Genomic DNA, 288358 nt, shown 5'->3' with positions numbered 1-288358 from the left:
TGGGACGATCAAGTGCTTAACACAGACTTTTAGACAAAAGAGAGAAAAGGGACTGTAGCACTGATTGACCTCTCTGTGTGTACCAGTTGCTTTAAAAATATTGGTCATCAAATCAGGCATGGTGCCAAGCACCTGTAATCCCAGCTACTCAGGCAGCTGAGACAGGAGGACTGCAAGTTGAAGGACAGCCTAGGAAACTTCCCAAAACCCTGTCTCAAAATAAGAAATAAAAAGGGCCAGGGATGTAGCTCAGTGGTAGGGCTTTTGCCTAGGATGCTGGACCCCCTGGGTTCAATCTCCAGTCCTAACATGAAAACAAAAATTGATCATAAAACTAGGATCCTGATCTTGCATATCTGTCTCTCAAAAGCGAGGCCAACCAAGGGCCAGATTTCCTAGGAGGCAAAAAACAAATGTAAGTGCTGAAAATAAATGCCCCAAAGGGATATCTGAGTGAAGCAGGGTTTTGTGGGTAGCTGAGATGCACAGGTTTATCTATGTAGACATTTTTCTTCAAACAGCAGAAGACTGAATAGAGAACAGAGGAACTGGCTGTCCTGGTAGAAGGGTGCGGAAGGAGATGGACGACCTGGCTTCCTATTTCTTATCTTCTGCTTACCGGTAGCCCTTGAGCAACCTGCTTTTAGTGATGGTGATGATAAAGGAAATTCCAGTGTCTCTTGCCCTGCTTGTGTCTCCCGGACAACCCTACTCTCCCCCTGCTTCATCATTTGCTCCCACAGTTGGGGATGTAGGTCAATAAGAGTGGGTGGGTGAGAAAGAACAGAGAAGAGACTCATCCAGACATGACACCCCGCAGGGCAGCAGTGACAACACTTGAACCTGAAAACTGCCTGAAAATAGACTGTGTGTCTATGACATTATGCAAATCATATGCAAAGTCAAGAAGCCCTCTGTCTCTATTTCTAGCAAACTGAATGTGGCCCTGGTGGAAGCAGCTCATTCCAAGAGTCGCCCACCCAGAGTGATGATTGCATAGCTAGCATCAGTTCCAGCCCTGGGACGCTGGACTTGGGATGTCCACCCCCAGCCCATTCCCAGGGCATGCCTTCTAGGCAGGGGGATTTTCCTATCGCTTGGGTTGTTAATTTTAATGCCAGGAAGGATATGGGGCAAGCAGAGCACCATATCCTTGAAGGCTAATGGGAGGCAGGACTGAGAGTGGATAGTACCTGGGAAGGCAGAGAGAACTGTCCTTAAGAACCTGGGTACCAGGCATGGTGGCTTACACCTGTAATCCTAGCAGCTCAGGAGGCTGAGGCAGGATCGTAAGTTCAGAGCCAGCCTCAGTAAAAGTGAGGTGCTAAGCAACTCAGTGAGAACCTGTCTCTAAATAAAATACAAAAAAGGTCTGGGGATGTGACTCAGTGGTTAGGTGCCCCTGAGTTCAATCCCTGGTACCCCCAAAATAAAAATAAAAAGGGGATGGGGATGTTGCTCAGTGGTTAAACACCCCTGGGTTCAATCCCCGCTAACGTTAAATAAAATAAAATAACCTGGGTTCCACGAGCCCTTAGCAATGGAAGGGTGGGCCTCAGCAGCAAGGATCACACTTCAGGGCCACATTCACCCCACTTCAGCATGCCGTAGCACCCATCACCCCTCATCCTCTTTGTGGATAGGTAGGGAGTTGGAGGAAAAGGGCCCCCAGGAAATTAGGGCAAAGCTCAAGATCAGAGGGCAGCAAATTTTCTTCCTTCCAAGGCAGTTCCCTAGGGCTCCACAGGAATTGGCTCGGGAACGGTGACATTACAAGGAGTCTATTAACCCTGCAAAGCAATGGCCAGTTCTTTCCCATCCCGCCCAACGTCCGCGGAACTCTTTGCTGGGCAGTTTTCCTACTGCCTTTCTCCCTGCTCTGCAACCACAGTGTGGCTATCAGGGTGCCCACTGGGACCTGGCAGGCGCAGGGGGAGGGAGAAGTCTGCGGGTGCAGGATGCTAAGATGCGAATATCCCCAGCACGGGTCAAAGAGGGCGCCCGAGTTCTCTGAGAAGGCACTGTGTTGGGGGATCCGCGAACCCAGGGCTGAAGGCATGGGCCCTCTGGGGGACTACAATCGTGATAGAAGGAATAGTGACGCCTCCCGTGTTTTTCCTTTCGTCCAATATAAAGACACAGGTTTTCAAAACCCGGCAGCCCCCCACCTCAACCCCCAGCGCCACTCGGTCCTGTCTAGGCCCCTCCCAGCTTCTTTAAATATCTGCCTCCCCCGTGGCCTGTCGCACTCACAATTTCCGGGGAGCGTGGAAAGGGGAGTGACATGCTTTCTGAGCTTAAGATGCCAGGGTGGGGAGCTTAAGATCCCCAGGGATGGGGAGTTTCTCATTCTGGAGTGTGGACCGATTCTATACAAGGTGGGGATCCATTTGCCATTTGCGGAGAGAACTGAAAACAGGGAATTGAGAGCGAATCAAGCTGCTTCTGAGGACTCGGAGATCTCCCTGCTAGTTATGGTTTTCGGGGACAGTCCCTGCAAACCAGAAGGACAGCTGAGCACACGCAAGGAGGCTGGCGCACCCGGAGGGGAAGGAGATCTCCAACCTGCCGGGAAAGGCCAGCCGCCCGGCTCTGCTCGGGGGAGGGAGACCCGCGGCCAGCAGAGGGCGACGTGGCCCGCGCACCATCGCACCGCTCCCGATCGCTACAGATTGGAGTCCCCGTGGGGGTCTAGTAGGGGTTTTCAGAAGCTGCTACTTTTCCAGGGGCAGTGCGGAACGTGGAGCCTGGGGTCCTCTCCTTCCTGGTCCCCACTGGTTCCCTCTGTATTTGTGTGAGGGTACCGCTACAGATGCATTGACCTGGAACACTCAACGTTCAATCATAGTTTATTGAGGGCCTACTATGCGCTAGGCACAAGCTAAATGCTCCCACAAACAGTATCTCCAGGTTAAAAAAAAAAAAAAAGTATGATTCCCACCAGGACCATCTCCTCACTCAGAAGCATTTGTAGACTATTTTCCAGTGTGACCCCTCCCTCCACTCTCCCCTGTCACTCAGTACCTCCTCCCTCAGGCCTTTGCCATTTAGGGTTTTTCCAAGTTTTGGGGAGCTACTGTCTTTGGTTTCTGATTGTGGAGTTTCAGGAAGAGTTTAACAAATTTAGTGGACATAAAATCTTCCAGGTGGGAGCCTGTCCCGTACTAGTGGGTTCCAGTGACCAGAGAAGCTGCGAACTCTGCCCTCGTATTCCAGGATGCGGCTGCTTTCGTTTTCAGCCAGTTTCACTTCCTGGTTCTTCTCCCTGCCTTGCACAATGCTAGGAGAGCTGCCTGGGGAAACCTCTGCCACAGAGTGGAGGAAGACACACCCCAGTGGTTCATCTAGGCTAGGGAGAGCGAGAGCTTCCTTCCCCAAGGGCTGAGGACTGCTAGGCCAGGTCTTCTCAAGCTGAGGGCTGCCCTTGTCCCCAGCCTGAGACCCCACATACAATATCCCCTGAAGTTCAGTCTCCAACTATCTCCCTCCACACCATCTACCCACCCAGGCTCCAGGGTCATCTGCTCAGCACCCAGACATACACCTTGACATTTCCAAATGCTGAACTTTCTGTATGTTTTTCTAGTGTCACCAAGATCCTCTGGGTCAAGGATATGGGACTGGGCTAGTATGGAGCAGAACCTGAGTGCTGGAGTCTTCTTGGCTAGAGCCATATTTCTTTTGCATCTTGCAGGTCACACAGGAAGCTGTCCCTCAGCCCTGAGGCAGAGAAGACCAAGTCTCAGAGTGGATGGGAGGCTGGCTTAGGAGCCAGAAGGCCCAGGGCTGTCTGAACCCAAGGATGGTCACTAGCATGGCCTAAGGCAAGAATTGGAGCTTGCAGAATTAGACCAGGAGGCCCTTCAGACCCTCCTAGACTCTGAAGCAGTCATTTTCACATTCCCATCTTGAGGCAAATTGCCAGCATAGGGGCAGGAAAGACTGATGAGCTTAGTTTTCGCATAGGCTGACATTAAAAGAAAATCAGAGTAAAGAAACCTCAAAGGACATCAGGACCAAATCTTTCAGTATATTGATGAAGAAACAAACGTCCTAAGGCAGTAAAGGTCCAATCTGGTGACATGGAGCAACTACCTAGGACCCAACTTGGGTCTCTGGACTCCCACTTGAACCTTCCTTCCCACCCCCTGCCACACACAGCTCAACATCCTCTCAATTATCCTTAAGTCCTGGGCCTTACCCATCTGACCTGACACCTCTCCACTGCCATATGCAGGACCCCTTGAATTTTAATGCCCTAACAAGTCAGCTAGGATAGCCAGGGGACACAGAGTGGCAGGATCAGCCCAGCTCCTCCAGCCAGCTGGCATTCAGCTAGCTGGGGCCTTGTGGGTGAGACAGAAAGTCCAAGGTGTCATGCTATTGCGATGTAAACCCATAGAGGGCAACTGAGGAACCTGGGTATTTGGAATTTGTGTCACAGGCTGAGGCCTGGCGGGGTAGAGCATCTGCTGAAGGCTGGACAGGGCCCTGTGCCACCCTGGCAGCTCTGGTGGGGCAGTGAGGTTGATCAAGGGCAGGGGAAATATAGGCCCAGGCTCTGGGCCCGGGACTGGGATTCCCTAGCGAGGCTGTCCTCTTTTGCATCCCTGCCCTGGGAGTGGTAGGGGGTACACCCTCCTGGCATGGGGGGTGGGATGGGGAGAGAGCCAGGCGTCAGGGAGCCGGCCACTTTGAGCAGGCCAGACGGCGTGGGATCAGATTTCAGCCCAGCTGTATTTTTGACTGGATGGGCTGGGGGCCAAGCTGGGAAGGCACAGCTGCCCTCGAGGGGGGCACCCCTCCCCAGCGCATGCACACACGCACGCAAACACACACACACACAACCTCTGCCCAGATGGGCCACAATCCCCTGCCGCCCCACACTGCAGGCAGAGCGAGTCCAGCGACCCTGGGCTAGTGAATCACTTTGGGCTTCTCTGGACCATGGCTGAGTTTCTGTAGTGTCTTCTTGATGCGCAGCGCGGTGAGGCGGGCGGAGGGCGTGGGGTACCAGCACTCCCGCATCATCTGAGCCAGGCCCGAGAGGACCTGGAGGTCAACAGAGAGGCGGAGGAGAGAGAGCAGGGACAGACAGGGAAGGTGGAAAGGAGGCCATGAGGCAGATGGCTCAGAAGAGGGAGACATAGCAGGAGAGAAGGGGCAGGAAGAGAGAGACAATGGAAGAGACAGGAGCATGAGAAAGGGGAAGGAGGTAGCAGGACAGAAAGAGAGAGAGCACTCCGGTCATTAGGAGCCCACAGTGTCTGTGGAGCACCTCACCCCAGCCCCACCTCTACCAGGACCTACAGGGAAGGCAGCTCTGAAAGCCTCGGGGCTCCCACGTCATCCCACTGCAGCCCAATGCCCAGGGCGTGGCAGTGACTCCCAGCCCCTCCACCAACCACGGCTGGACAGTGGAAGTCTGGGCGGGGTACTGCCCCCAAAACGCCTAAGTCCAGGGAGGAACAAATCCCGGGAAGCTCAGGGTCAGCCCCACTCCTCTGGTTCCTGACAGTGAGTATATTTGCAGGAATGCATCCACGTGGTTTTTTATGGCTATGCATGTTGTATAGGAATTTGTGTGCCTATGTGTGCAAATACATGTGTACATTTATTAATTCTTTCAGCAAATATTTGTTAGGCCTTTATTGCATGCCAGGCACTGGTATAGGTAATAGGGTATAAAGAGAGCAAAAGAGGCATGCTCTTTGTCCTCATGGCAGAGATGTGCATGTGTATGTGTTTAAGAGTGTGTGTTTGGAAGCATATACATGCCGATATGTGTTTATATACAAAGTGTACATGACTTTGTATGAGTATGTAAAATGTTTTGAGAAAAAGAACAAAGACAAATGACAAAAATGTCATAGCAGAGATCCCCTGACTTTTCACAGGCAAAGTGAAGGCTCTCAGAATCTTAGGTTAACCAAAGGGCTCTAGGAGGATGGGGGCCCACAGGCCCAGGATGTGGAGGGGGTACCCAAGACAGCTAGAAACTACCCAAAGAGCAGAGGCCTCAAACACAAGTTCCTGAGCCCAGAAATCCCAGCTGTGAGCCCCACCTCATGCCATCCCAGCCCCAGCAAAGTCCTTACCGGGTCTGCAGCCAGCCGGTTGGGGATGGTGGGGGTTTGCTGGTCAACACACACCACCTTCTTCATGTCCTCAAAGCTTGGGTCATTGGGCACCACATCATAGAAGGGTGGCCTGTAGTCCTCCACAATGCCTGGAGATTGAAGAGGGATTGGGCCATCACTTGAGACCTCAAGGAGGCCAAATAGCACCCAGAGGACAGCTTTTCTCAGCTTTTGTCCTAGGGGCTTGGAAACTAATTGCCTGGTCATGTCACCCTGAGGGGGATACTATAATATAAATATATTTATAATTAATAATAATTACTGCCTTTGTTTTGAACTTCTCATTTGTCAAACATTGTACTCTAAACATTTCATATGAATTATCCTGTCAATTCTTAGGACAGTCCTGTGAGGTTGGTACTATTAATGCCCCCATGTTACAAATGAAGAAACCAATGTTCAGAAAAGTTGAGCCCCAGGTTACACAGCTAGTAATGGCAGTCAAGACTGAAGCTCATCTTGCTGGATTCCTAGGCTACATCTTGTTTCAGTTATTCCTCTCTTTCCTTCCCTGGCCCTGACTAACTCTGATGCCCCATAATAATAACACCTAGGGTTTACTGAGCACTTATTATGTGCCAGCTACTGTCCCAGGTGCTCTGTCTCAAATCCTCACAGTAGCCCTAAGGGGTACTATTAGCTCCACCTTATAAGCCAAGAAATGAAGTCCAGAGAGTTTAAGAACTTGTCTAAGATCAACGGGTTGTAAGTGACAGAGCTAGGACTTAAGTCCAAATATCTAACCTTAAACCCCAGGCTCCTGAGCCCCATGCTCCACTTAAAGGAGATAGCAGGTTGATCACTGGATGAGGATGGCAACAAGGACAAGAAAGGGCAGAAAACACCTCTCCTAAGGGAAAATTATTTTTATCTTGGTCCAAATAACATCTATCCTCCATCAGGAAAGGCACAGGCCTCCACTGATCCCCATAGCTAGCAATGCCCCCACTCTGCCCCATATTATCCCAAGCGCACCCTGGGAGCTTTCTAAAAACAGTGTCTGTGAAATTGCAGGCAGCCCCATCCTGCTCCCAGGTCTCCAGGCTGGGGCCACAGCCACACAGGCCACCACCTCAGTGAAGCCTTCACCAGCTGCTTTCCCTGTGGCAGGTTTCCAGGCCGCCCCTGTGCCGCTTGCCCTTAATCAGTGTCGCGCAGAGGCCTAAGCGTGTCTAATGAGCCTTTAATCAGTGCCGGGGCTGACACCAGATTACAGTGTTTATAATGCGCTGGGAATCTGTGTGGGGTGACAGAGCTTCCCCTCCGCTTCAGCAGCCCACAGGCTGCCTCCTCCTGGCCCTTCCTTTCCTGCCGGCAGCCTGGTCCAGGAGGCCTTGGCTGTGTCCCAGTGCCCCCCTTCTTTCAACTCCAGCCTCTTACAGCCCACTCTGGCAGCTCGAGCCCAGGAATCTCAGCCTCTTGAGAGTCTCCCAAAGGGATACTCCCTGCTGTCAATATGATCTTTGAGGGCAGATGAAGTCTGGCAAGGGTCTGGCTCCTGGCAGATGCTCAGGAAATAAGAACATTCCTGTCCTAGGGAGCAGAACTCCAGTCATGTCCTGAAGATTGTCCCCAACCTGTCAGGGCTCCTGGCATCCCTGGCCATTGGCAACCTCTGCAAAAGCTGACTATTCATCCAATCCAGATGACCATTCATCGTCCATCTACCCCAGGGCTGAGAGGGCAGCCACCACAGAGCCGCAGAAGGCAGGTGCCTCTACCTGCTCCCAGCTTGACTAATCTGAGTCCCCTTTGGCAAGCCACAGTACTAATGATGCCATTGTAAATGCAGACACTATGATGGCCTGCATTCTTGTGGCTAAGGAAATCAAGAACCAGAGAGGTTTAAGTGTCCCAATAATAAAGAACACTGGCTCAAGAATCAGATTGCCTGGTTTTAGATCCTGATGCTGTCTGGTTGGCTACACTTCTGTGCCTCAGTCTTCTCGTATATGAAGTGGGGGTAATACTATATTAGGCACTTATCCTATCATAACAATGATAGCCACTAATGTTTAGCTTCAAAGATTGTTCTCAATACTTCCCTTGGATTATCTCAATGGTTAAGAAGCTATTTTTATTCTTATTTCATAATGAGGAAACTGAGGCACAGAGAAGCTAAGTAACCAGTTCAGAATCATGGCAAAATCTGGAACTAAACTCAGCCAATTTGATTTTAAGCTTATGCCTTAATCACTAAGCAATACAACCTCCCTGCCAATGCAGGACATTTAAATAAGCTGATACATGTAGAGGATATAGCACATTTTTAAGCTCAATAAATGTTAGCTGCTATTAATATTTCTGTTATTATCCCTAGCCCAGGCTTTCATAGCCAGGTTCACAGACTCAGATGAAACTTAAAAGGTCCCTCAGATGAATCATTGATGAGTATCAGTGAAGGGATGCCAGGTCTACCACAAGCCCCTCAGGTCATGGGCACCAGCCATGGCAGAAAAAGCCCCCATCTCCACCAGCCTTTCCCACCCTTGTGTGTAGTGAGCCCTCACCCACCATTGACAATGGTTCGTCGAGCAATTTCCCACAGCACTAGACCAAAGGCCCAGATGTCAGTCCACTTGTAGGACTCGAAGCAGTCAGTACGGATCTGCTCATCCAGCACCTCGGGTGCCATGTACCGCTTAGTGCCCACTCTTGGGTTATTGCCGATGTCCAGGTAGTCGCTGCCCTGGGAATGCATCACAGCCAGGCCTGTGGGTGCAAAGCCTGTTACTCCTGCCATTCATGCTGCCCTACACATAGGGCTGCCAGCAGAGGCTGGGGTCCAGGTCGGGTGGGGATGGGAAGAAACAGTGAGGGTTAAGCAAAGGGAGACCTGCACAGAGATGGGCCAGAAGACAGAGACAGTGACTAAAAGGAAAAGTTTCCAGCTACCCCTCCCACACACACACTTTTTTTTTTTGTACTGAGGATTGAACCCCAGGAGTACTTAAACACTGAATTACATCCTCAGCCCCCCCCCCCTTTTTTTTGTATTTCTTTTAGAGACAGGGTCTCACTGAGTTGCTTAGCAACTTGCTGTTGCTGAGGCTGGCTTTGAAGTCACGATCCTCCTGCCTCAGCCTCCTTAGCCGCTGGGATTACAGGCGTGAGCCACCATGCCGGGCTACCCTTTTCTTCCATAGCGCTCTCAAGGTTCCCAAAAACCTATCAAGTGTGAATAGGCAAAGCAGGCTTTATTATGCCCATTTCACCTTAAGTTCGGTGCTGGGGAGCCATGTAGTCAGGGAAACTAGGAAGAGAATCCTGGTTCCTGGTGTCCTGTCCCTTTTTTCCATAACTCCTGGGGCCAGAGTGGGTGGTGGAAGGAATATGGGCTTGAAAAGAATGTTAGGATAACCCGTGGGGGCCTCTTGCGGAGGTGAAATGAGACTACACCTCTTCAAGTTTTAAAGGGCCAATGGCAGTCCACACCCACCAAAACAAGCAAAGCAGAGGCAGAGCGCGCAAACCCCCCCCCACCGGCGAAGGGCCCGCGCCCTGTTCGGGCGGCTCACCCAGGTCGGCAATGCAGCATTGCAAGTTGCTCTTGACCAGCACGTTGCGACTCTTGAGGTCACGGTGAGCGATGGCCGGTTTACCCTGTGTGCCAAAGATTTCCACATGCAGGTGCGCCAGGCCGCAGGCCGCCGACACAGCTAACTTCAGGGCCAGCTGGGGCTCAAGTGTTTGCCTCTGCAGAAAGTCGTAGAGGGAGCCGTGCTCATGGTAGTGCGTGATGAGCCACAGCTGCGTGCTTGAATTGCGGGAAGTCATGTCGGAGGCGATGAAGCCTGTGCACAGAAGAGTCAGGATGGCTCAGACAAGAGGCTGGGGAAGAGGGAGACTGGTCAGGGTCAGGGTAGGGCTGGGAGGCAGGGAATGGGCTAGGTCAGGGCAAAGCTGGGGCTGGGGTGTAGGTTGATCAGACTTAGATCATAGGCCTGAACTGGAATCAGAGATTGGGGCTGAAAGTATTTCAGGGTTAGATTAACCTCTGAAGGTCTCTGGGCTCCAGCCACAAGTGTAGGGGGATGAGAGCCCCAAGCCTGGAACAGTGCCCATCCCCCTTGCCTAGGATGTTGTCGTGTCTGAGCAACACAGTGTTGTAGATTTCTGTCTCCCGAAACCAGGACTGTTCATCCCTTGAGGAGAAAATCTTGACGGCGACGCTCTCACCATGCCACAAGCCTCGCCACACCTCACCATAGCGTCCCTTTCCTGATCCAATGCCAGAGAGGAGGGGAAGGGTCACACACGGGGCACACAAAATCTGGGCAGAGCCCCCTCCCCATCTTATGCTATGCAAACCCCACCTGCAAAACCTCTGAGATCTAAACTCAAATGCAGGCTACCCTCAACCACCTCTTGTTCCAACCCCACTCCTGCAGAAGAACCTAGCCTTGGCCCATCTCCAGCCCAATCCGTCCAGCAGAATTTCTTTTCTGACCCAGGCCTGGCCTCAACTGTGACTCTGGAAGTCAAGAGTTCTCTCACTCCTCCAGGCTTATGGAAGCACTCAGTCCCCTTTCCCTGGGCTCACCCACTGCTCACCCACACACTCCACCAGGGCAACCTGCCGTGCCACGGTCCTCTGCACCAGAAAGGGGAGCCCAGAGCCACTGCCGGTAGTACAGTCACTGTCCAGGAAGTCCTGGGGATACCAAGAAGCCACTGAGAGGCTGCTCACACCAGCCATGGCCCCCTTCTCTATCCTCAGCCTGCATCCTGCTGTTGTCATTGCATGTTCCTTACTCGCCCAGCTCCCTGCCTGCTCTAACCTCCAGGTGTCCCCTTCTAATTCCGTGGCTCCTGGCAATCCACCCTCCACCCGGGATCCCAGTTCCCCCAGGCCCATACCCCCAACATGCTATCTCCCTGCTCAGATGCCTTCAGGATGAGACTGGACTCGCCCAGGTCGCTGTGCAGTCCCCGCTGTTTCTCTTGCCTCTGCCGGATATGCCACAGGCCCACAGCACCCAAGGCCACCAGGACCAGCAAGGCCAGCACGGGGCCCAGGATCAGAGGAAGCTGACCATCTATTCCAGGCTGCTCCGGAGGAGGTTTAGTGGCTGGTGGAAGGGTACATTGAGTTCCAACTTCCACCAGTCCAGTTCCCCACCTTGGGTCAGGTCACTCTGCCAGTCAAATCCCAGCATCCTGCTCCCTGACCCTTTATGGGCCACAGCATGAGAGGAAGCGGGGGTCTGAGAAGGTGAAGAGGGGTTGCTGAGGCCACTGGACATACCATTCAGCACCAGGGACACATTGCGGTTACAGAAGGGGCTGAAGCAGCAGTAATGATTGACAAAGTCAGTGGGGCGTCCCCTGCAGAGCTCCTGGTGCAGGTTCCCACAGCCTCGATGTTCCTGGGGGTGCCTGCCCTCCTCACGGACCAGCACTACTGTGCACCAGGCCCCCTCGCAGGTAGGCCCACTGCAGTGTGGGTTCTTGCACGTGCAGGTTACCAGCGGGCCCCGAGAGGGCTTCACGGGGTCACCTGGGAGACACAGGAAGTTCAGCCACTCTGGGCAGAGCTCTCCCAAGGTGAACTCAAAACCCATTTCTGTTCCATTCCTCTCCCTTCTAATCCCCCAAACAAATCCCTTGAGGCCTTAGCTCCTTACTCCCATCCTCTGATCATCCCTCACTCACAGCCTCACCCTAATCAAGGACAGATGAGACTGTGAGAAGCAGACTTCTGTCTGCTGTGTGATTGTCAAGCCTCCTGGTCCAGCTCCAGCCTCTCCCTACCGATACCCCACCTTCCACCCTAGATGGAGGTTCCCACCCTGGAGTCTGACAGAGCCCCAACCTGCAGGTTTGTGGCAAGAGGACAGCAAAGGAAGGTTGGGGCAGCAAGGAGCTTAATCTAATGGAGCCTCTTTGACCCCACCCCCCCCTCCAGTCAAGCTCCCACCTTCCTTCCCTCCAGTTCTTCAGATTCGGCCACTGCAAGATTTGGGCTGAGCAGAGACCAGATAGCCCTTTCTCCATCCAGGCTCCTGTTCCCAATTGCCCCCTCATACTCACCCTGGGTTAGGCCTAAAGCCATCAGCAGCATCAGAAAGCCCCTTCTGGGGGGGCCCAAGGTCATGGTCCCTGGAGAGAGTAAGAGAGGAGGTAAGATCTACAGAAATCGTGACAGCCGCTGACTGTAGCTCCTTCCTAGCAGGAGGAAATCACTGGGAAGTTTTTTGGGGGGAGGCAGGGAGGCCACCTCCCCACAACGTCTGGCTTTGAGGCGGGGCCTGCAAGGGAAGTCCTGGTTCACTTCCCCATGGAAACCATCCTGTGAGAGGTGAAGGGTGGAAAGCCATATTGAAGTGATCTGTGAGCTTGAGGGAACCCAGCTCTGCTTCCCTGCCCCTGAGCTCAGACTGGAGGCAGGCTGGGAGGCTGCACAGGGCTTTGAGATGGGGAGAATAGAGCATCTCCTCAGTGGCCCCCCTTCTTTCCACTGCCTCTTGCCCACCCCTCCCAGCCTCCACCCCTGCCCATCCCTTTCCCAGTGCCACCCCCTGCCCCACCCCCACTGTGGCTGCCTCAAACATAAACAGGCTCCTGTCTTCACTTCCTGCCATTCAGGGTCCTGCTGAGCCAGGAACAGGAATCAAGATTGTTTAGATTGAGGTCTGGATAGAACAAGCAGAGTCACGCATAGCAGGGAATTAAGGGCATATTGTCATAGCAGGCTGGAGTAGCTGCAGGGTCTAGGGGCTGAGATACAAACATGACAGAATCCTGGGAGGACACCTTGGAAATCATAAAATCCAACTCCTGGTTTTAGAGAAGAAGGGACTGAGGCTCAGAAAGGGAAAGAGGCAGGTTGGGGCTGGGGCTCAGTGGCAGAGTGCTTGCCTCGAATGGGTGAGGCACTGTGTTCTATCCTCAGCACCACATAAAAATAAATAAACAAAATAAAGATATTATGTCCATGTATAACTTAAAAAAAAATCTTTAAAAAGAAAGGGAAGGAGGCTTGTCCAGGTCCAGTCAAGACTCAGTGGCAGTAGCAGTTCATCCCAGGTGTCCAGACTCCCAGTCTAGTGCTCATTCCACTGTTTTCTGATATAATCGTGGTAGCACATGTCTGAGCCCTTGAACCACCAGCCATAGCTTGGACAGTGTGGAGTCATGCCAGGCATAAAGGAGCTTCTCTGCCCCCTCAGCAGAGTAAAAGAGAGCCATTCCCTAGCCCAATTCTTGTCCCTTGTCCTGGGAAAGGGTGGGGGAGGGCCAGAGATGTGGGAGGGGAAGTGAAACACATTTAGACATTAAATATTTGACCTTCCATGACTGGCTGGGGTTGGACTTTTCCAGAAGTTTGATGGAGAATGTTAAGGGTAGTAATTCTGATCTATAAAAGTCCCCAACTCAGAGCCCAAGCAAACTAGTGCTTTAGAAGCCTCCCTACTCTTCACTTCTCAAAGTTTCAGACCAGGAGGTATGGGCTGACACTGGTCAGACAGCAACAAGGACTTTCTGAATGGCAAAGAATGTTCAGGAATGTGTCTAGGGACTGGCTCTGAAGTTAGCACAGCTAACATGAGGGAGGAAGAATGCCCTTTAGCCTGACATGATGAGGCTGTATGGCTGGGCATATGGCCACCTAGGCTGCAGAAGGTCCATGGTCTAAAAATAGTGCCAAATGAAGACTTAAGACACTGAGGCTCTGAAAGTGGGATGTCTGGGGTAGGGGGCTTCATGGTTCTGGCTGGTGGCAGCTCTGGCCTTCCTGCCTGGGCTTCCTCTGTCCTAGAGGCCTGGGCTGGGGGAGGAAACAGAGCCCTGGGCTGCTGCAGCTATGTCCCCAGACTCTGCCTGACCTGCTCCCTTTTGTCCCTCCAGGCGGTCAGGACTCTGGCAAGCCCTCTGCAGTGGGACTGGTGGCTGGATGGAGAGAGAGCCCCAGATGAGATGAATCTGCCCACTGGGGTAGGTAAGGATGCCAGGAAGCCATCCTTAGCAGCCTTTGCCCAGAAAGCTGCTGAGAAGAGAGTATGAGGCAGGAAGAAAAAAGTGGCCAACAATAAAAATGGCATCTGTCCTCATTCTAGGATCCTCTACCTAAGCTTCCACTTATGGACCATCCTCCGGTCCACCCACTCACTTCCTCTACTAAACATCCCCTGCAGTGAGTTAGGGATGCATGTTTTCTGGTCTCACCCCAACTCTAGATTCTATTTGTTTTCTTTTTCTCCTCAGTGCTGGGGATTGATCTCAGGGCCTCCCACATGCTAGGCAAATACTAGGCAAATACTCTACCACTGAGAGACACCCCCAGCACCTGCCCTGCCCCCTCCAGATTCTGATTCAGTCTTTCCGGGACCAGCAAGAAACACACATTTTTCAGAAGTTTCCCAGGGAATTCTGATCAGTTTTGTGGGTGCCATGCTTTGAGAAATGTATCCAACAGGAAGTTAAGATTGGCTCCTAGGCTTCCATTTGCCCTGCAGAGTCCTGCTGGATGAGTGGACATGGGTGGCAAAGGGAAAGGATTTCAATCCTGCTCAGGGACCTCCTCAACTCCAGGAACAGAAGTAACAGACAAGTCTCAACACAAAGCCAGGGACTTGGTGACACTGTGGAGCAAGGATGGGGATGAAGGGTTTGCTCTGGTTGTTGGCCATGCAGGAAAGGGCTGGCAGCATTTGCAGAACTCACCTCTGGTCTAATCCTGGGAATGCAACAGGGTAAAACTGGGACTGTACAATTCCTAACTAAGCACCACCTAAGGTTAAGTAAAGAAGGGTCTTGAATTCTCACCAGGCCAAACTCAGAACTGACCCCACACCCATACCATGATTTGCCTTTAACTAGACTGTAGCACAGACATCTGGGACCTAGCAGTATCCTTTAACTTCTAAGCAAAACTGTATGAAACATCTCCTACAGACAGAAGCATCACTGTTATTGGCCCAAAATCACAAACCTTAAACTAAGTTGAAACAGAAGCTTAACACTATGAAATAATAATAGTTAACTTTCCCTGAGTACTAATTATGTGCCAACTACTGAACTTTAATGGTTTATCTCATTTAATTCTTCACAATAATCCAACAAGGAAACTGTGGCTCAGGATGGTAAGCCAAACATGGTTGGTTTGGTTTTTGTACTGGAGATTGAATCCAGGAATGCTCTACAACTGAACTACATCTCCAGTCCTTTTTTAAATTTTTTTATTTTGAGTCAGGGTCTCACTAAATTGCCCAGGCTGGCCTCCAACTTTTTAACCTCTCGCCTCAAAAAGTAGGGATTACAGGTGTGCACCATCATGCCCAGCTCTAAATGTCTCTCATACATATATATATATATATATATATATATATATATATATATATATATAAATGATATATGTATCTTATGTACATATATATGTACATAAGATACATATATTTTATATATATGAGTTGTAGATGGACATAATACCTTTATTTTATTTATTTTTATGTAGCGCTGAGGATCAAACACAGTGCCTCACAGATGCTAGGCAAGTGCTCCACCACTGAACTACAATTCCAGCCCCTCCAAATGTGTTTTGATAAACTTAAAAATTGCTGAGAGGGGCTAGAATTGTGGCTCAGCGGTAGAGCGCTCGCTTAGCACGGGTGGGACCCGAATTTGATTCTCAGCACCACATAAAAATAAAGGCATTGTGTTGTGTCCATCTATAAAAAAGATTCTCTCTCTCTCAAAAAAAAAAAATTGCTGAGAATTATGCTGGGGTTGTAGCTCAGTGGTAGAGTGCTTGCCAAGCACATGTGAGGTACTGTGTTCAATTCTCAGCACAACATGAAAATAAATAAATAAAGGTATTATGCCCACCTACAACTAAAAAAACAATTTTTTAAAAAAAAATTGCTGAGAATAAATCCTGTTTTGGTCATTGTTATTCTTCCAACTGTTTGGAATTAGGTGAGTCCCTCAAAGGAGGAAAAGGATGGTCTGGGACCCAGCTAACAAATATTCTGCTATTGTCATCAACTGGTACCCTACCAGTTTAATTGCAAATACAGCGTTGCTGCCCATCTGTGTGTAGTTAGTGTTTGAGTCTCAGGTGGGGTAAGCCAGAATGTGGCTGGAAGGTAGCTGTTAATTTTTTTTCTCCTCAGCACATCTGAGGGACTGATAAAACCCTCTGCCATCAGCAGAAAGGCTCAGCACAGCAGTGCTGCCTGACATCAAACTCCACCATCTTGCCTCAGTCTCACTTCGTTATGTCTGACCTAGACAGCACAGGACCAAACTGGGCTGTGCATATCAGGCTGCCCTTACGATTCATTCACAGCATTTTATTAGCCCCTGTTAGAAGTGCAATAGAGCAAAAACTAGCCTGGATTTTAGGGTCTCAGGCAGAATGCAGAGGCAGCACAGTAGGGTACCTCCTCTTATCTAAGGGGGATATTTTCCAAGACCCTCAGTGGATATCTGAAAACATGGATAGTACCAAACCCTACATATACCATGTTTTTTCTTATACATACATACTTATGCTAAAATCTAATTGAAAAATTAGGCAAAGAAAGAGATTAACATCAACAATAAAATAGAACAATTGTAATAATATACTGTAATAAAAATTTTACTTTCACCTTTTCACTTGAAGGAAGCACTTAACACCTTCTTTTGGCATATCCACACTGTCAGCATCATTACCCTTGCACTTTGAGGTGGTTATTAAGTAAAATAAGGGTTACTTGAACACAAGCACTGCAAAACCTCCTCAGCCAACCTGACAACCAAGATGGCTACTAAGTGATTAATAGACGGGCAGTCTATATAGCATGATGTCCCAGGAAGGAAGGACTAGGATGATGCTAGATTTCACCATTCTTCTCAGAACAGTGTACAATTTAAAATTTATGAATTGTTTATTTCTGGATGTTTCCATTTAATATTTTAACACCACAGTTGACTGCAGGTAACTGAAACCTCAGGAAAGCAAAACTATAGATAAAGGAATCTGACTACTATATAGCCTAGAAGTTAGGGCTTGGGATCATGTGGACCTGAGATCAAATCCCACCTCTGACACTTAGTGCTGTAAGATTAGAGCAAGTTATTAGCCTTTCTGGTTTAGGCTTCTCCTCATGTAAAATGGGACTAGTAATAGTGTTTATTTCATAGGTGTAAGTAGTAAAGTTATTTAGCAGATTACTAAGTAGTACACAGTAATCACTTAATCAATGCTACCAAAACCCCAGTCCTACTATTTAAACCACTCAAGATGCACTGGACAAGTTGTTCAAATCTGAACCTGATTAGGTTGGGCATAAATTAATCCTTTTTCTGTTGGATTGTGAAGGGGATTAAATAAGACAAACTATATCTACAGGTGTGCATAGTAAATACTCAATAAATGATAGCTACTTTTAACAGCCCAATGACAGGGGAGGACAGGTGAGAAGACAGGTACTGGGCCAATGAAACAGTGAGGGATCTGAGAGGAGAGACCTTAACTCAGCCAGAGGCTGCCTATAAATAGAGGATGAGCGCTACTGCCCATTATGGACCCTCCTTGGAAAGGAAAAGAAGGAGCCGGCAGCCAATCCAGGGACCTCAGAGATTTCAGTGTCCAGGCAGACTGAAAACCTGGACCCTGAAGGAAGAAAGCCATGGTATGGGACTTATGCCACCATCCAGGGTTGGAAGTGAGGCTTGTGGGAAGGAGTGAAAAGTGTCGGGTACCTTAAGCAAGAGCTTCAAAGGCTAGTCCGAGGAAGGTGGCTCCTAGAGGAGGCTCAACAGCAATGAAAATGGACACCCTCCCTGGTCAACCCAGCGCCCTGGAGGGACATGTGAAAGGCAAGGCAAGAACGCTTCTGCCCACTTCATGGATGAGGATAGGAAAAGAGAGAAGTTAAGTGACAGCCCCATGTCACCTCCAGTCTCAGATGTACGCAGACAGCGCATCCTGAGCTGGGACTGGCCCTACTGCGACCTCTCCGAGAGGTCTTAGAGATCACTCGATCAAGGGCTCACTGGGGCGGGGGTCAAGCCGCCGTCTGGCATCCTGGCCGCCGCCCTGGACTCACCTTCGGGCCAGCCGGCACCACGCGAGCGTGAGCGGGCGGGGGCCGCCTCCTCTCCCCGGTGGCGGCCGCCGATACACGGCAAGCACTGGAGTGGGGACCCGGGTCCCGAGGTCCGGGCGCAGCCCCGGACGTGCTGGGGCCGGGCAGGGGTTCGCTCGGCGCGGCTGGCGCGGCCGCCTCCCGGGACTGGAAAGGGGGCTGGAGCAAAAATGTTTCTTATTCCAGCGTCTTCCTGCCTGGCCCGGCTCCACCACTCCCTCCTAATAAACCGTTTCCTATTGCCCAGCTCGCCGACCGGCCGCCCGCTCGACCCCAGCCAAGCCCCGGGACCAGCCGCTCCCCCGCGCGGCTCCCAGACCCCAGCGCGGCCGCGGTCCCGGCCACCCCAGCTCCGGGTCACCGGCTAGCGCCCCCGCCCAGCCTCCCACATCCGCCTCCCCGAGGGGGCGGGCCTTGGACTTGCGCCGTGGGGGTCCCGTGGGGGTCCCGGCCCAGCGCCGTGGGGGCCAGAGTTGAGACAGGAGGCAAAGAGTGACGGCTGGGATGAGTGGGGGCGCTCGCAGCCGCTGAGGGAGCAACCTGGAATCTGGCGTCCATAAGGGGGGCATCTAGGGAAGGACAGGAGCAAGGATGGCAGGCGGAGGGATGTTACCTGTCCTTACCCAGCCTTTAACCCGCGGTTCTCGGTCTAGGAGTGTCAGAGGAGCGAGGGCAGAGTTTGGGGCCCGCAGGGTCCGAATACATTTTGGCTCCGCCCTCTGAGACTTCTCCCTCGGCCCAAATCTTTTCGCCTCCTCCCTCCAGCCCCTTCACACACACCCTGTCCCCTCCCCTTTTCCGCGGCCGCCCCTGTCTGCCTTCAACACTGGGGCAAAGCGGCCCAAAAGGGCGGCTCTGGGTCTCTGACGAGGGTGGTCTGAGCTCCTCCAGTCCGCATCATTGCGGTTACAAGGACGCGCTCCCTACCAGGGGTGGCCAGAATGGAGACACCGGGAGCTGCCTTGGATTTTCCCGGTCCAGGAAAAGCCCCAGTCCGCCAAAATGGAACTCTAGAGGTAGGGAACTGAGCCTCACACTGCTGAGACCAGGCAGCCGGGGAGGGGAACCAAATGGAGATCAAGAGAACAAGGGACTTTCTCCTGCCCTGACATGTTCTGCGAGTGCAGACCCTATCACGCTTTGCTTCAGTCACTAAGAGTGATCTGTGGCAAGATTTCATTCCTAGCCTCCTGGTTATCCAAACAGACTCTGAAGTCAGACTACCTACTGGGAATCCAGGTGAGTTGTATGACCTTAGGCAAGGGACACTTCTCCATGCTTCAGCCCCTCATCTGTTAAATGGTCATAATAAACAGTGCCAGACTCCTCTGGTTGCAGGCAGAATCAAAGGACATGATGTTTATCTCAGTCTACAGCCAAGATGCTGGCTGGCTGAGCCCACACAAAGTAGGCCCTCAATGAAGGAGTTTGTTAAATAAGTTAATATATATGAAAAGGCTGGAGAGGAAGTGGCCTCAGTGTCCAGTGGAAAAACGAAGGAGTAGACAGACCTCTAAGGTGTCTTTCTCTAACATGGGGATTCTGCAAGATGGGCCAGTGACACCCCACCCCACACACTGACAGGAATAGAGGCTGGGGGAGACAATGGCCAAAGGCTCAGACAGGCATCAATAGTTGACTGACCTCACTTCCTCTGCTGAAAGCCTCCCCATCCCCCACCCTACAGCTGCTTCACAATTTGTGAGCCTCATGAATTCCCAGAACCTTGACACACCCAAATTTCAGTGTCAGGACAGAACCATGTCCTTCAGCCAATAGGAAGTACTATGCTATCTGCTCTTTCAGATTATAGTGGCCACTTTGGCACTCTACTACTACTACACATTTGGGAGCGTGGTGTGTGACCATCTTTTACACCCACACTCCTCTCTGCCCTGCTTTAAATTCTGGTAAACCTCTCCCTCCCCCAACCCATGGATATCTGCTCTGGGCCAAGATTCCATGGGATACCCATAGCCCAAGTCCAAGGCCTGACGCTTGGGGAGATGAATGTGGGAGATCATCAAGGCAGTCAAGAGCTGAGAGTCACTGATGGGAGTCAGTGAGAATGGAAGACTTTATGTGGGCAGGGTTTATGAAACAGGTAAAAGTAGTAGGGTAGGTTTTGGGAGGAAGAAGAGAGGACCCTGTGTGGAAGGGTGCTGCTCATGGGTGCTGAAGTCTCCCCCATCTTCTCAGGGCACTGAGCCCTCTGGACCATGACTGGTGCTGCTGGGGGGCTCTTGCAAACCCCATGCCTCCCACAGCACACAGAGAACCTGGGGGAGGTGTCAGAGAAGGGACACAAGAGTTGGAGAAAGCACTGGAGTCTCAGGCCAATGAGGACATGGAAAAGGAATTACAGGCTGTGTCCAAGTCTTCAAGAATTAATTGCTCAAAGGAACCAGCTGTTCCTCATATTCAGTGAGGACAGAACAAGAGGAAACAGCCCAGGACTTCGATTGAGATTTAGATACACAGAATTTCCCAGCAGTGCCTGACACAGGCCTAGAGGCCCTGAGAAGAGAGTGTGGGTGAACCTGGAACAAGAGTCTTCTTTACAGATGGCTGGTGACACAGAGCCCAGTGTGAAAGTAAGAAAGCAAGACAATGGACCATACTTTCTGGTCCAGCTTTAAGTATGGAGTCCAAGCATTTCTCTCTCTTTTATTTTATTTTTTTTTTTTTTGTACTGGGGATTGAACCCAGGGGTGCTTAACCACTGGGCCACATCCCCAGCCCTTAAAAAATATATATATAGAGAGAGGGGGGGGGGTCTTCTTGAGTTGCTTAGGACCTCGCTAAGTTGAGGAGGCTGGCTTTGAACTTGGTGATCCTCCTGCCTCAGATTCCCAAGCAACTGGGATTACAGGCAGGTGCCACCATGCCTGGCCACGCATTATTCTTCAGACCAGGGCAGGGCTGGCCTCATAGGTGTGTGAACAGTGCAGATATTCGGGGAACCATGCTTTGTTTAATGCTCTGTTATTTCTATCTCAAGATTCTTCATAATATTCTTTGTTGGGTGTGCATGGTACTGGGGGTTGAACTCAGAGGAGCTCTACCACTGAGCTACATCCCCAACACTTTTTATTTTTTTAAATTTTTGTGGTGCTGGGGATTAAACCCAGGCCTTGTGCACGCGGGGAAGCACTCTACCAACTGAGCTATATCCCCAGCCCACTTTATTTTTTATTTTGAGACAGAGTATCACTAAGTTACCAAGGCTGGTCTCAAACTTGCCATCCTCCTGCAAGCAAGTCTCCAGAGTTACTGAGGTTACAGGTGTATGCCACTGTACCTGGCCGTAATATTCTTAATAATGTCCAAAGGGCCCAGACTTTTCATTTTGCACTGGATCCCACAAATTGTGTAGTTGGTTCTGCACCAGCTAAGTAGGAAGAAAAGGGTGAGCTGGGCTTTGCTCCACTTATACTGTAGATTGGAAGGCTGAGTGTGTAGCTCGGTGGTAGAGGGCTTGTCTAATATGTGTGAGGCCCTGGACTTGACATCCAACACTACAAAAAGGAAAGAAGAAAAATTGCAGAGTGGGAGAATGTGATTAGACAATTTAGGGATTTTTCAAACGTGAGTCAGAAAACCAGTAGAACAGGGTGCCTGAGGAGGAAGAACAGTGGATCTAACTCTAGGGGAAAAGAGCAGATACCTGTAAATTTAATTGATCCATCTATTCAACACTCAGGAGAGATTCTTAGTGAGGTAGGCTGAATGGAGTCCGAGTTTTGCCTGGAAGAAGAGGAAGAGGAAGTGACCTTCCAAGTGTCCTTCAGCTCAGGACAGAAAGTACCATAGTCTCCTGAAAAGAGTAACTCTGGGTCATGGCACCTGGGTTCTGGGCCTGCATCACATCTTGGAGCCTGTTTCCTCCTCTGTACCCTAAGGGGTTTAGACTAGAGAATCCTGAAGGTCCCTCCTGGTGTATGTAATATTCTTTGACATTAAGATTCAGGAAACTGGGCTGGGGTTTTGGCTCAGTGGTAGAGCGCTTGCCTAGTATGTGTGAGGCACTGGGTTCGATTCTCAGCACCACATAAAATAAATAAATGAAGATATTGTGTCCATCTATAGTTAAAAATATATTTAAAAAAAGATTCAGGAAACTACCTGGACTGTAAGGCTCTGTCTTCATAACTCAGGTCAACAGGCATTTGGGTTAGTACTAATGTTTGCGGGGGAGAGAAGCCAGGGCTCTGCCCAGCTCCTCAGGAAGAGGCTAGCAGACATGGGCCAGACTTCTAGACTCTGAGCCTCCAAGTCCCCTTCCTCTTCCTCCCAGTTCTTCCAGATCTCCTGTAGATGGATTTGTCTCCTCCCTGCCCAACCCTCGGCTCTTGGGATAATGCATCTCAGGATGGAGCCTCTTGAGGAAGGGATGGAACATGAGAGCAGGGGAGGCTGGAGGTTGCAAGGTGCCTGTGTGATGCCAGTTTCCTTCGGAACATGGTTCCAAGTGCCACCTTCTCTCCAGCAGTGCTCCTGGTTCTGGATCACCCCTCCCCACATGCTTCCCAGAACCCTGAATTCTCAAACTCCAGCCCACTAACTGGTTTGGCTGCTGAGGAAGAGGAGTGTCAGTGGAGAGTCCAGACTGGGAACTGGAACACCACATGCAAGCCCTGGTTGCCATACCTGTGGGAAGGGGTTGGTACATGAGAAAGTCCCCCACCAGCTGTGAAACTCACACTTGCCATTTTGGTTGGTTTGAAGAGAGAGCAAAGCTGTTGGGTAGGAGAAATAGCACAGAAATGGGGAGTCAGGAGCCAGAGGCAAGGCTGGGGATGGTAGAGTAGCCCCTGTGTCCTCAGCTGCTCAAAAGTAAGTAATAAGTATCGCCTCCTCTAGTAGCTACCTGAGAGGTTATCCTACAGATGAATATCAACCACTGGGGAGGCTGTAAAGTATAAGGCAGCCATTTTGAAATAGATAAATGTAAAGTATAAGGCAGCCATTTTGAAATAGAACCCAAATAAGCACAGGGTGAAATAACAATATTCTGCAAAAGAGTATAAAATGAGAAGTAATTGTACTCATCCCCAGACCGTTCTCTCAAAGTTTCAGCTATTCATTTCTCTGACACTTCATAACTCTCAATGTGTGTTCATGGGCTGTCTCTAGATCTTAAAACATCAGACATTATTCAAAAACTTTGGGATTTAGGTCATTTAGATTGCTTTCCCTCTAATTACTGATTGTTTTAATATTATTTTGAAAATTTAAGTAATATAGCCAAATTCTTACTTCCTATTCTATTAATACTAGGCAGGATCTCCTGACACTTCACTGATTAAGAACAGTGGCATCCACCCCTTCCTTGAAGCTACAATTTTGGTGCAAGAAGGGAAGCCCAGAGGGCATGATGACACATGCCTCTAATCCCAGTGAGAGACCCACCTCAGTAATATAGCAAGGCCCTCAGCAACTTAGCAAGACCCTGTCTCAAAATAAAAAAATTAAAAAGGGCTGGGGATGTGGTTCAATGGTAAGCACCCCTGGATTCAATCCCCAGTACCCCCCACCCACAAAAAAAATCTGTCAATTTGCTGGGATGCCACTCTTGTTATTGGGGGAGGTTCAGGTGAAACTCATGACAGCAGATGCCTCCAGGACCTTGCTGAGCATTTTGGTGGCACAGAACTTCTAAGAGGCATCTCAACTTTCCCCCTCTAAAGAAGAGCTGGGCCTGTACTTGGGTGAGAGAGGCCAGAGTTGACTGGCAAGGGAGTGGGAGACATGGTGCTGAGGGGACCTTTATTGCCTGGAGAGAGAGTTTGAGGAGTTAGGGTGGCCATCCCCAGTGGAAAGGGCTTGGCATTTGGACAAGGACAGGGTTCCCAGGATCTGAGAGGAGGTAACAGCTCTGGCTGGAAAGAGATTGTTTTAAAGAGCCAGCTGAGTGGCTGGGTGAGGCCAGAGGCCAACGGGATTTCCTTCGACTCCAGTCACTCGGGTGGGTGGGACCGGATTGCTCACACTGGACACAGGAATCTGCCTTTGTTTCCAGCTGGAGGGGAAATGCCATAGATCCTGCCCCTTTCCCGCCCTCCAGCATCCGTGCCCAGGCTCTGCCCTTCCCAGGACCAGAGGCCCTGGGACTGAGGGCCTTCAGGCCAGTTCTTGTCTCCAGGACTCCCCAAATCACAGGCCTTTGTCCCCAAGTGCAGGGCATTGGTACAGATGCAGGGAATGGGGAGCAGAGCACTCTCCAAGAATGGTGTCAGTGGGCACAAAGGAGTTGGGTTTAGACCTGCTCCCCTCTCTGCTTCTCTGAGAAGCACCATGGCTCTTCCCAGAAAAACACCAGGTCTAAAGGGAGACTTAAGGCTTGGGCCTTTCCAGTACCCTCCCAATCTCTTTCTCCAGATGGTCAGTGGGAGTTTGGGCAGGGATGGATACAGGCCCAGTAAGGAATACTTTGGCTTGTCCTCAGTGCCACAGTGATGGGGAGCAGACTGTGATTGTGCCTGGGGTAGGGGTGCTGAGAAGGCTATCTGGGATGTGTCTTTCTTTCTTTTTTTTTTTTGATACCAGGGTTTGAACTCAGAGCCACTCAATCACTGAGCCACATCAGGGTCTCACTGAGTTGCTTAGCACCTTGCTTTTGCTGAGGCTGGCTTTGAACTTGTGATCCTCCTGCCTCAGCCTCCTTAGGGCCTTACAGTTGCTTAGGGATTACAGGTGTGCACCACTGTACCTCTAACTGTAATCACCCAGGCAATGCATGGAGCCCGACACACAGTGTTGGGGGCAGAGAAGGTTGGGAAGAGGTGATGGGCCTGGAACCATAGGGAGTAGGGAACCCTGTCTTTCTTGGTCAGTGCCTCTACATGTTTGTGCACCTGTGTAACTGTGTTCGTGTGTGCTTGGGTATGTGGCCCCTTTATGTGCTACTGGGAATCTGGGGACCAGTGGGCCTGTGTGTGCTTCTGTGCCTGTGAGCCTGTGTGTTGGTATCTGTAGATAGCATTTTGGGTGTGACTGTGATAGAGGTTTCAGTCCGTCTAACTTGAGCAGGAATTGGCAGGGGCAGGGGCTGTCGAGGGAAGGCCAGGTCTTGTTCTCAATCCTCAGCTTCAGGCCTGGGTATCTTCCTTAACAGTGAAAAGCCTCAGTCCCTCTGAGGGCAAGGAGAGAGGTAAGCAGATCTAAACCTCTGCATAAGCCCTGGCCAGGTGGCTTCCTCAGTGGAGACAGCTAAGACCCGACAGGCCAAAGGTCCTGAGAGGCCAGGGCAAGGAAGAGATTGAGGAGGAGACAGTATGGGCAGGGGCATGGCTGGCCTGTTGGGTGTGTGGAAGATGCACGGGTGCATCGGATCATTTGGAAAATATGACTGCTGGAGAGGAGGGAATCCTGTTGGAGTTCCCCAGTGTGGAGAAAAGGGAACACAGACCAATGAGTTACCAACATGTGTAAGGACAGCTGACCCTGTTGTCCCACCAATAGAGCCCCATCTTCCTGGGCAGGGATGGATACAGGCCCAGTAAGGAATACTTTGGCTTGTCCTCAGTGCCACAGTGATGGGGAGCAGACTGTGATTGTGCCTGGGGTAGGGGTGCTGAGAAGGCTATCTGGGATGTGTCTTTCTTTCTTTTTCTTTCTTTTTTTTTTTTTTTTTTTTGATACCAGGGTTTGAACTCAGAGCCACTCAATCACTGAGCCACATCAGGGTCTCACTGAGTTGCTCAGCACCTCGTTTTTGCTGAGGCTGGCTTTGAACTTGTGATCCTCCTGCCTCAGCCTCCTTAGGGCCTTACAGTTGCTTAGGGATTACAGGTGTGCACCACTGTACCTGGCTGTGTCTTTGCATTATGAGGGTCACCAAAATAACATCCTAGAATCACAGGGGAGGCCATGGGATCCCAAGGGCACATCCACCAGCCTCCTTCATGGTGCCATTCCCTCGACCGCTTCATCCCTGGCTGCTGCTTAGATTGCCGCTTACCTACCAGGCCTAACCAGATGCCAGCTGGTGCTTACAGCCCTCACTCTTTAGGCCTCACAACAACCAGAAAGCAGTAGTGATTATAGTGATTATATATGATCGTCATTTGATGTTATAAACCAGGAAACAGAGGCTGGGAGAGGCAGGGCCTGGATGGAAATCCAGGCCTCCTGCATTTCAAAGACTGTAGCCAGGAGATTTCCCTGTGGCTTGCATTCTGCACAGCTACAGGCCTTATCATGGGTTTCTCAGCTTCTGCTGACGGGGACAGGAGCTGGAATGGAGATGGGGGCACTGGGACAACAGAGGAAAGGCTTTGGGAGGTCCAGGCAGAGCAAGTCCAGGCCTGGAGTCTTCTCTCCTTCTGATCAGCCTGGGAAGGACTGGAGGTAGCTGTCAGGAGCTGTTAGGGGATCAGAGAGATAGGGTAGGCCTGAGGGGTTGTTGGAGGGGAAGCCTGGGACTCCTGTTGTCCTGGAGATGGCCAGGGATCGGAAGGACAGGTCTTCACCAAGGTAGGAAGGTTTCTCCCTCTGCTGCCTCCTACCCCAGATACAACCCAGTTGGAACAGAGGGAGCACTGTAGATGCTGGGGTCACCCCTGAGCAGGAGAGAGGAGGGAGAGGTTCGAAGAATCAGAGGAAGCTCAGCTGTGGGTAGAGGTCATGTGCGGCACTGGAATGAACATAGGCTTTGGAGTCTCAGAGACTTGAGCTGTGAGCACAATATTGCCACTTACCAACAGGAGACATTGCGCCCATCACTTAGCCCTCATAAACTCAGTTTCCTCAACTGTACAATAGAAAGAGGATAAAGATTAATTAAAAAAGTGATATTGGCCAGGCATGGTGGTACATACCTATAATCCCAGTGGCTCAGGAGGCTAGGCAGGAGGATTGCAAGTTCAAAGCCAGCCTCAGCAACTTAGCGAGGCCCTAAGCAACTCAGTGAGACCCTGTCTCTAAATAAAATATATTTTTTAATTTTTTTTGTAGTTGTAGATGGACAGAATGACTTTATTTTATTTATTTGTATTTGGTGCTGAGGATCGAACCCAGTGCCTCACGCATGCCAGGCAAGCATTCTGCCACTGAGCTACAGCCCCAGCCTTAAGTAAAATATTTTTAAAAGGGCTGGGGCTGGGGCTCAGTGGTTAAGCGCCCCATTCAACTTCTGTGCAAAAAAAAAAAAAAAAAAGTGATATTAACAAGGCCAGGCATGATAGTAAGTGCTGTTATCTCTTTCATTTCTCACAACAGCCCTATGTGAGCATGTCACTCTTACCTTCATTCTATACTTGAGAGTTGTGAGGCTTAGACAGGTTTAATAACTTGCAAGGGTCACAGGCAGGAATGTTTCACCACTGTGCTATTCTTCCCCTGCCTGGGGTACCTAGTGCCTTCAGGTGCTATGAATTTAGCACTGGGTGGGAAGGAACAAATTCCATCTCAGAGGCCCCAAAGCAACTCACTCAATTCTCAGGGCCCTTCCTACATACAACTCCCTCACTTTTTTTTTTTTTTTTTTTGGTACTGAGGATTGAACTTGGGCACTCAACCACTGAGCCTGAGCCACATTCCCAGCCCTTTTATTTATTTATTTATTTATTTTGTATTTTATTTAGAGATAGAGTCTCACTGAGTTGTTTAGGGCCTCGATAAGTTGCTGAGGCTGGTTTTGAACTTGTGATCTTCCTGCCTCAGCCTCCTGAGCCAATGGGATTACAGGCATAAACCACCATGCCCAGCTAATAAGGCCTGTTTTGACAAACTTTACAGTTTGCAGAACCCTTTCCCCCATATTATCTAATATATTCTTCTAACATCTCTGTTTTTTTCCATTTAATGGATGGGAGAGCTGAAGCAAGAGAAACATAAGTGCCTAATTTAATGTCAGGTGGGAAATAGTAAAGTTAGCTCGGAGCTCATTCTGGCCCACCACGGTTGCTATCAAAGCCCAGGGAAGAAATATTGCTATATTAGTCACTTTCATATGTGAGTGTGTTTGTGTGTGTGTGTATTTCTATTAAAGATCAGATTTAAATATTTTTTTCTAAATATAGTAATACATGGTTAAAAGGTCAAAATGCCAATATGGGAGGCTGAAGCAGGAAGATTACAAGTTCAAGGCCAGACTCAGCAACTTAGCAAGGCCCTAAGTAACTTAAGAAGACACTATCTCAAAATAAAAAAATTTAAAGGCTGAAGATATGGCTCAGTGGTTAAGCAATCTTGGTTGGTTCAATCCCCAGTACCAAAAAAAAATTATAATAAAAAGTCAAAATACTCTATGCAGAAGAGTTCCAAATAATTCACATTGATACTCTATCCTCAAAGAGATGCAGTGCAACTCCCATTCTCTGAGTGTAGGTTTCCTATAGTGACTTCCCTCCAAAGAGTACAGAATAGAAACAGGAGAAAAGAATACGTTTTTCAGAAGAAACCTGCTAATAGTACCTCGGCCAGGTGATCAACACCAACAGTCACAGGTCATGTTCACAGGAAGGGCTCTTGACATGACATGACAAAAACTCTGTCTTTGGTCTTCCTCCTAAAAACCCATAACCCCAGTTCAATCACAAGAAAACAACAGAAAAGTTCCAGTTGAGGAACCGTCACAAAATACCTGACCAGTACTACTCAAAGCTGCCAAGATTCTCAGCCACAGCGCAAATCTGAGAAACTGCCGCAATCAAGGAGTCAAAGGAGACGTGATGCATAAATGTCATCTGGCATCCTGGATAGGATCTTGGAACAGAACAGGGACATTAGGTAGGAACTAAGAATGTGTGAATAAAATATGGACTGCAGTTAATGATAATGTATTCATATTGGCTCGTTCATTGCAACAAATGTACTATGCTCACATCAATAAGAGAAAACCGAGGGGACTCTGTGTACTATCTTTACAACTTCTTTGTAAATCTAAAACTGGTCTAAAAAATACAGTTCTGTTTTTTTTTCAAATCAAAAAATTCAAAGATAGTCAATGATGTTGGGAGCAGTAATGCACACCTGCAATCCCAGCAGCTCAGGAGGCTGAGGCAGGAGGATCACAAGTTCAAAGCCAGCCTAAAAGCAAGGTGCTAAGCAACTCAGTGAGACCCTGTCTCTAAATGAAATATAAAATAAGGCTGGGGATGTGGCTCAGTGGTTGAGTGTCCCTGAGTTCAATTCCCAGTACCTCCCGTTCCCCCAAAAAACCCAAAACAAAACAAAGTAAACAAAGAAAAAAAAAAGATAGTCAATAAATATTTTCCCTCCCACATTTGGGCAGCTGTTCAGTTCTTTCCCAGAGAAAGCAATGTGTTTCTTCCCAGAGTTTTTCCAGTGAGGGCATATGGGGTAGCTTTGTGGAGGCCACAACTGGGCCAGTGGGTCTCAGTCTCAATCTTGATCTCTGCTGGCTTCCAGCTATGGGATTCGATCGATTATTTAACTTCTCTGTACCTCCTATCCTCCAAGCTGGAATCCTTAAGATTGTTGGGAGAGGTAAATATGTTAAGGCATATAGTAAGCCCCTTATAAATGATTGCTAGGATTATGATAAATATACAAGCAAATATATTTCTGCAACAAATGTGTTAAGAATGAAATAATCAAAGTTTGCAAATCAAATCCCCCCTGAGTTACTAAGTGCCCCATAAAGGTATTTCATTTCAGATCATTGGCTAATAAACTTCATTTGAAGGGCTTTTTTTTTTTTGTACTGGGGATTGAACCAAGGGTCACTCTACTACTGAGCTACATTCCCAGCCCTTTTTATTTTGAGACTGGGTCTTACGAAATTGCCTGAGCTGACCTGGAACTCACAATCCTCCTGCTTTAGCCTCCCATGCAGTTGGGATTACAGGGGTGTGCCGCTGCGCCTGGCCTAATTTTACAATCTTATTCCAGCATATTTTCTTCCACTGATTGTCAGTAATGGTCTTTCATTTCTTTCTTTGATCCATCCTTCTGGTTGGCTTATTAAGTTGTTAACTACATCTTGGTACTCTATATTTGTTTGTTTATCTGGTACTGGGGATTCAATCCAGAGGTACTTTACCACTGAGCCACATCCCCAGCCCTATTTTGTATTTTATGTAGAGACAGGGTCTCCCTGAGTTGCTTAGCACCTCGCTTGTGCTGAGTCTGACTCTGAACCCACAATCCTCCTATCTCAGCCTCCCAAGCCACTGGGATTACAGGTATGTGTGTAAGTCATATTTATAAAATTGGTGAAAATTTTACTTTGACAAATAGTGGGATGACATCCATGCCTTTCCACCTCTCAGTTATTATCACTTTAATTCATCTTGAAGACAGCTTTATGTTGTGACCGGATGGCATCAGTCCTGCCCAGGGAGGAAGAAACTAGCTCCAGATATATTTGGAATCAAATTGATAGGAAGATAGATTTTATTCAAAGCTAGTTTTAAAGGAAGATAGAAGAAACGTATTGTGGCATAAGTTACATCTTTGAAATCCCTGAACGTGAACAGAGCTTTAAAGGAGAAGCAGTAGCAGTAGGGAAGTGAGACAAAAGGCAGGAAATGTACATATATAGATTTTGTTAGCCTGTGCTACATAGGACCGGGAGAGAGCTGTCTTGCCTCTCAGCTTCTTAGCATCTGTCAGGCCAAGGAAGGGGCAGGGAGGCAGCCCTTCAGTCTCCATTCTCAGAAGGAGAAAGTTGTTCCCAATTCAGATTGGGGCCAAATTCAGTTTGTTTCAATATCAGGACATAAAGAACTTCCTTACTCTAGCTTTGTAATGCATTGCACAGAATATAGTAATCCGCCCCCAAATGTTAGCCAATCCCCTATTGAAGGACACTTAGGTTAGTTCTACTCTGCTATTACATACAGTGCTATAACAACTTTGTACATAGGTTGGAAACCATTTTACTTAGGACTTAGGTAGAGGTGGATGGGGGGGCAGAAGTATCTCTAGGCAAGAATGCAGCATAGAAAAAGGCCTAATTACCTGCTCCTATCCTGGCCTAGCCCATCTTCCCCTGATCCTGTGCCAACCTTGCCTCCTCCTGCCTCTTCCTCTCCAACCTGAGCTCCTGGTATCGCCAGAGAGGAAGGACCAGGTTATTATGCCCTGAAGACTTGGACATAAACTTGTATTGTCTAGGGGCTGAGGGTGCCTTGGAGAGGAGGATCTTGGGAACTTGGGACCTAGTGCTAGTACTACTCCTGGGCTGCAGCCACTGAGAGAACATGCCCTGAGGGCTCTGGTAGGGAACAAAGACCCTGGGGCCAGGTACTTCCTGGGGGGGCTGGGGTACTGGAGGAGGAGGTGGGGCAGTACCTAGCAGTTCTGGCACAGACTTGCTTCGGGTGCCGAGTGCAGGTGGGTAGTCAGGACACAGTGTGTGGCAGGCAGTGGCGAGGAAGGGACTGGCCAGGCCCGTAGTGATGGTCACAAGGTGGTCCAGAACACCCCCCTCCTGAGGAGACTGGGCAAAGGAGAAGCTCAGGGTGGACTGCAATCTTTCTAGGAAGGAGGGAGCAACCTGGGCCTGGGCTTGCGCCTGGGCCACGAGCCCTGGCAAGGCCGGCCACTCGAGCTGGTAATGCTGGCTCAGTTGCTCTACTCGGGGCCTCTGCAGCAGCTGCCGGATCCTCTGCACCGTGTCGAAGCTGTCAGTCAACAAGGCCCACTCCAGGGCAGTCTTGCCCCGAACAGGATCCACAGAGGTCAGGTCAGCACCTAGGAAGATGCACAGAGTGACAAGTGGGTGGGAGAAGGAATGGTGGGACTTGCAGAAGAGCAGAGGCTTGAGCCCCAGGACTGATTTGTGTTAGATTCAAAACCAGAGAGTCCCAGCCTGCGATTGCTACTTCTTGTTCGAAAGAGATGAAGAGACTGAAGTCCAGACAGGGAAAGGACTTCTGAGAACTATTGGTGTCTTCAACCCAGAGCCGAATAACAGCCTCTGGAATCCAAGAGGCTGAGCTGAGGAGTGGAAGACGGTTGCTCAGCCCAGGCAGAGGCCCGCACCCTCTGGGGGAGGCATGTGGGGTCAGGTTCTGCTGGTCCCCTCTCCTGGTTTGTTTCTTCACCAGCACACCCCTCCATCCTGGGGGTGGGAGAGAAGCAGTCACTCTGAGACAAAGGAGGCTGTGGATCTCCCTCCTGTCTCATCCCAAAGCCAGGGTGAGGGAAGGGAAAAGCTGGAGGCGGGTATCCCCCGGAGTGACCAGCAGAGGGCAGCCCCACCTCCAGGAATAACAAGGGCCCACAATCACAAGGGCCTCGCCACCCCCTAATTCCACTTGGCCACCAGCCTCAAAGGCCACATCATGCGTCTCCTAGGGGCCAGGCTTGCCAGAGTTGAAGGTCATTTTAGACAAGGCCAGCACCCTCATGATGGTGAGGTCCAGAAAGGAAGGCCACCTGCCTTGGGTCACTCAGTCAGCAGCAGGGCAAAGACCAGAACCCAAGAGTGTGGTTCTAGATACCAGCCCTTTTGGGTTTGGGGTTTTACAGCTGGTCTAGGTTATTCTCCCAAACTTTTCTTCCTGAGATCTCCATAAACACAGCTGTCAATAGCTTGGTTTTGTTCATTGTGAGAAGCCCACAGCAAGCTCCCCTCCTCCAGGAAGTTGGCCTAGATTGACCCTCCATCTCCACCCCTCTCCTCTTTGCAACTAAATGATGGCGGAATTAACGTCTGGTGGGGAGGCTTCCGGAGGGACTGGAGGTCACACATCCAGTCCAGGCCCCCTGCACCTGCCATGAGGAGGGCAGCCACACACTCCGATCGGTTCCTCATGGCAGCCTTCATCAGTGCTGTGAGTCCCCGCTGGTCCCGGCGCTCTAGGTCCAGGCCCGCGTAGTAGTTGAGCAGGAGACTCACCAGAGAAGCGTGGCCTGCAGGGCACAGAGGTGGAGCTTGGCTTCAAAGCAAGGGGTGACAAGATTCCCAAACCACCCTGCACCAGACGCCACAAAGCCTGGCGTGGACCTTGTGCACAAAAAAATGTGGGGCTGTGGCCCTGATGGCTGGTGAAGGGTGGGGGTCAGCAGCCTCGCACCTGCTTGGGCAGCCAGCATGAGGGCCGTGTTCCCTTCTTTGTCCTGATGGTTCACATCGAGGAAAGGACAGCGACTGAGCAGGGCAACGACACTCGAGAAGCCGTGGTAGCAGGCGACCATGAGGCCTGTCTGGGGGCAGGACAGCTCAGCCCTGCTTTCCTTCAGGGTCTCCCTTGTCCTCCACATCTGTCCAGAGCCTGTCCCAAACCCTGTGAAGTCCACCCTCACCCACCCTCTTCCTCCAGGCAGTGGGGATTGCCCCAAAACTCTCTCAGAGGCTGACCAGGGTGATGTGGGGGGATACCAAGCCCCCTGCCCCCAGCTGCCCTGGAAAGCACCTGGAGCTCCTCACCCTCCCATTGCTGTCCACTTGGGTGGCCTCCTCTGGGGAGACCCCAACATCCAGCTTGGCCTGGAGCTGGGTGGGGTCGTTGTGGACACAGGCCCGGTACAGGGCCCCCAGCTTGCAGCCTGGGGTTGCGGTGCCCTTGCTGGGGCAGGATGGTGCCTCAGACATGGCCACCTTCCCCCGGCAATGGCAGACCCTCCTCCTCCAGTCTGGGGCCAGAAGACAAGTCCTTCCTCATGCGGTTGGCAGCAGCTATGGCAGAAGGGAGAAGAGCAGAGTCTCCCTGAATCCGAGGGATGGTCCCCCAGCTGCAACCCTCTCCCCAGGGAAGGCCTTTCTCCTGCAGGGGTCTCGCCCATGCACCAGGTGGAGGACAAAGGACAAGCACCGGGTGGCTGGGGATCCAGCAGAGGACAGGGTGTCAGTGAGGTTCAGGGCAGGGGTCTGTCTTTTTTTCTCTTACCTGGGGCTCTGAGGGTCCTCAGGAGGTGGTCACTGCTGTGGCACAGCCTGGGGCCCAGGAGCACTTCCCAGATGCGTAGGAGCACACTCACTAGGTCTCTGGAGTGGCTGGAGGGACTGTCCCTCCCCAGGAAGCAATGCAGATAACAGATGGCTGGCTGGACTTTCTCAGAAAGAGCTGCTGCAAACACCTCAGGGCTGAGCTGGGTCAAGCCGGTTAGGAAGGGATTGGGGACCTGGAGGGGCAGGTGCTCTGTCTTAGCCATCCAAGATCCGCCCCAAGAACCTGCCAGGCCGAGTCGCTCCAGGGCAGCTCCTCCTACCTGGGGCGAGGTGGGGGCGGCTGCCCAGAGTAGGACTGGCACGGACCAGATGCGCTCACCTTCAGCCTTCTGCACCAACTGAATGCCTCCAAGACAGAGCTTTTGAAGATGGAAAGGTTGTGGGGTCTAGGCCTGAAGTCCCTCCCCTTTGATGGAGTAGATTAGGGAGGGGGTGGTGGCAGGAGAGTGTATGAGTGCAGGTATCCCATTAAATAGGGTTGGGACTCTGAGGAGCACTTGGAGTGGGGGTCTTCAGAAGTCACCTGGACTGACTTTCTCTTTCTTTCTTTCCCTTTCTTTCTTTCTTTCTTTCTTATAGGTTTTGGGGAAATCAAGGAATAAAGAATTGTCCAGTTAAGTATAGATTATAGCCAGGTACCATGGAGCACTCCTGTAATCCCAGCCACTCTGGAGGCTGAGGCAGAATTGTGAATTAGAGGCCAGCCTCAGTGATCAGTGAGACCCTGATTCAAAAATAAAAAGGGCTGGGGATGTAACAGTATTACAGTGCCCTATGTTCAATCCCCAGTATCTGCCCCCCGACCCTCATACGCAAAATATAGAACTTGCCAGGGGCAGTAGTGCAAGCCTGTAATCCCAGTGGCTCAGGAGGCTGAGGCAGGAGGATCAAGAGTTCAAAGCCAGCCTCAGCAATTTAGTAAGGCTCTAATTTAGTGAGACCCTGTCTCTAAATAAAATATAAAAAAGGGCTGAGGATGTGGCTCAGTGGTTAAGGATCCCTGGGTTCAATCCTCGGTACCACAAAAAGAAATAAAGAAGTATAGAATTTATGATGTGTTCAATTTAATGGATTAGTTTTGATGTGGTAAATTAAATGTGAAATTTTAAGTTAAATTATTAATGCAATAATAGGTTGTTGTTAAATTATTTAAATTAATATTAAATTTAACGAATTAGACATCTGATATAGAAAATTGAGCCAATTATATCCCCCTGTTTGTATCACTTTCACTGCTTTCTTTTTTTGTTTTTCTTTGTTTCCCTTTCATCCTTGGTCCTGGTTCCAATTTTTCCTCCTCCCCTTACCAATTGGCACTTATATATCCTTAAAAATGTACATTTCAGCAGGGTGTGTGGCAAAAGCATGTAATCCCAGTGACTTGGGAGGCTGAAGAAGGAGGATCACAAGTTCAAGCTAGACTCCACAATTTAGCAGGATCCTGTCTCAAAATTTAAAAAAACACAAAGTTGAGTATAGTGGTGTCATATCTGTAATTCCCACCAGCCAGGAGGCTGAAGCAGGAGGATCGAAAGTTCAAAGTCAACCTAAGCAATTTAGTGAGACCCTGTCTCAAAAATTAAAAAGAGCCGGGGATATGGCTGGATGGTAAAGTGCTCCTCGGTTCAATTTGCATTACCAAAAAACAAGAAAATATACATTTGTTTTGAAAAAGTTAGTTTGGATTTGTGTATCTGTTTTTAACTAACATTAAGAATGGTACTACAGAGCTCTTTTTGTTTGTCTCACTCAGTACCTTGTTTTAAGATCTGTTCTTACCCATGCCTATAATCCCAGCTAATTGGGAGGCAGAAGCAGGAGGATTGCAAGTTCAAGGTTAGCCTCAGCAACCTGGTGAGACCCTATCTCAAAATGTAAAAGGCCTGAGGATGCAGCTCAGTGGTAGAGTAGGTGCCTAGGCTCAATCCCAGTAATGCAAAAAACAAATAAACAAACTAAAAACCTATCCTTGTTGCTTGCTGTGTAGCGTAGCAGTTAGGAGTGTGTTTGGTTGTGAGGAACCAAAAGCTGTCTGTAGTGGGCTGATTGCTTAACATCAATCCAAAGCTGCTTTTAGGGTTTCTTCGAAACTACAGGAGCTAGAAAGCTAAAACAGCACTTCCCAGGTTCTCTTAAACAAGGAATCTGTGGTTTAGGTTCTGCTCTTGTGCAAGACATAAATTTGGAACAGAGCAACATAGCTTGGGACATCCGCTTTGCTGTCACAAATCATGACAGCAGCAGGCGGGCTCTGGTGAGTAGCTTCCTGATTCATCAGCTTCCTGTAGTAGGGACTGTTGTTTTCTCATCACAGGCTCATGTGACTCTCAAAGCCAGAAGTTGCTCCCTACACAGAGCTTGCTTTCCCAATCCTTTCTGCTTAAACTTAGCCAGATTCATTTCTTTTGTCTGCAAGTGAACTCTGACATGCATGGCTTAAGCAACAGGGTTTTAGCTGAGTGTGGTGGTTCATGCCTGTGATCCCAGCTACTCACTGCTCCAGAGGTTGAAGCAGGAGGATCACAGGTTCCAGGTCAGCCTCAGCAACTTAATGAGGCCCTAAGCAAGGGAGACTGTCTCGAAATAAAAGGGCTGGGGGTGTAGCTCAGTGGTAAAACCTTGTATGTTCAACCCCCAGTTTCCTAACACCATTAATTAATTAATTAAGTAAGTAAGTAAGTAAGTAATTGAATCCTCAGGCCCAGGGGAAAAAAGAAAGAAAGAAGAAAAAATAGGGGCTTATTTTTCACGCAAGATAAAAACGTTCAGGGATATTAAGCTGTTAGTGTTAAGCAACTAGATGTCATGGCTTGCTCTTACTTTTCCTTTTAATCACAAGATAGCTGATACACCTCAAGATGTGACGGGGTGCCATGAAAATAGAAGAGAGCTCAGTGGACCAGAGGAAGGGGATAATGGGGGGAGATGGCAAAAGGCAGGAATGGTGGAACACATCTGATCAAACTTTCCTATGGCCAGGCAGTGGCACACGCCTGTAATCCCAGTGGCTCGGGAGGCTGAGAGAGGAGGATCTTGAGTTCAAAGCCAGCCTCAGCAAAAGTGAGGTGCTAAGCAACTCAGTGAGATCCTGTCTCTAGATAAATTACAAAAATGGGATTGGGATGTGGCTCAGTAGTTAAGGACCCCTGAGTTCAATCTCTGGTACCAAAACAAACAAACAAAAAAAAACCTTTCCTATGTACATACGTGAGTATACCACAGTGAATTTTACCTTTACGTATATCCATGATGCACTAATGGGGAAAAAAAAAACCCTCTAAATAAATAGAAGAAAGATCAGTAGAGTAGAGGCAAGGGAACAGGGGGTGGAGGAGGGAATGGAAAGGGGAAGTCATCGGGACACAATTGCAGCAAATTATATTCCATGCTTTTGTAATTATGTCAAAATGAATCCTAATGTTATGTATAACTCTAATGAACTAATAAAAAGCATTAAGTAGAAAAAAAGTAAAATAAAAAATAATCCCAGAGGAAGAGGCTTGAGGGAGGGGGGGAAAAAAAGCTTCTACCCCTCAAGCCATCTCAGTAAAATGTGGTGAATGCACACTATGGGCCTCTACGCAGAAGTCAGATGGTATCTAGTAGATGAGGTCAGACATCTCCCAATTCCCCTTCTTTCTAGTCACCTTTTAGTTAGGTGTGAACATGTAATACAATTTTGACCAGTGAAATGCTAGCAGCTTTCTACTACCATGACAAAATATCTGAGGAAATCAACTTATAGGAAATAAATGATTTATTTTGGCTCATGGCTTCAGAGATTTCAGTCCATTGTCAGTTGGCTCCATTGTTTCTGGGCCTGTGGTGAGGCCCGGGCGTAACAGTGGGGGGCCATGGTGGGGCAAAACCGATCACCTCAGCTGCTGGGAAGCAGGGGGCAGGGGCAGAGCAAGAGAGACTACTAATGTGTACAGGACAAAATATGGTTTTGAAAAGTACGCCCACAAGGCCCGCTATCTTCAGCTAGGTCTTACCTCCTACAGTTTTCACCAATTCCCAATAACATCCCCATCTAAGGACCAAGCCTTCAATATGTGAGCCTACAGTTGGATTCCAGATCCAAACTGTAATAGTGGGGTTCCTGAGAAAATCTTTGCACCTTAGGCCAGGCATGATGCACACGCCTATAATCCCAATGCCTTGGGAGGCTGAGGCAGGAGAATTGCAAGTTCAAAGCCAGCTTCAGTGACTTAGCAGGGCCCTGAGCAACTCAGTGAGATCCTATTTCTAAATAATATACAGAAAAGAGCTGGGGGTGTTGCCCAGTGGTTAAGCACCCCTGAGTTCAATCCCTGTTACCCCCCCCAAAAAAGAAAATCTTTTTTCTCTTGATAAAAGATGTGGGGCCCTCTTACTTCATCCTTTCTTTTCTCTTCTTCTGCTGCATAGAATTCCATGGTTTGCATCCACCACATTTTATTTATCCCTTCTTCCAGTGACGGACACCTAGGTTGCCTCCAACTTCCTACCACTACAAATAATGCTTCAGTACTTATCCTTGTACGTAGGTAGTTGTGGAACCAGGCAAGAACATCTCTGAGACTGCTGGGTCTTAGGGCCCGTACATGCTTATTGACCACATACTGTCAGGATGCTCTGTTTTGCAGTGTGCCCCTAGCAGTGCATAAGTTCATCTACATCTTTGCTAACACTTGTCATTTATTCAGCCCTAGAAAACTTCAATTTTGACATGGTTAAATTTATTAAAATTTTTCCTAGCCAAGCACAGTGGCTCATGCCTGTAATCCCAGTGGCTCATGAGGCTGAGACAGGAGGATCACAAGTTTGACCACAAGTTTAGAACAGTAGTTCTAAACATTGGCTTCACAATGTAATCGCTTAAGGACTTTTTAGAAATAGTGCTGCCTGGAATTAATATTGTTAAAATGGTCATCCTACCAAAGGCAATATACAGATTCAATGGGATTCCCCTTAAAATATGACATTCTTCATGGAACTAGAAAAAACAGTCTTAAGATTGATTTGGAAGACCAAGAATACCCAAAGCAATATAAGTCAAAAGAGCAATGCTGGAGGCATCTCAGTACCTGACTTCAAATCATTCTACAGCGCTACAGAAACAAAAACTGCATGGTACTGGCCTAAAAACCATAGACCAATGGTACAGAATAGAAGACACAGAGACAAAGCCACACATCTACATTCATCTGATCTTTGAAAAAGGAGCCAAAAACATACAATGGAGAAGAGACAGCCTTTTTAACAAATGGTGCTGGGACAACTGGTTATCAATATGTAGAAGAATGAAACTAAACCTTTATCTCTCACCCTGCACAACAATCAATTCAAAATGGATCAAAGACCTAGGAATTAGATCAGAAACTACGCAACTCCTAGAAGAAAACGTAAGGTCAACACTCCAGCTTTTAGGAACGAGCAGGACTTTCTCACTGACACCTAAAGCTCAGGAAATAATGCCAAGAGTTAATAAATGGGACAGCCTCAAATTAAAAAATTTCTCAGCCAAGAAAACAATTAGGAATGTGAAGAGAGAACCCACAGAATGGGAGAAAATCTTTTCTAGCCACTCTTTTGACATAGGATTAATATCTAGAATATACAAAGAGCTCAAAAAACACCAAAAAAATCAAATAACCCAATTAATAAAGTGGACAAATGAGGGCTGGGGATGTGGCTCAAGTGGTAGCGCGCTCGCCTCGCATGCGTGCGGCCCGGGTTCGATCCTCAGCACCACATACAAAGATGTTATGTCTGCCGAACTACTAAAACTAAAAAGTAAATATTAAAATTCCCTCTCTCTCTCTCTCTCTCTTTAAAAAAAAAAGGTGGACAAATGAATTAAACAGACACTTCTCAGACACTTCTCAAAAGAAGAAATATAAATGGCCAACAAATACATGAAAAATGTTCAACATCATTAGCAATTAGGGAAATGAATATCAAAACTATACTGAGATTTCATCTCACACCAGTCAGAATGGCAGTCATCAAGAATATAAACAAGGGGCTGGGAATACCACTCAGTTGGTAAAGTGCTTGCTTTGCATGGGTTTTCCCAGCACCATTTAAAAAAAAAAAAAGACTACAAACAATAATAAATGCTGGAGAGGATGTGGAGAAAAAGGAGCACTTCCACACTGTTGGTGGAACTGTAAATTAGTACAACCTCTATGGAAATCAGTATGAAGGTTCCTCAAAACTCTAGTCATGCAACCACTGTATTACCCAGCTATACCACTTCTCAGTATTTACCCTGAAGAATTAAAGGCATCTTACTACAGTGATACCTGCATACCCGTGTTTACAGCAGCACAATTCACAATAGCCAAACTATAGAACCAGCCTAGGTATCCATCAGTAGATGAATGGATAAAAAAAATATATGGCATGTATACACAATGGAGTTTTATCCAGCCATAAAGAAAAATGAAATTATGGCATTTGCAGGAAAACGAATGGAACTAGAGACCATCATGTTAAGTGAAATAAGTCAAACTCAGGTGGTCCAGCGTCCTTTATTTTCTCTCATATGTGGAAGCTAGAGAGGAAAAAGGAAAAACAAAGGTGGGGGTGGATCTCATGAAAATTAAAGGGAGATCAGTAGAGGAAAGGGACCAAGGGTTAGGAGGGAAGGAGGAGAAAAGTGCTGGGTAATGATTGGCCAAATTATATTATTATATTATGTGCATGTATGAAAATGTAACAACAAATTCCATCATTATGTAAAAATATAAAAATGTGAAAAAAATAGTGTGGAAAGAGAGAAAGAAAAGAAATGGAGCTGACTGGAACCCATTCCAGAGATTTGGGGACACAGCCTAGACAACAGAATTTTTAAAATCTCCCTGTGTGACTCCAACGTACAAGGTTGAGAAACCTTCCCAAGATGATGCTCATTAAAATACAGTTAATTTTTAAAAGTGGAGTAAGCCAATAAGCTGACACTCATCTGTAACCCTAACTGCTTTGGGAGATGAGGGAGAAGGGTCACAAGTTCCAGGCCAGTCTGGGCAACTTAGCAAGACCCTGTCTCAACATAAGAATTCTAAAAGAGGGGTGCTGGAGATGTAGCTTAGTGCTCCTGGGTTCAACCCTCAACATTAAAAAAAAGGAGAAGAGGAGGAAGAGGAAGAGAAAGAAGAACAAAATGAGATGACTTGGTAACTAATGATAAAAAAGAAAAATCAGAAAGATCCCCCCGGCCTGCTTCTTCCTGTTCTCTTCAACCTCTCCTGTGCACACAGTTCACCATTCCTTCCTGCTATCTTTAATCCATTCATTTGCTAACTTTTTTATTTTTTATTTTTTTGGTGTTGGGAATGGAACCCAGGGCCTGCTAAGCATGTGCTCTCCCACTGAGTTATATACACCTCCAGCCCATTCAATAACTATTAATTGAAAATTTGAACTCTGACAGGCATATATTTCAGCTCTTGTGAGTTTTCCACTGATTATCATTAATCTCATTCTTGGCTGTTATTCTCACCTTGGCATCTCTGTCTCCTGCATCCAGAACAGTGTTATCTATTTGGTAAATGTGAGTTCCCTGACAGTCTCTCCTTGGCCTGAGAAGTCCCACAGCACCATGCAGGAATAATGGGATGAGAGATAGGGACATTTTAACCTATGCTGACAGGCCTCAAAGACACCTAACTAGGTGAAAGGGGAGTTCACATTTTGCTTTTCCAATTCTTTCCCCCAAGCCTAGAGAAACTACTTCTGGTTCAGTGGAGATCAATCCCCTGCCCTCACAAGCCAAGCGTCGAGTTTCCGCAAGGCCACTTTCAGCCAGCAGGTGGCAGCCGTGGGTAGGAATTGGGAGGCGTCCCACGCACAGCCAGGCTACAGCAGAGGGTTCCAGGGTCAGAGACAGGGGCAAGGGCTTGTCAGGGCTTGGCTGAAAATGCAAAGAATAGGAGAGTCACTTCTCTAGATCATCTTTAGCCAAACTGGCTGGATATCCAGGAAGTCTGTGATGTTTCTTTAAATTTCTGCCTCCCTCATGGATACCCTGTGCCAAGGTGCCTGTCCAGGCTTCCTTCCCCAGGAAAACTCCAGGGATGCCGCCCCAGCCCCTGCCTAGTCCCCAGTCTGAGTCCAGCCCTCCCTAAGTATGTATCTGCTGATGGAGGTAAAAGTGGTGCTGGGGAGTGGAGGTTGCCATTTAATGTGTAAAATGATGAATAAGATCCTGGGTGATACAGGTAAATATCAGTCAGGGCCTTCTGGGGTGTCTCTATGGTAACTTTTTTTTTCTTTTGGTGGTGGTACTAGGGATTGAACCCAGAGGTGCTTTGCCACTGAGCTACATCCCCAGCCCTTTATATATTTTTTTTATTTTTATTTTTGAGACAGGGTCTCATTAAGTTGCAGAGGCTGATTCTCAAACTTGCAATCCTCCTGCCTCAGCCTCCTAAGTAGTTGGGATTATAGACAAGTGTATGCTGATGTTCCTAGCTGTATGGTACCCTTAAGGATCAAAAATAAAGGAATATGGGGCTGGGATTGTAGCTCAGTGGTAGAGCGCTCGCCTAACATGTGGGGCTCTGGGTTCGATCCTCAGCACCACGTAAAAATAAATGAATGGAATAAAGGCATTGTGTCCAACGGGAAAAAAATTTTTTTTTAAATAAAGGAATATTATGGGTAATCCTCCTTTTGTTCTCTTAGCTGATGGGATCTGAGGGGAATTATCTTTGCTTGCTACTCCGATTTCTCTTCAGCGACACTCTCTCCATTGTCTTCTTTTGATACTCTTTTGACTTTGAAAGTCTTTGATTTTCCTCTAACTTCTAACCTTGCTCACTGACTGGCTCTTCCCATCTCTATTCCTCGAATTCTCCCTCTTAAGCCCTGATAACATATATTGTCTGGAGTGAGGCTTGACTCTCTTCTTGACTTGTGGAATTCAGTCAGGAGGGAATCAGAAAGGAAAGGGTTGTTTGAGGAGAGCAGAGTGACAAATCCACAGAGAAGGAACTCAGGAAACATGATAGTCTGATTTGAACATGAACCAGTTATCTTTGGGGAGCCAAATATCTCATCCTCTTCCTTTCTTCTGGGCTCTTTCTTCATGAGAAGCCCTACTTCCAGCTTACAGGCTTGGGGGCAGGTACTGCCAGAGAAAGGCCAGACCCAGCATAAAGGCAAAGACTAGGCGCAGGATGGGACCTAGCCGGGTGGGGCAGGGAATGGAGGAGGTGGCCTCTGATCCCAGCTCAGCCCCTTCTGGGGGTCCTGTGTGACCTGCCACAGGTCATGCCCTCTACTCCCCAACCCTGATCTACATCACAAAGCCTGCAGCTCATAACTCAGGGCCAGCCAGGAAAGTCTGGGATTGATTTAGGGCCTGCTCTGACCAGCTCACTGGACGATGGCCCCTTGGATGTGGGCAGGGACAAGGGTCATGGGTGAAGTTCAGGAAGGAGGGTTCTGACCACCACTACATCTACATCATACCTGTAGCAGATCCTTCTGCAATCCTAGTGAATTGTGATGTGTGGGGGTGGGGCAGGTGGGGTGGGGGTGGGGTAGGGGGTTGCAGTTTCCAGGCAAAGGAGTTCAAAGCTCCCTCTGACCAGCCCATTCTCTCTGGCTCAGCTGGGGCCATGTTAAGAAAGTTGTATTCATGGCCCAGAGGGCATTCAGGGACCACATCTTCAGGATGCAGGCTCAAGGAATCCTACAAAGGAAAGTGAGTTTCACTGCCCACCAAGGACGGTTGGCTAATTCCTCAGTAAGGCCCTTCTATCCATCACCACCAACCTCAGTTACAAAGAGCTGCTCACAACCTGGTCTCCCTGGCCTGGGCGGCCACAGTCCAGTGCTCTTTTCATTTAGCCTGCTGCATTTCAAGGTGATACTTTCCATTTATCCACCATTCTATCCTGGAGCTGTCACTGAAGAATTTCCTCTAATCTGTTTCAAACTTTTTTGATCATCATCCAGAGAAACATTTATATCAATCAGGACCCAGAAAACGTGGAAATATGTTTAACTAAAAGCAAAGTTTTATAAAATTTTGTGATATACTGTGGTGTTCTTTATTTTGTTGTAAAAAGAAGAAGTTTTAAAAATAATCTTATGAGCAGGGGTGGTGGTGCACACCTGTAATCCCAGTGGCTCTGAAGGCTGAGGCAGGAGAATTGCAAGTTCAAAGCCAGCTTCAGCAACTTAGCGAGGCCCTAAGCAATTCAGCAAGACCCTGTCTCAAAATAAAAAATAAAAAGGGCTGGGGATGTGGCTGAGTGGTAAAGTGGCCCTGGGTTCAATTCCTGGTACCAAAATAATAGTAGTAGTAGTAGTAGTAGTAGTAATAAAGAACAATCCTGTGCTGGCCTGTGCAGTTTATAATAAGTAACCTCTTACATTTTTACACCTTCACAAGTTTTAAAGACCAATTTACAAATACAAATATCCACATTATCTTCATGAAAGCCAGTGAGAACGGGAAGATAGGTTTTTTCATAGCTCCATTTTATAGATGAGGAAACAAAGGCTCAGTGGTTGATAGATTGCTTGAGATCACCTGGCCAGGAAGTGGCAGGGATGGAATCCAAGTCAGGCCCACTTGTGCTTGTTCAGGGTCCCCTATCCCCTGTAGCTTCTATTTCTGTCTCCTCTGCAGTCCTCTTACTGGAGTTCATTGTCATTTCCCAGTATGAAGGGCACCTCCTCCCATGGGGAAGATGGAGGGACAAGCAGCACGGTAATTCTGTTTTCTGTTAACACTGCACCATCTGTCAGTCCTAGCCTCAGCCTCCACCCTCTACTCAAGAGGCCAGAGTTGGGAAAGGAGGCCATTTTCCAGGGAGTCTGGGCCTGGAGGACCCCCTCCCCCACCCAGGGACTCAGCACACCCACAGAAAGCCGTGAACTAGAATTATTGGGGATCTCAGGGGAGCAAGATGGGAGGAAGGACCTGCTGAGGCAGAGGGGTAACAGGAGGGGGGCCATCCCTCCCCCCATCCCCCACCTCCGGGAGACACCAGAGCCAGCGGCGGGCAGGGCGAGCTGGTCGCAGCACCGGGAGCCCCCCAGCCACTACGGGTGAGGACAAGTCAGTCCATCTCGCAGGGGCCGGGGCAGATTTATGGGGCCGCGGGTGTGGCTGGCTGTTACTCAGCCTCTGACTTTTTAATTCCTTAGTCTCCTCACCCACCCCGCCCCCTCCCCAAGAAGGCCTTTGTGCAGGACAATGAGGAATCTATAAATTCCGGGGGACAGGGATGTGGGGGAGGGGAACACCGGCTCCTTCAGCGCCCCCTACCTGCCCTGGAGGCCCTGCGTAAATAACTAGAGGTGGCTTCCACGACCTGTCCCACCTCCGCTGATCCACCCTGGAGCCAGAAAGGTGGCTAAATCTCACCACCATCTTTTACAGATGAAGAAGCTGAGGCTCGGAGGCTGACCTCCCTGTCTCTAATACCTGCTGCACTCGCTCGGCTTTCACTCCTTTTTTCTCCTCCTCTTGCTGGTTCCCTGGTCGTTTGCTCAGTCAGGCATTCACTCAACAAACACCTAGGGAGTTCCAGCTCTTCCTGCAAGGCCAAAAACTTGCTAAGAAGTCGGATATGGGTGAGACCCAGGCCCTTGCACTGAGCGCCACACAGCACTGACCTGTGGATCCATAGGCACCAAAGAGTAGCTGTAAGCCAGCTTTCCCGTTAGTGGCCTGTACCAGTGCCCTTATTCTTTCATGGGCAAGGCCTCTGTGGCCGATGAAGCACCTTCCTGAGCATTTTTATTTTTTATTTTTTTAAATTTTTTAGTTGTAGTTGGACACAATATCTTTATTTTATTTATTTTTATGTGATGCTGAGGATCAGACTCAGTGCCTTGCATGTGCTAGGCGGGCGCTCTACCAGTGAGCCACAACCCCAACTGTATGGGGATTGTACTCAGGGGCGCTTGATCACTGAGCCACATCCCCAGCCCTATTCTGTATTTTACTCAGAGAAGGGGTCTCACTGAGTTGCTTAGCACCTCACTGTTGCTGAAGCTGGCTTTGAACTCTCAATTCTCCTGTGCAGGACCCTCTGGAGGGTGGCAGAACGGAACTAGGAACTAGACCCTTTCTTCCACACCACTGTGGATGTTATGGGTACCCAGAGTAAGGGCAAAGCTGTGACTAAACTGCCCCCTGCCTCCTTGACCAAACTAGCCCTGTGCCAGCCCCTACCGTGCTGACCCTTCCCACATGTTCTGTTGGACTTCTGTTTGTTTCCACCTCCCTGTAATAATAATGACTCCCCCTGCTCACCTTTATATTTATCATATATATATATAGTAACAATTAAGCATCATCAATGCTTATGATGCACATTCATGTTTGTTGAATGACTACACACTTTTTCTTTTTTTTGGCAGTACTAGGACTGAACCTAGGGGTACTTTAACACTGAATTACACCTCCCTGCCCTATTTTTCCATTTTTATTTTGAAACAGGGTCTTGCTAAGTTGCCCATGCTGGCCTTCAACATATTTTTTAAGTTTTTTATTTAATTTTTTTTTTTTTTAGTTATTGATGAATACCTTTATTTTATTTGTTTATTTATTTACTTTTATGTGGTGCTGAGGATGAAACCTAGTGCCTCACATGTGCTAGACAAGTGCTCTAACACTGAGCTACAACCCCAGTCCCTGGCCCCAAGTGTTTGATCCTCCTGCCTCAGCCTTCCAATCACTGGAATCCTAGGCATGTGACACTGATCCTGGCATGACCAAACACTCTTCTGTGAATTCTGTTGTAGAGCTGTGAGCATGGTGTATCTGCTTGTTAACTGAGCGGGTGAATGTCTACTTCACAGAGGAGTTGTTGTAAAATTAAACTAGGTGAGCCATGTGAAGTGCTTAGAATAATGCCCAGCACATAGTAAGCACTCTGTGGACCACCAAGATTATTGTCCTCATAAACTACAACCCTGCCTGTGTGTGCAAGGCATCTGAGTGAACATAGGTGCATACAGGTGTTTGCAGTTGGCTTCTCCTAGGTGACTGAATGGACCAGTGTTCAGTTTCAGCAGCTCCTTCATTCTGTAAATGTGTGCAGTACATATTGCATACCTCCAAGGCTTGTTTCAGGCATTGCACTAACAGAGAGCCTGAAAGTCAAGGTCCCAAGCTCATGAAGCTGACATTCTGGCAAATAAAGCCAACCATAAACCAGTTGAATAAGGAAGAGAAATACAGCATGTGGTGAGTCCTGCAAAGAAAAATATAAGGTAAAGTTTCAGATTGGGTAGGGCAGAAGAGGTTGCTTTAGTGTTGTGGTCGTGATGGTAGGAAGAAACCTGTGAAGGAGCCGGGCAGAGCCATCTAAGCAAAGGGACCAGCAAGGCCAAGCCAGAGGTTGGGAAAGCCTGCCAAGCTCAAGGATCAGAAAGGCAATGGGTGTGAACAGAGTTAGGCAGAGGAGAGAGTGGGAAGAGGAAAGATCAGCACAGGCCAGGGAGGAAAGTTGGGAAACCTTGGCTGTTTGTGAAGCTGGGAGTGACATGCTGTATGGTTTTGTTTTTCTGATTGGTATTTTTAAAGGTATCTCAGGCTGCCTGTGAATTGACTGTTGGAAAGCAAACAGGAGCCTCTGTTTGTGCAAGGAAATGATAGGGGCTTAGTGGGGGTGGGGGTTTTGCTGACTTAAGATCCTAGAGACACACAGACAAAATTCAGGGTTGGTACAGGAGAGAAATTTGGGGAGGAAGAAAGAACTAGGGAGCCAAACTGCCCAGTTGTTTCTATTCCAGGTCAGGAGAATCCTCTTGCCCCTGACCCACAGAAGCCAACCCTAACCATGTGCTTCTCCTTCTCTCTACAGTCAGCACCCCTAAATCAGGGCATTCCAGGCTGGCTCTTGATGGTCCTTTGTGCCCTCTGCTTTCCTCTATAATGAGTCAGCACCTGCCAAGGCCCACTGCTTAGATTTCGAACCCTCACCCTATCCGTCCTGAGGTCACTTAGGTGCACTACATACATCTCCACTCTCCCCACCCTGGGCCACTCAACCTGGAAATAAATCTTCAGGCCTGGAGCTGGATGGGGCACTGGCCTCGAACAACTCAAGGGGTAGGGGAGATGGTGGCCTTTCCCAAGGGACTCTGGCCCAGTCCCTGAAAAAGGAAGTGTCCCCACCTGGCACTCAAGCCCTTTTCCCTGGAAGCCTGGACGTCCATGCGATGGCCACCGGAGTGTCCCTCACCGCCCCGCCGGGTTTGAGGACTGGGGACACCGCCCCTCGGCCAGCGCAAGCCAGAGGCTGACCTTCCGGCCTCGGACTGCGGGCGGGGGAGGGTCGGAGCGTAATTGCTGCCATCTGCTCCCTCCGCCCTCCCCTTCCCCCACGGCCAGGACGCGGGCCGAGGCACAAGCCAGCCGGGCCCGCGGCCGGGAACCGGGACGATCAGAGAATCCCTGCAGGCTCCCGTGGTGGCGGCGGGCTGGGGCTGGAGTCGCGCGGCGACATTCAGGCTCTACCCCTCGGGAGGCGGCCCTGGGGAGGACCCGGGGCTTACCCTGGGCAGCTCTCAGCGCTGGCGCGCCCGGCTGGGCAGTTAGCACTTGCCTTGGGATGTGGACGCATCGATCTGGGAACCCTACGGATGTAGGGGGCTGTGGGGGAGGGCAAGGGCGAGGGGCGGCGGAAGCCGAGGCCAGAGCCCCCAGTGCGTAGAGAGGAGGCAGAAGTTGTCTCTGGAGGCGGAGCAAACTGGCTTGCCGGCCTGGGCACCGCTCAGAGCCCGTGCCCGGTCTGCAGAAAGGGCACGCAGCACCTACTTTTTGGGTACGCCCTGGGATTTGATCCCAGAGTCTGAGAAGCCACAACCTGCTGTGGGCAAGTTGCAAGTCCGGCTGGTCTCAGGCATCTCCACAGCCTTGCTGTAGTCTTGGGAAGCCCCGCCCACCCCGCCCCTCCTACCCCGCCCCTGGGCAGAGGGGAATTGGTGACAGGGTTAAGTTACTGTGATAGAGATGGGAACCCTGAGGAAATAGGGACTCGCTGAGGAAGAGGGAGTGTGGGCTGCAAGGTAGTATCAAGGCCATCTCATGAGTACTCTGCACCCTCAGCTTCAGGGTAAAAGGTGGGGTCTTACTACAACTCAGGGGCATGTCAGTGAATGTTTGGGAGTCCCTTTTAGTATCTTCATGGCTTTAAATAATCTGCTTTATTTTTCTCCTAAGAAAGAACACTTCTGCCCAGCACTCTGAATCTTGATTGATCTTGGCTTTCCCTCACCCTCCTTTTTTCTTTGAGTTGCTGGTAATAGAACCTGGGACCTTGCACAGGCTGGTAAGCCCTCTACCACTGAGCTACTCCCTCAGTCCATACAACATTTTTTTTTTTAATAAATTCTATTCACTGGAATACTCACAGGGCAGAGGAAGTCCAGGAAGCCACTCACTCAGGTCACCTGGACACACAGTTGTCCTTCCTGCCTAGGACCCAGTACCTCATTTCACAGCACAGAATGCCTGCAGACTTCCCCTTCTGCTATGACAAAGCTGTCTGATTCCTTAGCACAGTGAGTCTTGGAGATGCCAAGCAGGCCTCTGGTCAGCCCTGATGGCCCTTTCCCTACAAGGAAAGGAAGCACTATGAGATGTTCTGGAATCACAGGAACCAGTGGATGACCTGAGGGTTCTTGTCTTCTGAGGCATCTGGAGCTGGGGTTGGAAGGAGGAGTGGATGTTCTAGTGGCAAAAGATAAAAGGTATCCCAGGCAGAAGAAACAGCGTGTGCAAAAGATCCAGGAGTTTGAAAGCAGATCTGTGCTGGGAAAGAGTGAGAGCTTGATGAGCCTGGAGCAAATGCGGGAGAGGAGGCGTGGACTGTGGTAAGGAGGAAACAGGTGTGTAACAGGCGACCAAAGTGGACATATACACCAGGACAAGGGGGTTAGACTTAAGTTTGCTGTAGCAAATTGAATATCCTCACTGGAGTGAAGCTCACAGGAAGTGAGATAAAAAGGTCAGTGCTAGCCCTGTGAGAAAAGGCTATTCAAGGAAAGGGCTGTAGCTCAGTGGTAGGGCACTTGCCTAGCACCTCTGAGGCCCAGCACCACACACACACACACACACACACACACACACACATACACACACACACAGTCTATTCACTCACCTGGGCTACAGACCTGGGAGATGGCAGTTACTGGTGGGGGACTTTGGAGCATGAGGAAGCCCCAAAGATTCCTTCTGAGGGCCGCAGTTGTCAGGAGGCTTAGCCATTTATTGCCATATGGGAATGCAAGCCTAAGTGTTGCCAGATGTTTTCAAGAAAAATTAGAAATGTAGACTTTCATGTGTTGCCTACTGGTTTTTAAGTGCTGACACCTATTTTTTAAGACTAGTGCTCAAAATACCACAACACAAAAATATCTGGGGACCAAGTTGGACCCATTGGGCAACCAAGTTGGACCCATTGGGCATCACTCTTCTGCAGTTGCAGAGTTGTTGGAAAGTTGTGGGAAGTCTTGTGAGGAGGGAAAAGACCTGAGTGGCAGGCTGAGGTCTTAGGGTGCCCACTTGGGCAGTGTGGCGAATGGCCTAGTAGCTGGTCACTAGGGGCAGTTTTAGTTACCCATGCTTGACTGTGGCCTGAATAAAAGCAGCTGACCAAGAGAGGAGGGAGGACTACCCAGGCACAGTGTAGGGGTCCTCAGGGATTAACTTTCCTGGACTGTTAAAGATTTAAAGACTGCTATCCCTTTATCTCCTTTAAAGGACTGTAAAAGAAAAAAAAAAGTCATCTAGTGGGTAGGGAGGCCTATTTTGAGATAGATGCCTCTGAAAATTTCCAAGGTTGGGTGCTGGTGGCCACCCATGGAGCTGGATAAAATATTCCAGAAAGCTTGACCAAGTGGTGCCATGCTGGGGGAAGGGCTCAGGAATCTGGCCTGGCCTTCAGGAAGACCCCAGCTAGCCCTAATGGGAACCACACGTGGGGTGAGCTTGGAATTCTGGATTGCCTGTGACATTTGGCTTTGGAATCAGACCCTTGGCTGGGGTCACTCCTGACCCACTGAAGTCTGAGGCCTCCTAGGCCTGCTCCCTTTGTAATGGCTGCCAGACATATTCTGCCCCGCACCAGCCCTGAGGCCTGCCTGGTTCCTAAAGAGGGGACCCGTTTCCTGCTAGGAGAGCACCTGATCCTTGGGGGAGTAGGGATTCTCAGATCAGAATTCTAGACTTTCTGCTGGGCCAAGGGTAGATGCCATCAGAGATAGAAGTTCCTTCCAGTGTCTGCTAAAGCAGAGTTTCCTGAACTTTAGCAGCCTTTCTGGATCCCTGAGCTGTGTATGGCCTTGTAGAGGCTGGTATCCTCAACTTCCCTCCTCCATCTTGGGTTCTGTGGCTCTGGCAGTCAGGCCCCTGCCACGGCCCATAGGGTTAATTTCTTCAGGCCCCACGAGCAGGGAGTAGTCAAGGTATAGCCCTGGGAGCAGGTGTTTTGCTCCCAAAACTTGACTGTAAAAACTGGGAGGTCCAGGTGTGGTGGCACATACCTGTAAACCCAGTGGTTCAGGAGGCTGAGGCAGGAGGATCTTGAGTTCAAGGTCAGCCCCAGCAACTTAGGCCCTGAGCAATTCAGTGAGATCCCTGTCTCTAGACAAAATATAAAAAAGGGCTGGGGATTTGGCTCAGTGGTCTCTCCTTGCATACTTTCTTCTCCCCTAACTCCCAAACCTCCTGGCCAAGGGACTGCAGCTGTGTGAAAAGGAGTCTAGCAGAGAGGGCTAGAAAAACTTCTGGTCTTTGCGTGGCTCACCCAGGGTTTGGGCGCTGTCATCACATCCCCTAAACCCTCTTCATCACCCTCTGCCTGTAGGGTGTCTGTGTGGGTGGGATGCACTTTCTGCTTCAATGCCTGACACTTCCAGTGCCCACCTCTGGCCCAGCCTCCTCCCCCTTGGTACCCCTCATGAGAACTTCCAGGCAGCCTGCTCAGCATCAGGCCAGGGGCCCAGGAGCTGGGACAGGCTGCATTCCTGGGGGAAGGGGAGAGGAGAGAAAGACTGCAGTGCTCTCTCCTCCCTTCCAGCACAGATATATGCTGCCAGACTGATGCTCTCTAGCTATGGTGAAGATGGCCAGCCGCTGGCAAAGGCATCAGGGCCAGGGACCTATGGGCCTCTCCTGCCCTCTGCTCAGGAGGAAGTCTTCTGTGCCTGCAGCTGTTCCACTCCTGGTGGGACCCAAGGCCTCAGCATGGGCAGGGTCCCACAGAAGTCACTAGGTAGAGGTCCAGAGTTTAAGTGATCAGGCATGCACCCAAGACAGGGCAGGCAATTAGGGCCTCTCCTTGACAGGACTTATCACACATTCCTGTTGCAGGGTAGCCTAATCTCCCAGTGGTCTCCAAAGAGGAAGTTCAGAGGCTTCCAGAGAGAAATAGGGCCCAGCAGAATGGAAATCCAGCCGCAGTTGTAAGCCATGAGAGAGCGCTGGGCCTAGGAGCTGGGGACACGGGTAGTGCCTCCAACCCCATCCCCCAGCGCGGTTTCGGGAAACGTTCCCAATGAATATTTAATAGCTCAGCGCTGGGCCTGATTGAATTTTAATGTGGGTGACTCGAGCCCTGGAGCCCGAGTCCAGGCAATTAGTCAGGAGCCATTAACGCTGACCGAGTTGATTTATGGGCGGGACCCGGCTCTGGCTGGGGGGAGCCCAGGCTGTCCGCCGCACGTGATTGGGCAGCAAAGTCTCTGGTGCCAGCCAATCCCTCCGGCTGTCTCCGCCTGCTTTGCGTCTCATTTGCATAGCACTGCCTGTGGGCAAACTTGGGCGGTGTGTGGGGAGACCCCGATAGGTGGAGGAGGGCGGAGGACTGGGAGCTGGACCGGCTTGGTTCTGCTGTGGGGTCTGGCTAGCGTTTAAAGCGATGCCCGGAAAACCTCTCCGTTTTCCTCGGGGGATTCCATCCACAATCCCGCCACCTCAGGAGCCTCCCGGTTCTAGGGCAAAATTCCAAAGGAGAAGAAGTAGTGTCCAGGGCCCATCTGGAAATTGGACTGAGTTGTTGGCCTCGGGACCAAACAAAATGCTCAGCTATTACTGACAGGAAAATTATTGAGCTATTACTGTATGCCTTTGCCCTGCGCTGCGCTAGCTAGCCCACCTAGCTGCTCGGCCTCCTTGCTGTCTTGCCCCCCACCTCCAGCTTCTGCACAGATCAGGATGGGATTGTGGGTTTGGGGGTTCTGAGTTATGTTCCAGAGGACCAGGGTTGAGAGCAAGGGGCTGTTGGAGGGGACGGCCCTCCTCCACTCCAGTCCTTCATCCCCCTGACCTGTGTGAATGAGCTGGGACTCAAGCCTGGAGTGCTCTATTGAACTATGCCCGACCCCTTAAATCATAGGTCAAGGATTTAGCTGGCCTGTCTGCTGCCACTCTGGCAGGTGGCCTTCTTCTCACCCCCGCCCCCCTTTTCCCAGCCTTCATCCAGCAGACTGTGGGGAAGTGGCCAGGGCAGGCATCCTCCCTTTACCAGGCAGGCATCCCTGTTTCTGAACTTTATCTACGCTGGAATGGAGAAAGCCTGTGGTCTGTATTGGAGGCATGGGTAATGGAGGCAGGTTGAATAGAGGCCCAAGCTGGAAGGTTAGTCCCTACTGGGAGGCCATAGAGAACTTGGCAGAACGGGGAGACATTAGTCAAGGAAGACTTCCTGGAAGGTGGGGCAGAATAGAGAGGGGAAGGAAGGGAGGGACAGAGTCAAAGAAAAGGATAAGGAGTGGAAATCCTCTGTAGGGGAACATCCTGTTTGAGGCACTAGAGAGTAAGTGAACACTCAAAGGGTCCCAAATGTCAGCTGTGGTTAGTACTCTGGTGGCAGTAGCTGGGCATGCATATCACTTCATGATGAGTAATCTAAAGAGCTATGGATTCTTTGATTTCCCATTTTATAGCTTGGCATGGTGGTAGCTTTCCTGAAGAGCATGGAAGCCTGGTTTCCCCAGCAAGATCAAGATTTTGTTAGCAAGTTAGGAGGGCAATGGTCGCTGGTAAATTACCTTTAGTGATTGTTTTATGCCTGCTTCTTTCTCATTTCTAGAATTTAGATTTTGTGCAAGGATCCCACCTCGATCCCACATCAATGATTGAAACCTATATGCAACCCAGGAATAGATCATGATACATTGGTACAGTCTTAGTACTCCTGCCCTCTAACCAGGGATTGGTTTAAGCATGAAAACAACTACCTGTGGCCACCTAACATGTATTTTCCTCTCTTCTTCCTTAAAGAATCGAATTTTATTTAAGGTGACCAAGTGCCTAACTAAAAAATATTTCTGTCATCTCTTACAGCTAGTGATCAAGTTCTGATCAATGAGATATAAACAGATATGTTCTGTGGGACATATGAGGTGGTCATTTAAGGAAGCCGATTTTGCTGAGGACCAACATTTGTCCTTCCTCTTTTTTTTTTTAAAGAGAGAGAGAGAGAGAATTTTAATATTTATTTTTTAGTTTTCGGTGGACACAACATCTTTGTTTGTATGTGGTGCTGAGGATCGAACCCGGGCCGCACACATGCTAAGCGAGCGCGCCACTGCTTGAGCCACATCCCCAGCCCCTGTCCTTCCTCTTTTGCTCATTTTGGTCTCCAGCATAGATCTGGTGGCTGGAACTCCAGCAGCCATTTTGGAGTGAGAGATGAATTTGAGAATGAAATGATGTGAAATGGGTAGCATCTGGGTCCCTGATGGTACTGACATTATAGAGCCCCGACACTAGCACTGCCTGCCTTTTAAAAGTCACATGTGACTTTTATGTGAGAAAAAACATTCTTCAGTCTTATGTAAATCACACTGAGTTTAGCTAACATGTAACTAAACTTAATTCTAATTAGAAGAGGCAGAGTATGGTTTCTGGTTAACTATACAGGAGGGAAAATCTGGATGTATCTGGGCAAGATTTTGTTGCCCTTCAAAGAAGGCACCTGGGAGGAATTGTTGGATGCACACAGACTGCTTTGAACTGCATCAAGCATTTTGTAAACATGAGGGAAACCATCCAGGGACACAGAAAATGTGCTGAGGGTGTTAGGATATAGAGACAGAAGGAACCTGGGTCCTTAGAGATGGAATTGAGTCTCTGAATTAGCTCAGGAACCACCACTTCTTAAGATTTCTTATGTGACATCCTGTTTAGTCCATTCTAAGAAGCATATTTAACATTTTTGAAATCAGTAAACATCATAGAATCAACAGCATCTTAGTCTCTGTCAGCTAGATAGCTTCTGTGACTTGGCTGTCCTTGAATGTGAGAATCTGATGGTGTTCCCAGTATCATAATAGGATGATGTCTATGTGGCTTCAAAGGAAATCCTGGAGGTAGTAGTGGTAGTGGTGGGCAGCTTGCAAAATGGCCCCAGATGATCCTCACCTCTGCTCTTTATTATAGCTTTGTGCAGCCTTCTCCCACATTATTCTGGAGTTGGACTGTCTGAAACCATATGGCAGAAATCATGATGCGTCACTTCTGATATTAGGTTATCAAAAGACTGTGGTTTCTGTCTTGAATGCTCATTCATACTCTTGGATTATTTTGCTGTGTAGGAGGTCAGCTGTCATGTTGTGAAGATAGTCAGGAGGTATACAGAGAGGCCCTCATAGTGTGGACCTGAAGTATCCAGCCAATGACCAACTAGGAACTGAGGTCTGCCAACAGCTATGTCAGTGAACTTAGGAGTGGATTCTCCATGCCCATGGTACACAGCTTGAGTACAACCTCCTAAGAGACCATGATAAGCTAGAACCATCCTGCTAAGCCATTCCCAGATTCCTGACTCTTACAGAGTATAAGAGAAATAATGCTTTGTGGCTTAAAACTGCCAATATTTGGGATAGTTTTTTTTTTTTTATGCAGCAATAGATAATAAATTCAGCAGAGCATTCTTAAGCAATGTTCTTTCAGGCTGGGGTTGTGGCTCAGTGGTAGAGCACTTGCCTGGCATGTGTGAGGCACTGGTTCGATTCTCAGCACTGTGTGTAAATAAAGAAAAGTCTATCAACAACTAAAAGATAAAAATAAATAAATAAAATAAAATTATTGTGTCCATCTAAAAAATTAAAAAAAAAGTTCTATCACCAATACTGATGATATTCTAAGATGATGATTGTGTGGAAAAACAGACATTGATGGTTGAGAATTGAAAGGTGATTCCAAGAATTAGACTCTGACAAAGTTTTAAGAACACCTTAAGTGATTTATTTCACCTATATTTTCTTTGTTACATATGTACAAGAATAATTTATGTTAAAAATTTCCATGTAAGTCTAAGAGCTTTTTCAGCAAATATAAAATAAAAAAATTTAAGTGATAAAAACTATTATCAGTTTAACCAGCAGTGTTTTTTCTTTCTCATGGTACATAAAGCAGCAGTGCTTATTGACATTGGTGGCACCTAATGGGAAGAAATATGGTATTCTTATTGTACAAGCTATTGTGAGGTGAATTTAATAGTACTTGCAGCAGAGGATTTTAAACTCAGGGGAACATGGAAATCAGGTTGAGGAGGAGGAAGTAAGGGGAAGAGAACAGGTATATGAGGGAGACTGGCGGATGGCTGGGCAAGGGTTTGTGGCAAATAGCTCAAAAATATTTATAGGAGATCCATATTGCTCACTGTTGAAGTATGTTTGTACTAATCCTCCAGTGGTTTACTAAGAGCCTGGAAGTGTTTTCCCCACCTCTTGGTATCAGGGATTGAACCCAGAGGTGCTTAACCATTGAGCCACATCCCCAGCTCTTTTTATGTTTTTTTTTTTTTTTTAGTTGTCAAAGGCTCTTTTGTTTTATTTATTTATATGTGGTGCTAAAGATCGAACCCAAGGCCTCACACATGCCAGGCAAGCAATCTCACAAAGTTTGAGCCACAACCCCAGCCCATCATTTTTTTTTTTTTTAATTTGTTCTAATTAGTTATACATGACAGTAGAATGCATTCTGACAACTTCTCCTTCCTCTGGCTGAACATAGTGCAGAGTCACATGGGTAGCGTAATCCTGCATGTATATAGGGTAATAATGTCCATCTCATTCCACTGTCCTTCTCATCCCCACACGCCTCCCCTCCCCACTCCCCTCTGCACAATCCAAAATTCCTTCATTCTTCCCTAACTGCACCCGCCCTCCCCCCTTATGGATTAGCATCATCTCATCAGAGAAAACATCTGGCCATGGCTTTTTGGGTTTGGCTTACTTTGTTTAACATGATATTCTCCAGCTCCATCCATTTACCTGCAAATGCCATAATTTCTTTCTTCTTTAGAGATCTCCAGCCCTTTTTATTTTTTATTTTGAGGCAGGGTCTTGCCAAATTGCTTAGGGTCTCACTAAGTTGCTAAGACTGAGCCTGGAGTCTTGTCACTCTTGGTGTCTAGCAAATGCTGGCTGCCTTAGAAATGCTTGTGTTTCCCAAATAAAAAACAGGAACATGTGACCTGACATGGGTTTCCTACCTTTCAACTTTTATTTGACACCCAAATTCTTTATGGGTTTACCCATTCACAACTTCATGGCTAATAGGAGGGGTTATGGAAACCTGCAGAGGGATGCTCTTCTTAGCTTCCATTGGTGTGGCCAATGGTTGGGCAAATATCCAGGGGCCAAAATCTGCACTGGGCATGAGAAAGGACTGGGGATGGTGTCTAGTTGGGTTTTGGACCGAGTTAATCATTGGTCCCCATTCATAGATTTTGACAGATTAGCCTCTGGTTGGCCAATGAGAAGGTGCTGGTATATATCAACCCACTTTTAGGGGAAAGCTGGGGCCCAGGGCACTGAATTCACAGGGTAAACTAGGGCAGATGCGGATTTCAACCTGAGCACTCTGGCCCCAAAACCTGTTCAGGTTTTTTACGTGTTTGTGATCCGTGGGGAATTCAGCAGCCACTGACCCCAAGTCCCCCATTTTACAGTCGGAGAGTAGCCGCCTGAGAGGCAGCAGGGCCTGCCAAGGACCTGGCGCTGGGGATGGGCGTGGGGAGCAGGGCGCGGGGCTGCGGGCCTGGAGCGGGTACGCATAGATGCGGGGTGGAGGGGAGTGGGTTTGGGAGGCCACGGGCCTCCTCATTCCGCGGATTCCCGAGGCAGCCATTGTCGGGAGGAATGTCGGCGGGAGGGCGGGGCGGCTTCCGGTGGCTTGGTGGCTTGGTGGCTTTGTGCTCTTCCCAGGCCCCTGGCGGTGTGGTGAGGCCTTCAGGGCAGTTTCCTGGGCTTCCAGGGCAGGTCTGAGAGATGAAAGTACTGGGTCCTGGAAGAGCCACCTGGAGGCTCCTGGCAGCTAAGGACAGGCACCCATAACGTCCCCAGGAATGATTGTAAGCAGCAATCTCACAGGTGCGCACACAGGTGGCCTCACAAGCTTACTCATCAAACTTTATCTTGGGGGAAAATGAAAAATGAAGGAAACCTGTTAATCATGCCCGAAAAGTGGAATATTAAACTGTCATTAACAATTAAGTGGAATAGCCCATGTGGAGGCCCACACCTGTAATCCAAGCGGCTGGAGGCAGGAGCATTTGAGGCCAGCCTCAGTGATTTAGCGAGACCCTGTCTGAAAATAAAAAAGGGCTGGGGATTTGGCTCTGTAGTTAAGCACCCCTCGGTTCCATCCAGGTTACCCTCCCCAAAAGTGCGGGGGGTACCTGCCTTTAATCCCAGCTACTCAGGCTGAGGAGAGGAGGATGGCAAATTGGAAGCCAACCCCATCGATTTAGGGAGGCCCTGGGTTCAAGGCCATGGGTTCAATCCTAAGCACCACATAAAAATAAATAAATAAAATAGAGATTAAAAAAAATTAGGGAGGCCCTAAGCAATTTGGTGAGACTCTGTATTAAAACAAACAAACAAACAGAAAGGGCTGGGGATATAGCATATTGGTAAAGAACCCCTGGGTTCAATTCTGGGGGCTGGGATATTTAAAAAAAAAAAAAGGCTGACTCAGTGGTCTGGTCCTGGGAGCATTCCATCCTCAGTACTTAGTGTAAGTACCTACCATGTGTGTGTGGGAGCTCCTCCAGGTGAGGCTACCCAGGAATAGCCAGGTGTACTGGCACAGCCCTGTAATCCCAGGTACTGGGGAGGCTGAGAGAGGAGGATTGCAAATTCCAGGTCAGCCTGATAATTTAGTGAGACCCTGTCTCAAAATAAAAATAGAAAAAGGGCTCAGTAATAGAGCACCCAGGGTTCATACCCCCTGCCCCCATTATACAGTGTTTTGCAGATAGGAAAAATATTTGTCTACTGAGAAAAGCAGATTGCAAAATGCTGTGCAGATCTTTCTCTTTTTCCGCATATCTGTATCTATATTTGGCAGATTCCAAGAATTTACCAATGGTTACTTCTGGTTAGTGGGATAAAGGTGTTTGATTTTTTTTTTTTTTTTTTTTGTAGTTGGAGATGGACAGAATGCCTTTTTTGTTTGTTTGTTTATTTTTATGTGGTGCTGAAGATAGAACCCAGTGCCTCACGCATTCTAGGCAAGTGCTGTACCACTGAGCCACAGCCGAACCCCTAAAGGTGTCTAATTTTTTATTTTTTAAAAACATACCTACTGGTGTACCTTATTTTATTTATTTATACAGAGGTCTCACTAAATTGCTGAGGCTGGCCTTAAACTGAACTCAAGTGATCCTCTTGCCTCAGCTTCCGGAGTAGGTGAGACCAAGGCACATGCCACCATGCCAGGCATATTTTCTGATTTTTTTTTTAAAGGTATTTTATCACTTGTATAAGCAAAGTGTGTGTGTGTGTACATCCTAGCTGCCTGCTGCCCTGGACTAGGCCTCCTTCACTGAAGTTTCTCTTCTGCTCTGAGGGTAAGCACAGGTAGCTGTTGAAGCATTACACGAGTGAGCAACATCTGAGCTAATGATCACAATAGCAACAACTCCCTTAGCACTTGAGAAAGTGCTCCACACACATTATCTTATTTGCACATTATCTTATTTGAATCCCACCACAACTCTGTGAGGTCACACTATCCCCTTTTCCAGGTGGGGAGACAGGCTTCAGGAGGTTAAGTGGCTCCCAGGGACAACAGCAGGAAAGTGATGGAGCCCATACTCAGCTCTGGCCCCTCAACCACTGCACCCTGCCCCTGACTCAAGCCCCTCACATACCTTGTGTCTGTTCATCCCCCTGCTCCTCTCACTGCCCACCCCCCACTCCCCGATTTCTCTAGGAAGTATTGGAGTCTTATTAATCAAGTCTTTTGTGTGTGTGTGTGTGTGTGGGGTACTGGGGATTGAACCCAGGGCCTTGTGCATGCAAGGCAAGCACTCTACCAACTGAGCTGTATCCCCAGCCCATTGTTAATCAAGTCTTTATTCCTATAACTTACTACTCATAGACATCAGTACATGCTATGGAATGAAAGACTGAACATTTGAATATGGAGCCCTGGTGGGGCCTGTCATGGTAGATCCATAACCTCACAATCCCATTCTTTGTCACCTATTTTTTTTTTTGGTGTGTGTGTGTGTGTGTGTGTGTACTGGGGATTGAACTCAGGGTGCTTAACCACTGACCCACACCCCCAGCCCTTTTTTTGTATTTTATTTAGAGACAGCCTCACTAAGTTGCTGAGGCTTTGGACTCTTGATCCTCCTGCCTCAGCCTTCCAAGCTGCTAGATTACAGGCCTGTACCACTGTACTCAGCCAGCCTTGTCTTTTTGTACTTGCTATATTATCTGCATTTATTACCCCTCCCCACCTCCTTTCTTTCTTTCTTTTTTTTCCCTATGTTGTCCATGGTGACCACGAAGCACAAACTCCTGGGCTGAAGGAATCTCTTGGGTGCTGCGGCTAGAGGTGTGTACACCACCATGTCAGGCTCTTCCCCTTTCGTAATATTTTATGAGACTTTTGGACAATGACGGCAGCAGGATCTGCTGGCTGTCTATCTGAACCAAGGCACTGAAGGAACCGATTCCCTCCCTGCTACACCACCAGATGCTGAGGGCAACCACCCTAGAGATTAAGGGAGCAGAGGGGAGGAACTTGGTTGGCTCCCCTCCCTGTCTGGAGGGATGGTTTCTATACAGGATCAGTGCTTAGGCAGGATGGGGGCCCACACACCAAGCCTTGCTGAGCGTGCACCCTCTAGACCCTCAACCCAGAGAGATAGTCAAGGGTGTAGGTACAGAGGCTAGGCCAGTCAGGGAAGGCCTCCTGGAGGAGAGAGCTGGCAGGCTGGGCTAGGAAGGGGAGGAGTCAAGGGCAGGAGGGAGAGAAGCGGGAACCTGCCCAGGCAGCCCAGTCCAGTGCTGGATGATTTAAGTACAACCAGATGTGCTGGGAATCTTCGGTCAGGACCAGCTCCTGTGAGGGCAGAGTGGGGGTGGGGAGCTTCTGGGCTACTTGGATTTCCAGTTTCCCATTCTGCCTTAAATCTGTAAGGTTGTGGGAGGGGAGAATCCCAGTGGGGTTCCAGAGGGGCTGGCAAGTTAGGGGACAAGTCATACAGGATTTGATGGCGTATTCTGCCTTTGGGGTTGGGGTGGGACAGTGGGTTCTAGGTAGCAGGATTCTGGGACCAACCCATGAACTCTGGGGAACAGGTAGGATTAGGCTCTGAGGTGGTGCTACTGGCTTTGCAGGGGGTGGGGGACAGGCAGGGGCTTCACAGAGGAGGGCACATCTAGTTGGGTTCTGAAGGATGAATAGATGTTCACTGGGTAGAGTAGGGAAATGAGATTCCAGGCACAGAGACCCAGGTATTCGAATGGGGTGAGTATTTAGTGAGAGGTTCTGTGGGACTATAAGGAACTCACATTAAACATTAGGGGCCCGCGTGGGGTAAGGACTTTGGAAGTGTGATATCATGGTCCCCAAGTGTTGGGTTGACAGAGGTGAAGTGGGGGCTGATGGCCAGTCCCAGCTCCTCCTCCAAATCTTGAGTGGCCTTGCACAGAAGTGGATCTGTGCAGAGGAAGGAGCATTCTTCCTGATTCTCACAGTGGTTCCTAGTGGTCCCTCAGCTGGCTGTGGGGTGGGGACTGGACCCAGACACAACCTGTGACCCAGGGGAAGACAAAGCTGGTATCAGTTCATAAACAGGAAGGGTTGGGTGGGATTGAGCAGGGTTGGAGAGGCCCTGGGAATTGGGTCTTGAAGCCCAAACAGCCAGGAGAAGGGCTAGAGCTTCCATTTGTAGGGAGAGCAGCCTGGGCCCTGGCGAACATGCAGGGGGTAGCAGCCAGCTGGGTGTGGTGTCCTTTGGGCACACACCCCAGTTCCCCGGCCAAGACACATTTCCTTCCTTTCCTGCCTATAATGATTTCTGAGTGGCCAGCTACAGGGCCACAAAGAGAGGTCTCCCCGCCCTTTCCTCTGCCTTTCCTCCATTTCTTTCTTCCTTCCCTTTCCTCTCTCTACCCCTATCCTCTCTCAGAGGCCATTTTATTTCCTTCCTCCTTGCTCCACCTGTTCCTCCCTCCCTTACTTTGGCTTCTACTGCCTCCCTCTTTCTCCTCCCTCCCTCCAAAACACTTCATATGGATTCTCCCTGAGCCAGCGGGTTGTTTTTCTGAATGTTTTGGAAAGTGCCTGTTGCTGGTCTCTGGGCCAGGAAGGTTTGACACTTCACACAGGCTCCTACCCAAATACTTATGCCCCCACCTATGCATGGGATGGCACTTGGCTGCACATCCAGGCACAGCCCCTGCCGCCTGGGGCAGGGTGAGAGTGGGATTCTCTATTTTTGATGTGATACAAGCAAAAGGGCTGGGAATGAATGGAGGGGCCTCCATAGAAGTCAGGCATTATGCCATCATTACCACTATTATTATCCAATCCATTGCTGGGCACTTGACCTGCCCTGGGATGATCTCAATGACCTCAGCAAGGGGCTCTCAAGGCACAGATCCCTTGCCTTGAGAAGAAGGGTTAGCCAGTAGTCCTCAGAGATTAGACTCCCAGGACCTGGCCCAGAGGACAGGAGGTAGAGATCTGGTGCAAGGCCATTTGCCAGGACTGAGTATTTGTCAGATTAGGAAGGATGATGTATTAACAGGATTTTAATGAGCTCAGAGAGGAAGAGGCACACTTCACTGCCTGAGTGCTGATGCAGGATAGGGGTGGAGGGGTGAAGTGACCAATCTCACCCCCACCTGCTAACTAAACCCCTTTAATGAAAAACATGGCAAAAAGAACAACTTAGTATTGCCAAGATGCTGACCTTACCTGATGGAGTCCCAAAGAGGCCTTCTCTAGCATACTGACCTGTCCTACCATGGAATAAGCAAGGCCTTCCTTATCTTTAACCTTGGCCTTCATACATGCACAGGGAGGTTCTCTTTCCAGAAGGGTAAGTAAAACAGAACTCCAGGGTGCACATCAGCAAGTCCTTCAAGCCAGGCCCTTCAGTCCAACCCCACTCCTATCACAACCCCTGCCCTTGAGCCTGGTGGCATATGCCCCCAGACACTCCCATTGCAATGCTACGCTTGGTGTCCCAGCAGGAAGGCACTAATACTGAGGGCTGAGGGCTTCTATCTTAACTCCTGTCTCTGGCCCCTGAGGAAGCTGACAAGTGGGATAGAAAGTATATAGTGGATTCTAGGTCCAACTCTGTTGTATAACCTCAGACATGTCACTTCTCTCTGGGCCTCAGATGCACCATAAATAAAAAAAAATATTGGATCCCAGCTGCTCCTTCCTGTTGTTATCATGGGATTATCCCTCCTGCTTGGGGGTTCTGCTCAGCCAGGATGGTGGCTGAGCCTCCTGCCTTTCTGATTCTGAAGCTGGGCCCCAGCACTCTGAACCTCAGCATATTCCTCCTCTGTGCAGTGGTGAAGTCTTGAGAATGAATTTGGAGAAGAGAGAATTCTGGAGGTGGTAAAGTGAGTTCTAGAACCTTCCTGATGCTGGTCTTGCTTCCCATATGTGGTCTGGAAAAAAAAAAAGTGAGCTATTGAGGGTCTTCCCCTTCTGTGAATGGCACTTACCCAGGTGCTCCAGGTCTGTCAGAGCCGAGCCTCCTTCTCATTAGAAGGGAGAAGGTAGTGTTTAGAGTTCTGCTAAATGAAGGACATAGCCTGTTGGGAGTCGGGGAGTCAGGGGTGGTGAGGGCCACAAGGTCAGTCTTGCTCTACTGACAGGCAGGATGAGCTGCTCTCCAAAAGGAAAAAATAAAAACACTTCAGAAAAGAGGGCACTTGAGCACTGCCCATGGGTGGAAAGATTGATGTCCTTGGGACCCTTCTGGATGCTCAGTGTCTCTCCAGAATTTTATCTGGACCTTTCACCTTAAGTATAGCCCTTGCTCCGACGGCCTTCCGGGCAAAGGGAGGTCCTGGATTTTTTTCCCCAGTGATGCAAAGTTTTGTGCCTGCAGGACTCTAGGACTCTTTGACTAGGAGTATCACCAGGGCAGGGCAGTGCTTTTGGATTCTCTTAGGTATCCCCAGAGCTAGCCCAATGCTTGGCGCAAAGTAGAAGCTCAACATGCATCTGCTGAATGAACTCAGCAATCACTGAATGCTTTTGGATGCCAATAAGCCGACTAGAGGATTCAGACGCATCCTTCACATTCTCTCCAGCTTCCCACAGTGTGAATGCCGCCTCCTAGGGGAAGCCCTCTAGTGAAGCCCGCGGTTTAAAAAGTCACACCCCAGGCCGCTGCCTACGTCCAGGGCTTGCCCTTCTCCCTTCACCCTCCACCCTCCCGCAGTCGGGTGGCATTGGTGCGGAGCTGTGGACTTGCCTGGCTTTGCGTCCTGCCCTCTGCGTCCCGACTGGCGGCGCAGCAGAGTCCGGCACGCAGTAGGTGCTCAGCTCACCTGGGGCGGGGGAAGTAAGCGTGGGTCAACACGGCTTTGGCAAAGGGGCCCTGGTGACAGAGGGGGTCCTGAGCAGCTCGCGGACGGAGCGAACCCGGGTCAGTCGACTTCCCTTTTGCCCTTCGACCCAGGAAGCCGCTCACACCCAGCGGACGCGCTCGGCGATCCGGGCGGCACAACCCCGGGCTCCCGCCCTCCCCGCCTCCCCCGGCTGCTCAACCACCCCTACTTGCCCGCCGGGCCTCCATCCCCCCTCCACCCCCATCCCAACTTCCCGCTCCGACGGCCCGGGGAAGGCGGGGGCGGGCGGGCGGGCCTGAGAGTGGCGCAAGGACACTCTCCACACCGAGGGTCATTTGCTCTTTTTCCCCTCTGTGGCTAATTTATTTTAGAGCTAGGGGAGGCGAGGGGCGGGGCCGGCGGGGAGGGCGGCTCCGAGGGGCCGGGTGAGCCCAGGGGAGGTGGGGGCGGGGCGGGAAGGAGCGGGGTGGAGAGGGCCGGAGTAGGGGCGGGAGTTGGGGGAGGGACACTCGGGAGGGGAGGAGCAGGGGAAAGGGAGGGGAGCGAGGGCCTGAGAGGGAGGGCGCTGGGGGCGGGAGAGGGGAGGCAGGGTGGGGGTCCTGCCTGCGGGGGGAGCCGGGGCCGCCCCTTGTCCGGCCACCCCCACTGCCCAGTCCCGCTCCCGGCCGCGGTGGCCGCAGCAGCTGCAGCAGCAGTGGTTCCAGGATGGTGAGCGCCGCTGCCCCCCAGCCCCGGCCAGTCGCCCTCGGCCCGCTCCCCCGCCCCGGTCCCCGAGCCGGACGCCCCCCCAGGCCGCGCACACTCACCTAGGACCCGGCCGGGATGCCGAGGTACGCGTCGCGGGCCCGGGCGGGGGCAGGCGCGGGAGCGCGCGGGCGGGCCGGGGTCAGGGGGTGGTGACTGTTCGGTCAGGGTGTCCGGAGCTTTGTCCGCGGGCGCAGGGCCGTGCGAGGGCCAGCGAGGGCGGGGGCTGCGGGTCGCGGGGTTCAACTAAGCGGAGGTCGGAGGGCAAGGCCGGCAAGAGACCCGAGCGGGTGCGTGGGAGCCCAGGGTCACTTCCCGGGGGGAGGGGGCGGGCACCGTAGGGGCTAGCCGCTGGGGCAGCCGACGGGCACCCGTTTGGCCGTCCTCTCTGGTGTCGAGGCTGCAGGGATAGCAAGCAGCCTGCTCTGGGGAGGTTGGGGGGTAGGGGGCAAAAGCCAAGATTTGTGGGTTCGGGTCCCAGAGGATCCTGCGGTCGGAGCCCGAGGGCTGGCCCGCAGGCCCCTCCCACTCCGTCAGGTCTTTGTCCAGCGGCCCCTGAGTGTGTGGGAGGGGGTGGGGGCTGGGTTACTGGCCCGGAGATTCCCCAGCATGGTGACGGGGCAGTGACAGGAGACTGAGGCTACTTCGGATCCCCTCGCTCCTAATGCCCAGGCTCTTCATTTCTTCTCTCTGGTCCTGGAGAGCAGAGCCCCATCTCAGGGTTAGGGTGTTACACGAAGCTGCCCTTACAGTCACGTAGGGCTCCTGGCTACAAGGGAGACCCCAACTTTCTCTAGAGAGTCCCTTAAACTTCCCCACTTTAAGAGCCCTCTCCTGGTCTACACAGATTCCCATGCTAGACGCCTCCAATACTGAGGGTCCTCTGCAGAGTATTGGACACCCCACTAGGCGCTCAGAAATGCTGATCCCTTGCCGGTCCGCTCCGGTTCGGTGTCCCTTCTGACTGAAGGCCTGAGAAGGGGTCTGCGCGGGGTAGAGTGCTGGCGGCCTGCAGCCTGCACCCCGCGGCGGCCTGGAGCGCAGGGGTGGGTGGACGGGTGGGTGGGCTGTTAAAGGGACCGTCACTAAATCAGGATTAGGCAGTGGGGCTGTCAGGCTGCCGGCCTTGTCTCCATGGCTACCTAATTTGGAGGAGAATAGAGGACGGAAGAATGTTTGTGTTGTAGTCCGTCCGCACGGGCTGCAGCGGCGGAGCGAGCTTCTGCCCTCGGCCCCGCAGCGAGGAGTGGGGACCCGGTTCCAGTCCCACTCAGGGCTTAACGGCATTCAGTTACTGTGTCTTTCTTAGAGTTGCCCAGTCATTAGAATGGGCCGGGAGATGCCGCAGTCCCAAGACCTCTGACCCCGCAAAGGGAGTCCCGAATCCTCCCAGAGACAAATCCGAACCTCCTGAGCATCCTTCTGGAATCGGTCTTTCCCCCGAGCCTCCTAAGCCAGGAGCAAACGCCGTTCTTTGCTATGCCTCAGCCCCCAAGGACCCTATTTTGACCGCTCGCGCTGCTGGGCTGTGGCGACCCAACAGCTGGGTGCGGGTACCCTGCTGCAGGAGAGCTGTTGGGGGCAGGGGGTGGGGCGGGACTTCCTGGGGTGGGCGAGAAAAGGGGCGGAGCTTGCCGGGTGGCTGTGCTCCACTGTGTGACAGGTCTCATAAATCCCCCCTTTCCCATATTTAACACCATTTCATTTATTTCCACTTGATTCCATTGGTGTCCGCAGCAGCCAGAAAGTGACCCTATAACCTTGCTGTGATATCTCCTGGGGGAAGTCCTTGTGGGCCATGTAGCCGAGGGAGTTGCTCCTGGTGAGACCCAGATTTCACCAGTCCTCAGGGGTCCTCCATCTCCCCAGGAGAAGAGGGTGCTGAAGGACACAAGGATAAGTTGAGCCTACAATTCTTTGACTGATATGGTGGTGGGCTGGGGTGAGGATCCCAATTGGACAATTCCAGTACACAACCCCAGGGAGGTAGGGGAGCCAGCACCATGTCCCACAGCCCTTTCCTGTGTTCCTCCTGGTCATACATGGCCAAGCTTTTTATGGATCAAGAATCCCCTCCCCTTCCCTGACTGGGCTGCAGCTTTATTGCTGAGATCCCAGACTCTCCACGCAATTTCACGCCTCTCTGCCTTTGCTCCTGCTGTTCCCTCAGCCAAATGTCTTCCCCATTGTCCCTGTCTTGCCACAACCTCCTCATTCTTCAAGGCCCAGATCAGATGCCACACTTCCTCAAGTCTAATCTCCCCAGAACCTCCAGCTCCCCTCACTTTTGCCTCCCTTGTGGTCCCCTAGCCCTGCACCTGTGCTCCCTTCTGCTTTTGTGTCTGTATTGCCTTGGGAAGGACAGAGGTGGAGCATGTATTCCCTTTGCCCCCTGCCCCCACAGGGCTTGGTACCCTGTGAATGCTCCATAAATATCTGTTGGCTGAGTAAAAGGAGTTTCCTAAGGGCATGTAGCCAGGCAGCTTACAAAGCATGGAATCTGACCACTTCAGGTAAATAGCTTTGCCCTCCTGGGTGGTGAAGACCCCTTGGGTGGGTCTCCTCCTTCTCTTCCCCCTCCTGCTCCTGCTCCTTTTCTTCCCCCTCTTCCTCCTTCTTGATGGCCCTCCCCACCCCCCAAGTCTGGGGAGGACTTTGCCCCTTCTCTTCCCCACAGACCAGCATTCTTTCCCTGCCATTATCATCCTGTTAAACAGAGAGGCCAGTCAGGATCCATATGGATCACATTAACAATTGCTTATTATCTGGACCAAGACTCCCCCACTCTCCACCCCCAGCTCCTCCTGCTGCTGTTGTTGGACCCTTAGGAGCCCAGCTTCCCTCCCCCTCCCCCAGTCAGCTGAGGAGGGCAAGGGACAGGCTGGTCTCCCTCACCCTCCCTAAGCCTTCTAGCAGAACTTTGCCTCTTCTTGATTTGGCAGTAAATGACTCCTTTACTCTATTTAATGAAAACCAGTTTCCTCACAGGAGCATGACTCAGTGATGTTCCAAGGGCTGCATCCAGAAGAAGTGAATTCAAGGCCCTGATGCACCTGTGGTCCATTGCATTGAGAGTCTCTGCCTGCCATGAGACAGAGGCCATGGGGGGGAGAGGGGGCATGAGACACATATTTGGGGTATACTTGAATCTTATGAAATTCTAGCCTTGGGATGGCCCTGCTCTCTTTTGTGGGCTGGAGGCCTAATCAAGGAAATCAGGGCAGAGACCCCTGCAAGACTGTGTGGCACTGGATACCAGGCTTTCCTATAATCAAAGATGTAAGAAATGGGGCTAGGGTGTAGCTCAGTGGTAGACAGGGTACTGCTAAGCCCTGGGTTTAATCTCCAGCACCAACAAAACAGAACAAAACAAACAGTCTGGGATCTCATAACTTTTTTTTTTTAAATTTACAGAGCCCTCGGAGAGACAATAAAATCCGTCCCCAGAAAGATGCACTGCCATTAAGCTACATGGCAGGCTTTGCATTCTCCTTTAGAGGGTTCTTGAACCCTTTGAAGCTTAGAGGGACCCTATATTCAGGAACCCTTCCCATAGTCCAAACCAATCTGAGGTGCTGAAGGCAGAGTCTGGCTTGCAACCCAGGTCTTCTGACCTCTACACTCAGTGCTTGCTCCATACCTTTGATAACTGGCAGGGGAACAGCATGAGCCACAGAGCCACAGGCAGGTGATGGAGATGCTGGGCCAGACTTCAAGGGTTCTCACTGCCTGGGTCAAGGTCTAGGCTGGTCATCTCATTTCTGACTGTGTGGTCTGGAAAGAGGCTGTCCTGGGATTGTTTTGTTTTTGGGTCCACTTGTCTCCAGGAATAAGGTTGAGTGGCAAGAAAGCCTAGCTCTTCTTGGAGCATTTCCATAAGGATCTTGGCAACTTAATTAACACTTTTATAGCACTTATTAAACAATCTCTGTCCTCTTTGTGAAGTGAGACTAAGAATGGTGTCATAAGCCTCATAGAAGATTAAATGAGACAGGTGCTGGGAGACAGTTCAGATCTTGAATGACCAGGTCATTTGAGAAACAGCCTTACATGATGTTGAGATGGGCCCCAGTTTAAGTTTGCCCCTTGTCTCTGCAGCATACCCTCAACCTCTAATGATTTGCTCAGTGACACAGAGCACAGAGATTCCAGAAAGCCAACTTCCATTGCAAGAGTAAGGAGAAGTGGAAGAGGGTGTGTGCATAGGTTCTGACCTGCAGCAGGGCCTGCCTACACCACCCTTGAAATTCCCTCCAAAGTAGAGTCAGAGCAGAGATGGGAGTTCCGGAGATAGAAGAGAGGAGAGTCAGCTTGGCTCCCTGGAGGAATCTGGGGGGTGGAAATAGAACTTTCTCTGTGCTCTCTCACTGCCTAGACAGTCTCAGGCCATCTGGTCCCCACCCCAGTGCTGGGATTAGTCAGGGATATGATGAAGAAGCTGCATGTTACTCTCAATTAACCTGTGCTGCCTACTGTGTCTCAGTCTGTACAAGGTGCTCGGTGTACCTCATTCAGGCTCTAGATGATGCCCATCCAGGGTTGGGATTCTTGGGTTCCTGGCACTCCCCATGTACTTACTGGGCACCTATGTACCAGGCCCTAAGTTGGGGCTTTCATACCTGGGGTCTCAATTAACAAGCCTTAGTCTCCTATATGGTCTGGGAGTGCTGGCGGATACCCCCAGCCCTGGTGTTGCTCTGTCAAGTGCACCTAGCATGATTTGTGGCTTCTAGGCCCTGGATATTTTAAACAGCCATTTATCCAACAAACAGTGTTATTATTATTATTTTAAAATATTTTTAGGGGGCTGGGGCTATAGCTCAGTGATAAAGTGCTTGTCTGGCATGTATGAGGCACTGGGTTCGATCCTCAGCACCACATAAAAATAAATAAAGATACTGTGTGTTCATCTACAAATAAATAAATATTTAAAAAATTTTTTAGTGGTAGATGGACATAATACCTTTATTTATTTATCTTTATGTGGTGCTGAGGATCGAACCCAGTGCCTCAAATATTCTAGGCAAGTGTTCTACCACTGAGCCACAACCCCATCCCCACATTATTATTTTTTTAATATTTTTCTTAGTTGTAGATGGACACAATATTATTATTTATTTATTTTTATATGGTGCTGAGGCTCGAACCCAGTATTTCATGCATGCGAGGCAAGTGCCCTACCACTGAGCCACAACCCCAGCACCCCCATTATTTTTTTCAACATACTGCTTTCAAGATGTTGGGAGCCAAAGGTATAGGCTACATTTTTTGGACCACTGTCCCTATGTGCCCTGAGAAGAAGGGTGCCACTGAGGTCATGTGAGCTGGGTGTGATACTCAGAGGTGGGGAAAGTGTATGGGATAGTTGAAGAGACAAGCTGTGAGGCGGGAGGCCAGCTACTTGAGGAGGAGTCTTGAAGAGATCATTTTCCCTGGGAGGCAATGTTGATAGGAATTACCAGGAAACTGGGACAAGGGCCACCGCTTAGGAAGAGTTCACCTGCAGCTGATTGTCCTATTTGAATCTTGGATAGTCCATCCCCACCCAGTCTGTGTGTCTGCTTTTGCTGGAGCATTAACTCTGACCACCAGGAGAAATTGCCCCTCAAAGAGATAGTGGTTCATGTGTGGCAGGACATCTTAGTCCATTTTCTGCTACTATAACAGATACCACAAACTGTGGTAATTCATAAAAAAATAAATAAATAAAACAGAAGTTTATTTGACTCATGGTTCTGAAGGATGTGAAATCCAGAAGCATGGTGCTAGCATCTGGTGAGGGCTTTGTGCTGTGTCATAACATGGTGGAAAGGTAAAGGGTGTGTACTGAGACAGAGAGGAAATCTTACCGAACTCACCCTTTGTGTGTGTGTGTGTGCGTGTGGTACTGGGATTGAACCCAGGGGTGCTCTGAGTTACATTTTTATTTTCATTTATTTTTTGAGCCCTTTTTAAAAATTTTTTTAATATTTATATTTTAGTTTTCAGTGGACACAACATCTTTATTTTTTATTTTTATGTGGTGCTTAGGATCGAACCCGGGTCACGCCCATTCGAGGCGAGTGCTCTACTGCTGAGCCACAATCCTAGCCCCTTGAGTCCTTTTATTTTAATTATTTTTTTAAAATTTTGAGACATGGTCTTGCTAAGTTGCTGAGGCTGGCCTTGAATTTGTGATCCTGCCTCAGCTTCACAAAGTGGCTGGGATTACAGGCATGCATCAATCACATGTCTGGCTCAAACTTACACTTTTACCAGCAGCTCACTTCACTGATAACTAACCCACTCCTGCCAAAACAGCATTATTCCATTCTTAAGGACAGAACCCTCATGACTTAATCACTTCTTAAAGGTCCTGTGTCTTAATTTTGTCACAATGGCAATTAAATTTCAGCATGAATTTTGGAGGGGCCACTCACACCATAGAACTGGACCTTCATTTTTCTAGGAAGGGGCTTCTTTTCAAGGCAGACCATATCCTGTGGGGGAAGGACACTCTTTCATCACCATCTTCCATACTGTAGTTCTTTTCAGGCCTGAGTTTTGGGGTCTGAGCCTCTCATGGAGAAAGCTGGAACTGCCTTAATAGGGTGGAGAAAGCAGTGGGGAGTGGGGGTGCGGAGGTCAGGTGTTCTATTTGGGACTTGTTGCAGTATCCATTAGGCATCCACATGGGGATGACCCCTGAAAACTTCAGAGGAGGGGAAGAGCCCTGCCTGGGAGAGCCCTCCCAGTAAAGACAGCCTCTGATGCTGAATGCTCCTTCAGATGGTGAGCTTAGCACTTGTAGAGACAACCCACAGGTCCAGACAGAACCAAGTCCTTCTGTGAAGCCAAAAGTCTTTCATGGGGGTTTGCATCTATTGAGGAAGGTGAGGAGAAGGAGTGTGTGTGTGTGTGTGTGTGTGGTGGTGGGGGGGCTGCACTGCCTCTACCTGACAGTGCTTTGACTTTCTCTCCTTGAGAACATCTCTCCCAGTTTCTGGGCCTCTGGCTGCCCTGTCTCTGATAGATCAATTTTCCTTTGAATGTGGTGATGACTGTAGCCAGTCTGTTTTTTTTTTTTTTTCAGTTATAGGTGGACACGATGTCTTTATTTTACTTTATGTGGTGCTGAGGATCAAACTCAGTTCCTCACACATGCTAGGTGAGTACTCTACTGCTGAGCCGCAACCCCAGCCCAGAGTCTGGGGTTTTAACCTGGAGACCAGAGCCCCTCAAACCTGGGCAACGACTTACTTTCCCATGAGAACAACTTGAATGTGCTAAGCTCTGGGGTTTGAGATTAAAAATGGAAGAGGGATCAATGGAGGAAAGCTAAAGGGAGTCAGGAGAGGTTGATGAGAAGGGTGGGAAACAACAGATACCCCCATTTTTATAGCTGTTAAATGAGAACAATATCATCTGCTTTTCATGTGGAAGGCAGAGAAGCCACTGGAGCCAGACTCTCCAGGCAGGTAGCACTTTGTCCTAGCTTGGTGATGTAGAAAGTGTTTCCTCATCTCTCACATGCCAGTAATGTCCCTGGGTTCTTTTTTTTAAATATTTATTTTTGAGATATAGGTGGACACAGTATCTTTACTTTATGTGGTGCTGAGGATCGAACCCAGTGCCTCACACATGCTAGGCCAATTCTCTACCCCTGAGTCACAACCCCAGCCCCCTCCCCCTTGGTTCTCTTAAAGATTAAATGACTGTTGTGTGTGATGCAGGGCATGTGTCTGGTACCCTCCCTGCTTCTCCTTTCTCTGTCCCTGTGGCCCTGCAGGTGTGGGGGCCACCCCCTTGAGGACAGCCCTGTCCACTCACACCCAGGTAGACTGGCCAAGCTACATAACTGAGTGACTCAGTTCATCACTCCCAGGTCTGGGAAGTGGACAGGAGGGGCTGAGGTAGCTGCTGAGGCAGCCCCTGAGGATGCCTGGGTGGGCTGCCTGCACCTGTCTCCCCTGCTTTGGTCAGGCTGGCCTTGTGAGGCGTGTCTCTCACCCATTCCATGCACAGGGATGGGGGCATATTTGAAACCATAAAAGTCAGTCACCCAAACATTAAACTTAAGCCTTTTGGAGGCCACATGCCACCCAAATGGACACAAGGTGACCTGGGTTCTGGCTGGGTGGAGGGCAATGTGGGGCCTTAGAGGAGACCCTAGTCTTTGGAGCTGAGACCTGAGGTCCATTACTGCTGAGAAGTTCACAGTTAGAACTATAGTCCAATGTTCCTCATTCCTTTTTTAGGTGCACGTTTTTATTTTATACACTAGGAAAGTATTTTTGAAAACAAGCCACAGGTTTCCCAACTGTGAAGGGGGCTTATGCCTTATATCTGACAAAGAGCTCTGACCTTGTTGTCCAGCTTGAGCTCATGTAGGATCAAGTCCTAGGGGAAGATGAGTCACAGGTGCAGACTCATGAGGGGTCCTGTAAGACTCTTCTTGCCCAGTCCCAGATAGCAATGATGCTTCAGCTAGTAGAACAATAGGCATCAGCCTCCTTTAATGGGCACCTGTGTCCACCCCATACATTAGCTCTTTTGAGTCCCCCAACATCCTGGCTCATGGCTGTGCTACTATCTCCATGAGAGAGTGAGGAATTGAGAGCTGGAGGGGAGCTGACTTCAGATGTTGGTAGAGCACAGGCCTTAACTGCAAGTCCTTGACCACAGTGAAGCAGCACAGTATTATAGGCATGTGAAGCTCAGTGGTAGATCATGTGCTTAGTATGCTAGAGGCCTTGGATTCAATCCCCAGCCCCACCCTCACAGGTCAATTCAGAGGATTGGTTTATTGGATACCAAAATCCAAGGATGCTCAAATCCCTTATATAAAATGGAGTAATATTGGGCTGGGGATATAACTCAGTTGGTAGAGTGCTTGCCTTACATGCACAACGTCCTGGGTTCGATCCCCAGCACCACAAAAGTAAAATAAAATGGGGTAATATTTGCATAGAACCTACCCACATCTTCCTCTATACTTTATACCATCTCTATAGATTTTTTACAATACCTAATACAAAGTAAGTACTATGCAAATAGTTACAATGTATTGTTTATGGACTATGACAAGAAAAAAGTCTGCACATGTTCAAAACAGATGCAAATTTTTTTCCTTGAAAATTATCAACCTGTAGTTGGTTGAATCTGACGATGAAGAACCAGCAGATCCAGAGGGCCAACTAAACTGAAGCCAGTTATTACTGTTATAGAATAGTAAATATCAGCCTTGCTCCAGCCCTGCTCTTCCTAGCTCTCTGTATCAGGGAGGTTAGTGTGGGAGGGAAAGGACTAGGTGGAAGGAGAACAGAAAGGGGTGCTGGGCTGGAGACCGGTTTATGCAGAGGTGCAGAGGCAGGGGTGGCCAAGCAGGCAAGGGAAATTAAAGCTCAGTTTAACAAGTAATATCACTCTCAATAAGTGACAGGATAGAGGTGCTAAGGACTTGCTCTGGTCACTAAAAAGGGAGCCAGCAACAACCTCTGAGTCAAAGTGACATGAACATCCTGAGAGACCCCCAGCTGGAGAATGGAGGAGAAGGCATTCTGGGCAGAGAGACCAGATAGAGCAAAGTCCTGGCAGCAGGAACATGTATGGCCCAGAGTATGGAGTGATGTGGCTGGGGGTGTAGGATTGGCAGGGCCTGAGGCAGGAAAGGTGAACACACTGACTACATCTGGGGCCACACTAAGGGGTTAGCCTCCCCTCTGCTGGTGGTGGGAGGTTGGTTCTGTGTTTGGGTGGGCAAGTGGACCTCCCTAGCAGCTAGGCATAAGGGTTGGAAAGAGAGAGCAGAGGCAGGGAGTTCAGATGTGGAGCAATTGTGATGGATCATTTCAGAGAGAATGTCAAAGGAACTGGGAGATGGGTGGTGCTGCAGGTGGAGATGTTGGGGCTTCAGAGTTTCCAACTTAGGTGGACTCCGGTGGGAGAAGGCAGAGATGTTTCCTGGGCATGTTGAGTCTGAGGTCTCTGTGGACAAATTCTCACCTAGATTCCTAAATCTCCTCTTAAGACTCCCAGGGACAAAGAAAAATGGGGCTCAGGATAAAGATGAGGGCATCAGGGGCTCTCAAAAGGACCTGAATTAGGGGCACGTGACCTTGCGTGGGCAGTTTCTAAGTGACAGAAGTAGAGGTGTGGAAGGGCCCTGGGGCTCCTCCTTCTATTGGCAGAGAAACTGGTGAGAAATGATGTCCAAGGACACAAGTCAGAGAGGCCAGGGATAAGGGTAGGATGTCCTGGAAAGCTGTGATTTGGGACTCAGACTCAGTAATAGTCAGAGGGTCAGGGCAAGGGAGGGAACACTCAAAGGTGGTTCTCTTCTGGGATCTAGCAAGCAGCTTGGAAGAAATCTCCTTGGAGTTGTTTTTCAAAACTGTTCAATCCTCTGGCACAGGAAAGTACCCCACCTGTAGGGCTTTCCTAGGCTGAAGCACCTAGCCATCCATCCAGGAACCCACCATGCCCCAGGTCCTGTCCTGCTGTCCTGTCCCAGCCCTGGCCTACTCCAGCTAGTCTTGGAAGTACTCTCAGGTCAGCCTGTGAGGGGGTTGCTGTCCATTTCACACTGGAGGAAACAGAGATGCTTGTCCCACACCTCAGGGGTCAGTGCTCCATTCTTGAAACAACTAATCAGGAGCTGTGGGAGGGAGGAACAGGCCTGTGACCTTCAGATGGTCCCTAGGTTTTCTAGTGGGCTCAAAGACCCTGTAGCCTTGGGTCAGTCTTTTTTTTTTTTTGGGGGGGGGGGCGGTGTGTGGTACCAATGCACTTGGCCACTGAACCACATACCCAGCCCTATTTTGTATTTTATTTAGAGACAGGGTCTCACTGAGTTGCTTAGTTCCTTGCTTTTGCTGAGGCTGGCTTTGAATTCGGGATTCTCCTGGAGGAGCCGGAGGAGGAGGAGCCAGAGGAGCCGCCCGGATTACCACCTGGCCCAGCTCTGGGTCAGTCTTTCTAATTGGCCCTCAGGCACCTGCCTTACTCTAGTCCACAGTGGATCTAGGCAGTACTGGGATGCTGAGAGCAGCTAGTGAAGGGAAGGAGAGGGAGAGGGAGAAGAGTGTGTTCCACTGTGGAATGGGCTCACATGATAATCCCCCTCCCATAGTGGAGAACAAACTCCAGTCCAGTGCTCAATGGCCTTAGGAAAATAGCCCAGGCCTTCCCTTCCAGCTCACAGGAAGCCCAGAGATAGAGTTATACTCACAGGAAGCCCAGAGATAGAGTTATACTTAGTCCCTTTTTGCCCTTTCCCCAGCGCCCAGGGGTCATTCTCTCCCTAACCTGCTGCAACAGTAGCTCAAGTAGAGTGAGAAGAGGGGTGTGGCAGGGTAGGGTGGACTGTGCTGCCCTGGAAGCAGCCTCAGCCCCAGACTCATTTTACCTGGCCTGGGTGAAAACTTCTGAGCTTCTGGCTGCTCTGGCACCCCTCTCCAGCAGTCATGAGGAAGAAGGCAAATCAGTCCAGCTAATCCTCCCTGAGTATAATGGCTGGCTGATTGCCCCAGTGGACTCTGTCCCACCCTGACACACACACATATACTATTTGGTTTAAAAGAGAATGCTTAGCTTGGGGTGATGGTATACCCCTGTAATCCCAAAAGACCAAGGTAGGAGGATCGAAAGTTTGAGGTCAGCCTGGGCAATTTAATGAAACTCTGTCTCAAAAAAATAAAACAAAAAGAGCGGTGGGGATGTAGCTCAGTGGTAGAGTGCCCTGGGATTCAATCCCCAGTATTGGGGTGGGGAGAGAGAAAGAGAGAGAATGAACGAGTACTATGCTTGTTAAACAGAATGGCTTTCTCTTGTGTGAATGTGGGCAGGGTGTAGACAAATTTGTTTCTTTTGGGGAAAGGGCAGGGGTAATAACTAGGCTGTTCTCCCTACTTGGCTTTTACAGGGAGATGGTTGGGGCTAGGAGACCTGTCTCCCACCTCCCTGTGTTCCTGGGCATTGGCTAGCCTCCTCTGGGCAGATTGTGTCTGGGGAAGACAGGACTTAGAGCATCCCTCTGCAGCTCAGCAGGGACTGCACTAGGAGGAGGGTCAAGGGAGAATAGGGCTGGCCATTGGGAAAAGGGGGAGGGGAGGAGAGTAGGCTTCAGAGCTGGAAAAGTGATTAGCAGCTCTGGCTGGGCAAGCTTGAGAGGAAAAGGAAAAAAAAAAGGAAGGAAGTAAGAAAGAAAGAAAAAAAAGAGCTGTGAAGCTGTGATTCACCAGGGTAGACCAGGGTGGCTGCCAGGTTGGAGCATCTCCCTAGAGCAGCAGCCAGATCACAGCGGGCACAGGCAGATCTCTAAACCCTTGGGGTAAGATGGAGTCTGTGTGAACTGTTGGGAAACCTGTGTCCTGTGTCTAGTTCTCAGCTCCCCAAGACCTTCTGTAAGAGTGGGGGAGGTCTGGGAGCCATCCGTAACCTCCTGGGGTAGTAGATAGTCTGTTTGATCAGTGAGTGTGCAAATCAGGATTTTATGGATCGCTTATTCACTGCTGGAGCTGGGGCCCCCAAATTCCTCTGTGCCCCAGAATGTTTAATCTAGTCCTCAGCTTCTCCCTGGGAGGCCCGGAGAAGTACAGCTCTCCATCCCTCCTGCTGAGGCTCTTCCCAAGGCCCCAGGCTTTGTCAGTCGCAGGTTGAGCGATTCAAATGTGCTAATACACTCCCTGGGGGCCACTGGACTGTAGGCCTTGCCCTTCAGAGCTGTGATTGGCCAGAGAGATCATGGGAGGGGGCTCATGGTAGCAGCTGGGAGTGTGTGTGTGTGTGTGTGTGTGTGTGTGTATGCACACATGCTTGCATGCACAAGAGCCTATTTGAGGGGAGGGGGTTTAGAGGGTGTCCACCTTGCTCAGACCACTGGGCAGAGACAAAGGCTCTTCATCTAACCTGGAACAAGGATTAAAGGCAGAATGAGCTGTGTCCCTACCTGGTCAAGCTGGTTAGGGAGCCCACCTGTCCATCTTTACATCTTGACATGGTGGGGCTTAGACAACGTGTATTGAATGGATGGATGGATGAGTGACCACACACGAGTGACATTTTTAACTGGGATATTTTTAAGCTGGAATAATCCAGCTCCTACATATTTCTAAATCACCTCCAAAGATTCCTCAGTATCTCCCTCCCCTCACTGAGATTTGCTTTAGCCCAGGCCTTGTCAGACATCAAGACAGGACATGAGGGACTGTCCAGGCCTCAGGGGACACAGCTGTGACCCCTGGAATCTGTTACCCTTGAGATTGCTTTCACTGTGGTCACATTTCGCCCTCTGCCAGCCCCCATCTGTCCTTGGGATTTGATGAGGATGAGGATGGTAGGCAGGATGGGGGAGGGGTGCTGAGCAGCTGATGGGGGAGGGAAGCACAGCCTGGAGGGCCAGATGACAAACTGCCCTGTCCTACCTTCCTCCCCCTGCTGTCCTGCCTGCCCCTCCCCTCCCCAGGCAGGCCAGACAGGCTGGACTGGTGGGGAGAGGGTTGGCCCAGCAAGGCCACCCTCCCTGCCCTGGATCTTGGGGAAGCTGGAGTGCAGTGTAGCTGTAAACTGTCAGGGGAGCTGAAGGAATACAGTCTAAATCGTGAAGAAGTCCAGCTGAGGCCCGAGACTCCAGTGCAGCTCCAGAGAGAGGAGTTGTAGTAGGACGTCAGAGTGTACTAGCTTAGGTGTCAGAAAATACCCTGGCTGCAAAGTGGAGCCCTAGTTGGGAATATATTGAGCAGCACCCTCCAGTAGAACTTACTGCAGTGATGGAAATGTTCTGTGTTGCCACGGCTGCACTTGACTATTGAGCATGTGGAATGTGGCTACCATTACTGATAAATTGAATTTTAATTTTACTAAGTTTTAATGAATCAAAATGTAACTATTCACTTGTGACTAGTGGCTGCCATTTGGACAGTACAGGATTAGAGGGTGTGTTGATGGGTTTAAGCAAAACCCTTGGGTGAAGTGCCACCCCTGCCCCTTTCTGGCTAGGTGGCCTTGGGCAGGACCCTTCCCACCACATTATATTCCTTCCTCTCTGTGTTGGGCTGCCCCAAATGGAACTGCTGTGTGTTCATTGCAGTTAAGGGATTATCTGTTCCTTAGTGGCTGAGCTGCTCTTAAGAGGCCCTAGGCTACAGGGACATGAGCAGTCCACAGTGGGGAGAGGTAGCTGTATGCCCCTAGAATTTGAGGCATTTTAGGAAATGTCCTTCAGGATGCCAGTCCAAGAAGGTTTCCTGGAAGAGGGGAACCAGGCAGAGTTGGAGCTGAGCAGTAGGGGACGAGTGGGTGGCTATGCCTGAGAGCCTAGCCCTGAGGACCTGCTTATTCTGAGCCTGAATAAGAATACCTCGGTCAAGGTGGAGTGGGGAGAGGCTGACAGAATGGCTGAGTCCCACTTCCCTCTTACCAGCTGTTACCGAATTGGAAGAATCACTCCACCTCCCTGAGCCTCAATTTCCTCTTCTGTAAAATGGGGAGAGAATGCCTATCTAGCAGAGAAGAGTTGAATGATAATTATCAAAGTTCTTTGTAGATGTTAGAAGGCTGGGAGGGTGTAGGGTCCCTGGCCTGGCCTCTCAAGATGACAACAGATGGTCATAGGTTGGCTGTGGCCCTGACCGCGGACCCAGGCAGGGATTTCTTTGCTGTCCCCTCCCCCCAGCATGTGCGTGTGTACACACACAGCCCAGATGGGGGCCTTGGCCAGCTTTGCTTGGGCTGACCTCCTGCTGTTTAGCATTTGACATATGAGGAGGCTAGGGCCAATGTGCCCCCACACCCCCATCCCAGAGAGGAGCCGAGCTGGCGGGAGGCCTTACTACCTCCAGGAAGCAGGATCCCAAGGGCCCTGATCTCTTTACCATGTGTCCCAGGCTTTTGATGGGAATTCCATTGCCCCTTTTGTCCTCTCCACAGAGGCCTGAGGGAGTGAGGAACAGAAGGAGGGAGATGATGATAATAATAATTTTAAAAGGAGGCCAGGTGGGGTCCTGGGGAGCTGGGACAAATTCATTTGGGCTCCAGCCAGGTCAGGGCTGAGCAGTTTGCTCTGTTGTTCATAGACACAAACTTCCCTTCCTTCCCGGCACCTCTCTCTGTCCATTCCTGAGGTAATTCCCTGGCTTCCCCTCTTGTTACCCTCACTGTCACATGTGGGCTTAACTTGAGTCACTCTGAATGTTTTCTTGATTTGGACACAGAGGCAGTTTCATGCCTTTTTGCTCCATCCATCCATCATCCATCCATCTATCCAACAGTCTGCCATGCACTGTTCTGTGTGCTTGGAGTTTAACAGTGAACAAAATAATATTCCTGCTCTTGTGGAACTTTCTAGGGGGTACATAGATAAGAAAGCACCAAATAGGTCAGATTAGGGGCTGGGGATATATTTCAGTTGGTAGAGTGCTTGCCTTGCATGCACTAGACCCTGGGTTCAATCCCCAGCAATACGAAAAACAAAAACAAATAGGTCAGATTAGGATGAGTGCTACAGAAACAGTGTCTGAGGTGACAGTTGGGCAGAGACCTGAGATAAGTGAGCTCTGGGAATGTTCCAGGCACAGTGCAGCAAAGGCGAGCACCCTGGGGTTGGAGTGAACAGGGTATGGTAGAAGATACAGGGAGGCCAGTGTGGCTGAAAGAAACAGAAAAGCCAGGGAGAATAATGGCAAGTGAGGCCAGAGGGGTCTTTTAACTTGAATGAGGTGGAAGCCACCAAAATTTCTGAATGGAAGAATCACATGGTCAGACATGTTTTCAAGGGGTACCTACCTGGCTACTGTGTTAAGAACAGAAAATGGGAAACAATGTAGAAATGGGGAGGTATGCTGGGCATAGTGGCACACACCTGTAATCCCAGTGGTTTGGGAGGCTGAGGCAGGAGGATCAAGAGTTCAAAGCCAGCCTCAGCAAAAGTGAGGTGCTAAGCAACTCAGTGAGACCCTGTCTCTAAATAAAATAGATGGGGATGTGGCTCAGTGATTGAGTGTCTCTGAGTTAAATCCCCTGTACCCCTCAAAAATAAAAAGAAGTGGGGAGGCACAATTGGAGGCCTCTGTGATTACCCAGGTGAGAGGGGGCCCTGAGGTGGTGAGGTTTCATTCTGCATAAACATTTGGAAGCTGGGGCCTATTGGATTTGTTAGTCTAAAGTGTGAAAGAGAAATTAAGGATGACCCCAAAGTTTCTGTATGAGTAACTAGATAGGATGAAGCTGCCATTTCCTATGATAGGGAAGACTGAGGAGGGTTAGGTTGTGGACGTGGTGAAGCAGATATTTGATTTTTGGATATGTAAAATATGCCAATTAAGTATTGGAGTGGAGATGTCAAGAAGAAAGTTGGGTGGACAGTGTGGAGTGCAGGGAAGAAATCTAGGCTGCAGAACCATGTCTAGGAAATGTCAACACCCAGGTGATGGTCAAAGCTGAAAGACTGGATGAGATCTTCCAAGGAACTGCCTGGAGAGGGAATGGAGGACTGCAGGAGCTAGCCTGGGCTTGGGGGTCTGGAGTACTTAAGAGCAGAGGGAGGGGCAGGAGCTTGGGCAGCCAAAGAGGCCGAGGAGTAGGAAACAGGCTGTCAGGAGAGCAGGTGGTCCTGGTGTCCCTAAGGGGGGGGCGGTGACTTTCTGAGGGAGATGAGTCAGAACAATGAGGACCATGAAGAGGTGTAGGCGGGTGGAGTTCTGGATGCAAATGCCTGGTTGATTTCAGGGGAAATAAAAGAAGAGGGATCATAAATAATATAGGCAACTATTACACTTTTTTTGGGGGCGGGTAGTGGTGATAGGTAAGGTAAAAAGCAGGCAGAGAATGTAGTTGGAGGGAGACTAAGAATATTGTAGGCTTTTTTACTCCCTCAAAGTGGAAAAATAACAGCATACTTGTGGGCTGATGAGGACTCAGTAGAGGGGGAAATTGACCCTGCTGGACAGAGGAAATTTGAGGGGACACTGTCCCTGAGTGTTGAAAGCAGAGGGGATCAGGGTGCAAGAGGAAGCACATAGACAGTTCATCTGTCCTGTGTTCTTGCTAACAAGAGGGACTTTCACCAGCTTCCCCAAGAAGGTGAGGGGTCAGTTAGAGCTGGAGTGGCCAGGAACGGTACATGAAGGAAGATGGACTTGCTGTAGGCTTTGAAGGATGGGAAAGACTTAGTTGGCAGAGGAAGGGCACATCAGGTGGGCAGCATTGAGTGAGCAAAGCATGTTGTAAGCCATAAATATATACAATTTTTGGTTGTCAATTTAAAATTAAAACTTTAAAACAAAATGCATGTATTGCCCTGAAAAATAGACAACTGTTGATTTCTAGGCAATAAGGAATCACAGTAATAGAACTGACAGATTGTTTTTCAAGTTCACATAGCTAGAAAAAAGAAAGAATTCTGGAAGTTCTGAGATGGTTGAGGCCCTAAATGAGCAGGGCAATTTTTCATGCTTTTTGGGGATCTGTGTGCATTCCCTTAGGTCCTCATGGGGAGGAAAGCCGGCTTGCACTGCTTTTTTTTTTTTTTTTAAGAGAGAGAGAGAATTTTTTAATATTTATTTTTTAGTTTTTCGGTGGATACAACATCTTTATTTTATTTTATTTTTATGTGGTGCTGAGGATTAAACCCAGCGCCCCGCACATGCCAGACGATCGATCGTGCTACTGCTTGAGCCACATCCCCAGCCCCGCTTGCACTGTTTTGTTGGGCTGGTTCCCCCTCAACAAAGGATCAGAAAGGCCTGTGATGTTCTCAGCCAGTAAATATAGAACAAGCATCTTGCCCAAACACATGTGGAGAATCATTCCAGCAATTTCCACCTGTCCTGACCATTCCCACTCCTCAGCTTATGGCTTGTATCCCCCATCCTCTTCTTTCCATGCCCCTTCCTCAGCGCTTCTTCATTATTTCTCTAGCCATGGAGTAAGGTTAAGAACTGGGAAGGAGAGTGTCAGATCTTATGCCCCCTCAGGGGTCTGCTCTTCAGTTGGCATGTGTGCCTGGCCACAGCCTGTGTAGGTGGGAAAATTTGTGGCATAGGGGGAAGAGATCCCTGTTCTGAGTCAAGCTTTGCCTTCCGAGAGGTGAGTGATCTTGGACTAGCCACATCTCACTATTATCATCTGCACTTAGGTGGAGGGTGGTGGGGACTTAATGAGAGAACTGGCTTGGGTGCCAGGCTTCCTGTCAGCTCTGCTCCTTGTACTCTCCAAGCTGGGACTTTAAGTCCATACACATATTGCTTCCCTTTTCCCAGATCTATTTCAGGTGCTTCCCTGATTCCCCAGCCCCAAGTAGCCTGAACTTCCAGAATTCTTTCTTTTTCTTTTCTAGCTATATGAACTTAAAAAAACAATTTATCAATTCTATTACTGTGATGCCTCATTAGCTGAAAATCAGCAGTTGTCTATTTTTCAAAACTGCATTTTGTTTTAAAATTGGCAACTAACATTGTATATATTTATGGTGTACAACATGCTTTGCTATGCTTTATTATTTGTGTACACTGCTGTATGACTAAGTGACTAAATCAAACTTGTTAACATATGCATAACCTCAAGTACTTATTGTTTGTGGTGAAAACATTTAAGATCTACTCTCTTAGCAATTTTCAAGTATACATTATTAGCTATAGTCACCATGAAGGACAATAGAACTCTTGAACTTATTTCTCCTAACTCAAACTTTTGGCCTACATCTCCCCAACCCTCCTTTCTCCTTTAAGACCTTCCTTTCTTTGTTTCCTCCCCTCTCTTCCTCCCTCTCTCTCCCCTTCCTTTCTTATGGACCACATCTACTTTATCTGACCTGTTAGCTGATCAGGTTCATGAACATGGGTTGCAGTTTGATCCAATCTCTGCCTAACAGCTGGCACACAGTGGCTAGCATCTGAAGGTATCACAAAAGTGCTGGAGGCTGCAAGACAGTGCACCTGCAGAAAATGGGCTGCAGCCCTGAAGCCACAGTTTTGTGGCTCTCTCTCTAGCATCCTTTGCTCATTCCTAGACACGCACTGAGCCCCATCCATGCAAAGCCCTGTGCCAGGCCCCAGAACATTTCCCAGACAGGGTTCTGTGCGGGAGGGCTGTTCTCTGGCCTAGGACTGGGGGGAAGAGGTTCCTGTGTGGTGGGTGCAAGGGCTGTGGCAGGTGACCAGTCCTCCAGAGTCTTGTCACTCTCTGTCTCCTCTCATAGTAGTGGGGGGGGGTTGGCACGAGAGGCAAAGTCCAGAGGAGGGGCACAGCCCTGTTCAAGCTTTGCCAGGGGCTGGAGACCCCCCAGGGCATCAGTTGTAAGCAGTGGACCAAAAAAAAAAAAAAAAACCCCTGTGACAAAAGGCCTGTGGGAGCCTCTGTGAATAGATTAATGAGATCTCCATACGGAGGCCCCACAATGGGATTCTCCACTCCAGCCCTTTTGTCCCAGGCTGAGATAATGGAAGCTTGCTCAGAAGGGCAGCATCGGCCCCTTCTCCACACAGGCATGGAGCCGCCATCTAGCTGCCCCTCCTCTACCCTGCCCCCACATCCTGTTTGCCCAGTCCTCTTACTTCCCTGTGGGTAATGGAATCCAGAATCAAAGAATTTCTGAAGCTCCAGATGGGGTCTTAAAGGGTTGGAGGGAGGTGTAGACATTGTGTTGTGGGAGCCCTTTCCAACCCTACCATGTATAAAATTTATTTAAATTTTTAAGAACACTTTAGGGTTCTAGTGAAAAAGTTTGAGGTCTACCCATCTAAACCACTGGTCTTAGCTGACTTGATGAAGAAAGTGAAGCTTAATGAGGTTAGGTGTCTTGCTTGTGGTCACAGTGGATAGCTCAGTGTCCGCCGCCACAGGGTGTCAGAGTGGGGCAGGGGTGGAGTGTCTCTAGCCTATGTCAGGCCTGATGCCCAGGGGCATCACAGGGATAAGAGGGGCACTCACAGGATCTGTGGGCAGTGAGACCTCAGGGATGTAATAGAGGGTGTATGGGAATCAGTGCAGAAGGGTTTGGGTAGGTTGTGAAGGCTGAGTCACTGCTCAGCAATCCTGGAAGACTTCCTAAGAATGAGAGGGGTTTTAGGCATCATTTTACTCTTATATTCAGTAATTCTACAACTATTTATTAATTGCCTGTAAGTTTGAAGGGCTGCCTTCCGTGGGTATAGCAAAGCAAGGCTCCCAGACTGGGTAGTCATGGAAAAAGCATTTTCTTCTCAGAGTCCCAGCTACCATTAGGAAAGGCCACAAAACCCAAGTAAGGAGTTGTGTGCCTGGGCCAGGGCTGTGTGTTGTCATCTGATGGCAAATTCACAGGGAAAGGGACCATCATCATATGTGGGCTGTTTGGCCAGGAAAAGACACATATTCTTCTGCCTAGTTCGAAGGATAAATATCCAGTGCTAGGCTGCTTCTCAGGCCCCAATGTCATAGTGAGTGTTGCTGTCATGGCCTCATGCTTTTCTCTGGTTGCAGAAGCAAAGGGCTGGATGGACTAAGTGTTAGGGTTCTGGCCTCTGACTCCTGTCTCTAACTGTGGCAAAGTTGTGTGACATAGAAAATATATTAGTCTCTCTATACCTCAGCCTTCTTATCTGTTGAAAGGGGATTATAAAACATCTGTCTCAGGACTAATAAGACAGGTAAAGAATAGAAAAGAGGCTGTTCCATCTCTGGTGTGTGGATGCTGGGAAAATGGCATGAGAATGGGCCTGACATCAGAGCCGGAAGGAACCTACCTCACAGAACCTTTCAGCTCCACTTCCTCCAAGGGGAAGTGACTGTTCGGTCACTCAGCAAAGTTGGGGCTACTGCTTGGGCTCTGTTTGTATACTACATACCCTACACTGGACTGCATTCTTTGCACCCATTATCTGTTTAAAGCTCATAGCCATTCTGCCTGGCAATGATTATACCCTTTAACAGAGGGGTCTAGTGAGATCAGGGAACCTGCCTATATAGTGTCTGGGACTGGCTTCATTCAAATAAGACTTCCTGATTCAAAGCCCACACTTTTCCCCAAGTCCCAGGGTCTTGCCTCACCTCCAGTCAACTGATCTAGGGTTATGCAGTGAGGTCTGTGAGCCTAGAAGGGAGGCTGGGGGTCCCTCTCCTGGGAAGACCCCCTCTTAGAGGGCACAGGAGGCAAAGTACCAGGTAATTGAGGGCTGGGGAGGTCTGTGAGAAGCAAGAGGGCTGTAAAATGCAGGGCAGGGGACAGCATTCTCCAACCCAGGCTGGCACACAGGAGGAAGGCAACACCATGGTGTGCCTGGGTCTGTTAGGAAGCACCTGAGACTGTACTCTGGTGTGCATGTACATATGTGCCAGGCACACACACGTATGTGAGCATGTGGGCCTACAACTGTCTACACTTCTGCACACTGGTGTGTATGAACTCAGCAAGCCAGTGCTCTCAGCCTGTATACAGCTGAGGCAGCCTTGCTTTTTTCCCTTTGGTTGGACCTGGCCCTTGGGTAGTTGAATTCTGACCAGATCTTTGTTCTTTCAGGGAAATGCAGGGCTCTGGAACTGAGTAGCAGAAGTTAGATAACTGAAAGGACGTGTAGCAAATGCCATATTGCTACTTGTAGATAATGGTGCACCAAAGAATGAGGAAGAGGGAAAGAGAAAGGCTGGTAGCTAGTGGGGAACCCACAGTCAAGAAAAGTCATTTTGAAGATGGGAAAGAATTACACTTGCCATGGGGAGGAAGCAGGGTGGAGGAATAACTGATGGGGCAAGGTCCCAGCCTAGGCAGGAGAAAACCAAGGGCTGGGGTAGGTGGACCATCAGGCCTTCTGGTCTACACAAAGTGGACAGATGTAGATAAAGGTAAAAAAAAGTGTGTGTGGGGGGCTAGTGATCCCCCCTCTCCCCGGGCTAAAATGGGAAGAAAATGATCCTGAGAAGTATCTGAGAAGACTCAGGGTAGTGAACAAATGGTGTGGATGAAATGTCAGTGACTAGGTCCCCTCTGGAGAGGGGCTGAGTCCTGGAGAAAAGAGAGGTCTGAAGCTGGGAGGGCAGGTGTGGAGGACAGGAGGTAGGTTCTTGGGGTCCCATTTCTGAAATGGAGTGATTCCCAGTGATGACCAGGGTGAGTGCTTGGTGGTGGGGGTAGGGATTTGAGTGAAGACTTCTAGAGGCCAGGGCAGACGCTGGTGAGAGGGAGCTGGCCCAAGTCTTTGGGGAACCAGGGGATGAAGGACACCACATGGCACCAAGAAAGGGGAAGAGAGGGTCTGGTATGTGGGAGAGGAAATGGGTGTGAGTAGAACTAGGTCCAGGGCCTTTGTAACTGTGTCTGTGTCTTCTAGGAAGGGGTCTCTTTTCCCCAGCTTTGGGTAAATGCTATTGTCAAAGGTAAATCTCACTGTACCATATTTATAATTAAGGAGCCAAGGCACAGATAGCAGTAAAGTGGGAAGGGGAATACCACAAAAACCAAAAATTAGGTTTGGACTTGATGTAATAACAGTACTTGCAATTTTTTTTTTTTTGGTACCAGGACACTTAACCACTGAGCCACATCCCCGCCCTTTTATTTATTTTTTAAATATTTTAAATTGTAGATGGACACAATACCTTTATTTTATTTTTTAATTTTTTAAATGTGATGTTGGGGATCGAACCCAGTGCCTCATGCATGCTAGGCAAGCACTCTACCACTGAACCACAACCTCAGACCCCAACCCTTTTTGAGACAGGGTTTTACTTTGTTGCTTAGAGCCTTGCTAAGCTGCTGAGGATGGCCTTGAACTTGTGATCCTCCAGCTTTAGCCTCCCAGTTGCTAGGATTACAGGGGTACACCACTGTGTCTTGCATTTTTGTATGACTTTTACGTTACCTTACATGACCCTACAACCAGAACCACTTGTGATTTTTTTTTTTTTTTTGGTGGTATTAGGGATAGAGCCCAGAGGTGCTCTACCATGGAGCTACATCCTCCATCCTTTCCATTTATTTATTTATTTATGGTATCTGGGATTGAACTCAGGGGCACTCAACTACTGAGCCATATCCCAGCCCTACTTTGTATTTTATTTAGAGACAGGGTCTCACTAAGTTGCTTAGCGCCTAGCCATTGCCGAGAGCTGGTTCTGAACTCTCGATCCTACAGCTTTAGCCTCTCGAGCTGCTTGGATTACAGGCATTCACCACCATTCCCAGCTCATTTATTTATTAGATAGGGTGTCACTAAGTTGCTTAAGATGGCTTCAAGTTTGTGATCCTCCTGCTTCAGCCTCCAGAGTTGTTGGGATTACAGGCCATGCCAGGCCATTTGATTTTTGATGTTCTAGGAAGTTGCCCATTTGACACCAGATAACAGCTCTGATCTTTGGAGACCCCTTCTCACCAAGAGCTGGGAAAATGTCCACTGTCCACTGCCACACACACACACACACACTCAGCTCTGTCAGTCTCTGTTCTTCCCTCCTGCCTTTGGTGGCCAATGTTACTCCTCACACGGGAACAAAGCAACCTCTAGAACTTAAATTTACCTTCCCTTTAAAGCTTTAGTATCTATTGCTCACGCCTTCGCTAGGGTACTAGCTATGACAGTAAATCATTTTATTTTCAAAGACTGTCTTCTGCAATTGGTGTCAGTTCATAGCCACAGTAATAAGAATTAACAGAGTTAGTGTGCTATCAACCAGCTGCTGCAAGTTGGGCCAAAGGTGAGGAATCTGAGACTTGACTATTTTCAGCCTCTTCTACCATTCCCCCACATTCAAGCCTCTGGTGACTTAACCACTTTTTGGTGCTCTCTTTAGGCTCACAGTGTACGGGCGGCGGTTGTGCATTGCATAGGAGCCTTTCTTCTCCTTTTTTTTCTTTTGTGGTGCTGGGCAAGCACTCTACCAACTGAGCTATATCCCCAGCCTGGGAGCCTTTCTTTTAAGAGGGCACAATTCACACCACAGACATTGTAGATCTGTCGATTTATTATGACAAATTTCCAGAGGGTATCAGTGAAGAGCCTTGAGGAATGGATTAGGACATATGAGGTAGCTGAGTTCTGAATTTCTCATTCTTTTGAAATGGGGTCTCACTAGGTTACCCAGGCTGGTCTTGAACTCCTGGGCTCAGGCACTCCCCCTGCCTCTGCCTCTCAGTGTTGGGACTAGAGGAGAGTGCCACTGCACCCAGCCAGCCCTAGTTTTCTAAATGAATACACCTTTGAAGGTGTTGGTCCTCTAATTTGGGATGCACCACTCCCTCCAGCCTGTCTGATCAACTTGGTCTCTTACCCTTCCAAGTCCAGTAAAGACACCAACTCCTTGGTGAGGCCTTTTCAATTAGGTGTGATATGCTGTCCTGGCCCTAAAGCCCCTAGCACACACTTTTTCTCACTTCCAGAGGATGTTGCCTGTTCTTCCACCTGGCCGAACCATGCTATTCATTTTTCAGTCTTGCCACATGCCTAGCAAAACACTTAACATTTGCTCAATAAAAATTGCTGAAGAGGGGTTGAAGGAGTAGCTCAGAGCACCTGTCTAGCATGCATGAGGCCCTGGGTGCATTCTGTCTTTGAAAGCTTATCCTAGGATCAGGTTGACTCATTGGAGCCAAGTGCCTGGACAATGCTGTTTCTCGGGGATTGGATTCTTCTACCAGTGTTTGGTTTGTGCCTTTACTTGTATTATAAGACAGTATGTGAAACAGCCTTGGAACTTGTCTGCTCTGTTATGGCACAGATGTCAAGAAGGACCTTGTTTATTACATCTCAGATCTGCTTCCCTAGGTCCACAAATAAAAGTTCCAGGATCCCTATGCCAGCAACACTTTTACTTTTTTTGAGGAATGGTGTTTTTATTTTGCAAAGTCAGTCTATTCACATCTCTCTTTATTTGGTGCCTGGGAAGCTAAAAGACAAATTTGTGATCCACTTTCTATGATGTGCACTGCTGTGTACTCAGCTTCCCCATCTTCTCCAGAGTATTTATATTCTAAATAATAGTTCTGTTGTGGCGAGACATTTTGGGCAAGAGGTAGGTGGCAGCACCTGAGCTGGGTCCACAGCCATTATATACAATCAGATCTGGAAGTTAGGCGCTCTGACTTCAATAGGCAGAGGCTGAAAGAAAGCAAGTGGCAAGGAATTGAATGCTCCTGGGCCAGCCAGTTGGGTTCCCAGGGACAACCATGAAGCACTGTCACATCCTCTGACCTCAGGTCCAAAGGGAGCCTTGAAATCTCAGGGAAGGAAGGCTGAGGCAAGGAGAGCATTTAGGAATTAAACTGCTGGGTCAGTAGGCCAGGAAACCTTGGCAGGTCTCACTCATCTTTACATAATTCTAGTGCATCTGCAGCAGTCATCACATAGTGGGTGAGCAGTAAGCACCTGTTAACTGAGCTCCACCTGGGTTTGACACTTCCCAGTTCCTAACGCTTCACTTCATGAGGTTTGAAAGTATGGACCATGTGTCCTACTGAAGGCATGGCTGGTGTAACCAGGACAAAATAGTATCCATTGCCTACAGAGGGAAGCAGGGACCAACCAAGTTGTTTCCAGATCCCTCTTGGCTCTGAGAAAAATAGTCTCAGATAATCCTGGGTCAGAAGGGTATTTGGTGCCTGAAGGAAGGATGCCCAGCACAGTGTAGGTGAGAGGGTAGATGCTGGGAGTCTAGCCATAAGTAGTAGTAGTTGAGTCCTCCTAGGCCCTGCAGGACCTCACCCGCTGCTCCTCTCCCACTTGTCTGCAGCTCTGTCGAAGATGCACTGGACACCGGAACACGCCCAGCCCCTCAACCAGTGGCCAGAGCAGCATTTGGATGTCTCCTCCACCACCCCATCACCAGCCCACAAGTTGGAGTTGCCCCCGGGGGGTCGACAACGCTGCCACTATGCTTGGGCACACGACGACATTTCTGCCCTCACTGCTTCCAATCTCCTCAAGCGGTATGCAGAGAAGTACTCGGGGGTCCTGGACTCACCGTACGAGCGCCCTTCCCTGGGCGGCTACGGGGACACCGCCTTCCTCAATGGTGCCAAGGGAGAGCCGGAGCCCTGGCCCGGGCCAGACCCACCCTATCCCTTGGCCTCACTCCACGAAGGCCTCCCGGGAACCAAGGCCGGAGGTGGGGGCGGTTCCGGGGGCCTTGGGGGCTCCCCGGTTCTAGCAGGGAACCTGTCTGAACCCCTATATGCCGGCAACGCGTGCGGAGGCCCGTCGGCGGCGCCCGAGTACGCTGCGGGCTACGGCGGAGGTTACCTGGCGCCAGGCTACTGTGCTCAGACCGGAGCCGCTCTGCCCCCGCCGCCCCCGGCCGCACTCCTGCAGCCCCCGCCCCCGCCCGGGTACGGCCCCTCGGCGCCTCTGTACAACTACTCCGCGGGGGGCTACGCGGCGCAGCCGGGCTACGGCGCTCTCCCGCCACCCCCGGCCGCGCCCCCCGCCCCCTACTTGCCTTCGGGCCTGGCTGCCCCCACGCCCCTGCCCGCGCCCGCGCCGCCCCGGCCCACGCCCACCTCCTACGGCTTCCAGGCGGCCACTCCGAGCGCGGACGCCGGCGTGTCACTGAAGCGAAAGGCGGCCGACGAGGGCGCAGAGGGTCGGTACCGCAAGTACGTTTATGAGCCCACCAAGGCCCCAGCGGTTGACAACGCCTCCTATCCCGCCGCGGACAACGGCGAGTGTCGGGGCAACGGGTTCCGGACGAAGCCGCCGGGAGCCGCGGAGGAGGCGTCGGGCAAGTACGGTGGCGGTGTCCCTCTCAAGGTCCTGGGCTCCCCAGTCTACGGCCCGCAAGTTGAGCCCTTTGAAAAGTTTCCGGAGAGGGCCCCGGCGTCGGTTCCCCATGGGGGCTTCGCGGTGCCGCCCGTGGAGCCCTCCAAAGGTGTGGACCAGGGTACGCTGGAGCTGGTTACCAGCAAGATGGTGGACTGCGGACCCCCGGTGCAGTGGGCAGACGTGGCAGGCCAGGGCGCGCTCAAAGCGGCTTTGGAGGAGGAGCTGGTGTGGCCGCTACTGAGGCCGCCCGTCTATCCCAGCAGCCCGCGCCCGCCGCGGACAGTGCTGCTCTTCGGTCCGCGGGGTGCCGGCAAAGCGTTGCTAGGCCGCTGCCTTGCCACACAGCTAGGCGCCACGCTGCTGCGCGTGCGCGGTGCGAGTCTTGCAGCGCCGGGCGCCTCCGAGGGCGCGCGCCTCCTCCAGGCCGCCTTCGCGGCTGCGCGCTGCCGTCCTCCGGCTGTGCTCCTCATCAGTGAACTGGATGCGCTGCTCCCCGCCCGGGATGACGGTGCCGCGGGTGCGCTGCAGGCGCCGCTCCTGGCCTGCCTGGACAGTGGCTGCGGCGCGAGGGCAGATGGCGTGCTAGTTGTGGGCACTACTTCTCGGCCCGCGGCTCTGGACGAAGCGACCCGCCGGCGCTTCGCTCTCCGTTTCTACGTGGCGCTGCCAGACAGTCCGGCCCGCGGGCAGATCCTGCAGCGGGCGCTGGCCCAGCAGGGCTGCGCGCTGAACGATCGGGAGCTCGCGGCCCTAGTCCAGGGCACCCAGGGCTTCTCAGGGGGCGAGCTGGGGCAGCTGTGCCAGCAGGCAGCGGCTGGGGTGGGCCTCCCGGGGCTGCAGCGCCCCCTCTCCTACAAGGACTTGGAGGCGGCGCTGGCCAAGGTGGGCCCAAGGGCCTCCCCCAAGGAGCTGGACTCGTTCGTGGAGTGGGACAAAATGTATGGCTCCGGACACTGATGGCGCGCGGGGGAGGCCTGGAAGCCGTCGGCCCTCCTTCCCCGCCTCCTCAGCTTGGCGGGGAATGTCCTTGGCCAAACTCGACTGGGAGGGAGTCCGGGTGGTGAATGTGGGTGGGGGACAAGAGGGCTCTGCCGGTGGATTTGTTTTCCTTGCGAAGGAAAATGCTTCTGCCTGCAGATCGATGCCATATGCGCCGTGTACTCAGGTTTTTCCTATTTATTGTGGACGGGATCTCTCGCCGTTTCAGTTCGGTGGACCGGGCACACCCTGCGTGGGCTGGCACCTGGGCCCTAAGGAACTCCTGCTCTCTCGCCACAATCCTTTGGTCTCCTCAGAATGGCACCCTCCTCCTCCCCCACTCCCTCTTCCGTGCATTCGCTCAGTTTTTTTCTCCTGTCACTTTGTCACTGACCTCCCCATGCTGCCCCTGTACCTCTTCTGATTCTTCCTTCTGTTCCCACCTTTCTGTTTTTCACTCTCTGTGTCCCTTGCACTCCAGCGTCCCTGTGTCTCTTGGTTTCTGTGCTTTAACGCTCCTCCCTGCCTTTTATCCCTGTCATTCATACTGTAGTGACCATTTGCAGGAGATCTGGAGGCCCAGGTGGAGAGGAGGACGTAGTAGGGAGTCCCCCTGTATCCTCTTACCCCTTACCCCGCTGAAACCTTGGGTCTGGGGGGTGAGGGGCAAGTGAAAAAGAAAAAAAGCCACCCAAAGAAGGGTTTTTTACTTGGTTTGTTTTTGAGGGGAAGTCCCAGAAATGTAGCTTAATATTTTAGGCTTTTTATTTTTGTAAGATGTTGTAGAATTTGATGTTTTTCTTTTTATTTTGACAACTCAGGAAGAAACTGACCTCAGAAAGAATGTTAGACTTTGGCTGCTCTCCTGTGTGTCCCCCCACCCCAGGGGAGCAAACTTCTAGAAGAGTCAAATCTAGAGAGGCTTGTGGGAGGGCAGAGGAAGACCCAGTGCTCACTCACATCCCTGGCTGTTCCTGGGACAGAAGCAGAATGTATTTCTAAGGGCTTCCTCCCCAGGACCCAGCCAATAGGCACCGTGTGTGGGAAGGGGATGTGGGATTTGAAGTGGGTAGGTTTTCCTCCCTTCCTGTTGCTCTCCCCTCTTGGCCCCACCCCTTAGTTTCAAGTTTTCTGTGCAGGGTTTATCCAGAGTTGGGGTGCCCTTGCCCATTTTCTGCCCTAGGAGGAGAGCCCAGATGGGAAGATGACCCAGGCAGAAAGTCCCCAGAGAGGTCACTTGGCCCTTGCTTTGGCAAAAATCCTCTATGACTTGGGCAAAGAGGATTCCCTGGAGAGGGACGGCCTTTGGCCACAAATATGGTTAGGCATAAAATTGACTACTAGCCGCCTTTGCTGTGAGCTCTGAGGAGGGGCAAGCATCCCTCACCAGAGAAAGCTGTGTAAGGAAGTGTGCCTCCCTGCTCTCCTAGACTCCTATGCCTGACACTTCAGGGTCTGGAATGGAAGGGTGTTTTTCCCTGAGGATGGTTAGTTTTCATGCCCCCAGAAATTTGCCAGCAGGCTTGGAGCTCTTCTTTGAGAACCATATTCCTCTCCTTCTTGGATGGGGCTTTAGTAGTTTGCTCCCCTCCCAGTTTTCACAACTCTGATTTTGGTTCAAAGGGGGAACACCCCCCACCTCCTTCTCTCTCTCCCACCCCAGCCTCCCCTGCCTTTGCTGCTTGCCCTACAGCTCCTATAGTCTGTCACCCTATTCTCTTGGCAGGGAGTGTGTCTGTGTGGGACACTTCAGAGCTGGAGCATTGAGGGCCCGTGCTGCCTAGGAGTGCTAATAGGAGGGCTGCTGTGTGTTCCCCCTCTTCACCCTGGATCTTTCTGACCCTTTCTCCTTGAAGCCAGCCTATCGATTCGCAGAACATTGGTGCCTCAGAAGCTGTGGCTGCAAGGTTTTGCTCGGAAAGAACCTTAAAGGGAGAATGGAGTGAGGGGATTCGTTCTCAGGTTTGGGTGGGGTGGGGTGGGGAGTGGAGGGTGGCGGGAAGTGGGGTTGGGATCCCAGCCTTCCCTTCAAGGCAGGCAGCCCTGGAAGTGGGTAGGAGCTTGTTGACTAAGACCCAGGGCCCCCGTTGCTTCCTCTGCTGGGCCCTTTCTGACCTCCGGGCTTGGGGAGCATTGCACAAGAAGACAGCCCCCAGTCTACCGGCACCTACCTCATAGGCATAGGGCAGGAAGGGCAGGGAAGCTCCAGCCCTGGCAACATTGGGTGGGGGCATACCAAAGAATCCAAGGGCAGGGTGTGGGGGAGGGCAAACTGGCCCTCTGCTTCCTCTACCCAGATTGGGGTTGGAATCCTCTCCTCCAGCTGTAACCATTTCTACCTCATTTTGCTGCGTGTTGTACATGGACGTATTTATCTCCTGTCTGATGATGCTCTGCAGTTGTGGTCTGTCTACCTCAGAAGAGACTGTATTTTAAAAGAAAGAATTACACAGTATTAAAGTGATGACATATGGTTTCCAGAGGATTTCTTGGGGGTGATGGGATGTGGGGAGTCCTCTGAGAATGCTTGGGCCCTCAGGTCTGCCAGTATCCTTGCTGTGGCTCTGTGGATATTTCTGTGTCTTCAGCAAAAGTTATTTGGGGGACTTTGTCATTCATTCTGCATAGAGAATGCTCGCCAGGCATTCAGCCTCTCAAATGCTAGGCAAGCACTCTACCACTGAGTTACTCCTTCAGCCCCAATGCCAATCTTTATATTCTCACATTTGATACACCTATTTGGTGCATAGCAGACACTGTTGAAAAAAGAGTTTGTTGAATAAATTCTCTAATTTCCAGATCAGCGTCCTGATGAATGATGCACAGGTTATCTCAAGAATGCCCAGAAAAGATTCCAACCAGTGGTGGTGATAGAGTTTCAGGGATCTTCCTAGATAGGAAGGATGGCCCAGAAAAGCATGGAGGCTGGAAATGATATCATCAGCATCTTTTGTGTGGGACTATGCAGCAGTGTGATTTTTTTTTTTTTTTTTAAATCCAAGAGTATGAAGTAAGAAATAGGCTCGGGAGGGGTAGGTAAGTGAGATTGGAGAAGTCAGCTGGGACTTTACCAGTAGAATCTCCAAATTCTCTGTTAAGAACTGGGGCTTAAGCCCAATGCCGTGCCATATGCCTGTAATCCCAGCTACTTGGAAGGCCTGAGGCAGGCCAGCCTGGGCAATTTAGTGAGATTCTGTCTCAAATAATAAAAAGGACTGGGGAATGTGGCTTGGTGATAGAGTACCCCTGGGTTCATACCCATTATGGCAGGATGAGGGTGGGGAGAAAAGCTAGAGCTCCACAAAAAAAGTATGGTACATATGTGGTGGGGAGGTTGAAGTGGACAGAGGACTGTTTTGCAAGTTAAGATTTTATACATTGATTCAACAAATCTAAATCCCTCTTACCTGCTGGTTGCGATGGGGACAGTGGATACACTTCACAGTCTAGTGGCTGGATCCAGGGTGGTGTCATCAGCATCCTTTGTGTGGGTGGTCAGCATCAGCTAGTCCAGTGGGCGAAACAGTGGAAAGGCAGAGCTGCACGGTGCTGGGGCAAGGGCAAGCAGAGGGGTGCTTATGGAGTCTGGGCTAAGCAGTGTGTGTTTGCCAGTCAGGGAGCAGGCCAGGGATACTTTTTGGGCAGCCTAAAAGTACCAACCAAGAGCCAAAGGAAAGCCAGAGCCAAGCTTTCTTGGGGGGAAATAAAACAAGTTTAGGGAAATGAAGCCCCAGTGTGTGTGGAGGATGGGAGACCAGAGGAGGTGCTTATCTAATTAGGATGGAGGCAGAGCAGTTGTGCAAGAATGAGAAAGGACAAGGTCATCCCCAAGAGAATTTAGGACTTGACTGGGTATTGGGGATGATGGAGAGCAGGGGTGTCTAGGGCTTCTTGGTGGAGGGTGAGGGTGTGGTAAGTGAACTAGAAAAGGAATTGGCCAAATTTGAAGATTAGCGAGAATAAGGAGGTGGCCCTTCAATATAAGGGCCCAGAATCCTAGCCTTCTGGGGGCCCATCCCACCCAACCCGTGGCTATCGCAGATCCTTTCATTGCAGTTCCTGGGCTTAGTGAGTCTTCCTTCCCAACCAGTCCTAGTGTTGGAAGCCCTTCTCCTCATCCTGGTGGTTGGGGCCTCTAGCCCATAGTCCCTGAGTGTTCAAATCTATCCCCACTCCCTGTGGCTCGGAGACCCTTCCTGCACTTCCGTTCCTGAGGGTTCGAAGTCCCCGCCCTCCCACAATCCATGGGAGTGAGGACCCCAGCCTCCGCCGGCATTCGGAGCCCCTCCCAGCAAAGGCTGAGGTCCTGGACTTGGCCCTACGATGGGCGCTCTGGCTCTGGGGCTGGCGCTCTGGGGCTGGGTGCTGGGTCCGGCGGGGGCCCTGGACGCCTTGGGCCCTCACGCGGCCGTCCGTCTGGCCGAGCTGCTGACTCCGGAGGAGTGTGGCCATTTTCGGTCACTCTTGGAGGCGTCAGAGCCCGACGTGGAGGCCGAGCTGGCCCGGCTTTCCGAGAATCGTCTGGCGAAGCCCAAGCCGCGAACACTCCTGTCGGGGTCTCCAGACCAGCTGTGGCGGCGGCGGCGGCGGCGGCGGGAGGCGACTGAGGTCCCGACGAGCCAGGTGACCGAGCCCAGGAAAGTTTCCGACGATTGCCGGGAAGCCCTGGCGTCCTGGCTGGCTGCCAAAGCCTTGTCCCTGTCTTGGGACCGTGTGGCCCGGGCCCTGCGGCGTACTGGTCGCCCCGATGTGGCCCGGGAGCTCGGTAAGAACCTCCACCAGCAGGCGACGCTGCAGCTGCGCAAGTTCGGGCAGCACTACCTGCCGCCTCCGGGAGTCGCCGCCCACGTCCCCGCCGCGGCCCCGCGGCCCCGGCGCACCTTGGATCACGCGCCCAACTGGGACGAGCTAGAGCTGATCGTGGAGCGCCTGCCGCAGCCCCCGTACGAGCGGAGCCCCGCGGGCTGGGCCGGGCCGCTGGCGCTCGGCCTCCTTACAGGCTTCCTGGGAGCGTTGGGCTCCGGGGCTCTGCTTATCCTGCTCACGCTGTGGATCACTGGCCGCGATGGCGACCCGGCGCGGCCCAGAGGCCGTGACCCACCCACCATGCCCCGGCCGAGGCCAGCCGAGGCGCACCGCCGGTGGGAAACAGAGCCGCTTCTGACTAGGGAGCCGCTCGCGTCCCCAGCCCTCCGGGCTCGGGTTGCAGCTGAGCCAGATTGCCCCTCGCCTCCATACCCCCCGTGGTGAAACGGGAGCACCAGGCTTTAGGAGTGCTGCCTTGTACGTTTGATAAAAATGTTCCAAAATGCCCAGCGGAGGGAGCAGTTTGTTGTCGGTTGGAAATGCCCAGCCTAGCCCGTGGACTGCAGATGGAACACCAGGGGCGCTGGTGCCAGTCTCGCAGGGTGGGGGCGGACCTCTCACTTCTTAACAGCCTTAGTTCTGCCTTATCTTGCAGTTTTTCTCCCACTAAGAGCTACCACTTATTGAACACAGTCTGTGTGCAGGGCTGGTGCAAAGAAGTTCTGTACATTATTTGATTTTCTCCTCCAAACCCAAGAAGGAAGTTATTTCTATTAGACATCAGGAAACCCTGCTCACAGTTTCTTAGTGCCATAGTCAGGCTTTTGAACTCAGAACCACTGACCTGAAAATTTGAGTCCCAGAGGAATGGTATGTGCCGGATGAGGGAGCTTGAGACACACATGGGACCAGAACAATATGCACAGCTTCCCTGGGTTTGCTCTGAGGTGCTGCTGGATTGTGCAGGGGCAGTGCAGGGAGAGGGGCGCCCTCTTGCAGAGGCTGCTGCCTACCAGTTGCCCCACTCAGGCAAGGCTTCCTGAAGTTCCAGCTGGAGCCCAGGACCTTTCCCACCCACTTCTGAGTCCAGGGCTTAGGAGTGAGAGCCATGACAGAATGACAGGCCAATCCAAGAGGAGAATTGAAAACAAGATTGACGTAACCCTTTATTGCAAATTCTAAAGTAAAAAGATGTACAGTACAAAGTAAAATTGAAATTTCAGACTATAAACCAATCCACTTATACATTCTCATTTCTTAGCATTTCTGCCATTTCCGCATAAACAGAACAGGGAACAAGTCGAGGGGATGAGGGAAGGAGGTACAGCAAGGGGGAAAAATGTGGAGAATAACCAGAAACCCCAGAAGCAAGTGAAAGGAGAGACATTTCTCGACCTGCTGTTCTGGTGATGAGAAGCGGGGGTGGTTGGAGCAGTGCAGTTTAAAATGGCTCTCAGAATAGCAGCATTTATGGTACCATTTCATCTTCCTTAAGTCCAAATAATACTTTGCCCTTCCCTAGTGCCTTTGCCTCTGTATCTCAAAACGCTTTACAAAACATTTAGTTAAAGCCTCACAACACCCCTGTGAGGTAGGTCAGTATTATTATCCCCATTTTACAGATGGGGAAACTGAGGCACAGAGAGGTTAAGTGACTTGCCCAAGGCCACACAGCGAGCCAGTGGTCAAGCTAGGAATAGAACACAGGAGTTCTGTCCCTTTTCTGGAACCACTGGACCACACTCCCCTTTACTTATATACACTCTTCACACACACACACACACCACATGTGCACACCCGCCCACCCCACCCCACTTAGCCTCTATGTACAGCAAACAGCAGTGGGGGGCAGGGGCAGGGAGTGCCTCAGGAGCATTTTCATAAAGGAAATCTTGGTAACCTTGAAAAGGGAATCCAAGAAAGCATAGAGCCACAATGAAGACTCTGGTGCAAATCTTGGGCACCCCCCCCCCCAACCAGATTTCCTCTTCTCTCCTGATGTCCCCCTGGTTGACTAGTTGCAGCTGATTCTTTAGGGGGTACCTGAAAATGAATGAAGCTTTTTGCAAAAGTTTGGGCAACATCTGAGAAAAGAAAAGAGGCATCAGTACAAAAGATGCCCAGGACTCCATAACGCATGGCAATCTCACAGCCACAGCAGCCTGGAGGCTGGGGCCCCAGGGGCCGGGAATGGGAACTGACCTACCAGCCACATCTCCAGAGTGGAGCTACTGGAGCGAGCTAAAGTGGGCACTTCAAGATCCTCCTGAGTGTTCCTGGACCAGGAGACACAGCCTAGAGGGGGGTGTCTCTAAGGGGGGTGCCCCCTTGCACAAATATGGACAGAACTAGTCTGCTGGTCTACCTGTGGGGGGTGATGGAGGGCAGGGCCCAGCACGAGCTAGCAGAGCAGAGGCTGTTGGGCATTTTGTGCTTGCCCTAGCTTTGGAACATGGGGGGTATTTTTTTTTTTTTTTAAACACACTGATGAAAAAGGCAGAGGTGAGGCCAGTCCAGCTGGGTTGGCTTAAGTCATAGCTGAGGGCTCCGCCAGGTGGATTAGGTGAGAAGGGAGTTTTTAAGGGCCTCTAAGCACCAGCCTGGGGTGTGGGTACCACATGCAATGGTTCAGTGGGGATCTGGGAAGGTGAGGACCTGGCTTTTCTCTCCAATCTCAGTTTAGCCAGAAATGCGAGACCCTCTGGTGTCTCTCTCTGTCCCATTCCCCTTCTTTCCCCAAATGTGCTAAGGTCCCAGTTCCCAGACCCCTCCCGGACTTAAGAATTGGGACGGTCAAGCAACAAATGCACACCAAGACAGGCTTCCCTTGTACAGTAAAAAGGGTCATTTTTATTTTGTTTCCTTTTGGCTTATAGTAGTGATGTATTTTTTTTTAATCACGTCTCATTTAGGGCAGCGTTGGCCTCCATGCATTCACTAATACACTATTGGTCTTTTACAGTTTACATTGGTTGTGGCGAAAAAGAAAAGAACCCCCTGGGCACTGTGGCTCCAGGGGCTTTGACAGGCATTTCTGTTTCTCTGCCCCAGCAACTTCTGATGCCCAAAGCAGCTCACTGAGGAAGGAGCAAGAGAAGGTTGTGTTGACTTGGAAGTTTTTTCTTTTCTCACCCTCTGCTTTAAATTATGGACTCTCCTCATCCTAAGCAATAAGGAGGTTAAGGACAGAAGAGGGGGTTTGGAAAGTGTTTTTCACGCACAAACCAGCAACCATGGCAGCTGCTGCTCAGTGGCTTTGGCTCTGCATTTTAAATTAACAGCATCACACATCTTTTTGCTTTTTGTCCTTTTTTTAAAGGTGGATTGTGGAGTATAAATACTGCACCAAGGACCCGGCTACAAAAAATAAATATTTATATTATATTTATATATCTATATATATATATGTGCAGTGATACTGTGGCTGCTGCTGCTTTTTGATTGGCTTTGTTAATATTTGGCAAAGCGCTGCCACTCACTCACCCAGTGAGGGCGTGCAGAACGCCATCGCTGATTCTTTCAGTTCAATGCCTGTTAACTGCGGGTGTAAACTGCTGGTGATGGTGTCATTTACTACCAAAGAGGTGTGGAGCAGGACGGGTGAGTGAGAGAGTAAGTGAGTGGGTGTAGGGATAATGGGCGAGGGATAAGAGGTGGGAAAAGTTAGAAAAGAAAAGAAAACCACAAAACTTCAGATACAGCGGAGGTGGCTTCTTTCCTATGAAGCTGGCTGATGGGTGTCAGATACCAAGGCCCATGTGTTACTAAGGAGGTGGCCCGCTGGGCTGGGATCAGGAGTGGAGGGGAGGAAAAAGGTCAGATCTCAGAAAAATCTCATTAGTAGGCTCTAGTAGCTTAATGACATCACTAGCATGAGCGCTTGTTGTACCTAGTGGGACTGGATAGCTCTGTTGTCCATCTCAAGACCTAAGAACAATTAAGTTTAGCCAAATCTTGCATAGAAGTGGTTAGAATTTATTGCACATTGGAACAAAAATATATACTTTTTGTTGTTTTGGAAAAGACCAGTAGCAATAAAAAATTTTTTGTCTGTCTGTCTGGTTTGGGGATGTACATTGGCCGACAGCATCTAAATTCTAAGAAGAAAAAAAAGTATAAAAAATAAAAATAAACATGACAATGGCGTAAGCCAGAAGCCATTTCCTATTTAATAAGTTAATTTGTATTTACAAAAAGGCATGCCAATAAAATAAAATTATATATTACAGTATTTATAATTCTCTTAAAAATAACCACACATGTCAGCTTCTGTTTTGTGCTGTTTACAATGCAGCCTGTACATGGTACTCTACATTCATCCTAGCAGTCAGCAGGAACACTGAAAGAGATGCCTTCCCAACCTGGTATCAGGTGTAATACAAAACTCTATGGATGGCCGCAGAAGCAGGCTTAAGAGAGCTGGACAGTTTCTAATGGTCCAACAAGAAAGTTCTGCTTACTGACTTGCTGTGGTTTGTTCTATGCAAAACAAGTCAAGTGGACTGTGAAACTACATCCAAAGTACATCTACTGCAAGGCAGATTGGTATGTCTGATTATGGGTTGGGTTTTTTTCCCCCTCGATTGTATGATTCAGGAAGAGTTTATTTTGATTTGATTCCCATGCTAAAGTCTTTCCTCACTCTTCAAACAGACTTCCTGAAACATTCAACTGCAGCATGTCGGCTTTGAAACCTAGTCATCAGATGAGATACCCCTGGATTAGCACTGTCATCCATAGGGTAGGAGATGGAATGAAGATGACACTCCCCCAGAAGCCACCCTCCAATGACAATGGGCAGGTCTTTAAGCAGAGAGCAAAACTGGCTGAGAGGGAATGTGCTGGGGGAAGCTGGAACACCCTACAGAATTAATATTAAGTCACTTTCTCATGAAAACCAGTGCAGTAAAGAAACCAAGTGGGCTTGGTTCAGAGGCGGTTTCATCTACACCTCAGGTCCCAGCAGTGACTGTTGCTCTAGTAACAGTCAAAAGAAACCATAGCCATACCCCAGTGCTGCAGCCCTCACCCAGCCCTGTGAGGGTGGAAAGGGAAGTCCTGCTCAGTGGGGAAATGTGATGGAGGCAGGAGGACAGTTTCTAATGGTCCAATAAGAAAGTTGTGTGCAGGTGTGAGCTTGTGACAATCCCTCTGGACAGTTCAGAAGATCTGAACCCTTCTCCATATTGACCCAAGCCCAGAGAAAGCCACAATGCAGAAGGGCATGAAACTAGGTGAAGTGAGCACCCCATGACCCCCAACAAAATGTCATTTTAAGTTCTCCAAAATACCCCCTAGAGATAACGTGCTACCCTGAACAGCACTTTTATCTCTACCCCATTTAAGTGTCAGTTCTCCAGTATGAAGGCTAAACAATCATCATAAATATTGCAAAATACAAATGAACTTTTTTTTTAGCCCTAGGATTTGGTTTTACAGTGACATTAATAGTACAAGCCATTCGGGATCAAAGTCTCCCCATGTACTAGACACAGAGCAGCATTAAATAGTTCATCTTGCAAAATGTGCAACAATGGCTGTATGTTAGAGATGTTTGTTAAACAAATACACGCAACGGATCCATCTGCTTGTTGGACTGGGATTGTTTTTTGTTTTTGGTGGTGGTCAATTGATTGACTGTTTCCCTACCAGAAGGTGTATGAAACACTTATAGGAACTCATATAAAGAATTGCAGCCGGTATGGAACTCTTACCATTTTCTCCAAATACAGTGAACGGTGCAGGGCTGGGTCCTGTCCAAAGGCTGACCCAATGCAGGGGACAGGATTAGTAGTGTCCTGTGGTGTATGGATCTCATGCATGACTTCTGATCACGGCATGCCATCATGCAAATCATTTCTACGCATTGAACGAGCACAATGTTTGGAATTGGCCTGAGCAAGTCCTCCTCAGCCTGAAAAAACCTGATTGTTTTCCCCCACCCATCTCCAAACCACGTGAAGCCCATGTGGAGAAGATGCGGTTTATGTCAAAGAAACTGACAATTAAATGACATGGGCTAAATGTGAGTGTGTGTGTGTTTTCTTTTTGCTGCTTAGCTTAACTAATGTAAGAATGCAAATATAGTTTGCATGAACAAACAAATTTTTAGAGTGATGCTTTCTGCTTCTGAGAATCAACAAAATGAAAAAATAAAATCCATTTGGCTGCAACGGAAATATGCTGGTCCCGGCAGCCTCTCCTGTTTTTGTATCCTGTTAGTTTTGTCCTAAGTTGCATTGACTGAATGTGGAACATGCAGTAACCACCTGCCCAAGCAATAGAAAATCTGTGAGTTCAGGGAGCAGGGTCCTTTGCCCTTGGCAGGTCACTGCTCAAGATGCAACTGTGTCACATGGTAAGCAGACTACATTTGGTATAGTTCTTCAGGTTACAGTGTCTCCACAGCTGTTCTGCATTGATAATATTCAGGAAGTTTGTAAACAATCTTTCACTTGCAAGTTTTAAACTGATATAACATTTCATTTTTGCTCTCCTCTAACATTTGGATTCTCTGACCTCTTTTTGTCTTTTGGCTCTTTCCCTTCTTCCTTCCTCTGCCCGCTGCTGTTTCTCTTTGTCAGGTTTAGTTACACTGTCATAGGATGGGAGGGAGGCTGTGGAGGGGGTGCTCTCCTTTTTCTCCCGGTGCGTACCTCCATTCTCAAGCTTATTGGAAGTCATCTTTTTGCAGATGAAGCCCCGCCTTGCCAAATGTCCCCGGTAGGCGCGCTGAAGGACCACTGCAGACACCTCCTCCTGCTTGCGCCGCAGTGTGGTAGTGATTGGCTCGTAAGACACTTTGGAAGGATTGGATGCCACGAACCTCTCCTCCATCTGCTGCCGCAGGATGTCCAACTCCCCACTATCTCCCAGGACCCGCTTGGTGAAGGCAAAAAGGATGTCCAAACAGTGGATGCGATCCCCGCTCACCATTGGCAGATCCATGGCAATGAGCTCAATGGTGTTGGGCTTGGGCACTCGGAGAGGATGCTCCAAGGCATCTGCAAAGTCTGCCAGCTTACAGTACTCGATGAATTGGGTGGCATCGGGATCAAACTTCTCCCAGATCTCATAGAAGGTCTCAAAGTCATCCTCACTCAGAGGGTCTGCACTTTCTTCTGTGGCTACGCTGAAGTTCTCTAAGATTATAGCAATGTACATGTTCACAACAATGAGAAAGGAGATGATGATGTAGCTTACAAAGAAGAAGATGCCCACTGAGGGGTTCCCGCAGTCACCCTTAAAGCCACTCCCTGGATGTTCCTTGTCTAGGCTACAGTCAGGGGGGCGGTTTAGGATGGGCAGCAGCAGGCCATCCCAACCAGCTGAGGTTGTGATCTGAAACAGGCAGATCATGCTGTTGCCAAATGTCTCAAAGTTGAACATGTCATCAATACCAGCCTCGTGCTTCACATATGCAAAATTGGACATCCCAAAGATGGAGAAGATGAACATGACCAGGAAGAGCAGAAGGCCAATGTTGAACAGGGCAGGCAAGGACATCATTAAGGCAAAGAGCAGGGTACGAATCCCTTTGGCGCCTTTGATCAGACGCAAAATACGCCCAATACGGGCCAATCGGATGACTCGGAACAGGGTTGGGGAAACAAAGTATTTCTCAATGATATCAGCCAGGAACATTCCTAAGAGAGGAACAGAAGAAGTTATTTTTCTGGGATTAGAGATGTCCATTTTCTTCTTCTTTTTTTTTTTGGTACCCAGGGATTGAACTCCGGGGCACTTTACCCTTGAGCCCCATCCCCAGCCCTGCTTTTATATTTTATTTAGAGACAGGGTCTCACTGAGTTGTTTTGGGCCTCGCTAAGTCACTGAGGCTAGCTTTGAAACTCATAATCCTCCTCCTCAGCCTCCTGAGCCACTGGGATTATAGGCATGTGCCACTGCACCTAGAAAACCCTTTTCTTTTTTTTTTACCTAGCTGTGGAACTTTTAAGTTCAAAGTGCTTGTAGAATGAGTTCCTTATTACAGAATCTAAATTCTCAAAATAAGAAGACATTACATGTTTCAAACATCCAGAAAAGTAAGTTGGGCAGAGTGATGTAACAGTAATCCCAGCTACTCATAAGGCTAAGGCAGGAGGATTGCAAGTTGGAAGCCAGCCTATACATACTTAGTGAGGCCCTGTCTTAAAATAAAATAAAGGATGAGGGTGTAACTCAGTGGCAGAGTACTTGTCTAGCAAGCACCAGGCCCTGGGTTCAACTTCAGCTCTGCAAAACAATGACAACAACCAAAAACATAGAAAAGTAGAGAAAACTGATATAGACAACTATGTGCATGACAAACAGATTAGCATTTTACAAAATTTGCTCATTCTCTCTTCATTCTCAGAAGTATCCATAATATTTAAGTATCATTTTACTATATAGTTTTACTATGTATGCATAAACCCATAAATACTACACAGCATTCTACAATGTTTAAGAAATTATACTGAATCTTTTTAGAGCTCCAGCTTGTTTTTTTGTGTGTGTGTGTGTGGGGATTTAATCCCAGTCCTTTTCATTTTTTATTTTGAGACAGGGTCTTGCTGAGTTGCTGATGCTATCCTTGAACTTGTGATCTCCCTGCCTTAGCCTACCAAGTTGCTGGGATTACAGGTGTGTGCCATCACACAGCACTTGTTTTAATTTGTGAGATTGATCCCTTGTGTTAAAATAATTTTAGATTATTCACTTTAACAATTGAATGGTATTCACTTTTATAAGTAGGTCCTAATTTATCTGTTTTTCTATTCCAGGACAATGAGTTTTTTTACCACATATATGCACATAAAGTTTCCAAGGTGCTATAGATTGCTCTTCACAATGCCATCAAATATCCACTGCAGGCATGGTGGTGCATGTCTGCAATCTCAACCACTCCAGAGGCTAACACAGGAGGATTGCAAGTTCAAGGCCAGCCTCAGCGACTTAGCAAGACCTTAAAGCAACTTAGCGAGACCTGTCTCAAAAAATAAAAAGAGGGCTGGGGATGTGGCTCAATGGTAAAGGACTCCTGGGTTTAATCCCCAGTACCAAAAACGCCCCCACAAAAACCCATATCTACAAACAATGAATGTGAGGTCTCAGTTTCCTGCCATACCATGCTACCCTTTGACTTTGATGTCTTAGATATTCTGCTAATGCCACTGATTTTCAAAGTATCTTTATATTGGTTCTGAAAAAAAACAACAAAACATCTTTCTTTGCCCATCCCTCTATCTCCTACTGCATCAAAATAGCCTAAAAAACTAAAGTGATAGCTCAGGAATGGCTTTCAACTCAGCTTTGAGATTTTGAGCTGCAACCCATAAACCAGAAACCAATTTTGGCAGGTAAAAATGCCATCGCTTTAAGGAGGATACACAAGTAGAGGTAAAATGCACACGTCAGAGGGCCTTTTCTACTTACACTTACCCACAAGCCCACCTCAACCAGACCACTTTATCCTTAAAACTAAAGAACAACAGGGGAAGGCCAACGAGGGACCACGGAAAGAGATCAAAAGGCTTGGAAAGAGAACGGAAGGGAAACGTGGACTATTCTTGTCTTCCAGTGTCGCCTCTTGCCATCCAGGCCCAATGAAACAACATGAGTTTCCATGGACAGGGCACGTTTAATTTAATGAAGGAAGTATCTTTTAACCATAAGATTTCATAAATATTGGAGCAGTTAGCTGCAGAGGCTATAGAACCTCTTCTTTGAAGGTTTTAGGCTATGAAGGGTCAGAGAATAGGGTTTTTCTTCAGGAGCTTGGATTCCATAGTGTTTGCACTTTCCAGAAAATTTCTACCTCATCCAGGACCAAAGACAATTTCTCAGTTCTCTTCTTTTTACTTGTCAATTAAGTAAAAAACCAGTAATCATAAGAAGTTAGGCAGTGTAACATCTATTATTGTTGATACTGCATCCTGTACATGGTGGGCAAGCAAGGCTTTAGAGAGACAGCGATGCCTAAGTGTTTCTTTTTGGTACTGGGGATTGAACTCAGGGGCATTCGACCATGGAGCCACATCCCCAGTCCTATTTTCTATTTTATTTAGAAATAGGATCTTGCTGAGTTGCTTAGCATCTTGCCATTGCTGAGGCTGGCTTTGAATCTGCTATCTTCCTGCCTCAGCCTCCAGAGCTGCTGGGATTACAGGTGTGTGCCACTGCGCCCGGCTCTGAGTAAGGTTTTGAAGAATGAAAGGATGAACCTATATCTATCCCCACAGAAAGGAGACAGAAATGGGACAGTCAGCAATCCAGGCAGTGGGTACTTTAGGGGATACTTCAAGGGGTACTTCAGGTGGTTATAGAGCTAGTTTACACAATTCCTCTTTTTTTGGGGGGTGGCGCGTGGGAACTGGGGATTGAACTCAGGGGTACTCAACTATAGAGCCACATCCCCAGCCCTATTTTGTATTTTATTTACAGACAGGATCTCATTGAGTTGCTTAGTGCCTCACTTTTGCTGAGGCTGGTTTTGAACTTGTGATCCTCTTACCTCAGCTTCCCAAGCTGTAGGATTTCAGGGGTGCACCACTGTGCCAGGCTCAATTCCTCTTAAGAAAGAGTTTCTATAATTGTTTCTGAATACATTCATATGTAGAAAAAATCCCCATCATTAAAACATTACTACTCTCTCTCTTATTTTGGAGGGCCATCTGAGCACAGGTGGCATGAACTTCATCTGTGGATTTTCTATCCCACTCAATAGTGGGTGGGTAGAAAAGCGGACAACACCTACATTGTCCAGTGTGTTTTGTGGGAAGTTAGGCATGGACTTCCAGTGGGGGGCTGGGATTGATCCCCTACTTGATCCCTATCTGTTGCCCGTCTCGGGTCCTTGTCTAGACCTCAGTTCCTCATGCTACTTAGAGGCTTGTTTGAGGGCTATATGGTAGCACACTCGAAAGGCACATGGAATGCTGACCAGCTGACAGTACATTTCATTGAAACATGAGCGATTATTACTTGAATGACGGGTGCTATGGTCCAATGAAGGTGGATGGTGTGATAAGCAGAATTGTTTCCTGTAGGGACTTCCTAGAGAATTCAGTAGGCTAACATGTGTGGTGACCTTCCAAAAGGAAATTTCATGTATAGTGTTGCCTGAAGTAATTCCATTGTGGGATTCTTTGCTGAGAAACGTATGGGTTTAGTGTTGTATGTGTCAACACACTTTTGGACATGCTGCTCTGGAGGACAGATTTAGAGGAGGCACAGGCTAAGGAGGCCAGCTGCCTCCTGGTAAACCCTGGAGCTCTGGGGCTGGTTTCTGTGAATCTCCTGCATCCGGTCTCTGTTGGGACAGGTCAGTCATGCCTATCTGGAATCAAAGCAGAGTTTCACATGGTTCAGGATGCCTTTCAGGAAGGTGGGGAAATGTTTTGGGAGGGTAATCAACAAGGTAGCATATCTTTCAGCCCACCTACAGAGACATCATCCCTTCTATTCTTTTAGGTTGAAGCAAAACATAAACTTTGAGACCAGCCTGAGTTCTGCCTCTGGTCGCCTCCGTGGAGGGACCTGTACATCTATTTTGCAAAGATGACAAAACAGCCTGCCTCCTGGGCTATCATCAGATCCAATGAGACATGTGGCTAATTCTCAAGCTGTACCTGGCCCACAGAAAAATCTTAGCAGCAACAGCACTACCAAGACCCATCGCCACGAGAAAATTTTCCTAGACAATTTCATTAATACTTAACTACCTCTGGCCATTCCATTTCTCATTTCATACCTTTTTGGGGGGTGCTCAGGGTTGAACCCAAGGACTCAAACATGGTAGGAAGTATTCTACCACTGAGTTATAGTCTCAGTCCTTTTATTTGTATTTTTTACTTGGCAATCCTCCTGCCTCAGCCTCCCAATTTACTGGGATTACAGGTGTGTGCCACTGTGCCTGGCTCCCATAGATGTATTTTTAAAGACATTTAACCTTTCCTTGCTTAAATTTTTTGAAAGCAAGAACCAAATTGTATGTTTCTCTTCCCCAGAGTCACAGCATTTACAACATAGTAGGAACTCACTGACCACATAATCTGCTAGGCAGGCCCATGAGATATCTTAGGGGTATGGGCTTAAGCTAAGAGGACCACCTACCTGCCTGCACCTCAGACCCATGTAACTCATTGCTACCCCAAGAATCTCATCCTCAAAGCCAGTCAGGCCCTTTCCATTTCCCTTATTGCCCTGCCCCACTCACCCACAATGGACAGGATGACCACCACGAAGTCGAAGATGTTCCAGCCAATGGTGAAGTAGTAGTGCCTCAAGGCAAACATTTTGAGCACACACTCACAGGTGAAGAAGATGACGAAGACCAGATTAATCCAGTAGAGAATGTTCTCCATCTGCTTGCTCTGAGTATCTGTCTCCACCATCATTGTCACCATATTAAGGCAGATGAGCATCATGATAACAATGTCAAAGGCTTGTTGAGTGACAAAATCAAAGACGATACCTTGGATTTTGTTCTGGGGAAGAGGGGGAGATACAATAGGATTCATAAAGACTTCCCATGCAGACCTGGGGAAGCCACTGCCCTATTCAAGGAAGCAGTCTCTACCATCTTCTCTGTCATACTGACCAGCTCCCTCCTGCGGCTCTATGGGGAGCATGACAGAGACTGACGTCAAGATTGCCTCAGCTAGAGTTTGCTCAAGTTGCCATTCTTCCCTCTTGAACCTATGGTGTCAAACACTTTTGAGATCTTCTTACTTCCCTGGCTGCCCCTTAGTCTCATCTGTTGGCCATCTCTCAATCTCTTTTCTTTATTGACACATGTGTACTGGAGAGCCCATTTATTCCTACTGTTTACACCTATCTACTGCTTGAGCTTCTCAGTCTCTCTCCCTGATGACTCGTAAACGTCTTAAACTTACCAGGTCCAGAGCACAGCTGAGTCCTTTCCCTTTCCCTTCGCGTGGCTTGTTCTGCTTCTCTCAATTATTTATCTGTCTCTCAAGCCAGAAATCTAGAGTCCCCTGTTTTTGTCTTCTCTCTCATACCCCAATGCCCTGAGAGTCACTGACTCTCCCTTTAAAAGAACTCGGTTGGGCCTGCTTCATTGCCTTTCCAGTGGCTAAGGTTGGAGGACTAACCTTAGCCACATCATCACCTGTACTTCTCTAAAAGTCTCTTAGCTGGTCTTCCTGCTTCCTTTGTTGCCCTCATCCAAAGCAGTCTCCACACACTGGTGAGTGGGACTGTTTAAAAACATAAATGAATCACATCATTCTCCCACTTAAAACCTTTCAATAGCTTCTCACCCGTCTGCCACAAAGGTCCTATTGTTAACTTGGCGGAGAGATGCCTTCACAGTCAGATGTTACTTGTGGCCTGTTACTAGCATTTCCTGCTTCTAGAGCCTTGTTTGCTTTTCCAGGAATCACTATCCCCACCAGAGAACACCTTCCTTGACGAGGCTTTCTCTGACTACTCATGTAGAAATAGATCTGCCCCCACAACCCTCCATTTTTCTCTGTTATGGTTCTCCAGTTATTTCTTTCTTCAATGTTTGCCTGCATTTTATTATAGCTGCCTGCTTTTTTTTGGTTTTGTTTTGTTTTTTGGTACCCAGAGGTGATTTATTGCTGACTTATATCCCTAGCCTTTTTTTATTTAAGACAGAATCTCACTTAATTGCTGAGGCTGGCTTTGAACTTGTGATCCTCCTGCCTTAGCCACCACCCAAGCTGCTGGGATTTCAGGTGTGTGCCACCATGCCCAGCATACCTACTAACTTTTATAGTTTAATGTGGAAGAAAATATACTTAGGTTCCCAAATGTAAACTTGAGAAATGTTAATCCTTTAATATTCCCTTTAGTTCCATTTCTATCACTAACCGGAAAGTCTTAACATCATGGAAATAAAAAAAAAATTGTCTTTTTAAAGATTCCCCTGATATTTTATATTTAAAAGCACCAAGGCACTTGGGCTACCACTTATTTTCAGGATTACTTTAACTTGGTGGTTTCCAAAATGCTCTGCAAACCCCTGGGCTTCTTTTCCCTCAGTGGCTATGCAGGAGTATGCCAGAAACAACTGTGGGGTCAGGGAAAAGCAGGCTGGAAAGCCAACTGCTGGTTTAAACAAAGGAGCTCTACTTTTATTTGTCAAATTAGACTTCCACCTAAGCTTTGACTTCAAGTGTTCTGCTGCCTTTTTTTTTTTTTTTTGAGAGAGAGAGAGAGAGAGAGAGAGAGAGAATTTTTTAATATTTAGTTTTTAGTTTTTGGGGGACACAACATCTCTGTTTGTATGTGGTGCTGACGATCGACCCCGGGCCGCAAGCATGCCAAGCGAGGGCGCTACTGCTTGAGCCACATCCCCAGCCCTTTTTTAAAAAAATTACTTTAAATGAAAGTTATAGATGAAGAAGAAGAAACCTCAAGGCTTTTGGAGATTATGACCCACTCAGCTTGTTTCTCTGAAACAAGAGAATAACAACCCATGAAGGGTGAGGCTGAATCTCAGCCCCAATTCTGTTAGAGAGAGGAAATCCAGGTCACAGGACTCTCCTACTTTCACTCTTTCTGCTCTGACAGCCAGAAGCATTGTTTTAGCTCCCAGACATCCTGCCCACATGTCTATTGGGCACAGAGGCTGAGAAAACAATGACCAAATCTTGAAGTCTTGAAGTGGTAGGAAAGGAATCAGCTTTTGTTCATTTTTGGTTGTCTATTAAAAGATCTCTAGGCTGGGGTTGTGGCTCAGCAGTAGAGTGCTCACCTAGCACATGCGAGGCCCTGGGTTCGATCCTCAGCACCACATAAAAATAAATAAATAAAGATATTAAAAAAAAAAAAAAAAAAAAAAAAAAAGATCTCATTACCTGGGCCAGAGTCAATGTGGTAAGCATGCCGGTTCTCTGCTGCTTCCCAAGGAGGGAAGAGGAGGGGCTGAGAGGAGAAGTCAAGCATGATATAGAAGTCATGCCACACTGTAATCCCTGTTCTGCTGCCACCTTACTCTGATCTTTTGGATGGGGCAGCTTGGAGAAGATCAGTAGATACCAGGCAATCACTTTTGCCTTCCTTTGCAGTAACCCTAGCAGTGTCTTCCCAGATAGGTTCTCACTATGTTCTTGGTCTGCACAATGTACTCACCAAGGGGCGGGGAATGGGTTTCTGTGGTTTCTTTGAGCCCAGCTTTTTCATGGCATTGTAGTACTTTTTCTGTTCCTCAGTCATGAAGATATCCTGACCTCCAAAGTAAAGGAGGGAAAAAGAGAAAAGCAATTACAACTGGTGCTCACAGGCCTGGTTCTGGACCAGGTTCTGGATCAACACTGAGAACTGACGGAGACATATCCCTTTCCTTTCCAGAGGTCAGGTTAGTGGCTGCCTGTCCCAGAGTGAGATAGATCTAGAATGATTATTCTAATTCAAAGAGATAGCTACCTTTGTTTTCAGCTCAGGATTTCTGAGATTTGCCATGCTAGGTAGGAAGGAAATGGACTATCTGGCTACAGACCCTCAGGGAAGGGTAAACCTCAGAGCAAAGGTGTACATCTCACATCTCACAGTCTCATAATAACATATTTTTGGCCTGATTTCCTGATAAGCTTCTAGGAAAAAAATTCTATTTTTATTTTTTGGTATGTGAGGATTGAGCCCAGGGGTACTTTACCGCTGAGCCACATTCCCAGCCTTTTTAAATTTTGAGACAGGGTTTTGTTAAGTTGCTTAGGGCTTTTTAAGTTGCTGACTCATGGCCCACTTATTTTAGATGACATTCAAAATTTGTAAACTCTAGTGCAAGAAGGCAGTTTAGAGAGAGTTTTCTGAAGTTTGTTGTGCAGAATTGACTTACAAAATGAATAACAAGGGTAATCTTTTCAATTTTTTTTTTTGGGGGGGTACTGGGGATTAAACTCGCTGAGCCACATTCCCAGCCCTTTTTAATATTTTATTTATAGACAGGGTCTTGCTGAGTTGCTAAGTGCCTCGCTAAGTTGCCACAACTAGCTTTGAACTCTTTGAACTCGGTGATCCTCCTGCCCTAGCCTCCCGAGCCACTAGGATTACAGACATATGCCACCGCACCCAGCTTCAGTTTGTTTTGAAAAAAACTGTTAATCATCTGAGATAAGTAAGGAAGTGAACTTTCCAGGGTGGCCTTTCAGATCCCAATTACCAGAGATTTACATGGATGATGACAAGTCCGGGCAATTTCTGCTTCACTGCACTACTCATCCGCTTCTTTCTGGAGCGGAGGCTCTCTCTGCCCCTAACTCCCTCTGGTGGAGTCAAGACCAGTATAGTAGGCCTTGTGAGTACAAGACTGCTAGTAAATTCAGTAAATCACATGTTGCAAAATCCAGCCCTGAAGAGGAAGAGTTGGTTGGGGTTAATGTACAGTGGAGCCAGTGTCACAGTGAGGTGACAATTTGGATTTTAGAGAAAATAAAGAGGGGTCTTTTCTCTGTAGTGACAGGGACAGAGGGCCTCTCATCTGAGTTGACCACTGGCAGTGAGGGGAGGAGACCTATCTTTTTCTTTTGTTGATTGAAGTTATCAATGATGACACCAATGAACAGATTCAGGGTGAAGAAGGAGCCGAAGATGATGAAGATGACAAAGTAGATGTACATGTAGATGTTGTCCTCATACTTAGGCTGTTCATCAGGCTGTCAAAGGACAGGAGAAAAGGAGAGAGTCAGCTTTCAGCTTGGTGATCAGGTGGGTGACTCCGACATGCCAAAGCCATCAGCTGTGACTTCCTGTCTGGGCTACTGAACAAACTGGGGATGGGAGAGACCTAGCTTCTTTCAGCCTGCCTCCTTCTCCATACTGGCAGCTCGGAGGACCCTGATAGCATCACTGCTGTGACTTATTGGGAGAATATGCAAATCGCGAGGTGAGGGGCAGGGGAGGGGTGCCTGTTAGGAGCCACACTTTTATTTCAAGACAGGACTGAAGAGTAGACAGCTCTGTTGGGGCCGAGTAAAAATCAACTGTCTAATCATTTGTAGCCAATGTGAGAGAGCGAGGACTTACTGAGAGGAAGAAAATGATCTACAATCAATAAAACAAGCAATTAACATTCCAAACAGAAATTTTGGTGCCTCCATTCTTCCCGTCCTTTCTCTTTGATGATTCCACCATGCTGCCTGCTTTCTAACCAATGAGGAAGGTTCTGTTCCACCAGGTACATTCTTACCTTTCGGGAATCTACAGCTGCATACATGATGTCCATCCAGCCTTTGAAGGTTGCCTGGCAAACAGAGTCAGTCATTAGATTGTGCCTGTGAGGGAGTGGGAGGAGTCTAGGTAGGAGTCCCAAAGGCCAACAGTAAGGACACAGGACAAGGAGTTTGGGTAAGTCTCATATGGACATAGAGTTTCCTTTTGTTCGTACAGGGCCCAAAGGGGCTTTGAGTAAGTCCCTGAAAATAACATCAGAGTTTGGCAAAAAAACATGTTGACGATGGTAAGTGATTGATGACTTTCACACAAGGTCTTAAGATGTGTTTGAAAAGACTACCTAAAGCCAGGGCAAATGCAGATTTATAAACAAGTGGCAAGAATCTACTCAAGGTGCTTATTAGACTTTAGCCTTCCACTGAGGAGCTGTTTTTTCAAAAAGTGTTTATAAAGCAATGGGGGGGGGGGTCTGAAAAATTCAGTTTCACTAAAAAAAAAAAAAAAAAGACAACAAGGTCAGAACTTATCTCTTACTAATAAACACAAGTAGCCTGCAGTATGGCAATCCTGGTGGCATCCTTGATGCCAATTCCAATTAATACCCCTTTCCAATTCTCTTTGTCTCCTATATCTAGCATGACTTTTGGAAACAAAGATGGATAATCAATTTAATATCTTCATGTTTAATTTGTTCAGCCAGATTCTAAGCTTTTTCAGGGCACAGGACAGTGTCTTTATTCACCTGATGGTCCTATTGCCAAGCACAGTGTCTTGCTTATGGTGGGGACTCTGAATACTGTGTCTGACTAATATTTTCTGGAGCTGCTCCAGTTCAGATTCAATTTGTGGGTTCCATTTCTTGAACTGGGGTAGAACAGCAAAAGAGTTTTGTGGTAGGATATGATACAGCTCATTCCCCTAACTTTTGCCTCCTCTTCCTAACAGTGAGTGCTTACTGTGTTAGGTTAGGGTGAAAGCTTCATTTGCAATTTCACATTTAATATTCACAACAAGTGAATGATGTGGGTATTACAATCATAGTAATGAAAACACATAATAGCCATTATCATAATTAAGCTCTGCTATGTGCTGAACATTGTGCTAAGATATTTTTCAAGTATCATGAATTCTCTCTCTCTTTTTTTTTGGTACCAGTGATTGACCCCAGGACGATTTTACCACTGAGCCACATCCCTAGTCTTTTCATTTTTTATTCAGAGACAGGGACTTGCTAAGTTGCTTAGGGCCTTGCTAAGTTGCTGAGGCAGGTCTTGAACTTGTGATCCTCCTGCCTCAGCCTCCAGAGTTGCTGGGATTACAGGTGTGCACCACTGTGCCTGGCTCATGAATTCACTTAACCATGTAGAGTATTATAATCTACATTTAATTGATGAAGAAACTGAGGAATAATTTGTACCAAATTGAATACCCAATAAACATCAGATCGTGGCTCAAAATTACATCTGTCTGATTCCAAAGATTATGAGCTTTTCAATGCATCAACTGTCTTGTCAAATATTCCAAAAAATTGGCGAGAGAAGAGAAAACTAGGCATGATGGAATGAAGTTAGGCAAGAGAGACTTATCTACATCATTAAAACACATTTCTCCATATTATCCACATTAGCCCTTTCTCTGGGGTTGAGCTGTCAGAGCGGCAGAATCGCAGCACAGCCGCCTTTAGCATAGCTATTATGTAGGATTCTTCTTCTTCATCAAAATTGCCCTTTTTATTTGTTTTCTTGACTTTAACTACAATTCAGAGCTGGGGAGAGGTGATCTACCACTTTATTATGTTGCAGCAAGTTTTAGTTGTTGCTGAGTAGGTCTAGTTCTGAGCACAAAGAGAGAGGTTCCTTTTGAATGAGATCTTGTAGAAGTCAGAATATACAGGAAAGACGTCTCCCTGAAACTGGTCTGGGAAATGATATTGCTCCCTGTTTCAGAGTAATTCCAATTCTGAAAGTAGGGTTGAGAAGGAACCAAATGAAATTTCTGCTAGTTGCGTGAATTTCCCAAGACTGAACAAATAATAATACTTACTACTTGAAGAAGGGCCAGATATCCTGCCCCCACGTTGTCAAAATTGATCTTCACGTTCTTCCACCTGATCTCTGTGTTGTTCCCCTCCATGAGCTTTTCACATTCAGTTTTATTGTTGACATCTTCGATTTCAAATCGGATTTCAGAAGTCTCATTAAAGCAGTAGTGGTATTTCCCCGCAAACAGGTTAACTCCCATGATGCTGAAAATCAGCCAGAAGATGAGACACACCAGCAGCACATTCATGATGGAGGGGATGGCGCCCACCAAGGCATTCACCACCACCTGCATTGGAAGGGGAGGTTGCTGAGTGTTGGCAGGAAGTGAGGGAAGCACATTCTTTTGATTTCCAGGAGGGGAATGACATTTGTGTGGCTTTTCTGCTATGGAAATGTGTTTTCTTTGCGCTTAACTGTTTTCTTTGCAGTAACTGGACAGATCCACAAATAGGACCAAAAATTTCTAAGTTTGTGAACAACATTTTGGGGAATTTTAATAAATTGCATGTTGATTTCAACTAAAACAAACTCCCCTGCCCAAGTTGACCCTGATCATCTCTTCTAGGCACCAACCTGGGACAAAAAAAAAAAAAAAAAAAAAAAAAAAAAGAAAAAAAAAAAAAGAGAAAAAAAAAAAAAAAAAGAAAAAAGATCTTAGTCCAGTCTCCCTCCTCTTCAACTTGTAAAATAAACCCCCATGGAAAAAATCTGAGCAATTGCAAGCTTGCTAGTTGCCTTTCAACACATTCCCCCTCTGAAAAACAAGGCATGATTGTTCAAAACCACAGAGAGCTGCCCTTTGGGTTAGCAGTGAATCACTCAACAGTACATAACGTCTCTTTTATGACTATGCAAGGCCAGTTATCTTTCAGGCAATAGCTGAGCATGCATATTTTGCAGGCTCAAGAAAAAAAAAAGCTATATTCCCTCTACCAAACAGTATAAAATAAAATCTGAACAAAAGTGCTTTCTACTCAAGGTTTATTCTTCAGCCTTTTTTTTTTTTTCCTGACTTTGTAGGCTTCTAAATCTACGAGCTGCCCAGTGTGGCTAGTGTTGATATCTGTCTGTTTAGTCCAGGGCTTGACTGTTCTTCACAATGTATTAGAGATCAACATGACTTTTTTTTTTTTTTTTTAATAGTTTTGGGTTAGATTACTGCTCTTGAAACTAAAAAAAATGACATGTTGTTAAAAAAATCACTGACTACAGTCTCAAGAATTTTTTTTTTTTTTAAAGGGCAAAGGAAAAAAAAAAACCCTTAGGAATAGATGTTTCTTGGGTTGTTTTAAACATGGACTTTGCTTTATACTAGAGGTGACAGTAGTCAGACAACAACTCTACCGTTGCAGCAGTTTTCACTAGTAGAGTTCGAGTGCTTACAAAGGTAACATTTCTAGTGATGGAACAGGAAACAAGGCTAGTTTCATCTCTGCCAACTTTCACTAGTGATGTCTTAAGCAGGGTTGCTAAGGCTCAGAAGAATGTTTCTTCCTTTTTCTAGTACTGAAGAGGATTATGGAGTAGAAAACAAAGACATTGGATATAAATGAATTGTGTTTTCTCTGATGTTTTGTTTGAAGGAGGTGACACGTGTTACCAAGTTCCTGCATCTGTTTTTTTGGTACAGGTAAGAGATGACAGGCTGCCAACTAGCTACAGCATGGGAGAGACAGGGAGGTCATGCTGTATGAGGAACGCCAGGGGGCAGCCCTGGGCTCTAACTTGAATCCTACTGGGTTTAGGTTTTGTCTTTTGTTTTTGTCTTAGACTGCACTGTCATTCATCAGAAAACATGGCTGAGAAGAGCTACCTGTTCTGTCCTATATCAAAAGGCAACAATATTCTGCTAGGGACTCACTCTGTCTTTGATATTAAAATACTCATCTTGTGATTCTCCAATTCACATATGAAGGCCTTTAGAATGAGAGGCAGTTATTTCTTAATTTTTAGACCAAGAAATCTCTTCAAGATCTTATAACTCTGGCATTAGTATAAAATATTTATTACTGTGAGCAAGGAAAGCTAGAATATCTGAAATCCAGAAAATCTTTAATGTTATTTTGGAGAATGCTATTTACTTTTATGAATTTATGGTATCAAATCTGTCGGATAATCAGATTTAAATTTTACCTTCTCATTCTACAGTTGTTCACCCTTTGGTTAGGGCACCAAAAAGCAATGGAATGTGCAAAAGAACAAGCAAAAGGCAAATGATCCACAAATGGAATAATCATTTCTCAAACAATAAGAGTAGATCATGTAAAGATTCAAAAGCTCAAGTCTATGTGACAGCATTTTGCAGCAGTTTAGGTGAGAGATCATGATGTTGTATTAGACCACTACCAGCGTAAAGTAGGGAAGTAAACCCTAAAAATGGAAGCCTGAAAATATTGTTTTTTTTCCCCTCAATTCAGAACCTTCAGGAATTCTCAATGTACAGACAATCTGTTTTTGTTTGTTTGTTTGTTTTTGGTACAAGGGACTGAACCCAGGGGTGCTTAACCACTAAACCACAATCCCAGCCCTTTTTAAAAATATTTAAGACAGGGTCTTGCTAAGCTGCTTTGAACTTGCAATCCTTCTGCCTTAGCCTCCGAGATGATAAGATTACAGGCATGCACCATGGTGCCTGGCTATACAGAGAATCTTAAACTTCTATTTGAACCCAGTCTAACCCATCCTACATGGTGTCTTAAATCTTACTGTTAAATATGGATAATATTTTCAGCAGGGAAGAATAATCAACTAAGTGATCTCTGAACTTTAACATCATAGATCTGATCAAAGGACTCAAAACACAAAAATATTTGCTGATGACATAAAAATCCTGTAAATCTGATACTTTTTTTGTGTATGTGTGCACATACATTCACTCATGGTACTGGGGACTGAACTGAGGGACACTCTACCACTGAACTACATCTCTAGTTCTTTTTATTTTTTTTTGAGACAGAATCTTACTAAGTTGCTTAGGCTGGCAACTTGTGATCCTCCTGCCTAAGCCTCCTGAGCTGCTGGGATTACGGCGTGCAATACTGCACCCAGTTAATCCAATGTATTTGTAATATGCAAATATATATTTATTAATCACAACCAAAGAAAATCTCCTCATTTTAGATTTATAAACAAAACAGTAAAGAATTGGTGGAATTAATAATTCTTCCCTGCTGTGAACATTAGCTGATAAGCTACAAAATATTACACAGAAATTGTTTAACTGTGCCCTATATAGAAATGTCATTATGCCATTATTCTCAGTAACTAAAGAGAAGAAACCAGGCTTATTATTTTAAACTTTTACACTAAAGATATATTATAAAAGACAATTCAAATTTTCACTGATACTCACTTAATAATTGGATTTCTTTTGATCTTGCTACTCTCTAGTTATTTGACATTGCCCTTCATGATAATGAAACCAATTATTGTTAAAAACTAGATACAGTATAGAAATATTACTCAAAGTTAGGTTCTAGCAATCTATAAAGTTTTTTCCAATGGAAATTTGTACTTAGTGTTGGACATAAATCTTACCTAAGATTTCTTGACATGTTGTTAAAAAATCACTGACTATAGTCTCAAGAATTAAAAAAAAAAAGGGGGAGAAAATTCCAATGGATACTAATTCTTACAGTATTTTTATCTCCTCTATAATGCCTAGGACATTTTTGTTCATTAAACACTATAAAATCTATCAAATAGCTTTTAATATCTGGCAGAGGGAACATGGCTTTAATGGACAACTATGTACTGACAATCAACAAAAAATGCATGCATGTTTCATAGCATTACTATTGTATACTTTCAAAAATTTAATAGCACAGCAATATTTTTAAATAAAGGTTACTATGGAGGAGAGGAAAGCAAAGAACTACATTAAGTATTCCTTTGCCAACAGCAGGAGTGTTTCAATTTTTCTGATCTTTGGTTTGAGGAAGGAGAGAGGAGACTGAACGAGTATCCCAGGACAGGCTGGGGTCATATGCTCCCTCTCAAGTGAAGGTCTGAGTCTATAATTGGAGCAGCACAGTGACAGTTGAGCCCATCTGCACGGATGGTATTCAGTTCATGAAGGTTTCTTACTTAAGGTTTTCTAATGGTAATCTTGCAAGTGTTGGCATACAGAAGAACCCAAGCTAAAGAATGAAAAACACATTCCCCTGTAGAAAAACAAAATTTATGTGAAACATATATACTTAGTTCTATTTATCACTGGGAAACTTAAGCAGGGACAAATGCAATCTCTTCTGTGGTTACTCTTCCACAGAAGGGCTGGGAAACTGCAGGGCAGGAATAGATCCTGACCTCTCTCTACCTGCCCAACCAGCCCTGGTCAGTAATGTTGACTGACTGGCAACAAACCAATAAGGTGGCACCTCTACACCAAAGTTTCCCTCACTGAATGTTACTGTTTTAAATTGCAGCTTTGGGTTCAAACTTGTTTTTGCCCATATTATCTTATTTGAAAAAAGCTTGAGGTAGACGATTTTCATTAAAAGTTTCTACTGTTTTGATTATCCATTCTGAATGATCTGGATCCATTTCTAAGCTATTTGAAAGTTGATAAGTTTCCCAGGGAATGGAAACTGAGAGTTCAGGGAAGGTGGGGAAAAGAGGAACTAAAGGGAAAAGGTGAGGCTACTAAAAGGGCTCCTGCATCAGATTATTTAACTCATTTCCTCATAAGCAAACTGGCGCTCAGTGGGGACTACTTTCTGCCACAGGGACAGCAGTGAGCAACCAGATGGAGAAAGTTAATAACAAGTGTTGGTTGGGCTGGGGCAAGGAGTAGAGGCTTTAGGTATTACCAATCCCTTTTAGGAGATCCAGGATCACTGCTGAGACTGTGGGGGCATTACAGGCTACTGAGCTCAGGTACAATGTTGAATAAGCATTATCTCTAAAGGCATTTATTTAGTTGCATCTTGTCCACAATTTTTCAATCACTAAAGTGAATTATTAACTCTATAACAACACTATTATAATTTATTTAAAAATTTATTACTTATGAAAAACATGGGAAAGCCAGGAAGTAGGGATGAGCATTTTAATTCTATTTTCAACCACGACCATTAAAATCACTGAGTCTTGTCTCTCTCCCTACATTTAGTCTGATCCTAATAATGTCCTCATTGTACACATTCTGAAGCCTCTCTTCTCTGTGGGACACTTAGCATCCCCAACTTTTTCTTTAATAATAAAAATAAATTTATGCTGCTGTTGGAACTGCCCTTCCTGCAGATGGTTTTTAGGACTACAGAAAAAGCTCACGTTTAGTAAACCAAACTGTGACTGTGCTACAGAAGAAACACGAGTTTATTGCAAAATGCATTTGTCTGAATACACTAAAATAGTAAGATAAAATTCCCACGTCCCAGTGAAATTTTCACCTTCCTGTGCAACTGTGAGTGGCTTCATGGAATAGCGGCCAGAAATCACAGACGAGGAATAAATGGTATCTAGTTTCTCCAATCAGTCTTGCTTCATGTGAACTATTGCAACAGTTCAGTTTTATTCCTATATTCTGATATTTGCACATTTAAGAACTGATCCTCTGGTTTGCTCTCCTGCATGTATTCAACTTCTGAATTGAAATGAGTTTTCTTGGTCTCGTTAAGTATAACAGACCTCTCTCATTACAACTATGATCACCAAAACCAGCTGTCCACTTGATTTTAGGAAATTGACTTTTTAGTGTGAGTGTGTGCATACATGTGCACACACGCACAATTATCAAAACCATAAAAGAAAAAGGCACCAGAAGAGGAGCCTTATTCTGAGTTGGCAAGGTGACAGCCCCTGTACTGTATATATTCGGGTGGAGTATCGCCAAAGTTGGAATAGGAGGACTTGAGAAATTTCAGAACTAATTGGTATTCAGTCCTCTAGCATCATCCCTGTTTGTTGTTTTGACAGTATTAGGATAGTGGACCATATAGCATGGGCAGAGGGGTGGGGGTGAGGAGGAAAGCTTTGCTATCAGACAGTGGCTGCCAGTCCTTATGGGACTGGGCTGAGAACAACAAGGTGCAATAAGAGGAATCAGAATAGAAAGAAAAGCATTTCTTCTCCCAGGGCCATGCCAAATTCTGCTCAATCCCCAATTCCAAGCCTGTCATGTGTCTTCAAACCCCCTCTCTGCTGTTTTCTCAGTGACTCCAAGGCCACAGTCCCCACCTGGCTAGTGTCCCTACACAGCACTCTTCCTGCCTGCAGCCTATGCTTTTCAGTGGGTCTGTGGGTTATAATTCCCCTTCTTTGCACCTGGTGATTCTCCCTATTAAATCAACAGCCCAGAAAGCCGCCCCAAGTGCTACAGGTAAGCCAGGCCAAATGAGAATAGCCAATGTTAACATGTTCTGCGATGGCATGTTGTTGGGAGTGGGGCCAATATTAATGTGATGAGGCAGCTTAATGCAACTCCCCTGTGCACGGGGCTGGTGCGGGGGAGATAGAGTGGAGGATCAAATCGGCAGCTGCATCACAGAATCCGTGTTTGAATGATCTTTCCACCATGTGATCAGTTCTAGCATGCTTAAACAGTTTCCATTGGCATGCAGAAGGATCAGCTGCTCTTAGTATCTTACCCTCATCCCTTCAAATCGTGATAAGGCTCTTAAGGGTCTCAAAGCTCTTAGGGTCCTAAGGGACTTTATGGCACCTAGTTCCGAGTAGCCCAGGGCATTAGCTATAAGGCTGACTAAAGAGACCTACACGGAAACAGAAGAGAAAAACAAAAACAAAAAAGGAAACAAAAAGAAAAAAAAAAAGAAAAAAGAAAACAGAGGTTCCAGAGTGTTAGAATAAAGCCCCTAGCACTGAATTACACAGATTGGGCCCCCCAGGTGGAGCAAGTGGGTAACACCAGCTGCCTATTTCAACTTGACTCAAACGACCTGGAAGGAAAGGTGGTTGAGAAAGACAGAAGAAAAAACACAAAGGGAAGAATAAATTGAGAGAAGGCGGTAAAACATACACACAAGTTGGAAGGGAAGAGGCTGAAGGGAGAGGGAGAGAATGAGGAAGTTCCATTGGAAGGAGAGGAGCCTGAAGAGATGACAAGAACCTTACCCTCGCCCTTTACAGTCTCTGCAGGTCCCAGAAGTTCCCATTAAATTAAGCCAGACAAATTTAATGGTACCTATGGAAAAGAATACAGATAAATACACATACTCCACACAAGCCGCCCCCTCCTCTGCTCATTCACCATGGGATTTCCAACAGGGACAAGCTCTCTTACTCCTGGTTGACAAGAAACCATTTGTTTGAGAATTTGATGAGCCACTACATCAACAAAGGAAATATATTCCATAAGTACCGCAGGTGACTTTGCAGTTCCCAAGAAAAGAACAGAATAAGGAAACTCCTTGACAGAATTTTGACCCCATGACAATTCAAGAGATTTTCTTTCTCACTTTTAATAAAGAATCCTTCCAATTTATAAGCATAACTATGACCCCTTCATGGCCATAATAACTTAGGTAGGTCTCAATAACTAAATCTATACATTTTCTTATAATTCCCATTCTTTCCTTCCAGAACATCCCCAAATGAATTGGCCTCAAGTTTGTCACTTTCAGAACAATTTTCTATAACTTTCACCATTAAAATAGTAGCTGGCAAAATTCTTGGGAGAAAAAATTCAAACTTTCCATTTTATACAGATGAAGAAACTTTTACCATCATACACAAAAAACTGCCCACTGTCGGTGGCAATTCTGGAGCCAGGATGAGATGCCCACACTGCTGACCCTTGGGCCAGTGTCCTTTCTTCCAAAAACACATTGTGAAAGATCCGTCTGCAGCAGACAGGTTACATGAAAATATTCCAATAGGATCACCAGTGTCAGAATAATCCAGAGCTGATCTATTGACATACTAGGGAAAGTAGTCTCCAGGTCTACACTTGGGTGAAATGCTTTCCTGCTCTTCTAGAGGCAAACTTACCTTGTTCTAACAGAGTTCTAGGGGAGTTACATAATGACATCTTAACACTGGCTACTAAACACACCTCAGGCTGCTTGGGCCTGATCCTAGGGGGCATCAGATCTGAACATACCTTTAGCTGGTCAAATCCTACAGTGTCTGGGTGTAGGTTTTTTTTTCTCTCTCTTTTTTTGATAACAGGGATTGAACTCAGGGGTACTTTTCCACTGAGCCACATCCCCAGCCCTTTATATTTTTATTTAGAGACAGGGTCTCAATGAATTGCTTAGGGCCTTGCTTAAGTTGCCAAGGCTAGCTCTGAACTCATAATCTTCTTGCCTCAGCTTCCTGAGCTGCTAGAATTACGGGCGTGCGTCACGCACCTGGCTGGGCATAGGGTTTTTTAGAGTAGCACTGTACTTATATTGTACCACAGATTCTGGGGTAGGTTAAGATATTTCCACCTCATATTACTTAGTTTAATTGATGATATTTTAAATTAGAAAAGAAAAAAACCCTACAATTTAGTTTCATTTGCTGCTTTTAGGGTTTTAGTTCATTGATTCCATATCTCTGAACTGTGTACACATGCACACACTTTTAGAAATGAGGAAATCAGGATGGGCATGGGGTAGAAGTGAAAGGTCAATGACTTTACAAGGATCAGGGATGAGAAGGCTTAAAGGTTTCAATTTTAAAATGGGCCATGCACTTTTGATTTATGCATGTATTCATAATTCATCAGCTTAGGTGTCTTCTATGGAGTCCCAGGCAATATCCAAAGTAAACCTGGAACTAAACATTGCCCTATTTGGCTATCCACATTCTTTGAGAGTAAGATGATCAAGGGCTAATCCTTGCCTAAAATAAGGGCTTCAAAAGCCGTATCCGAAACATAGCAGCACTGACCAGTCACTTCCGCTCCATCTATAATTATCAATAAAAATTTATATGGAGATAACTTCTCTCAAGTTCGGCCAACTCTTAAACCCAAATAATCTAAAATCGACAGACTTTTATTGAAGCTATAAAATCTGAAGGTAAGCTATCCCATTTCAACTCGTTATCTGAGTTCAGAAGTCCCCTGGGTCAGCTTCATCCTGTGAACTCTGTCAGGTAAAAATTGTAAAAAACTAAGCTTTGACTGGCTACTGGCCCCACACAATGCAAGAGGACCTCATCTCTTCAGGGTTGGTGACTTATCTGTTAATGATCAGGTCTACAGTGGGGAGAGGGGTGAAGAAGGTACAGAGGCCAATTCAGCACTGGCTCGAAAATGCTGCTGAGAGATAAACTGCTCAGCTAATTGATTGAGGGAAGATCTCCCAAGACAGAATCAATAAGGGTCTTATCTGGGTTATTCCTTAGCAGCTGAGGGCTCACATAATCCTCTGAGTCTCCATGTTAAACCTTCACTGGAGATAATCAGAACATTACTTAAAGTGCAATTTAAAGAATGAATCAAACCTAAAGAGGAAAAAGGAACTGAGGAATCAAAATCCAGGGTATCTACGGCTGCAGGCATGGAAAAAAACACACTGGGTGACATTTTCAAAATAAGTAAATATATTCAAACAGAAAATGTTTTCAGTAGTGAACTCTGGATGAGAAGCATGGTCTCTGAAAGCTCCCATCCTTAGAATGGATATGCTGGCTAACTGCTGCAAATGATGGGGAAAATTTCCCTAGAGAAAAGATGCTAACATTCTTTTACAGGACACAATATCCGTGGCAGTAAATGACCTGATCGAAACAAAATGACCCTGTTTGGAACTTAAATGACTTATTAATAAAAAGAATTGATCTTAGAAGTTGTTTGGGTTATCCACAGGTATCTAAAAAAAATGCTTTCAGCAGCTTGATGAGGCAACAAGGAAAAATGAATATCCATTAGGGAAACAAATGTGGAAATGAATGACAGATGCAGATATCAAGTCACCAGATGATCAACTAGGAGGAAGAGTCTCTCAGAGATGGTGGTAAATTAGGTTCTACAATTTATACTTGCTGGTTGTTCTAAAATACAAAGGGAACCATATATTTTACCCAGCAAAAGCTCTGATGCCAGTCCAAGCTATATTGTCCATCCACAACTCATTGATGACAAACTGTACAACCATTGTGATAGAATGGGGTATTCTCACTTAGCATGCTAGGCTTCAAGCTGGTGGTTCTTTGTGTATGAATATTGTTTCAGACACTTACGGAGAAGTGCCCATGCCTAACTCTCGCTGTATTCCCCACAGCACCTGGAAGGGAAGAGGCTTTGCATATTGTAGGTGCTCAATAAGCATTTGATAAGTGAAGAATAAATAAACTGTTCTGTTGGAGGAAAGAACTCAATAAAAGGGAGGTTTCTAGGAGAGATCCATTCCCAAAATGCTGGGTTACCATACACTTATAATCAGATCAGGGTTGCCTAATAGATTAACATAAGCTCCACAGAGGTTTGGACCATGCCTACCTGTCTCCCTGTGACTCCCTATGGCTCTGGGACAATTCTACAGAGCATGGTAGAAACCAGTTCAGAAGCATTCTCTGGAACCAGCGTTAGGCCCCAAAGCAATGTAATAATACAGCAACACCCAAAAGCTAGAGGAACTGAAGGGTTGCTGTCAACTGGCCATATGCCTGTATTATTATTATTTTTAAATCCCTTTCTACATAGTATATAATAAATATATTTGTTAAAAAAAAAGGTGATGTGTAGGATTGTTATGCTTTTAATAGGCTACTTGGGTACTAGAGGCATGTGAAATATCTGACCAACATTCTTAAATCCTGGGGTAGATCACCCCAGAGAAAGAGGAAGAGAGTGGGGTAGATGGTGGAGGGAAAGGCCATAGTGGGAGGCTTTGTTTCAAATTACAGCATCCCTAGGGTAGCTGGAGTATGGTAGCAGATGCATATGTCTGAGGTCCTCACAAAGTTCAAAAGATGTGCTCCCACAGGTGCCCTAACTGACTCTGGGCAGTCCAGAGGAGTGAATGTGAAATGGAACTTCCCTTTTTCTAGAAAGAGAGCTGGTCCAGTCTGATTTCAGGTCTCTAGGCCTTATTCTACACTCTGCCTAAGTCTCAGCACTGCAGCTTTCTGTTTGAAAGGAGAGGTCCCTCACAGATAGCATTGATGGTTGCTGAAGGGAGTGCAGAGATCTCTTATTGCCAAGGACTGTGGCAATTATCTTTTTGGTTTATCTTAAGAGGATAGGGTGGCCTCCTCATCTCATTCTGAAATCTTCCCAAAGGCTGGCTTTTTGAAATGGAAGAAAATGGAGACACAGTGATAGCTCCTAAAGACGTCATTAACCACAGGAATTGCAAACTGTTAGGAAAGGAATGCATTTATGGAACAGAAATCATTACTGGGGAAGAGTGCTGGGCTCCTGTAGAGAGAGATTTCCATATCACCCTATCCTACATTCTAGAAGTACTCTATGGATGGTTCACCATTATCAATGAACCTTCTCTTCTAAACATACCAACCTAGACCCAACCACCCCACTTTTGTGTTGCTTCTCAGCCCCTGGTAGGATGTGAATTCTCCATGGGCCCTGGTCCAGCAATTCCCATGTACTCTTTCTTTAAATGCTGATTTGTCTAGGGAAAAAAAAAAAGCTTTAGTTATTATACAAAACAAGAAAACAATCACTATTTTTAGTAAAGCCAACAAGAAGCAAATTCTTGTAGGGTGAGAAATAGTTACAGATGATGCATCTTCTAACCTGAAAAATAATACAAGTAGTCACAGCCATCAAGTCTTGGAGAGAGAGGGTCTTGGAACCTGGAAGGAAAAAGGATTTCTCACTTGGTGATCACTGTAGAAATGGCAATGCAAGAACTCTCCCTGATAAACTGATTTGCTCAGGTAAGTATGGGAATGGCCAGGAGAGTTGCACAGACCCTACTACTACTTCACCCCAGCAGCCCCACTTCAACCCCTCACCCCTTTCTCCTGGCAAAAGAGGTCATCCTGCTGGTGGGGAGCAAGAACCTTCCAGTTCCCAGGCTGAAAACAAAAACTTTGAGACCAACGATTCCATTTTCACTCCTAATCTCTGAATATAAATTAAGCCAAGCCCAACAGTAAAGAGTTGGCTGGTGTGTCCCTGGAGCAAACGCAGACTTCACAGTTCCCATTCCTACAGTTAAGATTTGAGCACTGAAAGGAACTTCACTGGAGCCTACACCCATAGGTTGATCTAAACCTAGCCCCAGGCAGCTTCAGCCACTAAAGGGAGACACCCCTTTGTTTTCCTGCTAGAAGGGTTGGGCAACAGAAAGCAGGACACGTACAGCCACGATGAGGAAGTCCAGCCAGCACCAGGCATTGGTGAAGAACTTCACGAAGCCATAGGCCGTCCACTTGAGCAACATCTCCAGGATGAAGATGTAGGTGAAGACTTTGTCAGCGTATTCCAGGATGGTTCGGATGGTCTTCCTCTGCTCAATGTAAATGTCCTCAAAGGCCTGAAAGAGAGGCAACAGCTGCCTACTACAGTGCTGAAAGGTAAACAGGCTCTTGGGAAGCTGGCCTTTCATCAGCTTCCTGCCTCTTCCACTTTACTTCCCTGCTACACATTTTATTTATATATTTTTGCAGTGTTGAGTATTGAATGCAGGGCCTTGCTCATGCTAGGCATGTGCTTTACCACTGAGCAAAATCCCCAACCCAGGGTTTTATTTTATTTTATTTTTTATCAGTGTTATTGAAGAATACTTCATATACCATATAATCCAGCCATTTAAATGTAGAAATTCAATGGCTTTTAGTACATTCAGAATTATGCATCCATCATAATTTTAGATCATTAAATCAAACGAACTCCCATACCCTTTAGTTATCACCCCACAGCCTCTTCCTACTCCCCTGATCCTAGGCAACCACTAATCTACTTTCTATAGATTTGCCTATTCTGGACATTTCATATAAATGGGATCATATATCATGTGGTCCTTCATGACTTATTTCTTAAGTAAACATAAAGCTTTCAAAGTTCTTCCATGTTGTCGTGTGTATCAGTACTTCACTCCTTTTTGTGGTATAATAATATTCCAAGATGTGGTTATGTCACATTTTGTTTAGCCTTCATCAGTTGATGAAGATTTGTGTTGTTTCAATTTTTTTGGTCATTATGAATAATGCTCCTGTGAATGCTTGTATGTGAGTTTTTATGTGAACATATATATGCTTTCATTTTTCATATGCCCGGAACAGAACTGCTGTTAATTCTATGCTTAATTTTTTGAGGAACTGTCCAACTGTTTTCCAAAGTGGTTACACCATTTCATATTCCTACCAGCAGTATATGAATGTTCCAATTTCTCTATATCTTCACCAATATTACACATATGACAATATATTTTGTTTCAAGTCCCTTGATACCACAGATATGGGTGGAGGGCCATAGGGATGGGAGATACTTAGGGGTAGAAAATTGTAGTATGGCTTTCTTCTCTGATATCCATGAATGAGATAATTCTTTGATATGAAGGTATGAGAATTCCCATTTGCAGAGTGCAGAGTGATGTTAAGAGAAGGGACGCTTATATAACATGAAAAAAGTGGAGGCATGTTAACATCAGGTGCTCCAGTTTCATCAGTGGTCAGTAGACACAGAAGTCATGGGATCCACAATCCTTCTCATGGACTTAGTACAATAAATACTCTCTGATCAATTAAAAAAGCAGCAGCTTCTATGTCAGGCTTTCCCTTAACTCTATTTGTTAGAAATTCATTCTAAGGATCCCCTATCTCTGAGATTGCACTACAATTATGCTCTAGTAGCTTCAGTCCCTTCACTATTCTTAAGTCTCATGCCTATTATGGCATAAGGTCTTCCTGTCCTGAGTTAAGGTATCCAGTGTTTGCTCATCCATGACAAATAAAAATTGTCAAAGGTGATCAGTAAAGAAAGTTCAAAACTTTTGCTGTCCTGCTGCTTTATTCTTTCTATGGAGTCAGGGAAGAAAAGCAGCAAGGGATGGGGTATGTTCTGTTTTTTTTGTGTTTTTGTTTACTTACTAGATTTAAAGAATGATGATGACAATGATCAAATACCCTTCTCTAGTCACTCGCCCTAGTCTGATCCTTCTGCTCCTCAGGGGCAGAGACCATGCTGCTGTCACTGCGCCAGGAAGCATGGCATGAATGCTCAGTAATGCAAAAGGTGATCTGGGGCAGGTGAGACAGTCTGGCTGCCCCTCACTCAGACCATGGTTCTCATCCCATCTTCTGGGCCTCCTGCTGTAGTCCTGATGCCTGCCTGCATAATCCTCCCTACTCCTCACGTCCTAGTCAGAAAGTCATCCCATTTGTCCTTGGGCTCCTTATTACTATACACTACGCCTCTGTCAGCTTCTCCTGGTCTTTTACCTTCTAAGCCAGTGAAACTTCTTGAGTTACTGTCTTTAACACCAAATTTGAGTTTTCTCCCTTCTTGTTATTATTATTTTTTGCTTTTAGATGAAGCTTGATTTCTTACTTACATGAATGTATCCACTTTCTTTAAAAACATGTCAAAATTCTATACTCTTCACCTTTCCTTTAATGAAAGGAAGAAAATGTGTGCTGCCTTTAGTCCCTCTGTCCTCATATCTCCTCAGTTATAGATGAATCCCTCATACCAGACCCTGTCCAGTCGTCTCAGTGATAATCAGGCTAAAAATGAGAGCAAATGCCAAGACCATTAGTCATCACAGGGGAGGTACTGTGTATTCAGCACCCTGTACACCTCATGGTGTACACACTGTGCACCTAGGGCAACGTGAATATAAATAACCTCTGCACCAGAGATCTGACTCTCTAAATGTTTGCTAATGTGGGTTCTCCAAAACCAGTAGGATGTGAAGGGAGAGGGAGGAAGAACACCACCTCCCTCATCTTGAGCTACTGAAATGTATAGAATGAGAAATTTTGGGTGTTAGGTGAGAGAGGAAAGTTCATCTGAGGAAGCTGCTTAGGCTGGGGTGAAGGGGGTACTGAGGACACGTGGTAATTTGTGTGCTCATCCTGACGAAAAGGTGGTCTTAGGCATCAGAAGATCAGGAAGTGGGTAAGTGTGGATTTTAATGCCCAAAGCTCAAAACACCAGCCTGAAGTACTTTAATAGATGATTATTCTCAGGGCCACAGCTCATCTGTACTTTAAAATCACCAGGCTTGGGCCCCATCCAGCCTCCTCCCACTGGTTTCTCTTTACCCTTCCCCAGCCAAAGCCTCATCATATTTCCCCCTGGACCTCACCAGGGCACCACTGCTGAGCAGAATCATGAAGATGATGAAGGTCTCAAACCAATTGTGCTCCACGATGAGGAAGCAGGTTTTCCGCAGGATCCACCAAGACTTGCCTAGCCCTTCCTCAATGTTGACTTGGCAGCACTTGAACCGCTGGACACAACCTGGTACCAGTGTGAGAGGAGGTCAGACTATGGAAATTTGCCCTACCCAGACCCGCCCTCTCCTCCATCTCCCAGGCCCCACCACACAGCAGGAAGGACAGTGGCTAAATCAGTATATCTGATTCAAGAATGGAGCCAGTGGCAGGGCTGAGTCTATACTACAAAGGTTAACGGGGCAAGGCCTTCTGGAGTCAGGAGGCAGGCACAGCCACAATAGGAGAGGACGTTTTCATGGCTGAGTTTGGGCTGATGCCCAAAGCAGACAGACAAAAGAGAAGCTGGAGAAGAGAAACTTACATGTCAGAACTGACTAGGGGAAACGGTACAACTTTCTTCAAAATTGGGGGTTGGGAACAAAGTTCTTGAAGATAGCCACCAAACACCCCCCACCTGGCACAGACACATCCATAAGCCGTGCACGTGCTCACTCCTCTCCTTGCCCCTTGTACCTTCGGTGAAGCAGGCATCTGGATCCAAGTATTCCTCAGGCTGTTCCACAGGGACTTCTTCTACTTCTGGCTTGATATCGATGGTGCTTCCTTCTGAGGAGCTAGTATCATCCAGTTTCTAGATATGCAAGGAAAAGAGAGGTGAAGCAACTCTGCAGAAACACATCCACTGGACATGGATGACTACTCTGCTAGGAGGGACAGGCCAGATGTAACTCTTCTCTATAATTCTTATTATAATTCATCACCATCCAACTCATGATCATGAGATCAAGACCACAGGCCCTCAATAATTCTGTCAGGATGGGATAAAACCCACATAGAGAAGATAGCGACCCAGCCTAAGCTAAATGTGACCCTGGGTTGGTCTCAGGCAGATTAATGGTAGTGAAGGACTCAGTGGTTTACTCCAGTCTCTAACCAGATGCTTCAGAAGCAATGGAGCCAACCTAGACTAGAGTTGGTTTTCAAAGTGAACTGGCTTTTGAAGAATCTACCAAACCCAGAACTGAACCAATCCCTGGGGTTGACAGAGTCCTGTTTGCTATTTCACATAGAATCAAGGCAGGTTTCTGGGCTGGGACCTTACATCTTTGCTGCCTTCAGGATCTGACTCGCTGCTAACATCTTCTGTGTTGAGGTTCTCAAAGTCAGACTCGCCTACAGCAATAGGCACCCGTACAGTCAAGTTGGGGTTGTTGATGAAGGACATGTGGTCCTCATCAATGATATACTTCTCCACGCTGCTGCCAATGCCACTGGTTGTACCATTGCCATTCTTCTGGAAGTCACCATTCCGGTGGATGTCTGCACCCGTATGGTTGGCAATGCAGTTGGCCTTCTTTTCATATAACTCATCCAGTGGTTTCACTTCATCTGCCTCACGCTGCTTAAAATGAGCCTGCATGAAGGCATGCACTTTTACTTTGGTCCAAGCCACACCCTTCTTGATGCGAATTACTGAGATCTGTAGGTTATTCATTTCTCCATCATCATCTGTGGCTGCCAGGTTGTCTGCACTGAAGGAACTCAGAAGCAGGGCCAGAAAGAGGTTCAGCACCTATACCAGTAGCATTTGAAAAAGACATGATTATAGAATGGTCTTAGGAATAATTACCTTGCTGCACTAGGGGCTGCAAATTAGAAGCCAACAGAATTTATGTAATAGATTCAAGAATTCCTTTTTCTTTTTCTTTTGGTACTGGGGATTGAACCCAGAGGCACTTAACTACTGAGTCACATCCCCGCCATTTTTTAAATATTTTATTTAGAGACAGGGTCTCACTAAGTTGCTTAGGGCTTTGCTAAGGTGCTGAAGCTGGCTGTGAACTCACTGTCCTCCTGCCTCAGCCTCCTGAACTGCTGGGATTATAGGCATGTGCCATCAGACTGGGATAGATTCAAGAAATTCTGTTGTGTTTCTTTGGCCTGTATAGTATTTTAAATACTCATGTCACCAAGTAGATTTTTTTTTTAAATTTTAATACAAGTAGCCTAGCACCTCTTTTCTTGGCTATTTTACAGTTGTACATATGGACTCCAAAATATACGATTTCTCTTACAACCAGAAAAAATAAAGATTGTATTCATTTTGATTAGAAAAATCTCTGAAAATAAAAATAGGTGGATATAGATTTTGGGGAAGGTCAAAGAATACATAGATGCCATGTATTCACAAAGAGTAGCCATGCTAGAAAAAAACAAAAAGCAAGGCTTGGTGAACCATACTTCCATACAACAAATAAAGAAGGTAGAATTCAAATATATTTCATATCATCTTATTTTAAGAATAAATTTTGAAGAGCTGGGGTTGTAGCTCAGTGGTAGAGTGCTTGGCTAGCATGTGTGAAAAACTGGTTCAATTCTCAGAATCACATATAAATAAATAAAAAGAAAGGTCCATCAACAACTTAAAAAAAAAAAAAAAGAATGAATTTTGAGGCTGTGGCTCAGTATGTGTGAGGGCTTGTCTTTGATTCCCAGTACCACAAAACAAAAAAAAAAAAAAAATGAGTTTTCTTTGCTTTCATAACATTTGTAAAAATAAAATAACTGCCAGTCATGGTAGTGTGTGCCTGTAGTGCTGGTTACTTGGGAGGCTGAGGCAGGTGGGTAGCCTAAGTGCAGGAATTTGAGGCCAGCTTGGGCAGTATATTGAGACCTCATTTCAACAAAACAAAATTAAATAAAAAAATTATAATAGGGCTGGGGATGTGGCTCAAGTGGTAGTGCGCTTGCCTAGCATGCATGAGGCACTGGGTTCGATTCTCAGCACCACATAAAAACAAAATAAAGATATTGTGTCCACCTAAAAAAAAAAAAACCTAAAAAAAAATTATAATAAAAACTTTAGCAAGACAGTGATGTCGTCTTCTGTGTTCATAGCCAAGTGTCAGGCCACCAGATACAACTTTATTTGTTTTTGTTTAAATTTCTTATTTTATTACAATGGACATTAAGATTAACTTATTTGGCTAGATGTAGTGGCAGATGCCTGTAATCCCAGCAACTCATGAGCCTGAGGCAGGAGGATTGCAAGTTTAAGGCCAGCCATAGCAATTTAGCCAGATCCTATCTCAAAAAAAAAAAAAAAGACTGGGGATGTAGCTCAGTGATAAACTGCTACTGGGTTTAATCCCTAGTACCCTCCACCAACAATTAATTTATTTTTATTAAGTCCTACTTTGAAAAGAGGGAGAAGTGCTCATTTCCTGATTTAATTTGTTCTTTACTTTGTCATACTTTGGAAGAAGAGAAGGGCATACATTTTAGATAGAGATAATAGTGTATGTTGAGAAAGAGAGTAGAAATAATAAATAAACTATAAGTATTTGGATCATCTGGGCTATTTGTAGAGTTAAAAAGAAACTGACAATGGGCTGGGGTTGTAGCTCAGTGATCGAGCGCTTACTTAGCATGCACGAGGCACTGGGTTTGATCCCAGCACCACATAAAAAAAACGAAATAAACAAAATAAAGGTATTGTGTCCATCTACAACTAAAAATATTTAAAAAGAAGAAGAAGAAGGAGGGCCTGGGGATGTGGCTCAAGTGGTAGCGCGCTCGCCTGGCATGTGCACGGCCCGGGTTCGATCCTCAGCACCACATACAAACAAAGATGTTGTATCCGCCAAATACTAAAAAATAAATAAAATTAAAAAAAAAAAAAAAGAAGAAGAAGGAGAAATTGACAAGCCAGGTGCAGTGGCACATGCCTGTAATCCCAGTGGCTTGGGTGGCTAAGGCAGGAGGATCAAAGCCAACCTCAGCAAAGGCTAGTCACTAAGCAACTCAGTGAGACCCAGTCTCTAAATAAAATACAAAATAGGGCTGGGGATGTGGCTCAGTGATTGAGGCCCCTAAGTTCAATCTATAGTATAGGGAGAGGGGAAGGAAAGAAACTGACAAAATGGAATAGGAGAGGGCTTGGAAGGCCAAGCTGAGGGATGTAAATTGTATTTAATTGGATCTACCATTGTTTTTGTGCTACTGGGGATTGAACCTAGGACAAGGGTACTTGCTAGGCAAGTGTTCTACCACAGAACTACCTCCTCAGTTTCCCCTCCTCTTTTTAAATTTTATTTTGAGATGGGATCTTGCTAAGCTGCCTAGGCTGGCTTTAACCTTGAAATCCTCTGCCTCTCTTTTCTAAGTAGCATGATCACAGGTGTGTGCCACTATGCTCAGGTCCACTATTTGTTCTGAATAAAGGAGACACAGAGGATGACAGATTTGAGAAAGTCATTCCTATTTGTTACATATAGAGGAGGTTTGAAGCTAGAAAGCTGTTGCAGGCATGAGCTGATGAAGTTTGGATCAAGCTCTTATGGTCCCAATCATTAGCATTTGTCAGTCTCTAGGAGGAAGCAGACCCTTGTTAAAACACAATTTCCTTGCCCTACGTTGAAAAGACCCTGATTCAGGAGATCTGGTGAAGGGTCTTCGACTGGGTTTTATTAATGAATGAGTCTTGGGTGATTATGATGCAGGTGGTCTTCAGACCACACTTTTAGAAATACTGCATGGATTACAGAATTGCAAAGGAAGGGGTAAATCATAGAAATATGATGGAGAAAGATGAAAAAAGACCTGTGAAGTAAGATGTAGTTAAGAAAGATATACTTAAGATGGATTAGTGCTTGCTGATAGTAGAAAGAAAAAGAGAAAAGGCTCCAAAGTTATAGGATCCTAGAGACTAGGTGGGCAGGGCTAAACTAGAGGGAACCTGGAAAAGTGTCATGGCGGGCAGAGATGACTTCAGCCCTGTGCTCAGGTGCCTGGAGGCAGACATGGGGAGATGTCTGGGGACAACAGAGAGGGTGGTGAGGTAATGGGGCAGGAAATGTTGATACATTACATGACAGGAAGCAGGAGCGTACTCTCTAAAGGAGTGAAAACATTTAGAGACACTGGAGCAGAGGGAAAGGTGCAGGAATGGAAAATAATATTAATTAGAGAAGTATCACGGTAGCTACTTTTACAGGTCAAATGAAAACATAGGATAGCTATGTCTGGTTCAGAGGCTGGTGAGTAGGATCCCTTGGCTGGCATATTTCTTTTTTTCTGGTACCAGGGATTAAACCCAGGGATGCTTAACCCCTGAGCCACATCCCCAGCCATTTTTATATTTTATTTAGAGACAGGGTCTTGCTGAGTTGCTTAGAGCCTTGCTAAGTTGCTGAGGCTGGCTTTGAACTCATGATCCTCCTGCCTCAGCCTCCTGAACTGCTGGGATTACAGGTGTGCACCACCTAGGTGCATAGGTGGCATATTTCTTCATGGCAGAAAACAGAAAGGAAATAATATGGATGAGTTCATAAGGGATCATTTGAGCTTGCCATCTTCCAGTCCTTCAAGCTCTGTACTTGCAAGTAGGATCTGGAGACCTGATCCATAAATTGTGATTTCTCAAATTGTGGTGTGCAAATAAATCACATAGAGATCTTGTTATAAATAAATATTCTGATTTAATAGGTTTGGGGTGGGGTCTAAGATTCTACATTTCTAGCATACTCCCATGCGATCTCATTGCTGCCGTCCTTAGATTATGTGTTGAGAAACAAGTTATTAAAATCTCTGCTGGTGATTCTTCCATACACAGAGGCAAAAGACAGGTAGGTGGAGGAGCAGAGTAAAGCAAAAAAAAAAAAAAAAAAAAAAAAAGATTTCCCATTTATACAGATAAAGTCAAACTCTAAGATGATTTAGATCAGTGGTTTTTCCATGTAGAGTAATTTTGTACTCCAGGGGACATTTGGCAATGTCTAGAGTCTTTTTTGGTTATCCCAATTTGGGGGATGCTACTGGCAGCTTGTGGGCTAGGGATGCTGTTCAGTTCTACAAGGCACAGGACAGTCTTACAGAGAATCTGATGTTCACAATGCCACGGTGAAGAAATCCTAGTTTAGAAAAAGGATTTTTTTTTTTTTTTGGTAGTTGAAAGAGCACAGTGTTGTAGTCTAGGTTCAAATAGAAGCCTTGATATTTAATAGCTGTATGATCTTGGGAAAATCACTTAAGTTCGTTGAGTTTTGTTTTTTTAACTATGAAAAAGGGTTGGCAGATTGTGTTGTGTTATGACTTAATAGGTCCTCTTTTTTTTTTATTTGAAGATGGATACAATATCTTTGTTTATTTATTTTTATGGTGCTGAGGATCAAACCCAGTGCCTCACACATGTGAGGCAAGCACTCTACTGATGAGCCTCAACCCCAGCCCCTTAAAATACCAGTCTCTCCCTCATCTGTATCTTAGGGTTCCTGGTCCAAGAAAGAACTAATATTTCAACAGACATGGAAGGTGAGAGAGGGACTATGTAGACTGGGCTTCTGGGCCAAGGGTAGGATGTTCAGGGCAAAGAACAAAATTTTGTTATAAATTATACTAACCACCAAGTTGCCAATAACCATGACCATCATAAAAACAATGAGGCACATGGCCTGGCCTGCCACCTCCATGCAGTCCCACATGGTCTCAATCCATTCCCCGCATAACACTCGAAAGACAATGAGGAAGGAATGGAAAAAGTCATGCATGTGCCAGCGAGGGAGTTCACAGTCCTGGTTGATCTTGCAGACACATTCTTTGTAGCTTTTCCCAAAGAGCTGCATTCCCACCACGGCAAAGATGAAGACAATAATGGCCAGCACCAGGGTCAGGTTGCCCAAGGCACCCACTGAATTTCCAATAATCTTGATCAGCATGTTCAGGGTGGGCCAGGATTTGGCCAATTTGAAGACTCGGAGCTAAGAAGAAAATAAATCAACAAAAACTAAATGATACTCAATCCATTGTCTTATCACGTGACTAAAATAAAAACATATAAAATTCATAAGATCAGCTTAAATTTATTTAACTCCCTTGAGAAATTCCCAGTACTTTCTTAGGGGTCTTAGACTAACAGGGGAGAAACTGAGGTATAGATAAGGGAAAACTAATTAATTTCAGAGTAAGTGAAAATTTAGAGCTAGGATCTAAGAATGCTGCCTCTAGTACTTTGTATTAGATCCCGAATCCATCTGCTTTTTAAAAACTCACACATGAACATATCTTTTTCTATTTATTTCCCATTGATGTCTCAAGGTACATGTGAAAGAAAACATGATTTGTTGGAAACTAAAAGATCAGTATGGCAAGGACAATGAGAAGAAGTCATCTATCACCTTAAAAAGGCAAGCATTTAAAAATTCTAAGTGTTAGCTGGACATGGTGGTGCACACCTGTAATCTCAGCAGCTTGGGAGACTGAGGCAGGAAGATTGCAAGTTCAAAGCCAGCTTCAGCAATTTAGTGAGGCTCTAAGCAACTCAGCAAGACCCTGTCTAAAAATAAAAAATAAGAAGAGGGCTAAGAGCTAGGGATGGCTCAGTATTTAAGTGCCTCTGGGTTCAATCCCAGGTTAAAAAAAAAAAATCTCTTTTGCTTGCCAATAAATAATCAATGGCTGCTACGCAATTTTGTGATATGCTCAGAATAACTTGGAGAAAAAGTACAACTCCCAAGTAGAGACAGTTCTACAAATATCATGAAAAGAGCCTATACTGTTATTAATTCAGAGGACAAAACTCTTTGATTTGAACATTTGTTTTTAATTTAAAACTTGAGTCTCATCTGAGATGGGTTGCCTTATGTGTGTATCTGGGCCACTTATATTTTTTTCCCCTTCCTGGCTTCTAATTTATTCAGGCTATTAATTTTCTGGTTTCTCTCTTTCTTTCTTTTTTAATTTTTTTAGTTGTAAGTCAACACAATGCCTTTATTTTTTACTTATTTATTTTTATGTGGTGCTGAGGATCGAACCCAGTGCCTCACCCATGCTAGGCGAATACTCTACCACTGAGCCATAACCCTGGCCCCTGATTTCTATCTTTCATTCCTTCCACTTATAATTGATATAATAAGAACTATTCTCAAAAAGTCAACTGTGGGATGGATCTAAACCAGTTACTATTAAGCAGAGGTTTCAGAAACTTGACAGATGCTAGATGTTATTTTTGACTTACACCAAGTGAGAGCTCTGTTTTACAAATAGTTTTATTCCATTCCATTTCTCTTTCTTTGATTTGCTGAATATCCTGGTGAAAAAACCTTAAATCCTTTCAGTTGCAAGTGCTTAGGCATCTTCCTGATTGGGAGAGAAAACCCTAAACTGTTCTGATGCCAATGAGGCAGCAATGAGCTTGGAGTGAGATACCCTCAGTGTAATTCAGTTTCTCCAGGGACTTACTCAAGACATAACATATGCCTCTATTTACAGGTAGCTCCTTTGAGGATTTATTAACTGTTCTTTCAGGGTCATTTTAATAAATTACACATTACTTCAAATATGTTAATAAAAAATTCTTCTGAGCTAATAATGTGGAAAACCCAATGTTCAACAACTAATTTCAATATAATTTTAAAAAAATTTATTTTATTCCAAATTTCTAAAAGGGGTCACTATGATAAAAGAAACAAGGAAAGCCATCTTTGAAAATGGAGAGATTCTTTCCATTTCAGGGGATGCTCAGATAAAGAAACAGTTCCCCGGTAAACTAAATTAGACCTCAGAAAAGCCCTTAAGAAGCCTTTATCTTTTAGGTTAGCATTATTTTCTGATGAAATTCCCCAAATTCATTTCTGTTTGCTTATTGACTTAAAAAACCGACTTCTACATTGTGCATCTAATGGGAAAGTTTTCAAGCTTTTAGTAGCTAAGTCAACTAAATGTCCAACTGGAATTGGGAGTAGAATATAGCTAAGGCTTTTTTTTTTTTTTTAAACACAATTAAATTTACTTATACAAAACTCTTTCTAGTAGTTGCAAGATAGGAAATTAAAAGAAATCGGAGAAATATGGAATACCAATCGGAAAGATCGCAGCACCGAAAGCCCCTCCACGTCTGCTAGACCCAGTTCCATTAAACTGAGGGAGACAATAAATCCGTCAAAAATGTTCCAACCTTCTTGGAAATAATAGTAGGGATCCATGGCTATGAGCTTCAGGAACATTTCCGCTGTGAAAATTCCAGTGAAAACCTAAAGAGGGGAAGGCAGGAGGTAAGGAAAAGAAATAATAGAGAACGCCTTCATCACCATCATTGGATACAGTATGTCCATGAGACCTCAAGAGGCAGGCTTGGTTTCTGCGTCCACAGATATCAATACCTGGATGTCCCACAAGCACCCCATATGATGCAGGAAAATCTCCCTGTTTTCCCCTTTAATACTTTAGGGGGCTGGGGATGTGGCTCAAGCGGTAGCGCGCTCGCCTGGCATGCATGCGGCCCGGGTTCGATCCTCAGCACCACATACAAAGATGCTGTGTCTGCCGAAAACTAAAAAATAAATATTAAAAATTCTCTCTCTCTCTCTCTCTCTCTCTCTCTCTCTCTTAAAAAAAAAAGTTAAAAAAAAATAAAGACTTTAGCCCCAATGTCCCCATATTTGTTAACAATTAAAGGCAATTAAAAAAAAACAACCTAAGTAATGTTAATTGCACACAAGGTGACTCCTTTTGACAAGGGTCAGCAGTCTCTTTGAATGTATATGCTGGGGGTATTTGTTTTAAAAAACCAATTGCTTTCAGCCAGTCATGGTGGTCCCTGCCTATAGTCCCAGTGACTGAGGCGGCTGAGGCAGGAGGATCCTAAGTTTGACGCCAGCCTAGGCAACTTGGTGAGATGCTGTCTCAAAATAAAAATATAAAGGGCCTGGTGGTATAGTTCAGTGGTAGAGCACTTGCCTAGCATGTACGAGGCTCTGGTTTTAGTCCCCAGTATGGCAAAACAACAATAATAACAACACAAGAAAATAGACATTATTATTGCTGTGGGTATATACGTGACTGCATGACCAATGTAATTCTGCAACCTGTACACTCAGAAAAATGAGAAATTATATCCCATCTGATTCAAATGTATGATATGTCAAGATCATTGTACTGTCATGTGTAATTAATTAAAACAAATTAAAAAAAAAGAAAAAAGAAAAAGATATTTGAAAATTAAAAAAAAAAAAAAAAAAGAACAACACAAGAAATCATCTCATAGAAGTAGATAGTAGTTACCAGAGGCTGGGGAGGGCAGGGAAGAGAGGGAAGGAGAGAGGTTGGTCAATGGAACTGTTACAGTTAGATAGGAGGAACAAATTCTGGAACAAGCAGGATGCCCACAGTTAGCAAAAATGTATCTTGTATTTCAAAATAGCCAGAGAGGACTTTGTTCTCATCACAAAAAAATTCTAGTGGAGGTAATAGGTATGCTAATTGACCTGAATGTATCATTACACAATATATACATGAATTGAAACATTACACTGTACCTCATAAATATGTACAATTATGTGACAATTAAAATATAAAAACAAAACTTGTAAAAAAAAAAAAAAAGATCATTGATTGTTATTAGCCCTCACTTGATAGTATAGGTCTTAGGAAACCAAGACATATTTGACACGATTTTTTCTTTTTAAGTCATAAAAGCAGTTGAATAGCATCAAAAGTGTGTAAAATATAGCAAAAAATACCCATAATCTCATTACTTTGCATATCATTATTATTCTTATGCATTCTCTTACTTTTTCATATACATTCTGACAGTATTAAAAATCACAGAACACATAATATCTTAGGTCTTATTTATGATCCATCTATGCTGCGTTTTTCTAATTTCTGCTTTTATTGCTATATAAGAGACTACTGGTGGTTGGGTGCAGTGGCACATGCTTGTAATCCCAGTTACTTGGGAGGCCGAGGCAGGAGGACGCGAAGTTTGAGGCTAGCCTCAATAATTTAATGAGACCCTGTTTCAAAAGAAAACAATTTAAAAAATGGCTGGTGGTATATCTCAGTGGTAGAGCACCCCTGGATTAAATCCCTAATAACACACACACACACATATACAATTATACTGGTGCCTACCACACATGAGGCCCTTGATTTAATCCCTAGCACTGTAAAGAAAAAGAGAATATGTGTGTGTGTGTGTGGGGGGGGGCGGGGGGGATAGATTCTACTAGGTGACTATACCTTCAAGAATTTTTCTTATTGTTAGAGACTTTGGTGCTTCCTTCTTGATTTTTTTCAATATGATAATGATGTAAGAAGTGTTAGGTTTGCAGTTTATTGTGCACAAGAATGACTTATTCCCTAGGTCGCCTCCTCCTACTCTTTTACCTGACAGAGCACCTTGTGTTTCCAAGGCCTTCTTATCCTGCAGTCTTATTAAGGTAATATGCAGGTGTCCCCTATGAAAAGATGAATACCCTCTGGCCACATAACAGACTTTTACTGAAAACTATGTTTTTAGAGGGGAGGGTTTTTCATGCAATAGGTTTACAACCATCATAATAATTAGTGCTTGTAATAACTACCTGATCACCAAGTTTATATGTAAAGAAGTTTTTTTTTTTTTTAGAGAGAGAGCGAGAATTTTTTTTAATATTTATGTTTTAGTTTTCAGCAGACACAACATCTTTGTTTGTATGTGTGAGGATCGAACCCGGGCCGCACGCATGCCAGGCGAGCGCACTACCACTTGAGCCATAATCCCAGCCCACATGTAAAGAAGTTTAAGAGGGCTGAGGTTGTGGCTCTGTGGTAGAGCGCTTGCCTAGCATGGGTGAGGCACTGGGTTCGAGTCTCAACCACACATATTAATTAATTAATAAATAAATAAAGGCCCATCAATAACTAAAAAGAAAATAATAAAAAAAAGAAGTTTAAGAAAAGCTTTGAAGACACAGTCTGAGAATTAAAAATAGTAAAAAATGCTTACATTATAGATGCTGTTTAGAAATATGTTAAATTAATATATAGCAGTCACAAAATAGAAGGACTTGATAGAAACACATGAAAATGGATAAATGGGCTCTTAATTTTTCTATTTGAAGATGCAGTATTGTAAAATGGGAAAAAATTCCTAAAGAGATTCAATTTTGCAAAATCAAAGCTCCTAGTGCAAGCTAAGTATCTGCACATGGAATAGTCCCTATCCCCCAGGTTAAGGCCACGTAGGGACAGCTAAGCAAATGCTGACATATATTTCAACCTTTGTGTAAATCCAGCATAGTTTTCTACATCTAGAAATGTTAGCCTGTTTAACAAATACTAAGCAGAAGCTTGATCTATTATCCCATGGTCTCATGGTGAACATATAGGAAGTGCTCAGTAATAAGCACTAGCTGACTGACCATAACAGCGGCACCAGGAAAACGCTAGTTCTAACAGGGAACTCAACAACTGCAGTTAAGGTGATGCTGCCTGTAACTGGAATGAATGATTCTGGATGCCCAGTAGGAACTGTTCACAACAGAGGCCAGCTGCCACACTGCTTTGGCACATGGTATGCTATTAGTTGGGTTGTATGTCAAAATGCATCTGGAACTATTAGTTGTGTGACAGAATTATTTTTTTTTTAAAGACTGAGACAAGTGCTGGGTACAGTAGTGCATACCTATAATCCCAATGACATGGAAGGCTGAGACTGAAGGACTGAAAGTTCAAGGCCAGCCTCAGAAAGTTTGAGGCCAGCCTGTGCAATTTATCCTGACCCAAATTAAAGAATAAAAAGGGTTGGGGATATAGCTCAGTGGTAGAACACCCTGGGTTCTGTTCCTCGTATTGCGGGGGCGGGGGGCAGGAGAGAGAGAATGGATTTAAAGTTATCCCTACAGTAACACTCTTACTAGCACTGTGATGATTTTAGGGGAGAAAAAGGGACTTATAAGCAGCACGTCAGCAACTGCACATAAGTGTCAATCTTGTGATCATCACCAGATATTCACCTAAGAATTTATGTTCTAATACCATCATTCTAGAAGTATAGGAGAGGATCCTTGGGGTCTCTAAGATCCTTTTAAGGTACATGAAGTCCTCCTTTTCTATCTACATGTATTGGAGCCCAAGTGGGATGGCAGGGGTTCAGCTCAGGATGGGGAGACAGTCCTTGAGGAGGCGAGATGTCCTGTGGGGACAAGCCTGGCATGTGCTATCAGAGCCAGGGAGAGGTGTCCACTTTGGGAGACAGTCCAGTGAGGGCTATCAGAGGTAGGACAAGGAGGGTGACACCATAGGATGTAGCCTAGGATGACTATACCACACAGATAGAGGCCCAAGTAACCAATATTAACTCAGACCTCTGTAGCATAGAATGGGAGGGTGTCCACATTGGAGGGAGGTAGGAGAGCTGGCAGAGAGTAAGAGCTTAAGTATGGTGCAGATGGTATCTCCAGGGTAGGACACATGAGTAGAGTGAGGAGGAGCTCCTCATAAGGGAAGACCCAACCTGGATATCAGCCCATAGAGGGATGAGGACGGTGTTCACACAGGGAGGTAGTCCACTGCAGGATGTGAGAGCCCAGCTAGGTGAGAGGGATGTGTTCAGCCACTGAGCTAGGTGGAAGGATAGCCTAGAGAACAAGTATGGGGATGTGGAGTGAGGGGAGTGTCCATGCAGACAGGTGTCATCCACTGTCCATGGAGACAGGTAGTAGCCTTAGCAGGCTAAAGAGAGGCAGCCTGGTATGGGGAGCAAGATCTAGCAGGATAAAGAGAGCACCGTACACCTAATGCTGGGGAAAGGCTGCTGTGTGGTGAGAGGCTGTCCGTATGCAGAAGGTCCCCTGGGAGGCATCAGAGTCAAGTGGGATAGGGGAAACAATGATGGCTTGCATGGGCTGTCAGAGCTTGCAAAGTGTGGCGGGGGCATCCGTCCACTTGGAAGATACTGGCAAGGATGCTGGGGGTGGAGGCATCAACCTCTGTGCATGCTGAGGATGCCCAGAATGGAGAGTCAGTGCCTGAACATAGTGGGGAGGGTAGCCACACTGTAAGAGGTAACGGTGGCTTTCTGACCAAGTAAGTGTATCAAAGAGAGTAGCAATGAATTTCTTTCTGAGCAAACTAGAAAGTACCTAGTGGGTCCTGGACTAGAACTGGAAGTTACACTATCCTCTCATGGTTGTCAACACATATAGCAAGCTTGCTCTAAATGGCTCATCCTTTACCATGAGGGTTGTATGTTGCTCTAAGCAATAAGCACACCCAGATCAGTTTCAAATATTATTTCCATTAAAAGATCAAGTCTTTTTGAGAAATGGCTGATTGCATTTCCAAAATGCAAAATCAGCCTGCCCAGAAAGCAAGGACATATCAAAAAACAAGGATATATCAAAGCAAGGATATATCAAAGGACACACAAGTTAATCTACAGGGCCTTCCAATGGTCAAATTTAAATGTGAAAGTAGATAACATTACTGGATTATAACTCATTGAATAGAACTGAAAACCATGAGTTCATACTGACATAAAAAAAGGAATAACTCAAAAGTTGAGTGAACAGGAAATTTAGATAGTTTCAAAATGTTTGCCTCACAAATACTTATTAATCATAAATGTGAAAAGAGTAACTCTATAGGGAGAAGCCTGGCAGACACTACCTTAATCAAATGATCAAATGAATATTATCAGTAACAGAATAAAGGGAATTTTGTGACACCTAGTAGATACAATGAGAGGAAGGCAACCTAACTTGTGTGATATCCCTATTCAAAGGCAAAACTTACATCTAATCAAGTGGAAGCATCAGACAAATGCAAATTGAGAGAATTCTACAAAATAAGCGGCCATGTAATCTTCAAAGTGTCAAGGCCATAAAACCAATAAAAGCCTGTGGAACTCTTCTGGGATAGAGAAGATTAAATAGATATGACAATTAAATGCAAAGAGTAATTTGGGACCTGCATCCTTTTGTTATAAAGATCATCACTGGGATCTCTGGCAAAACCTGAAAAGGACCTGAGAATTAGAGTTTGTAATGTAGTAAGATTAATCTCATGATTTTGCCGTTATATGATGGTTATGTAGGAGAATGTATTTGTTTATTAAAAAAACTCACACACACATTAAAGTATTTGGGGTGATAAGGCTATGTTGGTAAGTTACTCTTAAAAGTTTTTTATACTGTACTTGAAACTTTTCTGTAAGATTCAGATTGTTACTATAATGCACTAATAACAATTTTAAAAATACTCAGATTGTTTAAAAGCAACCTTATAAACTTACTGTTGTATTCATTTGGTTCAAAACAGGCAAGAAAATAATCATTACATTTACCTACTATATAATACAAAGTCTATATAAGTCACATAGCCTCCCTGGGCTTCAATTTTCTTCATAAAACATGGGAATTGAATGGAATTATTTCTAAGATTCTTCCTATGATTAGCATTTTCTCTTTCAGGGAGTTGGTGGAAGAGGCAGAAAACTTCAGTTTGCAGAAGGCTATTCTCATTTTCCCTCAAAAACATCTACGTGATTGATTGTCTAGGGATCAATAGAATTTAACTCACTGTCCCAGGTGCTGGGAAAAGTCTCCTCTTTCCATCCTAAGACAAGCTTGTACCTTGCTTCAACCAAGCTAGTCAACCTCACTTTTTTCCATCCTCTTATTCTTAGATCAAAGATTCTATCCAAATCTCAAAATCTTTGAAAATTCTCCTACTGAATTATATTAATGCAGTTCCTGATATTTACAGGGTACTTTTAACTACCCCAAATATTTTTGAATAGGTTCTCATTTTATCCTCCCAACCACGGAGGAGATGGCATTATCCTCATTTCACAGGTGCAGACCGTTTCTCCACAGAAATCAATGTCTGATTTAAGGTTAAGCAATCTCTAACAGGAACCAACACCCAAATCTTCTGGCTTCTAATTCTGTGTTGTTTTCACCAATTCAGCACTTGTTTTTTCCTTTTTTGTGGTGCTTGGGATGGAACCCAAGGGCCTCACACGTGCTAGGCAAGCACTCTACCACTGGGCCACCACCCAAGCCTCAACACTCATGTTGATTAGCAGCAAATATGTCTTTGAGTTTCTGCTACCATCCAGAAAACACTCAAATGTACGTTTCCTTGAGGTCCAGCAAATACCCAACTTCCTTATCTGACATCTCCACTCAGTGGATAGACACCTCTCAACCAGTACGTACAAACAGAACTCTGGATTTTAAACTCCAAAGATGTTTCTTCTTCAGTAAGCCCCATTTTTCCATCAGTTACTAAACTCTGAATCTAGGCATCACTTATTTTTTCCCTCACTTTCATACCCAGCCCACAGTCTGCAGAACCATTCACTACTCTATTCGGACTATTAACTGTTCAGTCACTGTTCCCTGAACTCTTGCCTTCTTGTTTTAGAACTGGGTTCTGAGTTGGCTTGCCTTGGGAGTCCCTGAGTATTAGCTGCAGACATCTTTTTCTTCACTGACAGCTGTCAGCAAAGTCCTCTGAATGCTCACAACTCTAATTTAGGTGTCATCTTAAGCCTTAGTAGACTTTTAAGGAAGGAAAATAAAAGTTATTTGCTAGCCCAGTGCAGAGGCAATAATACTGGTGGTAGGTGAAAAGGCCTCTCAAAATCCCTTTGGTATCATGGACCGATTCTGCCAAAAGCAAGGAAAAGCTCAGACATGGAGGAAAATGCAATGCTACAGAGAAAACACCACTGTCACCACCATCAACAATGAGCATCATCAGATCATGTTTCTTGTTACTAACTCTTGGCTATCTATGATTGCTGACTGGCTTAAGATGCTGCTTGATGACCAAGGCTTCTAGTCAGTCACACAATGTCCACCACAAAGTCAGTCAGCAGGATTCCAGCACAGTCCCAAGACTGTGTTGTTTCCAAAACTATAGTTTCACTGTGCTGCCCTTAAGAAGCCTGAGCAGTCACTAACCCCAGATATGGAGACTTGGCAAGACCACAGAACCATCTGGGGTGTGTAGCAGGAAACACTACAGGCTAAAGGTAAAAGATCTTTTTGCCATATGTTTTCAGAATGGGAACTAAAAATGATATTATAGAATATCTAATAAATGGTAGGTATTGGGGGCTGAGGCTGTAGCTCAGTGGTAAAGCGCTTGCTTTGCACGCGTGAGGCACTGAGTTCAATCCTCAGCACCACATAAAAATAAAGATAATGTGTGTTCAACTACAACTAGAAAATATATATATGTAAAATATTAAAAAAATAAATAAATGGTAGGTATTATAATTAAGGTGGAAGCTCCGTAAGAGAGAACAAAAAAGATGAAACGAATGAATAGGACACTCTAAGAAGAGATCATGCTCCAGTTAAAAATTGGGAGCTAGATATAAACATACCCATGGGCAACCCCAAAGGAATAATAAGGCCCAGATGACCTACAGGATTCTTTCTAACTCTTTACTGTCCATTAGAACTCAATCAACTCCTGATTTTTGTACCAAGGAAGTAAAACAAATCATCTCTAAATAACAAGTACTCGATTCAGAATACACTGTGTAATCTATTTTTAAAAACTGCAGCTTATTGCATTTGGGAGGCCAAAGTAGGAGGGTTGCAAGCTGTAGGCCAACTTCAGCAACTTAGCAAGACCCTGTCTTGAAATATAAAATAAAAAGGCTGGGGATGTAATTCCATGGTAAAATCCCCTGGGTTCAATCCCTAGTACCAAAATAAATAAATAAATCTGCAATCTTATGAATAATATAATAAATTAAATGTGACTTAAGCTAACATTAAAATAAATTTGGCACAGATCAACTAATAGCAGAAACTGGATGATGGCCCAGAAATTGGATGGAAAGGGGAACCAGCATAGGATTAAAAATTTCCCATAAATAATCCCCACATGGATAAGTAAGAGCTGACGGTGCAGTAAATTTCAGTGCTTAATGCACTAAAGAGCTGCCCTATTTTGTGGTGGTTGTTACTTGAGGTGAAAGGGGAAGTTATTTGCTAGAACAATGCAATGCAGGAATCAATGTGAGAAATGGAATGAGGGAAAAAAAAACCCACAGAAGTTCTTGGCTCAGGCTGCTGAAACCAACCCACTGTCCCATTCTGTCACCATGGTTGGTTTCCTGCCAATAGCTCCTAAATGACGTCTTCAAAGTTCTGTAGAAAGAGGAAACAGCTGAGGGATCACAACAGTGAGCAGAAGTGCTGGTGTCATGGCATATGTGGAAGCATTTGTCTTCCAATTAACTATTACTTTCTTGTCAACTTGTCAACTCCAGTACCAGAAAAAGATGTTCTATAGGCAAAACATGCTCAAATCATCATATCAAGACACAGCACTCCACCTTACCAGATTTCCTACAGCCAAGACGTGCTCAAACTGTGGCGTCATAGGATGGTGCTCCATTGCCATAAAGAGCGTATTTAGAACAATGCAGATGGTGATGGCTAAGTCCACAAAAGGGTCCATAACAATCAAGTTCACAATCTCTTTGAGCTTTATCCAGTAGGGGTGGCACTCCCAGATGAGAAAAGTATTGGCAAATTTATACCAGCATGGTGGACACTTTCTCTGAGACTCTTCCAGCTCTGCAGTAAGAAAAAAAAAAGGCCCCTTAATCAGAGTGAGAAAGCAAAGGGACAATATGATCTCTGAGGTCAGGTCGTTATTATTGTTATTATTATGAGAATAAAGAATATTTAAGTGTTGATATTCCTAAGTATTTCCCTCCATTCTTTCCCTTAAAGTAGAGAGGAGGCATGATCCATGCAAGTTACTTCCCTATCAACAATGATCCAGTTATAATTTATATAAGACCCAACATTCTAGTTACAGTGTAGACCACAGTAGTTAGGAGCTTAGCCTCTGGGGTCTGACTTCTTGGTTCAACTTGCTTCAACACTTACAAGTTGTGTGAACTCAGGCAAGGTAATTGATTTCTCTAGGCCTCAGTTGCCTTGTCTGTAAAACTGAGCATACACTTTTAGGTTCTGGGACTAACTGAGTTGTATAACTCATTTTAAGAGGTTACATGAGTAGGATTAAGGGTTAAAGGAGATGATGCATCTAAACCAGTCAGCACAGTGCCTGGCACAAGGCAGGTCCTCATTAAATGGTAGGGATTATATTATACATTGTAACAATAAGTTCTTATCAGAGAAGCACAGACCCTAAAGCCAGACACACCTAACTTTAATACTAGCTTAGACATCTGCTAAGTGTAGGACCTTGAGTATGTTGCTTCAATTTGTTGTGAGAATTAAAGGAGTTAAGATATCCACAAAGTGCCTAAGAACACATAGCACAGAGTAAGTTCAATGGAAGCCTTTGCTCTTATTATTATCTTCATCAACAGGATCAGCATTGTCAGCTAGCCACCATGTGGAGTATATCTATTATGTTCTCAAAGAAGCACATACAAGTCACTGCTCCTACCTTCAGTGAGTTTGTAATTCACAGCTGAGTTAGAAATATAATTCATATCCTTAATCCCTTCTTTCCTTTTTCTTTCTCCTTCTCTCTTGCCCTTTCCTACTCTCATCTTTTCCTTCTGTCGTTGTAGTTTTTCTCTTCCCCCCTTTTTTTTTTTTCCAAATAAGATCTCATAAGCCAAGAACTGCTGGAGTTATAGCAGGATAGGAGCCTGGAGCCCAGTATAGTTGACTTCTTCCTTTCCTGAGACACCTCTCCAGAATCCTAGGTTCTCCTCATACAGATGGAGAAGCTGCTGGACTAGATGGTCTCCATGGTTATTTATGAAGCAAAAGATTAAAAAGAACAAAGGTAGAGAGTCACTCAGCTGGTAGTCACACAGCATAGGTATGAAGACCTAGGTACTAAAGTTCTCCATGGATTAAGTATGAACTGTGTAATACTTGGATTACAAAACCCCAAGGTCCTTGACCTAAGAGGATGCTTTTTAAAAGAGAAAACCTATTAGAATGATAATTCTTAGAAAGAAGGTATTGTTTCTAAAGGATTGGCTATTACAGCTTCCTCCACCCTGCCTAATCCTACTGACAAAATAAAACTCATTGTGGTAATTAAAAAAGAGCTCTCTAACATTGCCCCCCAAAACAAGATGGCAGCCATAAATCAGTCTCCTTTCCCTTTCTCCAACCAGCTGGATGGTGCCCATGGTGATGGCTTTATTTTAGATGGGGTGTTAGTTGGGTGTCTGATTGGCTCCCTGGTTGCTAAGAAAATGGTTGCCTTGGTTTTTCAGATTTAAGGGCCACAGTAAGCGCCACGTGGGAGTTTGCGTGGGAAAGGAAGTCTGTGAAGAAAATTTGCTTTGGCTTCTTCCTCATAGAACTCCCTCCCTTCCCAAGGTAAATTTAGTTTTCTTCCCCAAAAAAGAAAATGAAAAGGTTCTCTTATTTCCATAAATTCTTATAGTACATATTTGGAAATTTGGTTCCGTTTCTTTTTAAATTTCCTCCTTCTCCAAATGTCTGTAGCCCGCCAGCACCTGGAGGTTGAAGCCTGACTGTTCACATTTCTGACAGATGACACAGTGCCATGTTTTACAATGTACTAGGCCGAAAGTCCTTTGAAATAGCAAGAGGGTTTTCCTACCCTACCGGGCACCAAGAAGATCCCTACCGGGATATTAAAAATCTCTTATCCACATTAACTGAGAAGAGGAAATCTTCAGGATAATCTTTTATCCCACAGAAACAATGTGGGGTTTAGGAGCTAGAAAAGATTACTAGGTGAATAGGGAGGTTTATAAAATGACCTACAACTTTGCAAATTGTTACTGGCTCCACTGTCTGGATGGTGAACTATCTGGTCTGGAAGAATGGGTTAATAGAAGGGTTAATAGAAGGGAGTTAGGTGTCCAAAGGTCTGTGGGTTTCCCCTATTTTTTTTTTTAATATTTTTTCCCTTAGTTGTTGATAGATCTTCTTTTTTTTTTTAATATTTACTTTTTAGCTTTAGGTGGACACAATATCTTTATTTTATTTTTATGTGGTGCTGCGAATCGAACCCAGTGCCTCACACATGCAAGGCAAGTGTGCTACTGCTGAGCCACAGTCCCAGCCCTCTACTTTGTTTTTTGACATTTTCAGAGAGTTTACTGCAGGTCTCAGCCTGGGGGTACTGGGAATGGTTTTCTGAGAGAGCCTAAGTCCACAAAGACTAAGAGGTTTCTGAAGACAGGGTTTCTCTTAATTCAACAACTTTTTTTTGATATTGAGGGTGGTTTACCACTGAGCTACATCCCCAGCCCTTTTAATTTACTTATTTTTTTAAAAAAATTTGAGATAGGATCTTACCAAGTAGTTTAGGGTCTTGCTAAATTGCTAAAGCTAGTCTTGAACTTGCAATCCTCCTGACTCATCCTCCTGAGTCACTGGGATTATAGGCTTGTGCCACTGTGCATGGCTCAATTCAGTAACTCTTAAGCACTTGCAATGTGCTCTGCACTAGGGGTATAGTGATGAAAAGTCCCACCCTCACAGAGCTTTCAGACCTGCAGAAAAGTCAGATATCAAACAAGTAACCGCACTGACCCTCAGTGCTTATCAGATGAGTTAAAGAATGAGTAAATAAACAACGGCAGCAACAGTTACAGCCAGTCACTTCTAGGAAGTGTCTGAAACAGTTTACCTGAGAGTAATGCCAAGTCCCATCATTAATTCCTCACTCTTACTTCCCTAGCTACCTTCCACAGCTTTGCTGCTTTGAGAAGTCAGACTACACTATTCTTTGTTTATACCCCACTCCCAGACTTCTGAAATATCCCCCTCTGAAATTTATGGCTCTGCTAGTTATGAATCCTGCTGAGTTTACTTGATCCTAGGGAGTATGTCTGCAATAGGATGGGCTGAGATAGGCAGAGTTTTCTAACTGATTACAGGATTCTAGAATTCTTCACTGTAGTTTCTAGGTAGGTAGGAACCTACTTTTTTGGTTTCAAAAAAATAATTATTTTAGGGCTGAGGCTGTGGCTCAGTGGTAGTGCACTTGCCTAGTATGTGTGAGGTACTGGGTTTGATCCTCAGCAGCACCACATATAAATAAATAAAATAAAGATCCATCAACAACTAAAAAAATATATAAAAATAATTATTTTAATCTTTGTATTAAAATAACATCAGTTTCCTAACTGAAAGTCTGGGAAGCAGGAATAATTATTCATTCATTGCTGGCTGTTAATGTAGCAACCATTAAATATGGAGGATTGGGCTGGGGATGTGGCTCAAGCAGTAGTGCGCTCGCCTGGCATGCATGCGGCCTGGGTTCGATCCTCAGCACCACATACAAATAAAGATGTTGTGTCTGCCGAAAACTAAAAAAATAAATATTAAAAAATTCTCTCTCTCTCTCTCTAAAAAAAATATGGAGGATTTGTCAGAATGGTTAAATAGTAATAGATCCTTTTCTTTTCTTTTTCACCCATCTTGCTATTTTGCCCAGGCTAGTCTCAAACTTGGGACTCAGCGATCCTCCTGCTTCCAAGTAGCTGGGACCACTCCAGAATAGTCTGAACATATAATGAGTCAAATGACGATATAGGCAGAATCAATGGGAATATTGCAAAGAAAAACCCAGTCACCGACTTTACCTCTAAGAGGAGCCTGGAATGTACACCAGGCCTGGAGAAAGGGCTGATACTTGCCAGGGGCCCCATGGTCTAAGGGAAAATCCTCAGCTAATCCTCAATCTGTCACGTGTCTGGAGATAACCACCTCAAATAGAGAGTTTGGCACTGACAACAACATCGCTGCAGATGTGCTATGATTCAATAGTGGCTGCTCTTTCCCTGTGGCAGAGTGCCTAAAGTAGAGGGGGTTCAACTTACCTAGTCACACGTCAAATGTATTTATGGATATGTGGGGGTGTTTGAAGAGAGGCAGAATTAGGTGCAATCAAAATGCAGAGTACATTCTTCCCTCAAGAAAACCCAAAAGGGATCTAAGTAATTAAAAGGAAGAGAAAAAGGTGTGGTTTGGGGTAGAGGCCATTAAAAGGAAGAGAAAAAGGTGTGGTTTGGGGTAGAGGCCATGAAGGGGATTCCATCATGTATCTTTTCAGTGCTTGACCCACATTCCCTGATGTCTCACAACACCCCACAGGCTCCTCATGATGCCGATTACTGAGGCTTCCTGAGATTTTCTGGTTCATTCTCTGTTGCTCCTTCAGCCTTTTTACCTGTCTATATACGATGTTGACAGATTTGAAGTACTTGTTTGATTCTCTGCACATCAATTTGTGAAGAGAATTTGTGATACTGTTTTCTACAACCAGTAAGATCTATTCCTAAAACTTGGAGATAGTTTTTGAAAAACTCAGATCAAGGGACAGGGATTATATTTATCATGCACACTACATACTTATATCTCAGCAGCATCACAGGGCACATACCTTCTACTAGTGTATTTGTAACAACACTCATTATACTGTTGATTCTGTCCTTCCGTCCATAGGAGGCCAGTTGGTCCATGGACACTAAAAGAGATCCAGGGCCTTTTTTCTTAATTTCCACCTCAGTTGTTGCCTATAAAAAGATAGCAATAGGGTAAGAAAGATCTGATAAATGTAAGGCTGGGCCTTATTGGATAGATGGTCCAGAGTATGAGCAAGAACATATAATCTTCATTACTTCTTAAATTTATTTTCTAACACCAATTCAGCAATCTAGTCACTTCAAGAATGAAATAAGTTGGCTACAGTTCATCCTTAGTTGTCTAGATAAGACCAAGTCACTTAAGTTATGCAAATCTACAATGAATCTAAGAATCTGGCTGGGACCCAAATACCTCACTTGGTTAATTCCAACCACAGAGTAGAAAGACCAAACCCCCCAGGGAACTACCACTAGGAGTGGACCCTGAGTTTTCTTGTCTAATCTTACATCCATGGCATTTGGCTAGAACTGGTTCACATGATAAAATAAGTCAAATTCACTTTTACCTGAAATTTCACTGAGGCTAAGTTCCTGATCACACTGAAAATTATGGATATTGTTTCTTCCCTGGGTAGGAGCACCATTACTCTTAACAAATCATCCCTTTCAGAGATCAAATAAGCATTAGCCTAACTAAACATTAGCAAATTGAAGTTATACTTCAAATCTCCTCTGAGCCACTGTAAGAAAAAAACATATGTATATATATATATATATATATATATATATATATATATATATGTGCGTTGTGTGTTTGTGCGTGCATGTGTGTATGTGTGTATTTTTTTCCTCTTTTTTTCCAATTTTGAGACAGGGACTTGCTAAGTTGCTCAGGCTGGCCTCAAATTTGTGGTCCTCCTGTCTCAGCCTCCTAAGTAGATGAGATTACTTACAGGCACGTCCACTATGCTTGGCCTTATTATAATGTTTACTTTGCCACATCACAATTTTATTTTATGAGTTAACGTGCAACATTCAAATTCCAAACCAAATAAAAGTGAAATAAAAATCATCAAATTGTTATAAAAATATTTGTTAGATGCTTTACCTTGGGCAATAATGGTATAATGGATTATAGGAAAGTTTTTCTTTCTTTTGGATACCAGGGGATTGAACCCAGGGGCACTTAACACTGAGCTATATCCCCATCACTTTTTATTTTTCATTTTGAGACAGGGTATTGCTAAGTTGTTCAGAGCCTCGCCAACTTGCTGAGGCTGGCCTTGAACTTTCAATCCTCCTGTCTCAGTCTCCCGAGACACTGAGATTATAGGTGTGTACCACTGTGCCTAGCCAGAAAGGGTTTCTTATTGTCCCTTATTTATGCTTTTGTGAATATTCTACACCAGATTAGCTTAACACTTAGCTGTCTAGTGACAGCTGTACCATGTCACCTATATGAAATTGTCTGCTCCTTCCACTGTGAAGGTAAGAGGACAATAAGAGGACAGAGACAGCCACCAGGGGAGAGACATGTTTGTTGAGGCCTCAGAAGTATATGTCTGTCAACCCCAGAATTACCCTAGCTGTTTTGAAAATAAAATAATTCTGGTGAGCTACATTATAGCTCTGTCCCTTATACATATTTAGATTTTAAGGACTGCACAAAAAAAAAAAAGTTCCTAGTAGATGACAAGATTTATCTTATTGAAGTGCTTCGTTACATTGTTTTACTGATCCAGACATTTGGTTCCCTCAGGGCCTTGTCTGTTTGGCAGAGCTATAGGAGAAATGGAAAGAAAAAATAACTGATTTCCTTGGGAATTCCCAGCTTCTTATTATACAAACATCTGTATATGTAAGAATGACTTTGTTGGCCTGGTGCGGTGGTGCCCGTCTGTAATCCCAGTGGCTCAGGAGGCTGAGGCAGGAGGATCGAAAGCTCAAAATCAGCCTCAGTAAAAGCGAGGGGCTAAGCAACTCAGTGAGACCCTGTCTCTAAATACAAAACAGGGCTGGGGATGTGGCTCAGTGGTCGAGTACTCCTGAGTTCAATCATGGTACCAAAAAAAAAAAAAAAAAAGGTGGGGGGCTGGGGATGTGGCTCAAGCGGTAGCGCGCTCGCCTGGCATGCGTGCGGCCCGGGTTCGATCCTCAGCACCACATACAAACAAAGATGTTGTGTCCGCCGAAAACTAAAAATAAATATTAAAAATTTCTCTCTCTCTCTTAAAAAAATATTAAAAAAAGGGACTTTGTTAATCATTGTCTCAAATCATAAGATAAACAACTTTTTTCCTTTATTTTTTTGTGATGCTGGAGACGGAACCCAGGGCCTCGCCTTGCACATTCAGTAAGCTAGTACTCTACCATTGAGCTACACATCCTGCCCCAGAAGATACATTTCCTAGAGAAGCCACTTTTGAAAGAAATTTCAGCCTGATATTCAAGACATTTAATAAATCGAATTCAATTACTACATTTAAAAAATGATAGTCATCTAAAAATGAACACAGAAAGGCTCTAAACAATAGACTTTTTTTTTTTCTGGCATTGTACTGATTCTAGATTTTTACTGAACTACCCTTTTGTAAATCTGTTACATGGTAGATAATTTTCACAATGCTGACCTCCACAGTGTTATAAGATCTGCCAAAACAGTTGACTCATCAAGGAATATGAAGTTGCTTTTATATGGTTTTTGTACTAAGCATATCTTACGGGTTTTCTGGGCTGGCTGGCTGGCTATAACAAGATATAAATTCTTAGGATTTATCATCATCAACCTCAAAAAACAAAATTCATGAAAACAGAGTCTAAAAGACCTATTTAAACATTAGATTATCATTTAATAGTCCTTACTGGAAAGCTAAAATAATCCTTACGCTTAATACTAAGACGGAACAACTATACAACTATTATGTATATATTTTGATGTTAAATGAAAATAAACTATAGCAGGGATACATGGAGATAACGTCTGCAACATTAAAATTTGCTTTGTAACTCCCTTATAGAATACATTTTAATTTTCAAAAAAGAAATAAGTAAAAGACACCAAGAAAAAAAAAGTTCAAAACCCATGCTTGGGTAATTTTATGGGTAAAAAATTCATATGTACTCTTTCTATAAAACAAGAGCATTTGGAATAGATTCAAATAACTGGTTCATCAAAGTCTTCTGGGAACAATAAGATATTTAGAAAAAGTCCCACAACAGATTTCTAAAAAATCCATGTTGCAAAGAAGAAATCACAAGGGAAATTAGAAAATATTTAAAATCAATGATAATGAAAACACAATACATTAAAATTTATGGGATGCAGCTAAAGTAAAGGCTAGAGGAAATTTTATCACTTTAAATACTCACATTTGAAAATTAAAAAAGGCATAAAAATCAATGCTCTAAACTTCTATTTTAAGAAAGCAGAAAAAATTAAATTAAATCTTAGTAAATAGATAAAAGGAAATAATGAAAACAGAAAATTAATGAAATAATAAATTGATAAATAATAGATAATAAAAAAGTAAAATATTGGTTTTTTGAAAAGATTAATAAAATCATAATTCCTATAGCAAGACTGGCCAATAAAAACAGAAAGAAACACACATTATCATTTTCAGAAAGGAAGAAAGGATATCAGTATAAATCCTACAGATATTTAGCTTTGTGCCACTTCATCTTAAGTGAAATGGTCAAACTAGTCAAAATATAACTATCAAAACTGATACAAGAAGAAATAGAAAATCTTCATAGCCCATTAATAATTTAAAAACCTTACTACAAAGAAACCTCCAGCCCTAGAGGGCTCTACAAGTGATTTCTATGAAACATTTGTAAGAAATAATACTAACCTTACACAAATTCATTCAGAAAACAGAGGATAAGGATATTCACTTGCTTAATAAAGTGAACATAATCCTGATATCAAACCTGACAAAAACAGCACAAGAAACTGTTCTCATAAACAGAGGTTTAAAATCCTTAGCAAAATATGAGTAAACAAAATCCTGCAATATACACAAAGGATAATACATGATAATCACAAACAATTTACCCCAGGAAAGCAAGGTTAGTTTAGAGCCAGAAAAAAAGTCAATGTCATGCATCACAATGACAGAATAAAAAAGAAAATGAATTTGATCACCTCATAAACACAAATGAACAGCACTGAACAAAATTCAATACCACTGCATAAAATTTCTCAGCAAGCCACAAATAGCACATAGTAGTTTCAATCTGATAAAAGATATCTATGAAAACCTATAGCCAACCAATAGCCAATGCTCATGGTAAAACATTAAATCTCTTCTCCTTAATATTGGAAATAAAGAAGATATCTGCTTTCATCAATTGTATTCAATTTTGTATCTAATATCACAATGAACGAAATAAAGCAAAAATAAATAAAAACAATTATTTAAGTTGTTATCCACAGGAAATATTACTGTGTATGTAGAAAACTATGCAGAATTTTCCTAAAATAAAAAACCTCTGAATTTAATAAGAATAAATAATAATAATTAAATAAATAATTAAATAAATTAAATAAATAATATTTAAATAAATAATAAATAAATAAATAAATAAATAAATAATATTTAATATTATAATTTACTAAGGTCACATGATGCAAGATTAATATACAAAAATCAACTGGTATTTCTATATTGTGGCAACAAACACTTGAAAAATCAAGTTTTTAAATTATACCTTTTGTGAAACAAGGAATAAATCCAATGAAAGATGTGCAAAACCTCCCATTATGAAACTAAGATTTTGTTGTGAGAACCTTGAGGACACCTAAATAAATGAAGAAATACACCACCATTCATAGATTTTTAAGACATTAGAATTAAGATGCCCACTCTCCCCAAATTGATCTACAAAATTCTAAGTTTTTTGATAGAAATTAAAATTCTAAAATGTATAAGCAATACTCCAAGGCTCTACAATAGAAAAATAATCTTTAAAATGATTTAGAATAGCAAAATTATTTCTTTTTTTAATATTTATTATTTTTTTAGTTGCAGTTGGACACAATACGTTTATTTCACTTATTTATTTTTATGTGGTGCTGAGGATCAAACCCAGTGCCCCGCACATGCCAGGCGAGCACACCACCACTTGAGCCACATCCCCAGCCCGCAAAATTATTTCTTAAAAATTTTTATCCGAGGCCTAGCGGGCCTGCCGGCGTGGTAGACACATAGCCCCAATTGGAGGAGGGGCGGAGCAGAGCCGCCTCTCACGCCTGCAAGGTGGGCAGACCTGCGACCGACCAGCGAAGCAGGGCCAGCGGCCCGCCAGAGTGGTAGACACATAGCCCCAATTGGAGGAAGGTCCCAGCTGCCGCCCACAAGGTAGGCAGACCGCACGTCCCGGAGAAGGGGCCCGGCGGCACGCCGGCCTAGTTGAAAGATCACCCCAATTGGAAGAGGGGCACAGCCACCGCCTGCGCCTGCAAGGTAGGCAGACCTGCAACCTGGAGAAGAGGCCCAGCGGCCTGCCAGCGTCTTAGACAGATCATCCCTATTGGAGGAGGGGCCCAGCCGTTGCCCGCAAGGTAGGCAGACCACGCGACCTGGAGAAGGGGCCCAGCGGCCCTCGGGCGAGATAGACAGATCACCTCAATAGGAGGAGGAGCACAGCCGCTGCCCGCCCCTGCAAGGGAGACTTTGCAACTATACAAGAGCAATATAAATATATAGGGGGAAAATTCAATAACACAACAGTTTCACCAAGCAGAAAGAAATGTGAGCAGTATGAAAAGACAAGGAAAGAAAGGACCACAAGCAATGCAGGTTAACTCAACTTTAGAAGAGGTAATAGCTGCAGCAGATGGAATGTCAGATAAAGAATTCAGGATTTACATGCTTCAGATGATCTGGAGTCTCAAGGAAGACATTAGACAGCAAAATCAGACAATGAAAGATCACTTCAACAATGAGTTACATAAACAAATCCAAGAAGCAAAAGATCAACTATATAGGGAGATAGAGGTTATAAAAAACAAACAAACAGAAATCCTAGAAATGCAGAAAGCAATAAACCAACTTAAAAACTCAAATGAGAATACTACCAGCAGAGTAGAACACTTAGAAGATAGAACATCAGACAATGAAGACAAAGTATTTCAACTTGAAAAGAACATAGACAGCTCAGTGAGACTGTTAAGAAATCATGAGCAGAACATCCAAGAAATTTGGGATAACATAAAGAGACCAAACTTAAGAGTCATTGGGATACAGGAAAGTATAGAGGTCCAAACCAAAGGAATGAGCAATCTGTTCAACGAAATAATACAAGAAAACTTCCCAGACTTGAAGAATGAGACAGAATCCCAAATCCTACAAGCCTACAGAACGCCGAATGTGCAAAATCATAAGAGATCCACACCTAGACACATTATAATGAAGATGCCCAACATACAGAATAAGGAGAGAATTCTAAAAGCTTCAAGAGAAAGGAAGCAGATTACATTTAGGGGTAAACCAATCAGGATAACAGCTGATCTTTCAACACAGACTCTGAAAGCTAGAAGATCCTGGAACAACATATTTCAAACGCTGAAAGAAAATGGGTTCCAACCAAGAATTGTGTATCCAGTGAAATTAAGCTTCAGGATGGAAGAGGAAATTAAAACCTTTCACGATAAACAAAAGTTAAAAGAATTTTCAGCTAGAAAACCATCTCTTCAAAACATCCTCGGCAAAACATTACAGGAAGAGGAAATGGAAAATAACAATGAAAACCAACAGTGGAAGGTAGTACAGTAAAGGGAAAAATAATCAAAGAGGAAAAACAAACCATGTTAAGTAATATAAATAAACAAATATGGCTGGAAGAACAATCCATATCTCAATAATAACCCTAAATGTTAATGGCTTAAACTCACCAATTAAGAGACACAGGCTAATAGAATGGATCAAAAAAAAAAAAAAAAAGATCCAACAATATGTGCCTACAGGAGACACATTTGATAGGAAAAGACATACACAGACTGAAGGTGAAAGGTTGGGAAAAATCATATCACTCACATGGACTTCAGAAACAAGCAGGAGTGTCCATACTAATATCAAATAAAATAGATTTCAAGCCAAAGTTAATCAAAAGGGATAAAGAGGGACACTACATACTGCTCAAGGGAACCATACACCAACAAGACATAACAATCATAAATATATATGCTCCAAACAATGGTGCAGCTATGTTCATCAAACAAACTCTTCTCAAGTTCAAGAGTCTAATAGACCACCATACAATAATTATGGGAGACTTTAACACACCTCTCTCACCACTGGACAGATCTTCCAAACAAAAGTTGAATAAAGAAACTATAGAACTCAATAATACAATTAATAACCTAGTCTCAATTGACATATATAGAATATAGCACCCAACATCAAGCAGTTACACATTTTTCTCAGCAGCACATGGATCCTTCTCAAAAATAGATCATATATTATGTCACAGGGCAACTCTTAGACATTATAAAGGAGTAGAGATAATACCATGCATCTTATCTGATCATAATGGAATGAAACTGGAAATCAACGATAAAAGAAGGAAGGAAAAATCATGCATCACTTGGAGAATGAACAATAGGTTACTGAATGATCAATGCGTTATAGAAGACATCAAGGAGGAAATTAAAAAATTCTTAGAGATAAATGAAAACACAGACACAACATATCGGAATCTATGGGACACAATGAAAGCAGTTCTATGAGGAAAATTCATTGCCTGGAGTTCATTCCTTAAAAAAAGAAAAAACCAACAAATAAATGATCTCACACTTCATCTCAAAATCCTAGAAAAAGAAGAGCAAATCAACAGCAAAAGAAGTAGAAGGCAAGAAATAATTAAAATCAGAGCTGAAATTAATGAAATCGAAACAAAAGAAACAATTGAAAAAATTGACAAAACTAAAAGTTGGTTCTTTGAAAAAATAAATAAGATCGACAGACCCTTAGCCATGCTAACGAAGAGAAGAAGAGAGAGAACTCAAATTACTAGCATACGGGATGAAAAAGGCAATATCACAACAGACACTTCAGAAATACAGAAGATAATTAGAAATTATTTTGAATCCTTATACTCCAATAAAATAGAAGATAGTGAAGGCATCGATAAATTTCTTAAGTCATATGATCTACCCAGATTGAGTCAGGAGGATATAGACAACCTAAACAGACCAATATCAATCGAGGAAATAGAAGAAGACATCAAAAGACTACCAACTAAGAAAAGCCCAGGACCGGATGGGTATACAGCAGAGTTTTACAAAACCTTTAAAGAAGAACTAATACCAATACTTTTCAAGCTATTCCAGGAAATAGAGAAAGAAGGAGAACTTCCAAATTCATTCTACGAGGCCAACATCACCCTGATTCCTAAACCAGACAAAGACACTTCAAAGAAAGAAAACTACAGACCAATATCTCTAATGAATCTAGATGCAAAAATCCTCAATAAAATTCTGGCGAATCGGATACAAAAACATATCAAAAAAATTATGCACCATGATCAAGTAGGATTCATCCCTGGGATGCAAGGCTGGTTCAATATACGGAAATTAATAAATGTTATTCACCACATCAATAGACTTAAAAATAAGAACCACATGATCATATTGATAGATGCAGAAAAAGCATTCGACAAAGTACAGCATCCCTTCATGTTCAAAACTCTAGAAAAACTAGGGATAACAGGAACATACCTCAATATTGTAAAAGCTATCTATGCTAAGCCTCAGGCTAGCATCATTCTGAATGGAGAAAAATTGAAGGCATTCCCTCTAAAATCTGGAACAAGATAGGGATGCCCTCTCTCACCACTTCTGTTCAACATAGTTCTCGAAACACTGGCCAGAGCAATTAGACAGACGAAAGAAATTAAAGGCATAAAAATAGGAAAAGAAGAACTTAAATTATCACTATTTGCAGTTGACATGATTATATACCTAGCAGACCCAAAGGGTCTACAAAGAAACTATTAGAGCTAATAAATGAATTCAGCAAAGTGGCAGGATATAAAATCAACACGCATAAATCAAAGGCATTCCTGTATATCAGAGACAAATCCTCTGAAATGGAAATGAGGACAACCACTCCATTCACAATATCCTCAAAAAAAAAAAATAAAATACTTGGGAATCAACCTAACAAAAGAGGTGAAAGACTTATACAATGAAAACTACAGAACCCTAAAGAGAGAAATAGAAGATCTTAGAAGATGGAAAAATATACCCTGTTCATGGATAGGCAGAACCAACATCATCAAAATGGTGATACTACCAAAAGTTCTCTATAGGTTTAATGCAATGCCAATCAAAATCCCAACGGCATTTCTTGTAGAAATAGAGAAAGCAATCATGAAATTCATATGGAAAAATAAAAGACCCAGAATAGCAAAAACAACTCTAAGCAGGAAGTGTGAATCAGGCGGTATAGCGATACCAGACTTCAAACTATACTACAGAGCAATAGTAACAAAAACAGCATGGTAGGGCTGGGGATGTGGCTCAAGTGGTAGCGCACTCGCCTGGCATGCGTGCGGCCCGGGTTCGATCCTTAGCACCACATACAAAGATGTTGTGTCCGCCGAAAACTAAAAAATAAATATTAAAAAATTCTCTCTCTCTCTCTCTTATAAATAAATAAATAAAGTTTCGTTTCTGTGGGAAGGCTAAGAAATGAATGTGGCATACTATAAATGTTAAAAAAAAAAAAAACAGGATGGTACTGGTACCAAAACAGGCGGGTGGACCAATGGTACAGAATAGAGGACACAGAAACCAATCCACAAAATTACAACTATCTTATATTTGATAAAGGGGTTAAAAGCATGCAATGGAGGAAGGATAGCATCTTCAACAAATGGTGCTGGGAAAACTGGAAATCCATATGCAACAAAATGAAACTGAATCCCTTTCTCTCGCCATGCACCAAAGTTAACTCAAAATGGATCAAGGAGCTTGATATCAAATCAGAGACACGGCGTCTAATAGAAGAAAAAGTTGGCTATGATCTACATACTGTAGGGTCAGGCTCCAAATTCCTCAATAGGACACCCATAGCACAAGAGTTAATAACTAGAATCAATAAATGGGACTTACTCAAACTAAAAAGTTTTTTCTCAGCAAAAGAAACAGTAAGAGAGGTAAATAGGGAGCCTACATCCTGGGAACAAATCTTTACTCCTCGATAGAGCCTTAACATCCAGAGTATACAAAGTACTCAAAAAATTAAACAATAAGATAACAAATAACCCAATCAACAAATGGGCCAAGGACCTGAACAGACACTTCTCAGAGGAGGACATACAATCAATCAACAAGTACATGAAAAAATGCTCACCATCTCTAGCAGTCAGAGAAATGCAAATCAAAACCACCCTAAGATACCATCTCACTCCAGTAAGATTGGCAGCCATTATGAAGTCAAACAACAACAAGTGCTGGCAAGGATGTGGGGAAAAGGGTACACTTGTACATTGCTGGTGGGACTGCAAATTGGTACGGCCAATTTGGAAAGCAGTATGGAGATTTCTTGGAAAGCTGGGAATGGAACCACCATTTGACCCAGCTATTCCCCTTCTCGGTCTATTCCCTAAAGACCTAAAGAGAGCATACTACAGGGACACTGCTACATCGATGTTCATAGCAGCACAATTCACAATAGCAAGACTGTGGAACCAACCTAGATGTCCTTCAATAGACAAATGGATTAAAAAAATGTGGCATTTATACACAATGGAGTATTACTCTGCATTAAAAAATGACAAAATCATAGAATTTGCAGGGAAATGGATGGCATTAGAGCAGATTATAGCTAAGTGAAGCTAGCCAATCCCTAAAAAACAAATGCCAAATGTCTTCTTTGATATAAGGAGAGTAACTAAGAACAGAGTAGGGACGAAGAGCATGAGAAGAAGATTAACATTAAACAGGGATGAGAGGTGGGAGGGAAAGGGAGAGAGAAGGGAAATTGCATGGAAATGGAAGGAGACCCTCAGGGTTATACAAAATTACATACAAGAGGAAGTGAGGGGAAAGGGAAAAAAAAAAAAACAAGGGGGAGAAATGAATTACAGTAGATGGGGTAGAGAGAGAAGAGGGGAGGGGAGGGGAGGGAAGGGGGGATAGTAGAGGATAGGAAAGGTAGCAGAATACAACAGACCCTAGTATGGCAATATGTAAATCAGTGGATGTGTAACCGATGTGATTCTGCAACCTGTATACGGGGTAAAAATGGGAGTTCATAACCCACTTGAATCAAAGTGTGAAATATGATATGTCAAGAACTATGCAATGTTTTGAACAACCAACAATAAAAATTAAAAAAAAATTTTATCCTTTAAATATCTTTAAAAACTGCCTCAATTTTAGACTCATTACAAGATAAACATGTATGGGCATAAGAATAGACACATAGATTAAGGGAACAGAATAGATTTCAGAACCACATGTATATATCAACTGATTTTCAGGCGAGCGGCGCTACCGCTTGAGCCACACCCCCAGCCCTCAACTGATTTTCAAGCAAGGCACTGATTCAACTTCAGTAACTCTGGGTGAGGATTACTCAGTGTACTGTAGCAATCTGATCACACAGTGACCTTTTATAAAGAATATGGTTGGCAGAGTATGTGAATATTTATGAAATGTTATATATATATATTGAGATAAACAAAGATCAACCAATTAAGAAAAAATGAAGCTATTTATTTAGAGCTTTCTATAGCAAGGGTATCAGTCACTACTGCTTGCATTCTGGCAGAGATTCAAAGGCAGGAAGAGTGGGAAATCTTTGTAGGGGAAAAAGGGAAGGTTTCAGATATGCCTTAGTTTTTAGAGAAAGCTGTTGGCATGGGGAAACTGGAGGTGGACTAACTAGAAGCAGATATCCTGGGTGATTGATTAGGAGTGCAGAGCTGGCTTTCTCTGGTCCTAAGTTGCAAACGAGAACAAAAATTAGGAGACCTATCAGTTATTACTCAAGTCCTGGTCATTTGGGGCTGGTTGTTATTGTTCAGCTTCCTGGGTTGTCACTAGAGAGAGCAATCTGACCTACTGGAAGCCAAACTTTTTCTTAAGAGAAATTTAAGTAGACCTAGAAAAATGAAGAAAAATACCACATTCATAGATTATAAGATATTAGAATTAATATGCCTGTTCTCCTCAATTTATCTATCAAGACTCTAAGTTTTTCAGAAGAAACTAATAAAATGATTTTAAAATTTATAAGGAATGTACAAATGCTTTACAGTAGGAAAATAATCTTTTAAAAATAATCTAGAATAGCATTTATTCTAGTAAATAAAATAATATTTATTCATCCTTGATGCTTAAATACTTTTTTCTTTTTATGGCTGAATAATGTTCCACAATAAGGATGTAACACATTTTGTTCAGATGATTATCAGCTGATGAGCACTTTTTTTGACTATTGTGAATAATGATTTTGAGTATTCATGTACAATTTTTTTGTGAGAACATATTTTCAATTCTATTGGGAATACATCTAGTAGTAGAACTGTTGTTGTGTCATATGTTTAATTTATATATATATATATATACACACACATACATATTTTAGTTGTAGATGGACACAACATCTTTATTCATTTGTATGTGGTCTGAGGATTGAATCCAGTGCCTCACACATGCGAGGTAAGTGCTCTACCACTAAGCTACAACTCCAGCCCCTATGTTTAATTTTTTGAGGAACTGCCAGACTATTTTCCAAAGTGGCTGTACAATTTTACATTCTTATTGGCAATGCTGACTTTGCATATTCCAGCAGACCACTGAGTCAACAGAAGGGAAGAAACCTGGAGTAGACTCTCCCAAGTAAAGCAGTTGTGCAGTAGACCTCTGCTGGGGATTTTGGGAGATGTACCTCTGCTATGAGCTCAGCTACCCATTCTTATCATCTGGGAGAGAGCTGTTGGAGAGGATGGAGAAGATTTAAAAACCATTTAAAGCCAGGAGCTGTCTTTTCTTAATTCATCCTATAAGACTTGGAGTAAAACTATCAGTAACAGAGGAAGTAACTAAGAACCTTAATTAAGTTCTTTAAAAGCTAAAACCAGGTACAGTGGTGCCCATCTGTACTTCCAGTGACTTAGGAGGCCAAGGCAGGAGGATTGCAAGTTTGAAGCCAACTTGGACAACTTGGCAAGATTTTGTCTCAAAATAAAAAATGTAAAATGTAGCTCAGTGGTAGAGTCCCTCTGTGTTCAATTCCCAGCACCAATAAACAAACAAACAAATTAGTCAGTTTCTCTTAATCTAAATTCAAAGTTTATCAGAGCATTTGGCTACTGGCTTCCAACTTCCTAAACTGCAGCAGTCCAGACAGCAGATTCTACCCACTTTTCCATAGATCTGCCCAAGGAAGCTCAACTTATTAATTCTAAATTGCTATCACGTGGAAATACATAACTAGAAATTTATCAGTCATTTTTCTTGGAACTAAAATCGACAGGATTTTAGACATGTCCTTAGAATCTAGCCATTAATCCCTTTCAAGCCTTTCTAAAATCTTTATAGCATTCTGCTTTTCAATAATTATACAACAATTTCTTTCTCAAAGGATCTTTAGAATACTAGAAGAAGCTCTACTCTCTCCAAGTCAAGCAACGCTATAGAAATTCCACTCTCAAATTCTCAGGACAAAAAAATCCAAAAGTATAATAAAAGTATAAGGAAACAAAAGGCTACAAGAATGGGTTACAAAATACACTTCACATATTTGTATGTTCTATTTAGACTTCACAACAGTCCTACAGCAAATGTCCTTTGATCCCTCCCCCACTTTTTTTTTTTAAACAGAAAAGAAAATGGATTTAGAGATATCACTTTCCCAGGAACATATGAACAAATGGAGCAAAAGAAGAAACTGGGCTTTAGAGTTAGTACTGTATAACAGTTAATGGTTAAATCTCTGGTTAGAATGCCTGGATTCAAATCCTAACTTTATTGCTCACTGTGCAATCTTGGATAAATTACTTTTTCCCTCTAAGCCTAGGTTACCTTCTCAAAAGTGCAGACAATAGCAGTACCTATCTCACAGGAGGTGGGGCTGTGAGCATTGTACTAGCACATTTGACTCAATATGATATCTGAGTTATGAGTGGTTTCTGGATTGCTGACAGAAGCTGCTCTCTTTATGAGTCCTATTTTCTCAAACCAAAGATTGAGAAACAGGAAAAAGTTCCTTTATTTGCTGCTTTAGCAGAAAGCAAAAGTAAACATTCCCAAATTCTGAAAAAATCATCACTATTCAATCACAGTCACATAATTAATAAAGACCTAAAAGGTTTTTTGTTTGTTTGTTTTTGGAAGTGGGGACTGAATCCAGAGGTACTTCACCACTGATCTATAATTAAAATTTACAATATTAACATAAAAGTGTTAATATAGTGTATCCTTTTAAGAAAATGACTATTTACCCTACTTTTCAAAGGAGCTAATATTTAAGCTGTCAGAAAGATCTTTTTGCCATTAGGAAAACCTTGGTTCAAATAAAAACTTAACTAAAGTTACTAAATCTCTGAGGAGGACATTTCTTACTGAGTAGGGTGGTTATAAGAGTTAAATAAAATCATATATACAAAGTGCTTAGCACACTGTAGTAAGAACTCAGCCTGGGATAGCTATAGTTATTAAGCCCACTGTAGAAAACTGGAAAGAAAAGCATAAGAAAGAAAAAGGTCACTAGTAATTTTTCCTTTCAAGGGCAACTACTGCTAACTTTTAGTCTTTTTTTTTTCTATGTATTTTGTCTTTATATAGATTTGATCTCATACTACATAGACTAGGTATCCTCTTTTGCTTGTTTTGTTCTTTTGGGCCTATAGCATAAATTATGACTAGCCATAACAGCTTCTTTATGACTTCTAATAAAAGAGTTTTTCCTAGTTATGAAACTCTTGGGAATGATATGCTCTTGCCTACTATACCTTTCTGCCACTTTGAGGTCTCGCCTCCTGGTCCTGGACCAGTTCTGTCACCATCATCACTTGGGACCACCAAAGAAAATCTCCTAAGTGCATATGGGGTGCAGAGTATGTACGCGTCCCACAAACGCAAAGGCATAGTTCTGTAGGCCACAGTGTAGGGTAGTACAGAAAGTCTTATATTCCATAGCCACCAGTGTGACAGAAGTCACAAAACAAAAACAAAAACCCCAAACCTGATCACCTGACTTTGAAGATCCTTTCTAGATACCTTCTCTCATCTCCTCAGCAAAAAAAGAACAGATTTATTTGGAGATTTGTTTATTTAAGATCAACAACAATGGAATTAGCAGTAGTAGTGACTGCAGAGTTCCCCCTAAAACCAGAGAGTTGGCAAAAACAAATGTTATAGACGATTATATGTTACAGATGATTATATTTACATTTATTTTTATTTAATTTTCACTAACTTTGTATCTAGTGTATAAGTTGTATTATTTGGGCTAAAATGTTAGATTAAAACTGCCAGGACATTAAAGTCAAATTTAGCTCTAAATATTTGAACTATCTCCACTGTACTGTCATGCTGAACTACCCCTCACTCTCCAATGATGTCAGCTCTTGCTTTTTTCAGAGAATAGAATTATCCCTATAATTGTGGAGCCAAAAATATTCAACTAGATACAGAATTAGTGAAAATGAAATAAAAATTAAATGTAAATATAATCATCTATAACAGTTGTTTTTGCCAACACTCTGGTTTTAGGGAGAACTCTGCAGTCACTACTACTACTGCTATTCCCATTGTAGTTGATCTTAAATAAACAAATCTCCAGAAGAGTGATGGCCAGTGACTATACAGAGAAGACATTAAAATTAATTGGGAAACAGCAGATTGGGGTTTCTAAAGGGTCTGAGATTTTGGATCTATCACTGATGAGTTGTATAACCTAAAGGAACACAAATTCTCTGAACCTGTTTCTCATTTTAAAAATAGTAATCTAGGGCTGGGGATGTGGCTCAAGCGATAGTGCGCTGGCCTGGCATGTGTGCGGCCCAGGTTCCATCCTCAGCACCACATACAAAGATGTTGTGTCCGCCGAAAACTAAAAAATAAAAAAAAAATTTAAAAAAAGTAATCTTAATCTCTTTCAGTCTTATAGATTTTTTTTTTTTTTTTGTACCAGGCATTGAACTCAGGGGCACTAGGTCACTGAGCTACAATCCCCAGCCTATTTTGTATTTTATTTAGAGACAGGGTCTCACTGAGTTGCTTAGTGCCTTGCTTTTGCTGAGGCTGACTTTGAACTCACGAACCTCTTGCCTCAACCTCTGGAGCTGCTAGGATTATAGGCATGCATCACCGTGCCCAGCTTACTTACAGAAATTTTGCTTAGAAGAAAGTAAATAATGCATGTAAAAGTAATTTGTAGCTTTTTAAAAAGTATAAATATAAGGGGGAAATATTCTGCTTTTAAGATAATAGGGCAGGGGGAGATGAGTGAATCTCAAACACATCCAAACTGCCTTTTGAATTTTTATGTACGGTCAATAACTGCTCTAACATGCTAAAAAGACAAATCACTCTGAAAGATTTCCTCTATGATTATCCAGATTTCCTCCATACATGCATCATGCTGATTAAAGGGCTAGCTATCTTCATGCTGTGTTAGAGGACACTGAAGTTAGAACAATATAAAAGCTTATATCAAGAGCTTATACCAGCTAAGAAAGCATCAAGGAAAGTTAAGGAATTAGAGGTAGAAAGGATAAGCATCACCAAGGTCATAATAATTTCAACTAAAAAAAATAAAAGGTATAAACAGCTTAGAATTTAAAGTAAGGTTAAGAGATGGATTTTCCAAAGAGGGGGTCACTATTGGAACCCCACAGACAAGTCATTTTGTGTAGCTATTACATGCAACTCCTCCAGAGCCTGACATTTGATTACATTTAAAATTCATCTTTTGATTCCCTTCTCCTTCCTTCCCCATACACTGTGTGTTCTCGCCCCAACCCCCCACTTTTTCCTCCTTTGACTTATTTCCATTTCAATGTCTTCTAAGAGTCTAGGTCCAGTATCCTACTGGTCTTAACCGCTCCTTGCCTAGCTTTTCTCCTTGTATATACCTCTGGTCCCAGCATCCCACATGAACATGCCTCTTTGGAAAAAATCACATCTCAGGAGATAAAACATTATTCAAAACTATATTACTTTTTTTTTTCTTAAATAGAAAGAATAAGATTTTTAAATTTCAAGCTGTTTCCCTAGGAGGAGAGAGGAAGTTGGAATGCGGGAGAAGCAATGGTGGTTCCAAACCGGCTCAGACTTGTCAGACTTGGTCATTGGTGGTGGCACTCTGGCATTCTCATTCCATCGGGCAGTCAGTTAATGCAGGTAGGGGGAGGGGAACAGATGGGCAGACAGACTTGCAAAAATGGAGAGAAACAAGTAAGATAAAAAGATGGTAAAGGGAGTCAGAAACAAGGAAGAAAGTTGGAGGGCAGATGGAGAAAAAAATAAAGGAAAGGAGAAAACAGGGTAACAGAGGCAGGACTGAAGAGAGAGAACTAGGAGGGAGAGAACAAAAAGACAGCGGGTATTAATAAGGGTGGGATTGAGAGACCTGTGCCAAGGGCAGGGCGGGAAGAGGGGAAGGGAGCTAGAGACTGCCATGCCTAGCCTCATCTACTGTGTGTACTTCCTTACACTGTCATCGGTAGCTGCCTTATCTATTTTCACCTCTGGCAGTAGCCGCCCGCCAATGTGCGAGCCCGGCCCGCCGATGAGCGACACCACGCCATTGCAGTCCACGGTGCTGTTGCGCTTCACGCTGCGCCGCAGACTGGGGAAGATGCGCGAGGAGCGGCTGCCCTGGCTGTAGCCGCTGTAGCCGCTGTAGCTGCTGCGACGCTCCCGGGCCCGGATGGGGATGAACAGCGAGTCCCTGCGGCCTTCGCTCTCCTCCACGGTGCTGTGCTCGTCGTCTGCAAACTCGTTCTCCGAACCTGGGTCTCGGAACCGCCCAGGGCCCCGGAAGCTGAAGATGCTGCTTTTGCTGTTGTGGCGGGAGAGGAAGGGTGAGCCTGGGATGCTGAGCAGTGACTGAAGGGGGAAGAAAAAAGAAAGAGAAGCATGAGTTGGGCTGGGATCCCTTACAGGATAAGCCAAGACAGTGGTGCTGCCCGCCCAAACCCCACCCTGGAAGCTCTCTTATCAGAATGCAATGTTCCCTAGAGTAATGTTGCATGTTGTATTTCCACAACTCCATCATCCACTGTTACTTCCCCTCCTCCATACCCTCTGAGACACTCCTCTGTCTGACCAGCTAATCATCTAGAAACTCTACTCGCTGTTCACTAATGTATGGCTATGAGGCTTGTTATCTCACATTTTAGGTGGCTGATCCATTGGGAAGCACATCACTGTGTGTACTTCTTATGTTCACTAAGATTCACGAGGGTGAGTGTGCCCTTCCGCTTATTCAAGTTAAACTCTAATGCCACACAGAGAGAACTTGAAAAGTGCCCATACCACTTACTATTCCCTCCGTGAGTACTACTCTATAGTGGTCTTCAGGGCCTTTAAGTTTAGTTGAATATTATGCATGCCCTCTCTTGCCTCATTTTAGAGTCAATACAACATTTTTTTAATCAGAAATTTAAATAGCTGTAAATTATATAATTCCCAGATTAAATAATTGTAAATTACATAATTCTCTACATTCGCATTTTTCAAGTAAAACCATCACTTAAAATTCTTGTGACCCTTAAAATCTTTAAAAATAACATTTCCTGCATTGTTATTATAATTCTTATGAATATAATTGATCAAGCTACACAAATATATTACATATTTTATAATAAATTAGTTTAAACAGAAAATTTCATTAAAATGTTTAATGAGATAGATGAATTTATTCATTTTTAAAATTTTTATTATTTATTTTTATTTTTTATTTTTTAGAATTGGAGATTGATTAAAGGGGTGCTTTACCACTGAGCTACATCCCCAGCCCTTTTTACTTATTTATTATTATTTTGAGACAGGGTTTCACTAAGTTGTTTACGGCCTCACTAAATTGCTGAGGCTGGCTTTGTGGATTTTCATAAAACTGGGGCTTCACTATTTGTTTTAATACTTATTTTTAGAATGACACATGGCTCACCATCAATTCCCCCTCTTTTCTAGTAATAGATTTTAAATCCTGAGAAATCTTATTCATACAAATATTATCTTGGAAAGGAACAATTTTGTTATAGTAATATCACTTAATTCTTAAACTCTTTCCAAATTATATGCAAAAATTAATGTAGCAAACTATCAGCAAATTTCATCATAATGATCTATCACTTAACAAATCAATCGGGTCTTCTTTTAATTTTGTTGAAAGCAAAAAACTGAAAACCAAACTTGCCACAGGATTTTTTACCTAGTTGTCAGAAGTATTCCAAAAAGGATTTATTATTTACTAATAATTACATGAGTTACTCTTTTCCTTAAAGACACCTTTTTTAACCCACTTGAAAAGTTTGGAATAATTAAAACACTGTTAATTTCTTTATGTCATCTGCCACATTTTGCAATAAAATGATTCTATCTTATCACACAAAACTTTAGAGTGAAAGAAAGATTTGGCTCATTTCATTTATGAGAGCGTTCACCACATGATTTAATTGATAAAGCTAGTAGCCCTCAATGTCAAAGTAGCAGGCTAGATTAGACTTATTTTCATTTTGAAAAAGCATGACCTCATTTTTTCATTTTAAATAAATGTACCCCAGTGACAGTTATCCTATCCTGAATTTACAACAGCCCGACACCCTTGATTATAACTGCTTTATTTATTTTTTTAAATATTTATTTTTTTAGTTGTAGTTGGACACGGTACCTTTATTTTTATTTTTATGAGGTTGAGGATCAAACCCAGGGCCCTGTACATGCTAGGGGAGTGCTCTATTGCTGAGCCACAATCCTAGCCCATAACTGCTTTATTTTTAACAAAAATATAAGATATAGATAAATTCAGACAGCCTTATGGTGAATTTAAGGTCCCTAAAGAAAAATTCATAGACAGTAATATTTTCAACTGTCCTCTTACTTGGCATCCCAAAGACTTTTATACCTCAGAGAAATGAACCACATAAAATTTGGGATGAATAAGAAGGAGAGTACTTCTGAAAAGGGAAGTGGGAAAAGAGAACCAGTGTGATTTTTAACCACAGGGTTGATCTCAGGTAGTTGTGTGCTAAAGGTCTGGAAATTGGGTTCCTTAAAATTGTGCTTGGAAAGTCTTCAAGTGCCCCAAGAGGATATAAGCCCATTTTGAAGACCACTGCCCTAAGAGAAAGAAACTTGAAAAATGACTGCTATTAGACAATCCTCCTTGCTACCCTGAGATACTTAGTTTTGTCCAATTAGGACTTTGAAGGAGCTTCACAACAGCTTAAAAGTATGTAGGATTTTAAGAGTTTTTAGGTCTTAACTGCCCTTGCTACGTGTGGTGGCACACCTATAATCCCAATGACTCAGGAGGCTGAGGCAGGAGAGTCTCAAAAGTCCAACTCCAGTCTCAGCAACTTATCGAGACCCTCAGTAATTTAAAGACCCTGTCTCAAAACAAAAAAATATATAAATAAATAAAAAGGGCTGGGGATGTAACTCAGTAGAAAAGTACCCCGGGGTTCAATCACCAGTGGGGAGAAAAAAAAAAAAAAAGACTACATTGTAGAAGTTAAGAGCAGGCACTGTGCCAATATAGAGCATATATTGTAAGTGCTTAAAGAAACCTTTTTTTGATAATACTTTTGATAATAACATTGGAAAGGCTGTGGGACCCTTTTTAGTATTTATGTCCTTGTCTTTGTGTTGTATAGAACTCAATTTCTAGTTCTACACTCAAAAGGCTTTCAGTTTCTACCTCTTCCTATAACGTACAAAGTCCCCATCCCCAGATCAGTACATTTTCTTTGGAGAATTCTACTTTTATCATGGCTCCATTCTCTCACCTGTGTTTATTTATTTATTTTATTTTTTCATTTATTATGTAGTATTTTCCTGCCTAGGCTCTAAACCATTATTATTAGGTCATTTATATAAAGTTCACTGTTAAACACATGCCATAGGCTATACAAAGGCCTCTAGGAAAAAGGCTGCAGGTAAGAACATCTCTCATCACCCCGGTTTATTTTGTTCTGTAGCATCTTGGCTTCAGAGAGGAGGAAGTACACTAGTAGATTCCAGAATGGTGGCTGGGTCTTGTTATGAGTAAAGCCTGACTCGCTGTCACAAGGGCATGTGCCTGGCCAATCTTATGCTTTCTCCTATGTTGTTGGATTGGTAAAGAGATGGGGGCCTCCTCTGCCTTACTACTCCTCTCTTGTTTAGGCATCCCCATTGAGTCATTGAGTCATTCCCCTGAACCAGTTCTATTCAAAGTGTGATTCAAAGATCAATGCTAGTATAAGATGTGTTACTGGTTTGCAAAGAGACAAGCAAAGAAACTGAGAGAAACATTTAGAAATTTTTATAGCAATTAACATAGTCATAACATTTAAGAATGTGATGACTTTTCCAGAAATTCATTGTTATTATATTTTATAATGGTATCAGTTTATGAAGAATAGGGAAAAAATAGAAATTAGTCCTTCAGCACAGTTTGGGACACACTCACTGTTCTAAAGCTGGAGATGGTACCTTAAGATGCACAGGTACAGAGGAAGAGTTTATTTCTCAACTCCCAAGAAAGGTGGCCATGCCACACCACGGAGGACCATGTGTAAAGTGTCAGGGATGGCTAGGAGGCAGGATTGAGTGGGAAAGCATAGTCCAGAGCCTTTATTGTAGTTTGATTCTCCAGGAATGAGTGAAGCAGAACAGATAACTTTAGGACTGGACAGTCAATAATTTTAGAGGGGTTTGGATTATAGAAGTGATACTTGGTATCTAGTACCTGACCCTGGGTGGTTTGGGGCAAGAGAAATACTGGCTTGTTTTTTGAGTTAGACAGGAGATGACTTGGGGTATGAGCTCTGGATCTGTTGATCTACATATGAAAGGCATGCTCAAAAGCAAGTATGAAGTTCTAGTGGCAACATGTCTATAATCCCAGTGGCTTGGGAGGCTGAGACAGAAAGATTGTAAATTCAAGGCTAGTCTCAGCAATTTAGTAAGATCCTGTCTTTAAAAAAAAAAAAAAAAAAAAAAAAAAAACATTAAAAAAAAGGCAATGTGACATAGAACACTCAGGGTACAGGTCTAGATGTTAACAGATTAGGAACTTATATTACCCTGAGGGCCTCACTGGAGAGAAAAATGACTAGGGGAAAAAAAGGACTCAGACATTTTGGTGTGTCTTTGTTAAATTCCACAATCATCCTTAAAACCATCACTCCATGTCCTAAGAAGTGAAATCAAGACCCTTCCAACTCTGATTCCAATTTACTTATTACATTTTATCTTTCACTATTTCCCCTCACACACCCGGCCATACAGTCACCCTGCCTTCAGGACTTTATTTTCTCCATTTCCAGTGCACACTCCATTTTCAACTATGGAAGAGCATATTGCCTGATCATCTTTATATCTCGTGGGCTATTTTGCATATGAGATACAACATTTAGCTTAATTAACAAGTATTTCAATTATACACTGCAAGTAAGTCACCTGGATTGAACCCATATTTTATATTCAGCCAATATGGGTGCTGACACTACCCTATACATTAGTCCCCAACCAAGGAAAAGAGGTTTCATTTGTTTGAAGATAAAATTAAATTTTGTTTAATGAAATACTAATTATGTCTGAGGACTTATCACTCTATTAATTCCTGGAATCGAGTTAGATTTATGAGATGATTAGATCTTACTTCTTGTTTTCAAAATCTTTCCTGCCAACCAACTAGATCCTTTTGGTCCTTTTCAGATGGTCACAACACAGCTAATTAAAGAGATCACCTTAGGTCTATGTACTTCTTAGAAGAATGGCTTTGAGGTGTTCAGGATTTGAGGGAGCAGATCTCACAGAAAAATCGACTGTCGGGATTTCAGGGCACCCACAGGTCTACAACAACTTGGATATTTAGAATCTGACAAATGGGTGATTTTCAATGTTCTATTTCCATGCCATATTTCATTTTTAATTCACATTTCTTTCTAATATAATATAACAGAGAATTAGAAGCTGCTTTTGCTAAAAGTATTGCTTCTTCATTTGGACCTGCAAATGCCCAAGGAATAACTAAAAAGTAGGGTAAAAATTGACATCCCTGCCTTCATTTGTATCTGTTTTCAGATTCCTGCTCAGCTCTGCATAAAGGCATCTTTATCATTTACAGAGTATTCATTTTAAAACATAATAACAAGGCTTATTAGCCCTAAATTAACCTAATCTATCTTGTCCCTCTTCAAGACTGAGTACACCAGGATAAGAATAACTAAGATATTTTGAAGGTTTGTAGGGGCATTCAATTGCCAGCTTTTACAATGCCCTGGTTCCACACTTCTGGAGTGATACCTAGAAGTCTCCAGTCATTGCCCTACAGCTCCTAGGAACAACAGAACCTTTCAGGTAGATCACCCCAGGATAAAACTGCCCCCCTAAGCAGGAGCAATTATCTCATGGGAATTAAATTGCCTCCCTCCAGGATCACAGGTCTGATAGATAAACACCCTGAGCAGCAAATGGAGATTGTCCCCTTAAGCAATAAGGATCAGAGCTGCCTCACAAAACCAGAACTAAAATAATGAACAACCAGATCAGTTTGACTAAGACTATTAAATTATGCATATCTTCTACTCCCCCTATCCCAATTCTTCCTCTATTTAATCCTAAAGCTCATGTCGGCACTCAGAAGACAGGGATGAGACTCCTGATCTCACTCTGCTACCCAATGTGGCCACACTGGTTAACGTTCCTTTCCTGTTTTTAATTTTTTGTAGTTATAGTTGGACACAATAACTTTATTTTGTTTACTTATTTTTATGTGGTGCTGAGGATCAAACACAGGGCCTTGCATGTGCGAGGCAAGCACTCTACTGCTGAGCCATAACCCCAGCTCCCCTCTCCCGGTTTTTACCATTACTTTTTCTCTTTGTTTTTTGGCCAGACTTAATTTCTTGGGACTCCCAGAGTTGGGCATTTGGTCTAGAATTCTAGTAATAATAGCACTGATTCTTAAGTGTGGTCTGGGGACTTCTGGTGGTCCCTGAGACCCTTTTAGGGGGGCCAATGAGGTCAAAGCCATTTCATGATAATGCTGAGATAATATCTGCCTCTATGGCTCTCATTTTCTCACAAGCATATAGTGAACACAGTAGGCCTGTCACAATAAAAGACTTTTCTTTTGCAAAAAGCAGTGATAATAATGAATATGATTTTTAATATTGTATATCAGTATTTGGAAGATTTGTATGATTCAGTGAACCAAAATTTCCCAATTGATCAATCAATGCATGATGCTACAGATCATTCACAGGTTAAAGATTTATGGTGCTAAACAAAGCAAAGGATTTTAATAGAGCAGAGTATGAAGTCACCATGTAGTTTCAAATTTTACACTGCAACTATTGAAAAAATTGCCATTGTTAAGTTTGGGAACAGAACTGAGAAGGAACATTCATGACCTGAAAAGGCTATTATGACATCCCTCCCTTTTCCAACTACATATTTTTATGAAATTGAATTTCCTTTAAATACTTTAACAAAAAATGTATATATAGCAACAGATTAAATGCGTGCAGAAGCAGGTATGATATTCTAGCTGTTTTCTATTAAACGTCAGATTAAAGAGAACAGCAGAAATATAAATGAAACCACTTTTCCCATTTCTGTTTTTATTGTTTTGGAACAGTTCATTTTTAGAAAAAAATATATAATTTAAATTAACTATTAATGGATTTAATCCCTATATTTTAAATTTTTTGTTTGTTCTTTTTAGTTATATTCGACAATAGAGTGTATTTTGACATATTATACATACATGGAATGTAACTTCCCATTCCTGTGGTTGTACATGATATGGAATTACACTGGTCGTTTATTCACATATGAACATAGGAAAGTTATGTCCAATTCACTCTACTATCTTTCCTATTCCCATTCCCTCTCCCATCCCTTCATTCCCCTTTGTCTAATCCAATGAACTTCTATTCTTCCCACCCTAACCCTTTATTGTGTATTAGTACCTGCATATCAGAGAGAACATTCAGCCTTTTTAATCCCTATTTTTAAATAAATTAGTACATATTTTTAAAATTTCTTAGTTATAATTTCTAATAAGACAAATTAAAGGTACATTAAAAAAAGTTCCTATGGTCCTCAGTTTTTAGAGATATAAAAGGGTGGTCCAAAAAAAAAAAAATAGGTATAGAAATATAAAGGAGTCCTCAGACCAAAAAATTTGAGAACTATTGCCAACAGAATAAATTAATTTGGAAATATAAACTCATCCTAATACTTAGAAACTGTCCTGCATCTTAAAAATATAGAGAAATAGGTAAGAGATGAATGGGCAGTAGACAATCTCAGAATATGAGGATGTAAAGGAAAGTGACATACATTTGAACTGCTGTGGGAAACCAACACCAAATTCATTTGTAAGAGATAGATGATCATATATGTGGTTATAGGTGAGGGAAGAGGTAGTCAGAAGCACAAATTCTGGAGTAGATGGGCCTGGATTCAAATCTTGGCTCTAAAACCTACTAACTATACAACATTGGATAAGTAACTAAATCTCTAGGCCTCAGTTTCCTCATTCTTTCAAATAAAATCAGACAAACTGCAGTAGAGTCATGGGGAAAAAGAATATTACTTTTTTTAAAAAAAACTTTTAGTTCTCAATGAACCTTTATTTTATTTATTGATACGTGGTGCTGAGAATTGAACCTAGTGCCTCACACATGCTAGGTAAGCACTCTGTCATTGAGCCACAACCCCAGCCCCTGGAAAAAGAATATTGCTACCCTGTGGGATATCTAAGCAAGTCTTGGCAGTCTGATATGGCCTCTAGGAATCTATATATATTCTTTCTTTCAAAGAGGGGGATTAGAAGAAGTGAACATTTTCATGTAAAGCAGGATATCTCAGAATCCCAGTTTTATTTTTTGAGCCAGGGAGTAATCACCGCAGCTCTGTGCTAAAGCCTATAGATTAATCAGAGACTATTCAATAGTCAGTGCTACCAGTGCTAAGGTATTCATTAACTAGCTCAGTGATGGCTCTTAAGACAAGGCTAGGATTATAACAAAGCTCCCTAAGAGAGGCCAAACTAGGAGAAATGTGCTGTGAAGGTGAGGCAGTTGGCTCCCAGCCATAAAGAAGTCCCAGAAGGGGTTAAACCAAATTTTTAAAGTCCTACAATCATTTGTCAAACAATATTTGAATGCTAGCTATGTGTAAAGAAGGAGAGCTTGACTGCAGGACTTTGAAAAGAAGATATGAACATAAATAAATATGTATACAGAGTACACATACAGTAAAAAAATCAACAAGCAGAGAGGGACATATAAAACATGATGAAAAGATGAAATGAAAATTTCCCTTAGGGAATGAGGAGGTCAGGGAAGGTTTCTTGAGAAAAGAGGTAAAAGATAATTATGATGTGGAATTCAGAGATGGAAAAATGGGACATCTTAGAGTGGGCCTTTTTAGAGTAAACCATAGAGGGTAGAAAACAAACATTATGCATCAGGAGTACTGGGTAGTTCATTTTGGGTTAAATACTAGAAGCTTGATGGGGCACACTGACTGGAAACTTAAAAGATAAACTGTGTCCCTAATAAAGGGAGAGGAATGCTCTGAACTCCATGCTAAAGAGTTGGAACTTTATTAGCAAATAGAATAAATCTGATTAAGGGAATACCCTCTCCCACTCTTCTTAATAACTATTTGGAACTGTTGATATTTTCTTTAGCCCACAACTCCTCGTTTCCTTCAATACATTTTAAATTATCTTCATTATGGAAAAATTAGAGGGATCATTTTTTTCAACTTCTTATACACTGTCCACAAACTTATGTACCTCAACATTCTCTATTTTCCTGAGGTTTCAGAGGATGAGATGCCCTTTTTCTGTTAAAGACCATATCTATTTGCCCATCTTTCAAGATTGTACTTCATTTCTACTCTATTCTACTCCATTTTCTAATCCTACCTTTCCATCTTCTGTTTTTTTCCCTCACAGATGATAAAAGTGCTATTTTCATCTAAATCCTTCAAAGAAGTTTGCATAAGAAGTCTACGCTCAGGCTGGGGATGTGGCTCAAGCTGGGGATGTGGCTCAAGCGGTAGTGCACTCGCCTGGCATGCGTGCGGCCCCGGGTTCGATCCTCAGCACCACATACAAACAAAGATGTTGTGTCCGCCGATAACTAAAAAATAAATATTAAAATTCTCTCTCTTTAAAAACAAAAAGGAAGAAGTCTATGCTCATTGTCTTCCCATTCAGACTGGCACTCATTCTGACTGAAATATGTTTTTAAAAGTCCTCAGTGATTTTTACATTATCAAATCCATTGGACTCTTCACATTCTAATCTCACTCTGCATCTTTGTTAAATTTCAACCCCCTGGATCACTTCCCTGCCCTCTCCAACTCTTCTGCTTTTAGTTTCATTAACTCCTGGCTCTCTTGGCACCTCTAAGCAGTCATCATCTGTTTTCTTTCATGAGCTCCATCTCCTACTCCCATTAACACCAATGGTCATGTTTTTGGTCTACCTGACACATTCAGTTAGTGAGATCTCATCAAGTTTCATGGTTCCAATCACCACTTCTCGCTCAGGACCTCTTCCCTGAGCCATCATTTGACTATACATGTGTCTAAAAGACCATTCTATTTTGTTATCCAACAAATAATCCAAACTTAGGGTATACAAATTAAAATACACTTTCTTTCCAAACCTGGAACATCCTTTATTTTGTCTACTGTTTCTCCCTCATCAGCATACATGTACTTCTAAACACATACATCACCTGAACAATTCCTGTTTATCCTGTAAGCCTCATTCAGAAATTCATCTTCCTAGAAAATCTTAGCTGAACTTTCAGGTTGGGACAGACCTGTTTTCTTCAAATTACCCCCAGTATATCTCAATTATGGAATGATACTGTCCAACTATTACATAAATAATTCTTTAGTGTATCAGGCTGTCCCACTGTCCTGTAAACTCCTTAGGGTAGAGATGATGTTTAAACCATCTCTTAGTCTCTGGGATCCTTGATATGTGGTAGAAACTCCATAAGTGCTTGCTTCTTGAATAACGACAGCTACATTTTAGGAAATGGTCTGCTGATAGCACATACCATAAGGAGAGGGAGAAAGACTAAAGGGAAAACCAAAATCTGAACTAAGATAAGATTAATAGCGGGGGCTGGGGATATAGCTCAGTGAATGCTTGCCTTGCATGCACAGGCCCTGGGTTTAATCCCCAGCAACACACACACACATACACACACATATTAAAAAAAAAAAAAAACAGATTAATAGGAATAGAAAGAAGGGGATGGTGGGAGATTTGCTGTGTTAAAATGAACAGGATTGGCCAAAGACTGAATGGAAAGTGAGAGACACCAAGAAGTGGCTAAATGAACTATCTCTGGAGGGGGCAGGGAGAGACACTGGAGACATTGCAATGTGCAGTAAATGTTATCTATTCTGTACCTTTAAACTTTCTAGCATTTCTTTAAGATGGGGAAATTTTAATTCTTAATGCCCTAAGTGGTGATGTTTAAAACCCAAAGGTATTTATCATATGATGATATTTATAGTAGTAGAATGATCAACAATTATATATCCTCTTTCCTTTCTTTCTTTTAGTTTCCTCATTAATCCAAGTTGTGTAAAATGGGAGGCTTTTGATATACTATTGGCTAATGCTGAGAGCCATAGCCAAGTAGGAATGACGCATGGCAATTTCCTTGTCAGTCTACCCAATGTTGCTTAGAGGGAGGACTCTCCATTGTGGAAATGGGCTTGCCTTGGACCCAGGTCATTTGCAGTGATATTGCATGAATGTTTGAGAGTTTTAGTTGAAAGGTGACCCTGCTCAGGGATTAGGGTGGATCCGGGTTTAGGGTGGATCCTGCTGGGAATAGGGTGGTTCCAAGTTTAGGGTGGATCCTGCTGGGAATAGGGTGTATCCTGCTGCCTCGGTGCCCGCTCCTGGAGTTCCCGTGGAGTTCTCACGGGGTTCTGAGAGTATTTGGTATGCAGAGCCCGGTGGAGGGTGAATTTTCCCAGAACCTGCGTGTAGAGCCGGTGAGAGTCGGGAATAAAGAGTTATTGTTTGAATCTACAAGGCGGTGTGGTGGCTCGGTTATTTTGTGCCCAGCCAGACTTCGGCAGGCTAACTTATCAGCACAACACTATATGTCTAGAATATCTAGGATAGTTCATTACTATAACTTGTCAAGCTGAAATAAGGTATGCTAAAGAGTTTCACCACTATTTTTATTATTATTACCTACAATTATATGCAATTCTTAAATAAAGATGTCTGAAGCTCAACTGCTAAGAAAAGTTCCTCCTAATATTTTTAGAACTTGACGCTTGCTGGTGGGACATTCATTTTACTGTGAAGCAAGGCCACCAGAGGTGATGCTTACCTCAGGGAAGGCAGGGCAGGACTAGAGAACAGCCATCCCCAATGCTGGTAATGCTTCCTCCTACGGGAGGGCAATGTGGAGCATAGGAGGAGGGGGGACTGAAGATGCAGGGATTGGTTTGAAAGTCGGGAAGCCAGAGAGGAAATAAAATCAAGCAGGATTAGCAAAAAAACAGAATTTCTAGGCTTATCTGATCTAGTACAAAGAGTTTACCTGGTTCATAATGGAGAATTTCCTCCCGATTCTGTTGTCTGGCAGTCGAAAGCCCTTCTTCCTCATACCATCTTCTGACTCTGACTTAAATACCTTCTCAGGATCCCCTTTCTCTTCTCCCTCAGAGAGTTCCTTTTGCTTCCTCTTCTTTCTCCTATTACGTCTTTCCTTGGCGCTCTTTGAACTGAGTTTAGAAATTTCGGATGAACTCCGAGGAGAGCCAACCCCATCTTCACCTTCTTCCTCAATGGCATCTTCTGAAACAGTGCCTGCAGAAGTGGCCATTGCGGCAGCCTAGAAAGGGGACACAGTAACAGATAGGTTCAGAAGCATTACTTAGGGTCACCTGAGCCAGCCAGTGTGTGGAGCAAATTTCCATTCCATAGCCAGAGAAGAGAGGAGGCCATGGCTAGGTCTAGCTGGCTCTGTTATCTAGGCAAATCTGTCATCTAGCACACAGCCTTAAGTGATAGGATCAGAACCCAATGGTGACAACTTTGGGTTTTATTCTTTTTTTGGTAGAGCGGGGGTACCAGGCCTGAACTCAGGGGTATTCAACTACTGAGCCAAATCCCCACTCCTATCCCCAACCCGATTTTGTATTTTATTTAGAGATAGGGTCTCACTGAGTTGCTTAGTGCCTCACTGTTGCTGAGGCCGGCTTTGAACTAGTGATCCTCCTTTCTCAGCCTCCTGAGTCACTGGGATTGCTGGAGTGTGCCACTGTACCTAGCATGTGTGTATATAAATTATTAGGGTAACAGGTCACTTTCAAGTTTTACTTTTAATATTTGGCCTATTTCTCCTTTTTTTTTTTTTTTTTTTTTTTTGGTGTGGTGCTGGGGATTGAACCCAGGGTCTGGTCCATGAAAGGCAAGCACTCTACCAACTGAGCTATATCCCCAGCCCCTGTTTCTCCTTTTAAATTGGAAACAATACTCTATGACCATAGAGTATCTCTGAAGGGGATCTGAGGGTGCAGCTTTGTGGTAGAGATCATATTTAGTATATGGAGGACCCTGGGGTGAATCCCAAACATTTAAAAAAAAAAAAAAAGAGGCTATGCTTATATGAAGAACTATTTGAACTGCTCTGGTTACTTTTTTTTTTTTTTTCCCAGTCAACAAACGAGTTGAACACTGAAGAGATGAGATCTTCAAAAGATCATATTAACACATACTAATAGCCAGGCATGGTGATGCATGCTGTAGTCCCAGGTACTTGGGAAGTTGAGGCAGGAGGACTGCTTGACCCCAGGAATTCAAGTCAGCCTGGGTAACAGAGTGAGACCCTGTCTCAAAAAAAAAAAAAAAAAAAAAAAAAAAGAAAAAGGAAAAAAAAAAGATCATATTAACATATTAACAAACGATTTGGCCATTAAGACAAAAAAGAATAATTGGATTAACCATCTGCAGTTGTTACTTGGGTTATTTTAATTAGATCAATGACTTCTATTTGATAATGTACTTAGGAAAGATCAATTGCAGTGGCAATCAGATGGAGCCTTAATCTCTATGATTTGGCAGGAAGGTCTGCTTCAAAAAATTAATCACCCACCTGTGCCTCTTCCTGTTGCTTCTTAAGTTGCTCCAACATTGCTTTGAACTCAGCCTCTTTTTGTTCTGCCTCCTCCAATGTTGCCTGATTCTGCTCTTCATAAGCCATGGCCACCACAGCCAAGATCAAGTTCACCAGATAGAATGAGCCCACAAAGATGACCAAGACAAAGAAGATCATGTATGTTTTTCCAGCTGCTCGTAAGGTCTGCAAAGATAAAACCATTTTTTTGAGTCACTTGCATCAAATGAAGTAGGCTGAAAACACCTTGTGAGCCTAGTTTCTCTGTAGGGGCACCATCTGCAATTTGAATAGGACGGTCCTTTCTTGTGTGGTACTCTTTCTTACTGAAGAGAAACACATCCTCAGTGGCCAAATGGATTTCCTTATGCTTAACTCACACTAAGTGGCAGTAGTTCCTCCTATCCATTTTGTGTATGAGGGATCTTTCTCCATTCCCAAATACTTCCTATAAACTCCTTTCATATAACAATGCTTTATTCATTTGTTTAAGGAAAACACATCCTGAATTAAGAATTATATTTTACTTCATCAGTTAGTTCTAAAATAATATGACATGAAGGACTGGAGAGGTAAAGAGAAAAAGGGAAGAGGATTGATCCTAGACCTATTCCTTTCACTAACAGTGAGCAAATGAACATCAAAGAACAATTGGGTTTTAGGTTATGTAAATGAAACCCACTATTCCTGAGTTTTCATTTTCATCCTTTCAATCCCCAAAACTTAAAGGAACTTATTGTCAATCATAAATGTTTCATAAGAAAGAGTCAAACCTGAGGGAACTGTCCAACAGAAAAATAAGAACTGATTTGGGGATTTGAACTAGATGCTTCCCTGAAAGAGGATCCTTCATGCATGAGGAGGGCACGTTTTTTATTCTTAAACAAACTGGCATCACCAAATGCCAGAGTCAAAAAAAAACCAATGGACTGTTGTGGAATTTCTAAGCCGAAAGACCCTTAGCATAAATCTACCCTACAACTAGCAAAATTATACAATGTGTTTAGTCATCAATATGGCCTGATGGAATGAGACTGACCTTATCTCTACCATTACAATCTGTTTGAACAAGTCCAAGTATATTATAAATCTCAAAAATGCTGACATATTTAAACTCCAAAGCCCTTTTGGATAAAAATTTCATCTTACACAAACAGGTATTTAGTATTTCTTAAACAGATGTCCTAAGCCCTGAAACCCACACTGCAAGTGGTAAAACAATAGGAATTAAGTATAGACAGCAGATTCCCAAGCCAGGCAAAAGCTAACAGTGCTACAAGCTTCTACAACTATACATGACTAAGTATTTGAGAAATAGGGATGAGAACTGAGAGAATTCCCAGTTCTAAATATTATAAAGCAATGGACGGTGGGCAATGCCATCCTCAGATCCTGTTTAACATCTTCACTAAAGGTCACTCACACAGAACGTCCCCCAAGCCCACGCTGCCCCATGTAGACTCTACTGCCAAAGAAAAAGAAGTATTATTTACCAACTGATACAAGTTTTCCCAGTAGTCCTGGGTCATAAGGCGAAACAATGCCAAGAAGGCCCAGCTGAAAGTGTCAAAGCTTGTATAACCATAGTTAGGGTTCCTTCCTGCCTTCATACACTGGTATCCTTCTGGGCACTGCCTGAAGAAAGAAAGGGAAATTCAGGACTTTTCAACATAATTCCACAAGCCATAATCTTAAAGATATTAAATAACATAATTTTATTTACTCCATGGCCTTATAGGTAGGAAGTAACTATTTACAAAGCCAAGCCAACAAACTGGAAGAAGAAAAAAAAAAATGAGAGAGAGAACATAAGTAGCTAGTCAATTTCGGAGCAGAGCCTATATCAGAATCACATGGTATGTCCCTTAAAAATGCAGATTTCTATGCTTACCCCAAAGCTAAGAGCTGAAAGCTTTGGAAATGGGATCTAGGAACCTGCACTTTTGAGATATGAACTTTTTTCTTTCCCCCAATATTGGTGATTGAACCAGGAAATGTCAGACAAGTGTTATCATTAAGTTACATCCCTAGCCCCGGGTAATTTTTTTTTTTTTTTTTGTACCAGGGATAAAACCCAGGGACTCTCAATCACTGAGCCACATCCCCAGCCCTTTTTAAATATTTTATATAGAGATAGGGTCTCACTAGTTCTTTAGGGCCTCACTAAATTGCTGAAGCTAGCTTTGAACTCATAATTCTCCTGTCTCAGCCTCCTGAGCTGCTGGGATTACAGGCATGGGCTACTACACTCAGCTCCCAGGTAATCCTTATTCATGACAAAATATGAAAACCACTGTCCCAGATTCATATCAATCTGTAATTCAATAAAATTCAATTTAGCTATTCCCCCAAGTGACAAATGCCTATATGTTCCTTTTAGTTGTCTATGTTCTTTTAACACTTGCTGTGTTGACCTAAGTCATAATGGAGATTTTTGGTAACCTCAGTTATACTATTCTTCTGTTTTTGGATTCACCTGTTTTGTTTTCAGTGAAATCTTTAATATCTACTTCAATATAAAAATTAAATGGATTTCTTGTTGTCATGGTCATATTAAAGCACCAGTTCCTAAGGGACCAATATACTCTGAATAATAACACTACTACTGTACATTTGAATAGCTCTCTGTTTACAAAGCATTTTTCATGTATGTTATCTAATTGGCTCCTTATAGTAAACTCATGAGGAAGACAGAACATGACCTATTAAATCTATCTTATGTTTACTGAAATTAAGGCTCAGATAAGTTAGGCTTGGCAAAGGTCTAAAGCTAAGAGAAGCAGGACTCAAATACTATGTTGTTATCTGTTCTTTCCCCCATGTCAGGTCTAGACCATTTCTGGGTCATCCTTGGATGCTAAACTATCACTAAGATGGTGTCCTTATTTTACATTGTATTAACTGTGTTAAGATAGAACAAGGGGAATCTATAAGAGGTGGTAAGCTACCTGGTGTTATAGATTTTCTCTTTATCCTTTAACATCGTTAATTTTTAATTTGAGACTACAGGTACATTCACCTTCTGATGAAATGTCATCTTTGGATGGACAAATATAAAACAGTAGGAAAACTGAGTTAACTAATAGGTAAGGTCTGATTAGGGTTTATTTTATGAGTTCAAAGAAAAGTGGAAACATTGCCCGTTTACATCCAACTAAAAATAGGCATATTATTTTAAGGAAGGAGAATAAAATTAGGTGAGCTACTTACCCAGCATCTGAACTGTTCCCACAGAGTAAAGGTTCCAGCATGCCAGGAACCGTGTAAAAATTTGCTAGAAAAATTTGAAGAGGCAGGAAATGAAAAGGCAAATTGAAGTGAATGAGAAAATAAGGTTATACTGTTCCTGGCTAGCCCCAACAGAAATAGCTATTGATTTTTAGCTCATATAAATCTTTTCCACCAGCAGTTGAAAGCTGATGAGAAGTCCTTCCCATTAATGATTTTCCTATAGATATCTACAAATTTAAAGTGCTCCCCTGAAGCCCTCCATATAATACTCTTCTCATCACATATATATTAGGTTTTGGTACCTGAATAAAAGGGGTCTAAAGTAATTTTCTGAGTTCTTTATCCCTTTAGACAATTTTAATCTTGTACTGTTATGGTTTAGATATTAGGTGTTCCCCAAAAGCTCATGTATGAGACAATGCAAGGTGGTTTATGAGAGGCTTACCCCAAGCAGGAATTAATCTCCTGACAGGGGTTAACTAAGTGGTAACTGCAGGCTGGTAGGGTGTGGCCGGAGGAGGTGGGTCATTGGTGGTGTGCCTTTGGGGTATACATTTGGTGAGTTGAGCTTAGACTCTCTCAGATTCCTGATGTGACATCCTGGGCAGCTTTCCTCTGCCACACTCTTCCACCATGATGTCCTGCCTCACCTTGAGCCCCAGGGAATGAAGCCTGCCACTCATTCTCAGTCCCTATGGATTGAGACCTCTGAAACTGTGAACCCCCAAATAAATTTTTCCTCCTCTAAAATTGTTCGGCAGGTCTTTCAGTCATAGCAGTGAAAAAGCTGGCTAAAACATCTTATGACTTATTTTTATCAAGATATTCTAGAATTCCTCACTACTTGGTCACTAGTTACCATGCCCTATTTTAAACTAGAAGGCAGGTATTCCTGAAATCTCCTTTGCAACATTTTCTAATGGTTACTTAGCTGACTTCAAATTGTATCTTGGAGATTGCCTGACTCCCTAGACCAGGTCAATTACTAATGTCTTACCAATTAATATTAAAAAAGCCTGAGTTCTATGCATAGGCATATCTTGGACTAAATATTTAACTACCCCAGGCAACCTTGCAAAGGAAGGAAGAATTTGGACCAAGTTTTTAAGCCTGAATTTTAGAGCAAAAGTTTGTGGGTACATGTGAAGTGCTATAAAGTTTCATTTGGTTTCAAGGGGTAGAAAAGAGAAAAAGGGAGAGAGTGCTGGCATTTGAGTTTCTGAACACAATCTGGCCTTGGGGAAAGGAAATGACCTCCTGAGGCTGCTTCTGGTAACACTGCCATTCCTTTCTGAGCCCAACTATTTTTTTAAGCCCAGTGGTGGCTCTGACTGCATAGATGGGTTTTTCCCCTTGTAGGGGAGGAGCCACCTACTTTTATTGTTGATATATTCTTCCCAATCAAAGCCTTTGGTGCCATTTTCAAGATAGCTCTCATTGAAGTTTATGGGCCACACGACACACTTGTTTCGCAGGTTCCCCATGAACAGCTGCAGTCCGATCAGGGCGAAAACACTCAGGCAGAACACAGTCAGGATCATCACATCTGACAGCTTCTTCACAGACTGAATGAGGGCGCCAACAATTGTCTTCAGGCCTGAAGAGACAGTGCACCCAGAACCAGAGTCACTTCAGAGCCCCTCCCTCCCAGCCTCCCCCTTAGCCTGAGCTTCTACTCCTCCCCACAGCATCCTTGAAATATGCCCAATGTGTCTTTATACCACGAGAATAACGATGTCAGCAAAATGAGGGGTTTCCAGAAGTTATAATCCTTAAAAAGCTAAAGAAAGCTTCTTCTACCAACATGTGGCTCCTTTTTTTCTGAACGTACTTTCCTGTCTTGGACAACTTTTTAGTTCCCCAAATGAGCCAGGTCCTCAGTGCTTCTCTCAGGCTGACTGCTTCCTTTCAGCCCTTGTCTTACCTGACTATCTCCTTTCCTTCAGGTCTCAGCACAGAAATCATTTCCCTCAGAAGCCATCCTGCCTTCCCAGCTCTTCTCCCTCCCCCACCACTGTTACTATCTTAATAGCACCTTACACTTTCCTCTGTGGTGTTTATCATGGCTATAATGCATTTCTTATGTCTGTATCATTCACAGCCGAATCTATAGCGCCTGATCCACAGTAAATATTTGTTGAAGAAACAAATGGAAAAATCAGGAATTAAGGAGGCTTCCAGGTTGGAAAGGAAACAACTGGGAAATTTAAAAGCCAATAAGAAGCAAGAAGGCATAATAATATTTTCCCATCAGTTCTGGAAATGCCAACATATTTAAAAGGTTAATTATTAATTCTTTATTTATAATTTGCCTTTACATTTAAAAGTATACCTTGTCTATATCACATTTATAACCTGCTTGCTACAATGCCCCCCACCCCTTTTTCTCTGGCTTAGATTAAAAATAAAAACCATTTATAATCTATTTCATTTTAATTTTATTGTAATCTATTTTAATTTTTGAGTGCAAGCCACTGGTTCAAATTTAAACCTAAAGAAGGTAGATTTTTTAACTGCACAGGGAAAGATCAGTGATGGAAGATGGAAAAACATGGTTATAGATTCATGCTGTTTGGATTCAAATGAGTCTACATGTGGCTCTCCTTGGAATTCCCAACATTGTGCTAACACAGGACATGGCCAACAGAGCACTGATACTTCTGGTGGCCACTGTACCAAGATGAGCAGGAACCAGATACTGAGCCCTAACACCCAGGCCTCAGGAAGGATCTTGTTTCTGATCTACTTCTGAAGGTAAGAATATCAGAGTGTCATTTAAAGTAATCCTAACCTTGGCTTTGAAGTATACAGTTGGGCAAATCACTGCTAATTTTAATCAAAGGTATGCCATTTACTTCTGGGACCCGAGCACCTAACCTTTTGGATCCTGTTTTTTTCATCTTTAAAATGAACATAATTAAGGCTGGGGGTATAGTTCAGTGGTAGTGTTTACCTATCATGTACAAGGCTGGGTTTGATCCTTAGCACCACCAAAAATTAAAATAAATAAATAAGTGAATCTTCATTTATTTATTTTTAAATTACAGCTGAATATCATAGGTCTACTGTGAAGATTAAGCATACTTCATATAACACATTTAACAAAGCACCTGATGCACAGTAAGTAATTCAAATGTTATTACTGTAATAATTTTCTGAACCTCATCTACATAAAGAGATTTACAATACTAATGCCATTGAGTTGCTGTAAGGTTTAAATAAGACAATGAGTATAATAAATATCTAGTACAGTGCTTGGCACACAGCTGGCATGCAGCACTCATTAGATACCGTTACTATACAGACATTTCCTTCCTCAAAGGGACATGCTTGGAAATGACACAATCATATGATGGTGGCATGGACTTGGGTCATCTCTTGCTGTATCCTGTAATATCCACCTACAATTTTCAAAGTTAAACCCAACAGAATTCTCTGCATAGCTATGTATGCTGTGTCTAGCCTGGGACCTGGCACAAAGCAGGTACTTAAGGAATTTTTATTAAAAGAGTAAATGAGAAATTTCTCTCTTTTTATACAATATCTTGAAAGGGATCTAAGGGGAATTAAAGAGAGAAGCGTTAAGAATTAGACCACAGTGCTGCTATGGGTGCAGAAGCCTAGGCTTTCTTACAGAGTATCTTCCTTGAAAACTGTGGCCACCAAAAGATTAGGAAGGGCTTGCCTGGGCTCCTAATCCGATTCCTTTCCTCCTCACGTGGCTGTGCAGAAAAAGCACCAGATGGGGAATCAGAAAGCAGGAATTCTGTCCTGGCTCAGTCATTATTTATGACCCACCATGTTTCAAAACCAACTTAAGATCACCTCTCCAAGCCTCATTTTCTCTTCTATAGAAAACAGTGCTACATGGCAGCGGGCAGTGAAGGAGAAGCTGAAGAATCTTCTCTGGAAGTCTTTAAAAATCATGTAGGTCTTCTGTTTACAAAGTCAAAAAGTTATTTAAAAGGGGATATTTGGATGGGTTACTGAACAATGTTTTTAAGATTTTGTTTCTTGATTTCTTCAAAAGGAACTCATGCAGCTGCCTTGTCCTGAACAGTTAAATTACTTATCTGAACACTTTTAGTCTTTTTTATTGCTGTTTTAAGTTTTTTGTTTGTTTGTTTGTTTGTTTTGGTGCAGTACTAAAGATTGAACCCAGGGCCTCAAGCATGTTAGGCAATGGTTCTTCCCCAGAGGTACATCTCCAGCCATCTATTGCTTTTTTGACTGAACTGAAAAATATGTGTGAGTTGACATTTGTATTAGAAATAAGTTTAAAACTACGAAATAACCAAAGCAATCCATTGGCTATAACACATATTTTTTTTTTTTAAAAGCACACAATTTTAGCAAGAGTCTGATATAATTTCCTGAGAATTCTTTGGAAAGCTCTAGGCCTACAAAACAAGAAATTCCAGGCCATAAGCAGCAACTATCCCCTGTTCACTAAGGATGGGCTCTCAGCACCTTGTTTGTACCTTCTCTGAGTAGTTACAGATGACAGGGTAGACATCTGATCTAAATCCAGATCCTTTCCTACAGGGATCTGGAATAGGACAAGAGACAGTTGAGCAGTCTTCATATAATGGTAATATATAAATATATGAGAATGGTATATATAAATACTCTGTCATTATACTGAGATGTGTCTGAGAAGTAAAGGAATTTAGTGCACAAATGCACAAAGAGAGGGAAAGAAGAAATAGACACATGAGAGAGAGAGAGAGAGAGAGAGAGAGAGAGAGAGAGAAAGAGAGAGATATTACTTCCTGGAAACAGGCTTTTGGGCTCTGCATTCTTTTTTTTTAAAGAGAAAGTGAGAGTGAGAGAGAGAGAGAGAATTTTTTTTAATATTTATTTTTTTTTTAGTTTTCGGCAGACACACATCTTTGTTTGTATGTGGTGCTGAGGATCGAACCCGGGCCTCACGCATGCCAGGCGAGCGCGCTACCGCTTGAGCCACATCCCCAGCCCCGGGCTCTGCATTCTTGTTTCTACTCTGTCTTCCTGAGGTTCAAGACCATTCCAGTCTTGGGATTCTCTAAAGCACTCCTATATGCTTTTACTTGCGCAGAGATACTCAGCGAATACATCAACCATGCATGACACTCATCATTTCCTAGAGATGGACAAGAATGTTCATAAACTGCTGGTTTAACATTTTTTATCCAGAAACCAGATGTCATTACTGAGGAGATCTGGAAACATAAGTTCAGAAAGCTAAAAAAACAAAAGAACCAAAAAAACAACAAAATAATTTCCCCAAGTGTTTTGAAGCCTGAAACTTAGATTGTCTTCTTGGTGACAGTTCATGTAGCTATCAAGTAGTTTAAAGTGGAAACTTGTTAGAAATCCTATTCAGGTGCTTGTGTTTCACTGGGGCTCAGAGAAATGAATTTTAATTGAGCAAGAAAAATTACTACATAACATTAACCATCTAAAAAGTTTACTCTCCACGATTCTTGTCCAGGTCCAGCACAAAATTAGAAGCACAGGGAAGAAAGATAATGGGCTCAATACTTGCGGATGAAGCAAACAAATGTAAATAGTCACTGAATTATATACTGGTCTCAGCCAAGACTCTTCTTTCTTCCATTAGGGTTGATAATTTAGAGTGACCACATCTGCAGAGACATCCATGTCAATTTATGAAGATGACACCATCCATACATTTCTTAAGCTCAAGCTCTATAGTCCTGCCCAACACAATAATATATCCAAGCAAAAGCACTCCTGCCACCATCAACATGGATCAGCAAAGCAAGAAGTTGCTAGTAGAATTCCTGACCCCACACAAGCAAGAATGAAGAGTGCTGCTGTTGTGGCTGTGAAGAGAAGCTGTGTCTTGCTTTTTCTATTGGCTCACAATACCACATGCTAGAACAAGCAAGATACTGACTGAAAACCGATTATCCAAAACAGCAGAATGCTCCTTCCAACGACTCCTACACAACAGAGTGTGCAACAGAAGCCATGTGGGGGCAAATTGGACAGCAAGAACTCTTGGAAGAGGCTAACATTAACTAGCACTGGTATGTGTCTGAGCAGAAGTTAATACATTTACTACAGACCACAAACGGACAGCTGGATCTAATGTACAGAAAATTTAGCTATCAGAGAGGAAGTCAGGTACTTCAGGAATTTTGGGAAACAGGTGAAGCCAGGTCACTGTTACAGGATTCTACTCTACTCTATGTCCAAAGGCACCTCGGATTTTCCTGTGACCTTCCATAATGCCCAACAATCCCATGAACAAACAAAGAAAGCCAGCTTATGTGCTATGTCCAGAGAAATCAGCTATGTATGTTGGGATCAAAATCTTCCCTTGTTGTCATGACCAGATTATAAATAACAAAATCATCAATTCTCATTCCTCAGTAACTCAGGCTGAGAAATTTAAGTGGTTTGAAGCAATGTGAGTTAATTCCCTCACAAAATTAATACTGGAATAAGCCTCAGTAGCAGTCATAAGCAGTTCTCAGAGAAGGTGAAAGAGCAGCTTCCCAGTTTCCAGAGCCTGGCTGGGACCCTGATAAGTCCCAGGGATAAAAGAGAATCTCATCAATTTTCCTGTTGCAAATGCAATCTTCATAACAACAGTTCTTGAAGGTTTTTCACATCAACATAAAAATAGATGAATAAAGGTACTGTGTCTATCTACAACTAAAACATATATATATTTATATATATATATGTATGTATGTAATTTGGGAGCGATTTGGGGTCTATAGATTTACTTATAAGACCAGATTCACATCACAAAGTATAATCCAAGCTAAACTGGCCCTCAAGGGTGGGTCAGTGGGATCTTGTGACTCTTCAGTGCTTTTCCACTTAGGAACACTATTAAATTTTAGTTATCTTTCCTAGGAAGCAATGTGGAAGGAGAAATATGAAACCATCAAGATGAATAACTGGAATATTTTAAAAGAAAAAATGATCTAGGTGTTATGGTACATGCCTGTAATCCCAGCTACTTGGGAGGCTGAGACAGAGAGAACACAAGTTCAAGGCTAACTTTAGCAACTTAGCAGACCCTGTCTCAAAATAAAAAAATAAAAAGGATGAGGAATGAAGCTCAGCATTAAAGTACTTTGGGTTCAATCCCCAGTACTAAAAGAGAAAAAGAAAGAGTCTGAATATAGTTTTGAACCACTTTTTTCTATTCCCCTTTATTATGTAGCAGAAATTGCCACATTTACTGAACACACACTTAAACAAAGTACTTTTTTTGTGAATACTGGGATGGGAAGAAGAAGGGCTCATCATTTCCCCTGCTTCCTACCTGATACCACTGGATATAAGTAAAAGTAACAGAAACAAGAGCAGAGATGCAAAATATCCAAGAGAAAAGTAATTAAGAAACTGCAACCCTAAGAGAGAGAGATGGTATAAAATCAGCACTGGTGAGCAGCAGGTAACTAGTGCTTTGGGGGAGCCACTTAAATGACTGAAATGAAAAGGAACTGACAAGTGTGGCTCTCCCAACTGGTTCTATTTAGGTTATTAAGTGTTACTCTCCAAGAGAAGCCTGAGAATCCTCCATTGGGAATCTTACCCTATCTTAAGGTATGTTAGTCCTGAGGCATATGACCAAAGCATGCAGATGATAAAACTTCTGACAAAGTATAAGTTCATAAATACAAACTGAAAACAAAGTTTTAAGACATAAACTTTTAGGCAGAATATTTTGACGTCAAATTGAACCTGGCAAATTCCAGGCCAAAGCAAATTTGGAAAGGGTCTACTCTATCATTGACCCTTTAAGCATCCAGTGTGCTCACCCTGTTCTCTAAGCTGTTAACTCTGAAAAAAAAAAAAAGAAGAAGAAACCATGAGAGATTTTTATCCAGGTCTTGAGCTGGTAAATAAAAGGGCTCAGAAAGTGGGGTTTGGGCTTTTCTAAGCTGCACAAAGTCTCTTAAAGTAAAGCATTTCTTATACAAAACACCAAACCTAACTGATGTACCTTACTCTCTAATATTCTGGAGTCTTGGCAGCCCTGATACATTCAAAAAATCTACTAGATAACTCAGAGGAAGGTCAGTGTTGGCCCAGGTGAGATAGGGTGAGTGCTCTAGGAAAGGAAAAGTTCTCATGAAGGGAGCTGAGACTTGAACATCCTGCAGACTCTGTGTCAACTCTATGATCACTCTCACTTCCATTCTGTTTCTGGCAGATCTGGCAAAGCCTAATCTAACTAGGAACAGGAGAAGGCAAGAAAAGCAGCAGTTCCATTGAAGTGCCCACAAGAAAATTTGGGCAGGCAAATTTTGGTTTGTACTAAGGGGCACAGTGTCCTAGTTCTACAACACTGGAATCAAAATAACTTAGATTTTCAAAAATGAGATAGGCTCAGATCCACTGACTCACACTGGTGCCTGGCCTTGGAAGAAGACCTGTGTAACTGGAAGGTAGGGAAAGGACAACAGCACTCTGAGGAAGACAGAATGATAGAAAAGTTCAGAATTTTACACGGGATGAGAAAAGCCTCTCCGTAAGGGAGACGTCAACTCCTGGATTTCTCTTACTAACTTTAAAAGGTAGAATGGGGAGCAAAAGGATTGGAACTAAAAGTCACGCTTTAATTCAAAAACCCAATATACCTTTTACTGACAGTGATCTATAATTAGCTTTACTATCCTTAAAGTTATTCTCCATCCCAGTTAGCTTCCCAAAGCCAGCTCAACTGGGGATGCTTCTAGAAATAGGAACCTGGGAATCTATTTCAAACTGTGAGGCTGATGTCTAAATCTTGACATAAACCCTTTCTTTGGGCTTAGGTTTCTTTATGATAATAACTGTTACTACTACAACCATTTATGGAGCACTGCTATGGGCCAGGCACTGTATTATAGTCAACTGTATGTTTATGTATTTATATGTATTACTACAGTATTAAGTAACATGATCAAGAGTTACCTTGCAGAAATGCCCTGGTCAAAAGGTAACCATAGAGCAGAGACAAAGACAGAAGCAATGAGCTAGACTAGAGATAGCATCTGCTGCCCCAGTTTGTGAACAGAATGCAGCTTTCCAATTTAATTCTGGAAGAGAAGTTTTGAGATCACAAGAACATAAAGAGACAGATGCCTTGCAGAGTACGCTGGGGGAAATGAACAGAAAACAGAGGATCATATTTTAAAGGGGCCAGAGGAAGAGAGAGACCAAAGGAAAAATGAAAGTAAAGATGTGGCACTCCATCTCCCTCATAAAATAAGGCCTGCCTAAGGAATGTTCCTTGAGGTTACTGGTAAATCACATTCTAAGTCTGCCCTCTCCAGGATTCTACCTTGATTCTTCCCCCTCTTGCTATCTGATAATGTTGAAACAGGGAAAAGAGAAATATTTCTGAGGCAGCCACAGGGGATGAGGCACGTGATCAGAATGGATTGTCCCTGTTCTCTGTACTCCTATTTCTACAAAACTACTGTGGAAAGCCTGGTCTCTGGGGGACTCTTCTTTTAAAATCCTAAATACAACTAAAATCCAAAGAGCAACCACATTGTCTTAAGCTTTGGCAAGTTACTGCTAGTCTATCTTAGGCTCACAAGACTAACAAAGTACTAAACTAAGTACCTTTCCTTCCAATTTTAAGGCTAGTCTTTAGGAAGAGAAGTATTAGCCAGTTGCAATGATTTAAGTTAAATTAAGGGATCTTAATCTGGGGTCCACAGATGGGCTTCGGGGGGGTCTGTCAACTTTCATCTGATTCTCAAAAGGATCCAAAATCTTCAAAAGGTTAAGAACCACTGGGCTAACTCAACCAGGACCAAAAAGAAAAAGGCAAAAATTTTAAAGAGATTGTCAATCAACTACCTCTCAAACCACCCTCCAGATTTCTTTTCCCTTCAAGTTTCTATACTTTTATTTGCCCATATCTTTAGTTGTATCTTATCTTACCTTTGAATTTTTTAAAAATAGCACCTGTATAAGTTGTTATTGGGATTTAGGTTTGAGAATGATCCCTGAATATATGTACAGTAGATGCTACTGGTTCTCATTCTAGTGAAACAGACAGCAGTAGAACAGGATAAAGTTCAGTTCACTAACTCCAAGGCTCTTAAGTTTTTCTACAATTCTGGACTAGTTAACTGTGTAGGTCTCATCTGCGATTAAATAATTCCATTAGTACAGTAATAATAAAAACATAATTCTTTGAATAACATTCCATCAGCAAACCATGCTATAGGAAGCCTAGAAATCACAAGCAATGGAATGATGGCACATGTTAAAATTACTGTAATTCCATGAGGCTGGGGTTCAAATGATTTATATACAAAGAGACAGCTAGCTCTACGATGATTGTTTTCAGATATTGTAAGATCCAAGGGTTTCTTAAGCACATGCTTTTTCAAAAGCATGGATGAAATGGGGGCTGCATGCCTGCAAGCACAGTCAAAAAAACCTGCCTAGGGATCAAAAGGCCATTCCAGAGAATGTCTCTCAGGAAAAGCATGCAGAATGCAGAATGCAGAGCATATCAACCGTGCTCACACCAATTTAGAATGTGGTGAACAAAATGAATGAAGGGAAAAAAGAGATGCAGCAAGGTCAGTCTTGTGCATACATTTTCTCACCTGGAATTACAGAGATAGTTTTCAAAGCTCGGAGAACCCTGAATGTTCTCAGCGCTGAGACATTGCCCAGGTCCACAAACTCTGTCACATATCTGTAGTAAGGGAGGTCACACACAGACACAAATGACAAACACAGACACAAACACAAACACCAAAGGAAAAAACAAAACCACAACAAAACAAAAAGTACAATACGTCACGTCAGGGCCCTAACCCAACACCTAACACCAACCCCAGGCCATCTTACCTGGAATTACCGAAATAGTTTTCAAAGCCCTCAGTACCCTGAAAGTGCGCAGAGCTGAAACATTGCCTAGGTTTACAAACTCTGTTATATACCTGCAGAATCAAACCAAAGTTAACTTGTAATGGTACCACTGGGTGAGGGTTTGAGAATGGGGGAAAGAAAGGGTCTTATATACAAGGTATGATTTCATTTTTTCCCTGAAAAAGAAAAATTTCAAAATATAAACATTTAAGTAACATGTCTTTAAAAAAAAAAAAAAAAAAAAAAACGGGCAAGGAGAATTCAAAAGTGTAACTGAAAGAATCACTCTAAGTTTCTAGGATTCACTCTCTTAATCAGCAGTGATGTGCGGATCCCGATCAGAATCATTTTACTGTCAGGTCAATTACATTTTTTAGTAAAAAGGAAAGCCAGGAAGTAGCAGAGACTCATATCCCCAAGTTTTGTGAACAATTTCTTAAGAAAGGGAAACAAACTTCTGCAGCAGGAGCCCCACAAAAACAAATCTACATTAATGTAGCTCCCTAGTTAATGACAGCAAAAATGCCTAAATGGCTGCATATATGACTTATGCAAGAGTGGTATGCGTATGTTTCCAGTCATGTGCACAGTTGAAATTGTTTCCTGTGACAGATAAAAACAGGGCTCAGGAAAATCCAGATCATGAACAAATACTGAGTTGAGAGCCCATTCTATCACCAGCTCTGTGCCTACAAAGACACTAAGATTTAAAATGAACACCAATGTGTATTTCACAATGCTGGAGAGCTAGAAATTTCATTATATAACGGAAAGTCCAAGTTCCACTTTCAAATATTCAATGCATAACACTCACTCACATTTTACAGGGGAAATACATCTTTCTATGCAATGCTCAGACCCATACATGTGCAACACACTCTTTCTCATACATCTGTGCACACACATAAAAGCTAGGCACCACCCCCCATCACATCCCCAAAACACAAAGCACTTTCACACCCTGAAAATAAAAATACTAAAGCCTGCTATAACTTTTCTATCATCAAGTGAGTTTCCCAAGAGACATTTTATTGCTAAAGCAACACAAGTTACCAGGAGCACCTAGCATACCTATGTGGAGTTCTACAGTCTCCAGTGACAGTTCAAAATTCTGGTTAGTAACTTCAGGAAGTGCCAATTTGGATACCGGGGCTCATGATTTGACTCTAAAGTGTGTTTTGAAGTCTGCAACACCTGGACAGCCTCATTAAATCCCATGCGATAAGACGTGCCCAGAAAACACATTTTCACCTCTAAAACATTCTGAATCTTCACAGAGGCCCCCTAGTGATAGGTGTGCCAATCATGGTCAATGTCATAAGAAGGAATAAAATATAAAAATAAAATATGAGTATCCATGGGTAATATATCCTACTTTCCCTCCCAGCTGTAAAGACTCTGCTCACCTTCTCCACATAAACACACTGTGGCTGCTGTTGCCTGAAAAACAAAAGGTCCTCACAAGCAAGAACCATAAGCACAAGTTCCCGTGTGTACCCATTGATTCCCCTTACCACTGAGTCCACAAGCTCTCACTTGCAAACACTGTCATGCAAACATCCAGGAGAATCTTCTGCCACACACGTGATCACACCCACAACACCAATAAAGTAATCAGAGAACTTACGCCATCATGATGACACTGAAATCTAACCAGTTCCACGGGTCCCGTAAAAAGGTAAAGCCATCTATGCAGAAACCTCTTGCAATGATTTTCACTAGTGATTCAAATGTATAAATCCCTGTGAACGTGTACCTGTCAAAGAAATGGAGAACTTAAGGCAACTTCTGAACATACACAAACTTCAAATGAACCTTTCAAGATCAAACCTGCCTGAAGTATGGCTTTGCAGAAGGGCAGAAAGGGCATCGCCAAAGTGGTAGGACAGAATGAGGAGGAGAAAGGAGCACTCTGAATGAAACTCACTGAAATGCCCACACCTAGAACTCTGGAATGCTGGGGGTGATATGTCTTTTTTTTCTTTTCTTTTCTTTTTTTTTTTGGTACCAGGGATTAAACTCAGGGGCACTTGACCACTGAGCCACAACTCCAGCCCCATTTTTGTTTTTTTTTTAAGAGACAGGGTCTTACTGAGTTGCTTAGCCCACCTCACTTTTGCTGAGACTGGTTTTGAACTCTCCATCCTTCTGCCTCAGCCTCCCAAGCTGCTGGGACTACAGGCGTGCGCCACCTTGCCCAGCTTGAGTGATATTTCAAGGAAATAATAATGTACTGCCATCTAGTACATCATCATTTTAGAGCAGGTGAGGAGTCCCTCAGAGCTACTTTTAACCCTGGAGGAGTCAAAAGAGAAAAAGAGTACCATCAGGAATTAAAGACACAATACAGTGACAGAGCCATGGGCAAACACTGGCTAGCACAAGAAGGGCAGAGGTGGGAGCAGACTTTGCTCTTTTTAAGAGTTGACTTTTATAACTATTTCCTAAATTCCACATGTATCCTCACCCTTCTCCATGAAATAGTGTCAATAACTATTCTTCTTTTCCTTGATGGGTAAACTGGCAAAACACAAGATTCAATGACTTAAAAATCCTTAAAGCAAACAAGGAGACAAATAAATGGGCTACTTACTCCACATTCTTCGACCAGTCTGGAGGGTTACTAAAAGTCATGAATACACAGTTGGTCAAAATAGTGCACATAATGATCATGCTAAATACTGTAGAGAATAGTCAAGGGGGAATACACAAAATCTGGCTTTTTAAAAGAAATTTTTCTCAGGAAACAAACACATTTTGCATTGGATATCATAAGATCTCAATCAATAGACAGAACAGAGACAAATCACAGAAGAGAAAAAGGCAAGTTGATAATGAAAATTGCCTACCATCACCAACAAAGAAAGCCACTGTGTATTTCCACAGGGTTGTTACTGTTCTACATCTTTTGGATAAAATATTTTCTCCTCTTACCACTTTCACTTCAACTACAGAATAATCCTCTAACTACCTTAACTTTGTGTATAGAAATTATCAGTCTACTATACTTAAAAATCATCAGGTGAAAAAATAAATCTTTACTATTCAGTATTCAGTTATTGTTAATTACCTTACATAAGTAATTATTTGAAAATCTACATATAATTAATGGTCCTGCCCCCCCCAGTCCTTCCAGAGGGCTGAACTGTCTTGGGATCAAGGTGCTAGCCAGTGTGCACTGCATATGCCCAACATGGAAATGCAACTGTGGCAGGTTAGGTACAGATTTCAAGGACATCTGTACTCCCATACTCCTGGGGCAAATCTAATCGATTGTTCTGAGAGTGCCCAGGAAAGTTTATGAATAGCAACCATTTTGTTGCCGTTTCAGTTTCATCCACATCTTTCTTAGCTCTTTTTGTTCTCATTGAAGAAAATTCAACTGTTTCAGGTCAACATGAGATTCTCAAACTCAAACTGTCACTTTAACAAGCATGCTTTAACTCATTTGCTGCTAACCCATTCTCTCTTCTTAATGACATTCCCCATCTTTATTCTCCAAGTGGAGTTTTAAAAAGAGAAAGTTACTTCTTCTAGCTGGATTTTATTTCAGAGTACAATAACATACCCTTTGGAACCAGAAGAGAGTATAATAACATACTTTTTGGAACCAGAAGAGAAAAAAGCACTCCACCCCTGACCTAACAGAAAGGGAAGAAGTCCACTGTAAATTATTTATTTCCCGTAAATCTTCTGATTTGTGAACTATGTTGCCTGTAAACCACGGATTTCAGAACCAGTTTGCTAAATTCCTGCAATGTGGCAGGGGCTTACTAAACTCACTGGCTAAGTTCATCTGCTGATTTCTTCATCCTCTTTGGAGGATACAATACTCTTTGACACATGACTAAAGTGCTCTTAAATTAAATACCAAGCATGCAAGTTTAAAGTCACTATGTAGGGTTGCTAAACCCATCACATAATTTTTCAAGTGTCATATGGTTTTCTATATAATAGGATGTAAAAGCCAAGTCACATGAATAAACCAACATTTTTTTTTTTACTTAAGGAGAGTAAGAATCCCAGAAAATATCCATATCTATCCTGCAATCTGCATCTAAACCTCTGTAACGAGGAGGCTATTTCATCTGAGAATTATCATGGATACTTTCTAAACTAGCTGCTGAAGAAAAAAAAATATATTCAAGGAATATCTCTAAAGCATTCATTCAACTATTTGTAACTCCAGAGTCAGCTTTCAAAAAAATTCTCATATTGAATCTTAATATGTTAACAATCTAAATAGTCTCCCGTAGGATGAAATTAAAAAGTCAAGACTTCAATTAAAGGTTACCATCTTAATTTGTCCCTCATGATACCACCAAAATTCCAGACTCCAGTGATATCATCCCAAGAAAAAAAAAGAATTTGCTAATCTTCAGCTTGCAGTTTGTCAGGACCACACACTTAAACCTCTGACTGGTGGGACAGCCAACTCTACTATTGGCAAAAACATAATCAAAAATGACAAAACAAAACCAAACCCTTAATATATAATTCAGTTGTCAAACATCAGGACATACACAATCAGGCAGTTGCTGTATTCACTCCACATTTGTAGAAAAAGGATATGAATGTATCAAAATTTTAATAGCTATTCTTCTTATCAGGTTAAAAGGACTTAAAATGTACAAGGCAGGCGTGGCACTAAATCTGAAGAGAGTTTTCCCTCTGTTTAATACTACAAAGGTCTGTGGAGAAAGAAAAAGAGAGAAATGATTAAAGCATGAGAATTAATCACCATACAAAACAACATTTTTCTAGTTATGGAATAAATAAACTCAAAGGTATTTACAATTTTTACACTTCTATTTGCTTTTGAAGGCAAGAAACCTTAAGACTATCTTCTCCCCCTCACCTCCCTTTTCCTGCCCTATCCCAGATTATTACAAATAGCTGGCATAATCTTGGCAGTTTTACAAAATATATTTGTCTCTTTCAGAAATAAGACTTTTGAACTATACCTAAGCTCCCCATGCCAGATCTGGATAAGATACTGAAGTTCATTAATTTAGGATTCATTCACTCAACTAATGATGACTGAACACTACTACGTGTCAGACGATATTGTTGGTACTTGGAAGTTATCAGTGAACAATGCAGTCCTGATCTGGAGAGAGTATTTTCCAATGGGGAGGACAGACAATAAATAAAACATAATGAATAAATAAATTATTTAGACTGTGATCAATAGAAGGTGATTGGTGCTATGGAAAAAAGAGGAAAACCAGGGAAAAGACAAGAATTCGAGGCAGAGGATGGATAGATGGAGAGGTGACTGTTTTAAAGAAGGTGGTCAGGGAAAGCCTACTGGGAAGAGAGTTGAGCAAAGACTGGAAGAAAGTAAGAAGAGCTCTTCATTCAGTCACTATATCAATATTTATCTACCCCGTCTGCTCTATCTGGCTTTTAAGAGCTTCCAATTTAGACCTTGCCAAAATTGTTCAACTGTATCCCCAGCATGAATCCTCCCATGTAGCCAAACTAGTCCATGTCCCCAGAACAGGTTACAATGACGCATGAATTCTGGCCTTCGTTCACACTGCTCATCCTACCCTGAATGCTTTGTCTTGCGAATTCATTTTAATTCAATTATTTTTCAGCATCCATTCTGTGCCAAGCATTGTGCTAAGTTCCAGGGACACAAAATTGAACAGAATTGTACTTTTAGGGAAGACATATATGTGAACTAGTAATTATGATGCAGGGTAAGTACAAAATTCAAAATAAAATATGTATATTGTATAAGAAGCTATAGGAGGGAGACCCCCCACCCCTCCTTGGGTGGAGAATAAAAAGGACTATGAACAGGAAAGGGTTTACAAAGAGAGGTAAATCATATTTGGAAGGAGTTTTAAGGACAAATAGGAATTAAGAAAAATTGGGCAGATAGAAGAAGAAGGGATGGCCAGGAAAGGGAACAGCATAGCATGTACAAAGAAGCACAACAGAGTAACTGTGGGCTGCTTTCAGGGAGTGGACAAGTAGTTTTGTGTTGATGGAGAATAAAACTGGGAAGGGGAACAGTAGCTCGTGATGCTGGAGAAACAGGGTCTATTAGACTGGCAGTCTCTAAGGAGATCAGATCAGAAGTAAATACAGAGGGCAATGGCCAAAGGCAAGTCATTTTAAGTAGTTTTTGTTGTTTTAATTTAGAGCAATGTATGCTTACAATTAAAAGCAAACAACCAAACAAAAAGGCAGGGCCTGATGGTATAGGTCTGTTATCCCAGCTACTCACGAGGCTGAGGCAGGAGGATTGCAAATTTGAGGCCAGCCACATCAGTTTAGGCCCTGTCTCATAATAGAAAGAGGGATGGGGATGTAGCTCAGTGGTACAACACCCCTGGACTTAATTCCCAGTACTGGAGGAGAGGGGGATGAATGACTAATATCATCCTTTTACCAAAGGATAACTTTGCAGCTACCTTTTTTTGGGGGGTGGGGAGTAATATACTTTCAGAAATTTTCTGTATAAATATAAACATACAGATAAGGTATATCCTTAAAAAGTCTCTCCCTCAAATGAGATTATACAATAATTAATCGTTTCTACCTTACATTAAAAAAAATGAATGAACACAAAGAAAAGCCCAGGACCAGATGGTTTCACTAATGAATTCTACCAATGTTTAAAGAATTAATACAAACTCTTCCAAAGAACAGAAGAGAAGAAAACATTTCGGCAAATCAGATATTCACATCACAAAAAAACTCTAGACTGATATCCTTCATGAATATGGACACAAAAAAGACTCAACAAAAATACCAGCAACCAAATCCAGCATTTAAAAGGGATTATGCACCATGACCAAGGGGAATTTATCCAAGAAATGAAACATGGTTTAGCATATGAAAACCAACCAATGAAATAAATTTTAAAAATAAAGAAAAACCACGTAACTATCACATAAGTGCAGAAAAACATTTAGCAAAATCCAACATCCTTTCATGATAAAAACACTCAAAAAACTAGAAATAAAAGCTTCCTTAACCTGATTAAGACTATTTATGAAACAAATCACAACTAACATACTTTTTTTTACCCGCATCCTTACAACTAGGCTTTAAGTTCTTTGAAGGCAGGAATCAATCTTAACACTTCCTCCCACAGTTCCAATATAATGTTTAGTTCATGTGTTCCAAATAAACTGTTGGTAGATTTTTCTTTAAGTTCCTTTTCTCTTCTATTTGTACCTTTCTTAGTCTGCCAATCACACTAATATCTTCGCAATAGGAAAGCTATATATATTCTGGAAACATCCACTGAATCATCCCATGTTCAATATTGCAGTGTAATAATGCACTTCCTGTACTAGTGTCCTGGTCTGGAAGGATAGTCTGATCCTAAAAGCAAAAAGAAATAGTAGATCTAAAGTTACCATGAAACAGATCAAAGGTACAGCTCTGACTTCCATTTTTTTTTTTTCCCAAAAGAAACAAATAGGGCAGGACTTTCCTCAAACCCCCTCTCTGAAGTACTTGTAGCCCTCTGTGTTTCTATAGCAACCTTCTCTGTAAAAATGCCAGTCTTTCAAATAACCTCCTTATTCAACCTCATAATATTTCTGTGAAGGAGAGATTATTAGCACTCTGCATCTTACAAAAGCCCAGGAGGGGAAACCACCTATAAAGCTCAGGTAGCAAAGAGCAGTATATTATGTGGAGCTCAGAGCCTCTTTCAGCTTCTACTGTGCCAGACTGGGAGGCAATTTCATGGCTATATGGCAGAGAATGAAGCTGGTATGGGGGATGGATTCTCTGTGAATGGGAAATTTGAGTCCCTGGGATATACTACATAAAGTAGCAAAGCAACAATGGAAGAACCACTGTCCCATGCCCCTACAAACCACCAGGCCAGGCCTTCATTAAATTGCCTACTGCTGTAGAAAATAAATAATAGCATTTTAAAAAGTGTCATGTTCTGTATCTACTACCTCTTGTCTCTTAATTTTGTCACAATGGAAACACAGATCTAGCGGTACCATGGGGGGTATTTCCTATCACAAAATCAGTGCCTGCAGTGCCTGGCATACAGCAAGCACTCAATCAATGTTTGTTTATTGGTTAATAAACAAATGCTCATGTTGTCCGAGATAATGGAAAAGTGGAAGAGGAAAAAGAAAAAGACGACATCAGGAAATTAAAACTGTTATTTTCTGGATGAAGATAAACTAGGAGGCAGCTAGGATTCTGAATTAATACAACAATGAATTGACAAGTGGGAGACTGAGAGAAACTAGGTAACTTTAGTGAATTAAATAACTATGGTTTTGTAAGTAGAAAAGCATTATTAGGGACATTTTACATTTTACAAAGAATAAATTTCCGTAATTTGGTACTGAATGCTACACATAGAACAAAAATCACTTATCATTTCTCCTTTCTAAATATTTATATTCTATATCTTCATCATGTATTTAGAAAACCAGATATTTTCTCTAGTCAAAAAGAAACAAGCAGGGCTGGGGATGTGGCTCAAGCGGTAACGCGCTTGCCTGGTATGCGCGGGGGCGCTGGGTTCGATCCTCAGCACCACATAAAAATAAAATAAAGATGTTGTGTCCACCGAAAACTGAAAAATGAATTAAAAAAAAAAAAAGAAACAAGCACATAGTCCACATTAAACCTCATGAAATGAAGGCAAATCCTCCACACGTAAAGTAGCAAGTTGCATTACAATAAAATATTATTAAGATAATCAGGTTTACAGATAACTAAAATGGAGTTTTGCATAAAGCAAGATAACATTTGGAATAATGCAAGTCCTCATAGCTTAGGAATTTCCCCGTTAATACTGGTATTGGCAATGCTTATGTGACGGAGAGAACACACCCAATGTTGGCCAGCTTTAACTGTCAATGCACAGGTAGCATAGTTTTTTTACCACAAAAACTATGTGGCTTTGTAGGCCACATAGTTTTTGTGGTAAAAACTCAACTCTGCCACTGTGGTACACAAGTAGTCACAGACAATGTGTAAAAAACAAGAGTGGCTATGTTCCAACAGACCTTCATGAACACAGAAATTTCATACAATTTTCACATGTCCAACTGTTGAAGAATATGAAAACCATACTGAACTTATGGGTCACATAAAAATAGATGACAGAGCTGACTTGGCCCATGGAATACACTAATACCAGTTTCTGACTAAGGTGAGACCAGCTGCATAAGAATAATCTGAGTAGATTCATATATCCCACCTGCAGAGGTTCTGGTTAAATGTGTCTGCAGAAGAATCAAAGAATCTGTCCACCAGGTTTTGGGAACCACCAGATCATCTCTCAGCTCATGTCTACCTTCGCCTACCTCTACATAGCTGTATGGCCTAGGCGAGCCATCACACCTCTCTGGATCTCATTTTCCTCATCTATAAAATGAGAGAAAGGGCTGGCTGAGGGGTGTGCTCAGGTTTTTTCCAGGTCTGATATCTCTGATTCTCTGATTTGGAAATTTCACAGCACATTGGAGATGAAGTGCAATAAAGCAGTAAACCATACTTTTGAAGAGGAAGCCTATTATTATTTATTCTTTCACATTACTTCTTGGTAGAGCTCTCCTAAGTTAGTTATTTTGTCCTCTCAAGTTACAATCCGTCAAGTCCAGGTACAACAGTGCTTGATACTATCCTGACAACCATACTTGTGTCAGCAGGGGGCAGCAGGGAGCAGTCTCAGGGCAGTACTGTATGTATCAAATATTGCTTCTCTCTCCACTGCCTTCCCTCTCTCCAGGGAACAGTGAACATGGGAGAGAGAATGAACAGTACAATTGGTGATGCACTGACCATACATCTAATTGATTTTTAAAGCTATTTGCATGGGTGATTAAGCCTCTGTCATCACTGTTTAACTGCTGGTGAGATCCAGAAAAAAAGGTTCATCCCTTGTTCAACTCTGTGCTCCAACATAAAAGCTTTTGAAGCCCAGAGAAGAAGGACAACAAACTTTATACTTTTTATGAGAATACTTTTAAAGCAACAATCACTTTGTGCCTATAAAGTCCTATAGTATTTCACCTAATCTGTCTTAAGTTAGATCTTTGTAAGTAAATGAGTAAAAGGGAAATTGAAATTGGACTGTGATCTACTGCCCAAGGGGAAATATCAGTTTATAACAACAGTCAGTCAATGAGTTAGTGTACAAGGCCCATTAAGAGCCGTGGAACGGCTCTTAGCAAATTATGGCATGGAGTATTAATAAATGTGTCATGCTGGCATAAAATGAGCCTCTGAAAAGCACAGGCTTTTCATTTCTAATTAGCAATGTGGGGCCCAGAACATGTGATGAGGGAGCATTGCCACTGCTGCTAACTCAGGGTGAGATGTCTTCTTTTTGGGGAAGACATCTAATTAGGAAAAGGGACATTGCACACATTCATATAAAAACCAAACAGATTCCAGCACACTGCATACATAATACAACAGACAGTTATCACACTACTGCTGTGCTGCCACTTATCACATGTCCTGACCCCCATCCCAAGACTGGAATGATATTTTTAGCCATACAAAAAGTATACATTAAAACAAAAAAAGGGTATATAAATATAAAAGGATGTTAGAGTGTATCACAGAACAGAAAGCTTCTTAGGGAAATGTTTATGACCCAGCTCCTCGTTTGTTGTGGGACACATGACCCAGGAGAAAGACTCTCCACTCAGCCAAGTTCTCCGCCTCATGATCTCAATTAGGGCAAAAGTAATCTGTATACACCTGATGACTTGTCTCTAATGAACACTTGGGGCTCAGAGGCTTACCTAATCTATAAGAAGGCTGGGATTCAAGGCCCTTTGCATCTACCTGGCTATAACTGCTACTGGCACTGGCTCATGACTATCTCCCAGGATCTGGACCCTAGATCCTACCTGTTTTGATTTCCACAACTTCCTGACCCTCTCATTTTAGCTGACTTCTCTGGCCTTAAATTCTTGCCTGACTGAACCTATTTATTATATATACTACATTCTCCCAGACCTAAGTACCTCTTTTGAACTGGGCAACTGGCCAGCTGTCAACAATCAACAGCAATTTGGCATTCACTTCTGAGTAACTATGTATATGGCCAATATGGCAGGCAACAAATAAATGACCTTTCAAAATTTTCTTGTTTTAATAAAGGAAAATATAAAGCAGAATCTAAATAAATTCTACGTCAGGCTATGAAGCTATTCAGAAATAAATGACTTGTCAAATGAAAATGACACCACCATAGTGAAGTATCTTGATGTCATAATGCCTTATTAATCCCTCGAGTAAAATCATAATACAGGCTATATGGACGCAATGTGTCCCAGGAAGGCTCCAGAAAAGGCATAACTAGACTATATTTCTAGAGTACCTGTGTCCTAGTATGACCCAACTGTCCTTAGAAATACTGAATAAAGCAGGGCATGAGGGATTAGGCAAAACAAACTTTTTTTTTTACACTTTTACTTCTGTTTGAATATTTAGAACCCTTATCCCACAAGTCCCTATTTCAGTAATACCAAGAACTGAGCAAAAGTGATGTCTAAATCTCATATTAACAAATAAAAAGTCCGGGACTGGGGCTGTGGCTCAGCGGTAGCGCGCTTGCCTGGTAGTGTGAGACACTGGGTTTAATTCTCAGCACTGTATATAAATAAATAAAATAAAGGTCTATCAACTATATATATATATATATATATCTCCAAAATCCTTTTGGCTACTGATAATTTTACCAATGAATCTGAAGAAATAATAACATTTAAGGTTTATTAAGCACTTACTATGTGGCAGGTATCCTTCTAAGATGCTTTCTATAATAACTATCTCACAGCAATCACTCTGTGAGGTAGATACAATTTTATAGATGATGAAATTAAGGCAGAAATGTTAACAGTAACTTGCCTAAGACCCCAGGGCTAGTAACTGATGAAACCTAGCTGGGCGTAGTGGTGCATGCCTGTAATCCTAGCAACTCAGGAGGCTGAGGCAGGAAGATCACAAGTTGAAGGCCAGCCTCAGCAACTTAGTGAGACCCAGTTTCAAAAAATAAAAAGGTTGGATGTGGCTCAGTGACTAAGTACTCCTGGATTCAATCTCCAGTACACACATAAAAAAGAAAGCAATCTAAATTGAACCAGTACAGTCTAATTCCAAAGCCTATACTCTTACTTATCATGCCACACTGAAATTTTAAAAAGCTTTAAGCCAGTGGTGCACGTCTATAGTCCCACCTACCCAAGAAACTAAGGCAGGGGGATCACTTGAACTCACAAGTTAGAGACCAGCCTGGGCAGCATGGAAAGACCCTGACTCAAAAACAAAACACACAACTTCAAAACTATTAATCAAATCTAGCTCTTTATTATCAGACCAAAAATCTAGCTCTTCATTATCAGACCAAAAAAACAAACAAACAAACAAAACAAAAAAAAAACAACCTAAATGCTCTGCCTAAGCCTATGTTCACAGAGCTGGGCAACAGGAACAGTAGAAAAAACTAGGGTCCAGATCTTCTGCTTCTAGGCAGGAATTCTTTACCATGCTAGGTTATCTGAGCCAATCCAGATCAGTGAAGGAACCTTCTTGACCTAATCCCTTTGATATTCACAAAAAGAAAAGCCCCTGCATTTGCCTCAAAGAGTATAGCAATTACTTATTTATGGGTCTTTTCCCCAGGTTGGGCTGGATGAAGATAATGCTAGTACCACATCTGTCTATGGCTATACGTTTTCCTGGTCCTTCTTCATACATCTCCTCATTTGGTTTGACCTTGTAACCCCATGCCTTCCAACTCACATTTGAAGCAGCTGACACTGTTCCTGCCTACATCCTGGTCACAGGAAGCCACAGTTGGCAGAACAGCAGCACTATGTCCCTGCTGAGCCAGCAGATGTTGCTCCCCAGGGCAGGGCAAGTCTAAATAAACCTTCTCCATGGCCATTCTTTCCCACTACCCTTTGACATGAATTTGCTGGTAACTTCCTTCTCTTTATCGTTTTAGGATATACAGACTTGCTGCTCTAGGATATGGCAAAATGCATGCTTATTATATAAAACAAATAAACCCCTTCTAAATTCATATTCTAGAATCTGTTCTCATTTTTTCTCAGAAAGCAACAGAACATAGTGATTGAGAGGCTTTAAGGCCAGAGAGACCTGGATTCAAAACCCAGTTTTGATACTTATTATGTATCATGATTTGAGGCAATTTAGTTTAGGTTGCTAAGGTTCGGTTTTCTTATTGATAAAACAGGATAATAATTGATAGCACCTACTTTGTCGGTTGTTATGAGGGTTAAATGAAAGGTCACCATAAGTCCTTAACACAGTGACTGGCACAGAATGTGACTATGCTGTTGTTGCTGTGTCACACTCAACTGCCACTTCTACTCTTTGGCTCCAAACATTAAAAGCTCTAAGGGATAGGATTCACATTAACTACTACTCACATACTGGGCACAAGTCTGTGGGACAGTGCACAAGCTGGAAGGGTGAAGAGACCTTTGGAGTCACAGGCAAGGCTTCACTGGCTCAAAATGAGCCCCAGAAGTTATTTCAGACCTGACAACACTCTAAATGGAAGAAACCACAATTGTTCAATATGCATAAGTTGGGATCCAACCTGCCTCTGGCACCTGACCTGCTCTTCCCACACCATACCCTATGCTCCAGTCACAACTAACTTCACTATTTCAAACAATTCACCCTTTTTCATGTCTCTCAGCCTCTGTATGCCCTGTTCTTCACACCTCTTTCTCCTTTTTTTTTAACCATACTTTATTTTTTTAAATTGTTTTAGTTTTTATTTTTTAATTGTCAATGGATCTTTATTTTATTTATTTATATGTGGTGCTGAGAATTGAACCGAAGTGCCTCAAACATGCTAGGCAAGTGCTCTACCACTGAGCCACAACCCTAGCGCCTTTACCATACTTTAATACTTCATTTTAATTTTTTAAGTCAACTTGTTGTCTTATTTATTTTTAAATGCATATATAAACCCTAAAATTAATGGGGTTTAATAATGTATTAATGGGGTTAATCAATATTAATGGGGTTTAATACTTCAAAGTCTACCTCAAATACTATTTCCTCTCTGAAGGTAACTCTATTCAACTCTCTCAAACAGAATTATCCTTCCTTCCTGTATATCCCCGCAACACTTGTCCTTACTTCTATGGCAGCAGCTAACACAGAATAGTCATTTTTTTTAAGTTGTAGATGGACACAATATCTTATTTTATTTATTTATGTGGTGCTGAGGATCGAACCCAATGCCCCACGTATGCAAGGCAAGCACTCTACCACTGAGCCATAACCTCAGCCCCCAGAATACTCATTTTTATTTACATGGTCAGTGTCTCTCACTGGACTCCAGGATCATTGAAGGCAGGGTCTATCTTCCATCTACTGGGATTTTCTCAGCTTCACAGAGTACGTAACATGAGACCCATCTGGCACAACACAGCTCATACATACTTGTTAAAGTATGAATGGATCTTGGAGATATGAAGAAATAATACAGTTAAAACCAACTATCCTATAACTATTCAGGCTTTTGCTAAGTACCCACTGAAACTATATGGCCACCTTTTCTATCTTTTGCTCATCCACCCATAAGAATACTTAATTTTAGCTTAAAAAGTCCTCTTACCTTTTCTATGCCCCATACTATGCTGAACATAATGCGTAAAATGAATTATAAAAAGGCAAAACACCAACTTCCTATTGGGGAAATGCAAAATGATAGGAAATGCTCTAAAAATGATAATAGAAACACAAAACAAAATATTTTTCTGTAATATACTCTACAGAGACAACATAGCATGGCAGAAAGATCATGAGTATTAAATTCACAGATCCCTGAACATGAAATCTGGCTCTATCATATACTTATTGAGGGAATTTGAACAAGTATGTTTTTGAACCATAAATTTTCTTACTTCTTTTAGACTGGAATCTCCATAATATTGGTTATCCTCAAGGAATGAAGAAAATCGTAGAGTCAAAAATGATATCTAGAATTTTGGAGGTGTCATCAACTAGGATAGCAGGTGAAAGAAGGTAAGAAGTCTGAGAGGAGAAAATGAGCTCCATTTTGAATGCACTGGGTCACCTGTGGGAAATTCAGACAGAGGTGACTGGGAAAGTGCTGAATACTGAAGAGCATTCCAGGCTGGAGATATAGTCAGGAGGCCTGGTAAGGAGAGATGGGATGAGATCACCCAGGAAGAGTGCCAGATGAGAGGAACAAGGGCCAAGGACTGAACCCTGGGGCATTATCAACACTGAAAGAAGAAAGAAAGAGGAAGAAAAGGAAGAGTCTGAGGCATAAGGGAAATTAGGCCAAGGAGGTAAAGAACTGGATGGTGCCAAGCACAGCACAGATGTTCAGAGAGATGTTCAGTAGAGGCTCCTGTTTACAGTTCTCAATGGCTTGAGAAGAGATCACACTAGGTGGAACTATGAGGACCCATGAGTATGGGAGAGGCTTTGTGTGTTTATAGCCTGGGGGGAAGGAACCAATAGAAGAGGGAAAGATTGCAAGCGCAGAAGAGGAAGGAGGCAGCAGGTAGAAAGGGATAGGGTCAAAGGCAGGAGAGAGACTGATCTTGAATAGGAGATGGGCACCTTCCCCTTTGAAACTGGAGGACTCTTATTCACACTTGATTCCACAGGCCAAATATTGCAGCCTCAATAAAGTACCTGAAATAGGAGTGCATCTTCAGAGCTTGTATCAAAAATTCTGTTAGAATTAGAGTTGGCAAAAACTGCCATACAGTGGGGGCAATTCTAATCTTAAATTGTGTCAACGAGGGTTGTATATAAAGAACCACTTACTGTACAACTTCTGTATGAATTTAGACACAATGAGTAAGAGAAGTAAGTATCCCTTTGTGTAAAGAAGACAGTTTGACTCTCCTTGATTAAGAAAGGACTTAAAAGATGGCTAATTATTGTTAGAAAATTATCAATATCAATATAATCTTAAGATCTCCAACATTTAAATGGTTATTTTGAATAACTCCATTCAATAGGTCAATTTTTTTTATTATTAAGATTTCACAGCTCACATCCTATAGAAACTAGTTCCTAAAACTACCCACCAGTGGAATTTTATGGCTGAAGTGATTAGCAAGTTACAAATATCCTAGAGTTCAGGTAAAAGATGGCTCTTGATATGTGGCTCAGAACTTTGGAATCACAACTGAGTGCTTGTAAAAGACCTCAGAACACCTGAAGATATTTTCTGGATAGAATGCTAGGTTTATCTCTAGGCACTTCTATAGATTACATTGATGCTAAAATGTACTGAACTCCTGCCACATAAAAATGTAAGACAGCAAACTCTCAACAGAACAACAACACTGTTTTTTTTAAACAACACAGAATATCTGCATTACAGATCCTTTGGAAGATTAAAATTTGGTACTTGCTAGAAACCTATTTAAAACACTGAATATTTAGAGAGAATGTAACCTTCAATACTTCTGGAACTTCCCAGTTTAGTCTCAGTACAAGGTTAGTGCATCCTAAATCTCCAAAATACTTGGACCAAGGCTGGGACCATATTATCTTCTTTAATCCATGTATCTTTACCCATAATCACCTTACTTTCTTATATGTCTATTACCTGTCTCCCTAACAAAACTTGAGTTCTAAGAATGCATGCAGCTTGTCTGTTTTGTTCTCAGGGCATAGGGCAGAGAGAGACTGGGCACATAGAAAACACTCTAACAATTTATCACATTATCAAATGAATGATGAAATATTTCCTTAACCCTCCACAATCAATCATAAAATCTTATCAATTCATCTTTACACCAACTCTTAAATTTATCCATTCCCCCTAATTTCTGCTTCCACCACTTTAACTCAGATCCTTCATTACTTCATAACTGCTCTCTCTGTCCCAGTTTTCTTTCGCTCAGGTCCATCCTAACTACTGCTGCAATATTCACCTTGCTGAATGAAGTTGGCTGTAATCACATAAGCTCACTCCCTTCTAACACCCTCATAGCTCTCTACTGCTTATCAAATAAAGACCAAACTCTGGGCCTAACATTCTCAGCCCTCCATGATATGGCTCTGTACCTCCCTTCCCAGACTTCTCTCCCACTGCTCCTCAGTCATTCCCCACATTCCAATCACTTTGGATGACCAGGGCCTCACACGAGAGAGCCAGACACACTACCATGTCCAATGCCATTGTCCTTGAGCCTCTGTTTATGTTGTTCTCTCTGCCTAGAATGTTTTAGTTCATCCCTCATTTCTAAAATCCAAGGTCTAATTCAAACATTACTCTTGTTATGAAATTTACCCATGGCTCTCTTGTCAAAAGTGACACCAGTTACAACCTATTTTAGGGTAAAGAATGGACTTTGTGAATCTTTATTTACTCCAAGAGAACTGAATGCCTCACTGAAGAAGTACTTGTTGAACAAATCAATCACATTTTATATGAGGCCACCCAAGTTTCTCTGACTTCCTTAATAGTCAGTTAATAGAGTATGGGTAACAATTGACATAGCCAAGAAAACAGCAAAACATTTAGTGCAGATGGACACAACAGAAGGTTTGGGTGATACACATTGGTGACCAATAAGTCAAGAAGCGATTTAAGCACTAGGTAGAGGTTGTTGCCTAAAGCCTTTTATAAAGTTCTTTCTAATTCTAAGGCTTCATAAAAGAAACATAACCTGATGGCACTTCACAAATTATCCAGCCCTCTAAAAATATAGCCAAAACAACAGGAAATCCCCTCCCTGATTCCCTCTTTAGTTCCTAAACACAATCAATTCTTTGAGAAAGAAATACTGATAATCGGTCATTTTCCCCCTAGAGTTTAGTTCATTTCATATAGAAACATTTGTCATTAGGAAAAAAAAAATGTCATGTTACCTTTTGTGTCCATAGCACTTAGAAAATCACCTAGTGTTTTCACATGCATTATTTCATAAGATTAATTCATTCAACAAATATTGATCAAACGCTTACTATAGAGAAGGCACTGCTCCAGATGATAATATGAGAAAATGAACATTAAACAAATATACTATATGCCAAATGTTAAGTGTTATGAAGAAAAATGAAGCATTAATGGGCTATTTAATAGGCAATTTGGCTGATCTGTTTTATATAGGTTAGTCAAGAAATGATATTTAGAAAAATTCTATAAAATAGGTGAGATACTATCTATTAGCATGATCTTAATTTTCTGGATTAGAGAAACTGAGACTCCGAATGGTTGTGATATGCCCCAAATCATCTAGAATAATTCTTGATCAACTACTAAAGTTAAAAAGAGGAATCAGACTTAGGAATGCTTAATTAAATTCCTTTCCCTCTACGTAACCTTATTTGGTGAACAAGAAATCCCATATATGTCCATCATTAATCCATCACCATGGGAATGGCCCACCTTTCAGCTCTAAAATATTTGCTTCATTTTGATTTGGTGAATAAAACAACTAAACTACCACTTTGTTTTCTTATATTATTGGGAAAATTTTTAACAGAATAAAGCAACAATTTAAAATATGTAGTTTTTATTTAAAACAGAAAGCAACATCTTTATAAACTTATTGTGTAAAAACAAGCAATGGAACAACTCATTAGCAAAACTTCAAAATCATGCCGAATGAACATAAATCTTCCCTTAATAGCCTGTCTCTGTGCTGCATACCTGTTGAAAGTGTGTGAAAACAAATTTGGCAAGGATTTTTCTGCCAGGAACTTATGAGCCTGTGTGCACATGTGTAAGTGTTTTTCATTTGAGGAAACTGATGGCACTAACATTAGTAAAGTAAGAAGAAAATTGTAAGGACTGTTGGGAACTGTTACCCTCCACACCTAAACTGAATGAAACTTGAAAATATCTTCTTTTCTAAGGTGGGGCTGAAGACCTGGGCATATTACTAAAATTCAGAAGAGAAGAAGGAGGAACCTGTTCTGTTGCACGAGAATCAAGTTGGGCCATAAGGAAAGAGATCTCTGAGCCAGGCCTGGACGAACAGGTAGAATACTAAAAGGTGAAGTGAAAAGAACTGAGTGCATTCCACCAGGAGGGGACAAGACCCGAAGGTGGAAAAACCCTAAAGGAACAAAATAGTCTGCAATCAAACACAAAGTGCAATAAATGTGAAATACAATTAAAGATGTATTTGTAGGTACAACTATTATGTATATATTGTAGATAAGGAAACTGAAGTCCAAAGAATTTAAGTGATTCACCTAAGGGCAAACAAGGACAAACTGGAACTAAAACCAAGGTTTTACATTCCCAGGTAGGTGTTCTTTCTGAAATAATATTCTGGCTTAGACTGGGGATGCATTATAGTGGGTGGGAGAGAATATTCCTTTGAAAAGTAACAATAAGTGAAGAGGTTGTTAATTGTCTGAAGACCACATGGCTGAATAACTGCAGTGGTGTTGATAAGAGCCGGGGTCTCTGGGAGAGCCTGTCCAGGGCCGCTGGCCCACCATCCTTCTCCCCCAGAGGCATAGCTCTTACCCATTTATATTTTAGGACTCAACTGACTAAGAAGAGTTATAAACCACAGGGATTATTAGGAATGTAATTGAAAAGGAGTTCATTTTTCTTCTTCTTTATTTTGACTGCCCAACATCAGAAGAACTGAGCCAATTGAGGCTGAGGATCAAATAATACAAAATTTTATTTTATTTTATTTAATATTTATTTTTTAGTTATAGTTGGACGCAATACCTTTATTTCACTTATTTATTTTTACTTGGTGTTGAGGATCGAACCCAGGGCCTTGTGCATGTGAGGCGAGTGCTCTACCGCTGAGCCACAACCCCAGCCCAATGTAAAATTTTAAAAGTGGGAAACAGAAATACATTGTAATGAATGTAGAGTTGGGAGGCCTGAGTTCTAATACTGACTGGTTCTACTACTAAAAGTGGTGCTGGCTTTTGCAAAGTACTTCACCTCATAAAATTTATAAAATGAAGAGGCTGATCTAGCTGATGTCTAAGATTACCAAATTATAATTTTCTGTGATTTTCTGATTCCTTTTGTGGACAAAGGAATACAGGAAGAGTTGAAGGTAAAATGAAACTTTGGGAAGCCATATACAATTTCTGAATGCAACAGGAATATGCCCTATTTAGAGACACATCAATCAATCCTGTAATTTGAATTTTTGTTTATAGAACTTTCTTATAACAGAGTACAATTAATAAATAAAAAGAACACACAAATTATCAGTTCTAAGAAATGGGAAAAAGGAATAGGAATCAACTAGGAAAGCTAGGAAGGCGTTCTTTCAACTTAATCCATAGACTTTCTTGTTGCCTATTATTGTTATTAGGAATATATATGGTATTTAAAATTCAGCAAGTATTATGATTCATTAGAGAGTATTTTCTGTAGTGAAGACAGAGGGACACTTTCAACAGTCCTTGACTTTATACACCCCCCCAAAAAAAATTGGGGGAGGAGGCAAATGAATTGAGAATTGATAGGTAAGACTTCATAGTTTGAAAGAAGGGAAGCCAAAATTAAATGAGCCTAAGAAAATAGTCGGGGGGGGGGGGGCAAGAAAAAAGGAGAGTTCAAGTTCTTAAAAATATGTATTTGTTTTGGCTTACACATATATAAAGAAACTCTGGCAGATACTGCTATCAGTGGTTGTCAGTGCAGAAGACTAAGGGAGAAGGCATATGAGGGACAAGGATAAAAGGGAGACTTTTACCAAATAAATACCTTTGAATTTTTAACCAGTTAAACGTATTACCTATTTTAAATGGTAAACAAATAAAATTATTAAATGCCCCTTAAACTCAAATATTTGTAACAATTGAAAAATAAGAATCCAAAGAAAGGAGGCATTAGAACAGAGTACCAACAGGTAAAGAAAATGAAAAGTTGTAGCACTGGGAGGTCTGAGGAATTCAAAGAGAGGAAGATCCAGGTTGTTGCAGTGACCAGCTGGAAAAGTCACTGTGGAACCCAAAAAGAACCTCAGAAGCTTGGAACAGGCCAAACCAGCCCCCAACTGGAATAAAGAACAGCTTCCTGAAAATCTGATATACAACTTGCATGGCCCTGGGTGTCTCAGGAATGTGGAATCCAAAATGGGATGACACCAGAACTTAAAAATAATAGGGAACTGGTTCTCTCTTACCCCCAAAAAAGAAAGAGGGAAGGAACTAACTAAAAAACAAGTTTCTGGAAAAGTGATAAAAATGATTTATTAGTTAGAAAATGAGACCTGAGAAAATAATAAAGGATTCTGCTTGTATCATTTAGCACAGAAAAGAGATAATATTTTGCTAAGATTTATTTAAGGCAGCCCTTGAAATGCAAACAGAAAGGAATGTCCTCTTAAAGTCACATCTACCTTCATGAATGTTTGATTTGTGGGTTAATTCCCAGTGTGCTTCCTTGTAGGAGAGGCCCTGCTAATTTAGCATAGTGCAAGGCCTAATTAGTAAGAAGTATTAGTAATACTAGTAAGATTTGCAAGTGAACTCAAGGAAGCACATTAATTTTAATCAACTGAAAAATTCCTCACTTAAAAGTACAATGTGGGGGCTGAGGGTCGTAGCTCAGCAGCAGAGCATTTGCCTAGCATGCACAAGGCTCTGGGTTTGTTCTCTAGCACCATAAAAATAATTAGAAAAGTAAATAAAAGTACAATATATATACTTCTGAAATGCTAGCAGAGCTTTCTTTTTCTTAATGCCTCCACAACTAGGTTTTGTTTGTTTTATAATAATCATTAACTGAGTGTTTGTACTTTATAAACAGTTTTTTAAAGAGTACCCCCTGCCCCCCTCCAAAAAAAATTACAACTAAGGTTATCCTTTCCAGGGACAATTTACCTTTGTGGCAAAGCCAAAGGCTCAAGTCAGACTTTCTATCATGCTGAGCCAGTCCCATAATAGAGCTACATCAACAATTTGGCCTATCCAAAGAATAACACACATCAGGGCCAGAGACCTACTCTCTTTGAAGAGTTCTCACTTGCAATCCAGACCACTGAAAACTGAGGCATTGGAAGAGGAAAAAGAAACAACAGGGCAGGAACCAGAGGTAAAGGTACAGAAGGGAAAATGGGTTCTGAGAACTAATATATCTATATATTTTTCAAATCTTAAGTCAGGTTCAAGAAAACAAAGTTTAGTTTGTATATGAGTTGGAAAAATAAATAGTTTAGACCCAGAGAGATAAAGTGACTTGCTAACAGTCATGAATCCTTTTGTGAAGTTTTTTTCCTTCATGTAATTTTTCCCATATAAATTATTTGTGGTATCTTGGACAATACATATTTTAAAAAGTAAATAATATACAGTGAATTATTGTAGAGTCAAAATTCCTTACTTCCAGTCTACTGTTCTTTATATTTCTTCAACTGGAAAGATTTAGACCACTGGTTCCATTTTTTCTTACTATATAACTACTCTACGCAGGAACAGAAGCACCTGGGTAAAGAGCCATTTTGTGTAGAGCTGTCTTAAACTCCTTTTGTCATCCCAAACTAAAAATGCCTCCATAGCTATAGCTAAATCTGTTACTTCTATTCCATTTTCAAGTCAAAAAAGCTTAACTTTTTTCTCAAATTGAAAGACAAAAATGCAATTTAGTTAAGGGCAGTTTTGTTAACAGAGACAGTTTAGTTAAGTTTTATATTGTAAACATATAACTACACAAAATCATTTCCCCCGTTATCTGGAAAAACCTATCAATCTAATTCTTTATAATTCTTTAAATGGCATCTGTTGGATAGCAGTCCCCTAAAATGTATTTGATGTTAGCCCTCAGGATTCAATGGCTAATTGGTTAGCTGGTGAAACATCTTGGAGGCTTTGCTTCTCTATCTGTTGCTTTGTTTCAGTAGATAACTATGAGAAAGAAAACTAAGATTTAGTCAAGTATTTGGGAAGTCTGAAACCCTTGGCCAAAGGAAGACTGGTATTTCTTTCACCTGTGTTTCCTACTACAGGAAGAACAGAATTGACTTTGCTGCAAGAATCCATCCAGACAACTATGTAACAAGACCAAAGACCTGGAGTCCTCCTCCTTGGTTCAGAGTGCTTTATTCTATTCCTGTCCCCAGCAGCAATGCTCTAATGTCACAAAAGGGACCGTACAAGAGAGCAAACCCATCCTCTCCACTATATTAACCACAGACTCTGCTGATTTGCAACAGTAACATCATCTTTATATTTAAAGATAGAATTTCAAATGTGTGTGTCTAAGAGATTCCACAGGGCTATACTATATTATATTCTTTTTCTTCTTTTTATTGACACTAATAAATATTCTTTTTCCTTCCTTTTGGTGCTGGCTATTGAACTCAGGGTCTTGTGCATGTGCTCTATCACTGAGCTACCCCACAATCCCTATGTCCTCTTTTTCTGATCTAACCTGAAGCCAATACCAGAAGTCCTATTAACAGAGTTGACAAATGAAGATCCACAAATGATCCTTACCAGCAACTAAATGGAAAAACAACCCCTGAAAATCAGAACCAAAAAAAAGCTAACTACTTCTCTTCTCCCCACTCTGGCAAAAAGCCACAGCTCTTTCTCCCCATCTCCCACTGCCTTTTAGGAAAGGGGCATCTGCGGCTGCACCTCCTCCAACTCACTTTCTGCGTCAAATAGTATGGGTCAAAGTCCTCCAGGGGAACCGCAACCAGGCCTTGGGGGATGTCCCCGTAGATAAAAGGCAAACTCTTCCCTGCTTCCAGGTCACTGTTTGGCTTGGGCTTGCTGTCTTCATCGTCTTCTCGATGGCTGCCATCGGCCTTTGGTGGTTTCTTGAGCTTGCTCTCAGCAATGCGCCTCTCAATGTTTGCCAGCGACTCAGGGGTGAAAGGCTTGAAACTATCAGGGCCTGGTGGTGCAAGCAGCCGCGCTGCCATCTTCTCATCCTGCAGCAGCTTCGTTAGTTATGCTGCGTCCAGGACAGGTCAGCTCTAGAAGAAACAGCAACACAGACAGCATTAATCAATCACTGTTCTAAAAAGAGGCCAGACTAAACCATCTCACTCTCAACCCTATTCACAACCTTTGCAACACATAGTCTCTTCCATGACTTCTTTTTTCTTCAGGAAATCTGTGGCATGAATGGACTAGGTAATGTTCATAACCACCCCTCACGGAATGATCAGCCTGGGAAATGGAAAGATAGGAGACTCCTGGGTTGCTAGCAATTGTTACATTTACTTAGATCCAACTTACTGTTAGAAACCATAGACAATAAAATGAAGTATTCCCTATCCTCAGGGAAGTTCTATTCTAAATTAATAAGGCATATTTAACATTCTGTTGGGCATATGTTAACTCGTGTGGCCTTATATGCTCAGGTCACCTTCCTTTCCTGGATCTCCACTCCCCAAAAAAAACAGTCCTCTTTAAGGGCAACACAAGGATAAGTTGCTCCTCTTCTCAAATTTCACTTGCTGAAAACAAAATTAGCCCTTAGAGAATTTGCGGGCACAAAATATGAATACAATAGCTTCCGTCTGCTTTAGTCCTTCAAGTTATTTTTCAATTTACCAAGTTGTTTAAAATCTATCCACTATAAAAGTCCATAAGTATCTTCTTCTAAGACAAAGCTCCTGCCTGAGACAAACACTAAACATGGTTTTCTGTGGTGAGGGCAGACACTTCTCTATAAATACCTCCTGCTTGGCAATGAGAAAAAGCAAGTGCGAGTGGAATTCCAGAGAGCTTGTTCTGTCCTGCCATGTTGGAGACCCCCAGAGGGGCTCAAGTCCAAAGTATGAGGCGTGAAAATGGAGAAACAACCCAAAATTCTTTTCTAAAATGAAAGACTGAATGCATACCGGAGCTGGGAACTTCTAAGCCTGGTATTTGAAAAGCCGGGTTATCCATATACAAGCTTTAAATGGAGGAATTCTGGTGGCAAAAGCAACAGTGTTCAGTTCCTGCCAGAACACATAGACAGAGTCTGGCAGCTCACCTGATGCTCAAAGTGCCACTTTCTTCCATTAGCTTTGTGGGCTCTAAAAGGACAACCCGGGAAAAAATTTAAAAGGTTAACAATTCTTTTCCCTCCTACTTAGCCCTCAGGGTCCATTTCAAGGCAAGAATTCATAAAACTTGAAGTTCCTCAAGAGAATGGTAGTAGAATTAACTCTAAGTAATTTGGGAGTGCAATTTCTGAGAACTCTTTTGTGAATCCACCTGCTCTGTAACCCCCATCCCCACCCCCATCCCACCCCCACCCCAGGCTCTGTCTATTGGTGGTGACTGCAGGGTGCTGCTGTGCAGCCTAGAGCATCTGTATGTGGGCTGGGCAGTTCACCTACTTAAAGCCCAGGGTTGATAAGGCCAGAACAACACACTTATCCCAGGTAGGTCCACATCGTTAGCCTCATGCTGCAGAGAAAAACATTCCACAGACAGGAGATGGGGCCAGAAAAATAACTGCATAGGATTAGAGCTGCAAGACATGTAGGTCCAGTCATTCCATTCTGTAGATGAGAAGGGGTCTTAAGAGACGGCTTACCCAAAGTCCCAGGGCCAGGATTAAAAGTCACAGCCAAGAGCTCTGACATCTCATACTTCTTTTATTACAACAATAATCAGTTACCCACATCCTATCATATCTCCTATTAGTCCCCTAAAGCAATAGACTGGTACATTAAGGAAATCAAATAAAATGTTATGGCTCTACTGATCCAAGACTTTATTTACAAATATCCCCCCAACATTGAATTCTTTTTCTTTCATTCCTTTCCTCCTGCCTATTAAATAAACCCCTCCTTCTCCACAAAGCCTTCCTAACAATTCCAGCCTTTGTTAATTCTTCCCTTTGTGCTCCTACAACGCCTCCATCATGATCAGAGCTAACACTGATCATGGGCTATTTCAAGCTCTTTGCTTGCATTAACTCACTTGTTTCCGAAACAACATATGAGGTAGGTATTAACACCATTTAACAAATGAAGAAACAGAGGCTTAGAGAACTAATACTCTTGTCTGAAGTCACACAGCTAGAAAATGACAAAGTCAGGACTCAAAACACCTAAAGTCACTTGTTTTGACACTTAAAACCACTGCCAAAACCAGAACCCACAATGGAACCCCAAAACTAGGACTCCCTGGCTTCTATATTCACATTCATCTTCAACCCTAGGTCACTCTTCTACTCAGAGGACAAAGAACACTTAGGATGCTGACAAATTCTAGTGATGTAACTGCAGGCAGCTGGGCTCCTCATGGCAGTCCACAGCTAGGTCCTCTGCTCTTGCTCTGCTTCCTCTTGCCTTCTTCAGGACAGTGTCCCCTCAGTCATCTCTGCTTCCCAGCACATCTCCAACCTTCCTTTTTCCTTCCTCTATCTTCCCTGTACATCCTCATCTTCCAACTCACTCCTCATTCAGCCTCAGTAACACTATGTTATCTTGGTTCTAAACACAGCTGTAGTCTCCTCTCTCCCTCCTCCTCTAAGGGTTGGCCTTCTGAAATTTCTGTTACACTTTTTCTTTTAGGGATCTCAACTACTCAAAATAATCTGTATACAATGATTTTCAAATTTCTGTCAGCAGCTCTGACTGTTCTGAGTCCCTCAGTTATCTCAAGGGGACTTGTCAACATTTCAAAATTCAAGCATTTAAAACTACTCTTACTTCCAAAGTGGATTCCTCCCAACTTTCTCATTTTTGTTACTAGGACCATGTTTTTTCCAATCATCTAACATGGAATCTCAGTCACCTCTACCCAGTTCTCCTTTGATATCTACAACAAATCAGTCACCAGTCTTCCCAATCCTTCCTGCAGAGCCTCCATTTTCAATTGCATCATCTACTGCAAAAGGTCCTACTGCAAAAGCCTCTCCCCTGGTAGATCATCCTCAATCTACCAGGTACATCTCCAAAGATCTTTTTCACCAAAAATCCTGCTTTCATTATGTTATTTCCCTCCTGCAAACCTACCAGTTAAAGAACTGATTCCAGACTCCTGTCATGTCACTACTACTCAAGGCCTTCAGTGACTTTATGCTTCTCAAGCATTCTCTTCCACTGGTTCTCTGCAACAACATCTGCCCTGGTGACTGTTGTCTGTTTTCTAATGTTTCTTTCTAAAGGTAAACATAATACAATATAGTAAATGAATCTGCAGTACACAACTTGATTATTCTGTACAAATGTGTACATCTGTGTAACAACCTCTAAGATCAAGACAGAGATTTATTTCTCAGATGGCTCTCGTAAGCTCTCTTATCAATAACCACCTCCAGTAAATGTTGTTCTGACATCTATCACTATAGATTAATTTCACTGCTTCTTGAACTTCACCTAAGTAAAATATAAACAACTCCTGGATGTATGGCTTCTTTCTAACCTTATTTCTATGAATCCACCTTTGTTGTGAGTATAGCACACATTCTTTTGTTGCTGTGTAGTATTCCATGTATACATGTAGTACAATTTATTTACCAATCTACTTTTACAGCCATGTAGAATATTTGTCATTTTAGGCTATTATGAATAAAAGCTACTAAGGACATTCCTGTTTATGTCTTTTGGTGGCCATATATATTCCCATTTTTTAGCATGTAACAAGGGGAAGAATCTGGGTCAGAAGGCATATATTTAGCTTTAGTGATATTCCTATCAACAACATAAGAGAATTCCAGTTCCTCTACTTCCTCACCAACATTCGTAAATGACAGCCTTAATTTCACCCATCCTGGTGGGTGGACTATAGTATCACACAGTTTTGTTTAAAAAATTATTTTTTAAACAAATAAACATAAACACATAAAATTAACTATTTTTAAAAAGAAAAACTCAGTAGCAATTTAGTTCCAAAACCTTCCCATCATTCTAAAGTAAAACCTCTTGTCCATTAAGCAGTTCAGTTTTTCCCCATCTCCCTACCACCAGTCCCAGTTCCTTGTAACCATCAGTCTACATTTTCTCTCTACTGATCAATTCTGAATATTTCATATCAAAGAAATCATTCCATATGCATCTTTTTGTGTCTGGCTTCTTAGAATAACAATTTCAAGGTCCCTTCACATGTAGCATATAACAGTACTTCATTCCTTTCTATGGATGAATGATATTACATATGTATATATTACAATTTACATATATATTCCCCCATTGATAGACATTTGGGTTCGTTCCACCTCTTGGTTATTATGAATAGTGTATACACATGTACTTGTCTTAGTTCCCATGTTAAATTTTTCAAAGCATGGACCTAGGAGTGCAATCGCAGAGCCACATGGTAATTCTTTGTTTAACGTTTCTGTAGAACTGCCAAACTATTTTCCACAGCAGCCTAACCATTTTTCATCCTCAATAGTAAAGTAAAAAGGTTACAATTTTTCCACTACCTTGTCAAACTTGTTAGTTTCCCTTTTTCCTATCCCTTCCCTTCCCTTATTTCAAATTATGACCATCCTAGTTATGAGGTAGTATCTCTTTTTCATATTTGCATTTTCCTAATGACACTGATGCATTTTTCATGTGTTTGTTGGTCCACTACATGTTTTGTTTTGTTTTGTTTTCCACTTTGGTAGTGGGGATTGAACCCAGGGGCACTTTGCCACTGAGCTACCTCCCTGGGACTTTTCTTTCTTTCTTTCTTTTTTTTTCTGAGACAGAGTCTTACTAAATTGCTTAGGACCCTACTAAGTTGATAAAGTTGGCTTTAAACTTGTGATCCTCCTGACCCAGCCTCCTGAGTCACTGGGATTACAGGTGTGCGCCACCATGCCTGGCTTCAATACAATTGTAATTTTCAATGTTTGATGATACGGAACATCTTTTCCTAGGTTTACTGTCTATTTAGACATCTGTTCTACAAAGTGCAGGTTTCAATCTTTGCTCACTTTCTTCTCTTGTGTTTACATTTTTCTAATTATTTTATGGCAGTTCTTTATCTACTCTCTATATAAGTCCAAGTATTCACCTCACCTTTATTTTCTTAGTGATATCATCTGATAAACATTAATTCTTAATTTTACTAAAATCTAACCTATTAATCTTATCTTTCAAGTTGGTGCCTTTTAATTTTTTAAAGAAACCTGCCTCTCCCAAGATCACACAGGTATTCTATGTTTTCCTCTAAAAGCTTTATTGCTTTACCTTTCTCATTTAGATTTGTAATCCATTTGGAATAGAATTTTGTATATGACGAGAGGTAGAGGTTCCTTTTTTTTTCTAGATGAATATTCAACTGACCCAGCATCACTTAATAAAATGTTACTTTCTCTGACTACTAAATATATGTCCATTTATTTTCTTGTCCTAAACCTCCTGAAGTCTTTCTTTCTTTCTTCTTTTACCTAAGCTATATTCATCCATCCATCAAATCGACACTGTCTTGCAAAAAGTGAAAATAAACATTTCATATATAGAATGAACTTAGAGACCATCAAGTCCAGCTTTCCTTATCTGTAAATTAAGTAAGACAGGCTGGACTGCTAACTGCCAATTAGGATAGATGCAGAGCTAGAACCCAAGTTTCTTGCCTTCCTATATACAGTTGACCCTCGAATAATATAGCTTTGAACTGCATAAGTCCACTTGTATGAAGATTTTTTTTAAAGATTTGTGACAATTTGAAAATACTCAGAGTAGGCAGAAATAGTGAAAAATTAAGAAAAAGGTGTGTCATGAATGTACAAAATATACATAGATAATAGTCTATTTGATCATTTATTACCATAAAGTATATAAGAATCCATTATAAAAAGTTAAAATCTATTAAATCATAACTGCATAAAATTAACTGTACTACATATAGTATATAATTCTGTAATAATTTTGAAGCCACCCCTGGTTGCTACTACAGTGAGCTCCTGATGTGCTGCTAATCATCTCCATGTGAACAATTAATTCTACCCTATAGCAAATTCTATACCTCAATAAAAAGTGATTTCTTGCAGCTCTTGTATATTTTCCCCCACATATATTCATAATATGCAAAATAAGTATTAACTCACCATTATTGGTAAGACTTCCATCAACAGCAGGATATTAGTTTGGGGAGAGTCAAAAGCTAAATGTGAATTTTTGACTGCATGAGAGGGTGGGTGCCCAATCTGTGTTGTTCAAGGGTCAACTGTAATGCTCTTTTCCCTGAGCCACAGTCTCTCAGTCAATGCACCATATCCATCATACCACTACTCTCTCTGCTGCTCATCTTCATGTAACAGACATGACCAAGCCCAGATATGAAGCAACAAGACAAGTGACTTTTGGCCCTCAGAGTCCCAAAAGAAAATGAACTTGACTCAAAGTTGAGGGCAATAGATGGCTAGGGCTTTCTTCTCTTGGTCATCCAGGAGGATTAAGACCTTAAAATGCCATTTGTAGCCTGGCAAATAATGAACAATTCAAATTAAAGATTATGGGGTGGAAGATAGAAAACTGACATTGAAGTGAGGTTATAACAGGGATGAACGGTAGGGAAGTCATCCATGAGGAGTTGAGGAAGGAAACACTCTGTGCAAGGATGCACAAGAAAATATGCTGGGAGGGGCTGGGGCTGGGGCTGAGCGGTAGCGCACTTGCCTGGCATGTGTGAGGCACTGGTTTGATACTCAGCACTGCATATGAATAAATAAAAAATAAAGGTCTATCAACAACTACAAAAATATTTTTAAAAAAAGAAGAAAATATGCTGGGAAAAGGAACAAATAAAAAGTAGCAAGTAGTACTGAAATCATGTTTCGGGCTGGGGATGTAACTCAGTGGTGGAGTGCTTGCCTAGTATGACTGAGGTCCTCAGTTCAAGCCCCATCACTGCAAACAGAAGAAAACAAAACCAAAACCAAAAAACCCATAAAACCTTGTCACAGACTTGAAGAAGAAGAATAAAGGTGGAGGACTCACACTTCCTGATATCAAAACTTACTATGGTTATAGTAATTAAAAGATTGGTACTGGCATAAAGACAGATATAGAAGACCAATGAAATGGATAAATCTTCACATATATGGTGAAGTGACTTTCTCTTCTTTTTAAAAAATTATTATTATTTTTTTTAATTGTAGACAGACACATACCTTTATTTTATTTTTTTAATATGGTGCCCGGGATCGAACCCAGTGCCTCACGCATGCTAGGCAAGCACTCTATCACTGAGTCACAACCTCGGCCCGGTGAAGTGACTTTCAACAAGAGTACCAAGAGCATTCAATGGGAAAAGGACAATCATTTCAATAAATGGTACTGGGAAAACTGGATATCCATATGCAAAAGAATGAAACTGGACCCTTATTTCATACCATTTGCAAAAATGAACACAAAGTGGATCAAAGACCTAAATATAAGGGGCTGAAACTATAAAACTCTTAGCAAAACTCATGAGGGAAAAGCTTCATAACATCAGACTTGACAGTGATTTCTTGGATATGATGCCAAAAGCGCCGGAAAAGGAAAAAAAAAGAAAGAAAGAAAGAAAAAATAGACAAAATGAACTTCATCAAAATTAAAAACTATTGTGCATCAAAGGATATTATCAAGAGAGTGAAAAGGCAACCCACAGAATGGGAGGAAATATTTGCAAATAATATACCTCAGGAATTAATACACAGAATATATAAAGAACTCCTACAGCTCAACAACAACCATAAAGTTTAAAAATTAAACAAAAGATTTAAATAGACATTTCTCCAAAGAAAATATAGAAGTGGCCAATAAGCACATGTAAAGATGTTCAATATCACTGAGCATTAGGTAAGTGTAAACCAGAATCAGAAAATATCATTTTGTACTCATTAGGATGGCAATTATATTTAAAAACAAGCAAATAAACAAGCAAAAAAGAAAATAATGAGTGTTGATAAGGATGTCAAGAAATTGGAATCCTAGCATACTACTGGTGGGAATAAAATGGTATAACTGTTACAGGAGAGTACAGCTGTTTTTCTAAAAATTAAGAATAGAATTACCATAAAACCCACCAATTTCACTTTAAGTACTCCCAAAAAATTGAAAGAAGGGACTTGAATATATATTCTTAAAATTATTCAAAATTACCAAAAAGGTAGAACAGCCCAAATGTTCTTTAATGGATAAATAAAACATGGCATACATATACAAGGGAATATTGTGAACTCTTATAAAGGAAAGAAATTTTAACACATGCTAAAATATGGATGAACCTTGAAAACATCATGCTAAGTGAAATAAACCAGACACAAAAGGACAAATATTATACGACTCCACTTATATGAAATACCTAGAATAGTCAAATACACAGAAAGTAGAATAGTGATTGCCCAGGGCTAGGGGCACTTATATGAAATACTTAGAATAGTCAAATACACAGAAAGTAGAACAGTGATTGCCCAGGGCTAGGGGGAGTTGCAATGGTGAGGTATTGCTTAATTGGTACAGAGTGTGAGTCGGAGATGATGAAAAAACTCTGAAGAGGGACATTGGTGACAGTTGCATAACAATATGACTGTAACTTACTGAATTCTATACTTAAAAATGGTAAAACAGTAAATTTTATGTCATGTATATTTATTATGATTTGGATCTGGAATGTCCCTCAAAGGCTCATCTGTTGAAGGCCTGTTCTCTGTTATGATCTGGATATGAGGTATCCCCCAAAGGATCCAGTTAATTCAGGAATATTCAAAAGTGAAATGATTGATTGTGAGAGCTAATCAGTCCATCTGAGCTTGAATGAACTGACATGGTGGTAACTGTAGGCAGGTGGGGCCTGCCTGGAGGAGGTAGGTTACTGGGGCATGCCTTGGAAGGCTGTTCTTCCAGTGGCTTCCTGACCCTGCCATGAGCTGAGCAGTTTTCCTCTACAGAGCCCTTCCCCCATGATGATGCTGCCTCAGTTTGGGACTAAAGCAACGGAGTGGGTTGTCTAAGAACCGAGACCTCTGAAACCATGAAGGCCAAATAAACTTTTTCTCCTCTAAGTTGTTCTTGTTGGGTATTTTGGTTATAGAATGCAAAAACTGACTAAAAAGGTCTCCAGTGCAGCAATGTTCAGAGATGAGGCTCTTGGGAACAGAGTGAATCACTGAGGGCTCTGATCTCATCAATGGATCAATCATTTATGGATTAATAACATTGGGAGATGGTGGAAACTGTTGAAGGTAGGCCTTCTAGCTGGAGGAGAAGGGCCATTGGGAGCATGCCCTGGAGTGGCATATCTTATCCCCAACCCCTTCCTCCCGCTGTCTTCTACCTGGTTGCCTTAATGTGAGCAGATCTGCACTGCCACACCTTTCTGCTTCATGACAGGCCCAGAAACAACAGAACCAGTTGACCACGGACTTAAACCTCTGAAGCCATGAGCCAAAACAAATCCTTCCTCCTCTAAGTTATTTTTCTTTTGTTCCAGTGATGAAGAGCTGATAATAAAATATTTTATCATTTTTTTTAAAGAGAGGAAAGAGCTCTTAATATGCCCCCTACTATAAGCCATAAGTTATACTCTGATTAATAAGATAGTTCCCTCCTGTCTGAGGGTAGTAGACAAATATATAGGCAAAGTACAACATGCTACATCCTCCAAAAACATACATTTACAGAAATATGCAAGCAGGATACCTTATCTTGTTTGGAGAGACCTCAGTATGCTTCCTTGAGAAACTGACACTATAGCTAGGTCTGGAGGACATAGGTGGAGTAGGAGAAGGCAAGAAAATAGGTAGAGTTTTACAGGAAGAAAATATCATATTCTGCAGATAAGGGAAATCAAACCACATGAGTACTGCAAATAGTTCAGTGTAAGTGGACTTCAGAAAATTAGCCAATAGGTAAGCAGATGCCACATCAGGAAGGCAGAGCCCTGTTATCATGAGGATGTTTGATTTTATCCTGAAGGCAATAAGGAGATATCAAAGGTTTTAAAATAAAGAATGACCATCTAAGTTACATTTTAGGAAGATTCCAGCTATTATGTTTAGAATGAGTGGGCAAAGGGGAGGGTGGGGGAAGAGCAAGATCAGTAGGAAGGCTCAGTGAAAATTGTGGTAGCAATTCAGTTGAGAGACAGTGATGGCCCAAACCAGGTAGCAGCATTGGGGAAGACACACTGAACAGTCCTCTTGACTGAGGGTGGGAAGTAAGGAAAAGGAAAATCCAAGGAAGATGCCCAAATTTCTGTCATGGGAAACAAATGGAATTCGGTGAGACAGGGAATAAGATATAATGCACAGCTCTGGGGTTAAGATGACTTCATTTTTTAATATGTCTCAAATAGGTGCTTTTTTTTTTTTTTTTTTTTTTTTTTTTAAAGAAAGAGTGGGAGAGAAAGAGAGAGAGAGAGAGAATTTTTTAATATTTATTTTTTAGTTCTCGGCGGACACAACATCTTTGTTTGTATGTGGTGCTGAGGATCGAACCCGGGCCGCACGCATGCCAGGCGAGCGCGCTACCGCTTGAGCCACATCCCCAGCCCTCAAATAGGTGCTTTGATGCATCCAAATGGGGACACCATTCAGGCAACAGGACATATGGTTCTGAAGCTCGAAAGAAAGGTTTATTGACAAGAACCAAAAGAAGATATTTAAAAAAACAAAAAACAAACAAACAACAACAACAAAAACATGATATACAACTATAGCCACACTCTGAGGACTGCAAGCCAGCTCTTTGCATGTTGATATATAGCTCATTTGGAATTGGCCAGAGAAGCAGTTCTGCACTGCAGGAAGGTGGGTGGCTCTTATCATAGGAGAAGATAGAAATGCAGCCAGATGGATAGTTTACACTGTCCTCACTCCCAGGGCTCCTTCTTCCTCCAATGACTATATGAAGGGATGCCAATTTCCTACTTTGTGTCTTACAGATTTCATTATGGAAAATCTATAACAGTTCTAGAAATTAAAATAAAACAGTTTTGTCAAAGCTTAATTTTAATCATTTTAAACACGCACTATTGTGGCATTAAGTCTCTCTGGTAACAGTAAATCCAACTCTCTCTCCCCCCTGGTCTGGTGGTCCATCCTCACCCTGATGCATGTCATCTGAGAGCTACCCCATGTATTCTTCTATCTTTCACCTAGCAAGGCCACCTCTAAAATTCATTCTTCTAAGCCACACACCCACATTTTCTCCCAAAGCTGATCTATTTGCCTTTGATTCTCAATAAATGGTGTCTTCCTAATCCTCTTAAAACAAGTTCCTCTTGGATGACTTAACATATATGTCTTCTTTATAAAAACCCTCTGAAGAGCCTGTTTATAGAATATTTTGAAAGAGGCTTAATACAAATATAATGTAAAATTAACTATGATAAATAACTATCAGGAGATACTATTAAAGCACTCATACTTTGAGTACTTGGATATTTTGAGGTAAGAATTCATCCTATTCAAATGAAGTAAAAAACAATTATTAGAATTAAATTATATAATTTTTATTTTTTATTTTATCTATCTATCTATTTATTTATTTATGGAGAAAGGTTCTTGTTTTGTTGCCTAGGCTGGTCTCAAATATACAGGCTCAATCTTCAGAGTAGCTGGGACTGTAGGCATGCAACACCAGCCTAGTCTTTAGAGTGATTTTAAATTGGATCTCAAAGTTTCTCTGAGCAGGTCCCATCAGCCCAAAATGAAGATAGGTTTCTACCTTCTCTATATCTCCTTATGCTATGTTGGATCTTTAGTACCTCCCAAAGGCTCATGTGTTAAATAAAGGCTTTGTCCCTCAAGTATTGTTACTGAGAGGTGGTGAAATCTTCAAGAGGTGCAGCCTAGAGGGTGATCTTCAGGCCACTGAGGGCATGCTCCTGAGGGGATAGTAAGACCCTGGCCCCTTCTTCTCTTTCTTATTTGCTTCCAAACCATAAGGTAACTGGTTCTGCTCTGCCATAGCATACTAAGTCACTACAGGCCCAAAGCAACAGGGCCAATAGGTTATGGACTGAACCTCCAAACTGTGAGCCAGAGTCAGAGCCAGCACAGTAGCACAATCCTACAATCCCAGCTCCTTGCGAGTCTGAGACAGGAGGACAGTGAGTTTGAGGCCAGTCTGGACAATACAACAAGAGGCTAAAAAAAAGTTTATTTTCTCAGGTATTTTGCTAGAGTGACAGAAAGGTGACTAACACACCATAAAACTACTAAGCTACCTTTGTAACTGATTCCCAATATACACCTCAATCAGGATATTTAGATTTCCATCTCCCTGGCCCTATAGGCAACATGAGTCAAAACTGTTCTTTGTTTTACCACTTAACCCACCATCATCAGTTTTCTTTTCTTCAAATTTAACTTGCTTTCCATGCTTATGTCTTCCATGAGGCACAGGAGTCGTCCCCCTTATATTATACACATTGAATTGTTTGTAGACTCATTGTTGCTGCCACATCTTTCTCATTTTTTTCACTGGTCACCTTGATTCAAATTATGCAAACCATTTTACTGGTCTAGTGCTTTATAACTTAAAGGGTTCTATTTTCTTCCATAAAGTTTTCTCTTCTTGTGATAAAATATACATGGTACAAAATTACCATTTTAGCAATTTAAAAGTCTACAGTTCTGTGGCATGAAATAAATTCACATTGTACAACCATTAGCACCAGGGTGGGAGACCAGAACTTTTTTATGGTCCCACTGGACTTCTGTAAATCAAGTTTCACTGGAACATGGCTACATATGTCTGTTTCTATGGCTGCTTTTGTGCTACACTGGTAGGTCAAGTAGTTTCAACAGAGATTATATGGCCCAAGCCCACACAGCTGAAATATTGACAATATGACCCTTTCCAGAAAAAGCCTGCCTATCCCTACCCTAGTCTCTTGTCACTTCTTGTAATGTTACCACAGCAACCATCTAACCAGTCTCACTGCCTTCAGTTTCACTCCCTGTCAGTCCATCTGCTCCAAGAGTAATGTTTCTAGGATATAATTCTACTCATTAACTTCCTTCTGTTAGTGGCATCTCATAGACCAATACAGTATTCACTAATGTGTTCTTGGGTACCAGTCCCAGAAAAATAACACTAGTGATTAAAGAGTCCTTCAGGGAAAATAAAAAAAACAACCCTGCTAAACACTGATGAATCCAGTAGAAAAGGATTTCAGTTTTGTGATCAGTGGTTCACAACTTCTTTTTGCCTCAATTTTAAAATGCATGTTAGATTTTACCCTCAATTTCCTATTCATTCCTTTCATAGTAACATTCAGACTTTCCTTTCCACCCATTCGGTCCCAGTCCTCTCATCCCCATGTAACAACAGCAGAGGTTTTCTTATTTCACACATCTCTGTTTCTATGTTTGTCAGAAAACTATTGGCCTGAATTTAATATATAGAAAGAAACACCAAGTTGATAAGTGTCCATGCTCCTAAGAGGATCAAAACATTAAGGAGCTGTATTTTATCTCAAGTATCCAAAGACAGGTGTCTAGGTACTACTCTAGAACCTGATATTCTACAGCCTGAATGAAAAATTTTTACTTCACATGTTCTCCCATCAGCATTTACAGAGCTTGATGGGAATAGGAAAATTTCTCTTTTAAGAAAGGTGAGGAATAAACAAGCACCTATCTGCACTGAAAAATGATAAAATTCTTATTGTAATTGATGCAAAAAAATTCATACATCTCCCATTTCATGTTGCTCTTTGCCTTTACAACTGGATACAAGTAATCCACTTAAGTCCAGTAGGTATGTGATTTGTGTTAGAGATTTAGTACCTCTGGCCAAAATCCAAAAGTTTTGAGTTTTGCCTCCACTGTACAATGATCTACTTAAATGACAAGTACAGAACTTAATACAATGTCTAACATGTAGAAAGTGTACAGTAAATATTAAACCACTTCTGCCTTCAGTTTAATTTTTCCATCCCACTCAACCTTTATAAAACAAAGTTAAAATAAATTTCTTCAGATAATTGCGTAAATCCTGTTGAACAAAGAAGAAAGCATTGTGGGAATAAATTTTTGATGGGTAACATTCATAGATACTTCTATAAATGTTCATTTTTTAGTTGATACAAAATATCCAAATTTGAGTATAATAGGTAATTAAGGGGTATTGATATATCATGTGTACAAATGATAAGCAGGCACACTAATACTCTCTACTATAACTACATACAGCCATACTGCACACTTGCCAAGTTCAATGAAGTAATGAAGATTATTTCCTTCTAGAGAAAGAGAGAGAAACAGTGAAAAAGCTTGCTACATCTACAACTGGGGATGAAGGCAGGGACTGTGATAAAACTGGAAACAGCACATGGCCATATACTTTTTGCATAGAAACTAGAATTTAGAGATTAAGTCAAAAGATTTTGCAGTTGGCCTTAACTTTGCCATCCTCAAAAATGACACTTGATGATGAGGATTACAAGATTCCTGCCTTCTATGATTAGTAAGACCCTAGTCCATGTGCTCTATGAGGCTTGACAATTTTCAATAACAATAATAGTTTGGGATGACTGGCATCACTTTTGAGATACATACATATGCATACACACACACACACACATACATATATGTGTGTATGAGAGTATACATATATATATTTAAATTTAATACACCCCCTAAAAAAGGAACAATTCTAGGCCATGATTAAAAATGCAATATTAGAGCTCAGAGATTCTTATTAACCAGCTGTGTAGCCCTTCACAAATCAATTTACCTGCCCAAACCCTAGTTTTGTTTGGGAGGTGGGTGAAATGATTCATAGAGCCAGCTCTGCAATTTATCAGCTAGATAATGGGTAAATTACATAAATTTATGGAGCCTCTAACTCTTCATATGAGGGTTAAATGAGATGATATATATGAAGTAGGTCTTACTAATGATAATACTTCCAACAATAGCAGTTAATATGGAGCACTAATCACATGCTAGGCACCTTTCTAACAGCTTTATATAGAATTCTTTTGTTCCTTTCAACAATCCTTTAAGGTAGTTATTGTTAATATCCCATATTATTGATGAAAAAACTGAGACACAAAGAAATTAGGTAATTGTTCAAGGACACATAGTAGGATTTAAACCCAACCTTTTGGCTCCAGGATCTGTGTTCTCTTAACTACTTCACTATTCTTGTTATCAAACTCTTTCCTTTCTCTTTTCTCTCTTATACAATCCCTTTCAGCTCTGAGTCCACAAAACAAGAGACTCTAATAGATTAAGCAGAGTTAGTTTCTCTTGTTCAAAGCATAGAGGCTTAAATCCAAAAACAGGATGTCCTAACACAAAACCTATTGTCAAATACTTATGTACTGAATAAAGTTACAAACATGCATATACAGAGGATAAAATACCAAGACCATTCAGTTGATTCTTATCATAACCATGAAATCTTAACATGAAACAAAAATAGAGACGTAAATATTTCTGCTCTGATTGAAGCAGAGATGGAGCCTCAAGTCCACCTCACCCCTCTCAGGAAGCCCTGAATATACTCCTACAGAGTGTCAGGATACTCTAAACTATTATACAAATAGTTTAAAAATTGGGTCTCTCAACTCCCTTCTTCAATGGGCAACTCTTAGACAATGGATCTAGAGCTGATTACTAATAACATTCCCTTGAAATGGACATGCAAAAACACATGGTGGTAAGGGGCCTATCTACAAAGCTCGTGTAATATCTGTGAAGTTTATGATAATATGTGTTGTCAGGCACTTTATAAACATTATCTTTAATCCTCATAACCTAATTAAATACTGGCATCTTTATTTTATAAGTGAGGGAAAGAAAAACTATGATTTCCCAAGGTCACAGTAGAAGCAGCCTCTCTCCAAAGCCCATGTTCTTCCTATACCCTGATGGCTTCGATGGTGACAAAGATCAAGTACTCATCTACTCTAAAGGAGCTCCAAAGGAGTTAAAGACTTAATGAAAATAAGAGAGCTGATCAGCTGCATAGAGTTCTTACTCAAGTAACACACACTTGTTGCTTCGCTGGCTGAAAAAAAAAAAAAAAAAAGACAATGAGACTAGGTCAAACATAGGCATTAAAGCAACAAGGAGTTCCACATCAAAATCTGCAAGGTGACCTAGCCTTCCAAGTGGCTTAGAGGTCTGGATTCAGACACACAAAGGTCATCTCAGGTTTGTATGGGTGTTGCTTTTGCTGAATCTATCAATCACATGTTGCAGGCAGATTCACGAGATGGTTGCTAGAGGATATCCTACTAACTAAATTCAGAACCACTGCTCACACTTCTGTGAGGTTGTACAGGGGAAGAGAAGACAGGTCAATCAAGTAGTTGCTAGGGCACTCATGGTGACTGCAGAGAGAGACCAAAACAATAGGGAAGCCTGAGGCATAGCTTATTAGCTATTAGGAGTAATAGATTCATCTTCTTCCTAGGGTTATTGTGAGGAGCAAATGACAGAATATTTGTTAAGAACTGTGCAAAGTGTTATAAAAATCTAAATATAAAAACACAGTAGAACATAGCTCTGCATTCCTAAGAAATCATAGCAGCAAGCAAACCAGTATGGTCAGCCATGATTAAAAACAGAGTGGCTGTTTTGTGAACAAGATTTTATTCTTGTTAGGATTTTAGGAGATTGAGCTGACAGAGTGACCAACTTGGCAAACAGTGGCTGAGGCTACAAATTAATGCAACCTCATATTTGCAAGGTGCTCTAACATTTACAAAGCAATTTCTTATCCTTTATCTCATTTTATCCTCACTTGTGAGTTTAAACAAGCAAATATTACTAGATCCAAACTTTACAGAAAAGGTGTTTGGAGCTAAAGAGAAGAACTGATTTGCCTTGTATCAAACAGTCAGTGACACAAGGACAAAAGATTAAGTGGTCTCCTGTCCATTTTCTAAGGAGGGAGGATTTCTATCCTGTTGAGTCTAGCTGAAGACACAATGGGTAGGAAGAGAAAGTGGAAAACACTAATAATAACACTGATAATAAGAGAGATGATAAAGAGCCCAGCAAAGAAAAAATTTAGGAATGCAACTGATAGCACGGCTTAGGAGATGGCTGGGAGGTTTGAGGGCAAGAAGGGAAGAAATGGTGTTGTTAAAATATACTCTTTAGGAAGGTTAGTATTTCGTGTTCAATGTATCCTCTCCAAGAATCCTAGTAAAGATCTGAATTATTTATTAAGATTTTTGGAAATGAAAAGAGAGAGGGAGAGAAAAAAGGAGAAAGAAAGAGAGAGAGAGAAAGGTTTCTACTATTGTTTTGATTTTTTACAGTGCCTCCAGACAAAAGTAGTGTAACTTAAAAAGTCCAAGTTACATCCGAGTTACACCAAGTGTCAGGGTGTACACTGGGATTTGGTGTTTCTTCTTTCCCCGTTGCTTTTCTTTATCAAAACACTGCCTCTAAGTACTATGGACATGCTCTGGTCTTTTCAGAGGCATCATGAACATTGTCAGCAATGCCTGTAAGAAACACCATGTCCAAATATCAACCCAAGCAATATACATCCCAATACTGCTAATAATGCTTTCATAGTTAGTTACCTTCCAACTGGAATTTCCTAACCATCGTGTGGCAGACTCAAGAGAGTATGTGACTTACTCAGGGTCACAAAGATGGTAAGTAGCAGAGCCAGGACTTAAACTGAGGACTTGACTCTGTTCTGTGTGCTTTTCTATACAATATGCTGTCTCTCAATCAGAAGTTAAAATGGTACAGGCACAGTGGTATTGAGAAATAGGGCTGGGGATGTGGCTCAAGCAGTAGCGCACTCACCTGGCATGCGTGTGGCCCGGGTTCGATCCTCAGCACCACATACAAAGATGTTGTGTCTGCCAAAAACTAAAAAATAAATATTAAAAAAAATTTTCTCTCTCTCTTAAAAAAAAAAAAAGATGAGAAATAGATTATCTCATTATCTCATTTGTACGTATTAACAAAACTTAATCTTATACTTTTCCCTGAGATGGTCAAAGTTCTCTCTCTCATCTAACCACTTTACTGATGACAAATGAATTTTACTAATTTTCCAAGCTGGCACAACGCATGCAACCTTAGGGCCAGCACAGAAATCTCTACTGGTGATACAATTGGAAACCAGTATGAAACATAGGTTTCAGAGCCATGGCTCCCTTCAGCTCATTAGCTTTCAGATTCTCCATAGCTTGTTGAATAAAGTCTCAAATCCTTACCCAAGCACTCAGGGTCCTTTTCAGCCTATTAATAGACATTCTCTGCTTGTTTCTTATGCTTCACAAAACCATTCCCACTCGTACTGTACTTTTCCACTCCTACACTTCGGCTGTGCCATTCCTTTTGCCTAGAACACTCTTACCTATCCTTGCCTGGGATAGCTGTTCCTATTCCTCCCAGGCAGAAACTACCTTTCCCTTCCCCTCAATATTTTATATAACTTATAAAACATGGCTTTAAACTACAGTTTTGTGTTTGAAGTGTTTCATTTTCCATGCCCAATTATCAGCACCTGGAGGGCATAACTCATTAACCACTGCACCCATCACAGTGCCTGGCTTTACACTGAGCTTGGCCCACAAAAATCATGGCATGTTTGTGGCATAGATAAAGAATAATATCCAGCTATTCTCTTAAGAAAAACAAAGGCCACGCTGGGGAAGCAAATTGACTTTAGTACCTCTTAAATAATATACCCAACAGTTTTGAGAGCTTCCATATCCAAGAAAGGCAGGGATCACTTCAACTACATAGTAAATTTCTGTTCTTCACATTCCCACACATTCATAGCCTAAGATCTCTATGACAAAAGCTAAATGATGATTTGGAGTATGTGACATTTGTTATCAATACGATGGAGCTCCTTGGGCTAAATTTGCTATGCCTTCACTTATATCACTAGGTGGAAGATGGTTACAACTGAATTGGGCCCAACAGGCTGACTTACTCCTGATATGAACAGGGGTATGATAAATTGAAGCATTCCATTAAAACTGGATTATTAAAAAACAGATACTCAGGATAGCAGTTACTTGTGGGGAAACAGTGATTACAGAGTAGAGGGGGAACCCTCTGGCTTGTCATTTACTAAAAATTCATCGAGCTATACTTCCATGATTTCTGTATTTTTCTGTCTGCGTGTTAAAACCAATAGTGATAAAACTCATCCAATATTAAGAAATCAGAGGTTGAGAGTGTAGCTCAGTGGCACAGCACATGCTTATAGGATGCAAGAAACCCTGGGTTCAATCAAGAGGAGGAGGAGGATATACCATTTAAAGAAACATTTTTAAATAACACCTAATAAATGAAGGAGAACCAACATCAACTTTTTAAAGTCCTAATCTCAATCTTGGGTGTACTTTCTTCCTTTCCCCATTTCCTCATTCATTATTTCTAGTAAGGCACTGGTGTTTAAAGCTCTGGCTTTTCATTTCTCCACTTAAGAGTTCCAAAGAGAATTACTCACAGCTTATTACTCAACCTAATTACCTTTCCTGTACATATGAGTGGAAAATCTAGTTTAAAGATCCCCATCAAATGACTTAGTTTCCAGAATGCCCCCTTCAGTTGTGACCTTTAACTTTCATTCATTCATTTAATAATTATTTACCAGAGTCTTCCGTGTGCCAGGCATTGTGCTAGGTACTGCGAATTGATTCAATGATGAACAAAATGCTTGTATCCCATCCTTATGGAGCTTAAACTCCATCAAAAGCAGATGGATTACCAGTCAATTACAAAACACACACAACAGCATCCAGGACCAGATATTAGGGATTCCCGTAACTCAGGATTAGGAGTGGGTGGTGGGGGGATACTTTCCTAAACTGAGAAGCAAAGTCTGTTCTATGATGTGAAATGTGCAAAGTCCTAGGAATAAGACAAACCAAAAAGAATAATAAATCAAGTTTATTTCTCTAAAGTTTGATTCTATCTATAACCCCATGAGAATTTCTTCTTATCCGGAAGTGGTTAACTTGTTAACCATGCTGCCATCTTTGAAACTAGTCTTAAAAATGATTTTACATAACGCTAAATAATGTTCTTTGGTTTAAAAGTCCTAGAAGTTTTTGTTTTCCCTCTAAGCCTAGTTTTTTAAAATCAAAAACAATAAAAATAATAATACATATTTCATTGCAGAAATCTTGAAAAATATGAAACCCATCTATAAGCCTAATACTTAAAGAACTAACATTGAATTCTTTCATGGTCTTTCCTTTGTGTATGATTTTTAAAAGCTTGGATAGGAGCCAGGCATGGTGGTGCAGATCTGGAGACCCAGCATCTTGTGGGGCCAAGGCAGGAGGATCAAAAGTTCAAGGCCAGCCTCAGCAACTTAGCAAGACCCTATCAAAAAATAGAAAGGCTGGGGATGTAGCTCAGTGTAAAGCACTCCTGGGTTCAACCCCCAGCACCAAAAACAAAACAAAACGAAACAAAACCTGGGATTATATTCCATATACATTTTGAATCTTTTCATTACAGTTGACTTGTTTTATGAAATATTTTAAGTATAGAAAAGCAGATGGCAACAGACCTTTACAGATAAAACTAAAGTTCCCTATTTATTATTTTCTTCTTTTTTTCCATATTTGTATTGGTGTATTATAATGGTACATAATGATGCAATTCATTATGCACACAATATAACAATATAAGATCAATATCATTCTCCAATTTTTGAATTTTGTTATTGTTGTTCTTGGTGTATTCTTTCCCACACAGTTTCTCCCTACTCTCCTCAAGACTATCCTGAATCAGGTGTTTCTATATTTTATATCATTACTGCATAGTGAGTATATCTAAATACAGTGTAAAGAGTTATTTTGAAACATATTTTTCTTTTTTTAAGAGACAGGGTCTGATTGTGTTACCCAGGCTGGTCTCAGACTCCTGGGTTCCCGTGATCTCCCTAGCGGAGCCTCCCAAGCTGCTGGGGAAACAGTCACATGCCACCATACCTGGCTAAAATTTTGTGTTCGTGCCAAATATTGATCATATGCTGAAACTTGGATTTTTCTGCTCCATATTATGTTTGACATTTCTTTTGACACATTTTCTTGTAATTCATACATTTTCACATGGTAGTAGCTATTTGATTCTACCATAATTTATCCTCTTTCTTGTTGATAAGACTTTGTTTCCAACAATTGTGTGCTATTATCAACAAAGCTACCACAAACATTCTTATCCAGGTTGTTATGTGCCCACATGAATAAGTTTCTTTTAGGTATATACATAGTGCAAGTTTTGGATTCTAGAGTATAGTAAGCATCCAGAGTATAATGAGCATCTACACGTTAAAAAAAATTTCTCTTGGATCTTAAAACATTTTAAACCATAAAAATGAACAGTTCTTAAATACAATTATACAAGGATAATCTTCCACAAAGTACCTCTAGTCTGGGTCACAATACCATAATTAAATAAAATGCAAATGATTAATAAATGTGGAATGCTAGGAGACAATGAACAGCAACCAGTATGTCTATAGAGAACCTACATGCAGAGGTACAGAAATGGTTGACAAAGGTTCTTGGCTTGGCCAAATTGTATTTGAATTTTTTTGAATTGTATTTTGTAAATTGTATTCTGAATTTTTTTTGCATTGTGCACTTCCCTGTGAAACCAATTTCAGCAAAAGAACCCTGCAAAGTCAGTTTAAATACTCCCCGCTTCACTTTCTTATTATCCTTGATGTGATCAAGTTCTTCAACCTCCACCATGCCCCAGTGATATCTGATCCCCCTGGCAAGAATCCCCATTACTCCTTTTCCACCCACCAGTTTTCATCTACCAACTCCCACATTGTCCTTGGCTATAGATCTCTACTTGCCTACACTGTATTCAGAGTTGAGCCCCATCTCTCTCCCCCACTACAAGATGTCACTATAGAAATCCCTCTGCCTATCACAATGGTCCTGAATAAAGTCTTCCTTAGCATATTTGAACAAGTACCACTGAATAATTTTTTTCTTAACATGATCCAATAGTGATGATCACTTGTCTCCAAGCTAATGTACTGTAATTAAATGCTAAGACACCCATATAAGCTTTCAGAGCAAGAGAACCCTCTTTAGACCCCGTGCAGTAGGAGAGACAGGAGAGAAAAACATTCTGGTCTAAGAAAAAACTGGTGGCAGGAATTTTTCAAAGCATATTAATGAAAGCAAACCTTTTTAGCCAGAAAGTTGATGCAAAGATTCTTAATTTAAAGTCTGGGCTTTGAGCAAACAGACTAAGAAATTGATTTTTTTTAAATGGCTATCCCAGTGTAAATGACCATCTCAGGTCAGAAAATAACACAGAACCTTGAAAATGAAAGAAGAGGATCTCAATAAAGATGACTGTCCTTGGTCCCTACCTTCAAAGTATAGTATTTCTAATTGTTATGTGTGTAAGTGTGTATGTGCATATATGTGTGTTTACACAGACACCCACACACAATAGTGCAGATAGATATGTATCAGTTTGAGAAAGCCCCCAGGGATTCCTATCTACCACTTCCCTGGCAGTCCCACTCCCTTCTCCCAAAGCCTGGAAAACACCACTGTAGGTTCTCTACATAGATGATGAACGTCTGTGTAACACAGAACTTTATAAAATACTTGGACATATATTACCTCATTTGATTCTCAAAATAACCCAAAGAAGGCAGGTGTTATTATTCTCATTTCACATATGAGAAATATAAAACTCAGAGAGGTAAAGCAATATGCTCAAGGTCATCGTGAGAGGTGAAAATGGGGGGGGGGGCTGTAAAAACACTTGTGGAAACAGAATGATGAGAATAGGTCATGGAAGGCAAACCTACAGGGAAGCTGAGCACTCTGCACTGAACCTTGGACGAAAAAAGGTTTGTCTAAAAGTTCTAGGGGAACATGGTGTCTTGGGGCTTCTACCTGCAATTACTTCTTTCTCAGAAAAAGAAAGCAAATATATTATTCTCTATGCTTTGTTTACGCTCAAAATATTTAGAGATGCCAACACATTGAGGTTCAGATGTCAGTGAAAAGAACTGTTCTGATATGAATCTTGGACCTACACAACACTTGGAGCCTAGGTAGAAAAGGTTTTACCTCCCTAAGGATCAGACAAAGTGAAAGGTGCAGTTATATCTAGTACAGATTAGACAGACGAATATACCAGCAAGGGAAAGCAGGGCTTTAAAAACACTAAAGCTAGAAGGCAACTAAGGAGGCCCAAAAACCCAGCAACAATTGAACGCTGGGTCAAGCAGGTTTCAGTAACCCAGTTACTGGACTAACTTACTCTGTAGACTGTTGTTCTGAACTATTTCCCCCACTTTGCAGAAAAATCATTTGTGCTTTTACAAATAGGTAAGTACCCCAAGCACATGCAGTGAGTACTACAGGAAAGAGGCATTACAAGTTTCAAAAAGAACAAAGCCCAAGAATGTCAGGTTTATCTTTAGAGGACAGCATCTTCTCTATTTTAATCAGTGGAGTCTATGGCAAGTCTAAAAGTCTGGGATGTCATTTTGAGCAAGTAGTGGCAACACAACCTGGCCAGTCAGGGAGACAAGAGATTTGAGAGCCTATTTCTTAAAAAATTCTCAGGGGAAACACATTTTAAAAACCTCTTCTGTTCTTATCTGTCTTGTAGGTTGTACTTATTTCCCTGATCCTTCTATATTAGCATGGCAGGGTGTGGGGGCTGGGGGATCTTGCTGAAGGTGTATAGCTGGGCCAAGAATAGAACTCCAGCATCCTGTCTCTCAGCTCACTTCTGGACCATGCTACCTCAGGAAGGAACATTTGAAAATAGTAATTCTCTCCCACCTTGCCACCAAGCTGTGCACAAGCACATGATCAATGAATGAAGTTGGCTCAGTGACTCAGCACTAGGCTGCTCTCCTGTGAGTCAGGCCCAGAATCCTGAGTGGCTAGAAGCACAGTCAATTTAAATAATTTTGAAACAGGATTGTTATCACTCAAGATCATCAAAAGACTTTAGGGGTATTTTATTTTGTTTGAACAAAAGTCAAGATCATGGCCTCTAGTGTCTTAAGACATAAATCAGGTTTAGTAATTATATTATCCATAATTTTCATGGATGTTGTTTTTTTGTACCCTGTGGGCTGCTTCAGATAGTGGTCTCAGGGTCCAGTACCAGTTGTGGTACAGAGAGACAAAAACATGACAGTTGATAAGTGGCTGGACTAGAAAGATACATGAACAATTTAGGATCTCATCTGCATCTTTTCCTCTTTAATACAAAACACCCCCAGCTTTCTCATTCCTCTGCAGGATAACAATATACATACAGCTTAGGGGGCACTTTGGTAAGCTGCCCCCAACTGGCCTCATCAATAGCCATTGGTTTTGACCACCTGCTCCCAGCAGGGAAGAAGTCAGACTCTGAGCAATGACCCCTGTGACAGATGGCACAGCACAGATAGAAAAGGGCCAGCCAAAAATACGTCTTCCCACAGAAGGAGGGAGCTGGGGTGTTTAAAGGCAAGAGTCAAAGGAACAAAGCAAAGAAATTCACCAAGTGTATCTAAAACTTGCCCTCAGGATATCAATAGTCTTGTGAATGACAGAGGAATCAAAACCCTTGGTGATGAGACCTCAGGACTCTGGGCACAGCAAGCTGTCATTTGCAAGGTTTTAGAACAAATTATCTTAGGAAAAAGTGTGACAAGGAGATTTAGTGAAGGACTCCTATAGCCATTAAAGAGAACTTGAACAAGTAAGGCAAGTTAGAAAAAACTCGGAATTTCCAGGGGGCCAGGTGGCGCATGCCTGTAATCCCAGTGGTTTAGGAGGCTGAAACAGGAGGGTCACAGGCTCAAAGCCAGCCTCAGCAATAGTGAGGCACTAAGTTACTCAGTGAGACCCTGTCTCTAAATAAAATACAAAATAGGGATGGGGATGTGGCTCAATGGTTGAGTGCCCCTGAGTTCAATCCCTGGTACCCAACCTCCCAAAAAAGAAAGAAACTCAAATTTTCAAAGAGATTGGTTAGTCTCAGAAATAACTTACAACAATGACTTGAAGGAAAAAATAATTACTTTGCCTCACAGATTTAGAGGTTTCAGTCCATGGTCCCTGGCTCCACTGCTTTGGGCCAGAGATGAGATAGAACATCATGGCAGGGTATAGTAAAGAAAAGCTGCTCAGTTCTTGGCAGCAGGGAAGGAAAGAGGAGAAAGGAGGGGGGCGGAGGGAAAGGTAGGGGAGAAAAAGGCTGGGGACAGGATAAACCTCTCCAGGGCATAGCTCCAGTGACCTACTTCCCTCCAACTAGGTCCCACCTCCCAGTAGTCAGTCCATTTGAATTATTAATCCATCAAATGGATTAATTCACTGATGAGGTTACAACCCTCATGATCTAATTCTTTCTTTAAAGCTCTACCTGTGGAAAATGTTAATTGAGAACCACACCTTTAAGCACATGAGGCTTTGGGAGACAGTCCAGATCCAAAGCACAACAGAGGGTTAGATGAAAAAAGTTATGGCTAAAAGTATAGTTAAAAAACTAAACATTGAATATACTTCCCATATCTTTGTGCTTTAGAATATCATTCCTGTAATTAGATTTGAATTGTACTGTACACTTCCTAGATCCTCATGTTTATATAAACTTTTATTCAACAACAAGAACAAAAAAAGAAATAACAAACAATTTGGAGAACATGATTGTAAAATGTCAGACCTGAAATAAACTTGAATTAGCAGGGGGAAAATAAAACATTAGTCCTTGCTTGGGTTTAATGACCCAAGTATACTAGGAAGGAGATATAAAATAAGCAAGGTGCAAGAAACTGGCACAAAAAACGGTGAGAAGAGAAAGTGTCACTTATCCTGAGCCAGGGCCCAGCAATCTTCAAGCAACTGCCATAATTCTGGGAAAGAAGAATTATTTTTGTCATTTTACAATGAAACAAAGCAAAGCACCACAGTATTATTCATAATAGCCAACAGGTAGAAGCAATCCGAAGTGTCCATAACAAAATGTTGTTTATGTATAAAATAGATTACTGAGCTTAAAAAGGAAGGAAATCCTGATACATGCTACAACATGGATGAACCTTAAAGACATTATGTGAAGAAAAACAAACCAGCCACAAAAAGACAAATAAAAATTAAAAATGCTAGAGAAGTTCAAAAAAGAAGATCAAGTTCTCTCAGTTCCCATTTTTTTGGAGTCAATATCAGAAACAAAGAAAAAAAGAGATATTTATTCATTCCCTCAATATTTTCTGAGGCTTTTATTTATAAAGCATTGAAACATACATTTATATTGCACTTTAAGTCTTAATTTAATCTCATTTCATCTTTAATAACAATGTGAGATAATTAGAGAAAGCTGCAATCATGAGCCCAATTCTGTAAAAAAGGAAACTGAGGCTTTGGAGAGAGGAAGGAATTTACCCAAAATGTACATGTTAACAATAAAACCAGCATAAGAACAAGTCTCTTGGTCTCCTAGTCCCATCTGTCCTCACAACCTCCAATATTCCCAATAGCCCCTAATCTTGCCACTCTTCAGCCATTTCCCCAATTACTTCTTGGTAGAGGCAATAGTAAAAAACATAGAACAGCTAGCTAAATGAAAGTTTAAAAAAAAATCTGCCACAGATCCTTTCAAAATTCTGACCCTTTCAAAAGATCCTGTAATCCCAGTGACTTGGGAGGCTAAGGAAGGAGGATGGCAAATTAGAGAGGCCAGCTTCAGCAACTTAGTGAGGCCCTGGGATGTGGCTCAAGCGGTAGCGCGCTCGCCTGGCATGCGTGCAGCCCGGGTTCGATCCTCAGCACCATATACAAAGAAAGATGTGTGTCCTCTGAAAACTAAAAAAATAAATATTAAAAAAAATTGTCTCTCTCTTAAAAAAAAAAAAAGGCTGGGAGGAGGGCTAGGGTTGTGGCTCAGTGGTAGAGCGCTCGCCTAGCACATGTGAGGCCCTGGGTTCGATCCTCAGCACCACATAAAAATAACTAAAATGAAGGTATTGTGTCCAACTACATTTAAAAAATAAATATTAAAAAAGGGGGGCTGGGGATGTGACTCAGTTGTAAAGTACCCTGAGTTCAATCCCCTTAATTTATAAACCATTTATAAATTAAGGCTCCAGCATAAATCATAAATTAAGATTCTGACATAAATTAAGGTTGGTGCTACCATTACCACCAGTACAAAATAGGGCTGGGGATATTGCTCAGTGGTTAAGTGCCCCTGAGTTAATCCCCAGTGCCAAAAAAAAAAAGTGATTTTACAATATGACCCAGCAATCACACACATAAATATTTATTCAAGTGAACTGAAAACTCTGTTCACACAAAACCTGTACACAAGCATTTATAATGCTTAAAAGCATCAAAAACTGGAAGCAAACAAGATATCTCTCAACTGGTGAATGAATAAACAAACTGTGGTATACCCCAGAACGGAGTATTATTCAATGACAAAAAGGAATAATCAATTGATTCGTAGAACAAAATGAGTGAACCTCAAAGGCATTATGCAAAGTGAAAGACTACACACACTGTGTAATTCTATTTATGTGACATTCTCAAAAAGGCAAAACTACGGAGATGAAAAACAATTTGTGGTTACCAGGGTTTGCAGTGGGAGGCAGCAAGGGGATTCAGGTAAATTTTATGGTGATGGAAACGTTCTTATGCTATTAGGGTGGTATACATACGACTCATTAGCTTTGTCTAAGCACATACAACTGTACCTTGCAACAAGTGAACTTTAATGTCCACAGAATTTTAAAAATTTTAAAAATCAATTAGGATGTCAAGGGATTCCAGGATAAAATGCAGACTGTGACAAAAGAATCTAATATACTAGCTGGGCATGGTAGTTCATACCTGTAGTCCAAGACCAGCCTGATAAACAGGCAGACTCTGTCTTAAAAAAAAAAAAAAAAAAAAAATTAACATATTTAACATAAATCTAAGACATAAACCCACTGAAGAAGGTAGGGGGAAAAAGGAGCCGACTTCGGTAACCTTAGAAACCAGTGCTGTGACTAGCAACCATAAGGCTTGCTAGGGATCTGTACATAAATGCTATACTCCAGCAGTAACTTTGTTGCTCATGGGTGGTTATAAATTAGCAATTTTGAAACTGCTTTACATGTGCATGGGTTTTAAAAAAATAAGTAAAACCCCATCTACCATGGTGGATGTGAGAAAGAGGTTTCTCACTGTCAGAGTGAAATACAGATAAACAAGGGAGGGAGGCTAGAAAAAACTCTGTGATACTAGGTTAAAGTCAGTGGGAAGCATGCTAAGTTTAATATATATATTAAATATATATTTAATATATATATTAAAATAAAAATAAATACATATGTATACAAGGGTTAGTATATACAGGTTGGGCATCCCTAATCTGAAAATCCAAACTACTACAAAATCTGAAACTTTCTGAGTGCTGACATGAAACTGCAAGTAGAAAATCCCACATCTGACCTCATGTGATGGATCACAGTCAAAACACAGGCACACCAAAAATACTATATGAAACTAATTTAGGCTATATGCAGAAGGTATATATAAAACATACATGAATTCTGTGTTCAGACTTGTGTCCTGTCCCCAAGTCACCTCATTATATATATGCAAATATTCCAATATTCAAAAACACTTCTGGTCCTAGGCACTCTGGATGAGGGATATTCAACCTGTATATATTTACTGGCTCTATTCACTGAGCAGGCCTAGTAGCAATGCACACCCAATGATCAGATCTTGCTTTCTCCAATAAAAAGAACCAGGGGTCCTTAGGAAAAGAACTGATTTTAGAGCCAGAACAAGGAAAATACAAAGGGAATCTAGAATATCTTCTAGTTAAAAAAAGAAAAAAAAAGTAGGGAGGTGTTCAAGTAGTAAAAGGATGAGGGCACATCAAAGGGACACAGAAAACCTGGAAGAGGCCACAACATAAGCTGGGCCAGCCTGAGCAATAAAATAAATAGCATAGCCTGTGCTATGATCCAAATAAATAAGTCTATACTGATAAAAGTTAATGATTTGATAAACACATGGGCAGGGGTAAATATTCCTTTACAGAACAATTCCAAACAAAATACTACCTCCAACAGGAGTGAGAATTAATCTTCACCCCCTTCTTCCCCAAGTATAGGTTGGATTTAGTGACTTGTTTAGATTACAGTATGAAGGGGGGAAAACAGCAACTCTACAGCAAAGAAACCTAGCAAACATTACCTTAAATGATAAAGGTTAACATCACCAGTGACAAATTATGTTAGTATATCCCACCTCAGTATGTGATAAGAAGGACACTTCACATGAGAAAAACATCCAACACACCTAAATTGAAGGGCATTCTACAGAATACCTCACCAGTACTCTTCGTACCTATGAAGGTCACAAAAAACAAGGGAAGGATGAGAAGCCATCAGAGACCAGAGAAGACTAAAGAAACATAGGACTAAATGGAACATGGTATCCCACACTGGATCCTGGAACAGAAAAAGAACACCAGTGTGAAAACTGGTAAAATCCAAATGACATTTGGAATTTAGTTAAAAGTAATAGATCAATAGTGGGGTTGAGGTTGTGGCTCAGTGGTAGAATGCTTGCCTAGCATGTGTGAGGCCCTGGATTCGATCCTTAGCACCACATATAAATAAATAAAATAAAGGTTAATTGACAACTAAAAATAAAAATAAATAAATAAAAGTAATAGATCAGTAGTGATTTCCTAGTTTTCACAGATATACCGTGGTAACTTGTTAACATTAAAGGAAACAGGGTGAGGCATATATAGGAAAGGAATTCTGTATTATCTTTTCAATATAATCCATATTGTCCATAAACCTAAAAATTTTTCAAAAAAAAAAAAAGCTGAAAACAACCAGCCCAAAACTTGGCTTTAAAAACCTAATTCTAGGGCTGGGATTGTGGCTCAGCGGTAGAGCGCTCACCTAGCATGCACAGGGCCCTGGGTTCGATCCTCAACACCACATAAAAATAAATGAATGGAATACAACTAAAAAATTTTTTTTAAAAAAAATCTAATGCTAGTTAAGGGTCAAGTTGATGAGAAAAATTAACCCTCCATATCTAATCAAAATTTATTTGTAACACTTTGTGGGGGGTGGTCCTGGGGATTAAACCCAGGGGCACTTTGCCACTGAGCTACATCATCAGCTCTTTTCATTCTTTATTTTGAGACAGGGTCTCACTAAGTTGTTTAGGGCCGCATTATTTGCTGGAGCTGGCCTTGAACTTGTGATCCTCCTATCTCAGTCTCTTGACTCTCTGGGATTACAGGTATGCAGCATCACACCAGGCTATTGTACACGTGTGTGCCACCACACCTATTTACTACACTTCTTTGTGACAGAAGTATAGGATCATGTTACTGGGCACATCTTTTCATAAGAGCAAATAAAGTAAAACTGCTATACCATCTTGTGAATTAAATCTATTGTAATGATACTTCTATTAATGATGAAAATGGATTTCCATGGCATATTCATGATTCAGATGCTTCTGAACCAGAAGGAAAAATAATAACCCAAATCACATTCTTTCTTTGATGAGGACTCGTTGCTTCCCTCCCATGCTTCCAGATGAGATAACCAGGTTTTTCCAGCCATTCTACTTACGTAACAGAATTCTGGTCTCTCCTACATCTCTCACCTTGTCTGGTCTAAACTCTGGCCTACTTAAGGCCTGTAGCTATGGCTAAGACTTTGCCCCTTCTTTTATACTCCTGTTTATGACACAGAAGTAGAAATCTATGCTGCTTCAATCTCTCCATATGTTGATTAAATTTGGTATTGGGAGATTGAACCCAGGGGCACTTTACCACTGAGCTACATCCCCAGCCCTCTTTATTTTTTTTATTTTGAGACAGAATCTGGTTAAGTTAGTTAGGGTGTAACACAGATAATATAACAGCAATGTCCTAGTCTGTAGCCAAATAACTGCAAAAGCTCTACATAACACATCACAGCTAATGGGTAAAACTGGACACTCCAGCCTATATTGTTTTTATCAGCTCATCATCTAAAGGATCATGAATCTGATATACTTTGTACTGCTAAGTAAAAATTAACAATACCTTTTTTAAAAAATATTTAAAATTCTAAGAATTCTTTGGCCGTCCACTGGGAAAGATGAACATTGACCACATAAACTCTGATCACTAAATTGAAATTCAGGAAATATCATTCAAAAGAGAATTTCTAGGCCCATAGTGACACAGTAAGTTTAAAGTTGCCAAGAACTACCACTAGTTTTATATACTAAGTAAAAAAGGACACAAATTTTATGAAGTTCAAAACTAAAAGAGCATCTATGGTATGAATATGGTTTGAGTGTATCCCCCAACTGTTCATTTGTTAGAAGCTGGTCTTCAATGTGGCAGCATTGAAGTGTAGAATCTTTAAAAGGTGGGGCCTATTGCAAGGCAATCAGGTCATGAGGACACTGCCCTTAAAAGGGATTAATTAATGCTGGTCTCATGGAGTGAGTTAGTTCCTGTAACCATTATGTGATGCTTAAAAAAAAAGACTGTGCCAAAGCTGAATGCAGTGGCACACTCCTATAATCCAAATGGCTTGGGAAGCTGAGGCAGGAGAAATGTGAGTTCAAAGCCAGCCTCAGCAACTTAATCAGATCCTAAGCAACTCAATGAGACCTTGTTTCTAAAGAAAATACAAAAATGGGCTGGGGATGTACCTCAGTGGTTAAGTGCCACTGAGTTCAATCCTTGGTACCACAATAAATAAATAGTGCCAGTAATACATTAAAATCATCTATTACTAAATTGTATTTGGTGTCAGATTAGAATGCACAGAATACTCATGAATATACATTAAAACTGAACACTAAATCATGTACAGGATTTGTTCATGACAATTTAGCAAATATTTTTCTAGTCTGAAAAAAAAAGGTTAACTCATTAGTTGTTGTTGATTTGTGCATTACAGTCTAAATATTACACTTGAGAAAATTTACTATATTGTCCTATTAAAATATGAACTTAAAAAATTAATTTTCAGTGTCCAAAGATTCTATGCTTGTATCATTGGCTTTGTTATCTGATGTGCCATCCACAGTGCCATTAATAAAAGATGTATTCACTGTTAGTGCTGCAGCACTCTAAACAAACCATACAGGTCAGCTTTCAGAAATGTATTGACAATGTGCAAGTGCTGCGAATTCTAGGTTCAGATTAACAATGTACCAGAAGATGAATGGGCATTCACATGATACCAGTAAATATACTGCTGCTCTATTTACCCTTTAAGTGGTGTGAGGAACAGAATTATGCCACGTGATGATTATGTGATGAAAGGTTATAAACCAATTTTTGAAAACTGAAAAAACAGGTTGCAACAATTATGTAGTGGTGACAATTATGTGGTGAATTATGTGGTGAAATACAGTACCCCTGACTCTCTCTGACTTCTCATGTGATCTCTTTTAGATGTGCTCTAACCACTGTGATGCCATCACCATAGGGCCCTACCAGAGTCAAGCAAAAGCCAATGCCATGCTCTTGGGCCTCCACAACTGTGAACTAAATAAACCTTTTCTTTGCAAATCACACAGCCTCAGACATTTTGTTATAGCAACAGAAAATGGATAAATACAACATGTAAGCAATAAAAAATATCTTAACGTGTTCCTTCACTGCATTACTCTACAAAGTCATTATCTGAGGAAAGATCAAGGACAAATACCTCTGTATATCTCCCAGTAAGCCCGCACCACTAAGCCTTTGCAAGAACCACGATTTTCTCCTTCTTAGTATATTCCATAGTGGCATCTGATCCTACACAGCCTTTTCTTATTCTTTTTAATCAGACTTATATGGAACAGGTTCAGTAGGACATTCAAACAAGAAACTCCAAGTGTATTTCATGCAATAATTGCCTCTTTGTATTAAATGCACAGCCTTCTGAAACAGCTGGGTTTTTTTTTCTTTCTTTTGTATTTTTATAGCATTGTATTTCTTTAGGCTCATTTCAGTTTTTCTCATTATACAGGATCTATAAAGAAAAAATTAAAACAAGATGACTATTTGAAGAGCTACCAAGACCAGTTTCATTACTTTATAGTCTAAGAAGGGCACCCTCTTGCAAAGAACACACCATCACTATAAAATACTCTTTTTTCTCTGTTCAGATTAATTATATAGCTAATTTTACTTAAGATTTACTAAAATTAACTGAAGCAGATACATAATCATAACTAAGTAAATTTGGAAAACTTTAGGCACTTAATTGTTCTGACTTTTGATTCTAAGTACAGTGTTAAAAGGATTATTATCAGGAAAATGTCCCCCTGTACTAAAAAAAAAATCTGTATTTCAGATCTTCTAAGAAACCCTTTATTTCCAGTAAACACAGCAAATCATCAAAATAATCCTGAATGACACTGCTTTAATATTCTGTCTCCATAATATTATTTTTTCAAGAAAGCTATTTGCACAAAACTTTTTTTAAAACAGACTTTATTTAAAGTAATACATATGCAGACCAAATAATTTTTAAATTGTATGTTTCACGTTTAACCAACTTCATAAAAATACTATGAGGACAGATTTCAACTACATGATTCTTCGTTTCCCATTCTTCTCTCTTTTCTTTCCTGAATAACCTTTTTGAGATAGAGTTCAAGATAGAATTTATCCTCCTCATATTTTTTCCACTGCTCTTTAGGAGTGATCTGATGCCTCATGGTCAGGTCCATTGCTATTATTTATTTATTTATTTGTTTGTTTGTTTGTTTGTTTATTTATTTTAAGAATTTAACCTTTGGGCTGGGGCTGTAGCTCAGTGGTAGAGTGCCCGCCTAGTATGTGTGAGGCACTGGGTTTGATCCTCAGCACCACATAAAAATAAATAAAGATATTGTATCCATCTACAACTAAAAAAATATTAAAAAAAAAAAAGAATTTAACCTTTGGGGCTGGGGTTGTGGCTCAGTGGTAGAACATTCACCTTGCATGTGTGAAGCCCTAGGTTCGATCCTCAGTACCACGTAAAAATAAATAAAGGTATTGAGTACATCTACAACTAAAATATATACATATATTTTTAAATATATATATATATATATATATATATATATACATATAGATATACACACACACACACACACATATATATATATTTAAATAATTTAACTTTTGTTTTTATATAGTACTGAGAATCAAACCCAGGGCCTCACCCATGCTAGGCAAGTGCTTTACCACTGAACTACAACCCAGCCCCCAAGGCTATCTTAATGCCAAACATCCTGTCATTATAAAGGTCCTCAAGAAGACTTCTTATGGCTTCTTTTACATTTCATCCTCATATACTGTATCATCTCGCATTAACCCCAGCTCTTGAATCCTGCAGCATTATAATGCCATTCTTGAATATTATTTAACCTCTGGCTTCAACGGCAGGCCTGCTTGCCATTTTGACCCTGCTCAAAACTTTTTTGTATTACATGTGCTGATCTAGAGATCAGAAGAAAAAATAAAATCATTACTTTTATAGGGCTTCTTTTTCTACCATCATGCAATAAATGATTGCTTTCACTTGCTTCTCTACTTACATAGACATGGCTATGTAGCTAAAAACACATGATAGATAAAATGTTCCTCAGCAGAAAAGAACTAATTCAAACCAAATTTGAGGATTAGAAATTGACTGAGCAATTGGTCATCCAAATACTCCTGAATGTCATATCCTTTCCTTTTGGCTGTTTTCTAATTAGTCACTTAACAAGTCTCTTACGAGAATTCAAAGTGGGGAAGAAAGAAGGAAAATGCCAATTGATCCATTTAATTTTTCCCCAAATAATTTTGGTAAAAGACTTGGCAGAATCAGAGTTCAATGTCAACCCGAGTTAGAAAAAACATTTCAGATTATATGAAGGTTTCTATTACCTATTCTAAAATTCTTTACCCCATCAAGGTTTAAAAGCTGATGAATTATTAGCAGTCATATGAAATAAAACATCAAAATGCTATTAGCAAATAAAATGAATATACAGCTTTAGCTCAATGATTCCACTCCCAGGTATTTATTCTATAGACACAGTCTTACATATATGGGATGGGTATACAAAGAAATTCTATGCAATTTTCTGTAACAATAAAGGATTAAAATTAATGGAATAATTGCTCCTTATTTACTAAACAAATGTACATTTATTGATTAAAAAATGGACTTACAAAATAATAAATCCATTTAATGAGCATTTTGCACAGCTGATAAAAGAATAAGACCTTCTACAGACACTGACATGGAAAGCTTTCCAGGACAAATTAAGTGAAAAAGCAAGACATACAACAGTGTGTGCAATGAGCCACCATTTTGTTGTGATATGCACACTTATCCATATTTTTCCTTTATTAACATTGTAGAATGTTTTTGTAAGGAGACATGAAAAACTGGTAAGTAGTTGCCTCCAGGGAATGTCACCACCTGTGGAGGAGACAGGTAAATGAGGAAGACTAACCTCTTCACTTTACATCTTTCAAATTTGGCACTAAGTAGAGATATTATCTGGAATTTTCATTTAAAATATTAAAAATTTAAAAAAGAGGAGGTGAGGGCTGGGGATGTGGCTCAAGTGGTAGCGCGCTCGCCTAGCATGTGTGAGGCACTGGGTTCGATTCTCAGCACCACATAAAAATGAAATAAAGATATTGTGTCCACCTAAAAAAAATAAATACTTAAAAAAAAAAAAAGAGGAGGTGAGATCAAAAACACTGAAGTCCTTCCTGGGAGGATTCCCTCCACTGGGGATCCCGAGACTCATCAGTTTGGTCGCTTGATATCTCGGGGTTGATAATCTGGGTCCCAACCACCACCTTTCTCACTCTGCTCCTTTCTGAGCCAGCCTTGTTCCTTTCTGAGCAAGTGTTTAACTGGTTTCAGATGAGATGGACTAAGGCCATTCCACCCTGTATTTTCCAGTCAATCCAACTAAAATCCCTGAGTAGCTGATGATTCTATGAAGTTACAGATAGCAGGTAGAATGAGAAAAAAAAATCTAAAACCCAAAGTATTATGAAACTGAGTTTCCCCTCTTTTTTTTTTTTTGCTTTCTGGTATCTCCTGGCCTAGACTCTCAAAGGCAGTTCAAATCCAGAAATGTGTACCAGATACACAGAACAAACACCAACAGAAGACCTCCATTTGTGGTCAAAGAAACGGGAAAGAGTCCCTAAACAATCGAGGGGGTAGAGGAAATCCCGATTGTTTCTTCTGTTCTCTCCTGCCCTACCTTGAGGCAGCTATGGCAATGACAACAGCTGTAGTAGCCAGATGGGCAAAGTGATGTTTTATCAGACCAGGAGAACTGGGATCCCAAGAGCACAGGGAGAGTCACCACTGCTGTCTCTCCCTATCCTCTCATTTGATTCCCAAAGTAGATCAAAGAAAGTGCGAAGCAGAGCAGAGAGGAACTAAAGACCTAGATTTCTAGACAAAATGCAGGAAGGATAATCATTTGGATTTGGAAAGTTTGAGGAACAACTAGAAGAGGAAGGAGCTCATTAAAGCTATGTATGAACCATGGAGCCCATCCCCAAGTTGCACATGCATGTGTCTGATCCTAAACAACATATCAAAGAGTGTGGTGTGTGTGTGTGTGTGTGTGTGTGTGTTTTACTAGAGATTGAACCTAAGGCCTCACACATGCATACTAGAAAATTATTCTACTATACTACTGAGGTATACTCCCAGCCCTTCTTATTTTACTTTTTCTTTTGAGACAAAATCTTGCCCAGGCTAGGCTCCAACTTGCAGTCCTCCTGCCTCAGCCTGGGAGGAGATTGGATTACAGGCGCTCAACAAGATTTTGACAACTGATCACAGGGTTATACATAAAACTGCCTGGTCTGAGACTAGCCACTGGTTAGTACATATGTGAGACAAACAGAAATAGCATAGTAAATACTTTGAAATTTGAACTGATGTCAGATCCCAGACCACAAAAGGCAGGAGGAATTTTAGCCTGAACCTAACTAGATGAGTTATCTCCTAAAACAAACTAACAAACAGAAAAGAAACATTCTCTGTTTTATTTTAATAAACTATTTACTCCTCTTGGAGTTCTTTAAAATATTAATGATGATTGAAAGCACAAAATTATAACACTGTTGAAGGGATTTTCAATGTATGTAGATAAAATACATGTGACAATTACACAGAAAAGAAGATAAAGAGCCATCATGGCAAATGCCTATTATTCCAGTCACTCTGGAAGCTGAGGCAGGAGGACTGCAAGTTCGAGGCCAGCCTCAGCAATTTAGCAAGGCCCTAAACAACTTAGCAAGAACCCTCTCAAAACAAAAAAATTAAAAAGGCTGAGGATGTAACACAGTAATGAAGTGCCCCTAGGTTCAATCCCCAGTACTAAAAAGAAAAAAAGACAGTAAAGAGATCTATGTGGTACTCAGGATTTTGCAATTCACTGGAAGTGGTAAAATATTAATTCTAAGCAGATTGAACACTTATGTATATTGTAATCCCTAGTGCAATACTAAAATAACTATAAAAAGGGATAAAGTAAAAAAAAAAAAAAAAGAAAAGAAAACTCCCATATAAAAATTTAAATAGAATGCAATGCACAATACCTATAATTCCAGCTACTAGGGAGGCTGAGGCAGGGGGATCACAAGTACTATGCCAATCTGGGCACCTCAGCAAGACCCTGTCTCAAAATAAAAAAATAAAAAAAGGGCTGGGGATGTTGCTCAGAGGTACAGTCTTGCCTGGCATTCGAATCCCTGGTTTAATTCCCAGGAAAGGGGGAGGGGGAAGGGATAAGGAGGAAGAGATTGTCAAAATGGATTAAAGAAAACCACAGGACATATTCCATACTCTCTATCAGAAACCCACATTAAATACAATGATATATATAGGTTAAAAATAAAAGGGTTCAATATGGTATCCTGGCTTGGATCCTGGAATAGAAAAAGGACATTAGTAGAAAATCTAGTAAAATCCAAATAAAGTCTGTAGCTTACTTAATAGAATCAATGTAAATATCAATGTAAAAATCTTCGTTTCAATACATTTAATCATGGTTATAAAAGATGTTAACATTAGGGGAAGCTGGGTAAAGAGTATACAGGAACTCTGTACTATTTTTGTAACTTTTCACGCACCTGAAATTACTTCAAGATAAAAAGATTTTTTTGAGTAAAAAAAAGGAAAAATAAATACACAAAAATATGAATCATCAGAAAGCCAGTGTGGCTTTATTAATATCATACAGTAGACTTCTTTTTTTTCTTCTTCTTCTTTTTTGTTACTAGGGATTGAACCTAGTGGTGCTTAACCACTAAACCACAACCCCCACCACTATTTATTTTTTATTTTGAGACAGGGTCTCACTAAGTTGCTTAGGGCTTTGCTTAGTTACTGAGGCTGCCTTTAAAGTTTCGATCCTCCTGCCTCAGCCTCCTGAGTCACTGGGATTATAGCCATGCACCACCACCCTCAACAGAGAGTAGACCTCAAAGCACGGAAAATTTTCAGAGATAAATAGAGACACTAAATAACAATAAATGGTCAATTTATTAAAAAACGAAAACAATCCTAAATGTGTATGTATTCAAGAAAAGAATCTTACAATATGTGAAGCAAAAACTTATGAAACTAACACAAGGAATGGACAAATCAAATTTCCTTTTTCAGTAATCATTAAAACACGTAGACAAAAAATGAAAAAGGATACAAAGAAAATTTTAAAATACCATTAACCAACTTGCCATAAAGGATATTTACAGGCAATTCCACTTAACAACAGAACATATGTTCTTTTCAAGAGCACTTGGAGGGGCTGGGGCTATAGCTCAGCGGCAGAGTGCTTGCCTCACATGTGTGAGGCACTGGGTTTGATCCTTAGCACCACATGTAAATAAGTAAAATAAAGGTCCATTGACAACTAAAAAAATGTTTGTTTGTTTTTTAAAAAAAAAGAGCACATGGAGCAGTCAACAAGGAAGACCAGACCTCAGGTCATAAAACAAACCTTCACAAATTTTACACTATTGAAATCATAGAAAGTATATTTTCTAGTCATAACAGAACTAAATTAGACATCAATAAAACAAAGACACTGAAGAATCTCCCAATACCCCAAACAAGGGGCTTTTAAAAATTCCATCCTACAGGAAATAAAAATCAAACATATCAAAATTTGTAAAATGCACCCATAGCAGTGCTTAGAAAGAAATTTATACATAAAATGCTTACATTAAAAAGAATAAATTCCTGGGTTGGGGTTGTGGCTCGCCTAGCATGCGTGAAGCACTGGGTTCAATCCTCAGCACCACATAAAGTAAAATAAAGACATTGTATCCACCTATAATTAAAAAATAAATATTTTAAAAAATAAACTCCTGTATCCCCCCTAAAACAGATAAAAGGTCTTGAATCAATAACCTAAGTTCCTACTTTAGAAAAACAGAAAGAATAAATTAACTCAAAGCTAGCAGAAGGAAGAAAATAAGGAGCTAAAATCAACTAAATTAAAAACTGAAAAACAATAGAGAAGGATCAATAATACCAAAAACTGGTTCTTTGAAAAGATAAACAGAGTTGATAAGTTTCTAGCCAAGCAAAGAAGGAAAAATTATATATTATCAATATCAGAAATCAAAGAAGATATACTACTATAGACATTAAGGATAATAAGGGAATACTACAAACAAACCCATACACATAAATTGGACAATTTAGATTAAATGGACCAATCCCTGAAAGTCACAAATTACCAAACTTACTTCAAAAGAAATAAATATCCTGAATTGTTATTAAAGAAATCTAATTTCTAGTTTAAAATCTTTGCTCAAGAAAATCCTAGACTCAGATGCTTTCACTGGAGAATTCTACCAAATATAATACAAAATAAAAGGACACTTCCTTTCTGACGAAGGCCAACATTATTCTAATACCAAAACTAGACAAAGATAGTACAAGAAAAAACAAAACTATCTTCTTGTAGATGCAAAACTCCTCCACAAAAATAAGAGTAAATTAACTCTTAAAAAAAAAAAAAAGCTGGTTGGGGTTGTGGCTCAGCGGTAGAGCGCTCGCCTAGCATGTGCGGGGCCCTGGGTTCGATCCTCAGCACCACATAAAAATAAAGAGATAAAGATATTAAAAAAAAAAAAAAAAAAAAAACTGAAAAACTCATATGACACAACTTGCTATAAAGCCATAGTAAAATCTTGCTATAAAGCTATAGTAATCAAGATAGTGTGATATTGGTGAAGGAACAGACACATAATCAATGGAACAGAATAGAAAATCCAGATATAGACCTCTACAAAATACAGACAACTGACTTCCAAAAAACCCAAAATCAATGCAGTGGAGAAAGGATCACCTTTTCAACAATAATGGCACTGGAACAATCACATGTCCATGTGCAAAAAAAAAAAAAACTAAATATTACACCTTATAAAAAATTAACTTGAACAGAACATAGATCTAAACATAAAATGCAATGCCACAAAACTTTTAAAAGAACATCTTGAATTAAACAAATAGGTCTTATAAATGACAAAAAAAAAAAAAATTGACAAATTGGACCCAATAAAAATTTAGCATTACAAAAGAAACTGTTAAGAGAAGAAAAGCTACACAATAGGAGAAAATATGCTCAAGTAATTTATCCGATGAAATACTACCAAAAGTTCGTATTCAATTCCTACAGACAACAGTTCTTACTAGGTTGTGTGATTAAATCATGGAATTAAAAATTGGAATGGCCTGACAACTCAACATTTGAAAACAGAAGAAGCACCTATAAGGAGCTAATGGCTCAGGAATCCTGGCTAGAAAAGTGATATAGATACTTTCCATGCTTTCTGGGAATTCTTTTTTTCTTGAGATTTTGCAACAGTAGCACTAAGTAATGAATTCATCATTCATTAAAACAAAACCCCACCTTTCTCTGAGCACCTCCCTGGGTGAAGACAGGGCGCCAGAGCAGAGGCCAAATGGCATATAAGTAATACTCCCATTCAATTGCTATGCCTCACCAATGGAAACCAGCAAGGCAGCATGCAAAGGAGTTGGGGGTGAAAGACTTATCACTTCCTACAAGTTACAAGATAAACCAAAGACTTACTAATGACCAGGACACATGTGGCTAGGAAAAAACACATCAGCTTCCAAGGGTCAAGTGAGATATAATCTAGTAAAAATTTAAGATGGAAAACACTCATATCTATTACTAGCAAGTCTCTGATATTCACTCAACACAAAAAGACAAAAATGTACTTACGTTCTTTGTCCTGTAATATAAATGTTTTTGAGAAATTTTTATTGCCATAAGTTTACCTTAAGATCTCAAAATTATTTATACAGCCAGAAGAATGAAAAGTTGTGCTCCATTCGTGTACAATATGTCAAAGTGCTTTCTGCTGGCATTATAACTAACTAGAACAAATTAAAAAAAAAAATCAGAGACTTGGATGTGGCTCAGCGGTAGAGCGCTCGCCCAGCACGTGCGAGACTCTGGGTTTGATCCTCTGTACCACATAAATATAAATAAATAAAGGTATTGTGTCCAACTACAACTAAAAAATAAAATATTAAAAAAAATCTTACCCCTTGGGTACTTATAGTCAAAGTTTCCTATGTGAATCAGGAGGGGAAAAAAGGCCTTGTAAGGCAAGTGAAATATGTACAAGATTATTTTATCTTGTTTCCCTACTATACTGTATCTTTCAATCTGTGCGTTCAATAAAAGCCATCTTGGGCTTTACGTAGCCCCTTACACCTTTTCTAGACACAAGGAAGAATTATAAAAACAAAGCTAAAAAGTAAAAAAAAAAAAAAAAAAAAGACTATAGAGCTATTAAAATATTACTTGCACAAGAACATCCAGACTAATACAACAGATGACATCATTCAGTCAAATGGTCTTCATGAACTTTCCTCATCCCATGCTACCTTAAGAATGCCTTCCAAGAGCACTATTATTTAATGGCTATTAGCCTGAGATTCAAACTAGAAGGCAAGTACAAATAATGTGATGGCACAGAGAACCTCCTAATGAACTACTGTAAGGGTGCTTTGCATCCCTAAATAGAGCTCTAAATTTATTAACATCTTGTATGTGAACTCTGCTAGCTCTACTGGTTCCACAGCAAACCCTGGGGTCTTCTGCCAACTGTCTGAGTACAAACTCTGTTAAATATGATGGAATTTGCAAGAACTCAGTAACTCTAGTGGTTAAAAAAAAATAATTTCAACAAATTGAGCTTTTCTACTCAGTGGAACTCTGTCTCTGGGCAAGCCCAAAAGGACCCTTCTGGGCATGTCCTTCTCTAGTTTAGCAGAATGACAATGCAGTGGCACCTTCTCCAGGGGTTTCCCTTTCCTCCTTACTAGTTAATTCTTGTCTAGCAAAGTAATTATTTTGTTGCACTTTTGTTTTCATTATTGATCCTTCTTTGACATTCTTCATCTTCCACCTGTGGCTTTCATGTTGAACATAAGGTACTGGAGTTCTTGAAAGACATTCTTATTCCTTCTCTTCCTCTAGACCATATACTCAATATTTTCCTTGCTCAAACCTTCACTGTTGGTGTTGAAGCCGGCCTTGAATTTGTGATCTTCCTTCTCAGCCTCCTGAGTCACTCACTGTCACGGGGTTACAGTCATGCACCACTGTGCCTGGCTCTCTGTAGATTCTTTAGGATATTCAACATAGAAGATTGTGTTGTTTGTGAATAAGTTCAGTTTTACTTCTTACCACAAAAGATTTTAAATCTTGGAGATACAGATAAAACCACACATGAAGGCCTGGTGACTTATGTAGCTGGCAGTGCTTAGGGCTTTCTCCAGAAGTCTAGGGTGCCCAAAACTGGGACAGCATTTGATTCTTCCAATTAGATCTAAGATATCTATAATGAGAATTCAAATCCATAAACTATTTTAACAGTCTTCCTTTAAGAGATAATTGGAAACAACTGGGGGGTGGGAGCAGCAGCTGCAGAGGGAGATAAAGTGTATATGTGTATATGTAGGTAGGAAAATTTACACAAGAAATTTGGTAATGAGTTGCCTTTATGGAGTGCATACAAAATGACTGGGAGACAAAAAGAAAACTTCGAACCTTCTGATTTTTTAACCCTCTGCCCCTATGAACTATTCAAACAAATATTACATAAAAGATAAATTAGAATGAAAGAGATACCATCAACAGTGCCTTTAAAAAAAAATTGTGGGGAGGAAACTAGGGAGTTTTGCTAAATTGCTTAGGGCCTAAGCTGCTATGGCTGGCCTCAAATCACGGAGTCTCCTGCCTTGGCCTCCTAAGTCACTGGGATTATAGAAATGTACCACTGCACTCAGCAGAGAAAAGACTTACATATTAAATAACTAAAAGTCCTTTTTAAAAAAGGGAAAAAATAAAAGAAACATTTAAGAATGTTACTAATTTTTTTGGAATAAAACAAGAAAATATTCTCTAGTTTTCCTAATGCAAAGATCATATAAAGAAAGCAACTTGTAGCAAAGTTCTAACAGAGCTAAGAATAATATTTAAAAACAAAACAAACAAAAATCCCACCTTCCTAAGTTTCTGTGCCCTGTCCGAAAGATGAGGACCACTCTAGATGGACCACTCTAGATGGGACTCTTTGGAGAGGAATGAACACCTTCTCTTAAAATATAAGTAATTCTCCATATTCACATCTAATTCCCTTGTCCATTTTCACCTCTGTTATTTAGTTTCCCTCACTCTCCCCTTCTGATGATTCCTCATACTCCCAACATTTTCATCCTTATCACAATAAAAAATCTTTTAAAAATGTTTTGCTATCATCAAGGAATTGTCCCCTAGAAACACAGCATTATATCTCTTTAGTCTACACCCAAATCTCAGGAAATCCAATTGATAATTCTATGGTGAATGAGATTTCTGAGTCTTCTGAACTCTATAGGTCCCATTCGCAACTTGGTTAAGTCTTCTCTGCAATTTAATAATAATGTATCAATTTGTTTTCATTTAAAAGCATTTTATTCAGCTTCTTGCTAAGACAAAAAGACATTAGTGAATGTGACACAAAAGCCTGCTGCATTATGCTTAAATGAAAAAAGAATTCCTCCTAAAATAAGGAGTTAACCATATAATAAATTAAGCACTATTTGTTTACAGGGTTGTTGTTCAGCAAAATGAAGGAAAAATGCTATTACACATTGGCTTGCAATGGCTGTTAAGCTTCTGGAAGCTCAGCATTCACTTGTCCATGCAATTAAAATAGGGAGGGAATAAGAACAGATCAAAAATCAATTACTTTTTCATTGATAAAGTAGTTGCAATCTCCTCCATTATCAATCATCTACAAATTAAAAGTAACATTTTAACTTTGACTTTTTCTCCCTTCCCTCCACTCTGGTAGAAATGTCAATAATCAGTTAAATACTCAAAACATAGGGAAAAGGAGGAAAATAAATGTATAATTCACAACTTATCTAATGTTCTTATTCTCTAGAAACTCAGAAGATTAAACAGCATAAAAACCACACTAATGAACTGAACATGAAAGGAGCCTGTTAATAGGACTTTTGAGGGATTTCAGGGTTTTCCATTTCCAGACTGGGACAAGCCCAATGAACACAAGAGGTCTCTCCAAAAGTAACTATAAAAGTGTTCCCAACCTCTCCACCTGTTTAGTCATCCCAGCCCAATCAACTCCTGCCAGGAGCAATGGAGCTACAGTGCCAAATCAAGAGTACCTCTTAGAACCTGAAGTTTCCCGCTTTTATTTTACTGCTTTTCTCTGTTGCTATATTTCTAAAGGAAAATCTTGACTATTATTCTTTTACCTTTGCTCTTCTAGCCCAAAGCCTTCACAGAATTACTTCTGCTCCAACTGGCTTACTCCTCCTAGCACTAATTCCCAGCATGCCTTTGTTCTCTGAGACCTATGATAATTTAAGTCTTGCATAAGCAAAGATATCTGGGTGACAGGGGCCACAATTCTCTACAGTCCTGGTTATAACTAAGGTTGGCAATTTCTGAGTAACAAGGTGTGTATATTTATGTCAAGAGTTATAGAGAAAGATGAGCAGATACTAAGACATGATGTCTATCTAAAAAGTAGCAACCAGGCATAATTGTACACACTGTAATCCCAGCTAGTGGGGAGATTGAGGCAAGAAGATCACAAATTTGAGGACATCCTTCACAATTTAGCAAGACCCTATGTCAATTTTTTTTTTTTAATTAAGGTTTAGGGATGTAGTTAAGTGGTAGAGCACCAAAAGGGTTGAATATCTCTCTCTCTCTCTCTCTCTCTCTCTCTCTCTCTCTCTCACACACACACACACACACACACACACACACAGTAGCTAAGATAGCTACAAAAGGAAAATAAGTGTATTACTTTGATGCCTCCTATTTTCACCCATATTCTACTAATTGATACAATTTCAGTTCATTTCCCTTCATCCTTCCTTTTCCAAAATGCTCTCTTCCAAAGGTACTTTTGCCCTCCCTCTGCCTATCTCAGAATCTTTCATTATGCCCACTCACTAAGATATGTTTAGCTACCTAGGATAATGATAATTTCTTAAAATAAAACCAAAATTGTTCACATTACTTGGTTATATGAACATCAGAATATAACCCCATTTAATGGGAAAAAAATTTTAAGCATGAGTCAGCTAACTTGAATACCAGTCTGTACTCCACTAGTTAACTAGTCCTTAACCCTGGACCACTCAATCTTATGGACTGAGTTTCAGTTTCCTTAACTATACAATGGGTAACATAATATTCATCTTACCGAACTTCAACAATCAACTGATAGAAGCATTTTTAATAGTTCTGATAACAGGATTAGAGATGTAGCTCAGTGGCAGAGCACTTGCCTAGCATGCATGAGGCTCAGGGGTTCAATCCCCAGTACCACCAAAAAAGAAAAAAAGTTTTGAAAACAGACAAATATAAAGTAATAATTGCCAAAGGTCATTTGTGAGACCTAAATGTATGAAATTTATTCAAACAAAGAAGTTCAATGACTATACCATGGAAAACCTAAAATGATTGGGATAAAAGCAACTCCAAACTCATATAATCACTTAAACATGATTTTAAAAACCCAGTTCAGAACAGAATAAAAGCAGGCCCTAATTTCTGGGTTCATTCCACCTTCAGATTCCAGACTATGGTTAAAAACAGTTTAGTTGCCTGCCAGCTGGTGAGTACCAAAGCATTCCTTTTTGGTGGAGTCCTATTCTAGTGTAGTTGGGGAATGAGTAAGAATATTACTCTGATAATGCAGTAAAGGCCAACACAACAAACGTACAATAAAACTTTTCTCTTTGTAGACTAGTAATGTCCATTTAAGTTAAAGAACCTGCAGATTCAATCTGCTATGCCAGACTGAGGATAAAGAAACCAGCTGCTTTTCAATCTCCTAAAATTTACAACAATATACATACACTTATCAAATACAAATAAAAACACACACTAAGCTGCTCAATATCTAGAGAGTAAGGAACTAATATATACTGTGTCAGAAACCATAAGGAAACAGAGTTCATTTAATCCCCACAAACACCCTGCAATGTAAGTATTATTATTGCTATTTTTATTGATGAGAACACTGAAGCCCAGACAGATTAAATAACTTGCCTAAGGTCACAAAGTAAATAAGCAGCAGAGTTGGTATATGAACCTAGTTTTGCCTGACACCAAAGCCCATACTATCCTGACTTTTAGTCTCAATAGTGTAACTATGGCAACCTTCTTGGGCCTTCATTTCACCTTAATTCCTAACATAGTACTTAACTGTGTGTCTTGGCTAAGTTTCTACAACTTCACAAATGGACAGAAAAAAATTTCCAGAAGACTTCTCCTTTGTCTTTTTTTTTCCCCCTCCCTTCATTTCCTTCCCATTCCTGTGCAAACTATTTCTTCTTTAGGTTAAATCACTGGGCTCAACCTAATAGGCTGCCAAACATTTCAGCAATCAATAAACCTAAAGGGTGAAAGTTCTATTTCCTTCCTTAAACCACCAGTATTTGAGCACAGCATTTTCTTCTAATCTGGTTCCTAGTACAATTTCTTGAGCATAGTAGGTACGAGTAAGACTGTATGTTGAATCACTAACTTAAAAAAAAAAAAAAGTTTTACTCCTCTAGCTACTAAATTTAAGAGATGTCAAAGGAATCCAATTCTATAAGTAAATTCTTTCACAATAAATATGGATTTTCCAAAAAGTTAAAAAGGGCCAAGAAAAAGGTAAACTGAAATAAGACAATGTAGAGTTTAAGACCCTAAACAACTGACTAGTAGATGATGAATTTAAAAGCTTGAAAGGCTTGATTTAAAAATATTGGCATTCAGAGTATTTTTCAAATACTTCCTGCAAAAAAAAAAAAAATGAAATAAAAGACTGTAAAAACAAACACAGACAACTCTTGCTCAGGATGTTAAGACTAATGACTCTTTTCCTGTTTTTACATATATTAACTTTTTCTGCAGTATTATTTTTTAAGTGTGGTAAGTGGTTTCTCTCGCTAGATAAAATGGTTAACACTTTCCATACAGTGTGGATTTACTCTCCTTAGATATAATCCATAGAAATTAAGTATTCATTAATTCAAGCATGTGTCTTCTAGAACAACTTGTTACATAATACCAGCATATTAAAGATAATTATTTTTCTTTCCATTCATAGAATGTTTTTCTTGCTTTAAGTAGACACGTCCCTTTGTATTCTTTTCATGTAGTTACAGGTTTCTTGTATAAATAATTTCATTAAGTCCCAATCTTTTCTTGGTAAGCACAAAAATGACATTTCCCCATAACCTAAACCTAATTTATATGTCTTTTGACTTGATTTATGTTAACTTTTCAGTGAGATTAAAGTACTTCAATCACACTGGAATCCACGTGGAATGGGCTATTTTTGTGGTAATAAGTTCCCTACCAATGAAAGTATTCAAAGCAGAAATCTCCTGTAAGAGGAATTCCTGGGTTAGGTGGAAGGGTGTACAAGCTTAATTTTATGGTCCTCTTCCCTTTCTATGAGTTTAAAATGAATTTTTGGATGAATAAACTTTGGTGATACAATGGATTACAGACCAGCTTATTGTGACCTGTCTCTTTTGCAGCTCATATTCAGATCAACCCAGGGAAGATGCCCTTCTGATCCTGATTAGCCTGGCAAGCTATCTAATTCTTTCTAGTGAAAACCAAATATCCATAATATTAACAGTGTCTTGCTATTTGAAATGACTGAAATGTACTGAATTAATGCAGTCAGCAGATCACTGTATGATTTACATATGGATCTGTGGCAGCCTGTAAAACACTGTCTCCATGAGGGACAGTTATGTGGGAGTAATAAAATGTGATAACTAGGCCTTCAACCTCAAATACAAACCCAGCTGCGCATACACATGCACATCCACAGGAAAGCCTGCTAAACGAAGGATATAAAGCAAAGAAAAATCCAAATCCTGACCAGCATGTGTGCTCTTCACTGCAGAACTGGTTGGGGAACTGTCCTTTCAGCACCACACCACCAAACCCTGGTACAAGCCTAAATAAAGGCAATCGGAAGCTGGAGCTCAAGAAAAATTTGTTAAGGGTCCTACAAGGAAGCAACTGTAGGGTTATGTGTGTTTAAGCAGGCTATATTCTCCTTAATTATTCTTTATCAGCTTAAAACAAAATCTTTCAAATATTTTGATAAAAGCTGACAAAGCCCCAAATGAAAACCAAAAGCATATAAAGTCAGCCTCTCAAACTGAACCCAAGAAACCAATAAAACTAGCCTGTACCATCAAGAACTGCTTTGCAATACCTGTGACCAACCCTACTAAGAAACACAACGCATTTACATACACCCTGAATCAGATGTTCTGAGAACATAGAACATGCTTGCAGCCTTCTCCAGGGACAGCCTCAATTTCTAGGACAGAGAATGCTTGCTGAACACGGAACCATCACTACCACCCCCACCCCCCAACAAGCAATCAAATCCTCTTTCAGGGAGAACTGAAGGCCTTATAGGTCATGAGTTCCAAAGGAAAAAAAAAAAAAAACGCTGCAGTATTTCAAGAACCAGGTTACAGACAATGTGCTACAATGTAGCTTTTGTCATTTTAAATCTGAATTCCCCAAGATTCCTACCATCCTGGTACTAGGCTGTAATGTTGTCCAGCCATTTGCATTACACATCAAAAAAAATTTTGAGGAAGGAAAAAAGCCCCCTCCCCCATATCTTCTAATGCACGTGGAGAAAAAGAAGTACAGAGAGACTGTGAGACCGTGAAAAACCTACCACACCCGAAATCTCTCTTGGAAAGCTAAAACATCCCCCAGCCCTAACACACCACTAGCTCTCTAAAGGATCTCTCCAGGTTCAAACTTGAGAAAACAGTTATTTTTAAAAAGCACTCTCCCCTCTTTGCCCTCAAGGTCCTCACCCACACTTCCTGCTTCCATCCCTGCCTCTCTGGTGCCCACTGTGCATTTAAAGCGGCTTCTCTTGTGTAGCAGAGCTTGCTCCATGCTAATTATTACTCCCTCCCCCTGAATTCAGCCAGATGCAATGCAAAGTTTCTTCTACCCACCTCCCCCAAACAGATGACATTCATTTATCATGAACACTGATGTGAATCTTGGAATCTCCAGATATAAAATGTATTCCCCCATGCTTAAAAACTGCAGTGTAAGTGAGGAAAAGGGCATAGGGTGGAGTAGTTGGAAGCAATACATGGTTTAAAGAATCCTATTTATCAAGCTGAAAAATGATTCCCACTCCATGCCAACTCAAAGCTGGGTCCCCTAGAGGGGTCTAACAACCCTGGCCTACTCCCCCTCCCCCTGAAAAGTTAGCTGCCAAGTCTCCACCGGTGGTTGCTGCTGGCAATGGAGAGGCAATGGAGAGGATGGAGCTGAGCTCCCAGGAGAAATGCAGAGGCTCTGCGGTCCCCCAAGGTACCAACAGAGAAGTAGAGAGGAAGGGTCCAAGCTGTGCGATTTGGCAAACAGTCAGTCTTGGACCCTATGCTAACAAGAAACCCAGAGTGCTGCTGGCGGTGGTAAGGGTGGGGGGGGGGGAGAGGAGCGAGGAGGAGAGGAACAAGCTCTGCATCGGGTGGCGTATGGATGGGGGAAGGGGGATATTCTGAAAGTGATGTACTCCCTAATGCAGAAATCCTAGCCTGCCGAGGAAGGTCCCGGGCGCCCCCAACACAGCCACAGAACACCCTGTTGGGAGGGGGACAGACACATCCGAGTAAAGGACAGGGGAAGTCCTAGCAACCCAAAGAACCCAGGAACACCTGGCTTCTGCAGTTGGTAGCAATCTGGAGCCTGATCAGGGACAAGGATGCAGTAAGACATGGGGGAGGGGGAAAGGCTAAGGGGCTGTTATAGGAAGATCCCGACAGTGCTGCCCTTCTCAGAGCAAGCCCGCTAGCGACCCGACTCTACCCCTGCTGGGGGAGGGGGGTGAACCACGGAAGGGGCACCGAGGGCAACCCGTGTCCCCCAATGTAGACTAGAGAGACGAGGAGAGAAAGGTATCCGGGCGTGGGGCCGGTGGTCCTAGATTCTCCTAGGGGCCCCCAGTAAACACGGTAGAAGGAAGCAAGACTTCCAAAACAGGGAGGTCAGAAACTCGGTTCCACAGCCCCGCCGCGCACTCTGCGGCAAAGCCCCTGACTGGAGAGGGGCGAGCCCGCTCAAGGGTCCCGAGGCGGAAAGGGGAGCCCGTGGCGAGGAGCAGCGCCAGGGCGGGGGCTCCGGGGCGACTTACGGCGGCAGCGACGGCGAGCGAGGCGGCGGTGGCCCTAGCGCGGGGCCCGGGAGGCGCGGCCGGACTGCAGAGGCGCCGAGGCTGCGGCGGGCGGGACTGCGGTGGGCGCCATCTTGGAGCGCTCCCCGCGCCCGCCCCCCGCGCCGCCCGAGTACTTGCATAATTGATGACTCGCGCCCGCCCGCCCGCCGCGCGCCTCCGCGCGCGCACCCGCCCATCGGCCCCTCGCCCGACCCCTCCGCGCACGCCCCCCGCCCGACTGTCCCCGCTCGCACTCCGTGCCCCGCGCCCGCCCTCGCCCCGCGGCCCACCTACCCCTGCAGGGCGCGCCCGCTCGCCCACTGCGCCCGCCCGCCCGCTTGCTGGCTTGCAGGCCGGCGTCCCCGCGCCGCCGGGGCCGGATCCGGGCGAAGGAGAACAGGGCGCCGGCAGGGGGCGCCGCGCCGGAGCGCCAGCGAGCGTCCCCGGGCCCGCCTCCACGACGCCCCCGCCGAGTCGCGGGAGGGGCCGCGCGGAAGGCCGCACCGGCCGCGGAACCGCTTCGCCGCAGACACCGGAGTGGAAACCCGAAAGGTGTGGTGTTGACTCGCGCTCCGCGGCCCCTGTCAATGTCAAGTCGTACCTTTCTCTGGAATTTGTCTGGTAGTAGTACAGCGCTCAGTTGTTGAAGTTTCTGATCTATAAACCCAAGGACTCGATTTACATCATCTTTGGCCAACTGATGAGACTCGAGGTCTACCGACAGCACGTGGAGGCTTGTGTTTCCGCAGCCAGGGGCCTGGTATAAGTAGTGGGAAGACACAGCCCCCAAGTCTGAAACTGTGTCCAAGTCATCATTCTTGCTGAACCTCAACGTGTCCCTCTGTGAAGTAGGCATGAGCATTTGAACTGCTTTCTCCCCATTTCTGAGGATTTACATAATGAATGAGAGAACTTTTAGCACTTTATTTTGCCTCTTTACTGCAAAATAGATCTTTCTACCACAAATTCACAGTTGAGAGTGAAAAAGCATGCTCAGACTGCCACTTACTAACTGGGATGCCTCTAAACAACTTCTCTAAACCTCAGTGTTCTCCATCTGTGAAAGGGAACAATCAGTCTCAGTACTAATCTCAGATTTATTGTAAGGACAAAATGGGAAGAATGCATTTGGCACACTTCTAACAAACTGGCACACAGTATGCCTACCGCCTAGTGTGCCTCACTATAGGCATTTTAAAGTAATTTTATTGCTTAATAAAGCAATAAACTGCATGTTTAGAGTATACATTTTGACGTATTTATACATACTTTAAATCATCACCACCAAGGTAATGAACACGTACATCACCTTCCAAATTTTCTTGTACTTCTTTGTAATCCTTCCCTGCATCTCCCGCCCCCATACACCCTCTCTAAGCAACCACCGATCTTCTTTCTATTACTGTACATTAGTTTGCATTTTCTGGAATTTTAAAGAAATGGAATCATACAGTATGAACTCTTTTTTATATGGCATCTTCCACTCAGCATAATTATTTTGAGATTATTCTGTTGTTGCCTATCAAAAGCTCATTCCCTCTAATTGCTGAAGAGGAACCATTATGCAAATACACCACAATTATTTATCCAGTCACCTATTGGTGACATTTAGTTTCTTTTTGCTTATTACAAGAAAAAAAAAAAAGGCTGCTAAGAGCATTTGTGTGCAAGTCTTTAGATGGACAAATACTTTGATTTCTCTTGGGTATAAACACCTAAGAACAGAATGATTGACCCTATTTTAAGTGTATATTTAACATATTTCAGAAGGTCCAAACTGCTTTGCAGAGTGTTTTATACTCCTGCCAGAAGCGTGAGAGTTTCAGTTGCTCCACCTTCTAACCAACATTTGGTATGATTTGTCTTTTTTATTTTGGTCATTAATAGGTGTATAGTGGTAACTGATTTTGACTTCTGTTTTGCTAATAACTAAAGATGTTGAATGTTCACAGCTTTTCTTTGCCTATTTTGGGCATTGTTATTTAATTTTAAGGGTTATTTATATATTCTGGATACTAGTCTTCTATGAGATATAAAATTGGCAAATACTATTATACAATTTCCCAGTATGAGCTTATCTTTCTTCCTTCCTTCTTTCTTTCTTCTTTCCTTCCTTTTATTCCCACCCCCTCCCCCTAGTACTGGGGATTGAACCCAGGGGCACTCTACCCCTGAGCTATAGTCCTAGCCCTTTTATTTTTAATTTTGAGACAGGTTCTTGTTAAGTTGCCCAGGCTGGCCTCAACCTTGTGATCCTCCTGCCTTGGCCTCCTGAGTTGCTGGGATTACAGGTGTATGCCACTGTGCCAGCTTAGGTGTTTTTTTTTAGTTGTAGATGGACACAATACATTTATTTATTTATTTATTTATTTATTTGGTGGTGAGGATGGAACCCAGTGCCTCACACATGGTGGTAAGTGCTCTACCACTGAGCTACAACCCCAACCCAACTTAGCTGTTTTTTTATTTTTTATTTTTGTATACTGGAGATGTTTGCCTAGCATGCATAAGACTTGGATTCAATCTCCAGCCCTACCCTTCCCAACCCACTCAAAAAAGCAGAAGTAGTTCTTCATTTCTGTAGTGTCAAATTTATTTATTTTTCTCCTTCCATGGATCATGTTTTAATCAGGTATGTAAGGTCTAGCTCTGGACACTTTATTCTGTTTCATTGATATATATGTCTCTCTTGACACTACAAATACTCTCTCTTGATTATTCTAGCCTTATAATAAATCTTGAAATCAGGTAGCTCACAAATTCTCACTTTGACCTTCCTTTTTTAAATATTGATTTTGCAATTCTGGGTCCTTTGTATTTCCATATGAATTTTAGAATTAACTTATCAAATTCTACGTAAACAAAAAATTCACAGGGATTTTTATCAAGAGTACATTGAAGCTGAGTGCAATGGTGCATAAAATATAATCCCAGGGATTTGGAAAACTGAAGCAGGAGAATTGCAAATTTGAGGCTGGCCTCAGCAACTTAAAGAGACCCTCAGGAACTTAACAAAATCTTGTCTAGAAATAAAAAGATAAAGGAGTTGAGATGTGGCTCAGTATAAAGCATCCCTGGGTTTAATTCCCAGTACCCCCCCCAAAAAAATTGAATATATAGATCAATTTGGAGAAAACTTATATTAGAATTATATCTTCAATTTCATAAACATTTCATTAATTTCAGTCTTCATGAACATCTCTCAGTGTTTTGTAGTTTTCAGGAAAAAAGTCTTGCTGACCTCTTGAATTTATTCATAAATATTTTATATTCATAAATATATATAATATATATTTTATATTTATATTCATAAATATTTTATATTTATATTTAAAAGTATATTTTGATTTATGATTGATATTCTATAGGAATACATTAATTTTTGTATGTTGAGCTTATATCTTATATTTTATGTTATTAACTCTAGATTTTCTTTGTACAGTCTACCAATAAACATGTTATCTGTGAATAAAAAATAGTATTTCTTCCTTTCCAATGTGGATGTATTTGTTTTCTTGCCTTATGATACTAGCTAGACCCACTAATACAATGTTGAATAGAGGTGATAAGGACAGATATTTTTGTTTTGTACCACATCTTGGAAAAATTCAACCTTTCACCATTAAGTGTGATATTGACTATAGATTTTTCCTAGATACTCTTTATTATAATGAGGAAGTCTTAAGGAAGGCTTCTATTTCTACTCTGCTGAGGGTTTTTATCAGGAATGGATATTGAATTTTGTCAATGCATCTGCATTTTTTTTTAGTCTGTTAATATAGTGGATTATACTGATTTTCAAATTTAAACTAAACTCACCTTCCTGGGATAATGTATTGATCATGACATAGTATCCCTTTTACAAACTGTTGGTTTTGATCAGCTAACTTTTGTTAAGAATGCTTGCTTCTGTGTTCATGAAGTTAATCAGTTTGTAGTTTTCTTGTAATCCCTTGTCTATTTCTGGTATCACAGTAATGCTGGCCCATAGACTAGATTCCTTCCTCTTCTATTTTCTGGGAAAGTTTGTATAAAATTTATATTATTTTTTCCCCTAAATATTTGATAGAATTGCCAGGTTAAATCATCTGGACCTGGAGTTTTCTTTGAGGGAACGTTTGTTAATGCAAGTTTAATTTACTTAAAAAATATAAGGGGGTAGGGTTATGGCTCAGTGATAGAGCATTTGCCTAGTTATGTGTGAGGCACTGAGTTAGATCCCCAGCACCACATACAAATTAACAAATAAAAATAAAGGTATTGTGTCCATTTATAACTAAAGAAATATTTTTAAAAATATATAAGGATACTTGAGACTTTTATTTCTTATTGAGTGAACTTTGGAAGCTGTGTCTCCCAAGGAGTTTGTCTGTTTTATGTAAGTTGTTAAATTTATGTACATAAAGTTGTTTGTATCATCCATATCATTTTTTTAGTACCTATAGATGGTATAACCTTTGTAATACTCTCTCATTGCTGTTACTGATGATTGTTCATCCCCTTACCACCACCAGCCTCCCAACCCCAGCTCCATCTATCTTTTTCCTGGTAAACACTTTTCTGGTTTCATTGATTTTTTTTATACTGGTTTTATGTTTTGTTTTATTAATTTTTTTTGCTTTCTTCTGCTCTTTTAGAGTTTCATTTGTCCCCCCAAACACACTCCGGTTTCTTAAAGTAAAAGCTGAGGTAATTGATCCCAGACCTTTTTTCTTTTCCAAAATAAGCATTTAATGCTATAAATTTCTAAGTCCTGCTTGAGCTACACCCAAAACTTTTGATATGTTGAATTTTCAGTTTAATTCAGTTTAAAAATGCTTTCTAATTTTCTATTTGATTTCACCTTTGTATCATGGGTTATTTAGAAATAGATTATCTTATATTCAAATATTCAGAGATTTTTTTTCCAGACTACTTTCTGTTAGTTTTGCATGTGATCGGTCAATGATTTATATGACTTAAATGCCTTTAAATTTTTGACTTATTTCATGACTCAGAATATGATCTTAGTGTTCCATGTGCACTTGAGGAGAGTGTCCTCTGCTGTTATTGGACGGAGTGTCTATAAATAATAATCACGTTGGGGCTGCGGTTGGGGCTCAGTGGTAGAGTGCTTACTCAGCATGTGTGAAGCACTGAGTTCGATCCTCAGCACCACATAAAAATAAATAAATAGAGGTGTTGTGTTCATCTACAACTAAAAAAATATTTTAAATAATGATAATCAGGTTGAAGTGATGGATACTGATGTTCAAGTATTCCATATACTTATGGATTTTCTTTCTACTTTTTTATTATTTATTGAGAAAGATATTTCTGCAGGTAATTGTGGCATAGTGTTTCTTTTTTTCATTGTTTTAATTTTAGCCTGTTTTTGGTCTTTATATTTAAAGTGGATTGATTAACAATCAACAGAATAAAGAAGAGAAAACCCAATGTAATGGGAGAAAATATTTGCAAACTATATATATCTGATAAGTGGTTAATATCCAAAATATATAAGGAATTCAGACAACTCAATAGTAATGAAACAAATGATATGATTTAAAAATGGACAAAGACCTGAGTAGACATCTCAAAAAAAAAAAAAAAAAGATATATAAATGGCCAAGAAAGACGTGGAAAAATGCTTAACATCACAAATCATCAGGAAATGCAAATTAAAACCATAATGACCTATCACATCATGCCTATTAGAATGGCCATTAAAAAAAAAAAGATGAAAAATAAGTGTTGCCAAGGATGGGGAGAAAAAGAAGGAATCCTGGGGGCTGGGGTTGTGGCTCAGTGGCACTGGGTTCTATCCTCAGCACCACATAGAAATGAAATAAAGATTGTGTGTCCACCTACAACTAAAAATATATATATTTTATAAAGGAAATCCTTGTATACCATTGGTAGGAATATAAATTAGTATAGCCATTATGGAAAACAGTATAAAAGTTGCTCAAATTTAAAAAATATGATCCAACAAAACCAGTACTAGATATATATCCAAGGGAAATTAAATCAATATGCCAAAGAGATAGCTGTGATCCTATGCTCATTGCATTATTATTCACAATCGCCAAGATATGGAATCAACCTAAATATCTAGCACTGGATAAAGAAAATGTGATATATATACCCAATAGAAAATTATCCAGTCTTAACACAAAAGGAAATTCTGTTACTTGTGACAACATGGATGAACCTTAGGACATTGTGTTGAGTGAAATAAACCAAGCATAGAAGAAAAATACTACATGGTCTCACTTATATGTAGATTCTGATAAAGTAGAAATCACAGAACCGGAGTAAAATGGTGATGCCAGAGGCTGGGGATGATGGGGAGATATTGGTCAAAGGACACAAAATTTCAGTTAGATGGGAGGAATAAGTTCAAAAGATCTGTTGTACAGAATGGTGACTATAGTTAATAATGACACATTTTACACTTGAAAATTGTTAAGAGAGTATGTTTTCTCCACAACAAAAAGTGTGCATATGTTAATTGGCTATATTTAGCCATTCCACAATGTATATCACAATATCATGATATTTTCCATAAATATATAGATTATAAAATTTATTTTTACTTTTCAAGTATAAAAATTATCAATTATAAATTTTATTTTTATTTTATTTATTATTTGTCAATTATAAAATTTATCAATTATAAAATTTATTTTTATTTATCAATTTAAAAAAACCCAAAAGTGAGTTTCTTGTAGTTAATATATGATTAGGTCTTGTTTTATTTTCCAGATTGACAAATCTGGTTTTATTTATTTATTTTTGTTTGTTTGGTGATACTGGGGATTGAACCCAGGGCCTTGCACTTGCTAGGCAAGCACTCTACCAGTGAGTTACATCCTCAGCACTTTTTATTTTATTTTTTCTTCTGAGACAGAGCCTTGCTAAGTTGCCCAGGCTGTCTCGGATTTGCAATCATTCTTTCTCTCCTAAGTGGAGTATCAGGCATCCACTACTGCACATGGTTTTAAATTGGGGTGGATAGACAAGTTATAGTCCATGTGATTATTAATATGATTGGGTTTAAATCTAAACTTGTATTGTTTTTTATTTGTTCCCATGTGTTGTTTCCTCTTCTGTATACCTGCCTTATTTTAATTAATTGGAATATATTTTATGATTCCATTTTATTTGCATTGTTGGCTTATTAGCTAAACTCTTTGTTATTTTAGCAATACATAAATTTAAATATTTGCCTTAACTCTAACAAAACTAACCTGTAAGTTCCCTGACTCCTTGAACTAATGTATTTTGTACATAATAGGCTTTCAGTGCATACTCAGTGAATAGGCATTTGTTTATTCTCTTCATATCAGCAAACATTTTGTGATTACCTGCTAAGGGTTCTTCAATGAAGGTGATTGTAAACAGAAGTAAAGGAAGAGGAATTCACAAAAGTGATTTAAATAGAATTACTAAAGGTTTTGTGTCATATAATTTATAAGAAGGCCAGTGTGTAAAGAAGTTAGAATGAGGAGTTTGAGATCACCAATTTATTTTATAAAAATTCAATACCAACAAAATGGAGGCCAGGGTGTAGCTCAGTGTAGTGCTTTCATGAAGCTCTAGCTTCAATCCCTAGCACCTGTAAAAAAGAAAGCCCACCATTATATAGAGAAAGTCTTTCTTTTTAATAGACTTGTCTTTGTAAGTAGCTTTTATTTTGCATTTTATGAAACTCTATGGTTGTAACTATCAGAATGCATGTCTTTCTTCATAAAGAAAATCAGATCCTTTGGAGCTATCATTCAGCATTATTTGCCAAACAGTGAGTGAGGAAAGAGTTCTGTGTCCTCTCTCTAATATTTTAACAAACATGGAAATTCTGCTCCATGAGATTATATGGGATTCAAGTAATAGAATCTGTTACATTTAAGCTCCAGGTAGCTGAATTTACAAATTTTTCAAAATATGAGAACATTTGCTGACTACATGAGGATCTTTGAAAGCATCAAAAATATCAAGGATTTCTTTTAAAAAACTATTCTTATATTGGGAGGGGCAGGATTCAATGCACTGAGAAATGAGTTTCTGTTTAGAAAGATAAAAGAGGGATTAGATTTACCCAGTGTTGCTCCAGAGTGCACAGCCAGGAGCAGGGATGGGAGTTCTGAGAGGACGGATGCCAGCTCAGTTTGAGGAAAGATGCTCTAACAATGCAGTGACAAAATGGGCTGCTTCCAAGGGAAGGCACCTGAAGTGTTTGTCCAGGGAAAAACAGTAAAATCAGCTGTTCTGAACATTTTTAGGATCAAGCACCCTTTTGGAAATCTGATCAAAATCATGGTTCTTTTTTCTTGCCAGAATAATGATCAGATCCATTCACATATACCTCCATGTAAACACACACACACATACACACACACACACCGCACAATTTTGCATTCAACTGTGAAACTTATTCTTGAAGCCCAGGTTAACAATGCCTGGCATATACAGATGTTTTAAGGGTGAAGTAGGACCCTGAACTTTCCTCCTCTCAGAGCCTATGACCCTCTAGGATTCATTCCCATCTTCAACTCTACTTTTAGAGGTCATCTAAGGTTTCCTAAAAGTCCAGCAGAGGTACTTTCCTTCTTTGAATGTTCTGCCTCACTTCTTTCTGCCTTTTTACCCAGCAATAATTTACTTAATCTTCTATCTCTCATTCCAGACATTATTGCTTCCTCTAAATTTACTGTTCCCTTCAATGGAGACAGATTTTAATCCCTTAGTTTTGGGTAATGCCAGCGGACTCCAGTCTGAAGAGTTTATCTCTGAGATTACCTCTAATCTCTTCCCACAACTGCAGGCCCTGCAGAAATACTGGTAATGTAGAAGATACTCAAGCCTTCCTTTCCACTGCAACCATTGTGAAATCCCCTCTGACAATATGCTTCATGTTAGCCTGTGGAGTTTTCTTGTCACATCCTATTTTAGAACTGCTGTTGCTTTGCAAATAATTTACCAATCTGGGCAAACTACATCTATAAGAGCATACCTTATGCCTCTAGGTCAGCATTCACCTCATTAATGACACTGCTAGACATCCTATGTGGTAAGTATACTCTTTCATAGGTATAATTTAGAGATAGTGTTCATAACTTTGGAGCTATCATTCAGCATTATTTGCCAAACAGTGAGTGAGGAAAGAGTTCTGTGTCCTCTCTCTAATATTCTAACAAACATGGAAATCAGCTGTCGTGTGGCCTGTAGAGCCAGACATCATGGATTCAAATCCACCCTTCACCTTGTATTAGCCATTTAATCTTAGTCTGTCACATAACTATTGAGATAGGTTTTCCTTGTCTGTAAGATAGAGATAATATTAGTTCTAATCTCATAGGGTCGTTTGACAGGATTATATTAGTCAGTGTACAAAAACACTTAATATGGTGCCTTACACCTACTATGCACCTTGTAAACTTAGTTTATTATTCATATGTTCAAGGTAGAGACCTCACTTGTATTGGACCTTAAGTCCTGGGAGCTCCTGGTCTTTAATACCTTTGATTCTATATCCTCCCTTCCAACTGTTATGTCCTATTTCTCTTTGTGACTACTACAGTGGCTGGAGTATTGTTAATTCTTCCTTCCTTCCTCTTATAGCATCCTGGTATAGGCAGAACATATTTCCCTGCCTTGGTGACTTTGGATTTAGCTCCGTGACTTGCTTAGTTCAATAGAAAGTTAACAGTCATAATACGAACAGAAGCTTTACAGGCGCCTTTGCACTATTTGGCTTAATCTCTTGTACAAAGATCAACTGTGAGAACAGCATGCCCCCAGCTATTCCCTGGTCCAAAACTAATGTGCAGACACATGGAATAAACCTGGACCCACCCTGAAGCCTGAGCCTGGATCAGCCTCCACTAGCTGAATTGCAGCCAACCCACAGGCTCATGAGTGAGAAATGCTTGAGTAAGAAACACTCTGGGAGTGGTTTGATATGCAGTATTAATGCAGTGATAGCTGACTAATGCAACCATCTTTCTTGCTAGCTTCCCTACCTCTCATCTCTCCCTATTCCAGTCTATCTTTGTGCTGCCAGATTTGTGTTTCTGAAACATAAAAGTAATCAAATCAGTCACCTCTTAGAAACCTTTGACAGCTCCTTATACTTCTCATAATAAAGTCTAAATTCCACAGCACTGCATTCAAAGATATTCACAGTTTCTAGATTGCCTTTCCATTCTTATGTCCTGTGATTTTAATTCATTGGCTACACCAGCCCTGTGCAGTTCACAGATATGCCATGCAATATCACATCTGTACATTTGCTCAAGCAGTTTTTTCTGTTTTTTTCCCCCCGTCAATTGTTCTTTGTTCTTCAAGGGCCAACCTGTATATATTGTGCTTTATGAAGCTAAACTTTCTCTAATTTCCTCCAGAGTAAAAATTATTTAGTATATGTATTTGTTAGAAGAATAATTGCAATGTGTTGCACATATGTGTGCACATATGTGTGTGCGTGTGTAGAGTTATCTAGCTGTCTAGCTATGTATCTATCTCCTCCTAGCTATAATGTGCTTTTCCAGAGACTAAGATGATGCATTCCTGGTGCTCTATTGGTCTGGATAAAACTTAACCTGGCAGACAATATCTTGTGCACATTGCTCCCTAATAGTTTAGCTTTCTCTATTTTCATTCTTTCTTACACATAAATACTATCTCCTTGCACCATAATGCTTTTAGTCCCCATAAATGTCCAAGTCCTGCAGATCTGAACTGTGCACCAAGGCACCCCAGAATACCTAACTCCCACGGCCTTTGGAAGATATTTTAACTTTTCAAGGGAAATACACTGATACTCAACATCTGTCAGACACTACACAAACTTTAACTTGAGGTAGTTCACAATTTCAACATTAGATAGCAAGAATTCCTTTAAATGACATTATCTCTTTGCAAAGTTGGATTTTTAAGGTTTCTAGAATAAAAAGCAATAGTATATGAAAATCATTGTGGAAAAGGAAATTAGCATGGGGGTGTGCAGTATGATCCTCATGTCAGAGAATCTTTGTAGTGCCCAACAGATACATATATCCCATTAGTATATTATTGTTATTATTTAAGAATAAATTTTAAATGTTTTATTTAAATTTAAAGCAGTTACTTAACAGCTTATTAAGTTTTTTTGGATCTAGTCAATCAATAATGGGATGGTAAGACATTACTTTTAGCCTAGGGATGCCATGAAAAAGTCACGGAGAAACTGAGATTTGGGAATGTTTGCCCCACACCATTTCACCCATCTAGACCTTTACCCATGCAGAGCCATGCTTGAAATGCCTAGGGCTCACCTGGCAAACTCAGATCTGTCCTTCAAAAAGACCAGTTTGGATTCAGCCTCCCTGAAGAAGTCTTTGACTTTTACAAATGGAGGTGGTGATGGTGCATGAGTTTGGCTCAGCACCTGCTTCACAGTGAAGTTCCTGTTCTGTTTGTCAGCATTCTGTGCATAGTAATGTTCATCAAATAACAAAAACTAAGCTCTTTTATGGATAATGTCTCTAAGAAGAAACCCGGGAGTCATATTTGACTGCTGTTTTTTCCTCCAACCTCACAACCTATCTGTCAGCAAATCCAGAATCAACTCTGACATGCCCCCCCACACACACACACTGCCATCCAAGTCACTATTATCTTTCAACTGACTTGTTTGAAGAGTCTCTTCGTTGATATATTCCATATGCTGCCTCTCTCCAGTCTTTTCTCAACTCAACATTCAGAGGGCTCCTTATTGGGATCCTTATTGGGGATGACAGGTGCGTTAACTCTTGACTTCATTGCACTTCTCACACTGCGCATTCTCCCCGCCCGCTGCACCCATTCCTCACGCATCCGGGATAGTCCAGCCTCCTGGATTTTGCACTTGCTAAGCTTCTTCATAGAGATCTTTTCCTCCTGTGAGCCATGTGGTGCTTGCTCAGTTGTTATCTTCAGATATTATCACTAGAATCTCCTTCTCAACAGGGCTTTTCCCAGCCATCCTTTCCAAAATTTCAGCCCCACCTCCAGCACTACTTATTCTACTTCCCTTTCTTTTTCTCCTTAGCAAGTATCATTATCTAACATCTAGGTATTTTAGATCTTTATCTTGATTGTTGTCTGACTCACCTACTAGAACATAAACTTCAGGAGGGCAGAGATTTGTGCTTGCTTTATCCACAGCTTCATCCTCCATACTTACAGTAATGTCTACTAGGCACCCAAAATAAATGTGTTGAATGACAAAAAGAACACTGAAATGGGAAATAGCATGATTTCGGCACAGAGTTAGGCAAACAGGCCAATGGAACAGGATGGAAATATCAGAAGTAGACTCCCATGTATATAAATCCTTGATGTGTGATGTCACGTGACATTGCAGATCAGTGGGGAAATGACAGATTTTTCAGTAAAAGTGCTAGGGAAAGTGGGTAACCACATAGAAAACAATGAAATGAGAACCCTAGTTCTAGGCAAAATAAAGATCTAAATGTGAATATCAGAACTATACAATTTTATACTATAATACTGGAAAATAACTTCATAACCTCAGGAAATAGAATTTCTTAAATAAAACACAAAAAGCACTATCTATAAAGGAAAAGGTA

The 288358-nt window shown here is 42.7% G+C and overlaps 5 protein-coding genes and 2 long non-coding RNA genes across 19 annotated transcripts; 2 read left to right on the top strand and 5 right to left on the bottom strand.

Moving 5' to 3' along the window:
- Positions 1-4010: 4010 nt before the first annotated feature.
- Acvrl1 (activin A receptor like type 1) lies at positions 4011-18960 on the bottom strand. Of its 4 annotated transcripts, none has more exons than XM_046436039.2 (11): positions 18841-18960; positions 18179-18376; positions 12174-12242; positions 11389-11640; positions 11001-11212; positions 10695-10794; positions 10215-10361; positions 9659-9934; positions 8655-8852; positions 6099-6229; positions 4011-5052 (listed from the first exon to the last, which is right to left on the bottom strand). In XM_046436039.2, exons 3-11 carry the CDS (start codon positions 12235-12237, stop codon positions 4918-4920), a joined length of 1515 nt encoding a protein of 504 aa, XP_046291995.1. In that variant the 5' UTR covers positions 12238-12242; positions 18179-18376; positions 18841-18960; the 3' UTR covers positions 4011-4917. The 4 variants fall into 4 exon arrangements, with proteins under 4 accessions (XP_046291995.1, XP_046291994.1, XP_058432225.1 ...); XM_046436038.2 differs by having other exon boundaries at positions 18831-18946; XM_058576242.1 differs by lacking the exon at positions 18179-18376 and having other exon boundaries at positions 18841-18859.
- Positions 18961-30268: 11308 nt separating this feature from the next.
- Ankrd33 (ankyrin repeat domain 33) lies at positions 30269-43578 on the bottom strand. Of its 3 annotated transcripts, XM_046436007.2 has the most exons (5): positions 34024-34157; positions 33564-33812; positions 33211-33340; positions 32906-33046; positions 30274-31882 (listed from the first exon to the last, which is right to left on the bottom strand). In XM_046436007.2, the coding sequence occupies exons 2-5, from the start codon at positions 33726-33728 to the stop codon at positions 31164-31166; spliced, it is 1155 nt and encodes a 384-aa protein (XP_046291963.1). In that variant the 5' UTR covers positions 33729-33812; positions 34024-34157; the 3' UTR covers positions 30274-31163. The 3 variants fall into 3 exon arrangements, with proteins under 3 accessions (XP_046291964.1, XP_046291963.1, XP_046291965.1); XM_046436009.2 differs by lacking the exon at positions 34024-34157 and having other exon boundaries at positions 30275-31882; positions 33211-33336; positions 33564-33688; XM_046436008.2 differs by lacking the exons at positions 32906-33046; positions 33211-33340; positions 33564-33812 and having other exon boundaries at positions 30269-31882; positions 34024-43578.
- A 13960-nt stretch (positions 43579-57538) lies between these two features.
- Positions 57539-63988, bottom strand: LOC124087075 (uncharacterized). The gene is made up of 3 exons (XR_006849997.2): positions 63864-63988; positions 58582-62110; positions 57539-58474 (listed from the first exon to the last, which is right to left on the bottom strand). It is a non-coding gene; the product is annotated as an uncharacterized LOC124087075 (long non-coding RNA).
- Positions 63989-64803: 815 nt separating this feature from the next.
- On the bottom strand, positions 64804-92207 carry LOC131423887 (uncharacterized). The gene is made up of 3 exons (XR_009225998.1): positions 92086-92207; positions 65708-66341; positions 64804-64880 (listed from the first exon to the last, which is right to left on the bottom strand). It is a non-coding gene; the product is annotated as an uncharacterized LOC131423887 (long non-coding RNA).
- Positions 65487-95799, top strand: Fignl2 (fidgetin like 2). Of its 2 annotated transcripts, XM_046435736.2 has the most exons (3): positions 65487-65731; positions 72718-72792; positions 91320-95799. In XM_046435736.2, exons 2-3 carry the CDS (start codon positions 72786-72788, stop codon positions 93302-93304), a joined length of 1992 nt encoding a protein of 663 aa, XP_046291692.1. In that variant the 5' UTR covers positions 65487-65731; positions 72718-72785; the 3' UTR covers positions 93305-95799. The 2 variants fall into 2 exon arrangements, with proteins under 2 accessions (XP_046291692.1, XP_046291691.1); XM_046435735.1 differs by lacking the exon at positions 72718-72792.
- Positions 95800-96254: 455 nt separating this feature from the next.
- On the top strand, positions 96255-99386 carry Tmdd1 (transmembrane and death domain 1). Its single transcript, XM_046435906.2, has one exon. The coding sequence runs from the start codon at positions 97649-97651 to the stop codon at positions 98573-98575; it is 927 nt and encodes a 308-aa protein (XP_046291862.1). The 5' UTR covers positions 96255-97648; the 3' UTR covers positions 98576-99386.
- On the bottom strand, positions 99273-276142 carry Scn8a (sodium voltage-gated channel alpha subunit 8). Of its 7 annotated transcripts, none has more exons than XM_058576372.1 (27): positions 276060-276142; positions 224755-225084; positions 205740-205857; positions 203760-203850; positions 202794-202922; positions 200899-200990; positions 191691-191912; positions 190295-190358; positions 188578-188719; positions 187064-187270; positions 185507-185800; positions 173430-173792; positions 155737-155869; positions 150712-150950; positions 141438-141611; positions 138984-139340; positions 133685-134155; positions 133096-133213; positions 132492-132646; positions 129543-129716; positions 123909-124031; positions 117320-117604; positions 115293-115346; positions 114622-114759; positions 113237-113341; positions 110331-110601; positions 99273-105777 (listed from the first exon to the last, which is right to left on the bottom strand). In XM_058576372.1, the coding sequence occupies exons 2-27, from the start codon at positions 225028-225030 to the stop codon at positions 104630-104632; spliced, it is 5943 nt and encodes a 1980-aa protein (XP_058432355.1). In that variant the 5' UTR covers positions 225031-225084; positions 276060-276142; the 3' UTR covers positions 99273-104629. The 7 variants fall into 7 exon arrangements, with proteins under 7 accessions (XP_058432355.1, XP_058432354.1, XP_058432353.1 ...); XM_058576371.1 differs by lacking the exon at positions 276060-276142 and adding an exon at positions 275745-275812; XM_058576370.1 differs by lacking the exons at positions 200899-200990; positions 276060-276142 and adding exons at positions 201146-201237; positions 242769-242835.
- Positions 276143-288358: the final 12216 nt, after the last annotated feature.

Source organism: Marmota monax, unplaced genomic scaffold, assembly GCF_021218885.2.
Source record: "Marmota monax isolate L192 unplaced genomic scaffold, Marmota_monax_Labrador192_F-V1.1 WCK01_AAM20220418_F8-fsc00012, whole genome shotgun sequence".
NCBI lineage: Eukaryota > Metazoa > Chordata > Mammalia > Rodentia > Sciuridae > Marmota > Marmota monax.
This window is presented reverse-complemented; position numbering and strand designations above follow the sequence as displayed.

Bases quoted from the DNA above. Each gene is read 5' to 3' on its own strand.
- Tmdd1 (XM_046435906.2), top strand. From the start codon at position 97,649: ATGGGCGCTCTGGCTCTGGGGCTGGCGCTCTGGGGCTGGGTGCTGGGT.
- Scn8a (XM_058576372.1), bottom strand. From the start codon at position 225,030: ATGGCAGCGCGGCTGCTTGCACCACCAGGCCCTGATAGTTTCAAGCCT. The intron at 205,858-224,754 runs GTGAGTTGGAGG...CTTTCTCCACAG, and splicing joins CATACTATTTGACGCAGAAA to ACCTTTGTAGTATTAAACAG. The intron at 134,156-138,983 runs GTTAGTATAATT...CTACTGGTATAG, and splicing joins TGGTTATTGGCAACTTGGTG to GTGCTGAACCTCTTTCTGGC.
- Ankrd33 (XM_046436007.2), bottom strand. From the start codon at position 33,728: ATGTCTGAGGCACCATCCTGCCCCAGCAAGGGCACCGCAACCCCAGGC. The intron at 33,341-33,563 runs GTGAGGAGCTCC...TCCTGCCCCCAG, and splicing joins AAGTGGACAGCAATGGGAGG to ACAGGCCTCATGGTCGCCTG. The intron at 33,047-33,210 runs GTGCGAGGCTGC...TGTGCCCTGCAG, and splicing joins CATGCTGGCTGCCCAAGCAG to GCCACGCTTCTCTGGTGAGT.
- Acvrl1 (XM_046436039.2), bottom strand. From the start codon at position 12,237: ATGACCTTGGGCCCCCCCAGAAGGGGCTTTCTGATGCTGCTGATGGCT. The intron at 11,213-11,388 runs GTATGTCCAGTG...CCCTTCCACCAG, and splicing joins TGTGTCCCTGGTGCTGAATG to CCACTAAACCTCCTCCGGAG. The intron at 10,795-11,000 runs GTATGGGCCTGG...TGGTATCCCCAG, and splicing joins AGGGAGATAGCATGTTGGGG to GACTTCCTGGACAGTGACTG.